Source organism: Carcharodon carcharias, chromosome 10 (assembly GCF_017639515.1).
Source record: "Carcharodon carcharias isolate sCarCar2 chromosome 10, sCarCar2.pri, whole genome shotgun sequence".
Classification (NCBI taxonomy): Eukaryota; Metazoa; Chordata; class Chondrichthyes; order Lamniformes; family Lamnidae; genus Carcharodon; species Carcharodon carcharias.
The window spans coordinates 81,205,913-81,451,768 of NC_054476.1; the positions used below are offsets into that span (position 1 = coordinate 81,205,913).

Genomic DNA, 245,856 nt, shown 5'->3' on the forward strand with positions numbered 1-245,856 from the left:
TAAGGTAGCAGAGGATGAACTTTAAGTTTTGCTGATTGATTGCTGTATATGAAGATTTTTGTCTCAATCCTCTGAGGGAAAAGAAGTGTACTGTTGCTGACAATTTAAGTTATGGAATGGTGGAAGGATGGTGCAAAATTGCAAACTTTGACTATCCACCAATTTTTTTCTGATTCTGAACCTTATCAGCAATGGAAGGTTGAAGTTGAAATGTGGACCCAAGATACTTCTATACCCCAGAAGACACAAGGTATGGCTCTGGTGTTATCATTACCAGCCAAAAGTAAGATAAGGAGTAAGGTATTTTCAGAATAGAAAGTGAATGATTTGGATCATGAAGAGTGATTGAACCTTCTGTTACAATTTTTGGATTAGTCTCTCAAAAAAGATGAGTTATTGGAAGTGTATGAAGCTTGGATGATCTTTGATAGGTTTAGAAAATCAGATAATCAGTCCATGAAAGAATATATCATGGATTTTGATAAATGGTATAGGAGGCTACAGAGATTTGAACTTGAAATTCCAAAATTGGTATTGGCATTTAAATTACTGGACTGTGCTTGCATTTCCCATGTTGATAGCCTTTCAGTACTAACAGGGGTTCAGTTCTGGGGGAAAGAATCTCTTAGATCAAATGGCTGCTGCCCTGAAAAAATTTCTGGGGAAACAGTCGTTCCTGCTGCTTTTTTAGTAACTGAACAACTATGCTGTGAAACAAAGGATAGAGGATTCAATGGTGGCTGAATTTTGAGGTCAACCAAATATTGGCCAAGATTCAAATACAAAGATGGGGTTAATGACAAGGGATCTGAAAATTGTTGTAACCTTGGCCAATTTGAGAATCGAGACAAAAAGTGTGTCTGGGACGGTGACCATAGGGGAATGGTTAATTGGTGTTTTTGGTGTGATTCCCAGTATCATTATGAGATGAACTGCCAACAGAGAAGAAACCATGTTTTTGAAGTGACACATGAGATTGATTCATCTGAAACTGAAAATGATGATGGTGATTGCCATGGTGGAATTGTATTGATCAGAGTTTGAATCCTATGATGAGTATCTTAATGGTAGATTCTTTCAACTGTGCAGTTCTGGACAGTGGTTGAACTTCTATGGTGTGTGTGGCATGGACTGGCTTGATTACTATCTGGAGTCTCTCGATGAGGCAGACCAGTGGAAGGTCCATGAGTATGAAAGCTCTACCTGCTTCAGGTTTGGAGATGATGATACATTAACATCCTCCAAACAGGTGGTCCTCCCTTCTAAGATAGCAAGGATTAATCTGTTTATTAGTACTGCTTCTAGCAAGATACCATTATTGAATCGATCTGTGATTGAAGAAGGGTCAGATGATGCTAGGTATGAAGAAGAATACAGCAGCCATGTTTGGGAGAAAAAAAAGTGGATCCACATTTTACTCGGTCATGCCATTACAGCTTGCCACTAAGGAAGCCAGAGATTTCTCATCGCAAAGTTCATGAAGTTTTGTTAACTGCTAAGAATAAGAATTTGATAGACAAGATCATTTGGAAATTACATAGACAATTTGCATATCCAGCACAGAAACTGAAGACTCTACTTTGAGATGTGGGAGTGGTCAATAAAAGATTCGATGACTTTACAGAACAAATCACTGCTCGGTGTGAAGTTTGCCTTAAATATCGCAAGACACCACTGCATCCTGTTGTGAGCCTGCCACGAGCCAGGGAGTTTAACCATGCAGTGGCAATGAACTTGAAAGTTTGGGACAAGGATAGGGGTATATTTTTTTAACTAAACTTCATAGACATGGCAACCAGATTCAGCATATCCACTGTGATACATAAAGACAAAAGGACCATTGTCGAAAAGGTCATGGAGAAATGGGTAGGAACAGGATTAGGAACACCAACGAAGTTCCTCACAGATATTGGTGGGGAATTTCCCAATGGTGAATTTTGATGTGTGAAAATTTAAACATCATAGTTATGCACCCTGCAGCTAAGAGCCTATTTAGTAATGGTCTTTGTGAAGGAAACCAGGCGGTAATCAATGACATGTTACATAAATTATTGGCTGATCAGCCAGATTGTAAATTGCAAATGGCGCTAGCATGGGCTGATCATGCAAAGAACTCTCTGCAAATGGTTGGGGGGTGCAGTCCATACCAGCTGATGTATGGAAGAAATCCGAAGTTGGTGTTATTGGATGCTCCCCCTGCTCTAGAAGGGATGAGCATTAGCTCCACCTTTTCTATTTATCTGAATGCTTTGCAGGTAGAAAAGTTTTCATTAAAGCTGAGGTCTTGAAGAAAATTCAGTGGGCCCTATGGCACCGCATAAGACCATCTGGAATACAGTTTAGACAAGGAGACATGGTATATTATAAAAGGGAAGGCTGGAAAGAGTGGAAAGGGCCTGGCAAGGTAATAGGGAGTGATGGGAAAGTAGTAATTGTGCAAAATGGTAATCAAACTGTTAGGGTACATTCTTCACAGTTAATTGGTACTGGCTATACATTTACAAGTTCTGAACAGAACATAGAAAGCAAGGAGGCACCATACATTTCACACACACACCACACACACTAGGTGGTTATGAGGAGCAGATGACAGCAGATACAGGGTTGACTAACTATGAACAAAGTACTACTGAGGTACAGGACAATGCTATTCGCCCAAAAGGGCAACTACCCAAAGTAGGAACAAAGGTAATATAAATGCCAGAAGGGACTAGTGTGTGGAGGGTTGCCACCATCATAGGGAGAGCAGGAAAGGCCACTGGTAAATACAAACATTGGCTAAATGTGCAGGATGAAGGACAGGAGACGAGGCCTATTGATTGGCAAATGGAGGTAAAGATGTGGAAGCCCAGAAAGTGCAGTATGAGTTCTGACGGGACCAGAAAGTGGTCGTGATCCTAGAAAAAAATCACGGACTTGAGAACGGGGTTCTGATCGCATGGGATAATTATCATATAGTAGCAGTCCAGAAAGGGAGAGAAATGAGTAGAGGCCATAGCTTAAAAAGGACTAGAGAGCAAGCTAGCAAACTCGATAGAAGTAGAAGTCCTTATGACCGAGAGATTCCAGTAGCTGCTAATAAATTGGAAAATAAGCTGATAAAGGAAGCCAAACTGAGAATTAGAAAGCTGGAAGGAATTTGGGGTATAGTCTGAAATACCTGACAGAGGACAGCCAGCTTTATCTCAGATCTGTACAGGAAAGGTACTCCCAGACAGCACATAAGACCAAAGCCTGAGGCTTTGAAGAGATTAGGAAATCAGGATGTCAGAGTGGACTTGCCTATTGCAGGGAAAGTGAGTTTGAAGACTTTTTAACTATTTTGGCATCCTATTCCTGGGAGTGCAAATCAATTGATATAAAGGCTGCGTTTTTACAGGGAGAAGTTTCAACAGGACTATTTTTGAAACCACCCAAAGAAGCCGGGGATGTAGAAGGAAAGCTGTGGAAATTGAACAAGTGTGTTTGAGTTGAATGATGGATCAAGAGTTTGGTACTTTTCTGAGGTCTGTCCTGTTGAAAACGGGTTGCATTCAGTTAAAGGCAAACCGCTTGGTGTTGTACTGGTGCCATAAGGAGAAACTAACCGGAATCTTTATCATGCATGCTGATGAATTTGTGTGGGGAGGCTCTGTAAAATTTGAACAATGAGTAAACAAGAAGATAAGGAATTCAAGGTTGGAAGTCAGGCTTCAGGGGCCTTTAAATGCATAGGTTTAGACATTTAAGTAGAGGAAGTTTGGAGTGACATTGAATCAACAATCTTATCTAAAGTGTTAAATCATATCCCAATAACTTGGGTTAGATCCTCACAAAAAAGAGGATCCTGCTATCAAGGAAGAAATGGAACAGTTAAGAAGTTTTGATTGGGCAGTTGAACTGGTTGTGCACTCCGATTAGGCCAGACACAACATTGTGATAAGTTGGAGCTGAGTACTATGATGAAACATGCTACAGTTGAGCAAGTTGAGAGCAAATAAAACACTTCAAATTAAATTCGGAGAGATGTGTGCTCAAGTCTCCAGCCTTGGGTGATCCGGAAGATGAGGTTGGTCATTTTTAGTGATGCTTCACATGCCAATCTTCCAGATGGGTACTCTAGCACAGCAGGGTTCATCATATTCTTGGTGGGAAAGAATGATAAATGTTGTCCGCTGGCTTGGGATGCCAAGAAAATAAAAAGGGTAGGGAAAAGCACCTTAACTGCTGAAACGCTGGCCTTGGTTAAAAACATTAGATATGGGGGTTTACTTATATAATATTGCTGTCAGTATATTGGATAAGGATGTGACATTATTTCCTTTTTGTTTAAAAAATGTTCTTTAAGTTTTTCAAAGTTTTAACTTAAAAAGAAAAGGGAATCTGTCAATGTATAAATAATCAAACTGCATGGCAATCACCTTTAAAGACAATTGCTAGCTAAACAGGTGAAGGATATTGATTATCCCATCTAAATAGAATAAAAAGAGACAGCTGAAACACTTTGTGTGGAAGCTATTTGGAAGTCAGTAGAACTGAAGTGTTGTCTTGAAAATAACCAGTTTGAACCAAAAGACCAGCCTGGATTAATTCTTATTGTGAGTAACAGCACTGCCTCAGTAACAACCTGCTCACCAATGCTCAGTTTGGGTTCTGCCAGGACCACTCAGCACCAGTTCTCATTACAGCCTTGGTCCAAACATGGATAAGAGCTGAATTCTAGTGGTAAGCTAAGAGTGACTACCTTTAACATCAAGGCAGCATTTGACTGAGTATGACAGCAAAGCTGGTGAAGGGGAGGCGATGGTGTAGTGGTATTATCACTGGACTAATAATCCAGAGATCCAAGGTAATGTTATGGGGACCTGGGTTTGAATCCTGCCATGGCAGATGGAATTCGAATTCAATAAAACATCTGGAATTAAAAGTCTAATGATGACCATGAAACCATTGTCAATTGTTGTATAAACCCATCTGGTTCACTAATGCCCTTTTGGGTAATGAAATATGCTGTCCTTACCTGGTCTGGCCTACATGTGACTCCAGACTCATAGCAATGTGGTTGACTCTCTTAAATGCCCTCTGAACTAGGGATGGGTAATAAATGCTGGCCTGGTCAGTGACATCCACATCCTGTGAACAAATGAAAAAAAATTTGAAGTCAATAGGAATCGGGGCGGGGGGGGAAATCTCCAATGGTTGGAGTCATATTAGCACAAAGGAAGATGGTTATGGTTGTTTGAGGTCAATCATCTCAGCTGCAGGAATTCCTGAGGATGGGTGTGCCTAGGATACTATCTTCAGCTGCTTCATCAATGATCTTCCCTTCAACATAATGTCAGAAGTGAGGATGTTTGCTGATGATTACACAATGTTCAGTATCATTTGCAACACATCAGATGCTGAAGCAGTCTGTGCCTGCATGCAGCATGACCTGGATAACACCTTTTTTTATGCTTGGGCTGAAAAGTGGCAAGTAACATTCATGCCAGGCAATAACCATCTCCAAGAGAGAATTTAACAATCTTCCCTTGATATTCAATGGCATTACTATCACTGAATCCCCCACTATCAACATTCTGGAGGTTACCTTCGACCAAAAACTGAACTGGATCAGCTACACAAGCAGGTCAGAGGCTGGGAATTTTGCAGTAAGTAATTCACTTTGTGACTCTTGAAAGCCTGTCCATCATCTACAAGGCACAAGCCAGGAGTGTGATGGAATATTCTGCCTGCCTGGATAAGTGCAGCTCAGCTTGGTGTCAAGCTTCTTGATGCCATCCATGACAAAGCAGTCTGCTTGATCAGCACCCCAACCACCACTTTAAACATTCACTCCCTCCAACACTAGCCCACAAAGGCAAGATGCTGTGCAGTAACTTGCCAAGCCTCCTTTGATAGCATCTTCCAAACCCACAACATCTACCACATAAAAGAACAAGGGCAGGAGATTCATGAAACACCACTATTTGCAAGTTCCACTCAGTCACACACCATCCTAACTTGATCAATATCGCTATACCTTCATTGTTGCTGGGTCAAAATCATGGAACTCCCTTCCTAACAGTGCTGTGGGTGTACTTACAGCACTTCAATTGCAGCAATTTGAGAAGGTGGCCCATCACCTTCTCAAGGGAAGGGCAATAACTGCTGGATTTACCAGCAAAATTCACATCACAAGAATTAATTTAAAAAAAACTAGGGTTTCTCTCCAGAGAAAAGATGATTGAGAGGAGATTTAATGAGTTTTCAAAATACTGAAGGGTCCAGACAGAGCAGAATGAGAGAAACTGTTCCCACTGGCATAATGGTCAAACAGGACACTGATATAAGGTGATTGGCAAAAGAGCCAAATGCGACATGCAGAGAAACTTCTCAATGCAGTGAATGGTTATGATATGGAATGTACTGGCTGACAATAGTGGAGGCAGATACAACTGAAGGGAAAAAGTTTTCAGGGCTACAGAGAAAGGGTCAGGTAGTGGGACTGAATTCCTTTTGCAGAGAGCTGGCACAGACACAATGGATTGCATGATCTCCTTCTGTGCTGTAAACATTCTATGATTCTATGAATGCACCAACATCAACTTGCATTTATGAAGCACTTTTAACATAGTAAAATATGTCACAAGGGCACAAGGTGCTTCACAGGAGTTTTATCACACAAGATTTGATATTGAGCCAGAAAAGAAGATATAAGGGCAGATCACAAATTTTGGTCAGAGGTAGGCTTAAGGAGTGTCTCAAAGGAGGAAAGAGAAATGGAGAGGTTTAGGGATGGAACTCCAGGTTATACAGCCTTGGCAGCTGAAGGCATAGCCATCAATGGTGGCCTAAATAAAATTAGGGTTGCCCAAGAGGACAGAATTGGAGGAGCATAGATATCTTGGAGGATTATGGGGCTGCAGGGGGTTAGAGATTTGAGGGGTGAGGCCATGGAAACATTTTGAAAACAAGAGAATTTAGAATATAGGCATTGTTTACATGGGAGCCAATGTAGGTCAGCAAGCACAGGTGTGATGAGTGAATGGAAATTGGTGCTGGTTAGGATATGGGCAGCAGAGTTCTGGAAGAACTTATGCTAATTGAGGGTTGAAGATGGGAGTCAGCAAAGACTGCACTGGGATAGTTTAAGTATGAAGGTAACAACAGCATGAATGAGGGTTTAGCTGCAGATGAGCTGAGGCTGGGGGAGAGTCAGGCGATGTTGCAGAGCTGGAAATACAGTCTGATGGTTTGTATATATGGTCAGAAGCTCATCGTGTTCAAGTATGATACCAAAGTTGCAAACCACCAGTTTCAGCCTCCGGCTCAGAGGGCTGGAGTCAGTTGCTAGGAATTGAAGTTTGTGGCAGGATCCGAATAAAATGGCTTAATTCTTCCCAATATTGTTTCTACTTTCTCCAATGCGGGATAAATAGCCTGACAATAGAGTAATTGAGAGAGGTCATGATAAGGAAGAACTTGGAATTGTCAGGATACATGAGGAACCTGATGTGTTCTTGGAAAATATCACCCTGCTGCTGTTGTTGGAAGAAGCCAGTCATGAGAAGTCTCTGCTGCTGCTGAGTTTCTCTCTTCTACATTTGGAAGAAGACAACTACAATTCTGCTGTCTGGGAGGAGGAAAAAGCTGGAAAATATCACCAAGGGGCAACATGTGAAATGAAAGCTGCCATAGTCCCAGAGGACCACAGGCTACTCTCTCATTAGAGAGAGATGGCTGGTGGTGAGCTTAGCCTGAGGGTCACCACACCTGGGGCAAGGTTGAGCCTTCATGGATGACCTCAGTTGGTACAGGAACCGTGCTGTTGGTATCACTCTGCATCACAAACCAGCCATCCATCCAACAGTGCTACATGAGAAATAGCAGGTGGCCAAGGATAGATCCTTGGGAGACTTCAGAGGTAATAGTATTGGTCTGGGAAGAGAAGCCATTGCAAATGATTCACAGGTTACTATTAGATTGATAAAAATGGAACTAATGAATGCAATCCCACTTCACTGCATGACACTGGAGAGGTGTTGGAGGAGAATGGTATGATCAGCTGTGTGGAAGGCTGCAATCAGATCAAGAAGGATGAGGATGGATAGTTCACCTTTTGTCACAGTCATATAGGATGCTATTTGATTTTTAATAAGAGCCATTTTGGTATCATGGCAGGGGCAGAAGCCTGACTGGAGGAATTCAAACAAAGTTTAGGAAAGCTGGGCATGAATTTTGGAGGTGACAGCATGCTCAAGGACTTTGCAGGGGAAAAGGTAGTTGGGGGTGGGGCAGTCATTTGTAAGGGCAGAGAGGTTAAGCATTTTTTTGAGTAAGGGGTGATAGATTTGAAGGGGAGAAGGACAGTATCTGAGGAGGATGGAAAAACTGCTAACATGGGGACCAGGAAGGAATAGGAAATTGGATGGTCAACAGTTCAGTGGGTATAGGGTGAGATAGCAGGAGGCAAGTCTCATGGGCAAGGTGAACTGAGGGCTTGAGGAGAGATAGAGAAACAAGTGCAAGATGTGAGTTCAAGGATAGGGGAAGTGAGGAACCTAAAAGGAAGTTTGGGCTAGTGGAAGAGTGGCAGAGGCAGCTGATTGCCACTAAGATTGAAACCATCCAATGAAGTCCATGGGCTCCTCATCTTCAATGTTATATGTGTGGGTTGAGGAGATAGGAGAAGAACTGGGGTGGGGTGGTGGTTAAGGAGATGGCTTTCAGTAGAGGGGGGGAAAAAAGCAGGGGTTTATTTTTGCATTCCAGGATGCATTCCTGGAATAATGAAGTTTTGGCAGACAACAGCAGGACCCAAAAGTCTCTGTGGTCCTGTCAGATCTGGCAATGAATGGTTAAACTGGTTGTCCGCCATATATGGTCAAATCTACGTGGCTCAGACTTAAGGGAGCTGGGATAAGTGCTGTACCTGGGAATGACCAGCAAGAGTGGATAATGGTTTAATGGGACTATGGGCATCATAGCGTGTTGCTGAGCAGACTGTAGCTGCAAAAACATTGTGGTGAATAGACAGCCAAAGACTACGCAGTTGGGACTTCCAATTCACATACAACTCCAGTTGAAAGAGGGTGGGCACAAAAGTATGGTTGGTGGGGAAGGCTGATGTGTTTGGAGAGCAATATAAGGAAGTGATCAGTGATGGCTGTATCTGATTGATATGATAGAAGTAATGAGGCCACATGAGCTGGCAAGATCAAGGTGTGGCTGTGAATATGGATAGGTTGCAAAGGAATACACAGGATATATAGTGTGGAAACAGGCTGTTCATCCCAACCAGTCCATGCTGGTGTTTACGCTCTTTAATGGAAACAATGATTAAGGGAAGTTAGGATGGCAGTGAATTCTTAGAGCACAATGATTTGAGATGGAGGTTGAAAACACTAAGGATGACAAGTCATTTGGTGCAGAGACTGAAGGAGAAAAGCAGTGAAGATATCTTGGGTGGCAGAGAATGAAGATTTTTGAATGAGGTGAAATGCTCAATGGAGAAATTTAAGAAGACAGGTGATTATTTGAATAGAAACAGTGTGCAAGAGTACAGGGAAAATGCAGGGCAATGGCACTAAGTCATAATGCACATTTGGACAGCCAGTGCAGACATGATGGGCTGAATGGCCTTCTGTGCCGATAAGATTGTTTCTGAATAGAGGGTTAAACCAGGATGAGGTTTGGTGTCAAGAGCCACACTGCCACATTTTGTTTGACTTCTTGTACTCCAATTCAGTTATATAACACTTGTCTGCCTTAGTAATTATTTGCTATAAACCACAAACACAACACCTTGTTGCTGCACATACCTTGTATGCATTATCACTGGATCCTTCACAATGTGGTGGAAAGCTGTAAGATTGAAAAAGAGGAGCCCTTATGACAATTGGTGCGCTTGTAACTTTTACTGTTCAAATAGAGTAACTACTTTCTGGCCTTTTAAAGATTTATTTGGTTGATTTTTTTTTCCCCCATCCCAGATGTATCATTGGCATCACATCCACCACTGATACCACAACACTGCCCCACCCTGCATAATGCTATTGACATGGCATGATTTAAGGGTTAATGATTTGGGCTTAGTCGCTAATCATTAGAAATTATTAGGATTCAGGTTAGCGGTTAGGATTAGTGGTTGGACTAGTGGTTAGGGTGATGGGCTAGGGATTAGGATGACTGGTTAGCATTGGAAACCAATATCGACAATGCCATTGTCACTATAAATGTTCTCATTTAATATTTTTCTTATCATTCACAGACGTGTCACTAAATGGCCTCATTATTCAACCTTCAAGTAACCTTCTTTCAGGCCCAAATTTAATTCTGTACATTGCTAATAGAAAAACAAATAAGGGCCATTAACTTGTTACCAGGCAGATCCAGATGTTGCATTGGCTATATCCAATCAGTGTCGTGCCTAGAAAGGGCTTCTGACAACCTGTCACCAGATGAGGAGTGGAAGCAGTGATATCTACTTCCACTCCTCACATTCCACCTTCTCGAGTTGGCTTGGACGCCATGACCTTTCCCCACACTGATGCACTCTAACTGCCATTTTATTGTCACAATCTCAAGTCCCTAGATTTGGGCTTCTTGTCTCCTCAGTCCGACAGTCCCGTCCCGTCCACTCAAACCAGCTTCTGATCTTGCCCTCAGCCCTTTCTTCAGCCTTTGTTGTTTGCTCCTTTTAATGCGGGAGGGCAAGAGAAACCTCTGCTTCTCCACCTCCCTGCGCTGCCATTTTATAGTCGGGCTATTCTAATTTTAAATGGGTGTTTCACTGCAGCTATGCTGCAGGCTGAGTGAAGGAGGCGCGTGAGCTAAACATTCAAACCCAACGGAAACAGCGCGAGCGGCCGCACCTCCCTGGTAAATGGCGTTCGCCAAGTATCTGTCATTCAACAACGTGACACCAAAATCAACACAACCGCCAGCCCATCGGAAATTAAAAACAGAAAATGCTGCCAAACATTCATCAAGTTAGACAGCACCTGTGGAAAGAAAAACAAGAGTTAAAGGTTTCAGGTCGATGACCTTGCCCCATCTTCAGGAACTGCTAACCCGAATGGAAGTTTTTTTTTTCACAACACTATTTTACGGCTGCCAAGATACCGGGAGCCTGAACTGCTCTCTTGACAGATCAATGCAAACATCTTCTCAAGGTGGGTCTGTTGCCCTCTACTGTTTGAGTTTAAATATTTCACAAGCACTGATGAAAGAAACAATGCTGAGACATTTAAATAGCACATTTAAGATAACTAGAGCGGCCTGACACTTTACGTACAATGTGCCATTCCCAACTTTCAATTAATATACTGCGTATTTATGAAGAGAAACTTTGTTACATTTGCTTCAATGAGATATCAGTCAACAGTCTGCACACAATCATACAGGCATGAACGCATGTAGATAAATACACTTTAATATACACAGGAATATAATATCTTTTTTAGATTTGTGTACACTTAAAAAAAAAACCTTGCTCCTTGTTGTTGTTCTTTTCATCACTTTGTTTCCAGTCTTTCCATGAACAAAACACGAAAGAAAGTTGACCTCAGTAAAGCTATTGCAATGTTCCTCCTAGCCTTCTTTCAAATAATTTTAAAGAGCGCATGATCAGAATTTTCTAGAACCTAAAGAAGTAGATTCCATCTGCAAATCTGAACAACACTGGGAATTAGATACAGTGCACATAGGCAGCATAATGACAAAATCGCAGCTACTGCTGGTTACAGTCAGGAACCTATAAATAGGCTTCTGCAACTAGCACAGGAACATCAGACAGACAACATCTCAGGCTGGTAATTTCCTCGGAGCTGCTAAGCTTTGATTAACAATTTAACTTTTTTGGATCACAAATTTAACAACTTCCAAGTTGAAAACTGTTTACAAATGATTTATGTACTTTATGTTGTCGAAAATAAGCATGCCTAGAATTCAAATTGTTACTCCGAATGCTGCAAGGAAAATAGAGCCAATACATTTGTCTTGACTTACGTATTGTTTGGTTTTGCCTCTTCTGCCTTAATTCCTTTAGTTTCTAATTTTTCTGGAACGCCATCTTTGGCCTTTTATTTCTCTTTCCCATCTTTTTGTTCTCCCGGTTTCTTAATCTTTGTCACGTTATGGGAGGAGCTTGTGGCGGGTTTGGTGATGAGGGCATTTAATCAGGTGGGAGGGTGTCAGGTGGGGTCCCCTTCCCCTTCCTGTCTCCACCAGATTAAGCTTGGGGCAGGAAGGCCCGTGGACAGCCTTCCGTCCTGCCAATTGAGACCCTTAAGTGGGTAATTTAATGCTCACTTAAGGGTCTCATCCTACTGCTGGTATTAACCCAACAGTGGGTATGGGGCTAGCCATGTGGGGAACATGACAAGCAAACCTGTGAGGTTGCTTGTGGGTTCCCAGGAGATTGATCGAGGTTTAAAACCAAAAAACTACAGATGCTGGAAATCTAAAACAAAAACAAAATTATGTGGACAAACTCAGGTCTGGCAGCATTGGAGGAGAAGAAAAGAGTCTTCTCTGCTGATTGATTGATTGAGGTTTCCTGGCATTGGGAAGGAGGCTGCCAGTTGAAAGCCAGCCCCTTGCCCTTACTGCTGACTCCCCAGTCTCCTCCCCCAGTGACCTCCACCTCCCATTAAAACCTTCCATTTATTTTCTTGTAATTCACAGCATTTTGCAAACCACCTTTCCCTTCACCTTTCAGGATCTGAGAACTCTTTATCACTTGTTATTCTCTTATCTGAAGCACAGATCAAAATGTGTTTCCCACCCAACTGATTAAATGCTCCCCACAGCTCCAAACTTGCCACAGGGGAAGGCATTGCATTCCACCTTGTTTATAAAACCCTTTCATAGTTTTAAAACCTCTGTCACTCCTCAGCCTTTTTTCAGGAGAAAGGAGACCCAGGCTGCTCATCTTTTCCTGATGGATATAACTTTGCAGTTTTGGTATCATCTTTTGTAAATCTTTTTTATACTGTCTCCAGTACCATTTCATATCCTTTTCTCATATGGTGCCCAGAGCTATTCTCAGGCTTAAGTATGGTGTAACTAAGGTTTGGTAGATGTTTAGCATAATTTGGCCACTTTTCAAATCTATTTTGCAAGAAATAAACCCAAGCACTGGGTTTGTTTTCTTGCTATAACCTTAAACTCATGTCTCTTTTAGTGATTTATGTATTTGTACTCCTACATCCATTTTCTCCTCTATTCATTCTTCAAGTTTGTTGATATCTGTCATTTGTTGCAGTTCTCAGTATTAACTATACCCCTTAATTTGATAAAGTAGAAATTGCTGGAAATACTCAGCAGTTCTGGTAGCATCTGTGGGGAAAGAAGCAGAATTAATGGCTGGATTTTCAATTACTGATGGTGTGGGAATGGGTCCAGATGCGATTTGGAAATCACTTTTCAGGAGAATGACACTGAATCCTGCCAGTTCTGGAACATAATGCAAATTTTAAGGGGAGGGTAGGACGGGGGTTGTGTTAGGAGCCTGCTAAGCTTCAATTTATGTACCTGTTAAGCTAGTTTTGGAGCCAGTTAAAAGGCCTCATTGGGCCAGTTTTGGATTTTCAATTGGCAGGCACATGAAACAAGCAGTGTCTGGTAAACATCCGGGTGAGCCATGCACACGTTGGGGAGTCATGGAGGCATTGGTCAATTCACATAAAAGATGAGCAATCATACGTGGCTGCTCAAACAGTGACAGAGTTATCATTATTGGTCCCAAGAGGCATGTCTTTCTCACTAGTAAGAGATTGGAGTCCTGGCTGGGGCTTCATGCTGCTGGTTTCACCTTTAATTTCTGATGAATCTCTTTTCTTCAAATAAACTAGGGTAAATCTCCATGGCCTAGAAATTTTATGATGGTTCAACTGTTTCTCGGGTACAAACCAAGTGTGTAAGTACAGTAAGACTCCAGGTCTCACAGTTGGTAGACACTGGATTGCTACTGATGAAGGGTGAAGGAGTAATGAAACAAGACAACCCTTGTCTGCATTTTTGAGGATAAAAACATCTACCTTGGAGACAAGTTACATCAAGCATAAATTGAGTTTTTGCAATCTTTAATGCAGACTAAAAAAAAATTGTGCTGGAAGCTAGCCCCACCCACAAAACTGACCGTGCCCCCAAACTGAAACAATGAGGATGGCAGCAACTTCACACTAATTAATTCTGTTTGTGGGCACTCAGAGGCTGTTCAAATTATGCTCAAGGCACATGGTGTACACCAGCAGGCACATTCTTACAGATTTTAAATATAAAAATAAAAAAACTAAAACTGACTAGTGTGCCAATTAAACTAATAAATGATTCAACATAGTCTTTTAAAAATCATTTTCAGTGATTTTAAATTCAGATATTCACAATAGACAAACATCAAAAAGGATTAAAAACAAAAAACTGCGGATGCTGGAAATCCAAAACAAAAACAGAATTACCTGGAAAAACTCAGCAGGTCTGGCAGCATCGGCGGAGAAGAAAAGAGTTGACGTTTCGAGTCCTCATGACCCTTCGACAGAACTGATCTTTCTTTACATGTAGAGGGAAATTATAAGCTTATATTTCCCTCTCCTTGTAAAGAAAGATCAAAAAGGCTTGTTCCTTGTGATAAACTCATTTTTATCTGTATTAATAAAACTGCACCAGGTTATCACCCTTAAATGCATTAAGGGATAATCTTCAATGCAAATAAATAAATTACTTTCTCTTACAATGCCCGAATGTGCAGGTTCATTGAAAATTTTATGTTTGTCATTATGCAAATAAGTTTGGGTGAAAACTTGAACTTTGAAAAGAACAGGTAGAATTTCAAGTGCAATTTTTAACCTGATTGCTTTTGTGCCCAAAGCATACTCTATCTCAAGGATGTTTTTATGAATGCATGAGCCAGATCTAGGCTCCCAAATCCCTTCAAAAATGTGTAGAATGGAAATCTGGGTCCAGAGGTTTGGTACCACTGATCAGTTATACAGTTACTCCCATCATATATACTCCAGTTATACATAGACCAGTCTCTACTGTTGTGCACACTGCAGTACGCAGAAGTACACAGTCAGTCCTGTTGTACATGTTCCAGCTGTACACAGTCAGTCCTGCTTTTCTTGCTCCAGTTATGAACAAACCATAAGATAATAAGAAATAGGAATAGAAGTGGGCCATTGGCTCTTTTAGCCTGATTGACCATTCAATATCATCATAGCTGATCTTGTATCTTAACTCCTACACTATCCCTAAATCCTTTATTTCCCTTAGTATCCAAAAATCTATTGATCTCTGCCTGACCATCCAATTCTCTGGGATAGAATTCCAAAGATTCACAACACTTTTGAGTGAAGAAATTTCTCCTTATCTGAATCCTGATCCTTTATTCAGAGACTGTGACCCCAGCTAGGGAAAGCATTTTCTCAGCACCTACCTGTCAAATCACTTAAGAATTTTATGGGTTCAAACTTACTGCTGTGCTGCTTCAGAGTTATGCCACAAAGACTATGTCAAACCCTCAGGAGCAGACAGCGCTGTTAGCCATTACCTATGCTGCTAACTCATTGACATATTTGAAGAAACCCACATGGGCTGTGCAAGCAGCGGTTACAGCACTGGCTGCCCTCCAAGAATTGAAGCAGTGTTATGCAAAGTTTTAGCCCATAATATTCCATTCTTCTAAACGCTAGGGAATATAGGCCTAGTCTACTCAATCTCTCCTCATAAGGAAATCTCCTCATCCCAGGAACCAGTCTAGTGTGCCTTCATTGCACTCTGTCTAACGCTCATGAGGAAGGCCAGTATTTATTGCCTATCTATCTTTCACTCTTGAAGATAGTGGTAAGTTGCTTCCTTGAACTGCTGCAGTCAACCCATGGTGCTGCTATAGGAGTTCCAGATTTTTGACCCAGCAGCAGTGAAGAAATGGCAATATTATTCCAAGTCAGTTGGTGGGAAACTTGGAGGAGAATCTGCAGGTTGTGATGTTCCTACGCGTCTGCTTGCCCTCATAGATGGTAGAATTTGCTGGTTTGGAAGGTGATGTTGAAGGACCCTTGCCATGTTTCTGCAGTACATCTTGTAGATGGGTACCCACTAATGCCACGGTGCACCAGTGGTAGAGGGAGTGAATATTTAAGGTGGTGGATGATGTGCCAATCAAATGGTCTGCTTTGTCTTGGATGGCGTTGAGCTTTTTTGAAAGCTGCTGCACTCATCCAGGCAAGTGGAGAGTATTTCATCACTCTCCTGACTTTTGGACAGGCTCTGGGGAGTCAGGAGGTGAGTTACTCAGCACAGGATTCCTAGTCTCTTACTTGCTCTTGTAGCCACAGTATATGGCAGATCCAGTTAAGATTTTGTTCAATGGGAACTCCCAGGATGTTGATAGTGGGGGATTCAGTGATGGTAATGCCATTAAGTGTCATGGGGAAATGGTTAGAGATGGTCATTTCCCAGCCCTTGTGTGGTGCAAATGGCACTTACCACTTATCAGCCCAAGCCTGAATGTTGTCCAGATCTTGCTGCCTGCATGTCATGCACTGCTTTAGTATTTGAGGAGCTGCATATGGTACTGTACACTATGCAGTCATCAGTGAACATCCCCACTTCTGACTTTGTTGGAGGGAAGGTCATTGATGAAGCAGTTAAGCTGGATGGACCTCGTACTCTATCGTGAGAAACTTTTGCAGCAGTATCCTGGGGCTGAGATGAATGGTCTTCAACAATTGCAACCACCTTCCTTTGCTAGATGTGAGTCCAACCAGTGGAATTTTATTTTTTCCCTTGATTCCAATTGCCTTCAATTTTGCCAGCGCTCTTTGATGCCACACGTGCTCAAATGCAGCCATGACTCCACTAGTTAAAGCTTGCCAATACAAAATTACATTTATTCCCAGTCTGTTTTCTGTCCATTAAGCCATTCTCAATCCATGCTAGCATATTACCCCCACCCCATGAGTTCTAATTTTATTTAATCTCTTGTGCAGCACCTTTTTGAAATGCTTTTTGAAAATCCAAATACACCATACCCACCGGTTGCCCCTTATCTACCCAGATGCATAACTTCTGTTTTTGTACACTCTATGCAGTACCAGCTGCACAGTTACTTCGATTATACCTACTCCTATTAAAAGCAGAGCAGAAACACAGTAAATTCTATTATCATTGGGTCATTGAATCATACAACACAGAAGGAGGCCATTCAATCCATTGCTCCTCTTTTTGAAACGCTGGTTCTTTGAAAGTATTTTCCAATTAGTCCTATTTCCCTGCTCTTTTCCCATACCCTATGCAGTTTTATTCCTTCAAAAATTATCCAATTTCTTTGAAATTTATTGTTGAATCTGTTTCAGGAGTACATTCCAAATCATAATGACTTTTCTCATGGAAAATTCTCCCCAAGTCATGTCTGTTAATTTTGCCAATCACCTTAAATATTTGTCCTCTGGTTATTGGCCCTTCTGCCAAAGGAAACAATTTCTCCTTATTCACTCCATTCAATGGGGTCTAAACAGTGATTTACTAAGGTTCAGCATTACTTCCTCACTCCTGTACTCTATGCCTCTGTTTATAGATCCTAGTATCACATGTTTGCTTTTGTATATCTTCTCAATTTGTCCTGCCACCTTCAAAGATTTGAAGATTCAGGAGAAATTGTCATGGGAATGAAGAAGTGATGGAGGCATTGAACAAATCTTTTGTGCCTTCACAGTAGAAGGCACACGTCCCATACCACAAATTGATGGTAATCCAGGGGATAAAAACAGTGAGGAAATGACAGAAATTAATATCAGCAGAGATGAAGTATTGAAGAAATTTTAAGGGACTAAAATCCAACTAATCCCCGGGACCTAATGGCCTACACCCTAGGGTTCTAAAAGAGAGAGCTGCAGAGATAGTGGATGTGCTAGCTATGATCTTCCAAAATTCCATAAATTCAGGGATGGTTCCACTAGATTGGAAGCTGGCAAATGTTACACCGCTTTTCAGGAAAGGGAGGAGAGAGAAAACAGTGAACTACAGCCTAACATCAGTTATTGTGAAAATGCTGCAATCTATTATTAAGGAAGTCTCAACAATGCACTTAGAAAAGTATGGTATGATTAGAACAAGTAACATAGTTTTACTAAAGGGAAATCCTGTTTGACAAATTTATTAGTTTTTTGAGGATGTAATTAGTAGGTAGATAAAGGGAAACCAGTAGATGTGGCATACCTGGATTTCCAAAGGCATTTGATAAGGTGCCACACACAGGTTAATAGCCAAAATAAGGACTCATGGAGTTGGGGGTAATATATTAGCATGGAGAAAGGATTGGTTAACAGATGAAAAAGCCAATTTATGTCCACTGTTTTCTAAGTCGGCAGGCAGTGAATATTGGACTGCTGCAAGGATCAGTGCTGGGGCCTCAGCTATTTACAATCTATTCTGTCTTCTAAGTAGGTGGAAAGGTAAGTTGTGGGGAGGACACAGACAAAGATATAGACAGGCGAGTGGGCAACAAGATGGCAGATGGAGTATAATATAGGGAAATACAAAATTATTTACTTGGATCATAAGAATTAAAAAGCAATTTTTTAAAAGGTGAGAAACGTATAAGTGTTGATGTTCAGAGACTAGGGTATGCTGGTACAAGGACCAGGTGCAGCAAACATTTAGGAAGGCAAATGGCATGTTGGCCTTCATTGGAAGGGGATTGGAGTAGAAGAATAAAGAAGTCATGCTACAGTTGTACAGAGCTTTAGTGAGACCATATCTGAGTACTGTGTGCAGTTTTGGTCTCCAATTTAAGAAGCGATAGACTTGCATAGGACGTAATAGAGCAAAGGTTCACTAAATTGGTCCCTGGGATGAAGGGGTTGTCCTGTGATGAGAAGCTAAGTAAATTGGGCTTATATTCTCTGGAGTTTAGAAGAATAAGAGGCGATCTCATTGAAGACTATAAAATTCTGAAGGGGTTTGAGATGGACACTGAGAAATTGTTTCTAGTGGCTGGGGAATTTAAACATGGAACACAGTCCTAGTGTAAGGGGCCAATTGTTTAGGACTGAGATGAGGAGAAATTGCTTCACTCGGAGTTGTGAATCTTTGGAATTCTCTACCCCAGAGGGTTGTGGATGCTCTATCGTTGAACATATGTAAGGCTGGGATTGACAGATTTTTGGTGTCTCAGGGAATTAAGAGACAGGGAGTGGGTGGGAAAATGGTGTTGAAGTCCAAGATCAGCCATGATCATATTGAATGGCATAGCAGACTTCATGGGCCATGTGGTCTACTCCTGCTCCTATTTCTTATGTTCTTATTTCTGTACGTAAGTCCACAGGTGTCTCTGTTCCTGCACCCCTACCATTTCTTTTATATTGCTTCTCCTCCTTTAGTCTTCCTGTATGCATCACTACATACTACTTTGTGTTGAAGTGCCTTTGACATGTGTCTATTTCACTAGTTTGGCTCTGTCTTCCTGATGTCCGTTACTGTCCTCCTCACTGACTGGACACTACTATATACTTCCCTCCACTCTGGAAAAACAACCATTCACTACTACTCTCTGCTTTCTGTTCCTTCATCAATTTTGTATCTATTCTGCCACTGCCAGTTCAATCCCATGGACTTCAATTTTGCTAAAAGTTTTTAATGAGGTATCTTATCAAACACTTTTTGAAGTTCATAAACAACATCAATCACAGTACCTTCATCAATCCTCTGTTATTTTGCAAAGTACTCATTTAAATTAGTCAAACATGATTTGACTTTAACAAGTCTGTGCTGGTTTTCATTTATTAACCCATATTTTTCCAAGTGACAATTTAATTGTCATATTTATGCTACCACTAAAGCCACCTATTTCCACCTTCATGACATCATCTGACTTCACTTCTTTCTCAGTTCATCTGCTGCTGAAACCCTTATTCAGACCTTCATTACCTCCAGACTTGACTATTCCAACATACTCCAGTCTGGAGTCTTTTACATTCTAACCTCCATAAACTTGAAGTCATCCAAATCTCTGCCTGTCTCAATCTGCAACAAGTCCCATTTCCCCCTATCACCCCTGTGCTCGTTGACTTACAATGACTCCAGGTTAAGCAATATTTTGACTTTTAAATTCTCATCATTGTTTTCAACTCCTCCATGGCCTTTCCCCTCCCTATCTCTGTAATCTCGTCCAGCCCCACAACCCTCTGATATCAGCATTCTTCTAATTCTGGCTTCTTGTGCATTCCCAATTTAATTACTCAACCATTGGTGGCAGTGTCTTCACTTGCCTAGGTCCCAAACTCTGGAATTCTCTCCCTACATCTCTTTCTCCACCTCCTCACCCCACACCTCTCCCCCTCTCTAGCTTGCTGTCTTCATTTAAGACACTCCTTAGTACCTTCCTCATTGACCAAGCTTTTGGTCATCTGACCTAATATCTCCTTATGCGGCCTCAAGTCATTCTTTATTTTGTATTGCTCCTATGAAGCACCTTGGGATGTTTCATTATGTTAAAGGTGCTATATAAATATAAATTGGTGGTGGTAACTGGATCCTCACCACTGACAATAATTGCTATGTTTATCCTTCTTCCATTTATTAGTACATAGTCCTGTTATACACAGTATGGTTACACAATCAACCAGGTTATATAGTCAGACCAATTTTCACAGCTCAATTGTCTAGTGACTCCTGTTATACACACTCCAGTTATACACAAACCAGCTGCACAATTAGTCACACTGTCAGATCAAATTTTCACAATCTAGTGAGTGTTATACACAGTTCATACAGTCAGCCCTGCTACACACGACCCAAGTGATACAGTCTCTCCTGTAAATACATTCTTTGTATACTGCAAGTCTCATTATATACAGCCCAGTTACATGCAGTCTCTTTGGCAATGTAACTAGTCTGAATGGATGACAATTAAAGATAGGTCCAAGAGGAGACTTACAATATGCAGAAGAGTCAAGATGGTGGCAATGGGGAGCATGGATAAGCCTGCCTGAGGACATAAGGAAGAGAGGATGGAGGAAACCATGTGCAGCTGGCATTCCTCGTGGAATGAACAAGCTAGAAGATAACCAGATTGTGTAGGCCCTTCTTAGTGAGAAGCAAAGTTGGTACAGCATACAATGGTAACAGACTTCATTCATGTCCAGATTAGTAAAAACGATTTTAACTCAGTTTCCCTGGCAATTGTACTGTGTTGGATTTCAATGCTGGGCCTTACAACATAGACAAGTAGAACAGATGTCAAGATAAAGCTATTAAAAGTTTTTTATAATCCAATTTCACTGACATCCAGGAGATGACTCCAGTTAAATTATTCAATCTGACCTCATTTAATCTGAAAAGAAACACATTTGCTACAGGAACAGTGTGTGCGTGTGCATGCGCCCGTCCGTCCTATTTATTAATAGAGGCAGAAGGGCTCTGCATCTTAATTCAGGAGCCCTGAATTCGGAAGTACCACTCCCATATCTGGTACCCACCATTTTTGCCAGGGGCAGGACATATTTCACACATGTGTGATTCACAGAGGCAGCGGCACATTTAAAAGTTCACTCAGAAGCAATTTTGTTGACCTAGGATTGTGAAATACGACTTGTGGGCTTTTGAAATTTTGAAGAAAAAGGTCAAAACCATTCTTTGGGGAGGTCAGATACCCTTTTGTGGTCTTTAAGAGTAGATTTGAATGTGCATAAAAAGTGAATAAGGTCCATGGAACTGTCAAGCTGTGAAGTTATTTCAATCCCTTGCTCTTTAAATTTTGGGGAAAAAAAGCAGCTTGCTGTGTGTCTGAAAAAAATCAGTGCTTGCAATTTCAAAAGCTGTTAGCTGACATAAGCCATGGGCTATTATTATGACTCTGAAGAGGAGTCATATTGGACTTGAAACGTTAACTCTGTTCTCTCTCCACAGATGCTGACAGACCTGCTGAGTTTGTCCAGCACTTTCTGATTTTATTTTAGATTTCCAGCATCTGCAGTATTTTGCTTTTATTGTACTTATTCTAATTATAAACTCCTAAAGCCCATGAGTTGTATTTCAGAAACCTGAATGATGAAAATTGCTTCCGATTGAAGGCAACTGCATTTTTAAACATGCCGCAACCTCTATGAATTGCACACGTGCAAAATATGTCCTGTTTCCCTCAGCACCACCACCACCACCCCCCCACCCCCCCCCCCCCCCCCACCTCACCAGTGGAAATGGTGAGTGCCAGATATGGGAGCGAGACTTCCGATTTGGCGCTCCTGTTATTTTGGCTAAGGCTTGGAGCCCTTCTGTCCCAATGAAAATTCGGGCCTCTGACTCTTATTAATAATTCCTTGGATTTATTAATATTTTCTTCAACAGCCTTCTTAGGTTCCCCTGCCACCTTCAAATGTTTGTGCACATACACCCTTGTTGCTGTGGCATATTATGCTATTACTACTGCTTGACTGCATCCACAATTTATCATCATTACATTGGGGGGCCTGTAAGTTCAAAAGTTGATTGACAGCTCCAAGAGATTTTTAAAGGGATTAACTGCCTTTGCTTTTTATTAATATAAATTCACACACATTTTCCCCCCTTGGGAAATAGTGGGGAGGTGGTGGAAGGATTCCCACCTGGTTATCAGTCTGAACCATGTCATAAACAGTCGTCCTGCTGCCATGAAGTCCTGGTGTGGGATTTGGACCCAGAATCTCTGACTCAGAGGTTGGGAGGTCTACCACTGTGCCACAAGACTTCTGCTGTGTTTGATGTGGAGCTATGAATACAAACATTTATTTTCATAAGGGATCAAGTATTTGAAGGGATTTAACTGTATTGAATAGGATTTTATCAATGAGTTTTTTTTTTTTCAAACATAGTGAAGTCTGTAATGGATACTTAGAACTTCATTTCATTACATCCTAGCATGGCTCCTGAGGTTTGAGTGAATTCGCATGAAGGGTATAAGGACAAAGGATGGCGAGTGGGGTATTGTGGATTGGTATGAGTTGGCTCCAAGTTGGCACAGGGGACCGTGGGGATGCGTGGGGTGTCATGAGTTGGCCCTATGGCATAGGGGCCATAGAGGGTGGATAGAGAGGTATAGGCTAGCATGGAGGCTAGGAGGGGCCATGGGAAGGGGTTGAGTGGCATGGGTTGGCATGGATGGGGCATGGGAGTGTGTGGGGGTGAGAGGATGTGAGGAGTGGAGGCTGGAGGGCTGCATTTTGTTTTATTGTTTTTATTATAACTGGGACAAAGTCCTGGAGTACCACGGCAGACCTGTTAACAGCCTGCCTAGGCACTTGGAAGCCCCTGTGGTTGTCTCTGCACTGTTTCTGGGTGGGAATGGGCCCAACCCCCGTATGCACCTTGGAGCGAAAATCTGGTGGTTCAGGACAGTTCCTTCCGAGTTGGTTTGCAGAGTTGGGACAATTCTTGTGACCTGACCTGGGAGTGTAAATTCATGTGATTGAATACAAAAGCGAGGAATGTATGCTAAGCTTTGAACAATATTTAGAATTGAACACAGTACTTAGGCTGGATCCTATGATTTGTATAATTCTATGATACATAACCTTATCATTGAAATGAGGATTTCAATCCCCTGAGAATCTATATTATACCACTCAATCGATACTGTTGAAGTCAGTTAGCACCATTACAGACAAAGTACATTATGGACTGTTATTCAAATCATGCAGTTCTAGGTAGCCACGTGGGTCAACTAGTGTGCCTGAAAAATAGGGCACTTCCTGAACTGCTTGTGGTCATAGTCAGGTTATCACATTACCACCGAGAGGGATGATCTAAGTTCAGGAAACCAGGATGTACAAGTGGTTTAGGTAGAGATGAGAAATGATAAAAGCAGGAAGTCATTTGTGGGAGTGGTGTATGGGCCCCATAACAGTGGTCACACAATAGGATGGGGCATAAAGGAAGAAGTAATGTGAGCTTGACAGAAAGGTATGGTGATAACCACCATGGGATTTTAATCTACATATAGACTGGAAAAATTAGATGGACAAGGTTAGCCTAGATGAGGAATTCATAGAATGTTTTCAGGAAAGTTTCTTAGAACAGTACATTATGGCAACAAACACAGAGCAGGCTATACCAGATCTGGTATTGTGCAATGAGATAGGATCAATTAATGACCTCATAGTGGAGCTGCCCTCAGGTAGCAGTGATCATAATAAGATTGAATTCTACATGCAGTTTGAGGGAGAAAAGAGTGGGTCTAAGACTCTTAATTAAGGACAATAATGACGGCATGAAAGTAGAGCTAGATGAAGTGAACTGGCAAATTACATTAAGGGATAAGTCAATAGACATGCAATGGCAGACATTTCAAGGGATATTTCAGAATACACAGATTAGATACATTCCAACAAGAAAAAAATCCCTAGGGAAGGGCCCACCATCTGTGGTTAACTAAAAAAAAAAGTTAAAGATAGTATCAAACTTAAAGGAAAAGCATACAATTGCACAAAGGTGGGTGGAATGTCAGAAGGCTGGACAGAATATTAAAAAAGCAGACGATTAATAAGGAGGAAAAAAATTAAAGCACACTAGAAAGAAATATAAAGATGGATGGTAAGATTTTCTATAGATATTTAAAAAAGAGTTAATAAAGCGAATGTTGGTCCAATAGAATGTGAGTCTGGAAAATTAATGGAGAAAATGGAGATGGCAGATGAATTGAACTGGTATTTTGCATTGGTCTTCACTAAAGAGAATACAAGTAACATCTCATAAATAGCTGTAAATCAGGAGATGGAAGAGAGGGAGAAACTTAAAATTACAATCACCAGGGAAGTGATACTAAGTGAATTGTTGGAGCTGTGGGCTGACAAGTCCCTGGGTCCTGATGGACTTCACCCTAGGGTCATAAAAGAAGTGACTAATGAGATAGGTAATGCATTGGTTTTAATTTTCTGAAGTTCCCTAGATTTGGGCAAGGTTCCATTAGATTGGAAAATAATGAATGTAACTCCTTTATTCAAAAAGGGAAGGAGACAGAAAGCAGGAAACTACAGGCCAGTTAGCTTAACATCTGTCATGGGTAAATCGTGAACACATTCCCACTTCTTTACCTATCACTAATTCTTCCTGTTTTATCAGTACACAGACCACTAGTTTTTCCTGTGCCTGAACCTCAGAACCCACAGTACTTTTACTTCCAGAACTTTACTGCATCCCAATAATCCGAACAGATTTTCCCTGCAATTTCAAACTCACTGATTTCATGTGCCCAGCTTTGTTACAATGAAAGCACCTTAATTTTTGAGTGTCACTTCTACCCTCAATCTTTTTATTCTGAGAAAAAAACTTCCTGGGAATTTCCTCCTTCTCTCCTCTGACTACCCACCTTCCTTTCACCTTCCCACTTTCTATCCTTCTCAGATTTAAAAGGGTGATGATAAAGATGATCTTTTGATGATCTATGAACTAATTCATAAACATCAGCTATCTCTATTGCTTGTCTTAACATTTGAACCCTCTGTTCCTCGACATGAGTACTCACTACTGAAGGAGTTGAACCTTTAAATTCTTCCAAAAGAATTACTTCTCTAAGAGCTGCATACATTGTCTCTATCTTTAATGCCCATATCCACCAGTCAAAAGTTACTCTTTCAAACTCCGTGAAAGTTTGTCCAGGCTGTTTTCTCATGTTCCTAAATTTCTGCCTATATGCCTTTTAGAAACAAATTCAAATGCACTCAAATTAGCCTTTTTTACCACAAGGTAGTCCACCGACCATTTCTTCTGACAGTGAAGCATAAACCTCATATACTCTGCTCACTAACCTAGTTTATAACAACAATGTCCAGTTTTCCTGTGGCCATTTCATCTGTTTAGCTGTCTTCTCAAATGAAATAAAGAACACCTCCACATTCCTTTCCTCAAACTTCGGAAGAGCTTGCACAAATTTATAATCTCCCCACTAGGTTTTAGGTTAAAGGTTTTCTCGTAATCAGAACCTTCCTTGGCATCTGATGTCTTTTTTTTTAAAATCCAGCTTTTTAAGCCGGTACTTTGTCTCTTTCCTTCACTCTCTTCCATTACTAACTTTTCCCTCTTGATCAAGTTTTCACATTTCCATTTCTTTTTGAAATAATCTCTTTCCCTTTTTCTGCTGCCTGTAGTTCAATTTTTTTTTTAAATTTCCAATTCTTTTTCATTTGCCTCCAATTCAAGTTTTCTCAGTTTCTTTGCTTGTTCAAATTCAAGCCTCTTCATTTCTAACTGAAGTCTCACTACCTCCATTTGTGACTCACTAGTGGCAGGTATCCCTTATAACACTAAATGCTGTACTATCACTTTCAATTATGTTTGCTTTCTTTGCCCCTACAGGTAATCTCAACTGCAACTTATCCGCCAACTCTGTTAACTTGCCCTTAGATACATTTTGTAACCCAATCAGAGTTATATCTTTTACACTCAAAGAAATTTTAGCCATGGATACAGCCATTTTGCAGTCTCACCACTTTAAAAATACCCCACACCAACTCCTAAATTCAAAGTGCTTCTTGTACTTGTACAAGATTTCCCAACTCCAACCAATCAAGGAATTTCAAATATATCCAACAAAGAGCCCCCAATTTGTTATGACATGGTAAATGATGTGTGCCAGGTGGGTCAAACCCACGAGGGAAATTTAATCATGTGGTCACAACTGTTTTGCAGTTTGTATTATTTCAAGATGCATGCCTTGAATTCAGAAGTAATAAGACTATTGTGACTTCAAAGGTTTTTAGAAAAGTAAATTAAACATTTATTAATAAGAGGATTTCAAACACATACTTAGGTCTATAAATTACTATTATTATAACTCCTAAAACCCCTAACTAACATGGCTCCCAGTTATTTCTCCATTAAGGCAAGAGTAAAAACAAATAAATTTAAACAGACTCAGGCAAAGCAACACAATACCCTGGATGGGCACATTCAAAGTGAGTTTTCTCAGCTTCAGTTCCTGTAGACAGCAACTTGATGCCCAGAGACTGGAGGCTTTTCACACTTGCGTTAGATCTTTAAATGCCTTCTCCTCTTACACAGCCTCATCTCCTTTATACATGTTTCTGACTTTTTAATTCAAATTCCATTGTTCCAATATCTCTTTGCAACTTTCTTTTTGTAATATAAATCTTTCATAGTACTAATTTTATCAGCAGGCTTTGGGAAAAATAAACAGACTATTTGGCTTAGCTTCTTCTGGCTAGGTGTAACATCTTACCATCTCTTTTTGAAATGCAAACTGCTCTAATTTATCTAAAAATGCAAATTTTCCTTATGCCACACATTCTGAAATTTCAGCCATGTTTACATATTTAGCTTTTCAAACCTATCTTGTTGAAAACTCAAAACCTCCATACCAGCTGTCTTCAATTCAATTAGATCTGCCCCCCACTACATACACACAGAAAAACTAATCCAAGCTGCACTATTAACCCACTTTTACAAGAAATCACAATAGTACAATGAAAACTATTGTATTTTCATGGCACTACCATCACTTCAACTTTAACAAAACATACCTGGAAACACAGGTCAGGTGTGTAAGCTGAGTTATGGAAAAATACAGAGAAAGAACACCTTTCATAAAATAGCTCACTTTACGACTTGGGGCAGAATCTTCGGCTTGGTGAGTGGGAGCGGGGCCCGCTTGCCGAGATATAAAATGACGCAGGGTGACGATGGACGATGTCATCATGCGTCATTTAGATTTTCAGCTGTGTGCCCACTGAACTGTCAAAGGCCTGTTAAGGCTATTAATTAACTAATTAAGCCTATTGAGAAAGCTGCCCATCTAGCCTTAAGGTTGGCGGGCAGGCGAAGAACCAAGGCAGCCTTTGCATTTTTTATGGGACCTCATCCACAGTCGGGATGAGGGTTCATGAAGGGTTTATAAATTTAAATAAGTTTTTAAATTAAAGTTCATTGACATGTCCCAGCTCATGTGATACTGTCACATGAGGGGACACGGCTTAATTTTTTTTTCTTTATTGAAATTTTTGGAACTTTAAACTAACCTCCCTGAGGCAGCCCTGTCTGTGCCTTGGGGAGGTTACTGCGCTGTTTTGCATGTGCAAAAAAGCACAGGCCCAGACTCAGGGAACGCCCGCACAGGGAGTGCTCAGCACTTCCGGGCGTGTGTCACACTGGGCAGGCCTTAATTGGCTCACCCACGTAAAATTGAGGCACGGACCCAATCGGTGCCCGATTGGGTCCACATCTGCCCATGCCCACCTCCACATAAACCCCCAACGGGGGGAAAATTCTACCCATAGTAACCGTCTTTTCCACATCATGCCACATCAAAGGACATTGCAGAAAATAAAAGCTCAGTGTGTAGGGGGTAACATATTGGCATAGATAGAAGATTGGCTAGCTAACAAGAAACAGATTAGGCATAAATGGGTCATTTTCTGGTTTGCAAGATGTAACGAGTCGTGTGCTACAGGGATCAGTGCTGGGGTCTCAATGTTTTGAAATTTATATAAATGACTTGGATGAAGGGACCCAAAGTCTGGTTGCTAAATTTGCTGATGGCCAGTAGATGGGTAGGAAAGTAAGTTGTGAAGAGGACATAAGGAGGCTTCAGAGGGATATAGATAGGTTAAATGAGTGGGCAAAGATGCAGAGCTCTGACATGCAGAGTGATCAGGGTGTCCTAATGCATGAATCACAAGGTTAGTATGCAGGTACAGCAAGCAATTAGGAAAGCCAGTGGAACGTTATTGTTTATTGAGAGGGGAATTGAATACAAGTGTGGGGAGGTTATGCTCCAGTTATACAGGGCAATGGTAGACCACATCTGGAATACTTTGTACACTATTGGTGTCCTTATTTATGGAAAGATGTAAATGCGTTGGAAGCAGTTCAGAGAAGGTGCATTAGACTAATACCTGGAATGAGTGGGTTGTCTAATGACCAAAGGTTGGACAGGTTAGGCTTGTAGCCACTAGAGTTTAGAAGTGTAAGAGGTGACTTCATTGAAACATATGACCCTGAGGAGTCTTGACAATGTGGATATGGAAAGGATGTTTCTTCTTGTGGAAGAATCTAGAGCTAGGGGTCATTGTTTAAAATAAGGGGTCACCCATTTAAGACAGATGTGAGGAAAAGTTTTTTGAGGGTCGTGAGTCTTTGGAAATCTCTTCAACAGGCGGTAGAAGCAGAGTCTTTGAATATTTTTAAGATAGAGGTGGATCCATTGCGGGTTTATCCAGTCTCTGATCCCTCAGTGGGTTTATCCAATCTCTCATCCCTCAGAATCACAGTTTTTACAGTGCAGAAGGTGTCCATTTGGCCTATCATACCTACACCAGCTCTCCAATTGTGCAATTCACTTAGTGCCATTCTCGTGCCTTCACCCCATTGCCCTGTATATTCTTCCATTTCAGATCTTTTTAACATGTATTTGTTCATGGGATGTGGGCATTGTTGGATAGGCTAGCTTTTATTACCCATCCCTAATTGCCTTTGAAGGTGATGGCGAGTTGTTCTTTAACCTTTGCAGTTCATGTGTTGTAGGTACACCCAAGGGAGTTCCATGACTCTGACCCTATGACAGTGAAGCAACAGCAATATACTTACAGGATCATGTAAGACTTGAGGGGAACTTGCAGGTGGTGGTGTTCCTATTCATCTGCAACCCTTGTCCTTCTAGATGGTAGAGGTCGTGGGTTTGGAAGATGCTATGAAGGAGCCTTGGTGAGTTATGAACAACGATCTATGGCAGCATTCTTTGGGGGTTTCTTTAGGGTTTGCCTGTTACCCTAAGTCAAGTCAAAACATGGTAGCAGCTGGTGGTTTCTGTCGATTTTGTCTAAGTGCACCATCCAAAACATGGTGGCAGCAGACAGTGTAAAGTCTCAGAAAAACTCCGAGGACTGCAGACCTGAGAGACCTCTGAATCCTTGGAAGAGGAGAGGAAAAAGATTGAAGACTCACCTGTGAATGGAGCATTGTGGGTGCTGTAGATGCTAGTAGACATACGGCTCAGAGTCCAGACAGCAGTGAGTATAGATCAGTCAAACAGCCAAACTACTGAAGCTGTAACAGGACCAGAGCTTAGTGTAAGCATGGGGTCAACATTGCCACTCCCAGAATTGTTCCGAAGTGTGGACGGCTCGCAACAGGCTAACCACTGGGACAATTGGAGGAAGAGATTCTCGTGATCCAGAAAGGCTTCAGGTTTGCATAAGAAGAACCAGAGGGATCAGGTTGGCATTTTATGCATTAGGGGCCATAGCACACGATGCTATTGTAAGGCAGGGTACTGATGAGTCTTTGAGCTCATTTGAGGATGGTCTTCAGGCATTTGATTTGTACTTCAGTGTTCGAAAAAATGTGATCATTGTGCAAGCAAAATTTAATCAGACGAGGCAAAAACCAAGCCAACCCATGGATTCATTTATAAATGACTTGTACAGACTCTCAGAATTGAGACTATGGGATCCTCCAAGGTGAATTAATACACAGTCGTATAGTAGTTGGGATCTTAGATGAAACCCTATCAGTTCTCCTGCAAACAAAGAAAGATTTAATTCTTTCAAAGGCAGTACAAACAGCATGACAGACCGAGCTTAAGGAGGAAAACAGAACGTTTATTCATGGGGGAGCTGATGCCCCTTGGAGAAAAATAAGTGAAACCAATATGTCAGTCAGAAAAAGTGCAGTGAAGCAAAAGCCCACAAAATTGGGAAAAAGCCCACCAATTGCCATCTTGAGATGCTCTTGTTACGGTGGGAAAACTCTGCACAAGCAAGAAGAATGCCCAGCAAGGGGAGCTAAGTGCCACAGCTGTGGGAAGTTAGGACATTTTAAAATAGTCTGCAGATCCAAGGGGCAGAATTGTCCCAGGTTTGCACTAAGTGCGGTAGCGGGCGGGAAAAACGTTTTACCCATCGGCTGCGATGCAGCTTTTCACGCTGTGTCGTCCCAATCCTGCTTCATTAATCATGCATTCCAGGGAAACACACTGTTTCGACGGTGGGCAGGCTGTCATTTGCCTGCCATGCTCTCACCTCGCTGCATCCTCAGGCCAGGTGCCATTTTGAAGTGCAGCCACGCGCACATCCCTCAGTGCTTCCAGCCCAGGACGGCTGCACATAAGACATGGTCTGAAAGGCAAGATGACTGGAGCCTCCCTGATTCAGTGACACGTTCCTGGAATGCCTGTGGAGGCCTGCCGCGATGTCCTCTAATCCCACTCTGGCAGCAGGAGGTCCAGCAATCTCACCACTCTGGCTTGGTAGGCTAAGGCAGTGGTGCACAGAAGAGGCTGGCCATCCAATGCAGAAAGAGGATGAATGATCTCATCTGTGCTGTCAGAGTAAGAAAACCATCTCATTATTCTAAACTCAGACACTCAACCCCATCACGCATTCACTGGCATCTCTCACTGCTGACTCAAGGGATATCACCACTTTCTCTCTTACACACCCTCACATCTCCACCTGGCCTCATTTCCTCTGGCGATTGCCTCCTCAGCCCTTAACATCTTGAGGCCATTTATACAGATCAACTTGTGCCCCCACACACACCCTAAGATACCCTACTTTCCCAGTCCAGCCCTCACCCTTCAACCTCTTCCCTTGCCTGAGACCACTTCTCCCCCTTCCCCAAGTAAGCTCTAGCCCTGCAGCTGTTGAAAAGCCACCCTCGCCTTATGGCTGTTCTGGTCTACTCATGTGTCCTGTCACCCTCCCTCTTTCTCCCCCCCCCCACCTAAAAAAAGGTGTGGTGCTGCCTGTGAAGCCTGGTGCTGATGACTGAGCGCTGCCTGTAGCAAGATAGGCAAACAAAACTCAGTCCCGAATGAATTGTAGCTCACCAGGTGCACGTCGCTTATGTACAGTTGTTAAACATGTTGGCATGCAATCAGTAACTCACCTCCTGACTCCCCAAAGCCTGTCTACAAGTTAGGATTGAGATGGAATGCTCTCCACTTGCCTGGATGAGTGCAGCTCCAACAATACTCAAGAAGCTCGATGCCATCCAGGACAAAGCAGCCTGCTTGATTAGCACTCCATCCACAAACATTAACTTCCTCCACCACTGACACATAATAGCAGCAGTGTGTACCATCTACAAGATGCATTGCAGGAACTCACCAAACCTCTTTAGACAACACCTTCCAAACCCATGACTACTGCTACCTATAAGGACAAAGGCAGCAGACACATGGGAACATCACCAGCTGGAAGTTCCCCTCCAAGCCACTCACCATCATGACTTGGAAATATATTGCCATTTCTTCACTGTCGCTACAATTCCTGGAACTCCTTTCCTAAAAGCACTGTGGGTGTATCTACACCATCTTCTCAAGGCTAATTAGGCATGGGCAATAAATGCTGGCCTAGCCAGTGATGCCTACATCCTATAAATTAATAAAAAAAAAAAATCTAATGACATCAAGAGATATGGGGATAGTGCAGGACAGTGGTGTTGAGGTAAGTGATCAGCCATGACTTAATTGAGTGGCAGAGCAAGATCACTGGGCCGAATGGCCTACTCCTGCTCCTTCGTTTCATATGTTCCCTCGTTGTTTTGAATCCCTCGACGTATTTCTGACACCTCAGTGATGTTATCCAGTCTCTGGACAAACAGAGGGATCAGGGACTGAACACCGTCCACTTCATCTTCACCATGGATGTCCAATCCCCCTACACCTCCATCCCCCACCAGGATGGTCTGAGGGCTCTTAGCTTCTTCCTCGAACAGAGGCCCGAACAATCCCCATCCACCACTACTCTCCTCCGTCTGGCTGAACTTGTTCTCACACTGAACAATTTCTCCTTCAACTTCTCTCACTTCCTCCAAATAAAATCTGTGGCTATGGGTACCCGCATGGGCCCCAGCTATGCCTGTCTCTTTATGGGGTATGTGGAACATTCCTTGTTCCAGTCCTACTCCAGCCCCCTTCCACAACTCTTTCTCCGGTACATCAATGATTACTTTGGTGCTGCTTCATGCTCTCGTCGGGACTTGGAAAAATTTATTAATTTTGCTTCCAATCTCCACCCCTCCATTTTCACACGGTCCATCTCTGACACTTCCCTTCCTTGACCTCTCTGTTTCAATCTCTGGTGATACTGTCCACCAATATCCATTACAAGCCTACTGACGCCCACAGCTACCTCGACTACAGCTCGTCACACCCCGCTTCCTGTAAGGACTCCATCCCATTCTCTCAGTTCCTTTGCCTCCATTGCATCTGTTCTGATGATGCTACCTTCAAAAACAGTTCCTCTGACATGTCCTCCTTCTTCCTTTTAACCGAGGTTTTCCACCCACGGTCGTTGACAGGGCCCTCAACCGTGTCTGGCCCATCTCCCGTGCATCCGCCCTCATGCCTTCTCCCTCCCAGAAACATGATAGAGTCCCCCTTGTCCTCACTTATCACCCCACCAGCCTCCACATTCAAAGGATCATCCTCCGCCATTTCCGCCAACTTCAGCATGATGCCACCACCAAACACATCTTCCTTTCACCTCTTCGCCCCCCCACCCAGCCCCGGCGGCATTCCATAGGGATCGTTCCCTCCAGGACACCCTGGTCCACGCCTCCATCACCCCCTACTCCTCAACCCCCACCTATGGCACCTCCCCATGCCCACACAAAAGATGCAACACCTGCCCCTTCAATTCCTCTCTCCTCACCGTCCAAGGGCCCAAACACTCCTTTCAAGTGAAGCAGCATTTCACTTGCATTTCCCCCAACTTAGTCTACTGCATTCGTTGCTCCCAATGCGGTCTCCTCTACATTGGAGAGACCAAATGTAAAACGGGCGACCGCTTTGCAGAACACGTGCGGTCTGTCCGCAAGAATGACCCCAAACTTCCCTGTCGCTTGCCATTTTAACACTTCACCCTGCTCTCTTGCCCACATGTCTGTCCTTGGCTTGCTGCATTGTTCCAGTGAAGTTCAACGCAAACTGGAGGAACAGCACCTCACCTTCCGACTAGGCACTTTACAGCCTTCCGGACTGAATATTGAATTCAACAACTTTAGAACTTGAACTCCCTCCTCCATCCCCTTTCTGTTTCTTCCCCCTTCCTTTTTGTTTTTTTTCCAATAATTTATATAGATTTTTCTTTTCCCACCTATTTCCATTATGTTTAAATCTTTTATGTCCTGCTAGCCTTTCCTCCCCACCCCCACTAGAGCTGTACCTTGAGTGCCCTACCATCCATTCTTAATTAGCACATTCGTTTTGATAATATCACCACCTTCAACGCCTGTGTTCTTTTGTCTGTGACATATTTTGATTATTTGCTCCTATCACTGCTTGCTTGTCCCTACAACCACACCACCACCACCGCCCCCCCAAACCACTTAAACCAGCTTATATTTCACCCCTCTCCTTAGATTCACTCAGTTCCTTTGAAGGGCCATGAGGACTCGAAACGTCAACTCTTTTCTTCTCCGCCGAAGCTGCCAGACCTGCTGAGTTTTTCCAGGTAATTCTGTTTTTGTTTTGGATTTCCAGCATCCGCAGTTTTTTGATTTTCTCTATAGAGTGACATAATTTGTTCACCCATGCAACCACTTGTGATCAGAAATTCCTAATTTTTCTATGCCTACCAGTTTTTCTAGGTGCTGCCCTGACATCCACAGCAGGGTGGAGACAGCTTGTGCAATGGTTGACCCTGTTGCCTCTGATAACTTCGGTGTGGGTCCTCTGGAGAGCCAAGGCTTTGGGGGCCCTGACTGTCCGCTTGTGGGCCAGCTGCTCCTTCTGCAGTGACCGATGGTGAGGTTGAAGGGGTCACAGGCAAAGAGGACTCAGAGGGAGAGGACAGCCTCTGAGATTCCTGTGCGGTTGACCCAAAGGTGTCCAGCTGCCACTCCTCCTCCCTTTGGGTGCCTGGGCACCACGGCCTGACTCTTTTGCGGGGAAGGAGCACCTCGGGGGATAGCGAGGTGCCATGTTTCCCCCTCATAGCCATTGCAGGAGCTCACTCTTGGCTACCGCTGTGGAGTGAAGATCAGTCTCCATGGCATCCGTCATCCTCCCCATGGAGACCTCCATGCATGCGTATGTGAGCGCCATTTTATCAGAGAGCAGGCAACGCACTCCTCCGACTCGCGTGTCACTCTGTTGAGGGCTTCCAATAGCTCTGCATGATGTTCCCCCACCCTCTGCTGACTCTCCACGAAGAGCTGGAAGGCTGAATCCAGGGGCTTGTCATCTGACTTGGACTGCAATGGTGCTTCTTCCCCAGCAGCCCTCCGAGTGCTGGGGAGCTTGGCTAAACCTGCCTTCTCTTGCTGCGGACATGTGTCTGTGAGGTGACCACCAGATTGTGAATCCGAGCCTGCTCTAGATCTAGGTCCCACCAAAGTGTCTCTGCGCTGGTGGAGGGTGTGGGTAAGTGCTGTGACGGGTCTTCTAGGCTGCTGAGTTCCAGCTCTTCAATGGAGGAGGAGTCCTCTTGGCTGGAGGTGAGGATGTGGATGGAGCTGAGGGACTAACTGGTTGGCTGATGGAGTTGGTCACTTGGCAGATCTCCCTGTGAACAAAAGTAGAGATGATTAGTGCATGACAGAGTTAAAATCAGAAGAAAGCATTCAGAGTTGTGTTGAGAGAGGAATGATGTGGTGCAGGATCCTCACATGGGTGTTCGGTGCCAACCTCATTGTCGCCATAGTCACAGTCTATGTCCTCACTAGTCAGTATGATGGCACGCACCTCAAAGTAAGTGAGGGGCCTAATGTGGGCCATTCCACCTCCCAGTCTGGGGCCTCTCCCTGCTGCTGTAAGTCAGCTTCCCCTGCATGAAAACAGATAGAGAGTGTGAGCAGAACACATGGCACTGCATGGAATGTTTGTGTGGTGAGCGGAGCCATGGACCGGATGAAGACTTGAACGCAGAGGATATGAGCCTGATGGAGATGTGAGGGTGTGCGTGAGAGTTAGTGGTTTTGTCCCTTGAGGTGTGAGATCCCATAGATAAGTGATAGGTTTGTGAGCATGTGAGTTGAAAGTACTGAGTAGAGTCACTTATGCTGGTGGAATGGATAAAACCATTCATCTTCTTTCTGCACTGTGTAGCTGTCCTATTTTGCAGGGTGTTGGTATTGACCACCACCTCCTCCTATGCAAGATTGTTGAACTTGCTTGCTGACCTTCACCTAGAGTGGGGTTAGAGGACATCACTGTAGGCCTCCACTGCGTCCAAAAGGCATTCCAGGGACTTGTCACTGAATTGGGAGGCTGCAGTCTTCTTGCCTTTTTGAGGCCATATCTTCTGTGCAGTAGTCCTGGGTTGGCAGCACAGAGGTGAGCATGTGGCTGCACTTTAAATATGATGCCCGCTGTGAGGAAGCGGTGAGGTGATGGCGTGGCTAGTGAATTGAAGTCCACCCATCAGCGAAATGGCTTGTTTCTCAGGAATGCATGATTAATGAGGCGGGATTGGGATGATATGGAGTGAAAACATGCGATTGCAACAAATTAGTAAAATGTTCTTTTAGCCGCCTGCTATCGCACTTAATGCAAATCCAGAACGATTCTGCCCGGTGTGATCATCCAATCTGTGATCCTTCAGTGTGTTTATCCAGTTCTTGTTCTCCAAGTTTGTTTATCCAGTCTCTGACCCCTGTGTGTTTATCCAGTCTGATTCCTTCGTATCTTATTTGTTCATGGGATGTGAGCGTCGCTGGCTAAGCCAGCATTTATTGCCCATTCCTAATTGGCCTTGTTCAGAGCATTTAAGAATCAACCACATTGGTGTGGGTCTGGAGTCACATATTGGCCAGACCAGATAAGAATGGCAGATTTTCTTCCTTAAAGGGCATTGGTGAACCAGATGGGTTTCATGATCATCATCAGACTTTTAATTCCAGATTTTTTTTACTGAATTCAAATTTCACCATCATTTGAATCTGGGTCCCCAGAGCATTACCCTGGATCTCTGGAATATTAGCCCAGTGACAATATCACTATGCCACCACCTCCCTTCAGTGTGTTTATCCAGTCCCTGATCCCAGAGTTTGCTAATCCAGTTTCTAACCCCTGTGTTTATCCATTCTTTGATCCCTCAGTTTGTTTATCCAGTCTCTGGCTCCGGGGCCCGTGGGTTTAGCCGGTCTCTGGCTCCGGGGCCCGTGGGTTTAGCCGGTCTCTGGCTCCGGGGCCCGTGGGTTTAGCCGGTCTCTGGCTCCGGGGCCCGTGGGTTTAGCCGGTCTCTGGCTCCGGGGCCCGTGGGTTTAGCCGGTCTCTGGCTCCGGGGCCCGTGGGTTTAGCCGGTCTCTGGCTCCGGGGCCCGTGGGTTTAGCCGGTCTCTGGCTCCGGGGCCCGTGGGTTTAGCCGGTCTCTGGCTCCGGGGCCCGTGGGTTTAGCCGGTCTCTGGCTCCGGGGCCCGTGGGTTTAGCCGGTCTCTGGCTCCGGGGCCCGTGGGTTTAGCCGGTCTCTGGCTCCGGGGCCCGTGGGTTTAGCCGGTCTCTGGCTCCGGGGCCCGTGGGTTTAGCCGGTCTCTGGCTCCGGGGCCCGTGGGTTTAGCCGGTCTCTGGCTCCGGGGCCCGTGGGTTTAGCCGGTCTCTGGCTCCGGGGCCCGTGGGTTTAGCCGGTCTCTGGCTCCGGGGCCCGTGGGTTTAGCCGGTCTCTGGCTCCGGGGCCCGTGGGTTTAGCCGGTCTCTGGCTCCGGGGCCCGTGGGTTTAGCCGGTCTCTGGCTCCGGGGCCCGTGGGTTTAGCCGGTCTCTGGCTCCGGGGCCCGTGGGTTTAGCCGGTCTCTGGCTCCGGGGCCCGTGGGTTTAGCCGGTCTCTGGCTCCGGGGCCCGTGGGTTTAGCCGGTCTCTGGCTCCGGGGCCCGTGGGTTTAGCCGGTCTCTGGCTCCGGGGCCCGTGGGTTTAGCCGGTCTCTGGCTCCGGGGCCCGTGGGTTTAGCCGGTCTCTGGCTCCGGGGCCCGTGGGTTTAGCCGGTCTCTGGCTCCGGGGCCCGTGGGTTTAGCCGGTCTCTGGCTCCGGGGCCCGTGGGTTTAGCCGGTCTCTGGCTCCGGGGCCCGTGGGTTTAGCCGGTCTCTGGCTCCGGGGCCCGTGGGTTTAGCCGGTCTCTGGCTCCGGGGCCCGTGGGTTTAGCCGGTCTCTGGCTCCGGGGCCCGTGGGTTTAGCCGGTCTCTGGCTCCGGGGCCCGTGGGTTTAGCCGGTCTCTGGCTCCGGGGCCCGTGGGTTTAGCCGGTCTCTGGCTCCGGGGCCCGTGGGTTTAGCCGGTCTCTGGCTCCGGGGCCCGTGGGTTTAGCCGGTCTCTGGCTCCGGGGCCCGTGGGTTTAGCCGGTCTCTGGCTCCGGGGCCCGTGGGTTTAGCCGGTCTCTGGCTCCGGGGCCCGTGGGTTTAGCCGGTCTCTGGCTCCGGGGCCCGTGGGTTTAGCCGGTCTCTGGCTCCGGGGCCCGTGGGTTTAGCCGGTCTCTGGCTCCGGGGCCCGTGGGTTTAGCCGGTCTCTGGCTCCGGGGCCCGTGGGTTTAGCCGGTCTCTGGCTCCGGGGCCCGTGGGTTTAGCCGGTCTCTGGCTCCGGGGCCCGTGGGTTTAGCCGGTCTCTGGCTCCGGGGCCCGTGGGTTTAGCCGGTCTCTGGCTCCGGGGCCCGTGGGTTTAGCCGGTCTCTGGCTCCGGGGCCCGTGGGTTTAGCCGGTCTCTGGCTCCGGGGCCCGTGGGTTTAGCCGGTCTCTGGCTCCGGGGCCCGTGGGTTTAGCCGGTCTCTGGCTCCGGGGCCCGTGGGTTTAGCCGGTCTCTGGCTCCGGGGCCCGTGGGTTTAGCCGGTCTCTGGCTCCGGGGCCCGTGGGTTTAGCCGGTCTCTGGCTCCGGGGCCCGTGGGTTTAGCCGGTCTCTGGCTCCGGGGCCCGTGGGTTTAGCCGGTCTCTGGCTCCGGGGCCCGTGGGTTTAGCCGGTCTCTGGCTCCGGGGCCCGTGGGTTTAGCCGGTCTCTGGCTCCGGGGCCCGTGGGTTTAGCCGGTCTCTGGCTCCGGGGCCCGTGGGTTTAGCCGGTCTCTGGCTCCGGGGCCCGTGGGTTTAGCCGGTCTCTGGCTCCGGGGCCCGTGGGTTTAGCCGGTCTCTGGCTCCGGGGCCCGTGGGTTTAGCCGGTCTCTGGCTCCGGGGCCCGTGGGTTTAGCCGGTCTCTGGCTCCGGGGCCCGTGGGTTTAGCCGGTCTCTGGCTCCGGGGCCCGTGGGTTTAGCCGGTCTCTGGCTCCGGGGCCCGTGGGTTTAGCCGGTCTCTGGCTCCGGGGCCCGTGGGTTTAGCCGGTCTCTGGCTCCGGGGCCCGTGGGTTTAGCCGGTCTCTGGCTCCGGGGCCCGTGGGTTTAGCCGGTCTCTGGCTCCGGGGCCCGTGGTTTAGCCGGTCTCTGGCTCCGGGGCCCGTGGGTTTAGCCGGTCTCTGGCTCCGGGGCCCGTGGGTTTAGCCGGTCTCTGGCTCCGGGGCCCGTGGGTTTAGCCGGTCTCTGGCTCCGGGGCCCGTGGGTTTAGCCGGTCTCTGGCTCCGGGGCCCGTGGGTTTAGCCGGTCTCTGGCTCCGGGGCCCGTGGGTTTAGCCGGTCTCTGGCTCCGGGGCCCGTGGGTTTAGCCGGTCTCTGGCTCCGGGGCCCGTGGGTTTAGCCGGTCTCTGGCTCCGGGGCCCGTGGGTTTAGCCGGTCTCTGGCTCCGGGGCCCGTGGGTTTAGCCGGTCTCTGGCTCCGGGGCCCGTGGGTTTAGCCGGTCTCTGGCTCCGGGGCCCGTGGGTTTAGCCGGTCTCTGGCTCCGGGGCCCGTGGGTTTAGCCGGTCTCTGGCTCCGGGGCCCGTGGGTTTAGCCGGTCTCTGGCTCCGGGGCCCGTGGGTTTAGCCGGTCTCTGGCTCCGGGGCCCGTGGGTTTAGCCGGTCTCTGGCTCCGGGGCCCGTGGGTTTAGCCGGTCTCTGGCTCCGGGGCCCGTGGGTTTAGCCGGTCTCTGGCTCCGGGGCCCGTGGGTTTAGCCGGTCTCTGGCTCCGGGGCCCGTGGGTTTAGCCGGTCTCTGGCTCCGGGGCCCGTGGGTTTAGCCGGTCTCTGGCTCCGGGGCCCGTGGGTTTAGCCGGTCTCTGGCTCCGGGGCCCGTGGGTTTAGCCGGTCTCTGGCTCCGGGGCCCGTGGGTTTAGCCGGTCTCTGGCTCCGGGGCCCGTGGGTTTAGCCGGTCTCTGGCTCCGGGGCCCGTGGGTTTAGCCGGTCTCTGGCTCCGGGGCCCGTGGGTTTAGCCGGTCTCTGGCTCCGGGGCCCGTGGGTTTAGCCGGTCTCTGGCTCCGGGGCCCGTGGGTTTAGCCGGTCTCTGGCTCCGGGGCCCGTGGGTTTAGCCGGTCTCTGGCTCCGGGGCCCGTGGGTTTAGCCGGTCTCTGGCTCCGGGGCCCGTGGGTTTAGCCGGTCTCTGGCTCCGGGGCCCGTGGGTTTAGCCGGTCTCTGGCTCCGGGGCCCGTGGGTTTAGCCGGTCTCTGGCTCCGGGGCCCGTGGGTTTAGCCGGTCTCTGGCTCCGGGGCCCGTGGGTTTAGCCGGTCTCTGGCTCCGGGGCCCGTGGGTTTAGCCGGTCTCTGGCTCCGGGGCCCGTGGGTTTAGCCGGTCTCTGGCTCCGGGGCCCGTGGGTTTAGCCGGTCTCTGGCTCCGGGGCCCGTGGGTTTAGCCGGTCTCTGGCTCCGGGGCCCGTGGGTTTAGCCGGTCTCTGGCTCCGGGGCCCGTGGGTTTAGCCGGTCTCTGGCTCCGGGGCCCGTGGGTTTAGCCGGTCTCTGGCTCCGGGGCCCGTGGGTTTAGCCGGTCTCTGGCTCCGGGGCCCGTGGGTTTAGCCGGTCTCTGGCTCCGGGGCCCGTGGGTTTAGCCGGTCTCTGGCTCCGGGGCCCGTGGGTTTAGCCGGTCTCTGGCTCCGGGGCCCGTGGGTTTAGCCGGTCTCTGGCTCCGGGGCCCGTGGGTTTAGCCGGTCTCTGGCTCCGGGGCCCGTGGGTTTAGCCGGTCTCTGGCTCCGGGGCCCGTGGGTTTAGCCGGTCTCTGGCTCCGGGGCCCGTGGGTTTAGCCGGTCTCTGGCTCCGGGGCCCGTGGGTTTAGCCGGTCTCTGGCTCCGGGGCCCGTGGGTTTAGCCGGTCTCTGGCTCCGGGGCCCGTGGGTTTAGCCGGTCTCTGGCTCCGGGGCCCGTGGGTTTAGCCGGTCTCTGGCTCCGGGGCCCGTGGGTTTAGCCGGTCTCTGGCTCCGGGGCCCGTGGGTTTAGCCGGTCTCTGGCTCCGGGGCCCGTGGGTTTAGCCGGTCTCTGGCTCCGGGGCCCGTGGGTTTAGCCGGTCTCTGGCTCCGGGGCCCGTGGGTTTAGCCGGTCTCTGGCTCCGGGGCCCGTGGGTTTAGCCGGTCTCTGGCTCCGGGGCCCGTGGGTTTAGCCGGTCTCTGGCTCCGGGGCCCGTGGGTTTAGCCGGTCTCTGGCTCCGGGGCCCGTGGGTTTAGCCGGTCTCTGGCTCCGGGGCCCGTGGGTTTAGCCGGTCTCTGGCTCCGGGGCCCGTGGGTTTAGCCGGTCTCTGGCTCCGGGGCCCGTGGGTTTAGCCGGTCTCTGGCTCCGGGGCCCGTGGGTTTAGCCGGTCTCTGGCTCCGGGGCCCGTGGGTTTAGCCGGTCTCTGGCTCCGGGGCCCGTGGGTTTAGCCGGTCTCTGGCTCCGGGGCCCGTGGGTTTAGCCGGTCTCTGGCTCCGGGGCCCGTGGGTTTAGCCGGTCTCTGGCTCCGGGGCCCGTGGGTTTAGCCGGTCTCTGGCTCCGGGGCCCGTGGGTTTAGCCGGTCTCTGGCTCCGGGGCCCGTGGGTTTAGCCGGTCTCTGGCTCCGGGGCCCGTGGGTTTAGCCGGTCTCTGGCTCCGGGGCCCGTGGGTTTAGCCGGTCTCTGGCTCCGGGGCCCGTGGGTTTAGCCGGTCTCTGGCTCCGGGGCCCGTGGGTTTAGCCGGTCTCTGGCTCCGGGGCCCGTGGGTTTAGCCGGTCTCTGGCTCCGGGGCCCGTGGGTTTAGCCGGTCTCTGGCTCCGGGGCCCGTGGGTTTAGCCGGTCTCTGGCTCCGGGGCCCGTGGGTTTAGCCGGTCTCTGGCTCCGGGGCCCGTGGGTTTAGCCGGTCTCTGGCTCCGGGGCCCGTGGGTTTAGCCGGTCTCTGGCTCCGGGGCCCGTGGGTTTAGCCGGTCTCTGGCTCCGGGGCCCGTGGGTTTAGCCGGTCTCTGGCTCCGGGGCCCGTGGGTTTAGCCGGTCTCTGGCTCCGGGGCCCGTGGGTTTAGCCGGTCTCTGGCTCCGGGGCCCGTGGGTTTAGCCGGTCTCTGGCTCCGGGGCCCGTGGGTTTAGCCGGTCTCTGGCTCCGGGGCCCGTGGGTTTAGCCGGTCTCTGGCTCCGGGGCCCGTGGGTTTAGCCGGTCTCTGGCTCCGGGGCCCGTGGGTTTAGCCGGTCTCTGGCTCCGGGGCCCGTGGGTTTAGCCGGTCTCTGGCTCCGGGGCCCGTGGGTTTAGCCGGTCTCTGGCTCCGGGGCCCGTGGGTTTAGCCGGTCTCTGGCTCCGGGGCCCGTGGGTTTAGCCGGTCTCTGGCTCCGGGGCCCGTGGGTTTAGCCGGTCTCTGGCTCCGGGGCCCGTGGGTTTAGCCGGTCTCTGGCTCCGGGGCCCGTGGGTTTAGCCGGTCTCTGGCTCCGGGGCCCGTGGGTTTAGCCGGTCTCTGGCTCCGGGGCCCGTGGGTTTAGCCGGTCTCTGGCTCCGGGGCCCGTGGGTTTAGCCGGTCTCTGGCTCCGGGGCCCGTGGGTTTAGCCGGTCTCTGGCTCCGGGGCCCGTGGGTTTAGCCGGTCTCTGGCTCCGGGGCCCGTGGGTTTAGCCGGTCTCTGGCTCCGGGGCCCGTGGGTTTAGCCGGTCTCTGGCTCCGGGGCCCGTGGGTTTAGCCGGTCTCTGGCTCCGGGGCCCGTGGGTTTAGCCGGTCTCTGGCTCCGGGGCCCGTGGGTTTAGCCGGTCTCTGGCTCCGGGGCCCGTGGGTTTAGCCGGTCTCTGGCTCCGGGGCCCGTGGGTTTAGCCGGTCTCTGGCTCCGGGGCCCGTGGGTTTAGCCGGTCTCTGGCTCCGGGGCCCGTGGGTTTAGCCGGTCTCTGGCTCCGGGGCCCGTGGGTTTAGCCGGTCTCTGGCTCCGGGGCCCGTGGGTTTAGCCGGTCTCTGGCTCCGGGGCCCGTGGGTTTAGCCGGTCTCTGGCTCCGGGGCCCGTGGGTTTAGCCGGTCTCTGGCTCCGGGGCCCGTGGGTTTAGCCGTCTCTGGCTCCGGGGGCCCGTGGGTTTAGCCGGTCTCTGGCTCCGGGGCCCGTGGGTTTAGCCGGTCTCTGGCTCCGGGGCCCGTGGGGTTTTAGCCGGTCTCTGGCTCCGGGGCCCGTGGGTTTAGCCGGTCTCTGGCTCCGGGGCCCGTGGGTTTAGCCGGTCTCTGGCTCCGGGGCCCGTGGGTTTAGCCGGTCTCTGGCTCCGGGGCCCGTGGGTTTAGCCGGTCTCTGGCTCCGGGGCCCGTGGGTTTAGCCGGTCTCTGGCTCCGGGGCCCGTGGGTTTAGCCGGTCTCTGGCTCCGGGGCCCGTGGGTTTAGCCGGTCTCTGGCTCCGGGGCCCGTGGGTTTAGCCGGTCTCTGGCTCCGGGGCCCGTGGGTTTAGCCGGTCTCTGGCTCCGGGGCCCGTGGGTTCAAAGGGGAATGGTCGATGGATGTATTGGCGAATGGAAAGCGGTTTCCAGTGGAGTTTCACAGGGCTCAGTGTTGGGGCCATTGCTGTTTGTAGTAGTATATATTAATGATTTGAACTCAAATGTGGGAGACATGGTTGGGATAGTTACAGATAACACAAAAATTGGCCATGTAGTTTATAGTGAAGAAGATAGCTGTTGTCTTCAGAATGATATCAATGGTTTGGCCGAGTAGGTGGAGAAGTGGCAGATGTAATTCAATCCGGAAAAATGTGAGATAATGCATTTGGGGTAGGCAAACAAAAAAAGGGAATACTTAATAAATGGGAGGATATGGAGAGGGGTTGATGACGGGAGAAACCTTGGAGTGTATGTGCACAGGTTCCTGAAGATGGCAGGACAGATGGATAAGGTGGTAAAGAAAGCATATGGAATGTTTTCCTTTATTAGATGAGATATTGAATACAGAAACAGGGACGTAAGGCTGGAACTGTATAAAATACTGGTTTGGCCACAGCTGGAATTTTGTGTACAGTTCTGGTCACCACTTTACAGAAAGGATATAATTGCTCTGGAGAGAGTATTGAGGAGATTTACAAGAATATTACCAGGGCTGGAAAATTGCAACTATGAGGAAAGCTTGGATTAGCTAGGATTATTTTCCTTAGAACAGAGGAGGCTGAGGAGTGACCTAATTGGGGTGTACAAAATTATGTGGGGCTTAGATAGGGGCCTAGACCAGTTACCCTAGCTGAGGGGTCAATTACCAGGGGGCATAGATTTAAGACTCATTGGTGAGGAAAAGATTTTTCGCCCAGAGGGTATCGGGCATCTGGAATTCATTACCTAAATTGGTTGAGGGTGAAATGCTCAACTCATTTAAAAGGTACCTGGATTTGTACCTGAAGTGCTGTAACCTGCATGGACCAGGTGCTGGAATGTGGGATTAAAAATGAGAGCTAGTTTCTTTATTTCTCTTATTTTTGGCTGGCGAAAACTCAATGGACTGAATGGCCTCTTTCTGCGCCATAACTTTTCTATGGCTGTATGATCCCTCAGTGTGTTCCTCCAATGCTTGATCCCTGTCCAGTCTCCGATCCCTGTTAATAAAATCTTAGTATCATTAAAAAATATTGTTTTGACATGGATGAGATATTATGACAGATGACTAAAAGGTTGGTCATAGGGGTAGATCTTAAGGAACATCTTCAAGATGTTCCTTAAAATCTCTCCTTTTAAGTGTGAGGTGCAGATGTGTAGGGAGGCAGGGGAAGAAATGGCTTAGATTGAGGAGGTGGAAGGAGGACAAGGAGGAAGATAGGAGAATCATGAGGGGTGAGCAGCAGGGGTTTCCAGGTAAACACCCACATCTGGGAGAAATGTTGGTGCTCACTAACTCAAGGCCACCTTTGAGAGCTGTCCTTCATTGTCAGACCTTAGAGCACTGTTGCAACATGCCTTACCATTGATAACTGAGGATCAAAGTTCACCATCTGCACTCAATTCTTTTCAACCTTTCACCTTAACTACACTGCCTACTCTGGTGTCTGTATCAAGTGCAATCGAGTGGCAACAGCTGGAAAAATGGATGTCTCCTGAGGTTCTGAAGGGAGCAGTTCACATTTCCTTCTGGGAGACTCGCAACTGACTGTGGCTCATGATGACTATATCTCAGACTGCACTATTGTAGGTTGAGTTTGAGTAATCTGTTACAGCCTGGATGATAGGGCAAGGGGGAGGGAGCAGGAATTCTGTTATCAGGAGAAAGGCCAACAGGCTCCTGCTCCATGGTTCCCAGGCCAGTATCTTCCCAACCAACTCACACTGCTAGAGGCCATATCTTTGGGCACCTGAAATAGTCTGCAATCCCCTTTGAACAAAGGAGCATGAAGCCACTATGGCAGCCCCCTGAGCTTCCATTACAACACTTTGCTATTCCAGGCAAGATGCTAGTAACTCAATGGAAGCTGTTTGAGCTTCCATTGTAGCACTTTGTTGTTCCATGGAATCTGTTTGGCATTTTATAGAATCTGCAATGAAAGCTATAATTTCAGTCATCAGATGATACATGATGTTGGGCTCCACATGTCCCTGCATGGATTTGGGCAGCCTCTCCATCCTGGAGAGGATGAGTTCCAGGCTCTACATCAAGCCACAGGGCAAGCTGGAGGCAGACTCTTCCATTCCCTAGTCATGGTCTGTTGTTCAGAGCTATCGGCTTTTTTCCTTAGCCTGACCCTATAAAGTCCTCAGCTAATTCTTCTCCAACAGAATCAGTATATGACCTTGCCAGCCCAGGCCACACTCTCCATACCCACCTAACATCCCCCCCCCCACAACCACCTTCCGTGCGCTGCCTCCACCATCCGCGCTGCCAACCCCCCCTCCCCCTGCCCCTCCACCATCAAGTTGCAGATTTGTCCCTCCCATCCTGCATGATGACGGCACATTAATGCCCTGTGCTGCTACTGTAAAGATTTGAGTGTTTTACCTTAGCCTCTAATTTACGTGTGATGCTAATCTTTGAGCTAGTGCCTACAACAGTAATAACAATTAATGCCATGCTGTTTACTTCCTTGTTCTGCTGTTCCTCCTGAGGATGGTGTGGTGTCTTAAGTTAAGGGGGCTGTTTCTCTCCTTCTAGTTCCTTTGAGAATGGGGGCAGTTGGGGGAATCTTGACTCCCTGGATTATGTGGGAGTTTAGGAATGTCTGGCCACCATAGGAGGATTTGTGCGGTATGACCATATTGAGTTTGGGAGTGAGGATAGTTTGGGGATTAATGATCGTGGATCGTTGTGGATATATAAGGAAATTGCAGTGACTGCATACCTCTGAGATATCTCCTGCTCTGCTTGTAGCTACCCTATCTACCACTCATCATTCAACCACTGCCAGCTTTATCTCTTCAGAAGGAGTAATCTCATGCAGGTATACCACCCCTTCCCTGATCTGGTCCTGCTGCCAGCTGTTATGTGTTAGTATGGTGAGGTTGTGATGCTAATGATAGTGCAGTTACTTCAGCATACATTGCTGAGATGTGATTGTACCCTGACCATTCATGTCAAATCTTTAACATTTTTTGCGGTGCTAGAACCATATCCTGGACTCCTGCTTTGACAGCCTTGGCGATCTCCTCCTCCATCCACTACATTATTTGCCTCTGTGAATTCCTTCGCCATTGCAGGTACAGGACATCTCTCCACCTCTGTATTTCTTTGACCAGAACCTTCTGTACTGCATCTGAGCCTCCTGATACCTGCTGTTGTCTGTTTGTCACACCTTCAGTGGAAGTGTGCATTCAGGCTACATATGTTGCTTCATGAAAATTACTCTTAATCAGTGTTTGAGTGCAGATCTTTAGTTTACTACCTCAAAGCATATCTGAATCATGACAATCACCAATTAACCCCAAATTTTCAGGCTAAAACCAGACTTCTAAACAAGCATGCCATATTAGTTCAGTAGCCACTTACTGCCTGTTTTCATCTTTTCCACAAAATAGCCCCAAACATCTTTCAATTAGATGTAGGTCACTCATTAGTGAGATCAGAAAGCATTTTTTCACACACAGTTGTAGAACTTTGGAATTCTCTCTCCCTCAAGCAGCTGTAGATGCTGGGTCAAATGAAGGTTTCAAGACTGATTAGATTGATATTTTTATTGGGTAAGGACAACAAGAATTCTGGAGAGAATATAGGAAAATAAAGTTAAGTATAAACAGCCATAATCCAATTGAATGGCAGGGCAGGGTGTGAATGGCTTATTCCTGTTCCACTGGGAAGGCTGGAAGCCCATTGTAGAACATTGGATATGTACCCCATCTACTTTTACTCTCCACTGACTTTAATAGTTAGTAAAACTGGGCAGAGTCTAAAATCGGGCATGGTGTAAGGCTAGCATGGTATCCAATCGCATTAAATAGCCCCCTCTTGAAAGAGCTGCAGTTCATAATCTGCACCAGTGGGTGGCACTATTGAGACAGTGCAGGCACTTAACACTGGAGCAGGATGATTCAGTTATAAAAAAACAGGACTGTAACTTCCAATGGAGTGACAGTTAAGTCAGATTGAAAGTTTTTACCTGAAAGTACAGTTGATCCTATCTAATCTAACCTGACCTTCCAACTTTTTTTATTTGTTCACAGGATGTGGGCATCATTTGGATTGGTCAGCATTTATTGTCCATCCCTAATTATCATTCAGCCAGCATTTAAGAGTCAACCACGTTGCTGTGGGTCACAGATTTCATTCCCTAAAATCCCATCTGGTTCACTAATATCCTTTATGACAATCAGCAATGGTTTCATGGTCATCACCACTGCTGTTGAAGGGTCATGAGGACTCGAAACGTCAACTCTTTTCTTCTCTGCCGATGCTGCCAGACCTGCTGAGTTTTTCCAGGTAATTCTGTTTTTGTTTTGGATTCCCAGCATCCGCAGTTTTTTGTTTTTACCATCTGCCATGATGGGATTTGAACCCAGATCTCCAGAGGATTACCCTGGGCCTCTGGAATACCAGTCCAGTGACAAAACCACTTTGCCACATCTGGTGAAATCTGGTGAGTGCAGCTCATCCCCGAGGCCTAGCGTTGAGCGCTGTAGAGTTGAAGGTAAGTAAGTCACATTTCCTTCATTAGGCCATTGTGCCATAAACTGGATTAAGTTTAAAGGTCCTTGACAAGGTAATGTATAAGATAAGCAAGTAGGATTTGGGGGGGTGGGGGAAGGTTGGGCCTGGTGGGGGGTGTTGGATCCAGTGCCCTTGGCTTATAGGGGCTAAAGGATCCAGGCTGCACACTTGTTTCGGGGCGACCGAGATGGTACAGAGACAGAACATCTGGAAATCGTTAAACAAAAACAGAATTGCCTGGAAAAACTCAGCAGGTCTGGCAGCATCGGCGGAGAAGAAAAGAGTTGACGTTTCAAGTCCTCGTGACCCTTCGACAGAACCCAGGAAATCGTTGTTAGAATAAACACATGCTGTTTACTTAAAAAATAAACTCAGCAGTGACACTTGAGTGAAGACAGAGTTTTATGTTGTAAGTACACATCAGTGACTAACTCAAGACTCTCTCACATAGAGGTAGCCCACGCTACTCTGCTATTGGATATTAAGATCATGTGATTGAAAGGTCCAAGGAATACTCTGGTACAAAATTTCAACACTGAGACCAGATGTAATATTCAAGTGGTTCCTTTATTACGTATGCGGGGAGCAAACGCTGGGCAGTCCAGGTGCTTCACCACCGAGGTTCAAATGAGCACAGTTTACTATCAGTTACAACATAATGGTATTAGTTAGGCAAAGGCCATAGCCCAATGACCCCCTGGTGGGCTGATAATTGTGTTCTTGTACAGTAATTGCAGTGCAGATACTGGGTATTGTCCTCTTGGGGACAGCAAAGAATGTATGATTTTTCCAAACTAAAGGTTTACGGGGGCTGACCAGATGTGGTTCGAGGCCGTCAGATGGTGTGAAATGGCCTTCCCCATTTCTTGATTGAGTTATCCTGTGTCCTTGTTTGTGTGTCTCCCAATTCCTAATTACAAATTTACAACTGAGCCCTTTGTACAAGCTTTTAGCTTTCATGTAAGGCTGTGATTGTCTGTGTACGCTTTGGTGTCCTAGCTGGCACTTTAAAATAAATCCAAATTTTCTGCACCTTCATGACTTTACAATACTTGTCTGGGGGTTTCCTTATGCATATAGAATGTCTCAGCTCTACAGCTTCTGAAGTTTGCTTTGGAATCCCCCTCGCTGAAGTTGCCTGAGCATCTGGTTCGACAGCAGGCACCTGTAAATTTGTCTCTTTAACTCTTTACAATAAAGTTGGTCCTTCACATACATTTGTACTTGGCTGAGTTCTTTCAACAGAAAATGTTGATTCAGTCTTGAACACGAGTGGAATCACTTCTGGGTAGTTGGTTTCTCCACTTCGTATGTGATCCACATGTTTCCTTACTAGTCGATCTTCAACTTTCACGTGGTAGGAAAGAGGTCCTGTTATGGCACTTATTTCACTGAACAAGCATGCTGGTCCTTCTCAAATTTTTCACAAATACCTCCTCTCCCACATTAAAAGTTCGGTCCTGACTGACAAGCATGTCCCATTTTTTTGACTTTCCTGCCTTCTTTCTACTTTCCCTCAAATTTGGCATGATTAGGCTCAGTCTCAACCAGAGACGGCGCTTCATCAGCAATTCTGCAGGTGTGACACCTGTTGTTGAATGAGGGGTGTTTCTATAATGGAAATCATGCCAATTTAGTTGCTATCGAATCTCCAAATAATTTCTTCAAACCAGATTTAAATGTCTGAACTGCTGTCTCAGCAAGTCCATTTGAAGAAGGGTGGTATGGAGATGTTTTCACATGAATAATACCATTTGAGGCTTGTAAATCGGTTAAATTCAGCACTTGTGAATACTGTTCCATTATCTGATACTAGCACTTCAGGTAGTCCATTTATAGCAAAGCTTGTCGCAGCTTGTCTATTGTCACTGAAGATGTGGGTGACCTCACTTTGTATATGTCCATCCATTTTGAATGAGCATCTGTGATGAGAAATATTGTTCCTATAAAAAGTCTCACATAATTGATGTGTACTCATACCCATGGCCTTCCTGGCCACTCCAGGGGTGTAACAGAGCTGCTGCAGGTAATTTTTGCACTTGCTGACACTGCATATAACTTCTCACTAAGTTTTCTAATTTCTCCTTCCATTCCTAGCCACCACAAATAGCTATGTGCTATTGCCTTCATTTTGGGAACATGTGCACTGTGAAGTTCAGATAACAATGGCTTTCATCCTTATGGAGGAACAATCACTCGTGCTCCCCACAATAAAATAACCTTCTTGGCTGGTTATCTCGTATCTGCTCTGGAAATACGGTTTCATTTCATCAGACTCTTGTGTTTGTGACCAACCATAAAGAACTTGATTTCTCACTTTGGATCTCGGTTTGTCCAATCTTTAGTTTGTTTTGCACATATTGGTGATGAGTCCAGGAAGCTCAACTACAAAACAAATTCCTGAAGAATTGGAACATCCTCATCTTTTACTTGTAAGGGTAAACGACTGAGTGCATCTACATTTGCAATTTGACTTCCAGGTCTATGAATGAAAGTATACTCATACGCTGCCAAGATTAATGCCCATCTTTGTGCTCTTGCACAAGGTATAGCCTTATCTTCACTGAATAATCCTAATAATGGCTTGTGGTCCGATATGACAGTGAAATGATGACCATGTACATGTTGATGAAACTTCTTAACACAGTGATTCACAGGCCTTCTTTTTCAATTTGAGTACTTTTTCTCTGTAGTACTAAGTGTTCTTGAAACATATCCTATGGGTCATTCTGATCCATCATCCATTTGATGGGAAAGCACTTCTCCCACTCCATAAGGTGATGCCTCACATGTTAATGTCAACTCTTTCTTTGGGTGAAAATGTACTAGCAGTGTTGAAGACTGTAGCAACTGTTTCACTTCTGTGAAAGCTGCTTCTTGTGGTGCTTGCCATGACCATCTCTGGTTTTTCTTGATCAAGTAATACAGTGGTGCCAGTTCTGTCCACAAATTAGGCAAGAAATATCCATAGTAATTAATCATCCCCAAGAATGATTTCAGTTCTGATGTATTCTTTGGTGCTGGGGCTTCTATAACAGCTTCCACTTTATTGTCAGCTGGATATAGCCCTTGTGAATCTACCTTGAGTTACCCCTTTTGCCTGGAATGTGCACTTCTGCTTTCTCAATCTCACTTCAACTTGCGAAAAATGTTTCAGAACTTCTTCCAAGTTCATCAAGTGTTCCTTTTCAGTGAGTCTAGTCACTAGAACATCATCCAAATAAACTACAACGTGGGGCAATCCCTGTAATAGACTTACCATGGTTCTTTGGAATATGGTGCAAGCTGAAGATACGCCAAATGGTAAATGGGTGTATTGATACAATCCCTTATGCGTACTTATGGTGACAAATTTCCAGGATACCTTCTGTAATTCCAATTGCTGGTAGGCATGACTCATATCTAACTTGTATAGGTCTTTCCACCTGACAATTTAGCATAAATCTTTTATTATGGGGTGTTTATCCAATTTTGCCACTTTATTGACTGTTAATTTATAGTCCCCACATATTCTAATGCTTCAGTCAGGTTTAACAACAGGTACAATTGGAACTTCCCACTCTGAAAATTGTACTGGTTGTGTCACTCCCAGTTTTTCTAATCTGTCCAGTTCAGCATCTGCCTTATCCCTCATTGCATGAGGTACTGGTCTTGCCTTCATGAATCTTGGTGTTGCCTCTGTATCTGCATGAATTCTTCCTCGAAAACTGAAGCATATTTTTGTAGTAGCTCTGATAACTCATAAGTTCTCAGATTTCAGTCCATTCCAATTTAATTTCTTTCAGCCAGTTTCATCTGAGGAGATTAGGTCCCTCGCTTTCTGCTACCATCAAGGGTAATTTTACTGTTTGACCTTCCATAGTGTACTGTGACTTTACATATGCCCTTGACTTGTATGTCTTGTGTAAGTTTTTAATTTTTCATCAGTTTCTTCTAAATTCAGCTTATGTTTTCCATGATTCAGGTATTTAAACGTGTGCTTACTGATCACCATAGTGGCTGCTCCAGTATCCACCTCCATTCAGAGGCTTCTCATTCACTCTCATAGTTACATAGATAGGCATCATTTTACATACCTTTTAAATGATATAGCGAATAGATATCAACATCTATTAGTTAAAGCTTTTCAACACTGTTTATCTCATAGAATCAGGCAGACTTTAGACAAAAGCAAAAATTCAATCTTTACAATGTCTCATGAGGTGTCCATTTTGATGCAGAAGAAACATTCAACCTTTTTAAACTGTATTTCATTACAGGGCTATCTGTGTCAATCTCTGTCACTATTATGCCATGCTTTTGCTGCTAAGTTTTTCCTTTTTAATTTGTCTGCTAGTGGTGGCTGCTTCCCACTTTGGAACAAAGCTATGCACTTCTATGTTCTTTTTGGTTGAGGCCCCCCGCCCAACATGGAGGATGGCGCCATTTTGTGCTCCTTGAATGGCTTCTGGGTCTCGCACTGCATCTTCCATTGCCAGGGCAATTTCTGATGCCTTCTGAAAATCTAGATTGTTTCAGCCAACAATCTCTTCTGAACTGTATTTTTGTTTATACTGTACAGCAAATGGTCTCTAAGCATATAACTGATGTACCAAACTCTCAATATTCAGTTAATTGCTTCAGACTTGCTGCATAACAAGCGACTGCCACCCCCGCAGCTCTATTTCTTGCGTTAAATTTAAACCATTGCATCGTCACCAATAGCTTGGGCTGGTAATGATTCTTTACGAGGTTCACAAAATCATCAAAACTTTGAGTCTGGGGCACTGGGTGCCAACAGATTCCGAATCAGTCTGTATGTCTTACTCCCACATGTGAACAGAAGGATCACAGGCTTCTTCTCCTCCCCCACAATGTTGTTCGCTTGGAAGAAGTTCAACATAGTGAGACCAGTCATCCGAGGTTGCGTTGAAAGACTCCACTTTTCCAAATTGAGGCATGCTCCAAGGGGATTACTTTGATGCTCAGAAGGAAATTTTCTTTTATTTATGACTGCCATGCGAGATATGGCCCCAATTTTGGTTTTTCCGGGTTCTTTTGTCTTTTTCTCGCTTTTTACCTTGTTTTTTCCTTTTTTTTGTGTTTTTACTCTCGTCATCAATTTGTTGGAGCCAGTGCCCTGGCTTGTAGGGGCTAAAGGATCCGGGTTGCATCCTTGTTTCAAGGCAACCAAGTTGGTACAGAGACAGAACATCCGGAGATCGTTGTTAGAATAAACACATGCTGTTTATTTACAAACTAAACTCTGCAGCTACACTTGTGTGCTCTCAACATAAAACTGTCTTCACTCATCAGTGACTAGCTCAAGACTCTCCCACAGAGAGGTAACCTGCACTACTCTGCTATTGGATATTAAGATCATGTGACTTCACATTACGATAATTGTCTTTTAAAGTGTATTACATATCAGATTACTGCAGGGGGCTTGGGTTGGGTCGGCCTTGGAGGGGGTCGGGGGGTTCGGGTTGGGAGTTGTGCGGTGAATCGGTTCTGGCCTAGGGTTGGGGAGTCGGGTGGGTCCGGGCCTTGGAGAAGGTTGTAAAGGTTTGGAGGAAGGCCTGTGGGGGAGTCCTGTGGAGAGGAGATGGTGGAGTCCCATGGTGGGGGGGTGTCCAATGGTGGGGGGCTTTGGTGGAGCCCTGTGGGGGTGGGAGTAGTCGGAGGTTGGGGCTGTCCCATGGGATTTTGGGGTGTGGGGGGAGGGTCTTGTGGTGGGGGTTGGTGTGGGTGTGTACAAATGTTACCCATAAGCTAGAAATCATTTTAATTCTTCTAATATTTTCTTGAACTATTTATGTAACACAGTCGGAACCATCCGACGTTTGTGATTAAAATCACAATTTTCAGATGATTCACAGTACAGGGCAATTGTCCATGGGAAGTTTATTGTAAAATCTTTACCTGGGAACTCCTGGCAGTTGCGGGGGTGGGGGGCGGCTGCTTCCCAGTATATCTTTGGGGTACCCGCCCCTGCCCCGCCCCGCCCCAGATATGGTACTTTGGAGTTCAGAAATTACGGCCCATAGGTTGGGTATGCAATTTAGTGGAACTGCTGCAGACAGTGAAATATGAGGTTTGCATTCAAGTATTAGATAAAACGATGACAGTTCCATTAACTGAACAATTTTCTCTCATGCACAATTGGGCAGATATTTCTGACCTTTTCAGTTATTCAATATTTTGTCGCGCCTTTCAGCTGCTAGGTAATTTCCCTTTCCGAATAATCATCCAGTAAATCCCAATTTGTGGACCCAGTTACTGAGGTTGTTATGTAATAGTGTAATAGTTGCCTATTCTCTACAGTTTTTCACAGTTAGCCTGTAATTATCAATTGTTTACAGTTATCCTGCTATTGCCAGTTGCTTGGTTATCCAGTCATTACTAGTTGTGTACAGTTATCCAGTAACTGCCAATTCGTTACAGTAATTGCCTGTTCACAGATATCTAGCAATTGCTAATTGTTTATAGTTATCCAGTTATTGGCGTTTGTTTACAGTTATCCCATAATTGGTTGTTGGCTCGCATACAGGTGATTGCATGTTCTGAAAATGTATCCAGTGTTTGCCTGCTGTGTACATGTATCCAGTAATTGCCAATTGTGTACACTTATCCAGTAATTGTCTGTTCTGTACAGTTATGCATTAATGGCCTGGTTTGTGCAGTTATGCAGTGATTGCCTACTTATCTTATAGCCTGTTATTTAGTTATCCAGTAATTCCCCAATGTGTACAGGAATCCTGCATTTGATTAACTGTACAATAATCCGGTGTTTGCCAGTTGTGTACTGCTATCCAGAAATTATATGTTCTGTACAAGTATCCAGTAATTATAGTTGTAAAAGCAAAATACTGAAGTGCTGGAAATCTGAAACAAAAACAGAAAATGTTGGAAAAACTCAGGTTTAGCCGCATCTACGAAGAGAGAAGCAGAGTTAGTGTTTCGAGTCCATATGACCCTTCTTCAGAGTTGAAGAGAAGTGGAAATGTGATGAAATTTATACTGTTTAAGGGAGTTGGGCAGGTGGAGCTGGATAGAAGGCCAGCAATAGGTGGGGACAGAGAAGGGATTGACAAAGATGTCATGAACTAAAGGACAAAGGGAGTATTAATGGTAATGGTTAGTGCCAAAAAAAGGTGCTGAAAGTGGCATAAAGGTAAGAAAGCAGAATGTGATAATAGCAGAACAAGGGTCGCATTGTGTGAAAGAACAACATGGAACAAGTAACAGATGGCCCTATAGGGGATGGGCTTGGGGGAGAGGACGGTGGTGGGGCAAAAAAGGATAGAAAATGGGATAGAAGGAGAATAAAAAAGGGGATAAAACCATGGATAAATGAATAAAAATGAAAATAAAATTAAGTGGATAAAAAATGAAAATTAATGCAGAGAAAAGGGGATTTAAAAAAAAAAAGGGGCTGAGGATGGAGGAGTTCATGGTCAGAAGTTGTTGAACTCAATGTTAAGTCCAGAAGGCTGTAAAGTGCCTAATCAGAAGATGAGGTGCTGTTTCTCCAGTTTGCGTTGGGCTTCACTGGAACACTGCACCAAGCCAAAGACGAGCAAATGGGCATGAAAGCCGGGTGGTGGCAAGTGACTGGAAGGTGTGTTGAAATGGCTTTCTTTGTCAATCCTTCCTTTGTCCCCACTTATCGCTAATTGCTAGTTGTGTACAGTTATTCCATAATGGCCCGTTTTATCCAGTTATTTATTAATTGTCTGTTTTGTACAGTTAATTAGTAATTGCCTGTTTTGTGCTGTTCTCCAGTATTTGCTGGTTGCATGCAGTTATCCAGCAATTGCCAGCTTGTGAAGTTATGCAGAAATTGCCTGTTGAGTGCAGATATCCAGTAATGGCCTATTCTGGGTGCTTATCCAATAATTTCCCATTAAGTATAAGTATCCATGAATTGCCTATTTGGTGCAGTTAACCATTAATTGCCTATTATGCACTGTTATCCAGTAATTCCTTGTTGTGAACAATTATCCAATAATGTCCTGCACTGTGCAGTTATCAAGTGATTGCCTCTTATGTACAGTTACTCAATGTTTCTCTGTTCTGCAGTTATTCAGCAAACATCTGTTGTCTACAGCTATCCAGCAAATGCTTGCTGTCTGCACTTGCCCAGTGATAACCTGTTGTGCACAGTTATCCAGTAATTTCTGGCTGTATACAGGTATCCAGTAATTGCATATTTAGTGTGCTTACATAACAATCACTTGTTTATTGTTACCCAGTAATTGGCTGCTGTGTATGGTTATCAATAATCACCTTTTGTATGCAGTTATCTAATAATTGATTTTTTTCAATTAACTAGTTATTTCCTGTGTTGTAGTTATCGATTTAATCAGTTATTACCTAAAGTTATGGACAGGATAGGGAGGCAAATCTGAACTCCTTTTATTTTCTTGACATCTGTCTGTAAGCAGAGGTGTTTTAATTCTAGAAATGGGCTGTGGCATATTTCCACAAACAGAGGTAAATTTTTAAAGCAACTTGCAGCCAAATCTTTTTTAAGGCTAAATCAGAAGTATAGCTTATTCACACATTCAAACCTGGAGAATGGTTGCAACTTCATACACACACAAGCATACAATTAAGAAGATAGGAAAGAGAAGTTTTTACAGCTATGAGTAACTTTAAAAGGAAAAGCACCACAGATATGGATATCAGTTCACATGATTGCCAAAGTCCAGACACTGAGTGCAGTGAGGGCTCCTTCACAGAGGAGCTATAGTTCAGGAGGGTTCAGGTATGTAAGGCAGGATTTCGCCAAACTCATTTAAAGTAGATGGTGATGCAGCAAGTTGGTGTTGGTAACCAGAGACTTGGTCTGTTCAGCAGGCAATGGCAGGAATCTTGCAGAGAAAAAGGTTCCAAGGAGTCTTAGACTTGATGCAGGCTGTTGGTTAGGCTGGAGTCCACCTTTGATGTTTGCAGGCTAGAGTTTAAGTAGCAGACTGAGTTGCAAATCTAGGAATGGAATATTAACACTTTCCAAAGGCCAGAAGCTTAGGTAATGCAGTATTGCCCATTAATGAGTCAGATGCATGCTAGCAGTTTCTATGCCTCCGGTCAAAATCTATTGTTCACCTTAGGAAATAGGTGGTGGCTTTTAGCGCCTCTGCAGGTATACCGAGTTTTGATGGCTCTCCCTTTGTTATATGACCACTCTGGGGACATGGTGATCTGCAGTTTCTTGGTTTTGTTGCTGGTAATGTGTCCTCATAGTGAGAGGTGTGAGATTCCACAAGGATGAGGGTTGAGCTATTGAGCTGTAACTTTCCACTTCTGCAACCACACTGGGGGCAAAATTTTTACCTTAGCAGATGCCCGACCCACTTGAGTACCAAATGAGGTGCATTGGCGTCGGGCGAGCGTCCAACGTCAACATGCAATGGCATGATATTTCAGTTGGTAGGCACGCATGGGAATTGACAGTGCGCCACTGACAATTAAAAGGCCTTTTAAGGCCATTTAAGTCTCAGTTAACTTACATTTTTTGTTGTCCATCCAACCTTATGGTTAGGCAGGCAAAGACTAAATGGTCTTTGCACTTTTTAGGAAACCTCATCCACGGACGGAATGAGATTTCCAAAAGCAAATAAAAATAAAATTAATTTTAAAATTTAATAACATGTCCCTGCTCATGTGACGGGGACATGTTTTGTAACGTTTTTCTATTTTTTTTCTGCAAACTTTCAAACGTGTACTCACGCACATGCACAAAGTTTGCTCTCATCCCGCTCACCCTCCTCTCCACCATCCACCCCCCCAACCCCGCCCTGAGCTGCACAGGCAGCACTGAGCGCTGAGCACTGCTGCTCGTGTTTCACGCTGGGTGGGCCTTATTTGGCCTGCCAGCATGAAATTGCCTTCCGGCCTCAATTGCGGGCGATGGTCGGCTTCCCGACCTTTCCCACCGAGCCCACCTGACAAGGGCTAAATTCTACCCTGGGTTTCAGGCTAGGCATGTTCAGCCAGGATGTGCAGTCTGATGAGAGTAACATGTGTAAATATGTTTCCTGCAATTGTCAGCAAGGAAATGCCTCAGTAATTATTGAAATCACTGCAGTCACCCTTTTTTTGTACAGGTTTACAGTCTTTGCATCACACGCATCCTGGGGCACAGTGCCATCCTTCCAGCAGAAACGGAAAAGTTCATGCAGATGCTGCAGGAGTGCCAGTTTCTGCTGCTTGATGAGTTCAGTAGGTAGTGCATCAACACCTGGAGGTTTGCCCATCGTTAATGTGAAGGCCTTTGATCTGGAATCAGTAACAATGAGGAAAATTTGTAAAGGCTTTAAAATGCTTGGGGAACCTGTAGTTGTTTTATAAGGATGTTTGAAAAGGACATTTAAGCATTTGCATCAATTGTAAAGGGATCAGTTGTAATTTTCTTGGACAATAAGAAACACTGGTCCATGGAAGCAGTGCCAACAGGAAGGAATTTAAGTTATGGAAGCTTTGTGGCCAGCTGCAAGCTAGGAGAGCTAGAGACAGAAAGGTGATCAGCACACAGATACAGACAGAGGAGCAGAAGCAGAAGAGCTGGAGAGGGGTTGAGAAGGTTCTGAGGAAAGTGCAGCATACAGGGAAGATTGCACAGACAGGAGCCTGTTTATGTGGAAACTGTTGCCTGTGAAGGATTGGCTAACTCCTGGAAGGAAAGGGACTGGAATTCAGCTTGGGTGACCTATGTAGGTGAAATGGGGACCTAAATCAGTATGATAGCAGGTACAACAGAGACTATCACATGTGTAATAGTTCACCTATTAATTTATGTTTAATTTACAATGATTCTGATTTGTGTTAAAGTATAAGTTGCAAAAAGTGAAATCTTGTTGGTAATTTCTTCATTTGGGTGGTCATTCAGAAAATTTGGTTATTTTGGTTTATGGCTTCCTCAGAGGGATCATAACAAGTTGGGGGCTCTTGCAGGATCTGAACCCAGAGACTGAACTGGGTTCTTTGGAACTTGCCATCATATAAATAAACAAGATTTCATGTTTACATTTGATTTTTGTATTGGGGAATCAACATTAGTACCATTTGAGGCTCAAGCCTTTGTCAAAAGAGAGGATCTGATTTTCAGAGACTTGAAACAATTAAGACTATTTACAAGCTATAGCAGAGCACATGGGGATTAATATAAAATGACGAGTTAAGAGGGATGGGATCCTTGAAGACTTGACTAGTCACCTGGGGCTCAAGGAAAAAAGGACCAGTTCTGTTAGTGATTGAGTATAATTGGCCAGAATTGAAAAAGAAATAGAACTAAGAAAGATTGACTTATAAAGAAAGTAATTAGCAAGAGAGGTAATGAAAGAGGTAGGAAAAGAAAGGAAAGAGGAAAGGGATAAGTACAGAAAGTGAAGGATTAAACAACTCATGCTGCATGAGTTCTGAGTTGACAACAAGAAGTGAGGCTGACTCATAGAGAACGCTTAATTTTGATTTGGCAAGGGATTTTTGCTTAGTACACAAATTTAGTAAGGAAAGAGTGGAAATGTACATTGCATCATTTGAGAAAATTGCCATGAATCTGAATTGGCCGAAATAACGGTGGTTATGCTCCTACAATGTTGTTGGTAAGGAAGGCTTTGGAGGTGTGCTCACCTCCTTTCACCAGATCTCTTGTGTAATTGAGGAAGTAAAGACAGCTGTACTCAATGCTTACAAATTGGTGCCAGAGGTCTACAAGCAGAAATTTAGAAATTTGAGAGAATAGGCCAGGCCTTTGTAGAATTTGCCAGGGAAAAGGAAATTGCATTTGATAGTATAGGTTGAAGAAGATAGAACAGAACTTTGATAACCTTAGGGAAATAATATGGGTGGAAAATTTCAAAAAATAACCCTACCCTAACCCTTTGGGGTTAGGTTAGACCATTTAAGTGAGCATCTTATTAGTGAAATGAAGACACTGTTCCTCACCGAGGTAAAGCTAGGACAATTGCTCTGAGGACCCTAGGTGAATATGACCTGCTGCTGAGAATGCATATCCCCCTTCTTTCTCTTCATGCAGCTTGAGCCTCTTTGTCATCTCTGTTCATTTCCCCCTCTTATGCTGCAGGCCAAGGGGGATACAAAGTAGTGTCCTTAACTGAGAGCAAGTAGTCTGAGCAGAACCCTTGAAGTCAGAACCAAGGTCTCCGCCACTCCCTGTAGACCTTGCCTATTTTACACAGAGAACATACCTCCAAATGTTACTAATTCAGCAACAACCAATTGATATCAATCAGCAAGCAACCTAGAAGTGGTTGATCATCTTTTGAAAAGCATTTTTGGGGCCCCTTTCCTGCTGCTGAATGCATGTTTAGGTGTGGAAAGTTAAGCAAAGGTGTTGGCTGGGGTGTTCAGATGTGTACAATGACTGACATTACAATCTTTCTACTCGGCATGCCACAGGTGTATGCTCCCAGTGCCCATGTCAGTAATGAATGGAGTCCAGCGTGGCTAGCACCAGAAGTGTGCACATGAGGCATGCAGGCCAGTTTGGATATGAAGTGGCGCACAGCACCAAAAATATGAACTCTGTGGAACCAGATTTTGTAGTCATTTGTGCAAAAGCAAGGATGTGGGACTGGATTTTCATGTTTGATGCAGGTAGCGGGAATCAGGAAATTTGCCGGCTCTGCACGGCCACCTCGAGAAAAAGTGCCTCAAAGCATGATTTTCATTCTGGGAGGTGGGTCCGTGCTGGAGTTGGGCCTGCCAACTCTGGAAACAGTTTAGAGGTGGCCACATGGGTTGCCGACTGCTGTGGCGGGCTGGTTAAAAGGCCTGCCTTGGTTCTCTGGAACTTGGTCACGGTTGTTCAGTTCCATATTGGGCCCTCTAGCCTTAACCCCTCACATTTCCACCACCCCCACACAACCCACCCACCCCATGCTTCATCCATGCCAGCCCTATCTTCCCACCCACCTCAATGACCCCTCATGCCCCCATGCCAACCCATGCCCTTCCACACACCCCAATGGCCCTCTCACACCCTCCATACCAATCATAGCACATCCACATCCATTTACCATATACACTTGGTACAGAGCCAATGAACCCTATAGTAACAATGGCTTGTGTGAAGAACCTTAAACAGCCACCCATGATGTTTATAAAACTGCTACTACAGCCCTATAAAAGTGTCAATCAACAAGGCCTTTAAAGTATCATTAGGAGAGGCTATAAACACTTAACACCTCTTTATCTTGTATAAATAAGCATTGAGCTATCAACAAAATAAATCTAAGAAAAAAGCTGTCAATCAAACAATGTTTTCCCTTGTGTGCACCTGTTTCAACAAACAAATGGAAGTCTGGGCTGTCGGCCAAGCATGCATAATGAGACTTCGCTTTAGAAATCACCAGTTAGACCTCACCTAGTATTGTGGACAATTTTGAGCACAAATCCTCAGATATCAAGGTCTTAGAGAAAATGCAGAGGGAATTTACTAGAATGGTACCAGAGATGAAGGATTTCAGTTATTTAGTTGGTCTAGAGAAGCTGGAATATGATTCTGCTTATTAGACATGTTCAAAATAATTTTTGATAGAATAAATAGGGAGCAACAGATGGGTTGATACCCAGAAGACATAATTTTAAGATAATTGGCAAAAATGACAGCAGAGATATAAGAAGGAATTGTTTCCACTCAATAAATTGGTATGATCTGGAATGCACTGCCTGAAATGGTGGTGGAAGTAGATTCAATAATAATTTTCAAAGGATTTTGTACTTCTGCTTATTAAGGAAATAATTGTGGGGCAATGGGCAAGAGTAGGGTTGGTGAACCTAATTAGAAGCTCTTTCAGAGAGCTGTATCTGATACAATGGGCCAAATGACTTGGTATTGTGCTTCATGATTCTATGACTTTCAAATTCCTGCCTCCCTTGGCCTCACTGCGGTGTGTGGCTATTAATGTTTGGGGTCACCACCATCCTTCATTTGACAAATTCCAGGGACATGTTTAGCACCATTTGGTATCATGCATGTAGATCTGTTAGAATTTAACCTGCCCTTCAATTTTCCTCTCCAACCCATTGAAGAAATTCCCATAAAGTCGCACCAAAATTTGAGTTTTTGGGAGAGTTGGGTAGGTGGAGTTTGGGCAAGTTTATCAGTTGGCACATGATAAACTTACTCAGCAAAACTTGGCGCTAATAAACACCAAGAATGGTGCACTAATTGTAGGAGAGCGAGGGTAAATGGGGAAGAGCAGTGTTGTGAGTAGTGTGGCTGGAGTTGTGAGCAGAGAAAGAGAGCCATATCCTTACCTTGACAACACTAGTGAACTTCTTTCTGTGCGGCAGCCATGTCCTGGCAACCAAGCTTCTCTGCACTATATTCTCACTAGAGATGGACTTGATGCCTGGAAGGTTTTATGCCTCCTAGAGAGAAGGTAAGTGTGTAGAGAATCTCTGTGCTCCTGTGCCCCACTAGGATGAGGGTCTTAAGGCAACATCAGAGAACACTGGTGCTCTCCCAGTGCTTGGTGAAGCCATTTCTGTATTGATAAGTGTTTCCTGCCATCGGCAGGTCTAGTACATGTCCCTTTTAAGAGGCATTGGCTATCTTTAAGTGACAACTTGCCCATCTCCTGATAGTGATGCAGCCAATGAGTAGCAACAAGTAGCCCCATATGTCTGAATCATGATAATTGCAAGCAACTTGAACATTGATGCTCTCCCAGGAAGCAAATAATAGACACATCAAGTGCACTAGCCAATACTACTTCTCACTGCTGTTTCAGATGCGTCAATGCTGTCATGGGCCTCCCAGTCATGTCTTGAGCCTTTCACTGCTTTTTCAAATGTCTCGATGTTCCCTCAGCCCCCCTACTGATGTCTTAAGGCACTCACTGCTTCCTCTGTCCTTCCATTGCTTCCTTGGGCCTCTCACTGCCATCTCAGGCCTCCAACTGATGTCTTAGGCCTCCCATTGACATCTTGGACATCCCACTGCTGTCTCAGGCCTCTCACTGCTGCCTCTATCCTTCCACTGCTTCCTTGGGCCTCTCACTGCCATCTCAGGCCTCCAACTGATGTCTTGGGCCTCCCATTGACATCTTGGACCTCCCACTGCTGTCTCAGGCCTCTCACTGCTGTATCAGGCCTTAATGCTTTTTTGTGCATCTCTGCACTGTTATGATTCTGTTAGGAACTGTTAATGTTTAAAGAGAAATTCAAACACCCTGTGGTTAACTGACTGAACTATGCCACAGGATTTCATGTTCTTATACAAGAACAAACTACTTCATACATAAAAATGTACAGTGCAAAGCAAGCACTATTAACTTCACACTATAGCTTACAACCACTTATGCTATGAACTCAGTTCTACTTTTTATTTCCCCCTCCGAGTTCCCTTTTTTATATTGCAAGAATTTTTTTTAAGATTAATTCACTTCTTTAGGAACCAACCTAAAGGTATGCCACAGTCCTCCACAATTCACTTTTTCTCCTCAGTGCTCCAGCTATTCTCTACTGTAAGATTTTATGGGGTCCTTGCATTAGCTCTTTGGCTAAGTGACCTTCCAACTTTCCTTTAAGACCTCATGACTCTGGATGTCCTTTGTCTTGGCTGCCAGGAGATAGAAACATAGAAAATAGGAGTAGGCCATTCAGCCCTTCAAGCCTGTTCCGCCATTCATTATGATAATGGCTGATCATCCAACTCAATAGCCTGCTCCCACTTTCTCCCCATATCCCTTGATCCCCTTTGCCCCAAGAGCTATATCTAACTCCTTCTTGAAAACATACAATGTTTTGGCCTCAACTACTTTCTGTGGTAGTGAATTCCACAGGGTCACCACTCTCTGGGTGAAGACATTTCTCCTCATCTCGGTCCTAAATGGTCCACCCCGTATCCTCAGACTGTGGCCCCTGGTTCTGGACTCCCCCACCATCGGGAACATCCTTCCTGAATCTACCCTGTCTAGTCCAGTTAGAATTTTATAGGTTTCTATAAGATTCCCCCTTCATTCTTCTGAACTCCATTGAATTTAATCCTAACCAACTCAATCTCTCCTCATATGTCAGTCCTGCCATCCCAGGAATCAGCCTGGTAAACCTTTTGCTGCACTTCCTCTATAGCAAGAACATCCTTCCTCAGATAAGGAGACCAAAGATGCACACAATGATACCCAATGGCCTTCTCACAGCCTTTCAAGCTAACTCTGCTGACAGCTTGCTGTCACAAGGCTCTGTGAGGGCCACTGTAGATTTCTTCCTCTAGCTTCAAACTAGGCAAATCTGCTAGCTTCCTTTCCCTCACAAATTCCAAACTGAGCTGGAGCCCCATCCATGTTCTACTTAAAGTGCAGACCTGACTAACATTCATCTGCACTGGCTCTCTGAACTCAGTGCACTGCAATCCAGACCACACTAAACTACCTTTTGTGAGAACAACTCCCAGATAAAAGGAACATTCTAACCCTGGAGCCCATCTCCATGATAACGTGGCATGCTTTGGGATGCTCTCAAGCAGAAATGTAAGCTCATTATTTTACCTTCAACACAATTCTTTGATTCCGTAACTCATGTGAATAACTACTGGAGTTTTATGACCCTTTCTCCAGACCTACTGTCCCTATCAAAAAATTCCCTTGTTGACCAAATGCCTTTAATGTATTTTCATCTGGGAACTATATACATAAATCCTTTATTGAAGTAGGTGGAGACCTTCTGTCTCCATTACAAGCTCAACACCAGGTCTTCCATTGTTTAAGTTTTTATACCTCTTCCTCTGACCTTGTAAGATAAACACAGGTTAGCTTTGAAATATAATTAACTCAAGCTTGTTAGATTTGCATATGTGTTAGATGCATACCAGTTCCTTAGCCAAGTATTTCTATTTATCTTACAATTAACAACTTAAACCCTAAAACTACTAGTTATATTCTAAAACATATGACTTCTGAACTAGGCTTTCACAATAGCACATTTTAGTCATGATCAAACTTCCAGGCTTCTTTGGTGAGGGCCTATCATTACAAGAAGATAAGCAGAGAGCTTACTTACCTGAACAACCTTCTTGAAGGTATTGACTGATGTTATTATTTGGGAGAAGGACCCTTTTTGTTGGAGAAAATTCATCAAGTTGCCCAATCATCTGTTCCAAGGCAACTTGTCTTAGTCACACCCAACAATGACACACTTCCTTAACATCGCTCCCTCAACATAAACCACCAAGAGTGTCTTAGAAAAGAGTGCTTTGTCTTTTCAAAGCACTGTCTTATCTGCCATCTTCAGAAATTCCTGTCTCAGCAGCAGAGCAGAACACTTTCTAGGCAAGGATGTGCACAGGAAAGATTTACTGGGCTGCACACTTAGGCTCCTTCCCAGGGAATCCTACAAGGCCCCAGTGAGTGAGTACATTAAATCACACCGGGGCTGTACTAGCAGTATGTAAATGAACAGGTAGTTGCAATCAGGGAGGCCCTTTCTGTACAATGGCAGTGCAAAATATGCCAAGGCACATTGGTGGCAAATCAGTAATGAGAAGCTTGAAACAACATTGAGAGGCCAGAGACAGCAGTGCAAAGCATGAGAAAGCAGTGAGGTGTGGAGTGCAGCAGTGAGGCCAGAGACAGCACTGAGGCAAGGACAGGAGTGAGAAACCTGAGACAGCAGTGAGACTTGAAACCAGCAGTGAGATAGCAGTGAGAGGTTTGCAAGATGATATTTGGTGTTACACTTCCATATAAACTGGCAAGTCTAAGAATTTCCATCAAAAGTATAATTTTTTCATGAGGATCACTGTCTTTCTTCAGGTGCCTTTTCTAGATTAGAACCCAAAAGATCCACTTGTGGCTGAGTTGTTAGGCAACTTAATTACCAGTTTATGGGACCTGGAAACCATGAAAAAGTGTATTAGGTGATTTTTCCTTTTCTCGATGCCGTCTATCCTGCAACAGTGAGACATTTCAAGGACCCTGTAACACAATAAGACAGAATGGGGAATTTTTATTACGTCATGTAGAGTTTTTAAAAATTTTGATGCCATCGCCAGGTTGATACAGCATGAATCCCTTTTGACCTTGTAACCAAACTTCTCACGGTTTTTCGGTTGTTGGCAGTGCCTTCAATCAGAAGGTTGTGGGCTCAAATCCCACTCCTGGGCCTCGAGCACATAATTCAGGTTGACACTTCAATGTAGAACTGAGAGAGCGCAACACTGTTGGAGGAGATGAAATGTTAAACTGTGGCCCCATTTGCCCTCTCAGGTGGGTGCAAAAGATTCATGCAGGAGCGTTCTCCCAGTGTTCTGACTTATTTATCCCTCAATCAACATCACTAAAAGGAGATTATCAGGTCATTATCACTAATTTGTTTGAGACCTTGCTAGACACAAAATGGCTGTTGCAATGCCTACATTGCAACCCTAACTAGAGTTCAAAAGTACTTCAGCTGTAAAGCAATTTGGGACATCTGAGTTCTGAAAAGCACAATATAAATGGACGTTTTTGTTTCTTTTCGATGTGCCTGGTGTGAGGGATTTGTGTAGATGTTGAGCCTGTGCCATCCTTCCACTCTGTAGTATATGGGCTGGTACTCCAAAATGTGCCATTACTAAAACTCTCTCTGCTCCTAAGTTCTTGCAGAGTGAAACAATTTTGAAAGTTATTGGAATAGAGATCCTGGGAAAATTAAGAATTAGTCCAGAAACAAGTATTTAAATTCCTGGATGGGATCCCTTTCCTTCGAGTTATACAAATAAATTTTTGTATTTTTTTTGATCTGGCTCCCTTTAGATGGGGGGGTGGGAGGCAACTCACAGGCACAGATTACATGTTTGGATTGAGACATATTTCCTTTAGTGTGTCTCGGCACAGTCCTGTTTTATTAATGGAATGTACAGTTTCCATGTCTGGAAAAGTGAGCGTAACATAGAAACAATGAGGGAAAATAGCAACCCAGGTCCTGGCTTCTTGACAGATTGAGCAACAGCAATTGAGCAACCATTGGGTGTAGTGCTGGGATCTGTATTACTTAAAGCTGGGCCTGGCCTGTCAACCAAACTCCTTCAATTGATTGTTACTTTCCAGCTCTGTTAAAACCCTGACTGAGTCTGATTCGAGTCAGGGCCATTGGGATGGAACTCTCCAACCAACCATCAGGCTGCACGTGCAAAGAGCAGTGAGAATGGTCTCAAACAAGCTCCTTGCAGCTGCATGTTGACAGCACAAAGTTGACCATAAATTCAGTAATCTTGCTAATTTCATTCAGGAAAGAGAGAAATAGAAGGAAACAGAAGAGAGCCGCTGTGGAAAATGGAAATGTCACATGGAGGTCAGGGATAAGTGTCTTGGGTTAAGAGCAGATATGTGGCCTGAGATGATGACTTTGCTCCTCCTTCAGACATACTGGCAGGAATTTTCCAGCCTCTCTCCCACGGCAGATTTCCCTGTGATGGCGCCAGTGAGCCATTGAAACCTCTGTTTACATCGGTGGGACGGGAAGTTCCCGCTGGCGTGAAGGGTTGGAAAATTCTGGCCACTGTAACAGAGTTGCAATTGATCGATGTTGACATCGGGATTAAGATTTCCAACTCCCTTATACCTCTCACCATGGGTTGAAGTGTCTCCCTTTTCAAAGTTTAAATAAATGAAGTGCTCATAATACTACCCACTTACTGAATTGAATTTGCTATGGAAGGGGTTACTAGAATGTCGTTGTATACCTTGGGAGTGAATGAGAGAGTTTAGTAAAGCGGGATTGTTAACAATGGGATAGGATTTGGTACAGTGGGATTGTTTACAAAGGGAAAGGGCTTGGTACAATGGGATTGTTTACAATGGCATGGGATTTGGCAGTGGGATTGTTTCTAATAGGCTGGGTTTGGTACAGAGGGATGTGGTTTGGCAGTGGGATTGTTTACAGTGGGAGAGGGTTTGGTACAATGGGATTGTTCAAAATAGCGAAGAATTTGGTTTTTTAAATTCATTCATGGGATGTTAGCATTGCTGGCTAGACCAGCATTTATTGCCCATCCATAATTGCCCTTGAAGTTGGTGGTGAGCCGCCGCCTTCAACTGCTGCAATCTATTTGCTGTAGTTACACCCACAGTGCTGTTAGGAAGCAAATTCCAGGATTTTGACCCAGCATCAGTGAAGGAACGACGATATATTTCCAAGTCAGGATGGTGAATGGCTTGGAGGAGAACTTGCAGCTGGTGGTCGCCCCATGTATCTGCTGCCCCTGTCCTTCTAGATGGTGGTGGTCGTGGGTTTGGAAGGTGCTGTCTAAGGAGCCTTGGTGAATTCCTGCAATGCATCTTGTAAATGGTACACACTGCTACCACTGTGCGTTGGTGGTGGAGGGAGTGAATATTTTTGGATGGGGTGCCAATCAAGTGGGCTGCTTTGTCCTGGATAATGTCAAGCTTCTTGAGTGTTGTTGGAGCTGCACTTATCCAGGCAAGTGGAGAGTAGTCCATCACACTCCTGACTTGTGCCTTGTAGATAGTGGATAGGCTTTGAGGAGTCAGAGGTGAGTTAATCGCCGCAGGATTCCAAGCCTCTGACCTGTGTAGCCACAGTATTTATATGGCTAGTCCAGTTCAGTTTCTGGTCAATGGTAACCCCCAGGATGTTGATAGTGGGGAACTCTGAGATGGTAATGTCATTGAATATCAAGAGGTGATGGTTAGATCCTCTTGTTGGGGATAGCCATTGCCTGGCACTTGTGTGGCAGAATATTACTTGCCACGTGTCAGCCCAAGCCTGGATATTGTCCAGGTTATGTTTCATTTGGACATGACCTGCTTCAGTATCTGAGGAGTCGTGAATGGTGCTGAACATTGTGTAATCATCAGTGAACATCCCCATTTCTGACCTTATGATGGAAGGAAGGTTATTGATGAAGCAGCTGAAGATGATTGGACCAAGGACACTGCCCTAAAGAACTCCTGCAGTGATGTCCTGGAACTTAGATGATTGACCTGCAACAACCACAACCATCATCCTTTGTGCTTGGTATGACTCCAACCAGTGGAGGGTTTTCCCCCGATTCCCATTGACTCCAGTTCTGTTCGGGCTCCCTGATGCCACACTCTGTCAAATAAGGTCTTGATGTCAAGGGCAATTACACTCAGCTCACCTCTGGAGTTCAACTGTTTTGTCCATGTTTGAACCAAGGCTGTAATGAGGTCAGGAACACAGTGACCTAGGTGAAACCCAAACTGAGCATCAGTAGGGTTATTGCCAAGTAAGTTCAACTTGATAGCACTGTTGATGACCAATTTCCATCACTTTGCCGATCACTGAGAACAGAATGATGGACGGTAATTAGCCAGGTTGGATCTGTCCTGATTTTTGTGTACAGGACATACCTGGTCAATTTCATCATTGCCGGGTACATGCCAGTGTTGTAGCTGTAACGGTGCAGATTGACTAGGGGTGTGGCAAATTCTGGAGCACAAGTCTTCAGTACTATTGCTGGAATATTGTCAGAGCCCGTAGCCTTTGTAGTACATTGGGATTTTTAATAATGGGATGGAGTTTGGTACAGTGGGGTTGTTTATGATGGGATGGGGTTTTATACAGTGGGATTGTTTACAGTGGGATGGGGTTTGGGATAATGGGATTATTTACAATGGAAGACGGTTTGGTACAGTGGGATTGTTTACAATGGAATGGAGTTGGTACAGTGGGATTGTTTACAATGGGATGAGGTTTGTTACAGTGGGATTGTTTACAATGGGAGGGGTTGGCATTGTGGGATTTTGTACAATGATAATAGGAAATACAGGTATATAGCACCTGTGATGACCACAGGACATTGCAAATCACTTTACAACTAATTAAGCATTTTGTAGTTTCAATGTATTTTGCTGTACTTGATGTGCAACAAAGTCAACCTTACATCTATGGCAGTGGGTTTTTCAGTTGTGGAGGTGAAAGGGCATTCCAGCAGGTGATCAGCTGAGGTCAGATACACAACAGCGGAAGTGTGCTGAAGCAAGCAGGTTGCATATTAGGCAAACTAAATCCTTGAACCTGCTGATCTGCAGCACAAGTTTTTTCATCTGTTGCAATCCACTCAATCATTATTGATTTATTATTGTCTTGATCCGCAAGGGCAAAGACAGCAAGGAAATAACCAGCTTATTTAATGAAAAGAAATTGACTTGCATTTCTATGCAACTTTGCTGAAGTGGGGTCTCAGGGCATACCAACGAAGTACTCTTGAAGTCGTCACTGTTGCAGCTTGAGAAATGTAGCAGCCGAATTGCACATAGCAAGCTGCAAGCTTCCACAAACAGGAATTTGATAATGACTGGACTATCTGTTTTTAGCAATGTTAGTTGAAGGATAATTGGTGTCCCGGACACAGGGGAAAATTACTCTGCTCTACTTCGAATAGCTTCATGGGATCTTATATGTCCACCTGAGGGGGCAGATGGGGCCTCAATTTAACATCTCACCTGAAAGCAAGCACTTCTCAACTGTGCCTTAGTACTGAACTGAAGTGGGTAAAAGCAAAATACTGTGGATGCTGGACATCTGAACCAAAAAGAGAAAATGCTGGAAAAACTCAGCAGGTCTGACAGCATCTGTGGAGAGAGAAAAACAAAGTTAATGTTTCGAGTCCGTATGACTGGCTCTGAAGAAGGGTCATACGGACTCGAAATGTTAACTTTGTTTTTCTCTCTCCACATGCTGTCAGACCTGCTGAGTTGTTCCTGAACTGAAGCGGAATGTAAATCTGCAAGCTTTTGACTCAGGTGATAGTGCTAACATTTGAGCCATGGCTGACACCATAAACTTATTGTGTGTGGCAGTCCGTGAAGGCATATAGGTTTGGTTGACTACAGAAGGAGATAATTTGTAAATATCACTCTTCCGGGCCTTGTTGTCCATGGATCTACCTTAATCTCTCAGCCAAATAGCTGGCAGCTTTGCTTGAGTAGTCTCTCCATGTTGTCAATGGATACTCCCTTTTAACAGCTTTATTGACACACACATGTAAATCGAGCATTGAAACATCGAGCATTGAAAAATTTGGAATTTAAAATTTGAAATGCATCTGCTCACAGTTAAATTGATTTAAGGGTGGCACTGTCAGGCTTGTGCCAAATAGGAAATATATGTGCCTGAGTCTTGCTCCAGATTCCATCTCCTCTAGAGTCACAGGGAGGTCAAGATTTGATGAGTGTGTGGGCTGATGGAAACGGGGAGTAGAGGGAGATGTAGATGTTGCTATTTGGAAGGAGTTGAGGGACGGTCTGATAGCCATTAAATTGTACCAGCCGGCATCTATTCGCTGTATTGGCCTCCCCTCTCCACAGCAACAACAATATTTGACAATATTTGGCCTGCTTGAATAGTTGCTGGAAACTTCCTGTGGCTTGTTTTGTTAAGCAGTGAGAATGAAGGAGGTCTCTGAACTTAACCTTGAACAGCTGGTAGCTGTTCTGTTCTGAACTGATTTGATTGGTTTGATTGGTCTCTGTTCCTCAGGGGAGAGTTGTGGAGAGATAGGCCATGGGGAAATTAGGTTGGAGGGCTCTTGTCCTGAATGTCATCTGGTGAATCTGAACTAACTGTGGACAGAGTATGGAAATCTGGCACAGATGTTGCTGAAATTTCTTGTGTGAAAAATAAGATGCAGTCAAGATAAAATATTTCCCTTCAAACCTTTATTCACTAACAAATATATGTTCCATAACTGTCTTTAATTTATTTTTCTGACCTCAACCTGAACCCATAGCTATGACAATGCACTCAGGGTAGGATGATGTCATTTGGATCCAGTTCAGTTTCTGGCCTGTGATCTTTCTACCTCAATTGCAATTCCTTCCTGTATCTCATTTTGGGTAGCCTGACAACATTAACCAAGGATTCTATTGACATAAAGAGAGGGCAGGGAATAGGGATAAATGGGAAATTTTCTGATTTACAGGAATTAATGATTGTGTCTCCCACAGGTTGATGCTCGGCTTCAGCTTTCCCTTCTATACATTAAAGGTCTGGATTTGTGAATCTAGACAAGCCTGCAAAAGATACGAAACTAGGAGAAAATGAATTGTGAAAAAAGAAAATTGTAAAGGGAGATAAATTGATGACGGGTAGAGTTTCTCATAATGGGGTGGTAGAGCTGAGGCACTGAATGACTGACAGATGGAAGTGCAGTTTAAATGGGGAAGTACTGGGGATGGGGTAGGATAAGGTGGTGATGATGAACAAAGGAGTTTAAAGGTGCAGACACTAGTTTCTAAAAGCTAGCTTGCAGATGCTAACAGTTATTAAAATAGCTTCATCATAAGATGAGTCTGGAATGTAAAATTTATGGAAGTACTGTTGCAGTCAAACAGTAGAACTGCCATCCTCCAATTACGCCACAATGATCTGCCAGCGTCTGCCCCTGTCCACTCACTGGTTGATTTGTTTTCCTGTTCCCTTTTAGTCTGCTCTAGAAATTTACTGAGAGACTAAACTTAAGCTCTGCACACTTTAGAGAACTGCATGGAATATATTTTCTGTTACTCATTCTCCGAGTGTTGCTATGACTATAAGACCAGCATTTATTGCCTACTGTTAGTTGCCTGAGAAGATGATTGTAGGCCTTCCTCTTGATTATTGCTAGGCCATTCAAAGGGCAGTTAATAGCCAACTATGCTGGTGTGGAATTAGATTCACACAGAAGCCAGAACATGCAGGTAATGAGAGGTTTCCTTCCTTAAAGGATATTAATGAAACTGATAGCTTTTACTTGTACCAATTTTATTTGAACTGCATTCAAATTCTCAAACTGTAGTGATGGGATTTGAACTCACATTTTCTGGATTACTATTCCAATAATTGAACTGCATCAACGTCACAAACAACTAGAGTGCACCTGGATTACTTGCTGGAGTGTTCCATCCCCACCATGCTCCCCTGCCCAATGATTCTTCAGTAAATTCTATGCAAATCGGCCTCCCCTGACCTGACATTTTCAAAGGATGAAACTGAATAATAAAGATAAGCAGCAAGGGCCTGGGCACCTGGTTCAGTTCCTGCTCCTTTTGTCTCTGCTCAACTGTCCTGGTTTGCATAACAATGCTCGCACCAATAATCAGTGGGAGCACCACAAACACTTTAAAGATGTAAGGATAAATCCAGCAACTACAGGCCAGTCAGTTTAACCTCAGTGGTGGGACAGCTTTTAAAAGCGATTATCTGGGATAAAATTAAGTCACTTGGACCAATGTGGATTTATTAAGGAAAGCTAGCGTGCGTTTGTTAAGGATGAAGTCTTATTTAACTAACTTGATTAAGTGTTTAACGGAGAGGGTCGTAATGCCTTGATGAGGTCATACATTGACTCCCAAAAGGCATTTGGTAAAGTGCCACGTAATAGGCTTGTCAACAAAGTTGCAGCCCATGGAATAAAAGGGACAGTAGCAGCATGGATACAAAGTTGATGAGTGACAGCAACCAGTAAGGAGTTAAAACGGTTGTTTTTTTTTCCGCACTGGGGGAAGGTATATACAGGGGGAACCGCCAGGGGTCAGTATTAGGACCATGGCTTTTCTTGATCTATATTAATGATCTAGACTTGGGTGTGAAGGGCACAATTTCAAAATTTGTAGGTGACACAAAACTTAGAAGGATAGTGATCTGTGAGGGGACTTCAAGAGGACACAGACAGGCTGATGGAATGGGAAGATACATGCCCGAGGATATTTCATGCAGAGAAGTGTGAAATGATGCATTTTGTTAGGAAGAACAAGGAGAAGCAATATAAAATAAAGGATACAATTCTAAAAAGCGATGCAGGAACAAAGGGACCTGGGGATATCTGTGCACAAATCGTTGAAGGTGGCAGGGCAGGTTGAAAAGTGAACTTTATAAATAAGGGCATAGAGTACAAAAGCCAAGCAGCTATGGTGAACCTTTTATAAAACACTGATTTGGCCTCAACTGGGGTATTGTGTCCAATCCTGGGCACCATACTTAGGAAAGGATATGAAGACATGAGAGAGAAGGCAGAAAAACATTACAATAATCATTCCAAGGATCAGGAACTTCAGTGGATACCTTGGAGAAACTGGGCCTGCTGTCTTTAGAGAAGACAAAAGAGGGGGTTTGATAAAGGTGCTCAAAATCATGAGGAGTGTGAACACAGTAGATAGGAAGAAATTGTTCCCACTGACAGAAGGGTCAAGAATGAGAGGACACTTATTTAAGGTGAATGACAGAAGAATCAAAGGCAACAGGAGTAAAATCTTTTTTATTCATGAGTTGTTAGAATCTGGAACACTCTGCCTAGGAGTGTGGTGAAGGCAAATTAAATCCTGCCCTTCAAAAGAGAATTGTACAATTATCTGAAGATAAAAATGCAGGGCTATGGGGAAAAGGCAGGGGAGTGGGACATGGTGGGTTGTTCTTGTGGAGAGCTGGCACAGACATGATGGGCTGAAGGTGTCCGTCAGTGCTGTAACTATTCTATGATTCTATATGCAGGTCAGTGCCTGGTATCCTTCTAGCAGTCACAATGCCTTCATTCCTCTGTACAGTCTGCTGTACCATCTGCCAATGAGCCACAATGACAAACCAGAATGGGCTACTGGATAACAAGAATTACCATTTGGTGACATAGTTCAGTCTCCACATGAGCTGCACAGATGTAATGGAAACTATGCTGTCACACAAAATATAATATAGGAGACTGGCTTTCAAAAGGAACTTGGATTAGTATCTGAAGTGAAAAGATTTGCAGGACTGCAGGGAAAAGTTGGGAGGCTAGGACTAGCTGAGTTCTCTTGCAGATAGCCAGCATGGACATGATGGGCCAAATGACCTCTTTCTGTGCTGTTGCCATTCTTTGATTCTCTGATTCTAACCTAGATTGAGGCCCATTTCAAAACGACAGCAGGATAGTTTTATGCAGAGATGGTGATAAGCTTGACTAACTTTGCATCTTGCTGAAACACAGGTGTTAGAGAGACTCAAACTATCCTCAGCCTGTTTACTCAGCAAGCAGCTGAGCTGTATTGACCAGGAAGATCCTGGTTTCAAGCATAGCATGCACTTGGTAAGCTGATCCCAAACATAATAATTGTATTCTGTACCCCTGGTCTACCCTGAGACCAGGAAACCTGGCCAGAATTCGGTTCCGTATGAATAACATGTGACTGGGGAATGGGGCGGTGGGGCTGGGGGTTGGTAAGTAGCATTTGTGAGACCAAATCTTAGCAAGGATACAAAACCTTTGAGCAGTGAGAAAGTTGGCAGTGAAAATAGGAAATAATTTAAAGCAAAATCTGTTGCCACTCCAGAGTTTAAATTATTGCAATAATATACAGAATGTAGAAATAAATCAGCCTAGCTTAAAGAGACAACAAAATTTCAGTTGTGCGATCATAAAGGCTTCAAACATTCAGTGTGAGGTGTACTGCAGCAAGAGATTTGTGTGACTGTTAAAGGCACGTCTAATCCTGAACAGTACACTTGCTGCTTTCAGTGTGCATGCTGAGGACAAGCCAGCTTTAATGGAAAAGTTGGAGCCCCTGCTGAGGATGATGTCATACATTTCTCAAGTGAGAGTTGCTGTGTTTTTGAAGGATTTTTTAAAAATCCTGTGGTAGGAAACTATCTGGGGTTCTGTAACATGAACTTAGTATGTCTTGGGGAATCGTGTGAAGGAAAAACACTGACTGTAACATTAAGAGCAGACAACCTGAATGGTGAGAGGAGCTGCTGTCTGAGCAGGATGTTGGCCTGGACGGTACTGACTCTGCTTATCCTCCAAATGCCAAGTGTCTTAGCTCTGCCGAAAGGTAAGGTTCAAACAATTGAATGCATGAAAGTACCTTTACCTCACTAGTACAAAGATGACCAGCATTGAATCTGGGCAGCAGGGTTCTGAGCAGCCTTGAGTTAGGATTTCACATGGAGCTCTGAACAGCAGTAAACCATGCAGGGCTGAGAGCAAAGCATTGAACCAGGCCTGGGAGATACGAGCAGCAGTAAGGCAGGGCTAAGAACCTGAGCAGCACTGATGCAGGGCTGGGAACCTGAGCAGCAGTGAGACAGGGCTAGGAGCTCCAAGCAGCAGTGAGGCAGGGCTGGGGATCTGAGCAGCAATGAGCCATAGTTTCACCCAGGGTTCCAAGCACCTGTGAGCCAGAGTTTCACACGGGACTCTGAGCAGCAGTGAGCCAGGGCTGGAGTTCTTAGAAGCAGTAAGCTATGGCTTCACATGGGGCTGCAAACAACTGAGCCAGTGAATGGAGCTCTGAGTAGTAGTGAGCCAATGAATGGAGCTCTGAGCAACAGTGAGCCAGAGAATGAAGCTCTGAGCAGCAGTAAGCCAGTGAATGAAACTCTGGGCAGCAGTGCACCAGGGCTGAAACTGAGCAGCAGCGAGCCAGTGAATGGAGCTCCGAGCAGCAGCGAGCCAGCAGGAAACTTTATTATGCCATCACTCCAAATTTTCTATTCTCCACCCACCATTATTCTTGCTGCTGGCAGGAGAAGAATATCCTAGATCCTGGATACCCATATGTCCCTGATTCGCAGTTACAAAGTCTTGTCCCTGAACATTGGCCAGCTCTAAAGTTCTGCTTAACCTAAGGGGTGTGACTGCCTCCAGAGGCAAAGTGTCCAAGTAACTCTCTTGCTCCCTGATGTTGCATAATGTCTACAGCTTGGACCACAGCCCAACAACTCTGAATCCAAGTTTCTTGGGCTGCAGAAATGGTTGTCCGGGTTTGCAATGCTCTCCACAAACCCCCCAAATGCTGCAATTATGGCACACTGCCTGCCCTGCCATGTCTTATTTATTTATATATTTATTTGATTAGGGGAGATGTTGGATAATGGTAATGTCACTGGACAATCCAGAGGCCCAGGCTAATAGTCCTGAGTCATAGGTTCAGATTCCACCACAGCAGCTGGTGGAATTTAAATTCAATTAATTGATAAATGTGGAATTGTAAAATCTCAGTAATGGTGATCATGCAACTATCATCGATTTGTCATAAACTCTTCTGGTTCACTAATATCCTTTTATGGAAGGAAATCTTCCGTCCTTAGCTGGTATGGCCTACATGTGACTTCAGACCCACAGCAACGTAGTTGACTTTTAACTGCCTTCTGAAAATGGCCCAGCAGGCCAATCAGTTATACCAAGCCTCTACAGTACCGGATGGACTGCAGTGGTTCAAGACGGCAGCGCACTGCACACAGCAGCACACCTTCTCAAGGACAATTTAAGAACAGACAACAAATGCTGGCCCTGAAAGTGACCCCACAACTCATAAAAGATGAAAAAAAGTTCATTAGTTACTTAATTTTTTAAATTGAATTGATCATCTTAGTTTTATTAATTAATTGCTTTACCTAGTTTAAGTTACTAATTAAAGCAATAGCAAGTTAGTTCCCAAGCATGGAGAGAAAAGAAAAACACTGACCAGCTACTGGAGGTAAAAAAAAAAGAACAAAAAGCAGCATCTCCTTCTCCCTCTGAACCGAATTCCCACTGTATGAAATTTCCAATTTTAGCCCTCTTGTTATTGAAGTTCTCTTTGAAGATCACTCTATATTCCACAGTCTTTCACTTCAGTGAGCTACTGAAGGTTGCTGCACCTTCACAGGTCACATCTTAAACTATGGCTCATGATCCTGTTCAGGTGAATGCAAAAGACCCTATGGCATTTTTTCAAAGAGCAGAGGAACTTTCTGGTGTCCCAACAAATATTTACCCCATAATCAACTTCACCATTATTGCACTTGTGGGTTTTGTTTTGCGGCGAGTGACTGCTTGGTTCCCCAGTGTCATATTGTGTAACTACATTTCGAAAGGATTTAAATGGCCGCGAAGTACTTTGGAACATCCTGATGTTGTAAAACGTACAACATGGATACAAGTTCTTTGTTTCCATAAAGTAAATTTGAAAAAAATGCAGGCAGAACTTTATGCTCTTCTCTGTGGTGAGTTTTGAGATGGGGATGGTATTTAATGGGCAGAATGGTAGTGCCCTGCCACTTTCCAACCTCACCCCTATTAAGTCCTTTCTGGAAAGGCCTGTGGACAGCTTTCACATCCTGCTGCCAATCGAGGCCCTTAAATGGGAAATTAATTCCCAATTAAGGGCCTTTTCCCACTGTCATTTGTATTAACCCAGCGGCGGAAGGGGCCTGTTGCTATGCAGGGAGCACAACATTCAAACCTGTGCAGGTTGCCTGTGGCATCCCAGGGAGGTTCCTTGTTCAAAGGCAGTCAGTCCCTGATCAAGGGACCTGGCATCAGGAACTGAGGGGAGCCCACTTAAGAGCCACCTCCTGCCCTCACCCCCTCCCCACAAACCCCCTCCTACCACAACTTATTTCTGACTGGGATGGCTCCGTGATCCTGGGCCTCCAGTGGGTATATTCCTGCAGCAGCCACTGCTTTCCTGGCGCTGTTAAGCAAGAGTGCCAGTCTCTGGCTGGCAGCCTTTAGCGGACAGGACTTCCCATCACCAGGGTCCTGATCTGTGAAAGGCCTGGTGACCTCTCAACTGCCTGATTGGCTTATAATACAGCGAGCTATCCCAGGAGGAGGCAACGCAGGTCTCTCGCTAGCTCTTAGCCGGTGGTTAAGACCCTGTCATCTCCATAAAATTGTCCCTGTCATTACTCATGTTATGAAACAAACATGCATTAACGACTATCTACATCTTGCAAATGTGAGATTGCTGTGCATGTACAGCCACAGAGATGGATTAAAGGTCGCTAGGAAACTGGGACTACTTGAAGTCATCAATAAAGTTACTGCATTTTCTACAATGATTATGTATTATTTTTGTTTACTAAACAAAATAGTATCAAATGTGGCAGCAATGGATATTTCACTCCATCCGAGTGAAGCCCTAGAGGGTACTTGTTTCTTCAACTGTGGCCCTTTTGTGTATCCTCCACTTCCTTCACCCTGCCATTGGAATTACTCATTCATCATCCTGACCCTTTCAGCAGTTACTTGATCAGGAAACTCATTATAAATAGTCTTCAGTCACCTAGACTCTAAGTTGTAGAATTTGTTCCTCCGCTTTGCCAATTTCTTTGCCTTTGCATCTCTCTTTCCTTTAAAAAAAACTGCTTAAAAGCTATCTCCTAGACCAAACTTTGGTTGTCCCAAAGTATCATTTTTTGGCTCGGTGCCAAGATAATTCTTCCAGAATGCCACATAACTCCAGTACTCTGTTCTCAAGCAGAACCAAGGCACATTTTCCAGGGAGTTGCTTTGGCTATGTAGAAAGTCAGTGAAAAAGAGAACAAGCAATATAATGGGTGAACAATGCAATATTGCTCATTTTATGCCATTGCCCATAGTTAAATTCCAACATAAGTATTTGAGTGAGGGATAAGGTTAACTGAGCTGTTTACTTAAAAAATTTACACCTCTGTAATCAGCTATGTGATCTTTTGATAAATTTCCTGCACCACAATTGCAGATTTCAATTGAGGGCCTTTGGAAGAAAATGCAGGGATATGAAGGCAAATAATAACCACTATGGCTGCTCATAAGATTAGCTACACCCAATGTATGCATATATCTTGCCACAGGCTTGCCTTTGCTTTGAAAACCAGAAAGGTCTTGCAGTTCATGAAAAGTGAGAGAGAACATCAGAGGTAAGTTGAGCAGTGGCAGTATTGTAGTGAGTAGTTTCTGATTTGCACTGACTGATTTGATTTGGTTACATGAGACTGAGTATGCTACAAAACTCCAAATCATGAACCCAGTCTTGTTGAGGTAGATGTGCTGTGTGATTAATTTCATAAACAGTGGAATCAGGAAAATCTATAGTTTAAAAAAAAATACACTTTCCAAGGAATATATTTTGCCTTTGATTTCTTTTTAATGATCTTGAACATAACTCTATTTTGTCCATTTTGTGGTACATTTCTATGTATAACAATTTACTTGATGCAATGCAAAGCTTGAAATTGTATATCTCAAATCTTTTATAATCTCCATCTATTTCTCACAACTGGCCAGATTTTTGCTACTGAGGCAGGTAGCTAGGGTCAGGAAATGTTCCCACTTGCCAGACATGCCTTGCAAAAAAGGCCCCTGAATGTCACGATTCTGGTTCTGGGAAGTGGTTGGTGGGGAGGGGGGGTTGATGAGGTGGGGGGCAAGTGTGGGATGGTGTTGGGCCCACTGACCCCAGAAGCAGAGCAGAGTGCCAAGGCAGGCTGGTTAAAGGGCCTGCCTTGGTTCTCTGGGACTTTGTCCCAGTTGTTTTATAAGATTTTACGCCCTCTAGCCCTCACCCCTCAGACCTTCTCACCACCCCCCCAACCACCCTTCATTATCTCTATATCCTCCATGTCGGCTCATGCCAACTCACCCACTGTCCACCATGAGCAGATCTCAGAGCCATGTGGAGATAAAATTAAGTTCTAAAATTCTAATAAAGGTTTCACTATACAGACAATTTTAAAAAACCATTCATGAAAGCCTGTTCAAAGCTTCTTTAAAAAGGTTCTTTAACCTGTCAATCAAACTGTGAACTCATAATCCCCATTGAGATAATTGTAGCTTTTAAAAATTAGCCAAGCATTCATAAAGAGCCTCAAGGGAAATGCCAACAAATAACAATTGAAACTGCTACATCACCTAGCCTGTCAATCAAAGCAGTATTTTTTTAACTTACACTGATGTCTTTTTTACAGTCTAAAAGAATGGGGTGATTTGTAAAACTTAACAGTTAAACAGACCTTATCTTTCCTTCAAGAGCGCTTATATCTACTTCGCAAATTTGTGACTCACACTGCAATTTAAGCCCAGTGCAGCAGCGAAAATGGGATCTGTTTGAACTCAGCACTGGGTTCAAATGGTCATCCTATGTTTGGGTTCCCTTGTGTGTGAATCACACCATGTGTCATTTCCCCTGCTAGCAAGATTGGGACCTGTTGGAAATGGGGATGGGTCTTCCACATCCGGGTCAAACTTGCCATTTTTAAGGTCACAGAGTTGGGAAGATTCTGCAAAAATCTGGCAGAGTATCAGTTTTGGCTAAACAGTAGTTCGCTTGTGTCTGGATCAGTAGGTTATTAGTTCAAGCCCTACACCAGAGATCTAATAATCTAGGCAAACACTTCAGTACAGTACTAAGGGAATGTTAGATAGTCAGTGATGTCATAGTTCAGATGAGACATTGAGCCGAGGTTCTGTCTGCACTTTTAGGTGCATGTAAAAGAACCCCCAGCACTATTCAAAAGAGAGCTGAGGAGTTATTTTGGCCAGCATTTATCCCTTGAGTCACTTAAAATGGTTCATTATCTCATTTCTGCCTGTGGGATCTTGCTGTGCTCAAATTGGCTGCTAAGTTACAAATTCATTGGCTGTGAAGCACTTTCAGGTGTCCTGAGTTTGTAAAAGGTGACCTAAGCCATGCAATTTAATATAAACTGGCAACAGGGGAAGGGTACAGCGTGAAAGCAAAATCCACCAGATTTCGACCCTGTTCTTTTACGTATTTCCCTCTCCTTGTGTTTCACCAGAAGTTCGGGAGTGTATTTGTGGATTTAGCTGAATTACCACGAAATCCTGCTAGCAATATCCTGATAGGTCTTGTGGGAAATTGTAGGTGCTATTATGAGCCTGAGGTGAACTCCACCAGGAAAGAATGAGGGATCTAGCAGTGTTGGAGCAGACTTTTTACCTGCTGCTTTGGCAACCAAACTAAACACATTCACTTCCTCAGCATATTTGGCCTGACTAGTCAGTAATGATCCCAGCAGAGCAGCAGGTGATACTCTGCATTTTTCCAATGGACACAGTAGATGAAATTGGCATTTGGAAGTCCTACCCTAGTTCATTTTTGCCAGTACAATGGTGCTACATTGCAAAATTGTTGTCCATTTAATGCCTGTGTGAAGTTTCCTCCCTATAATGCCTGTCTTTCTATCTGGGGATTAGTGTTATAATATGCCTTTAAGAGCTGTCCGCAATCAATGGAAGGGAAATGTGTCATGTAATTTAGTCTTAGTTTCACTTTTGCTTTTGAGGTGAGTGCATGCACAGCTCTGATGTCTGCAAGCTTTACACCTATTTATAACTGTTCTCATGTGCCTAGTCTTATTAAATGAACCCACAATGTGTTTACCCAATCCCATATGAGCGATTGGTGCCTTGTGTCTTGCACAGTAAATAAGCCCAATGTATTATATCATTATAATAACACTACAGTTAGTGCTTGAGTTGAAAATTTCACCCGTCTTTGGTGCTGTGGGTTGCTTGCAAATGCTGTGTGAATAAATTTGAGCTCATCCAAAACTCTGCTGCCCTTCACTGATCTATCATCCCTGTCCTTTCAGGCCTGAATTGGGTCCCAGTCCAAAGATGTCTCAATTTTAAAATTTTCATTATTTTAAAACCTCTTCATGGCCTTGCCCCTTCCTAGCTCTGCAGCCTCCTCTATCCCTATAACCATGTACCCTTTAAACTGCTTAGCTGCAACAACCTGGAAGTCCACGTGCAAGCTGCGCACAAGTCAGCCCCTTTAAATTGCAGTGAGTTTTGGGTATGATTACATAATTATTAGGTGTGGTTACAGTGAGGATAGGTTGAGGTTATATTGAGTATTGGGTATAGTTAAAGTATTGCATGAGGTTACAATAAGCATTGGGTGAGGGTTAAAGTATGTTTTGGCTGTAATTACAGTGAATTTTGGATGAGGTTACAGCAGGCTTATCCAACACATGGCCTGCGCACCACGGGCCACTATCCCTCCAGGCCCCTCTATCCGGTCAGTGAACCCCGTGTTCAAAATGTTGGTACATGAATTTGAAGAACCTGCAAAGAACTGCTCCTCCAATCACAGCCCGTTTCTCTCCTGGATTTTCTGTTGCTAGGATCAGCCAATAAGCAGCAAGTGTGGGAAAGAACCGCTGTCTGATTGGAGGAGCAGCTTTCTTCAACCTTCAAAATATGGTGTGTTGGTAGTAGTGAGGGAGTCAAAGTAGCTGCCGGGCAGGAAGGAGAGAGCAGCGAGACTGGGCGCTGGCGGGGGGAGGTGAGGCGAGACTGGGCGCTGGCAGGGGGAGGTGAGGCGAGACTGGGTGCTGGCGGGGGGAGATGTGTGTGTGAGCAAGAGAGTCTGGCTCACTCCCAGTGTCAGGGTTCACACTCACACCCCACCCCCCCCACCACCCCCCTCTCACATCAACTCTCACAGTGGGTGAGGGTGAGTGAACAAGTGCCCTGAGACTGAGTGTGAGCTGGAAAAAAAACAATTTAACCCCCTCACACTCTAATGGTCATCTTTAGTAATTACTCATTATTTTAAATTGTCAATTTATTGCTTTGACATTCCTTTATTTTTGCTCAGTAAGTTGTTCATACCTCGAACTTTTATTGAAATTCATGTTTATTGTTGCACCAAACCTTTTTCAAAATTTGCTCATTGGCCCCTTAAGTGAGAAAAAAGTTGAAATGTGGCCCCTCACATGGAAAGGTTGGACAAGCCTGGGTGACAGTGAGTATTGAATAAGTGTACATGTATTCTGAGTGTACAGTGAGTAATTCATCAGGTTACTGTCAGTTTATTGTGAATTCACACTGACTTGTATTGCAGATGCTCATTGCTGGATATTTGCTTCTCCCTAAACCACAGTTATGGTAAACTCATTTGACATTTTTCATCTGTGTTGGAACTATCTGCTGGAAAAATATCAAAGTGGAAGATGGAGGGATTTTCAAGAGTTTGCCACAGAGGATTTCCAGGATCCATAACTTTAGAAATCATTTATAAGTAACCCCTTGACATCTTAAATTATCTTGCGTTTTCTTTGATATAAACTGCAAATGCTGGAAATTCTCAGCTGCCAAAATCTGTGGAGAGAGAAACACAGTTAATAGGCAGAATATTACTGTGTGTGGGCGCGCACCCAACATGCCTGAGCGTAAAATGATGCGTGATGATGTCGGGCGAGCGTCTCAACGTCATCACACAGGCTCGTGATATTTCGTTCGGCAGGCTTGCACCAGAGTTGGCTACGCGCCCACTGACAATTAGAAGGCCTAATAAGGCCGTTAAGCTAATTAAATTCAAATTTATGCTGCCCGTCCAACCTAATGGCAGACGAAAAGGCCAAACGGACTTTACATTTTTTAGGAAACCTCATCCACGGGCAGGTGGATGAGGTTTCCTATAGCAAATCAACATCAAATAAAAATTTTATTTTTGAATTAAAAACATGTCCCCTTTTCACATGAGCTGGGAAAAGTTTTATGACAATTTTATTTCCTTTTTCTTAAACAGCCCTTCATCTCCCTGACGCAGCTCCATGTCTCAGTAAGATTGAAGCGCTCTTTCGCATGCATGCGCGAAGATCACACTAGGCCCGCTCGCTCTCCTCCCCCTGAACCCACAGGCAGCACTGTGCGCTGCCGCTCGAGTTCCATGCTGGGCAGACTTTAATTGGCTCGCCAACATGAAATTGCGGTGGTCGGCTTCCCGACCACCCCTGCTAAGGGCAAAATCCTGCCCAATGTTTCAGGTCAAGGACATCCTTCAGAACAAGGTTGATTGGGTTCTGAACTAACTTCAAGATCTGCTACAAACAAAATTATCTTCACATCTAGCAAACCTTGCATGTGCTGACTGGCAATGAGCAGGAATCACCTGCACTTCAGCTATGTTGCAGCAGTTGCGATATCTGGTTGGCTGGGGGGGTTGGGGGGGGGCGGTGCAGGATAGGCTTGCTCATAAGCAAGCCAACATCGGATGCTATCTTTAGTCTTAAATGGATGCAATGGCAGCTTGGAGGGCCTGTTGTGCCCAGTCCAAGGTTTCTAACAATATTTACCCCCTTGGATTGTTATCACAGGGAAGCAAAAGATACAGTAATTTAGTAGTATTTCACTGAATTTGTAGTCCAAGGGCTGATATAGCAATCCAGAGAATGGAAGTTTAGTAGAAAAGACAGTTGATGAACAATGGCAGATGTTTAAGAAAATAGTTCATGACTCGCAACAAAGATATATCCCAGTGAGAAAGAAGGAATGTAGGAAGGGGATGAACCAAGCATGGTAAACCCAGGAAGTTAAAGATTGTACATTTTTTTTTTCTTTCAATTTGATACTATGTGGAAAAGGTTAGTGGTAAGCCAGAGGATTGGGAAAGTTTTAAAAACCAACAAAAGATGACCAAAAAAAGGGAGAAAATAAACTTTGCGGGTAAACTAGCAAGTAATATAAAAACGGACAGTAAGAGCTCCTTTAAATATACAAAAAGGAAGCGAGAGGCCAAACTGAACATAGGCCCCTTTAGAGAATGAGGCTGGGGGAAAAATTATGGGGAACCAGGAAATGGCAGAGTAGTTGAATAAATATTTTGCAGCAGTCTTCACGGTAGAAGACACTAATTGCATCCCAAAAATACTAAATAATCAAGGGGTAAAAGCTGGGGAGGAAATATATACAATAATTATCACAAGAGAAAAAGTAATAGGGAAACTAATGGGGCTAAAGGCTGATAGGTCCCCTGGACCAGATGGGTTGCATATTAAAGGAAGTAGCTACAGAGATGGTGGATGCACCGGTAGTAATCTTCCAAGAATCCTTAGATCCTGGAAAAGTCCTAGAAGATTGGAAAATTGCCAACCTAACACCCTTATTCAAAAAGGTAGGGAGACAAAAAGCAGGTAACTATAGGCCAGTTAGCTTAATATCCATCATTGGGAACAGTTTAGAATCTATTATCAAGGATATAATAGAGCATTTAGAAATGCATAATATAATCTGTAAAGAACATTTTTATTTTTTGGACTGTGGCTTTAAGATTGGACCGTGGCTTTAAAAACTACATGGCCGCAGTTTAAAAGAGATATTCAATGGAGCGGGAAGAAGAAAATCTATGGTATTGCTATCCTGGAACAGTGTGTGCCAGATTGGACAGAATGGTGCTAGAAAGTAGGGGACTGCCTAGTGACGGCATTTTATTTGGCTCCTGACCAAGTGGCCATGTTTTGTGTGAAGCTCCTAGCTCGAAAATAGGAAAGATCCGAAACTTCTCTCTTCTGTGTTTTGTAAGCCACAGTAATCCTGCCATCATAGCTAGTTGGTTGTTTCTCACATCGCTGTATCTTACTTTCTTTGAGAGACCCCTGTCAGGAGGAAAAGGGGAAAAATCACCAGTAGAGACATTAAAAGCAAGTTTCAACCAGAGAACCACAGACACAAACTCCCAGCAAGAGCTGGGAGACCACCTCGTGTCAGTTGCAACAAACTGCAAGGAATTTGGAAGAAAGTAATCAAAGTCAACACATCTAATCCTGAACTCCGGATTGGTGCTATTGAACTGTTTTATCTCACTCTTAAAATCCATGTTTTGTGAGTCTTATGTATGTGTGTGTGCGTTTGTGTATAGGGGTTTAAGAAAGGGTAGAGTTTAAGTTATAAAGTTAAAAGTTAGCGGTTCATATTTCTTTCTTTTGCCACTGTTTACAGACAATTTGTTTAATAAGCAGTTATTTACTTGTTAAGTTTATGAACCCGGTGCTCGTATTCCTTTAACCTAAATTAAAAATCAGGTAGAATTGCAGCAATTTGGTGGTCTAATCAAACTTTTCACATTTGTCTTGGCTCGGTGAGCAATGGGGCTTGATACTACAGTGCACTATCCCCAAAGAGTCGTGACAAAGTAAGCAGAGTCAGCATGGCTTCATAAAGGGGAAATCATGCCTGACAAATTTATTAGAATTCTTTGAGGAGATAACAAGCAGAATAGATAAAGGGGAACCAGTAGATGTAATATATTTGGATTTCCAAAAGGTGTTTGATAAGGTACCACACATAAGGTTACTTAAGATAAGAGCCCATGTTGTTGGGGGCAGTATATTAGCATGGATAGAGGATTTGCTCACTAATAGAAGACAGAGAGTTGGAACAAGGGCGGCATTTTCAGGATGGCAACCTGTAACTCGTGGAGTGCCGCAGGGACCAGAACTGGGGACACAATTATTTACAATATGTATTAATGACTTAGTACATTCACTTCCCTCATCTATCACTAATTTTGCGGATAACACAAAAAATAGATGGGAAGGCAAGTGGTGAGGATGACACACTGTCTACAGAGGGATATAGACAGTGAGTGGGCAAAAACCTGGCAGGGAATATAATGTGGGAATATGTGAGGTTATGCATTTTGGCAGGAAGAATAGAGGAGCTGAATATTATTTACATGGAGAAAGACTGCAGAAAGGTACAGCACACAGGGATTTGGGAGTCCTTGTGCATGAATCCCAAAAAGCTAACATACAAATTCAGCAGGTAATAGGGAAGGCAAATGGAATGTTGGCCTTTATTTCAAAGGGAATGGAGTATAAAATAGGTAAATCTTGCTAAAACTACACAAGGTACTAGTTTGACTACACTTAGAGTACTGTGAACAGCTTTGGTCCCCTAATCTAAGGAAAGATATACTGGCATTGTAGGCAGTCCAGAGAAGGTTCATTAGGCTGATCCCAGGTATGGAGGGATTTTCTTATGATAGGTTGAGTAGGTTGGGTCTGTACTCATTGGAGTTTAGAAGAATGAGAGGTGACCTTATTGAAACATATAAGATTCTTAGGGGGCTTGACAGAGTAGCTGCTGAGAGGTTGTTTCTTGTGGGAGAGTCTAGGACCAGAGGACATAATCCGAGTAAGGAGTCATCCATTTAAGACAGAGATTAGGAGGAATTTCTCCTCTGAGGGTAGTGAATCTGTGAAATTCTTTACTGTAGAGGGCTGTCGAGGCTGGGTCGTTAAATATATTTAAGGCTGAAATATGCAGATTTTTAATAAGTTTTAATCAAGGTTTATGGGGAAAAGGCAGGAAAGTGGTGTTGAGAATTATCAGATCAGCCATGATCTCATTGAATGGCAGAGCAAACTTGATGAGCCAAATGGCCTACTTCTACTCCTACATCATATAGTTACTTCAAACCCAACAACTGAAGCTTGTGAATTTAAATTCAGTATTATAAGTCTGGAAACATAAAGTTGGTGTCAGAAAAAGTGACCACAATGTTGTTTAGATTGTGGTGAAAACCTTCCTGATTCACTTAGGCTCTTTAGTGAAGAAAACCTACTTCCTTACCTGCTCTGGCCTTTTATGTGACTATAGATCCAAACCAATTTGGCTAAGTGCTCACCATAGCAGTACAGGGCTATGAAGGTAGAAAGTAGAGGAGCAGATTCTTTAATCATTTCAATAACAAGTTCTCAATAGGTATGCTTACCCTGAATTACATGACAAAGTATTCCATTGACTTTAAAGCACTTTGAAAAGTCTTGAGGTCGTGATCATGAAAGACGCTGCATAAATTCAAGTCTCTTTCCTTTCACTGGTTATCAAACCAGTGGGTGGGCTACAAGGCTTTGTGCATAAGGACCCTGACTGGCCATGGATGCACATTAAAAGATTTTACCCTTACATGATCAGTTGAAACCTAATTCAGATTCACTTTGTTATCCCATCTCTTATGATGTGGATTGCCAGTGGCACTGACTGCTTGAGCTAAAGCACATTGGATTTCAGCTGTTGTCACTCCAGTAACAGGAGTAAGATAATTTAGCTCCTCATACTGGTTCTGCCATTAGATGCTGGCTAACTGGTAACTCAACTTCATTTACCTATTTTTGCTCCATATCCCTTGATAACCCTTGTGCAATGAAAATCTATCTTAGTCTTGAAAATTTGAACTGGCCCAGCATCTACAGTCCTTTGGGGGAGATAGTTCCAGAATTCCATCATTTGTGTAAAAAGGTGCTTCCAAATTTCACTCCTGAATGGTCTAGCTTCAGTTTTAAGTTTGCACTCCCTTGTTGTGGATTTCCCACTACTGGTAATGATTTCTCTCCTACCTTATATTCAGCACCCTTACATCTGTAACAGCCTGTCTCTCACTTGCGTGTTGCCTAATTTATAGCATAAATAGCCACCAAATTTAACAGAAATATTAACAATTGCTGCACTTTCTTTCCATTTCCCAGGATACACTCTAATCAATGAGGACTGTCCAGGGGCTGAGTGGAATATCATGTGTCGGGACTGTTGTGAAACCGATCAAATTGAATGCATTTGCCCTGGAAGGGAGGAAGTTGTGGGATATTCTGTCCCATGCTGTCGGAATGAAGAAGATGAATGCGACTCTTGTCTGATACACCCAGGTATGGCTCAGTTCCCCGATGGAGTGGCAGTGAATGTCCAGCTATCATTCGAAGCTCTTTGTATTTATTGACATTTTTCAGCATAATTATGTCCCTTTCCTCTCCAGCAAACATCTGGAACCTGGGTAGACAGACAAGCCAAGCGCAAACCACTGGGAGAACAAACCTTCCCTGTGGGGAAGTACCATGCTTTGCTCGCCACCTCCTCTGCAGGATGTTTGAAATAGGGTAGTCTCCAAGTGTTGAATTAAAGATGTCAATGATACAATCCACCAACCAACGACACTACCATTCTCTGTCCACCCCCAGTACAACAACTACATATTCAAAAAAAACCTTTTATTTCTGCAATTTAGGTTGATACAATTGGCCTCTGACCCAGGGTTGGAGAGAGAAAAAAGACTGGCCATGTTCCTTTTCTTTTGCACTCTATTTATCCCTGACGTAAAGTGCTAAAGTTCACAGGGAAGATGCTTAGTCTGTGATGGTCTTCATGGCCAAATAACCCACTTACTCTCTAGGCCTGCACACCATGAATAGCTAGTTGGGTGAGGTCATGGAGAGAGCAAGCACCAGCCAAAGTCACAGAACTACAAAGAAATGACAACACAGAAGCAAGCTATTCAGCCCAACTACTCTGTGCTGATGCTTTTCTCCACATGAGCAGTAGTTCTAATCCCATGTCTGTTCCATATTTCCTTATCCTCATTTGCTTCAACCAATTATTTGACCTATTCTTAAATGTTTGCATGGTCTTTATTTCAAATACAACCATAGGATCATAGAATTGGTACAATCCAGAAGGAGGCCATTTGGTCTGTTGTCTGTGCTGTCTCTCTGCAAGACAATTCAACTGGTCCTATTCCCATGCCCTTTCCCCATAGCCCTGCATATTTTCTCTTCAGGATCTTATCCAATTCTCTTTTGAAAGCAACAGTTGAATCTGCCTTCATCACATTCTCAGGCAATGCAGACTATGTCCTACCCACTCGCTGTGCGAAAATGTTTTTCCTCATTATACCATTGGCATTTTTACCAATGATCTTATATCTGTGTTCTCTGTTTCTTAAAACTTCTGCAAATGGGAACAGTTTTTCCCTATGTACCCTGTCCAGACTCCTCATGATTTTGAACACTTCTGTTAAATTGCCTCTCAACCTTCCTTTCTCCAATGAGAACAGCCTTGGCTTCTCCAATCTATCCATGAACTGAAGTCCCTCATCCCTGGAATCATTCTCATTTTCTAAAGCTTTCACACCTTCCAAAAGTGTGGTGCCCAGAATTGAACACAGTACTCCAGTTGAGGCTGAATCAGTGTTCTATAAAAGTTCATAATTTTCTCATTTTTGTAATCTTTGCCTCTATTTATAAAGCTCAGGATCCTGTATGCCACTTTAACCGCCTTCTGAAACTGCTTTGTCAAGTTCAATGATTTGTGCACATAGACCTCTCATCTCTCTGTTCCTGCACCCCCTTTAGAATTGCATCCTTTTTTTTTTATTGCTTCTCTTCACTCTTCCTGCTAAAATGTATTACTTCACACTTCTTCTCTGCATTAAATTTCATCGGCAGTGTGCCACTCATTCTACCAGCCTCTGTGTCCTGTTGAAGTCACAGTTCACAATACTTCCAAGTTTCATGTCATCTGCAAGTTTTGCAATTGTACCTCACACATCCAACTCTAGGTCATTAACGTGGATCAAGAAAAGTAGCAGCCCTAATACTGACTCCTGTGGAACCTCACTGTATTCTTTTTCCCAATTTGGGGAAAAAAAAACTTTATCGCTACTGTTTCCTGTACTGAACCATCTTCATATCCATCCACCCTATGTCCCTTTTATTCCATGGGCTTTAACTTTGCTAGCAAGGAACTTCATCAAATGCCATTTGGAAGTCATGTAACTCTTTCGAGTACAAACCCATTTCCATCTGTTTCAGATGAAGTTACATTGTTTCATAGTTTGCCATTGTGGGATTTGAACTCTTGATCTTGGGGTTACAAACCCAGTACCATAACCACTTGGCTATTTAACATTAGGTAACAGAAATGCGTGATGAACGTAATCAAAAACACACAAGTTAGTTAAACATGACTTGTCTTGAACAAATCTGTTCTGGCTTTCTTTGATTAGTCCTCAATTATCCAAGTGACTTAATTTTCTTTCAGATTATTGTTTCTAAAAGCTTTCCTACAATTGATGTTAAACTGGCCAGCTTGTAGTTTCTGGGTCCATTTTAATCCCTTTTTAAACAAGTGTGTAACACTTGCAATTCTCTCTGTCTATGGAGGATTGGGAGGTTATAGCCAGCCTCTCCACAATTTCCTCCTGTACTTCCCTCAGTGTTCTCAGCTGTATCTCATCTGGTCCTGCTGACTTATCAAATTTAAATATGACCATCGTTTCTAAAGCTCCTTTTATCAATTTTTAGCCGGCATATTGGGCAGACTTGTCCCAGATTTGCATAAGGTGCAGTTGCAGATAGGAAAAAAGTCATTTTACCCGCAGGTTGCAATGGTGGGTTTTCACACCATATTGTCCCATTCCCACCTCATTAATAATGCAGCCACAGAAAGCACACCGTCTCACTAGCAGATGGCCCCTGATTTGCCTGCCATGCAGTTACCTTGCCGCTTAATCTCGCAGGGAGCCATATTTAAACACAGCCGTGCACACACTTCTCAATGGCTTCAGCCCAGGATTGCTCCAGTGAAGACATGGCTCCAAAACCCAAAAAGAGTGCAGCCATCCGATTCAGTGATGCATCCCTTGGACACTTTTTGGATGCCGTGGAGGCCCGCTGCAATATCCCCTACTCCTGCTCTGGCCGCAAGAGGCCCATCAGCCTCACCACTCTGGCTTGGATGCTGCACACAAGAGGTTGGCCTTCCAGTGGAGAAAATGGATGAATGATCTCATTTGTGCTGCCAGGGTAATGCAACCATATTATCATTCTAAACTCTCACACTCTCAAGGCCATCATGGATTCACTAGCACCTCACTCACTGCCAGCTCAAAGGACATCACCACTCTCTCTGTCTCACACCCTCACATCTCCATCTCACCTTATCTCCTCTGGAGACTGCCTCCTCAGCCCTCACCACCTTGAGGCCACTTGCACAGATCAACATGTGCCTCCACACACAACCTGGTATAACCCCCTCCCGCAATACAGCAGCCTCCTGCAGCCTCTTGCATTGCCTGAGACCACTTCTCCCCCTTCCGGAAGTAAGCCTTAGCTTGCAGTAATTGAAAAGCCATCCCCGCCTTAAAGCTGGTAGGTAGAGACCTGCCCATGAGCCCCCCCCTAAAAGTGATGTGGTGCTGCCTGCGAAGCCTGGCGCTGATGACTGTGAGTGCTGCCCAAAGCAAGGTAGGCAAACAAACCTCGAGGTCCTTAGCACAGTGCAGTTGCCAGGTGCACGTCACCTATGTACAGTTGTGAAACACATCGGCGTGATTCCCAGATGATCCAGCGTGAGAGTGCAGGGCTTATACTGTGATGGTAAAGTATTGAAATGAGAGAAATGTGGCTTGCCATTGACAAGTGGAGCAGATGATTGCAAACTGGTTTCATTATGGTGTGGAACTGATTTTTGGCCTCGCCATATTGTCTCACGCGTCCACCATGCACCTGACACAAATGGGGCTGGAAAATTCTGGTCAGTGTCTTAACTACCTTCTCTTTTCACTATGAATTCTGAAGTGTCTTTCTCCTTGGAAAGACAGATGTAAAGTACTAATTTAGTACCTCAGCCATGCCCCCTATCCATGCATAGATCCTCTTTTTGGTTCCTAATCAGCCCCACCCCTTCTCTTGCTACCATTTTGCTATTTAATAAGACTTTCAAATTCCCTTTTTTAGCTGCCAGATTCTTCTCATACTCTCTTTGCTGCTCTTATTTCCTTTTTCTCTAGTTTTCTGAAGTTTCTACATTTAGCCCAATTCTCACTTGACATCTATCATATGCACCCCTTTTTGGCTTAATCTGACTCTCAATCTCCTTAGTCATACCAGATGCAATGGCTTTGGTTCCCTTACCTTTCCCCTTTATGGGAATATACCTTGATTGTACTTAAGCCATCTCCTCATTAAAGGCAATCCATTGTTTTGCTGGCCAAATTTTGATTCCAGTTTATCTGGGTCAATTCTGTTCTCACCCCACTGAAATTAGCTCCCTAGTCACATATTCATCTGTTCTATTGTACTATTTCTATACTCACCTGCATGTGGCCCCAGGGTTAATCCAGAGTTTTGAGATCCTGCTTGCTAGTCTCCTTTCTAGTTCCCTAAAACCTGCCTGCAGGACTTCATCCCTCTTTCTACCTATGTTGTCTCTGTAGAAAAAGAACTCCTGCTTTCTGACCTAAAGCGCTAATATGTAATCATATCTGTATTGTTTTTTCTAGACCTCTCAATCATTCTCTGTCTAGTGCATCCATCATTTTAAACACCTCTATCAAATCACCCTGTAGTCTCCTCTGTTCTAATAAATAAGTCCTGAATTTCCAAGCCTTTTGTTTATATTTCCTTGCATCAGTTGGCATCCGCACTGTACTCCCACTGTTGCCTCAACATCTTTTCTATAGTGTGGAGCCCAAAATAGAACACAGGAGTCCAACTACCATCTTACTAAGATTTTACTTTGAATCTGAATACAAAGTTCTTCAGATGAGGTGAAAGCAGATGAGAACTTGCAGATTCTGAGTATTTTGTATTTTGTTACAGGGTGCGTCATCTTTGACAACTGTAAGGGATGTAACAATGGTTCATGGGGAACCTTGGATGATTTCTACATCAAAGGATTTTACTGCTCTGAGTGCCATGCTGGCTGGTCGGGGGGAGATTGTATGAGTAAGTAATGTATTTTTGTAAATCCTTTAGCAATCACCTCCCTCAATGACAATCTTTCTAAAGGAAGAGGACTGTGTCCAGAACTGACTGAAAGGGCTCACTGTGAATGAATTAAGAAAGTTTCTGTTTATGCGGCACTTTATCACAACTTTCTAATGCCTCTTAACGTGATTCGAATGAATTACCTTGAAGTGTGTCACTGTTAAAGGCAAACACAGACAATTTGTACAGAACAAAGCTCTACATATGATAACAGGGTGAAATTATAGTAAAAAATGTTGGAAATACTCAGCAGGTCAGGAAACATCTGTGGAGAGAGAAACTGGGTGGAATTTAATGGTCATGGCATCAGGCCTGTCCATTGGCTGTAGAGACAGTGGCAACCCCACTACAACCATTTCCAGGCTCTGTTGGGATTAAATCACAATTAGGCAGCACACTGGCTGGCTACCTTTTGGGGTTCCCAGATCTACCAGGGGCAATTTCCTGTCAGACTACCTGGTGTAGGATTGATATCCCTCCTCCAAGTGCTGCTGGCCAATCAGAGGCTGGAAGCTCTCTAGTGCTTACAGCATCACTGGGAGTGGTGCCCTCTAGCGTACTGCAGTGGGGCCTGTTTAAAAGATTGTTGCTGGAGCCCCTGAATCAAGACAAGTGGGGCAGGATCACTGGGACCAATCAGGGAGATGTTACAGATTTCAAGGAAGCTGGTACAGAAGCAGGGAAAGGTGTGTGAGGGGGAGAGAACTAAGGAGAAGATCAGCAATAGCATGGAGGGTGGATATGATTGTGATAAAAAGGGAGGATGGTGTAAGGCAAAAGGGGTGTAATGTAACAAATAGAGAAACGAAAACTGGGTCTAGTAAGGGGATGAATTGCTTGTTAACTTGTATTTTTTTTGGTGCTGTACATTGAGGTGAGAATGTTAGCCAGTACTCTCTCTGCTATCCTTTAAATCAAACTACAGGACCTCTCACTTCCATCTAAAACACTGGAGTGGGAGGCAGATTCTCTGCCTAATATTTCATATGAAGCATGGCATTTTCAGCAATGTAGCCCCCACTCAGTACTTCACTGATATGCCAGTGAAGTCATGTGTTCAAGCCCTGTAGAGAAGAAGTTGCATTCACAACTTTGTCAAACAGAGGCAAGAACCGCCTGGAGAGGCAATCAACTGCCCTTAATAGATAAAAGCAAAATACTGCGGAAGCTGGAAATCTGAAATAAAAACAAAATGCTGGAAAAACTCAGCAGGTTGACAGCATCTGTGGAGAGAAAGACAGAGTTCATGTTTCGAGCATGTATGATTCTTCTTCAGAGCTAAAGAAGTACAAATGTGGTGAAATATATATAATGTTTAGGGGGGGGGTGGTGGAACAGGTGAAGCTGAAAAGAAGGCCAGCGATAGGTGGAGGCAAAGGAGAGATTGCAAAAGATGTCATAGACAAAAGGTCATGGGAGTGTTAATGGTGATGGTATTGGCCAAAGGAGATGCCAATGGTGACATTAAGAGTAGAAAGTAGAAGGAGTAAGTGATAAATGGCCCTGGTGGGGGGAGGGGATGGTGGTAGGAAAGAAGATCGAAAATAGGCTAAAAGTGGGGAGGGGGAGGGGGTTCGGTGTGATAAAACAATGAATGAAAATGGAAATAAATTTTCAAAAAAATATTGAAAATAAGTGGAAGAATAAATAAATAAAAATTGAAAAATAAAATTGAATATTGAACAAGGGGATCAAAAAGGGGTGAGGATGGAGGGAAGAGTTCATGGTCTGAAGTTGTTAGGTCCGGAAGGCTATAAAGTGCCTAATGGGAAGGTGAGGTGCTGTTCCTCCAGTTTGCTTTGGGCTTCACTGGAACATTGCAGCAGGCCAAGGATAGACATGTGGGCATGTGAGCAGGATGGTGTTTTGAAATGGCAAGCGACAGGAAGGTCTGGGTCATGCTTATGAACAGACCGAAGGTGTTCCACAAAGCGGTCACCCAGTCTGCGTTTGGTGTCTCCAATGTAGGGGAGACCGCATTGGGAGCAGCGAATGCAGTAGACTAAATTTGAGGGAAGTGCAAGTGAAGTGCTGCTTCAATTGAAATAACTTGGAACTTGAAAGCCCTTAATAGAACTTGGCTGATTTTTATTCTATTGACTACAATAGCACATTCTATACTGGTGAGACAACTCACGTGCTATGATGAAGATCCGTGTATTTAATGCAATGCAGAGGCTTGTTTATTGGAAGTGCAGAGATCTCTGTGATTCCTGTGGATCCAGGGAATCCTGTGCCCAATCCTGGGTGATAAACATCTAGTCCCTAGGGGTCTCAGTTGAAACTCCTGAGGCCTTAGTCTAAAAACTTAGGAGTTTCACTATGTAATCCCTGAGGTGTCAATATCCAGTTCCAGGATGGAGACTCAGTAAAAACTCCTGTGGGACTCAATGTCTGTTCCCCAGGATCTCAGTGTCTAATCTCTCTAGATATGTGTTTGTTGGTCCCTGTCCCTGGCTCCTTATCGCTCACTGTTGGGCCTGGGTTTTCACAGAGCTGTGGACACTCTGCTCCTTATTCAAAATGGCACTGGACCCTGGATTCAGAAGTCCCACCCCCATTCCACAGAGTGCCCAATCTCTGACCTGCACTTGTAGCCACCATATTTATATGGCTGATCCAGTTCAGTTTCTGCTCCATGGTAACCCCCAGGATGTTGATAATGGGGGATTCAGCGATGGTAATGCCATTGAATGTGAAGGGGAGATGGTTAGATTCTCTTTAGTTGGAGATGGTTGTTGCCCGGCACTTGTGTGGCGCAAATGTTATTTGCACTCATCTGCCGAAGCCTGAATGTTGACCAGGTCTTGCTACACATGGACATGGACTGCTTCGTTATCTGAGGAGTCATGAATGTTGCTGAAGATTGTGCAAATCACCAACAAACATCTCCATTTCGGAACTTATGATGAAGGAAATCATCGATGAAGCAGCTGAAGATGGTTAGGTCTAGGCTACTACCCTGAGGAACTCCTGCAGTGATGTCCTGGAACTGAGATAGTTGACCTCTAACAACCACACCCATATTCCTCTGTGCTAGGTATAACTCTCACCAGTGGAGGATTTCTCCCTGATTCCCATTGACTTCAGTTGTGCTGAGGCTCTTTGATGCCACCCTCGGTCAAATGTTACCTTGATGTAAATGGCAGTCACTCTTATCTCGCCTCTTGAGTTCATCTCTTTTGCCCATATTTGGGCCAAGGCTGTAATGAGGTCTTGAGCTAAGTGGCCCTGCAAGAATCCAAACTGAGCAGTCAGCAGTTTATTGCTAAGTGCCACTTGATAGTGCCGTTGATGACCTCTTTCATCACTTTGCTGATGACAAAGAGTAAACTGATGGGGAGGTAATTGGCCAGGTTGGATTTGTCCAGTGTTTTGTGAACTGGATATACCTAGGCACTTTTCCACATTGCTGGGTAGATGCCAGTGTTGTAGCTGTACTGGAACAGCTTAGTTAGGGGTGTAGCTAGTTCTGGAACACAAGTCTCCAGTGCTATTGCCAGAATGTTGTCAGGGCCTATTGCCTTTGCAGTATACAGTGCCTTCGGCCATTTCTTAGTATCACATGGAGTGAGTTGAACTGGCTGAAGACTAACATCTGTGATGCTTGGGACCTCAGAAGGAGGTCAAGATGGATCACCCACTGAGCACCTCTGGCTGAAGATGGTTGCAAATGCTTGAGCCTTTTTTGCATTGATGGGAATATTTTTGGAACCTCCTCCTCCAGTTAGATGTTTAATTTTCCACCATTTCTGACTTGATTTGGCAGGACTGCAGAGCTTAGATCTGATCTGTTTGTGGGATTGCTTAGTTCCTTCTATCACATGCTGCTTCCATTGTTTGGCATGTAATTAGTTTTGTGTTATAGCTTCATCATGTTGACATCTCATTTTTAGTTATGCCAGGTGCTGCTCCTGACATGCCCTCCTGCACTCTTCATCAAAGCAGGTTTGATCCCCCAGCTTGATGACAATGTTTGAGTGGAGGTAAGTGCTGGGCTATGAGATTACAGATTGTAGTTGAATACAATTCTGCTGTTGATGGCCCACAGCGCCTCATGGATGCCCAGTTTTGAGTTTCTAGAACTGCTCTGAATCTATCTCTTTGAGCATGGTGGTAGTGCCACACAACATAATGGAGGGTATCCTCAATGTGAAGATGGGACTGCTACCAATACTGTCATGGACAGATGCACCTGTGACTTGCAGATTGATAGGGATGAGGTCAAGTAGGTTTTGCCCTCTTGTAGGTTCCCTCACCAACGTCTGCTGACTAGCAGCTAAGTCCTTTAGGACTTGGCCATCTTGGTCAGTAGTGGTGCTATACCAAGCCACTCTTGGTGATGGACATTGAAGTCACCTACCCAGATTACATTCTGTGGCCTTGCCACCCTCTTCTTCCGATTGGTGCTCAACATGAGGATTACTGATTCATCAGCTGGGGGTTGTGGTGGGTAGGTTGCAATCCTTGCTCATATTTGATCTAATGTCATGAAACTTCATGGATTCTGGAGTCGATGTGGAGGATTCCCTGGGCAACTCCCTCCCAGTGTCTGGGACATTGTCTGACACCTTAATGTGATTCAAATGAGTATGATTATGTCAGGCTGTTGTTTGCCTAATTCATGGGACAGCTCTCTTAATTGTGGCACAAGCCGCCCCCCCCGATGTTAGTAAGGAGGAGTTTGCAGGGTTGACAGGGATTAGATGGATGCCGGATGGTCCGTCCAGTTTTATTCCTTTTAGACTGCGTAGTGGCTTGATTCAACTGAGTGGCTTGCAAGACCGTTTTGGAGGGCAGCTAAGAGTCAACCACATTGCCGTGGGTCTGCAGTCACATGTAGGCCAGACCAGGTAAGGACAGTAGATTTCCTTCCCTAAAGAGTATTAGTGAACCCGATGGGTTTTAACGACAATTGCCAATGGTTTCACAGATACTGTTACTGACACGACCTTTTAATTCCAGCTTTTATTAATTGAATTTAAATTCCACCAGCCGCCTTGGTGGGATTTAAATCTGTGTCACAAGAGCATTAGCCTAGATCTATGGGTTACTAATCCAGAGACATTACTATTATCTCTCTGCCTCCCCAATAGGGTGGAGGAGCATGGTTTGGCATGGAGGGTATGAGGGGCCATTGAGTGAGTGGAGGAGCATGGATTGGCATGGAGAGTGGGTGGGGGTTGAGTGGACGGGCAGGGTGAGGACTAGAGGGCCTAACTTCTTGCCTCCAAACTGATTTTGGGGTTGACGGGCCTGACCACAGCATACGCCTGCCCACAACCACCACCCCACCCCAGAATGAAAATCCAGCCATTCCAGCTGTTTCTCTAGAGGTGGGCTTGGCAAGTCGTAATATTTCCTGAATTACCTGGAAAAACTCAGGTCTGGCAGCATCGGCGGAGAAGAAAAGAGTTGACGTTTCAAGTCCTCATGACCCTTCAACAGAACTAGTTCTGCTGAAGGGTCATGAGGACTCGAAACGTCAACTCTTCTCAGCTGATGCTGCCAGACCTGCTGAGTTTTTCCAGGTAATTCTGTTTTTGTTTTGGGTTTCCAGCATCCGCAGTTTTTTTTGTCTTTATCTGTGTAATATTTCCTGACTCTGCGCACCCGCCTTGGGAGTAAAAGCTTGCGCTGTGGTGATCTCAATGCTAAATGTGTCATTCTCACTGTGGAAGGTAAAGATGCACCCCCTTCTCCCTATGAAATCTTGCCTTATAAATTTGGATTAAATCTTACAATCTTTAACTCAGGCATTGAAGCCACACCACCCTTGATATGGTCAACCATGTCTGCTTCACATGATGGCAGAGCTTTTGTTCTTCTTGCAGACTTGCCCATATTCAGATCATTGATGCAATTTTGCCACATTCTGTTGCTCCTGCTTTTTTACACATTTTACATTGGGTGTTGGGTTGTCTTGCAAACACCACTCAACTACTCCTCGTATAATATACATTCTGATCCTGTAGATCAATCATCAGATTTACAGCAAAATAAACAGAGATGCAAACTCACCAATTTAGGCAGTTAGTACAAACTTGTCTACCCTCTAATTCAGTTAAACGGGCACTTTATTCCCACTCCTACTAGTTAAAATAGTATTCTACTTTGACTCCCCCTAGTTAACCTGACATTCTAGTTTCATCGCCCCTAGTTAGTCTGGTACTCTACTTTCACTTGGCTTAGTTAAACTAATACTCAACTTCCACTATGCCTAGTTAATGTGGTACTCTGCTCCCACTCCCCTTAGTTAAAATGGTACTCTACTTTCACTGCCTCGAGTTAACAAGTATTCTACTTCCTCTCCCTCTAGTTAGTCTGGTACTCTACTCCCTCATCCCTTAGTTAATCTGCCCTACTTTCACTGCCCCTAGTTAAACTGGTTCTGTACTTTCACTGAGATAAAAACAAAAAAACTGCGGATGCTGGAAATCCAAAACAAAAACAGAATTACCTGGAAAAACTCAGCAGGTCTGGCAGCATATTTCAACTCTTTCTTGGACTCGAACTCAAGTTCTGTCGAAGGGTCATGAGGACTCGAAATGTCAACTCTTTTCTTCTCCGCCGATGCTGCCAGACCTGCTGAGTTTTTCCAGGTAATTCTGTTTTTGTTCTGTACTTTCACTACCTCTCGATAATCTAATACTCTACTTATAGTCCCCTGAGTTGAACTAATACTCTATTTTCACTCCCTCTTGTTAAGATGGTATGCTATTTCCACTGTAACTAGTTAAGATGGCAATTTACCTCGACTCCCCTTAGTAAAGCTGGTACTCTTCTCTCTCCCTCTGACCTGGTTAATACAATCATCTGCTTCCACTTTCCCTCATTTGTCTAGTAATCTTCCATTCTGCCTATTATTCCACTCTTCTTGATTAAGCTAGTACTCTTCTTCCCTCTGGACCACTTATATAATAGTCCAATTCTACTCTGACCCAGTTAAACTGGTATTCTTTTTCCACCAGTCTTTGACCCAGTTAAGGTCAAAATCTTTTTCCACTGTCCCTAGTTAAGATGGTTCTTTTCTTCCACTTCTCTTTGACTCAGTTAAACTAGTATTCTTCCACTTGGGTACAGCAGTATATTGATTATGTTATTTGACTAATATACCAGAGGTCCGGACAAATAATCTGGAGTCATGAGTTCAAATCTACAATATCAGTTTCTGAATTTTAATTCAGTTTGAAATAAACCAAAAACGATTGAATAGATCTGGAACAAAAAATGGTCGCAGTACTGGTGACTGTGAAGTTATCAGAAAAACCCAAATAGTTCATTAATCTCCTTCAAGAAAGTTCCTTTCTTGGTCACCCAGTCAGGCACAAATAGGGTGCCAATCTGGTAAAACTACAACAGAGGATTACATACATACTAACCAATGGAAGAAGCATGCTAGATAGAGCTAGGTAATTCCACAACCAACTGATCAGACCAAATCTCTGCAGTCGTGCCACATCCAGTCATGAATGGTGGTGAGCAACTAACCAGAGGAGGAAGGTCCACAAACATCCCCATCCTCAATGATAGTGAAGCTGAGCACATCAGTACAAAAGACATAGCTGAGGTATTGGGAACTATCTTCAACCAGACCCCCCCATGTCACCCTATGCCCCCTTAGATCTCCAATGCCACCTCATGGCCCCTCCATGCTCCCTCTGATACCCCCATGTACCCTCCATAGCCACTCACTCAGTATCCAATATGTACTGTCCTCAGAAGCCATGCAAAGCAGTTGAAAAAAAAATTAACCTGTGACAATGTAATACAATTCTGATTCACACTGCCATTGATATTGCAAAAAAATTCAATTGAAAAAAAAGTGAATCTTTTAAGCAGCCATTAAGTTGTGTAAACAAACAGCCATGTAAACCATATCAAGGGCAGGATATTTCATTACAAGCTCCTAAAACAATTACTAATCCTCTGAATAGCTTTTGGAACTCAGCCAAGCATTCATAATAGTTACATCTATCAAAACATTAGCTTCCCAACTCCAAAGGCTGAATTTGAAAGAACAGATGATGTCTTCTGCATTTCAAAGCAGATTGCCTGTCAGCCAATAGAGATGGCAGGTGTTTGGAGTCTTTTTAACTTTCAAAAGCAGGTGTTGTTTTTTACAGTCAGACCTGTCTGTGCATTTAAATCCCAGTGCAAGGAGGGTTTTCCAAGACATTTTCCCACATTTTTGAATGCAGTATGGCACTTTCTGAAATGAAAACTATACTGTAATGCGTGTCAACATATTTATGCAATGGTGGTCAAAGTGATGGTCCTTTGCAGGACAGAGCCATTTATGAATCACTGCTTTAAAAACACATCCACATTACGATGCAGCATCTAATATTGACATCTAAAAGTGTCAAAACATTTTACTGTTTCTTTCAGGATGTTTTCAGCTCCTCAGCAGGTTTACCTCAGTGGTTGCAAACTCTCCAGGAGATGCATTTTTTTAGGGATTCCAAAACTTGCACCAACACACCAAAACAGCATGACGGAGGAAAGACAACTTTCCTGTGGTCCTCACAATGGGGCCCTGTGACCATGAATGCTGATTGTCATAAAAACCCATCTGGTTCACTAATGTCCTTCAGGGAAGGAATCCTGCTGTCCTTATCTGGTCTGGCCTACATGTGACTCCAGACCCACAGCAATGTAGTTGACTCTTAAAAATGCCCTCTGATGGGCAATAAATGCTGGCCTAGTCAGCGACACCCACATCCCATGAATGAATAAAAAAAATTACAAAGAATATACAGTACAGAAACAGCTCACCTGTAGTGCCTTACTTGAGGAGAAATAAGCTTGAATATTCTTAAATAGAATATGCATAAACAAGTCATTTGACACAACCAGTCCATGCCAGCGGTTGTTTTCCAATCATGCCTCCTCCCAGTCCCTGTTAATTGGGCAGCCAGTGTGAAATCGCGGGCGGGGGTCCTGGGCCTGCCCGCCACCCTAAAAGTCATGGACCATCAGACTTTTAATTCTAGATTTTTATTAAATTCAAATTTCACCATCAGCTATGGGATTTGAACCCGGGTTCCTCAGAGCATTACCCTGGGTCTCTGGGATACTAGTCCAGCAACAATACCACTATGCCACTACCTCTCCTATTCTATAAACAAATTTGAGTTTATTTGTCCCCAGTAAGGATGTCACTGTTACAGACCATGATGGGAGGAGTGAAGGCCCACTTCTCCACAGGTCGTAGCAATAGTTTAAATGTTTAACTTATCCATAAAACTTGTCAATTGTTTCCCTTTGATGTTGTTATTCCTAGCATTAAAATAACTCTAACCAGGCTTCTTTCAGTAAACACAAAATAATATTGATTTATTATAAAACAAACTGATTTTAAAAAGCAAGTTAAACTGGTTAGCATACAAGTTGTAGTTTAGAAGTGTAGTGATTTCCACCCCCCCCCCCCCCCCCCCATTTTGAAAAAAGACCAGATATTCAAGCCTTCATATAGACACATTTAAACACAGAACAGGGCAAAACAAACACAGTTCCCTGCAGAGGCTGGAGTATTGGAAATTTTCTTTTAAAATGATAAAATTCAGAGATCTCAACATTGTTGATCTAACAGAAGTCTGGTTGCAATAGATTTAGAAGTTCTTTTAGATGGATTTTTTTGGTGAAACAGTCCTTGATGACTCTTACTTATTACAACTTTGCAAATTCTCAAAAACAGATGAGTTATCCTTATGAGATGTTTCTGAGGAACATGTAACACAAATGTGGGGCAGAGAGAGGGAAAGAGACTCTTTTCCATGTAGGCTGCTTCTAAGGCACATGCACTCACTCTGAGAGTTTTAAAGACTAAGATGTTCAAAGAATGCTTCTCTTAGGTGAGGTGTTTTTAAACCAATCAGCAAGAGTCTTTAGCCTGGCAACAGCAGTTCTTTGTTAAATTAGGTATACAAAGTAGCACTTCCATCTCCAGGTGTTCCCTGCTGACATCTATCTTGACCAGTAGTTTCTTAAAAAATGGCACTTTCACAGCCCCAATTAATATTGCAGACTTTTAAAAATAACTCAGGGGGAAGAATGTCCAAAATTCAATGTCCTTCAAATTTTCCAAAGAAGGTTCCTCAAACTGTTCATTTGTCCCCAGTAACTGTATGTGAATTTATTTGTCCTTGGGCTTTTAGCTTGTTGGGCAGGTGCGGCGGGCAAGCCCAGGACCCCCGCCTGCGATCAGCCCCCGACCGCGATTTCACACTGGTTGGCCGTTTAATGGCCAGCCAGCGTGAACCGCCTGTTGAAAGGCTCAGTGCTGCTAGGGTGGATCCCGGAGGAGAGTGAGCACTGAAGTCTGCAGGGGGAGTGTGGAATGAAAGCTCCCTGAAGGCAGAGAGCTGCCTCAGGGAACTGAAGAATTTTAAAAACAAAAATAAAGATTTTAAAATCCCTGAAAAAATTTTCACACACAACTCACTCACCTGAACATATAGATAATAAAAATTCTGTCAAAACATTTTTATTTAAAAAAAAAATTAATCTTAGAAACCTCATCCTGCCTATGGACAAGGTTTCCTCAAAAATCCAAAGGCTGCCTGGCTGATTTGCGCACCCGCCAATCATGAGGTTAGAATGGCAGTGAAAAATTATTCTTAATTAGTACATTAATGGCCTTAATAGGCATCTTAATCATCAGCGGACGCGCTGTGGACTCTCGTTTGTGCTCACTGACCAAAATATTGCACGAGTGTGCGATTAATGTCAGGATGCTCGCCTGATGTAATCGCATGCTGTTTTACGCCCGATTGGGTCGGGTGCGCGACTGCCTGCTAGATGTAAAATTCTGCCTCTTGTAACTGTTCTGCCATTTATTTGTTCCAAGCAACCATATTCAAGTTATATTCGATTATATTGAAGTAGTCCCTTAGAAGCAGAGACAGGAGAAATTATCATGGGGAATGAGGAAATGGCAGAGGCATTGAACAATTACTTTGTGTTTGTCTTCACAGCAGAAGACACAAGTTGCACACCAGAATTAGAAGTTAAAGAAACTAAAATGAGTGAGGAATTAAGATAATTAATATCAACAGAGAAAAAGTATTGGAGAAACTTAAGGGACCAAAACCTGAGAAATCTCTGGGACCTGATGGCCTAAACTCTTAGGTTCTAAAGAGATATCTGCAGAGATAATGGATGCACTGGCTGTGATTTTCCAAAATTCCTTAACTTTGGGAATGGTTCCATCAAACGGGAAGTTGGTAAATGTTACATGACTTTTTAAGAAAGAGAGAGGAAAAAAAGGGAACTACAGGTCACTTAGCCTAAAATCAGTCTCTGTGAAAATGGTGGAATCTACTATTAAGGAAGTCTTAACAATGCATTTAAGAAAAGTAAAGTATGATTTTAGAACAAGTCAACATGGTTGTACAAAAGGGAATTCTTGTTTGACGAATTTGTTAGGTATTTGAGGATGTAACTAGTAGGGTAGATAAAGGGAAAACGTAGCATAACTGGACTTCCAAAAAGCATTCGATAAGGTGCCACACAGAAGGTTAATAGGAAAAATAAGGGCTCATGGAGTTGGGGGTGATATATTAGTGTGGATAAATAATTGAGTAATGGACAGGAAGCAAAGGGTGGGCATAAACGGCATTTTCAAGTTGACAGGCTCTGACTAGTGGGTGCCACAAGGGTCAGTGTTGGGGCCTCAGCTACTTTCAATCTATATTAATGACTTAAACAAAGATAAAGAATAATGTATCTAAGTTTGCTGTTACAAAGCCAGGTGGAAAGGTATGCTTTGGAGAGAACACAGGCTGCAGAGGGATATAGACAGGTTAAGTGAGTGGGTGACAGATGGAGTTTTAATGTGGAGAAATGTGAAGTTATTTACTTTTGTTATAGGCATAGAAAAGCAGAATATTCTTTGAAAGGTGTACAACTTGCAAATGTTGATGTTCTAAGAGATTTGGGTATGCTCTTACAGGGAACACAAAGTTAGCATGCATTTCAGGGATGTCATTTTTCTGACTTTTACTGGATTTCCATTTTTTTTAGTTTTTACAGACATGCACATCCTCCAGTGCTGAGGCCAACATGCTGTCACTCACTTTCCCACTGCTCGTTCAATCACAGACTGTTTCGCTCCCACACGTGCTGCTGATATGCTCAACTGCACCGCACTAGTGAACCTATCAGCAGCAAATGTGAGAAAGAAGCAGCCTGTAATTGGAGGAGCAGCAGGAAAGTGAGTCATAGCATGTTAACCTAAGCACTGGACTGGTGGTGGAGACTGCAAGGGAGAGAGACAGTGGGGGGGAGAGACAGTGACTGCGAGGGTTATTGAGGGAGAAAGAGACTGTGGGGATCAGTGAGGGAGAGAGACTGCAGGGATTAGTGAAGGAGAGAGATTGTAACTGTGTGCCTAGTTTGATGTTCACGACCTGTGTTAGATTCCTGGCACTAGGTAAATACAATTAAGACAGAATTTAACCCAGCCAGTGTTTCGAGTTTACTCCCAAATTATGATAAATTATCTGCAAAGCGAAGGGGGCTTAAACTATCATGTATTGACAGTACGTTAGATGCAAGTGGTCTAAGCTCTGCAGTCCTGCCACATCCAGTCGTGAATGGAGGTGGACAATTAAACAACTCACTGGAGGAGGCGGCCACACAAATATCCCCATCCTCAATGATTGTAGGGGGTGGTGGTGTGAGTCAGTTTCACCTCTGACTTCTGAGCGGTTTGAATTGCTCCCACTCTGAGTTCTAGACCTTGAACTTATTTGGAGGTTGTGACAAAGTGCAGCAGACAACTGGTTTTGGTACAAGACAAACTGAGTTTATTGAAGTCACAAATTAACTTATAACATTAGGATTACACCGAGATTATGCAGATTTACAAAGTACACTTAGTTAAGAATGGGGAACATACGGCATAACGAGGAAAATATCACGCTACTAATCCCCTTACCCTTTTCCCACCCCCAAAACCTAACTAAATTGAACTAGGAGAGGTCAGGGATCATGCTCACCAACCCAGGGTTCCTTGACATTCGGCCAGGTAAGCCGGTTGCAGTTTTGGGGTACGCTCTTTGTGTCCTCTGGGGCCTGCCGTCCCCACGTGGTCCTGGTCTGTGGAATCTGCGAAGGTTCTTCAGTTGAGTGGAGGATGCGGTTGTGGGTAGTTGATCTTCGTGGATGGCTGTGGTTGCGGCCTTGTTGTCTTTGGTTGAGCCTGCCACCCCGTGCCCTTCGCCGTGATGTTGCTTGTGGGCCTGCAAACCTCCAGATCTTCTTGCTTAAACTCTGTTTCAACTGCTCCCAACTGCTCACTGCCTTGTCGGCTTTCAAAACTGCTTACCCTTCTGCTAGCTGGTTTCTCCCTCTCTTTCTTGTAACAGACTGTCCAGTTATACTGTCTTTCAAATTTCTTATTGGAATCCAAATCAAGGTTAGTTCTTTGTTTGACTTTGGTGGGCTTCCCCCGGTGATTGATGTCTTGTTGTTTTTAATGGGCTTGCATGATGTTTATCATTTTCTTCCTGCCTAGTAACGAATTTTGAACCGAAAGCCATTGTATGTGTGGAGTATTGATGGGTTCACATAATTGAATTGATGGTGCCTTCTTGCCTTAGTAGTTAGTAGTGATTATTTATGCAAGAGTTTGATGGGCTTCAGTTTCATGTGAGGTGAAGTCTTTCTCTGGGTTGATTGTATTAAAGAGAAGAAAGTGTGTTCTGTCTCCTCTCATTGTTTGATTTCAGGCAAAACCATCCACACCGTACTCAAAAAGCCCCAGGCCTTCATGGGCCCAGCCTCCTGTCTGCAGGGTTTTACACTTTACTCAGCAGTTTAAAAGTCCAAAAGTCATACCCTTGTTGATGATATGAAAAATGTGGGAATTTTGAGGAGCCTAGCACATCAGTGCAAAAGATAAGGCTGAAGCATTCACAACAATCTTCAGTCAGAGATGCCGAGTGGATGATCGATCTTGGCCTTCTCTGAAGGTCCCCAGCATCACAGAAGTCAGTCTTCAGCCAGTTCGATTCACTAAATGTGCTATCAAGAAGCAGCTGAAGGCACTGGATATTTCAAAGGTTATGTGCCCTGACAATAGCCCAGCAAAAGTACTGAAGGCTTGTGCTCCAGAACTTGCTGTGCCCCTAGCCAAGCCGTTCCAGTACAGCTACAACAATGGCATCTACCCAGCATTGTGGAAAATTGCCCAGGTATGTCCTGTACACAAAAGCAGGACAAATCCACCATATTAGTTACTCTTGATCATTAGTAAAGTGATGGAAGGGGTCATCAACAGTGCTCTGAAGCAGCTCTTGCTTAATAATAACCTGCTCACTGATGCTCAGTTTGGGTTCTGCCATGGTCACTCAGCTCCTGACTTCAATGCAGGTTCAAACATGGGCAAAAGAGCTGAACTCCAGAAGTGAGGTGAGAGTGACTGGCTTTGACATCAAGGCAGCATTTGACCAAGTGTGGCATTCTGGAGCCCTATCAAATCTGGAGTGAGGGGGAAAACTCTCAGCTTGGTTGGAGTCATATTTAGCACAAAGGAAGATGGTTGTGGTTGTTGGAGGTCAATCATCTCAGTTCCAGTACATCACTGCAGGAGTTCCCAGGGTAGTGTCCTAGGCACAACCATCTTCATCAGTGACCTTCCTTCCATCATAATGTCAGAAGTGAGGATATTTTCTGATGATTGCACAATGCTCAGCACCATTTGCAACAAGCAGTCCATGTCCAAATGCAGCAAGACCTGGACAATATCCTGGCAAGTAAAATTCATGCCACACAAGTGCCAGCTAATGACCATCTCCAACACGAGAATCTAACCATTGCCCCTTGACATTCAATGGCATTACCATCACTGCATGCCCCACTATCAACATCTTGGGGGTTGCCATTGACCAGAAACTGAACTGGACTAGTCATTATAACTACTGTGGCTACAAGGATACATCAGAGGCTAGGAATTGTGGGATGAGTAACTCATCTCCTGACCACTTCCCCCACCCCCCACAAAGCCTGTCCTCAAGGCACAAGTCAGGAGTGTGATAGAATACTCTCCATTTGCCTGGATGAGTGCAGCTGCAACAACACTCAAGAAGTTTAACACCACCCAGGACAAGGCAACCCACTTGTTTGGCATCCCATCCACAAACATTCACTCCCTCCACCCCGATGAACAGTGGCTGCTGTGTGTACCATCTACAAGATGCACTGCAGAAACTCACTAAGCCTCTTCCAAACCCACAACTGCTGCCATCTAGAAGGACAAGGGCAACAGATACATGGGAATACCACCACCTGGAAGTTCCACTCCAAGCTACTCCCCAATCCTGACTTGGAAATCTATCGCCATTCCTACACTGTCGCTGGGTCAAAATCCTGGAAATCCTGACCTAATAGTACCTATACCACAGGGACTGCAGTGTTTTAAGAAGGCAGCTCACCATCTTCAGGGCAATTTGGGATGGGCAATAAATGCTGGCCTAGCCAGTGAAGCTCACATCCTGTAAATGAGTGAAAAAAATGATTGTACAGGAATTTGGTCAGCTTGAATGATTTGCATCAAGTATGTTTTCAATTTATGGTTCATCCTTTCCAATAAGTGGTAATGATATACATATTGTATGATTAACCTTAGGGTTATTTTTGTCTTCAGAAGTGCCAGGTTATTTTTTCAAATGCTGCTGAAATAAAGCACTAGAAAGTCCCAGTTCAAAACAAATATTTTAAAATACAGCACACATGGGAGGGGCTGCCCCCTCCCCACACACACCCCATGCTGGATTGCTTTACTCCCTTGCAGGGCTCACCCCATTTTCAGATTTTTTTCTTTGACCCAATCACATCCCCTGGCAGGCACTGCAAGCAATTAAAAAGGCAAATAGCATGGTGTCCCTTATTGCAAGGGGATTGGAGTACAGGGATAAAGAAGTTTTGCTACAGTTGTACAGGGCTTCGGTAAGATCACACCTGGAATACTGTGTGCAGTTTTGATCTCCAAATTTAAGGAAGGATATACTTGCGTTGGAAGTGGTGCAGCACAGGTTCACTAAATTGGTCACTGTGAGGAAGAGACAGTACCACGTATGCCTAGTTTGGTGTGATGTGTGAGGGCATTAGGCCTCAAACTGTGTGTTTTTATAAAATACATATAGATATCCTCATGGCTTTTTCTAAAATTTTAAAAACTGGACAAAGACCCATTCCAAAGAATTCCCATGAACATTGGAAAGATAAGCAGGGCGATCTAGATAGGAAAGGCCCCCACCCAGAAAAGAAAACACACAGGAGGGTGTGAGAAGCCCTCCTGCAGCCCGAAAGGAGAAACCCTAGAAACCAGTGTGTTTCCATTACAGTAAAATAGGCCATTCCAGACCTGAGTGCGAAATTGCAAGAGAAGCCTGTTCGTCCCCCGAAAAATGGGTAGTGCAGCAGAGCAGGCAGAGACTCATTACAGAAACTTACTCCTTGGAGGGCATGGCATTCAGTGTGTCTGAGCTGGATAAACTCCCCAGAGAGCCACTGGAACTTTGTCCTTTCAGGAACTGTGTCTCCCTACCTGTCCCAGAATATAAGCAAGTCCATTGTACACGGGCCATTCAATCTTTAATGTTGGAGGGAAACCTAAACCTACCCCCTGAGTTCTCCCTGAAGGCCAAAGTCCTGATCAATGGAGTGGGAGGATGATCTGTGTTTGCACCCTGTTCATAGGGTCCACCTAGAGTATGAACTTGTTTCAGGCCCTGTCATGGTAGGAATTACCCCTACCAGTAGCAGGAATTGATTTCCTCCTCAGAGATGATTTGGCTGGAAGCAAGGCATTAGGGAGCAAAAGAAAAGAGGCCCACATCAGCCAGCAGAAATCTGAAGGCAAGCAGAAAGCTGGGGAAGGCCCAGAGGCCTGAAAGAGTGAAATAGCACTTATAAACCTTGAGCAAGGGCTGCTTGAAAGTAGCAAGGCTGAAGCCAGGTCAGTAAAGTTAAAAGAGGTCCAGAAAGGACCAATAGAATTTAAAATAGACTCTCAGGATATCCTCAGTTAAACAGGGACCAGAGAAGTCCTGGAGCAGGGAAAGATATAGTGAGGGAGATGCCCCATGTAGTTGAAGAGCCTGAAGGAAGGCAAGCTATTACACCAGGAAGGACAAAGGTTAAGAAATTGCCAGAAGTATGGCTGGCTGAAACCTTCTTTCTAAATTTAAAGGGGGTCAAAGGGAGTCCCCAAACAGACGAACAGATAGGGAGTGAGATGCCTCACCCAGTTTAAAAGTCACAAAGGCGTACAGCCAGGGCTATACCTTTACTTGAGGGCAGAAGTGTTCCAGGGGACATGGAGCAAGTTAGGAGAACACCCCTTCCCAGTCCAAAGGCCCCAGCTAGGAAGCCAATGATTGGTTTAGCTGACAGCATTTTAACAAATTTAAATGGGGGCCAGGAAAGATCCCAAATTGGCCCAGAAAGAGTGAGGGTGATGCCTGACTTGGTTGAAAAGCCACCAGGAGATACAGCTAGAGCTGACCATCAACCAGATGGCAGCAGTGTTCCAAAAGACATGGGCCAGGATTTTTCCTATGGTGGGCAGGCTGTGCGGGAGCAGGAGCAGGCGCGGAGCTGATCATTGCCAACCAAGGCCTGCCCAGCGTCATGTGTGGCTGGTAGCGCTCAGTGCTACCTGTGCAGGTGGGGGTAGGAGGGAGAGTTGGGGCCTGCACGAAAGAGCGCAGCAATCCCCCTGAGGCATGGAGCTGCCTCAGGGAGATTGTCATGATTTTATTATACATTCAATCGAATTAAAAATTTATTCAAATATGTCCCCTTACATGAGTTGGGACATGTTTGTAAAGGTGGGAAAATTTATTTATTTATTTTATAAAAGCTTCAGGAAACCTCATCCCGCCCGCGGATGAGGTTTCCTAAAAAACGCGAAGGCCACTTGGGCTTTTCACCTGCCCGCCAACCTTAAGGTTGGATGGGCAGCATTCTTGAGGGCTTTAATTAATTTCTTAACAGCCTTAATAGGCCCTTAACATTTCAGCGGACGCGCAGCTGACTCCAGTGTGTGCCAGCTGAACGAAATATCGCAATGGCGCGCGATGATGTCAGGATGCACGCCTGACGTCATTGCGCATCATTTTACACGTTGGCGTGTCGGGCCTGCTCTCGCACGCTGACTGGAAGATTCTTCCCATGGACCCTACTAGCCAGCTGACCAGCGGCGGGATCCCAACCAGATTGGACCCCATACTTATCTTAATGCAGAATCGCAAGGTGACCTGACAGGGTTGCCCACTCCATTTAAAATGATCCATAACAACCCTTCAGGCCACAACACTGCAGCCCTATCCCATTTGGATGTGCGAGAGGCCCCTACCAGAAGGCGGTCTTCCTATCATCCAGGCCCAGAAGACTGGCCCAAATTCAGGAACAAATGCTGCCTGTTGCCAAATCAACCTAAAATACCTAGCAACAGAAACTAGAACACACAGCTGTGCTGGCGCCTGAGCCGGACACTGAACTGGAATCCCCTATAGAGGCCAAAGTCCCTTTAAAACATTGCACTCTCCTCACAATCAGTCTAACCACAGTCCCTGGGTTTGAACAGTTGAACCCACTGGTTACCAATGTGGATAGGGCGAAGCTAAGCTGGACAAGAGAGGTTCAGCCCTATGATCAAAAGACCTGGCACTCTCAGTATAAGATACCCAGCATTCCCCTGCGGATAGTCCAGAGTAGCTTGACCATCGCTCACCCTGAGTGCTAACCACCCTGTAAAACTCCCTGATCCTTTAGAGGGCACTTAATTAGGAGTTAGACAGGCAGAGTTCTGAAATCCAAGTCTTTGCTTAGATCTGATCCTCCATCAGAGGAACATTCAGAACCCTAACCCTGAATCGACATCCCCAAAAGACAGACTTTGAACCTTCCCAAGTCAACCTACCCGTTGCGCATCCCAAGAAAGGACAATGCCCTTGCCGAAGGCCTAACCTAGATCTGAACCTCAAAAGGAAAATGCAGCAGGGTACTGCAATTGCCCCTGCTAGCTGTGTGTATGATGTGTCAGTGTGAATGAGAGAATGAATGTATACTTCTTTACTTCCTAGTCTTCCTTCCTTCACAAATAGAATTCATTTTTTTTCTCTAAGGCCACAAGGACTGAGAGGATTCAGAGCTCACATTTTATAGTTTTACAAAATACATATAAGATATCCTCATAGCTATTTATAAAAAAAAAATTAAAACCGGACAAAAGCCTTTTTAAATAGCTGAATCTATGTCTGTCTGCGACTCGTGTAAAGCGAGCTATCTGGCATTATTGAAGAAATTTGCACCTTTTGTCATCTCTGAAGAGACATAAGCAACATCGTGAGCTGCACAGACCAAATTCAAAGAGAGCTATACAAAGGCTATCTGCAAAGGCCAACAGGAGTCTAATCGTCTGTTAGGACAAAGGGCTCTGTCACTTTCCTTTCAATTCTGGATGGCTGAGACAATTAACCATCCCTGGGACCCAGAAGGGGGATACAAACCCTTCGTCAAAGACACTATGGAGAGGTAGGAGTCATGTGACATGGACCGCTAGCTTGTATAACCAGTAATATTGCCTTGCTGTACTGCAAAACTTCAGTCTGCCATTTTACCATCTAACTTGCAGCAACACAGAAAAGGAGCTCAGCTCAGATTGAATACCTGGCCCCATCCACACTGTTTCTGCTGGAATTTTTGTACCATCACCTACAAGACCGATTTATTTCTTAATGCCTATCTCATCATGTGAAGTCAACACCACTGGAAAAGCGAATTAAACTGCATCAGATTTTAACCAGCCAACCTCCGTGAAGGGATACCTCAATAGACTTTGATTCTGAACTGTGGACCCATGTGAAACAAAGGGCAGAATCATCCCAGATTTGCACAAAGTGTGGTGGCAGGCAGAAAAAGGACTTTTTAACCGTCGGCTGCAATGGCGGCTTTTTGAACTGTATAGTCCCATTCCCGTTTCTGCCTCATTAATAATGCATTCCTGGGAAACACGCTGGATTGCTGGTGGGGCGGCCTCTGATTCGCCCGTCCCATTGTCACCTCAGGCCGTCAGCAATCCAGATGCCATATTTAAAGGATGTCCCTGCTCAAGAGCTAGCACTCTCTAAGGGATCAGAAGCTACTGCAAAGCCATGGCTGCCAAAGGGAGAAAACATGCTGCCCCCAAATTTAGTGACGCCTACTAGATGCAGTGGAAGTCTGCTGTGAAGTCCTCTACCCCCATTCTGGGTGAAGACCAGCAAGCAAGGTCACCAATCCAGCAGGGGAGGAAGTGGCAGCGATGGTCAATGCCAATGCCTTGCAAAAGAGGGCAGCTACTCAGGGCCAAAAGAAGACAAATGATCTGCTCTGTTCCGCCAGGGTAAGTCACTCTTCTCATCACTCTCCACTCGCACACTCACAAACCCATCACACATCCACAGGGATCTCACTCACTGCCAGTTCAATTGCCAACGCCATTCACCCTCTCACAAACTCGAGAGTGGTGTGGTGCAGCTCAATGTTACTACCGCTCCCCCTTCTCAAGGAGTTAGCCAGGGATCCTTGGGCAGGGAGGAGGTTCAGCAGATGCACTCCAGGGCCATCGATTCAGATGACTCTGGGAGTGTCCAGCCTTTCCGAATCCCATCTTCCTGTGATCCCAGTTCCACAGTCCAAGGAGGGTGTCGCTGCCACAAAGCAGGACCCCGGAAGCAGGCCAGGGCCCTCCAGGTCTCAGCCTTCCGGAGAGTGCCCGCCAAGGTCATCATAGGGCATAGCAGTCAACTGGCTGCCTCCACCTCCGCTGTGGATGTTGGGAGAGCACCAAGACATAGCGGCAGGGCTAGGAAGGTTAAGAAGACCTAGTTGCACAGCCTGGGCATGGGTGCTAATCACTTGTACATAATGTTCACTATTGGCAATAAACACTCTGGAATGCCTCCTTGCCTATGGATCCTTGTTATGATGAGCAGTATTCGTGTCATTCAGATGTGAAACCTTGGTTCCTGCACAAGGTAAAGGCATGTGTCTCAGTCCGAGGCCTCTTCCTTGTGCAGTGTGTAACCTTCAAACCAAAGTGATGGTCCGGCCTCTCACTTCCTGGACACATTACTAATATATGCATCTCAGTAGTGCTTGTCATTGCTGCCAGAATGTCATGGGCAGGTATCAGAGTTCCATCATTCTCTCTGTGTGCTCTCAGCACTTTTTGAGGTGGGGCTGGCCCCCATGTCTTTAGCATCTGTGACCAGTAACGCGGTTCTCTTGAAGGGCTCAGGTGCTGAAGGCTGACAAAGGATCAGATGCTTTTAAAGATTCACGGCTGCATTTCCATGATATGACCCTGATCACAGTGCAAATGAGCTGCCCTCAAATAGACGAGTCAGACATTCACAGAGGCTATGTGAAGATCTATGGAGTGTCCTCACTGCATGTTGTCATCCTCCAGGAATCTAGTGACCATTAGGGCCTCTGCTATGTCTCCATGACATGAGCCTGAGCATTAAGGGTAAGTGCATTGCCATTAGCCACACAGGAGGCAAGCATTCACAGATGCAAGGTGAGGATGTTAGGACCATCCTCACTGCATCTCGTTGTCATCCCACACAAATCTTGCGATTATGAGGCCGCCTGAGCACCCCTGCCTCATCTGGCCAGTATGATGGCCTCATCGCCAGCATCCTCATGTTCAAGGACCTCATCACTATCATCACCTTCGATGTCCTCCTCATCAGAGGAGACATGCAGCTCCTTCATCTCCTCCTCAGCCAGGTCCTTCCCCCATTGCAGTGCCAGGTTGTGTAGCATGCAGCAAGTGACAATGATGTGCAACACCATTGGTGGACTGCATTGCAGTGCTCCACCAGACCTGTCGAGGTACAGGAACCTCATTTTCAAAATGCCTATCATTTGCACCACCAAAGCACACGTCGCGGCATGAGCCTCGTTACACCATCACTCTGCTGCAGTCTGAGGCCACCATGGGTATCATCAGCCACACCCTCTATGGGTAGCCCTTTTCCCCAGGGAACCAACCCTGCAGCCTGTGTGCATCCTGGAAGATGTCAGGGATCTGAGACCTGCTAAACATGTATGAGTCGTGGATGTTCCCTAGGAATTGCGTGCAGATCTGTAGGATGTTTGTGGTGGTCTCACACCAGCTGAACAGTCAATGAGTGGACACCCTTGTGGTTGACTGCTTTTTGCCACCGAGATCTAAGCGCCACATGAGCACAGTCGATGACACTCTGCACTTAAGGAAAACCTGAGATTTGCACAAATCCCAGCATGCTTGCTTTCTGACTTTCTTAATCCTGGGCGAAATGCACTAAGTTCTGTGCCTTCGCAAAGATGGAGTCTGTAACCTCCTGGATACACTTGTGTGTGGAGGTTTGTGAGATCTTGCAGAGGTCATCTGTGGAACCCTGGAAGGAGCCACTGGTGTAAAAAATTGAGCACTGGTCATTTTCATGACCACTGGCAATGGGTGTCCTCCATGACCCGATGGTGCCAAATCCTGCAACAGGTGGCATATGTGACCGACCAGTTCCCCAACATGCGCAGCCTTCAGCAATACTGGTCCTCAGTCATCTTTGGGAATGATGAGCACTGTCTGTCAACCCTGGGTCTAGCAAGTTGCCTACGAGCGATGGCTCTCTGTGTATCTTCAGCTGCGTGCGCAACAGGCCCTGCCACCTCTTCACCTTGAGGGAAGTGCTCCTTCCTTTGCCAAGCCAGGTGCATCTGCTGAACTCCTCTTCTCTGCTCCCTGGAAGCCAGGAGGCATACCGCTAAATCATCAGGTGCCATGATCCTGATGTTCTCCTCCTGCAGGATGAAAGAGAGAGATGCATACGTGCCCTAAGAACCTCTCTTTGTTAAGCCTGAAGGTCCCTTCACACATGCAGGTGAATGCTGGCCACCATTTGGATGGCCAGTGCGTAGTGCGCTCATTGGGCAACCGAAACCCCACTCAACTCTGCCCCACTCCACTTAACCGATTTGGTGGCAGCTTCAGCCACTGGACTGCATGCTGTGCTGTCAGCTCATGTGCAGGCATTCTTCTAACCCGCACTGTAAGGCTGCGCTGTTAGCTCGAACCATGAGGGATACTAGTCCAAACCTTAATAAAGACATTGCAAGGGGCTGTGAGCGCTTCCACCAGCGACTGTGCCAAAGCCACCTTTCGCAAGGGGGTTCTACAAATTGCCCAGTCGACCAATTGCTCTGCTACCAGCTAAAATGCACATTAATTTTCAGTCTGCGCCCGAAGGGGTGAAATGTTCCAGAGCATTTTGTGGTACTTCTATGCTTTTGCATTGTTTGAGTGGGCAGAAAAACTTCAGTGGCCCAAATCCAAGTATGTCAATGAAGCTGCAGCTGAATGGTCTCAGCTGTGGAAGAATGCTCACTTTTGACAAGCTTTTCCAAGTGCATGGTGCTTCCCTCACTACCCCCACCCCCCTAGCCCACAACCCCCGGTATATGCTTGTGTACTTCCTTCAGTCTGTGCTGCCTTGGCCCCCACCTCCCCGGCCTGACCCTCACTGCCCGTGTCCTGCCAGCACACTAAAAGCAAGCCAGGAAAAAGCAACTTTCTTGTGCCCCCCCCCCCCACCCCCCCACCCCTGCTTACAGACAGGTGGTGAGGAGAAATCAGTGTGGTTTAAATTAACCCTCCTCTGTCCATAACAGATGAAAGACTAAGTCAGTTTGGCCTTTATTCTCTGGAGTTTAGAAGACTGAGCGGCAATCTCAATTAAACATCCAAAACTCTGAAGGGGCTTGATAGGGTAGACAATGAGAAATTATTTCTGCTGGTTGGGGAACCTAAAACATAGGGGCACAGTCTCAGGATAAAGGGTCGATCGTTTGGGGCTGAGATGAGGAGAAATTGCTTTGCTCAAAGCGTTGTGAATCTTTGGATGACATTTTTTGTGAGTGGGACCTTCATTCAGTCTACTGTACCGTAAGTAAAGATTGGCTAATTGTGAAGCAAGCCATTAAGGATGGCATCTCAGCTGAGGATCTTGAATATCTAGGTCTGTGGAATAATTTCTCAGGGGTCTGTGCTCTACGGACAGTTCCCAGGGACACGCACCGAAACAAACATCAACTGCAATTGGAGGATCATCAACTCGGTGAAAGATATTCTTTGGTTTTCCCGAAACTTGTTGGTCTTCCAGTGTAAAGAATTGTCCCTGACCAAGTGTTGCAGGCTGGCGTATTCTAAGGTTCAGGACTACATGCTGAGGGATGTACTAAAGCTTAGGGGAGCTGTCACAAAGGCGCAATGGGGAAAGGTCGCTGTCTAAAACCTTTCAGCCATATTGCACCGAGGAGCTGGGAATTGTATAGACCCCTCTGACTGTATGACTTACGTTGATTGTATGCAGTGAATGCTACATGTATCACAATTGTATTGAAGAACCCCAGAGTTCTTCAACACGATCTGTGTAGATAGCTTAAATACCATTGCACTGTCTGACTGTCTGTAATGACCATTTTGAAACGTCTGTAATGTTCATTGATTGTATTGAAGCACCTCATGATCTATGTGGAAAACTTGAATATGATTGCACTTTTTGTGATGGCCATTTTGAAATGTTTTGTAATATTCTTTCAGATATTTTATGAATAAAATATATTTTTCCAAAAAAAAGCTCCTAAGGGGTTTGTGGATGCTCCATCACTGAATACATTTAAGGCTGGGTGTTATGACCCAGTGAGTAGGAGTGAACTGGCTCCCCTCTGTTCAACCTCCTCATTTGGCCACAACAAAGGTTTATGTTTCTTTTTCACAAGGGTATGCCTTTTCCAAATCCAAATGTACTTTAACTATTTATGAAGTGAGTAATAAGGAGCCAATCAAATAAAGTTTCTGTGGGTTAAAGAAAGAGCAAATTTATTACCCACTAAACCCGAGAAAACAATAATAAAAATGCGATGTCACTCACACACACACACACACACACACACACACACACACACACACAAATAAGCAAAGTTAGAGACCGATTAAAAAGTTAAAAGAATATATGGTTAAGTGCCCTTTGATTGGCTTTGAAGCATAGATTGCTAAACATTGGTTGATTTGGGTTAGCTGGTTTCTTGGATGTGGTCAGATGTAGAAGATGTTGCAATTATCGCTGGTAGATTTCTAGTAAAATTGTCTTCTGAACCAATTGTGACACTTGGTTTCAGCTCTTTTAACTTTCTCAGTTTTTATTGCTACACTTTTTACTGCTGCTGGCCTGGCCTTTTCCATTTTAAATTGAAATGGCTGTTCCTTAGCCACCGCAACTCCCACAGATTCTATCCTGATCCGTTTTACATCTACTGGCCTAGCTTTGACCTTTTTAAGTCCCAGTCACTCTCCCTAGCAACTCCAGCTCTTATGTGTTCTACCCCCCACCGTAAGACGTACAAACCTCTCTTGGTTCCTTGTATCTTACAGCTTCCTGCTGACTTCCTCCAGCCTTTTCAGCCTTTCTGGATTGTCCCTGACTTTTTGGTACTACTATTCTCCAGCCTGCCCTGGCTGCCTTTGCTTCCCTACACTGTTAACATCGTCTCATCTCCCTTCCTTGCAGTCTTCTTTGGAAGTTTTTTCCTCTTTCTTGCTGTTCTCTTTGGAAAGCTTGTTCTCTCTGCCTTTCTCTATCCTCTCTCTCTTGCTGCCTTCTTTTGATAGCTTCCTTTCTCTCCCTTTCCAGTGCTTGGAGTTCTAACTCTATTTGTCTGTCTTCTAGCCACATTTTCGCTAATTCTATTTTTTCTCTTTCACTTGTCTCAGGTTTGCAATCTAATTCTCTGGCCACTAGTTTTAACATTTCAAATCTCCTGGCTTTTGGATGAAACTCTAACTCCAATTCCAATTTCTTTGCTATATTTTTTTAACCCCTTGACGGACAGTACCCATAAATCCTCAAAAGTAATTTCCATCTGTTCTAGAAAGGCACTGGCTTATATATGAACGTTTTAGCACTTTTGTATTGCAGACCCAAGAAAACCTTTTTCAGTTTTTTAAGTTGCTTTTGAAGGAACAATTTACTTTCCCCGCTCTAATTGTTTCGTCAGTCTGTTGGGACAGATTCCGGATACAAGTTCCCGATTTGGTTATGACCAGGTGAGAAGGAGTGAACTGGTTTCTTCGGTTGATCATAACAAAGGTTTAAGATTCTCTTTCACAAGGATATTCTTTTTCTGAATCTAAATGTATTTAATTATTTAAGCTGTGAGCAATAATGAGCCAATCAAACAAGGATTTTTTTGAGTTAAAGGAAAACCAAATTTATTAACCACTAAACCCTTGGAAAAAAAAATAAAAATGCGATATCACACACAAAGGTATCAGAAATAAAGAAAGTTAGAGGCAAATAAAAATAGTTAAAAGAACACATGGTTGACTATTCTTTCCTTGTCCTTGAGCCGTAGATTGTTAAATATTGCAGCCAATTTCGATTAGCTGGTTTCGTGGATGTGTTCAAATGTAAAAGATGTTGCAATTATTACGAGATGTCAGTTCACTGGTGGATTTCTAGTAAAACCGCCTTCTGAACCAGTTAATACACTTGTTCCAAAAGAGAGAGAGGGAGAGATCGCAGGTTTTCAACCTGCTTCCTCCAGTGTCACTTGTGATCTCTCTGCAGTGACTGTAGCCTGGACTGCTTTACTTCACCCATTGTGCATTTCCAAGGGGTTTTGGGTGGGTCTGTGTGGCAGCCATTATTTCAATATCCAGTACTTCTACATTTTAATGTCTCTTCTTTAGAAAGTGATGAGTTTCGATGGGTCTCTGAAGGTTTGTTTGCCTTTCACCTTCTTGCATTTTTATGTACTTCGTTCTGTCATTTCAAATTGCAAAATTTCCAGTTGAAAGTTGAAATATATTTTCAAAATTAAAGGGACATATTCTCGCGACACTGGGATAGACAGATTTTTGGTCTCAGGGAATCAATGGATATGGAGAGCAGTTGGGAAAGTGGAGCTGAAGCACAAGATCAGCCATGATCGTACTGAATGGCAGATTAAGTTCGATGTCCCCTACGGTCTACTCCTCCTATTTCTTATGTTTTTGTATTTCTTGCATTAGATCTTAGAAACCATACTCAAATTTACTTGCTGTTACAACAGGAAGGGATTTAATTTAAACAGCCCTGATTTCTCCTCTCACCACCTGTCCGTAAACAGAAAGATGTTTTTTCCTCTTTTGTAATCAGGGGCATATTTCCGAACCCCTCAGTTTTGGTGTGATCCAATTTCTATTAATAACCCCACAGTAAATTTAAGATAGGGTAAAATCAGAGGGTTAGTTTATTCATGCACATTCAAACATGAGAGGAAGGACACAACATAGCCTCCTTTTTAACTCATACAATGAAAGAGGAGGGGTAGAAAAAGAAAGGTTTACAGGGCAAAGACCACAGAATAAAGACTTATTGTTTCACATGAGTGCAGAGTCCAAAATCAAAGTCCAATCTTTCACAGAAGGCTGATGCTGGATAATTCACTTTTCCACAATGGGTTAGATACATAGAGGTGAAGTAGTCTTGTTGGCACTGTTACAGAAGTTCTAGTAGAAACAGTGTAGATGGGGAGCCAGCTATTCCTACCTGCACCTTTTTCTGAGCTGCTGCCTGCTCGATGGAAAAGGGCAGACTGATTGCCAGTACAGCAAGACCGGGTAACTGGGTCTCCCAGCTAGGGGGATAATGACTCCCATTTTTCCATGTTGGCTTTGAATTCTTGAGATTGTTAGGGCAAAATTTTCCCCCCCATTGGGGGCGAAGAATGGGAGCAAGCAGGTTCCCGATCAACATGTGCAAAACAGCACACAGATCTCCCTGAGGCTAAGTGCTGCCTCAGGGAGATCGGCTCAGATTTTCAACTTTTAATAAAGAAGTTTAAAAATTTTCCCTGCCATGTCCCCTCATGTGACACTGTCACATGAGTTGGGACATGTGTATAACTTTTATTTAAACCTTTCATTAAAATTTAAATACCCTCATGAAACCTCATCCCGCCAGTGGATGAGGTTTCATGCTTTTTCACAAGCCCGCCTGGGCTCCCGGCCTGACCGCCAACCTTAAGGCTGGACGGGCAGGTCCATTAATGAGCTGAATTGGTTTTCTAATGGCCTTAATAGGCCATTGACAGGTCGGCGAGTGCGCATCTGACTCTGCTGTGCCCCTGCCAACCTGAAAATGGGAATGACGTGAGCTGATGTCGGGAATTCCTGGGGGGGTTACCCTGGAAGATGCGCTGGGGGCTCCCCGTCCCCATCCCCATCCCCAGAAGTCCCCACTCAAGGACTGCACAGGAATTATCTAGCAAGTTTAAACTTCTGATGGGCAATTACCCTAAACCTGTAACCATCTGAAACTTCAATTTAAGTCAAAGACTTTGGATGATTTTGACTCTCTTAAAAGGATAGCTACCCAGGAAAAGTTACGATTAAAAACACTCCTAACTCATGGGTACTATGGTACTGACCCCACCCCCCACCAACTCCCTCCATTGCACCCATAGACAACTCCCCCACCCCCGTCTACACCACTGTTCCCTAACTACCTGACTACCCCCCAACCCCCTGACTACCCCCCAACCCGACTACCTATTGCCCCCACCCCCTGACCACCTGACTACCCCCCACTTTTCCGGACCAACCAACTGCTCACCTACCCCCTAACCAACTGACACCCCCCCCCCCCCCCCTCACCACCCCTGACCACCCGACTACTCCCCTATCCTTACCATCTAAAACCCCCCAGCCCTCTGCCCACCCGACTACACCTTCCACCGCCCCTAATAACCTGATTACTCCCCTACACCCTTGACCCCCCCACCTATCCCCTCCGACCACACTCCCGACCACTTGAACCCTCCATTGACCATGTGAACCCCCACCTCAACACAGCTAGTGTTGTAAAAAGGGGGTATGACTTCACTTCTCCTGATGTTGCTGCACTCGACTGAAGGGAGGGAGCAGCTGCTCTGCACATTTCTCAGCAGGCCTGGGTTACAAGTCCAGTCGAGAAATGGGGAAATGTGCAGCTCCAGTCTAGGATAAATAAAAAAGGAGCGGAGTGGCAATCCGACGTTGAGCAATGAGCCTGAATTAGTCAATATAGCTGTTGTGGAACACCTAACTAACGCTGACCATAAAATGCCAACATTTGACTGTAGATTTACTGATAAGAGTTAGGTGAAGGATAAGAGAAGACCGGAGCGGAACATAAATGCTTGCTAAGATTGGGTGGACTGAATGAACTGTTCCTGTGCTGTATGTTTGCTATATTTCTAAGAAGCATTCTTATTTAACACCTGTAAATTTGCTACACTTTACTTCTCCCCAGAAACTGTGCTGGAATATATTTGTTCCCAGTAACTGTGCTCCAGATCATTTGTCACCAGTAATCATATGTGTGTTTATTTGTCCCTAGTAACTGTGCTACCATTTATTTGTCCCCAGCAACCATATTCAATCTCATTTGTCCACAGATATAGTCCACAGACTGTATTCAAATGTATTTGCTCCGAGTACCTGTATTGAGTTTATTTGTCCCTTGTAACACTGCTGCTGTTTAGTATCCCTAGTAACCATGCTACAGTTTATTTGATTTCTCTTAAATTTAGGCAATTTGTTTCTCCCGTGATCAATCACTTTTCTCCACTGAGTCGGGCTTTCCAGGATAAATATTAGAGAAATGTAATCGCACACAGGAGTGAGCTAATTGAATCTCACCGTGAACTCTTAAAAGTAGAAGCAGCTGGCAGCCTGATCCTTGAATCAACTGAGTGAAGACTGAATGAATGCTTAAAATTGAAGGAGTGCCATAAGTATTGAAACAGTGAGATGGATAGTGAGAATGTGAAGCAGTGAGATGAGTAGTGAATGGGACATAATGAGTGATGAGGCTGAAGTAGTCAATATAATTGTTGTGGAATAGTGACCAAAGAGGTGTTAATCTTCAACATTAGGTTTATTGATAGGGTTAGGAAGGATAGAGAAGGATCAAGTGGAACAAAATGCTAACGATACATTATTGGGCTGAATGAGCTGCTTTTGTTCTGTATATTCTCTCTAATACTTTATAAACATACTTAAACTTATTTTACTGGGGACATATAAACTTATATTTTCCAGAGGTTGTGCTGCAATTTATTCGTTCCCAGTAACTGTGTTGCGATTTATTTCTTCCCAGTAAATGCTTATTGGTTCCGAGTAACCCTACTCAATATTATTTACCCCTAGTTTCTGTACTGAAGATAATTTTTCCCTAACAACTGTGCTGCAGTTTATTTGGGTTCTGTTAAATTTAGCCAATTTCTGGTTCTCATGTGATCAATCACTTTTCTCCACTGAATTGAGCTCTCCAGGATAAATACCAGGGAAATGTAAGCACACACAGGAGTGAGCTAATCGGGCCTCACCATGAACTCTTAAAAGTAGAAACAGCTGGTGGTCTGATCCTCATGGCAACTGAGTGAAGAATGAATGCTTAAAATTGGAGTATCATAAGTATTGAAACAGTAAGATGGATATTGGGTAACATAAGATGGTATGTGTGAAGCAGTGAAATAGATAGTGAGAAGCAGAACAAAAACAGAATTACCTGGAAAAACTCAGCAGGTCTGGCAGCATCGGCAGAGAAGAAAAGAGTTGACGTTTCAAGTCCTCATGACCCTTCAACAGAACTTGAGTGAGTCCAAGAAAGAGTTGAAATATAAGCTGGTTTAAGGTGTGTGTGGGGGGGAGAGAGAGAGAGAGATAGAGAAGTGGAGGGGGTTGGTGTGGTTGTAGGGACAAACAAGCAGTGATAGAAGCAGATCATCAAAAGACGTCACAAACAACAGAACGAAAGAACACATAGGTGTTAAAGTTAGTGATATTATCTAAACGAATGTGCTAATTAAGAATGGATGGTGGGGCACTCAAGGTATAGCTCTAGTGGGGGTGGGGGGAGCATAAAAGATTTAAAAATGCAAGAATGACCCAAACCTCCCTGTCGCTTGCCATTTTAACACTCCACCCTGCTCTCTTGCCCACATGTCTGTCCTTGGCTTGCTGCATTGTTCCAGTGAAGCCCAACGCAAACTGGAGGAACAACACCTCATCTTCCGACTAGGCACTTTACAGCCTTCCGGAATGAATATTGAATTCAACAACTTTAGGTCTTGAGCTCCCTCCTCCATCCCCACCCCCTTTCTGTTTCCCCCTTCCTTTTTTTTTCCAATAAATTATATAGATTTTTCTTTTCCCACCTATTTCCATTTTTTAAAAATATTTTTAAATCTTTTATGCTCCCCCCACCCCCACTAGAGCTATACCTTGAGTGCCCCACCATCCATTCTTAATTAGCACATTCGTTTAGATAATATCACCAACTTTAACACCTATGTGTTCTTTTGTTCTGTTGTTTGTGACATCTTTTGATGATCTGCTTCTATCACTGCTTGTTTGTCCCTACAACCACACCAACCCCCTCCACTTCTCTCACTCTCTCTTCCCCACCCCCCCCACACACACAAACACACCTTAAACCAGCTTATATTTCAACTCTTTCTTGGACTCACTCAAGTTCTGTCGAAGGGTCATGAGGACTCGAAATGTCAACTCTTTTTTCTTCTCCACCGATGCTGCCAGACCTGCTGAGTTTTTCCAGGTAATTCTGTTTTTGTTTTGGATTTTCAGCATCCGCAGTTTTTTTGTTTTTATCTTAGTGAGAAGCAGAGACAAATAGTGAGAAACAGAGATGGATGTTGAGAAACACTGTGATGGAACAGTGTGATAGATAGTGGGAAACAGGTGGTGAGTGAGAAACAGTGACTTAGGGATTGGGAGTCAAAAGAGATGGATAGGTAGCTTAAGTTGTACATAGAATGTAATGACTTTTTGTTTTGGCAGACCGTTTGCTGAAATGTTATTTGTGGTGTGATGTACTATGGCACTCAGTTCTGGTGAGGGAAATGATGCAATACCTAGAGCGGAATCTTGTGACGGTTTTAGCCGACTACCACATCACCTTTTTTCAGGAAGGCCTGTTGCATCTTGTGCCAGTCAGGCAGTTAACAAACCAGCAGCAATTCTTCTCCCAGGATCAAGGACCTCGAGGGCAGAGGTCTCGCCCACTGAGAGTTGATAACCAATAAGAGGCTGACAGCTTTTCTGTACTCAGCAGCTCCACCAGGAAGACGGTGGCTATTGCTGGTACTACACCTATCTGAGGTCTCGGACTGAGAAAGGACCCAGCAACAGGTGAGTGTTTGGGGGAATGGGTTGCAGGGTGGGAGTCATTGGAGAGGCGGGATCAGCAGCAAGGGCTGGGAGTTTCTCAGCAGACCCTCCTTCCAGAGGCCAGGTGTCTCAATCAGATACTTAGTACCTTGGAATGAGGGACACCACCACCCCGCACCCCTAGCCACTGATGACTCGATGGAACACACAGGTTCAATCAAAAACAGGTTTCATCAAAAAACAGTTAACTTTATTACAGAGGGATTTACAGATGCTTTCATGCTCGAGTAGCACTCTCGTCAGGAAGTCATCCCCCCCACCCCGGATTGCCCATGCTAAAATCTCACTGCTTGGAGCCCCTGCAGTACATCAGGTGACCCCCAATTGACAGAATGGAGGGATTATATCCTAGTTACTACATTTCCTCCTCCTTTAGTTTTTTACAATTTTTGTTTACAGGAAAACATTTAAACAATCCAACAAACATATATACAATTTCATGTGATTATAAATCCAGTCTCTGAGGTGCTCTTATATGGCTAGAGTGGTGTAGCTCTATCACTGCCGGTTCCTGAACAGGATCGACAGGATCTGGAACAGCAGTATGATACACATCATCAGAATGTGGCAGTTCAGGATTTGACAATTCTTCAGAGACGTTTGGCATATCTATTCGAGATTGGCTAGACTCCTCAGGAATTGATGGTTCGACATTAATCACAGGTGGATCAGTTGATTGTTGGAATGTGTCTCTGGCAAGAATATGATCTGTGTTTTTGGAGCATTCTATCTCTGACTTGTACTTGGTAGGATAGTGGACCATTGTCTGAGGCAATGGCACCGGGAGCCCAACAGAGTCTGCTGCCAAAATTTCGTATGTATACTGTGTCACCTACGCTGAAAGTGCCAGCTTTACAGTGTATGTCATGGTCAAACTTCTGATTACTCTGGTTCTGCACCACCTTCCCTTCAAGTTTGGAAAGACTAGATTTAGATGTGTACACAGATGGCGTTTCATTATTAACTCTGACGGTGTTGAACCCATAGTTGAATGTGGCATTGTACGATAACTGAAAAGAAACCGAGAAAATTGAGATTCCAGAATGCTTTTCGATAGCTTTTTCATACCAGACTTAAGTTTGTACTGTCCTCTCAGCTAGGCCATTTGATGAAGGATGGTAAGGGGCTGTTTTAATATTCAGATTCCATTCAGGTCCATAAACTTCTGGAACTCTGTGCTGGTAAAAGCGGTGTCATTATCTGAAATGACAATTTCAGGTAGGCCATGTATGTTGAAACTGTGATGTAGCTTCTTGGTAGTTGCGTTTGATGGTAATGACTTGACTTTACATACATCCATCCATTTAGAATGTGCATCTACTATTAACAAGAACATGGTCCCCAAGAATGGCCCTACGTTAAGTGATATGTAATCAAACTGAGGGTTTACCAGACCATTCCCACAGATGCATGGGAACCAGAACAGGCAAATTCTGATGTTGCAGACAGTGGAGTGCTTGACTTATCCTCACTGAATAAACCCATTAATGATTTATGGCCTGACACAATGGTGAAATGGCGACCATGCAGGTACTGGTGGAATTTTTTCAACCCGAATACCACCCCTAAACCTTTCTTTTCTACCTGGGAATAACCCTTCTTGGCTGTGGAGCAGGTACTCAAGACATAGCCAGTGGGCCTTTCAGGCTGATTTTCCATTCTGTGATAACATTGCTCCAACCCCTTAGGGAGAGACATCACATGTTAATACCATCTCTTTCGTTGGGTCATAGTGTACAATTGACACGACAAATGCAACAATTGCTTTGCTTTCACGAAGGCTTATTCCTGTTGTGACCCCCCAAGGCCATGGTGGCTCTTTTTTATTAACGAGTGTAACGGTGCCAACACAGTTGATAGGCTTGGTAAGAAGCGGCTTTAGTAGTTGATCATGCCCAGGAAGGACTTGAGTTCTGTTACAATGGATGTTGATGACACATCTTTTATTGCCTGAACTTTATCTTCTACCAAGTGCAGTCCCATGGCATCCACCCTGTGGCCTAGATAAGTCACTTCTGGTGCCTGACATGTGTACTTTCCCTTTTCTAACCATACGCCGGCTTTCATGAACCTCCTTAGCACCTCCTCCGGGTTGCTCAAGTGTTCTGTCTTGGTTAACCCCATAATGAGGACATCACCTACTCGTGGGAGTCCTTGCAAAAGGCTCTCCATTGTTGTCTGGAAAATAGCACATGCCAACAAGACCCCGAAGGATAGAGACCCTTGTGTGTGTTAATGGTTACGTACTCTCTCGATGTGCTATGTAGTCTAGTTGCTGCTAAGTGTGGCTCATATTCAATTTTGTATGGGACTTGCCTCCAGCCAGTTTGGCATACAAGCCATCTATCCTCGGGATAGGGTACTTGTCTAAGTTGGCTGCCTAATTTACGTCCAAGTTATAGTCTCCATAGATACGTATGCTGTGTTGGGCTTAACCACTGAAACTATGGGCACAGCCCATTCCAAGAATTGAACAAGTTGGATAATGCCCAGCTTTTCTAACTGGCACAGCTCTGCGTCAACGTTTTATTTCAATGTATAAGGCACAGGTCTTGTCTTAAAGAAACGAGGTGTTGCCTGTGGCTCCACATGTATCTTGGCCCGCATGCCCTTTTACTTCCCTAGTTCATCCCAAAAAAACATGTTGCATTTTCTTAGAAGTTACAGAACTCCATCTGATTCTAGGTAAAATATCTCAGAGTTTGAGTTTGATCTTCTGCAACCAGTCTCAGCCTAAAAGACTAGGTCCTTCTCCTTTCACAATTATAATAAACAACTGGGCTGTCTTTTGCTTGTAAGGGACTGGGAATGAGGTGATGCCCTTTATCTGAATGGATTCTCCCATGTATGTTCTTAATTTAGTGGTTGTCCGCTCCAGTTTTATTGGCTGCCTTCCTTCATTAAGATACCTGATAGTATGCTCTCCCACTACTGTGGTCAAGGCACCTGTGTCCGCTTCCATTTTCAGTGGCTTCCCATTAACTTGTAATGTTACAGTAATAGGTTTGGTCTTCACAGCAGTCACATTATATAAGGAGTAAACATTAGGAGCAGCAGCTTCAGCTGTTGTTATATCCGTTACTTCTATCATGTTTGTTTGCTGTTTTGTAGACTGCCTTAACTTTGTCCAGCATTGCCTAGCCACATGACTCTTCTTATGACAGTAATGACACTCAATCTCTTTGAATCTACAGGCATCTGCTTCGTAGTCACCCCGACATCTTTACAACTTTTTGTCTTGAAGTCACTGCTGAAGTATTTCTGCTAGGATTTTTAATGTTTTTCACAGCGGACATTGGATTGCGTTTTAAATCTGCAGACCTGGCTTTCGCTCTGTGGCAGGTTCCCGCCCAATATGAAGTACAACACCATTTTCCATGTGTTGCAAAGCCTGCAAGTCTCGTGCAGCATTTTCCATGGTGGGGGAGATTTCTAGGGCATGCTTAAAGCCGATGTCGACCTTGGCAAGTAAACGGCACTGTATGGCTTCGTCCTTAACTCCACAAACCAATCAGTCCTGCAGAATATAGTTTCATTTGTCCCCGAAGTTGCAGTGTTCTGTCAGCTGCTTAAGGTTCACTATGTAGGTCGCAATGGACTCCTCCATGGCCCTAACTTTTGAGTTAAATTTAAAATGCGGCATTATTATGGATGGTGTCGGCTGGAAGTGTGTTTTCGGGAGGTCCAATAGTTCATTACAGGACTTGGAATTGGGCATGCTCGAGGCCATCAGGTTACAAATGAGGTTGTATGTTTTACTGCCACATATACTTAAGAGGATTGCTTTCTGCTTTTCTTCCGTGATAATCTCATTTGTTAAGTAAATTCTGAGGCGCTCTACATACTGGCTCCAGTCTTCCATAGTCACATCATGTGGATCAATTCTGCCAAAGAGTGGGCATGATTGGTGAGTAGCTTTTTTAAAAAAAAAATTCTATGTACTCAGTAATGGTGCGAGACGCAGAATTGGAGCTGATTTTTACCCTCATCGCCAATTGTGATGACTTGACAGAGCAGACAAGTTTAATCAAAAAACAGCTAACTTTATTACAGAGAGATTCACAGACATTTTCACACTTGACCAGGACTCTCGTCAGGAAGGCCCCCCCCCCCCCCCCCCCGGATTGCGCGCGCTAAAGTTCACGGGTTGGAGCCCCTGCAATACATTACGTGACCCCCAATTGACAGAAGGGAGGGACTATACCCCCAGTTATCACAATAACAGGGAAGATTGAGGGTGATACCTTATTTAGCAAGGAGCCACAGGACACAATAGCTGAAGCTAGCCCAATCCCTGTGAACTGAAATTTCCCCAAGATACAGGACAGAATAGGGACGCTAAATGGTCCCAAACCAGGCAGACTGTTTTAAAAAGAAAGATGCGGGATGAGCCGCAGGTCTGGTTAGCCCACACTATTTTTCCAACTTTAAAGGGAGAACAGGGAGGATCCCAAGTAGACATGCAGATGGTGAGGGGGATACCTCACCTGGTTGATGAGCTGCAGGGCAGTGCAGCAGGAGCTGAGCCTCATCTTGAGGGCAGTAGTGTCCCAGAGCATGTGGCACAGATTAGGGAAAGGCTCCCTTCTACAACAAAAGAGGAAGAGAGGAGAGTTGACCCTAGAGAAGGCAAAACTTGTGGAAACCACAAGGGGTACACTAGCGAAATCTGTGCGGAGTTACTCACTGATAACTCAAATGGGGAAGTTTTGATCCCAAACTCCGCAGTGTCAAGACAGAGTCCACAAAAGGGGAGGTACCAGAACTGAGTTCAGACATTGTACCAAGGCTTAAACTCGAGTTACAAGCCTCTCCCACCATAGGAATTGGACTTGCATAGGAGAAAGGGAAGGTAACCTACCCCAAAGCTGTTAACACTTTTGGAGATCATAAGGATAAAAGCAGGGAAACCCATGCAGGGATAAGCCCTGATCAACCAGATGAATCAAAACAAGCTTTAGACCTCAACCAGAATGGTGTTGATGAAAAATGTTACAGCAAGGGACTGACACAGGGTTGCTGATCATAAGGACTACCACGAGCAACACAGCAATTTTAAAGCCTGATACCAAGCTAATCTGTAAGTGAATGTAACCAATCACCTGAAAAGATAAAAAGAACCAATGAGAGCAGGTTATCTAGGGCCTAAAATAGTTTAGGGTCGTCTGAGCATTGACCAAGGCTAAGAGAATGAATGAGAGTGTGTGTGTTTGTTTTATATTTTTTTTCTTTCTGTAATGAAATGAGAATGAATCTCATTTCATTTGTGGTGCAGGGAAATTGTCATGAAAAGCCAATTACAGCCATAAATTACTTATGGGTATATTGAACTTTTTAAGGAAGACTTGTATGTTTATAAAGAAGTACAAGCAAGGACACTTGCTCTTTCTCTTTCTTTCTTTCTCTCTCTCTCTCTCTCTTTTCTCTCAATCTCTCTCTCTCTTTTTCTTTCTCTTTCTCTCTCTCTCTTGCTCTCTCTTGCTCTCCTTTTTCTCTCCTTTTTCTCTCCTTTTTGTCTCTTTTTTGTCTCTCTTTTTTGTCTCTCTTTTTCTCCTTTTTTCTTTCCCTCTCTTTCTCTCCCTTTCCCTTTCTTTCTCTCTTTTCCTTTCTATCTCTCTCTTTCTCTCTCTCTCTCTCCCCCCCCTTTCTCTCTCTCCCATTCTCTCCCTCTCTCATTCGGACAAGCCAAAGACTGATTCATATATTTTTAAAAACTTTTATTTGGACTCAACTTCTCATTTTAGAGCTGTATGTATTTTTGTTGTATTTTTATTCTGCGTCTCAGATTTTAGTAACTAATAAGCTTATTATTTCTTTGACTCAAGAAAGCCTAGTTAAATTGGCTGCTTCTAAAAGTAAATAATTTTGGAGTGGGAAAGGGTATTCACGAGGGGGAAGGGATCCCTTTTAAATTGGACATGTTATGATCAACTGAGGAGGTTGAATAAAGAAGGGGAGCCAGCTCATTCCTGCTCATCCGGGAGCATAACAAAATTGGGGCCCTGTTCGGGAAGTTAACAAATTGGGGGGACCTCGCCTGGGGACCAGTCATAACAAATGACACCATGTACAACAAAAATGTACAAAATTCTCTGGATTCATGATATAAAAATCTTTTAAACAGGGCTGCTTTTTGGACTGAACAGTAATCTCTGTACTCCTCCAATTCTGGCCTCTTACGCATCTCCAATTTGTATGTTTCCACAATTGGTGGTCGTACCTTCAGCTGTCTAGGTCCTAAGCTTTAAACTTCCTTCCCTAAACCTCTCTGTTTCTTCCTCCTCCTTTAAGTCATTCCTTAAAACCCACCTCCTGTGCTAATATCTCTTTATATGGTTTGGTTCCAAATTTTGTTTAATAATATTCCCACGAAGCATCTTTGAACACTTTACTACAATAAAGAAGCTATATAGATGCAAATTGTTGTTACATAGGGGTAGCTTTCTTAACTGAATAGCGTGTTACACAAGGGTGTTGTATGGGGTGAACTTTTTACCACTGTTGACATGTTACAAATGTGGGACTTTATAAAGTGGTTTTTTTTTTTACAATTTTTAAATTTAAGGTGAAACAAAATTGTCTAAATGGGGAATGAGATCATACTAATTCTGACTAAGGACAGAGCCATGTGATTTGGTTGTCATGTGGAAAGAGAGCCAGGATGAAACCTATTGAAATTCAAGTGATAGATTGCATACCTTGAGACAAAAGAGGAGCAGTTGATCTTTCTGGATACAAACTCACAGACCCAAGAGAGACACAGACACAGCTGCTGCTGTGCAGAGCAAAGAAAAAGACTCTAAGGGGAAACTGATTTTCTGTTCAAAGAGATGGAACTTGCAAAGATTCAAGAACCAAGGAGTTGCCAAATGGGCCTTGCTGCTGAAAGTCCATTTAGATTACTCAGAAGACTGAGTGAGGTGACTTTCAAAGGACAGTGGGAGAGTTGCCCTGTCATAGAAGGGAACTTGCTGAAAAAGTCCAGAGCGGTTTGGTCTTTAATCTACAGGGCTATATATCTGCTGAGAGTGTGCCGTAACAAATAAACGGGATGTAAATTATCTTGGTTATGTTAATTAGTTAATGGAGATATATTTCTTTGTAGTTTGGTATATTTGTTGTCTCTTAAGTAACATTTAGTCCATATTGATTTCGTTTTTGTCATAGTATAAGTCATAAAACATGAAATCTTGTCATGTGATATGTTCCGTTAGTCCCTGGGAATTTCATCTCTTTTCAAAAGTTATCAGTCTCTATGGGGATTGTAACAATGTTTTTCTGTTTCCAGAATGTGGGGCTGTTGTAAATGCTTCGAGAGGGCAGATTGTACTTGAGGGATACCCCAGCAACTCTCACTGTGAATGGACAGTGTCAGTGAATCCCAGTTTTGGTATTGAATTAAGGTAGGCTTTACGTTTGGTTTGTTACATGTAGCTTTGAGTTTTCCCTATTATATGGCAGTTTTGTGGTTTAATTTATAGGCAGGAAGGCTGATATTTCTGAAATTTGAGAGGTCTTTGGCTAAGATAAGGTTGTTAAGTGCCAATATATCTGTACCCTAGAATGATAGCACAGCTTGTGGTTCATGAATTGATCATTCAATTGCATATCAATTATAAAATATTCTGATACTTTGAATGAAAAGGAGCTGTCTAATGAAAGATCAGCTTGAGGAAATGATCAGTGTTTCGATGCCATCTCCTGTTTGAAAAGATTGTTGCCAGTTTCCTATGAATTCAAAGCCTAGGAAGTAGCTCCAGAAGATTTTAATACCTGCATATTTAATGCTCCAATTTAAAAATTCTTGTTTTCAAATCTCTCCAAGGCCCTTGGCGCCCCACCCCCCCGCAATCTTGGTAACCTCCTGCAGTCTTGCAATCCACTGGGATACCAGCATTCTTCCAATTCTGGCCTCTTGCCCATTCCCAACATTGGTATTGTGCCTACAGCTATCTTGGTCCTAAGTTCTGGAATTCCTTCCCCAAATCTCTGTTCCTACCCTTCCCTCTCCTCCTTTTAAGACCATCTGTCAAACTTTCCTCTTTGACCAAGCTTTGGTCTCTCCTAGTATTTCCTTATGTGGCTCGATGCCAAATTTTGTTTGATAACCCTCCTCTGAGGTACCTTACCAATAGTTTTACCAATTTAAAGATGCCAAAGAAATGTAAGCTGTTGCTGTTGTATTAGTGAACCTGCTAAGCAAACGCAGAGTCATGATAGCACTGCAACACTTGACTAGTAAGCTCTTCACTGGTTTATAAACTTGAGTTCAGTGCACGCATTAAAAGGATCCCACTTCCAGCTGGGAAATGGCACCAAGGGGCCCCAATACATCAGGGGAGTGGCACCAAGGGGCCACCTGCAGTCCTGCGAGTGATACATGAGGACCCTCTGTTCTCTGATCGAGGAGTAATACACATAGGCCCCTCTTTTTGTCATCCGGCTGGGAAGTGGTATGTGTGTTTCTGCCTGTAGTTGTTGCTCAGGGTATGATCTTGCTCTGTTTCAGATTCTCCATGCTGAGTCTGGAGTTTGATTACATGTGTCAATATGATTATGTGGAAGTCCGTGATGGTGATAACATTGACTCCAGGGTTGTTGGAAAGTTCTGTGGAAATGAACGGCCTCCCCCAATCCGGACCACTGGGAACTCATTACATGTTTTATTTGTATCTGATGGGTATAAAAGCTTTGATGGATTTTTTGCCACGTTTGTGGAAGTTGATGGTATGTAGCCTTTCAAATTTCATATCAAATTGTGGCTCACTTTTGTTTCTTGCTTAATTATTTGTTCACCTAGGTTCATTCCCTGATCTTTCAGATTCAGGCTTTCTTTTTTATCCCAATGTTCATCAATTGCCTCTTTCTTCCTCATTTGCCAGTTTATTTTCACTTGCCCCTCTTTTACTCATGCCCCTTTCTTTCTCACTGGCCTTTTTCTTCTTGCCCCTCTCCTCCTAACTTGCCCCTCGCCTCACTTGCTCCTTTCCATCTCTCTTGGGCCTCTCCACCTACCCGCTCCTCTCCTCACTTGGCATGGTCTCTCTCTTCTTTTGCCCAGTTCCTGAAGCCAGGCTGGATAACCACTGCAGGTGAAGCTTGCTGCTGCTGCCTCCGATCCTTCCCACTGTTCGCTTGTTGATTTTAAAGCTTCTGCCTGCCTTGCAGGCAGGAGGACTCGTTGCAGAAGCCCAAGTGTTTCCTGTTATTCAAAATGGTACATGTGGCAGTTGGGCCCTCTCCTATGCTGCTCTTGTGCAATGTGTCACCTGTTAGCACAAGACTGAGTCAATGGTCCTGATTTTAACCCTGTCTTCTCCTTCACCTTGAGCCCATGGATGAGTTAAAGTTTTAAAACCCCACATCCCAGCACCAATCTCCTGCTTATACTTTTATACTCTCCATCAATAGGCTCCCACAAGTGGCAGGAGGGGACCTAATTAGCATTTCAAAGTTGTGGCTAGATAACATCAATTAATTGAACATTGAAGAAATCTGAAATAAAAACAGAAAACGCTGGAAAAACTCAACAGGTCTGGCAGCATCTGTGGAGAGAGAGAAACAGTTAACATTTCGAGTGTATCACTCTTCAGAAATTTGAAGTCTGCTCTGTCAGTAGCGGGTGGTGCTGACTGGTGAAGGTAAGTACTAAACACCCGCTCCATTTGCTCCTTATGGGTTAGGAGGAGTAGGAGTGCTCCAACTCAGAGGGTGCTCAAGGAGCCCTTTGGCCTCCTTAGCCCCGGCATTCCCCTAGTCTCAGTGAAACCCCTGATTGCTTACAAAACTCTCCTTCCACCGAGTGTTATTACCATTTCCACAGATCCTCAACTGTGGCTTCCTGCTGCTACATTTCTAACTTTCTGACTTAGCAATCATTCTCAAGTTTTTGGGATGGAGTCAGCAGAGAAATATTTAAGTGAGTCTGTCCCCTGCTAATGGACTCCGCAATAGCCTTTCTACCATTCCATTCATATTGAGGCTGGCAAATATTGCTAAGTCTGCTGAATCCCGAAGTCATTAACTGTGGCATGTGCCCCTATTACCAGGGAGCTGAGGTGAAAGAGTAACCTGGCTGGTAAAGGCAGCCTACCCGAGAAAGTTGTGCTGATTGAGGTAAGAGATTGTCTTGTAATGACTGAGGCTCTGATAAAGCCTCCCCCTTGTGGCTAATAGTGAGAGGGAGCATGGCTCAACAGCACCACTTACAGTTGCATATCGATACTGCACCTATTTTTATTTCAGCAATCCCAGATATGCACTAAGTGTGGTAAAAGGTTGTTTTACCTGCTGGCTGCAAAAGCGGGTTTTCACGCTGTACTATCACAATCCTGCCTTATTATTCATGCATTCGCGGGAAACACGCTGTTTCGCTGGCAGGCGGCCTCTGATTTGCCCACCTTGCCACTTCCTCATGCTGAGCACCATATTTAAAGTGCAAAACAAAAACAAAAACAGAATTACCTGGAAAGACTCAGCAGGTCTGGCAGCACCGGCGGAGAAGAAAAGAGTTGACATTTTGAGTCCTCATGACCCTTTGACAGAACTTGAGTTCGAGTCCAAGAAAGAGTTGAAATATAAGATGGTTTAAGGTGTGTGTGTGGGGGCGGAGAGAGAGAGAGGTGGAGTGGGGGTGTGGTTGTAGGGACAAACAAGCAGTGATAGAAGCAGATCATCAAAAGATGTCAACAACAATAGTACAAAAGAACACATAGGTGTTAAAGTTGGTGATATTATCTAAACGAATGTGCTAATTAAGAATGGATGATGGGGCACTCAAGGTATAGCTCTAGTGGGGGTGGGGAGAGCATAAAAGATGTAAAAATAAATTTTTTTTTATAATGGAAATAGGTGGGAAAAGGAAAATCTATATAATTTATTGGAAAAAAAAGAAAAGGAAGGGGGAAACAGAAAGGGGGTGGGGATGGGGGAGGGAGCTCACGACCTAAAGTTGTTGAATTCAATATTCAGTCCGGATGGCTGTAAAGTGCCTAGTCGGAAGATGAGGTGTTGTTCCTCCAGTTTGCGTTGGGCTTCACTGGAACAATGCAGCAAGCCAAGGACAGACATGTGGGCAAGAGAGCAGGGTGGAGTGTTAAAACGGCAAGCGACAGGGAGGTTTGGGTCATTCTTGCGGACAGACCGCAGGCGTTCTGCAAAGCGGTCGCCCAGTTTACGTTTGGTCTCTCCAATGTAGAGGAGACCACATTGGGAGCAACGAATGCAGTAGACTAAGTTGGGGGAAATGCAAGTGAAATGCTGCTTCACTTGAAAGGATTGTTTGGGTCCTTGGACGGTGAGGAGAGAGGAAGTGAAGGGGCAGGTGTTGCATCTTTTTGCATGGGGTGGTGCCATAGGAGGGGGTTGAGGAGTAGGGGGTGATGGAGGAGTGGACCAGGGTGGGAGCGATCCCTACGGAATGCCAATAGGGGGTGAAGGGAAGATGTGTTTGGTGGTGGCATCATGCTGGAGTTGGCGGAAATGGCGGAGGATGATCCTTTGAATGCGGAGGCTGGTGGGGTGATAAGTGAGGACAAGGGGGACCCTATCATGTTTCTGGGAGGGAGGAGAAGGCGTGAGGGCGGATGAGCGGGAGATGGGCCGGACACGGTTGAGGGCCCTGTCAACGACCGTGGGTGGAAAACCTCGGTTAAGGAAGAAGGAGGACATGTCAGAGGAACTGTTTTTGAAGGTAGCATCATCGGAACAGATGCGACGGAGGCGAAGGAACTGAGAGAATGGGATGGAGTCCTTACAGGAAGCGGGGTGCGAGGAGCTGTAGTTGAGATAGCTGTGGGAGTCGGTGGGTTTGTAATGGATATTGGTGGACAGTCTATCACCAGAGATTGAGACAGAGAGGTCAAGGAAGGGAAGTGAAGTGTCAGAGATGGACCACGTGAAAATGATGGAGGAGTGGAGATTGGAAGCAAAATTAATAAATTTTTCCAAGTCCCGGCGAGAGCATGAAGCGGCACCGAAGTAATCATCGATGTACCGGAGAAAGAGTTATGGAAGGGGACCGGAGTAGGACTGGAACAAGGAATGTTCCACATACCCCATAAAGAGACAGGCATAGCTGGGGCCCATGCGGGTACCCATAGCCACACCTTTTATGTGGAGGAAGTGAGAGGAGTTGAAGGAGAAATTGTTCAGCGTGAGAACAAGTTCAGCCAGAGGGAGGAGACTAGTGGTGGATGGGGATTGTTCGGGCCTCTGTTCGAGGAAGAAGCTAAGGGCCCTCAGACCATCCTGGTGGGGGATGGATGTGTAGAGGGATTGGACATCCATGGTGAAGAGGAAGCGGTTGGGGCCAGGGAACTGGAAATTGTTGATGTGACGTAAGGTGTCAGAGGAATCACGGATGTAGGTGGGAAGGGACTGGACAAGGGGAGAGAGAAGGGAGTCAAGATAACGAGAAATGAGTTCCGTGGGGCAGGAGCAAGCTGAGACGATCGGTCTACCGGGGCAGTTCTGTTTGTGGATTTTGGGTAGGAGATAGAAGCGGGCAGTCCGAGGTTGGGCGACTATCAGGTTGGAAGCTGTGGGAGGGCGATCCCCAGAGGAGATGAGGTCAGTGACAGTCCTGGAAACAATGGCTTGATGTTCAGTGGTGGGGTCATGGTCCAGGGAGAGGTAGGAGGAAGTGTCTGCAAGTTGACGCTCAGCCTCCGCGAGGTAGAGGTCAGTGCACCAGACAACAACAGCACCACCCTTGTCAGCGGGTTTGATGACAATGTCAGGGTTGGACCTGAGAGAATGGAGTGCAGTAAGTTCAGAGAGAGACAGGTTAGAATGGGTGAGAGGAGCAGAGAAATTGAGACGACTAATGTCGCGCCGACAGTTCTCAATGAAAAGATCAAGAGAAGGTAAGAATCCAGAGGGAGGGGTCCAGGTGGAGGGAGAATATTGGAGATGGGTAAAAGGATCCGTTGAACTGGGAGAGGACTCCTGCCCAAAGAAGTGAGCCCGGAGACGAAGACGGCGGATGAAGAGTTCAACATCATGCCGAGCCCGAAATTCATTGAGGTGAGGGCGTAAGGGTATGAAACTAAGTCCTTTGCTGAGCACTGAACGTTCAGCATCGGAGAGGGGAAGGTCAGGGGGTACAGTGAATACACGGCTGGGGTTGGGATTGGAAGATGGGGTGGGGACGGAGGGACAGGCAGGGGTGGAGGATCCTAGATGGGTGTTGGTGTAGATGAGTTGTTGGAGCTTGCGTTCCTTAGCACTTGAGAGAAAGAGAAAAAGTTTCTTGTTGAGGCGTCGGATGAGCCGAAGGATAAAATGAAACTGGGGGCACGCGCTGCTTTGAAAAAGGGTACGGCGGTGCTGCTGGAGGGAGAGGTCGAGTGTGTTGATATGGCGGCGCATGGCACTGAGTGTGGATTTCAGAATGTGACGGGAACAGCAGTCCGAGAAACGTTTTATGTCCCGGAAATACCTGTAATCCTGGGTGGGTTCGAAACATGAGGGGTGGAATTTCAGTTGAAATCCACGTGGGGTAAGTCGGAGATGGAGACAGTCACTGAGAAAGGAGATGTGGCTGTGAAAGCAGGTTTTAGTAAACACCTTGTCAAACACCAGGAGGGAAATGGAAAGCAAGGAAGGTGAGCAGGGCAAAAGAGAGGAACTGAAATCTTGTCGCAGAAAAGAACAGAACTTCTTCAAGGAGGTAGGCATTTCTTGAAGAGCAGTGGCAGTCAATTAAACACAGTTATACTATTGTTGTTGACATCTTTTGATGATCTGCTTCTATCACTGCTTGTTTGTCCCTACAACCACATGCCCACTCCACCTCTATGTCTCTCTCTCTCTCTCCGCCCCCCACACACACACCTTAAACCAGCTTATATTTCAACTCTTTCTTGGACTTGAACTCAAGTTCTGTCGAAGGGTCATGAGGACTCGAAACGTCAACTCTTTTCTTCTCCGCCGATGCTGCCAGACCTGCTGAGTTTTTCCAGGTAATTCTGTTTTTGTTTTTGTTTTTGTTTTGCATTTCCAGCATCCGCAGTTTTTTTGTTTTTATATTTAAAGTGCAGCTGTGCACACACACCTCTCAGTGCTTCCAGCCCAGGACTGCTGCACAAAAGACATGGCTCAGAAAGGCAAGAAGACAGCAGCCCCCTGATTCAGTGACATGTCCCTCGGAGGTATTCTGGACATTGTTGGAGCCTGCCGCAATGTCCCCTCTAGCCTCAGGAGGCCCTTCAGTGTCACCACTCCAGCTTGGGAGGCAGTGGCAGTGGTGGTCAGTGCCAATGCTGCGTAGAAGAGGTTGGCCATCCAGTGCAGAAAGAGGATGAATGTTCTCATCCGTGCCACCATGGTAAGGGAACCATCTCATCACTCAACTCACACACTTGCAAGCCCATCATACATTCCCTGGCATCTCACTAACTGCCAGCCCAAGGGACATCACCACTCACTCTCTCACATACACCCTCGCATCTCCATCTGGACTCATCTCCTCTGGAGACTGCCTCCTCATCCTCTTGAGGCCAGTTGCACATATCAACATGTGTCCAGACACACACACACACACACACACACACACACACACACACACACACACACACACACACACACACACACACACACACACACACACACACACACACACACACACACACACACACACACCTGAGCATACCACCCCTTCCCCAGTAATGCCCTAGCCCTGAAGCCTCTTCCCTTGCTGGAGCCCACTTGGCCCCTTCCCCAAGCAAGCCCTAGCCCTGCAGCCACGGAAAAGCCACACCCGCCTTACGGCTGGTTTCTTAAGTAGAGACCTGCCCGTGAGCCCCCCCAAAATTGATATGGTGCCTACTGTGAAGCCTGGCACTGATGGCCACAAGTGCTGCCCAAAGCAAGGTAGACAACCGAGCTTCAAAGACCTGAGTGAAGTGCAGTTCACCAGGTGCCTGTCGCTTGTAGTCAGTTGTGAAACACGTCAGCCTGCAATCGTGCCAGCATGCCCGGATGATGCAGCGTGGATAAATCATCTGTGCCACATTTGTACTTATACTTTTTTAACATTACTTTTCCTACCACTATGTCTAGGTGCAATCACTGCACCAGCTGAGGTAGAAGCAATCTGCTCAGTGTGATGTCCCTTTGCCTTGGGTGACCATGGCAGGCATCCTTTGGTGACATGGGGCCTTGTGGGCTCCAGCCCTCTGGGTGTCCCCTGCTGTGGAGATCAGTGGCGGAGGGGATGTGGAGATGCCCACATCCCTGAAGACGTCTTGAGAGGAAGGCCCCAGGACAGCTGGCATGTGCCCCTCCTCCATCTGGATGCACAAAGGCACCCTCCTGTCTCTTAGAGTGGAAAGGCCTTCTGGAGGGAGGTCAAGTAGCCTCGCTGCAATCCCCCCCACCCCCCGCGCCCTTCCTAGCCCTGTTGAAGGAGCCCATGGCTGCAGCGATAGAATGCAGGTCAAAACGCATATGGATCGAATGCTCGACCTGGCTGTCCTTGGCAGTCAGCATCATCTCCATGGATGAAGCCTGCAACATGGAAAAACTCACAGCTAGCATGGTTTCCTCCATACCCCATACAAAACTGTGCATAATCCCTGGCGTCTCCAATGTATTTTTCTCTGCTGCATGTCCAGCAGGCTTCTTATGGCCAAGACCAGAGGCCCGACATCAGCGTGGAGTTCAGCAGGGCTGATCCTCAGCACTCTCCATTCATCTGGGGACCTAGCTGTCGTGTCTTCCGTCGCTAGACTGTGCTCCTGAAACTACATGTAAACCTTCTGCAGACCATATGGGTGTAACTGTGATGGCGGAGGTTGATGATGAAGCAGATGACGGTGTATCCTTGGGGCACTGGTTTGTTCATCCCCAGAGGTCTTTGGGCTCCTCCCATGGTTGTGGCCTGGTCCTTGGATGGTGATGATCTGTGGTAGTGAACAAATGGAATCACATTAAGAATCGTCATAGTTTGAGTGCTTCACATCTCATCACATCCGTCTTGTGTGCCCAACTGCGAACAGCAGAATGGTTGCCTCGTCCTGGCTGGTCCAGCCTTGCTGTCTGCAATGGATCACGCTCTCCTCCCGCATCACCCCCCCACCCCCCTCCCCACAAACGATTCCCATTGCCTCTTCTTCATCGGCTATCGGAGTGTCAGATCAGGAACGCCCCCTTTCCCTGCTGTTGTGGGTCTGCTTGTCCTGCATAACAAAACATGTCAAATGACACCTAACCCTCTTGTTTGCATGCATCCCCATCACAAACACTGGCCTGTCAGTGCCACATTGCAGCCAAGCACACACACAAGGCAAACATTGGCCTCAATTTCCATGTGGCACTAAGGCTGATCATGCTTTCCTTCTTCTGGCATAGCTGCCCATTCACACACATACATCATTGCTGACCATACAAGAAACTCCTACTGAAGATGCGATACTGGCACCTATCCTGGCAGATCAGAGCTGGTCATTGATCTATTTCTTGCACTGGACCCGGGTTCCTGCATGGACTCCATGGTTGCTTTTTGGTCAGGCAGGAGGGTCTTCTGATGCTATTTGCTGGAAAGACCTCCTGCCTTTTGCTGATGGCCTGGAAGAGAATCTGCAGGGATGCATTGCTGAATCATGGGGCTGATCTGCTTAAGCGTCCAGACAGGAAGGATTTGAAAGGGTCTTTGCATGAAACTGAGAAGATCTCGTTCACTGCAGCATCTGGGCAGTGATGTACATTCTCTTTGTTTGAACTGCAGGCTCTTTAATAGCTTACCTGTAGCTGCAGCATTGTCAGTTAATGGCAGGTTTCACCGAAGAAAAGCTTTCCCTGCCATTGGATCACATGTGTTTCCTATGCATACCGCAAAGACTTTAAATTTTAATTGTAATCATATGAGAAATGGTAAAAAGAGAGAGCAGAAGTGGTGCATACTTCCAGTTATGCAATTGGGAACGGTACACTGTTGACAAAATCCCCCCGAGGTGTGGACAATGTAGACCATGGACCATTAGAAACATTGGAACAGGGGTAGCTATTCAAGCTTGTTCTGCCATTCATTGAGATCACAGGTGATCTGTGGTCCAATACCACATACTGACGTTTGCCCCATATCCCTTAAAACCTATGGTTAACACAAAACTTAACAATCTCAGGACCAATAGCTCATGTTTCAGACAACATTTCACATATAGAAACATAGAAAATTTATGTCACAGAAGGAGACCATTCAGTCTATCGTGCCTGTGACAGCTCTTTTTTTGGCTATTTAGTCTAAACTCACTTTCCACCTTTTGGTCCATAATCCTTCAAGTGCACATCCAAGTATTTTCTTAAATACAATGCTGACTTGCGCATCCACCACACTCCTAAGTGAAAAAAAATCTCATCAACTCCCCTCTAATCACTGCCTGTAATTTTCCTTATAAGCAACCATCTTGTTAATAACCCTAAGTAACTTGCTTATGTCTACATGATCTAACACCTACCAAGTTTTAAGGGATGAGAAAAGGAAGGACAGGACTTACATTTATAAAGTGCCTTTTTTAAGGCAGTTTGGAGAACCACATTGAAGCATTTGAGATTCAAATTAATCTAACCTCATCAGTATATCCTTCTATTTCTTTCTACTCATTTGTTTATCTAGCTTCCACCATACTATTCACCCCTGGTACTCTAGTGGTATTACATTCCACATTCTCACCACTCTCTAGGTAAAGTTTCTCCTGTATTTCTGATTGGATTTATCAGTGACTATCCTATATGTCTGGCCCTCGTTAATCCCTACTGTTTGACCCCTAACTCCATAGGTTCTGACCTTAGTCATGATTTTACAATGCGGTTTCTCAAGTATATTCGGCTGGATTTTCATGGAGTCAGGGAGACTCCATGGAGGTGTGAAAATGGTGCTAGGACCCCATTCCAGGATACCTGACCTTGGTGCCCCCAATTTTCACCAGTGCTGGTTAAGGGTATGGGCTGGTTCAGGTCACAAACCTGTACCATGCACTTCAAACCTGGCTGGCTCTATTGCAGGGATAGGCATGTCCTAGTTGTCTGCAATTTTCATGGAGTTGGGTCAGCTTTTAAGGGACCCATGGTACATGGAGTTTCAGTGATGTCATGAACCATAGTCTGGATGAGGGAACCTCTTGAAAGGTAATTCAAAAGGTTTGCACATGCCAAGCTATGTGTCTCCACCACCACACCCCCACAATGGCCCCTCAAACCCTCCATGTCAAGTCATGGGCATTTCTATACCCATTTATCCACTATATACTCTGTATAAAACCAATAACACTTTGATTACAATATGATGTATTAATGTGTTATAAAAGCTTTTAAAAAAGGTAATTAATTCATAGCTTTCCACTTCATTGAAAAAAACTCCTTTCATTACGGGCCAATAAAAGTGTCAATCACCCACACCCTTTAAAGTATCAATAGCAAAAATTGCAAACACTTGAAACCTTTTCATCTTGTATGTAAATAAACATTGTGAAATATACAGAATGGATCAGAGAACCAGAGCTGTCAGTAAAGCAATGTTTTCCCTGGGGCTCAGGATGCCTGGGCTCTCAACCAAGAATGCATAATGGGGCTTGGCTGAGAACCCAGGAATCATTAGAGTTTTGAAGTAGCTGCACCCCAGGGAAAAATTGACAGCTCTGGCTCTCTGATCTATTCTGTCAATTGCATAATGTTTATTTAAACAAGATAAAGAGCATTCAATTGCTTGCCATTTCTGTTAATGATATTTTAAAGGTTCTGAATGATTGACACAAAAAGCCTGTAATGAAAGGAGATTTTTTTTAAGCAAGTGAAAAGTTATGAATGAATGACTTTTTTAAGGCATTTTAAAGCTAGCCCAGTGACATTACCACAATGCCACCCCCTCTCCAATTCGTGGGATAAAGGGCTTATATGAAGAAAGTTTGAACAGGTTGGGCCTATTCCCATTGGAGCTTAGAAGAATGAGAGGTGATCTTATTGAAACATATAAAATTCTGAGGGGACTTGAGAGGGTGGATTCTGGGAGGATGTTTCCTCTTGTGGGGGAGACTAGAACTAGTGGACTCAATCTAAAATATGAGGTCTCCCTATAAAGACAGAGATGAGGCAAGAGGTTGTTAGTCTGTGAAATTCCCTTCCTCAGGAAGCAGTGGAGACTTGGTCATTGAACTTACTCAAGGTTGAGTTCGATAGATTTTCGATTGATAAGAGAATGGGAATGCAGACAGGAAAGCAGAGTTGAGGCCACAATCAGATCAGCCATGATCTTATTGAAAGGCGGAGCAGGTTTGAAGGGCCAAATGATCTACTCCTGCTCCTATGTAGAGCAACGGAGCCACAAATCTGAGTGTAATGGAAACTGAAACCTGTGCCTATTGTTCTCTCATTACTCTTTAGGATGCTCTTCCTCTCCTTGTTTACACGATGGAATGTGTCTCCAGCTTGGACCAGTTAACTATAAGTGTGCCTGTCTTGCTGGATATACAGGCAAATGGTGTGAAAACAGTGAGTATTAATCTTGGTGCAAATGTTTAATGTTTAGGTGTATGTTGTCCAGAGTATTCATAACTTCACTGTAGGTTGAATCTTGCTGAATTTGTGAAAATATTGAAAGTCTACATGACCTTAAACATGCTTATTCCAAATGAAATTTTAATCCTTTTAGTTGGACTTATTGCTGAATCCCCATCTCTTTCTACTGCCCTGAATTCAGTCTAATATAGGGGCTAGTAAAATACCTACTCCATATCTTTTTGATTTTGATTCAGTCCCTGGGGTTGTCCAACAGTTGATCTTTCACCCAGCTACTCATTGGTGTGTAATTTTACTTATTTACTCACTTCTGAACTAGAGCACTGGAACTGCAGCTGAGTGGGAGGCAGACTTGAGCAAAGGAGGGCTAAAGCTGTGAGAAATGGTGAACGTTAAGGTAGGGAGGGTTTCACAGCAGAGAAGTATTAGAAAATAGGAGTGGAATTTAATGCCCTCACCAAGGTGAATTTAGAGGGGTCAGGTTGGCATGAGAGGGCCCCACCATCTCCCTGCTTTTGCCCGATTTAAGCCTGAGGCAGGAAGGCTCAAGGATGGCCTTCCTGCTCCATAACCAAGTGAGACCCTTAAGTGGGCAATTAATGCCCACTGAAGGGCATCATGATGCCAGCGGTGGCTAAGGGTCTTGCCACGTGGTAAGCCCAAAAAACTAACCTGCCAGGGTTGCTTGTGGGCTTCCAGGGCCGGGGACCCTTGTTGACAGGTATTGAGTGCCTGATCCAGGACCCAGCATTGGGAAAGGGTTGGCCCACTGACAGCCATCTCCCTGTCCTTGCCACTGACCACCCCCTCCCTCCTTTCAACACTCCCCGTGACCCCAATTGCCACCCACCCCCATTTTTACTCTGCTGAGGCCTGGGCCCCTTGGTGATTCTGGGCTGCAGGTGGGTACATTACTGGCTGCTGCCACTACCTTCCCAGTGATGCTGCCGAGCAATGTACAGCTGCTGCCCTTTAGTTGGCCAGTAACTTTCGGGGGGCAAGATTCTGCCTCCTTGGTCATTGATCCATCACTGCCCGGTTAAGTGCTTGATTGGTACTTGATTCAGCAGCCCTTCTCTAAAGTAGAAGCCACAGGGCTCTCAACAGCTCTCCAGCTGGCAGGCAAGACCCCCATTGCCTCTGTTAAATTCCAGCCAATGAAGCAGACCCAGCTCTGTCCATTTAACATGGAAAATAATGGATAAACCAGCTGGACACCATTGACCATGAGCAGAAAGCATAATCCCCAGGATGAGTCCATTTTTATATTGCTCAGAGGATAGAAAATTTTGGGATTTGGGGTATAAAAGTTTGTATAATTTTTGTTTAACATTAAGTTTTTTCTAGACAAGCTATCACTAGAATGTCACTCTAAACATTATACAGCTGCTGCACCTGCATTTAAGCAACTTTCTAAGTCTGAATTATATCGCTGTGGCGATATAATGAACAAAGGAAGGAACAGCCTAAACCCAGTTATTTGGAAACTTCATTCCAAAATGGCCCAATGATAATATTGGAGAGATGTGGATAAAGTTTTGTTTGAGAGGAGGTAAAGGGTTATGGAAGTGACCAAAATTTAAGTAATACTGGGGAGATATTTCTACTCTGTGCTATGTTTAATGAAATTGTAACTCTGTGGCCAGAATTTTCCAGCCCCTCATGCCGGCTGGATCTTCCGGTCTCACCGATGTGAATGGAGATTTCAATGGCTCACCTGCCGCAGGAGGGGGGTTTGGAAAATTCCAGCCTGTGAGACAATAAATAAGCTTTTGTCTGCTTTGTTTTGATGTCTATTTAAAACACATCCATGGTGGTTAGGGGGTTTAATTACCAGGTAAAGTCTTAATCCTATACCAAGCTGATCCCGATGCACTGCTGCAAATTTTATTTTCAATGTCTCCCAGATGACAAGCTTGAAAGGTAGTTTTATGTACTACCTACAAATACATAATTTTTGTGATTGATTCCGTTTAAATTTGATTGACTTTTTGTTTTGTTTTTGAGGTTGAGAGATCAGATATTCAAAATATAAGAGGCCCTTAGCACTGTTTCTTGGGATACTAAAAGCGGTCCCTTCTATTCAAAAGGAGTATTTGGTAGATGAGAATCTAATCAATAAGAACCGTTTAGAAATCTCAGAAAAACAGTAGGGCGGCAGTTTGAAAACAATTGACAGATTAGTATTCAAAAAAAAGGAGAAATACTGTACAGATAAAGGTTGCCTACAAGGCTTAGTTTAGCTCTTAGCATCTACTTGAAATTAGCTGAAGAATTTCTATTGTATACTTGTAATTGTATACTGCTAGATTATTTGCTTGCTCATTGTTTCCATATAAATTCTTTTCATAAGTTTTCATATGTGTGCTCATTTCAGGACATGAGAACCCATGTTGTTTTTTTGTCTAAACCCTGTATAAACTTTTGGCCTGGACAGAGGATACCTGAGCTAATCAGCCAGTCTCTCACTTGCTGCAGATTCTTGGCTTTCTAAGATAAAAATAAAAATACCTGGAAAAGCTCAGCAGGTCTGACAGCATCTGCGGAGAGGAACACAGTTAATGTTTCGAGTCCGTATGACTCTTCAACAGAACTAAGGAAAAATAGAAAAGAGGTGAAATATAAGCTGGTTTAAGGGGGGGGGGGTGCAAGTAGAGCTGGATAGAGGGCCAGTAATAGGTGCAGATTGCCAAAAGATGTCATAGACAAAAGCACAAAGAGGTGTTGAAGGTGGTGATATTATCTAAGGAATGTGCTAATAGGTGACATTAAGGGTAGAAAGCAGGACGAGCAAGGTACAGATACCCCTAGTGGGGGTGGGGCTGCTGCTTTTGACCCTTAATGTCACCTATTAGCATATTCCTTAGATAATATTACCTCCTTCAATACCTCTTTGTCCTTTTGTCTATGACATCTTTTGGCAATCTCCACCTATCACTTGCTGTTGTATATACTCCATATGGGTCTCCTCCCATTCTGTCTGCATCATCTCCAACTTTCAGGATATCTTTCTATTCCACATCTGTCACATACTCAACTAGTTTCCTTTTGCAAGCATTTAAACTATTTGCCTCAGTCACATTCTGTGTGTTCCACATCCTAACTAATCTCTGAGTGAAGAAACGTCGCCTTATTCCCCTATTGAATGTATTAATAAATTATATTTATGGTCTCTAGTTTTGAATTCTCCTCCAGGTAGAGTCATTCTCTCCACATCTAAACTGCCCAATCAATTCACAATTTAAAAACATCTATCAGATTACCTCCCAGTCTTCTATTTTCTAAAGAAAAACATACCAACATATTATCTAATAGCTGTAACCTAAGTTCTGGAACCATCCTTGTAAATTATTATTGCACGCTCTCCAATGGTTCTCGTTCTCCAATGGTTCTATGTCCTTTTTATAGTTTGAAGACCAGAACTATGCACCATTCTAATGATAATCTGATCAGTGTTATGTACAAGTTTAAAACAACTTCATTACTTTTGAATTCTATACCTCTAGAAATATCTCCCAGCAATAAGAACATAAATGCTGGAAATACTGAGCAGGTCAGACAGCATAGGTTGGCATGGAGAGTAGGAGGGGCTATGGGGTGAGTTGAAGGACATAAGTTAGCATAGAGGATATGAGGGGTTATGGGTGTTGGGTAGAGGTGCATAGGTTGGCATGGAGCGTATGAGGGGTCATGAGGGCAGCATGGGTTGGCGTGGATAGGGCATGGGAATGTGTCGGGGGAGGGGTGAGGTTTGGAAGGCTTTTTATTTGTTTTAATGCTCTTTTAAAAAATCTTTGACAAACTGCTGGTGCACCAAGGGAGGCCTTCCACCCAATCTGCCTCCACAGCCATTCTGGGGTTGCCCAGCCCAACTCCCAGAGAACCCCGCCATCCCAGAATGGAAATCCAATTACCAGGTACTTTCTCCTGGGCTGGGCTTGAGGAGCTAGGAAATGTCCCGACTCTGCACTCCCGACCTGGGAGCAAAAATTCAGCCCAGAGTTAACAGTTCAGGTCAGAACGTCCTTTCACCAGGATGAAATGAAAGGTCATCCTAACTTGAAACATTAACTCTGTTCCTCTCATAGATGCTGCCTGACCAGCTGACCATTTCCAGCAGTTTCTGTTTCTGTTTCAGGTTTCCAGCATGGACAGCATTTTGTTTTTGTAATAACTTCCAGCACTTTGTTAGCATTTTTTAATTGATCTGTGATACTGCTTTTAATGATTTATTCACCTGTGTCCCTAGATCTCTTTGCTCTTCTACCCCATTCATTTTTTTTTAGGCTGGAGGTGATGTTTCAATGTTTTCAATCGAAGTGTACCACCTCACATTTGTCACTTAACTGTCCAATCTGCAAGCTTCGTAATGTCTTCTTATAATATGTTTCGTTCTTCCTCAGTTTGGTATCATCTGCAAATTTTGACTTACATTATCTGCTCCTAAGTCCAAATCATTAATGTAATTTATGAATCACAGTATTCCCAGCGATGAGCTCTGTGAAATACCACAATCTAAGTAGCTATCCTTGCCTCACTTTTCTGTTTTCCATCTTCCAGCCCATTTGCTAATCATTCAACTATTTGTCCCATGTCTCCACATGCCCTAACCTTTGGCCAGGATTTTCTGGCACTGTCGTGATGGGACTCGCTGGTGGAGGATGCGTTCCCAGAAAAAAGACCATTGACTTTCAATGGGATGGGACAATCCCAGCAGCAGAGAATCCGGCCCTATGTCACGATGTAATAACTTATTGAAGCAGAAATGAAAGGCTTCTTAACAGGAACTATTCCAAAGCTTCCCCTGCTCCATTGCCCTAACTTTGGCAGAAGTAGAAATCGCAATTGTTAAAGAAGTCTCAAGAAAAACACTACCTCCTGTTTTCCAACTTTGCACAGTCAGTGAACTTTGCCAGCAGGTCTGGGATATTTCCAGCTCTGGGGATTGTTTCTCTGCAATCCCTTGGGACAATTGACTAAGTGCAGATTGGTGAGGACTCAGGAAATTGATGTCTGCCATTCTCTTAGTGAGGGCTCCAGGAGACTTGGGCTTTTCAGTTGCCTGGTGAAGGAGACAGGAAGCTGAGGCCTTTCATTTTTTCTAGTGCGGGAACCAGGAGTTGAAGACTTTCATGCGCCTGGTGAGGAGTCTAGAGGTCTGAGGCCTGCCATGCCCCAGCTACTAAGGGTTCCAGGAATCAGAAGCCTGCCATGTCTTAGTGAAGCTGGACCAAAAGAAGAGACCCTCCTTGTTTTTCAGTATCCAGTAAACTATTAAATGTTCTTGAACTTGCATGACTGCAGGATTTGTTTAAATGTTTGTAATAAAATGCGTTTATCAACTATGTGACCTGTCAGTGGTGATATGTAGGAATCCCGTGGCCCCAGTCAATGGTATGGTGGAAGGAGATGATTTCCGGCTTGGTTCCCAGATCTACTTCAGCTGTGATGCTGGTTTCCAGTTAGTTGGAAGCAACGTTGGCACTTGTCAACTGGATGGGAACTGGAGCACGAGTACTCCGCGCTGTGGTAAGACTCTTTAACACTCTGTGTATTGAGAAGCATAAGCAACATTACTGTGGAAGACGTGGTGACATTTGTTCTGTCACTTGTTAAGATAAAGTTAGAAATGTGAGTATAACAAATGCATTCATGATTATACCCCAACAGCTTAAAGAGCAAATCTCCCCTTGTCTCCTCTGTCCTCAGATGAGTTTTTACCTCTACAATTGACACCTGTTTTCCTAACCCACTAGTGTTACTTGTGTTCACTAATCTCCCTGACTCCTGCCTTTGGAGCAACAAAGTGAGAAACTTTGGATAACATATGGCACCACAGCTGATTTTGGTGCCTTGCTATCACTAACACATGGGCAACGTGGATAAAAGGATTGCATGGTTAGTGTGCTAATCTCATTTTAATTCTATGGCCTGCAAGCCAGTTCAGATTAGGCTGATGGGGTGGGGGAATTGGAGATAGTCTCTTCTCTCTGCTGGGTCATAGGTGAAATGAGTAAAACCAGTGTGATCCTATTCCTTAGTGGCTATGAGTCCACAGTTCAAACTACCTGAACTTTAAAAAATTCATTTGTATTCATTAATGTAAAAGTTGCTAGCGATGTGAAAATGAAGTTTCCAATTCCAGGTTCATATGGATAAAGTTTCCTCATACCAGGTAGTGGGGACATTCTTTAACAACCAACAGATATCAGTAAAGGACATGTAACCTATCCATACAGAAGGTGGAGGAGTTACTTTGTGGTTAGCATGAAACTTTAAAAGATTATGAACTACTATCAATATTAATCACATCTTTGGTTCCACTGTTAAGATTGAGTAATCCCTTGGCTTCAGTGTCAACATGTAACCATTTCCATGGCTCCTCTGTTAACATTAGGTTACTGCCTGTCAATGTTAAATGCTCCCTTGGCTCTAGTATCAACAGTAGATACTCCTTTGGCTCCAATATCAACATGAACCACTTCTGTGACTCCTGTGTCAACATTAGGTGCTCCCTTGGCCTTAGTCAATACTTAGTACTTGCTTAGCTCCAGTGTCAACATTAATCACTCTCTTAACTCTAGTGTTAATATTAATCACCCATTAGTTGCAATGTCAATAATAATTGCGGCCTGACACAGTGTCAACATTAATCACTTCCTTTACTTCAGTGTCATTAAAAAGTAATCGGGGAGAAAGTGAGGGTATAACACTAGGTGAATTTCTCATTCGGAGAGCATGTGTGGACTTGACGAGCCAAATGGCCTCCTTTTGTGCAATTCTATGATTCTGTGACATACTCTCTTAGCTCCAGTGTTAACGTTAGGTACTCCCTTTACTCTTGTGTCAACATTAAGTACTCGTGAGACACAGTTTCAACATTAAGTGTTCACTTGGATTTAGTGTTAATATTAAATACTTACTTAACAGATATAGTAGGGTCAAGCCTAAGGGAATATTTCCTATATGCTGACTCAACATCTAGAATCATAGAAAGGTTACAACATGAAAGAAGTTCATTATCCATGACTGCTCTCTGCTAGAGCAGCTCACCTAGTCCTACTTCCCCAGCTTTTCCTCTTAACCTCATTATGCAAGCTTGGCTGAGAGCCCAGACTGCCATAAAAGGATTAACTTTGTTGACACAGGAGCAGAGAAGGAAAAGCTTTGCTTGACTGGCAGCTTTATAATGTTATAAAAATCTATTTTTCCTGTTATCTCTTATGTCAATGGCTCCAAGTTTATTTGCACAAGGTAAAGAGGTATCAAGTGCTTATAGCTTCTGTTATTGATACTTTAAAAGTTTTTTGTTGATTGACACATTTATAGGGCTGTAGCAAGAGCAGTTTTTTAAAAAAGAAAATTCTGTGGACATCTTTAAGCAGTTTCACACATGCCATCGTTACTATAAGTTTCCTTGGTTCTGTACAGAGTGTATACTAGGTGAATGAGCATGGATGAGCCATGAGTTGGCATGGAGGATGTGAGGGGCCATGTGGGGTTGGTGGGGGGGAGCTTGAGGGCATGACCTGGCATGGAAGGAGCATGAGGAAGCCCTTTTGACCTTACCTTTCAAAAAGTTCCCAAATCCAGACTATGGCTCACAATTCCTCTGCAGGGCCATGAACCACGTATCATGGAGAAAATGAGGCTCTGTGAAAACTGCAGGGATCTAGGCGATGCCAACTCCACCCTGGAACCTGCCAGGTTGGGAATGCAGGGTGAGGGCTCACCATCCTCACTCTTATCCCGCGCCACAAATTGGGGACATCGGGAATTGGGGTTGGAATCCCAGTTTAGGGTTCCACCAGCATTTTAAATGGCTCTGGAGTCCTTACCACTCTGTAAAATTCTAGTCCAATATCTCTTGTTGGTCACACACACAGTGTCCTACAGACTACACGTACTATGTTATCATGGTAACACATGTAAAATGTCGTCTAGGCCTTAAACACAATATATCATACTGGTCACGCACTGTATTTTTCTGCTGGTCACATATGTAATATGTTTCATATTAAATCACATAGAATGTGACCTAAATGTCATACACAGCATTCTTTTTGCCAATATAATGCTCTTTGTTATCTGTCGGTATATAGAGGGCTCTCGTTTTGATAGGTGGCAACCTACAGCTCCCATTGTAAAGCCTGAACTAATTCTTCAGTATGATTCAAATACTATTTTGACTGCTGTACTAAACTTTACATCAATCTTTAATTCCAGAGCTTAAGAGCTGTCCTGACCCTGGTGTACCACTGAATGGGCAACGAAGAATTCTTTCAGGAAGCAGGCAAATAAACCAGGGCTTTGCAACTGTGGGCACCACTGTGCAGTTCACTTGCGATGAGTTGTTTAATCTGAGTGGCAGCGTGCAGAGTACCTGTCAACAGGATGGAACATGGACAGAAAAGCAGCCAACTTGCACAAAAGGTAACAGAAAAACCCTTTTGTAACCAGACTCAAACACTAAAATTAGAAACAAAAGTCAAGTATCTGATTCACATAGACACTGCTTGGCATTTTCTTTGCTTGCATCTGATAGCTCACGGTTTCAAATAACATGGTGTCCTTGCGGTTGTAGAGCTCAGTTACTGAACAGTTGGTTTTACTCATGGGATAAATATCAAATCACGCAAAGGGTGCTTTCACTGTTTTGGGCTGTTGAAAGTTCTCATGGACATTTGATGTTCAGTGAGGGGTTTCAGCTTGAGACATCTCAGGGGTGATGAATTTTGTTTCAAAACCAGGGATTGTTTATTGGGTATAATTGGGTGACATCTGAACACGTGCTCCAGCCTTCAATACAGAGTCTAGCTGCTCTAGAAATGCACTGGTTTCAACCTGGGACATCTCACAATGATAATCTGGATGTTGTTCGTAAGTTTGGAACTGCCAAGGTTGCTGTGTATGACATTTAGGTCACATTCTATGTGGTTTACTATGAAATATATTACATATGTGGCCAGCAGAAAAATACAGTGCGTGACCAGTAGGATATATTGTGTTTAAGGCCTAGAAGACATTTTACATGTGTTACCATGATAACATAGTGCAAACTCTGGACCTCAACTCTGCTGTCCTGACCCATGGACAGCTGGAAAAATAATGTTGGGACATGTGAAATTATTCACTTTGGCAGGAAGAATGGAAAAATTGAATATTTTAAAACAGAATATTGCTTAAAAGTTGAGAGACTTGTTAGTCCCTCAACTATGTTAGTATTCAGGTTTGGGGGTCCTAAACAAGAATCACATACAAATAAAGCCAGCAATTAGGAAGGCAAATGGTATGTTAGTCTTTATTGTAAGGGGTTTACAGTTTAATTGTAGCATAAGAGTAAGGAAGTATTAATGAAATTATTTAAGGCTTTGGTGAGACCACACCTGAGTACTGTGTGCAGTTTTGGTCATCTTCCCTAAGGAAGGATATGCTTCCCTTAGAGAGGGTGCAACAGAGATTGATTAGGTTGATTCCTGGGATGAGACAGCTGTCCTATGTGGAGAGATTGAGTAGAATGGACTTATATTCTCTGGGGTTTAGAAGGATGAGAGATGATATTATTAAAATGAATAAAATTCTCAGAGGTCTTGACATGGTAGCTGCTGAAAGGGCTGTTTCCCCTGGCTGGAGAGTTTAGAACTAGGGGGTCAAAGCCTCAGGATAAGGGCTTGGCCATTTAGAATTGAGATGAGGAGAAATTTCTTCCATCAAAGGGTTGTGAATCTTTGAAATTATCTATCTCAGGGGACTGTGCATGATCAGTCATTGAGTATAATCTAGACCAAGATCGATAGGTTTTTGGGCACGGAGAGAATCAAAGGGCATGGGGATAGACGGGAAAGTGGAGTTGATGTAAAACTTCAGGCACGTTTTTTTGAATTGTGGAGCAGATTGGAGGGGATTATTTCTTATGTTTCAGTACTCAGTGCAGATTCGAATCCGAAACAAAAACAGAATTACCTGGAAAAACTCAGCAGGTCTGGCAGCATCGGCGGAGAAGAAAAGAGTTGACGTTTCGAGTCCTCATGACCCTTCAACAGAACTGGTTGAATGTTTAGAAGAGGGGTGAAATATAATCTGGTTAAGGTGGAGGTGGGGGGGGGGAGAAGTGGGGGGGGTGGTGTGGTTGTAGGGACAAGCAAGCAGTGATAGGAGCAGATAATCAAAAGGTGTCACAGACAATGGAACAAAGAAGTGTTGAAGGTTCTAATCCGCTCCACCAAAGTAGTAAGTGAGAATATAGAAGACAATCTCCTTTTCATGTGACCAGTGAGGCGGATAATATGTGTGCAGTGTTGGTGAAACACTGGAAGAAGGCTCTGCAGTGTCATCTGCACCAGCCAGGTGAGCAGAATTCTGCATCTTTCATTTACTAAACCGGAATCTGCAGACAGTGTCTGGCTCAGAATTGTAGGATGAATTGTCCTAGAAGCAACAGCAAATAAATCTGTACAAAATTATGCTGATAAAAGTTCACTCATATGAATGTAGCTATGGATAAGTCAGAAATAGCAATTTGAATACCTCAACGGTGCTCCACTTATGACTTATATGTCAATCTCATGCACTCCCTGCATTTCAAATGCAGACCATGAATGACAGTGATGCACATAAGGTGGAATTTGCAAAATCATTCTCCTACTTGGGACCCTGACCTATTGGAAGCGTATGCCCAGAATTTAAGACTTCAGGATTTTTTACCCAGTCTTTTAATGTAATTTACTTTAATGGACAGAATGTTGTGAAGAATTTGTGCCTGGATTACCAATATGCACTTTTAAAATTTGTTTTGATTACAGTGTGCTGGGGAGCACAGTGTGTTCCATTTTGTGAGAGATAAATAACTTTTATATACACTGTATAGTTTATTTCTGAATAATCTTTTACAATGACAGCCAGGTCGAATTAGACCCCACTTGTATTATGCAGCAATCTTTGACGAATAATTACTAACTTCAATCATCACGCCACTTTTCATGACAGGAACAAAGAGTGTACATTTCAAGCAGCTTCCAACATATATGCTCACAATCCTATTTGTCTTGCCTTTTTGCTGAATATCTTGTGTATCTCAGTGCTGATCATTTTTGCTAGTTGCAACACTGTTTCAGATATACTGCTGTCCAGCCCATACAGTTCTAGGACCCACAGCCCCAGAGAAAGACAGCCTCTCCCCAGCACTGTCAATGAATCAATGCAGTCCTTTCACTAAAAAAGGTTCTTGCTTTGCACCATCATTTCTGTCAAATTCCATTCTTCACAGTACGATTGACCTCTGCAGATGCTACTTAACCTCAAATAGCTGTAGACCAGTTGAGGAGAGTATCAAGATCTTGGTCACGTGATGCAAGATTAACCTGATTTCCAGTCTGAATTCTCAAGGCTAATCCATCAGTCTTGGCTGAATGGTACTGTTCTTACCCAGTTATAAAATCACATGTTCAAGCCACACTCAGGATTTGAGCATGTAATCTATGCTGACAAGAGTACTGCATTATCAAAGGGACTACTTTTCAGGTGAGGTAATAAACTCAGGCCCCAACAGCCCTTTGAGATGAACATGGCAATATTTGAGTAAAAGCAAGGGAGTTCTCCTGGTGATATGCTAAAATTTACCCCAAATACAAATATAAAGTAATCTGACCCAATGAGGGAATGTTGACTCTGAGTGATCATGTAAAATGGGTGATGACAAATCAGCAGTCTGTAGTACGTCTCTTCTCATTTTAATTTCCATTGATTTCTGCTGTAAAATAGGCTGCCCTCACCCCCCTGGTTTTATCCTATTGGGCAGTCAAACTGACCCCATTGTTCCTTGTGGGATTTTGCATGTAAATTGCTTACAAGACAACAATGACTACGGTTTAAAAGTAATTTGTTGACTGTAAAGTGCTTTGAAATGAGAACATGAAAGGTGCTCTTTAAATGTAAGTTCTCTTTTTCAAGATAGGTACATTTTGTTCCAAGCAGAAAAATATGGGAGATTTCACAGGGAAGAGCTTCAGCATTTATTAGATCTGAGTATGAGTGTTAAAAATGAAGAAGCAAAATCTGAAGTTATTCCAACTCTTCTTATTTTTGTACAAAGCTTTGATCTTGATCTTTAATTCCAGGGATAAAGAGCTGTACTGACCCTGGTGTGCCAGTAAACGGTCAACGAAGAATTCTCCCAGGAAGCGGGCACATAAACCAGGGCTACGCAACTGTGGGCACCATCATGCAGTTCACCTGTAATTATTTGTTCCTTCTGAGTGGAAGTGCACAGACAACTTGCCAACAGGATGGAATGTGGACGAAGAAGCAACCAACCTGCACGAAAGGTAATGCAGTGAAACCCTTTTGTTGTCAGACTCAAACACTAAAGTGAAGAAATGATTTCAAGCAACTGTTACACATCTAAATCTTTCAGCATTTGAATTGCATACATTTGATAGCTCATGATTTCAAATAACGTGGTGTACTTGTGGTTGTAGAGCTCAGTTATTCAGCAGTTGAGTCTACTCATGGTATAAATGTCGAATTACACAAAGGGAGCGTTAACTGCTTTGGGTTATTGAATGCTTTAATGGATAGTTGCTGTTCAGTTGAGAGCTTTTAGCTTGGAACATCTCACGGGTGATGAATGTGTTTAAAGACCATGGGTGGAATTTTGCACTGGCAGATCCCACTAAAGTCAATGGACTTTTGACCTGCTCACTGCATCTTATGGCCCCGCCCCCACTGCGACAAGACAATAAAATTCTGCCCCTGAGATTGAAACCTTTTGAGCTTGTCCTGGCTGGTCTGTGACCTAACACCATTTGTGGGGAGATGGTGGCATAGTGGATGTCACTGGATTAGTAACCTAGAAGCCCAGGCGATAAGTGTTCAAATCCCACCACAGGATTTGGTGGAATTTGAGTTAAAGTAGTAATCTGGAATTGAAAAGTTAGTCTCAGTAATGGTGAGCATGAAGCCATTGTCGATTGTCATAAAAAACCCAACTGGTTTACTAATGTCCTTTAGGGAAGGGAATCTGCTGTCCTTACCTGGCCTGGCCTACAAGTGAATCCAGACTCACAGTAATGTGGTTGACTCTTAACTGCCCTCTGCAATGGCATGGCAAGCCACTCAGTTCAAGGACAATTAGGGATGGGCCACAAGTGCTGGTCTTGCTAGCGACGCCCACATCCCATGAAAAAAATACTGGCATTGATCCATATCTCTTAATACATTTGGTCAATAAAAATGTATCAATCTCAGGTTTAAAATTAACAATTGATCTAGTGCCAATTGCCATTTGTGGAAGAGCACTTGTACCATCCTTTGCCTCTAGTTGTGTTTCCTAAGTTCACTCCTGAAAGATCTGGATCTAATTTTTAGGCCCTGTCAAGTCTAGACCTAATCAGCGAAAATAGTTGCTGTCCATCTACCCTGTCAATTCCTCTTAATATCTTGAAAGCTTTAATGAAATCACCTCATAAATTTGTGAACTCCAGGGTATGCAATCCTAGTTTGTATAGTGCCTCCTGGCAATTTAATCCTTGGAATATAGATATCTTTGCTGTACTCTCTCCAAGGCCAATATACCCTTTCTAAGGTGTTGAGCTCAGGACAGGACACATACTCCAGGTGTAGTCTAACCAGCGCTTTGAATAGCTGTAGCATAACTTCTGCCTCCTTGCACTCCTGTCCTCTAGATTTAAAGGCAAACATTCCATTAACTTTTTAAATTATTTTCTGCCTATGACATTTTAATGATTCATGTACATGGATTCTTAAGTTTCTTTGGACCGCCACTGTTTCTAACTTTTCACCGTTTAGAATGTACTCTGAATTATCCTTTTTTAGGTTCAAAGTGGATGACCTCACACTTGCCTATACTGAATTCCATTTGCCAAAATGTTGCCAATTCACTTAATCTATTAAAATCTCTGTAATTTTATGCTTCCATCTGCACTGCTTACAATGCTGACTATCTTTCTGTAATTAACAAACTTTGATATGTGGTTCTCTCTCTGTCCTGTCATCTAAGTCATTACCAAATAAAATAGAATAGATTTAGTAATGAACAATGAGCTGGATTTAGTTAACAGCCTAACAGTGCGTGAGCATTAATCTCAGTGATCATAATATAATCAACTTCAACATAGTGTTTGAAAGGGAGAAACTGAAAACAGTCAGAAAGATTCTCAATTTAGATAAGTGTGATTTCAATGTGATGATATAGAGATTGTTCACACTAAACTGGGCAAGTCTGATAATACGTGAAACAATAAAAGATCAATGGGAAGGTGTTTTAAAAAGTATTTAATATGATACAGAACCAGTTTACACCAGTAATGGGCAAGAGCTAAAGCTCTGCCTAAAGTAAAACATGTATAACTAAAGAGACAAGAGCACACATAAAACTAAAAGAAAAACATAAATGCAGAAAAAAGTACAAATATAAAGAGCATTAAAGGGTGACTAAACAGATAATAAATGCTAAAAAGTGAAAGTATGGAAGGAATTCGCAAGTGATCTCAAAACCGAACAAAAATAGAAAAAAGAGCATGGTCAACAACGTTGTGAGCTCCTTGAAAACTATAATATTATCAATGAAAATAAGAAAATGGTGGACATGTGGAATAATAACTATTCGCTTTATTTATTTATGACTTAGATGATGGATTAGAAAACCACACATTCAAGTTTGCTAATGAGAAAAGATAGGTGGCATTGTAAGCAGTAGAGATGAAAGTATAAAATTGCAAAGTTATATTGATAGATTACGTGAAGGAGTAAAACTGTGGCAAATCATTGCAATATAAACAAATGTGAGGTCATTGACTTTGGACATTAAAAAGGGCAGGACAGAGTTTTTTCTAAATGCAAAAAGTAAGAAACAGCAAAGGTCTAAATAGACTTGGGGTCCAGGTACATATTTCATTAAGATAGCATCCATTTTGATACTTTATATTTAGAGAGCTAGAATATAAGGGGACAAACGAGATGCTTCACCTATACAAAGTATGGTTAGACCACACCTTTGAAAGGATATTGGTCTTCAAGGAAATGCACCATAGATTTATCAGAATGATACCTGGACGCCAAGAGTCAAGTACAAGGAAAGGTTACACAAGCTAGGGTTGTAGCCCCTGGAATTTGGAAAGTTACAGAGTTTTCAAGGGAATAAGGTTAAGACATTATGATCTTATGAACAGAAAGAGTAGATATTTCTGCTGGTTGGGGGTGTTTAGGACGAGGAGGACATGGTCTAAAAATTAGGACAGGCCTAGGAGTGAAATTAGGTAACATTTCTACTCTTAAAGGGTGGCAGAAGTTTGTTTCTCTCCTGCGAATGACAAATGGTGCAAGATCAATAGTAAATTTTAAATCTAAAATTGATAGTTTTTTTAATCCAAAGGCATTTTGGAATAAGGAGCAAAGGTGAGGTGTTAGGTCACAGATCAACCATGATCTTTTTGAATGGGAAAATAGGCATGAGGGATGAAATTGTCTACTGTTCCTACATTCATGTGGTCAACAGTTGAGGCCCCTGAATGCAAGTCACATCCTGCCAATTAGATTACCTACCCATATTCCCTACTCTCTATCTCCTGCCACTCAGCTAATTTCGTAAACAGGTCAATAATTTGATTTCAATTCCATGAGTTTCAACTTTAGATAGCCCTCTCTTGAGAGGATCTTTATTAAATGACTTCTGGATTACTTGATGGTTGGCTGGGAGACACCTGGACACCCGCTTCAGCTTTTAATCTGCTGCTTTACCAATGTAACCGTTGGTAAAAGAGATGGAAAACTGGGAAATCAGTGCCGCCTTTCCTATTAGCAGTTCACCCTTTCAAAATTTGCACTAATTAAGGGCTCACTGAGATTTGCTAATTCAATTGCAGCTATATACTACTGGGTGAAATAAATTTTGCAGTGTAGCTGGCCCAGAGTTATCGCACCTCCAGCAAAGGTAAGGTTGTTCTTATCAAGTGTGCTGCTGGGATTACCGCTATCATACATCCCAATACTTAAAACGAAGATCTGTATGCGTTGAGGTAGACTGCATGATATTTTAATCAAAAACAATATCCTGCATTAAGACATGCATTGCTCAGGTTTGTCAGGAGAGGCTTCTGCATGGCTGAACTTCATAGATTTAACAGGGAAATATTCCTGCATTTATCCGTTTAAAAAGTATGTTGACACTAAAGAGGTCAAGAGAAGAATGCATCTGACTGTTGTGACTGCTGTATAAAGGATTGCTTCAATCTTTAATTCCAGAGAATATAAGCTGTACTGACCCTGGAGCACCACTGAAAGGGCAACAAAGAATTCTCCCTGGAAGTGGAGAGGTACATCAGGGCTACGCAACCGTGGGTACCATCATGCAGTTCACCTGCGATTATTCATTTGTTTTGAGTGGTAGCACACAGAGAACTTGTCAACAGGATGGAACGTGGACGGAGAAGCAGCCAACATGCACAAAAGGTAACACAGTGAAACCCTTTTTGTATGCAATGTGGCTTATATAATGTCACCTGTCATGGACGCAATCCAGGAGTTATAAATAAAAGACAATAAGAGGGCTGAAATATCATAGGCTACAGAGGAAAATTAGGAAGTTTGGAGAAAAAGTGGAAGGCAGGCTGAGTTGTAGGGAAATTGCCAGGGACAACCTTTGAACCAAATGTTGCATTCGGTAGGTCACCATTGGGGGTAAAATCTACAAGTCGTGTTCTGATACCCCATAATAACTTCAGTGGGAGATTGGTAAGAACTCTGGGGAAATTGGCCCTTTTACTCCAATTCTTCTGGGTTTCTGCTGAGGTTGCCATGGGAGATAATCCAAAATTTTATTCCAAGGCAAGAAAGTATACAGAAAAAAGGAGATATGAAAATAGATATGCAATCAATCAAAGGCTGATAGACTTGTTTCCTATTCCTAAAAATGCCTGTGTTCTTCTGAACATGGACAGCAAGTTTGAATGCTGCGTTTGATTGGAGTCGTAAATTGTATTATTAGCTATTCCTGCTGGGGATTAAGTTCTACCCTCAATTTTGGTGGTTCACAATGAACTGTGCTGATGTATATTTGTGTGCACACATAAAAGAAAAACAGGAGTAAAAATGCGAGACTAAAACCAGTTTTAGCATTTTTTTAAAAATTGCAAGCATCAACATCAAGCACTACAGCATGGCTTGGATACATACTAAAGCTCCCTCTACACTGCCCCATAGAGAATCCTAAAGTAGGTACAACACAGTTTAAATGCAGAATAAAGACGTCTCTACACTATATGAAGTGCATCCACTTCAGGAATAGCAGAGGGTAGATGCAGAATAAAGTTTCTTCTACGCTGCCCTATTAAACACTCTTAGGTCAGACATAGCAGAAATTAGATATGAGGTAAAGTCCTCTCTGCACCATCCCATCAAATACTTCCAGAATATGTACAGCATGGGTTAGATACAGTTTAGAGTTTCCTCTAAACTGTTCCAGCAAATGCTCCCAGGACACAATATGGCAGGGCTTCAGTGTCCATCATCAAGATTGATTCAATAGCACAATTACTGACAGAGATGACTGAGTCCTGAACACACACCTGCCAGACGGGGCCTGTGACACATAGTGAGAGAACAAACACAAAGGAAAAAGCTACTTGACTTCGTCTTCACCAATCTACCTGTCATAGATTCATCCGTCCATGATGGTACTGGTTGAAGTGATATTGCACAGTCTTGTCATCATATTGAGGGCATCTTTCATTGTGCTGTGTGGCCCTACCACTGTACTAAATGGGTTAGATTCAGAACAGACACAGCAACTAAAACTGGGTATCTATGTCGCATTATAAGCCATCAGCAGCAGCAGAATTGTATTCAATCGCAGTCTGTAACCTCATGGCTTGGTATATCCCTCGCTCAACCATTACTGTTAAGCCTGGCAACCTATACTGGTTCAATGGGAGGAATTTAAAACAATCACTATCAGTAGAGAAAAAGTAATAGGAAAACTAAAATACGAGAACACAAAAATAGGAGCAGGAGTAAACCACATGGTCCATTGAGCCTGCTCTGCCATTCAATACGATCATGGCTATGTTCCTTGTATGAACACACTTGAGTCTCTTTGAACATAATGCAGTTAACTTGTAAATGCCCTCTGATATGGCCTAGAAAACCACTCAGTTGTATCAAGTGCGACAAAGCCTAAAAGAAATGAAACTGGATGGATCACCCCGCATCGACCTAGGCATTGGAAACGACAAAGGCGCACCCAGCCCTGTCAACCCTGCAAAGTGGGAGAGCTGTACCACAGACAAGTCAAGCAACGGCCTCACATAATACTCATGAGATCATACCTTACAGACAATATCCCCACCACCATCACCATTCCTGTGATGACAACACTGGCATCTACCCGGCAATGTGGAAAATTGCCCAGGTATGTCCTGTCCACAAAAGGCAGGACAAATCCAACCTGGCCAGTTACCACCCCATCAGTCCACTCTCGATCATCAGTAAAATGATGGAAAATTGACAGTGCTATCAAGCGTCACTTACTCAGCAATAACCTGATCACTGACACTCAGTTTGGGTTCTGCCTGAATTGGGTGTGCTTCAGCTCCTGATCTCATTACAGCCTTGATCCAAACATGAACAAAAGAGCTGAACTCAAGAGGTGAGGTGAGAGTGATTGCCCTTGACAACAAGGTAGCATTTGACTGAGTGTGACATCAAGGAGTCCTAGCAAAACTGAAGTCAATGGGAATCAGGGGGAAAACTCTCCATTGGTTGGGGTCATACCTAGCACAAAGGAAAGTGCCTGTGATTGTTGGGGGTAATGTCCCAGGACATTGTCCTCGGTCCAACCATCTTCAGCTGTTTCAGAAGTGGGCATGTTCGCGGACCATGATTGCACAATGTTCAGCATCATTCATGACTTCTCAGATACTGAAGCAGTCCGTGTCCATTGTCATGAAAAGCCAATTACAGCCACAAATTACTAATGGAAGCCTTGGTGTTTTGAAGGAAATATAAGCAGGGACACTGAGCAAAAGATAATGTAAAAGTGACCCTTTTCTGGAAAATTCCTATTATACTGACAGACCTGTCCTGAGAGAACATTGGATGTCGCACCTGAAAAGTTGTCACGTATATTTTTAAAAACTTTTATTTGAACTCTTACCTTCTTATTTCTGACCTGCATGTTGAGCTTTTATTATTTTTCTTGGGTTTTAGTAACTAATAAACTTATTCTATCTTTGACTCAAGAAAGCCTGGTTAAATAGCTCCTTCGAAAAGATAAATACATTTGGACTGGGAAAAGGTATCCACGGGGGAACAGGACCCCTTTTACATTAACCTTGTTGTAACAAACCAAGGGGATTGAATAAAGAAGGGGAACCAGCTCATCCCTCTTCAACTGGGAGCATAACAAAATTGGTGTCCTGTTCGGGAAGTTAACAAATTGGGGGACCTCACCTGGGGACTGGATGTAACGCCATATGCAGCAAGACATGGACAATTTTCAGGCTTGGGCTGATAAATAGCAAGTAATATTCATGCCATGCAAGTGCCAGGTAATGACCATCTCCAACAAGAGGGAATCTAACCACCTCCCCATGGCGTTCAATGGCAATACCTTCGCTGGATCCCCACTATCAACATCCTGGGAATTACCATTGACCAAAAATTGAACTGGACCATCCATTTAAATACAGTGACTACAAGAAAAGGTCAGAGACGGGGAATTCTGTGGAGAATAACTCCTGACTCCCCAAAGCCTGCCCACCATCTACAAGGCACAAGCCTGATGGAGCGTTAATTGGCCGGGCTGGATTTGTCTTGCTTTTTGGGGACAGGACATAACTGGGCAATTTTCCACATTGCCAGGTAGATGCCAATGTTGACATCCCAGGGATGATGGAGATGGTGGTGGGACATTGACTGTAGGGTATGATTCTGTGAGTATGACCATGCAGGCTGTTGCTTCACTAGTCTGTGGGACAGCTTTCCCACTTTGCAGGAGTGTGATGGAATATTCTTCACTTGCCTGGATGAGTGTAGCCCCAATAACATTCAAGAAGCTCAACACCATCTAGGACAAAGTAGCTTGCTTGATTGACAATCCACCTACTTGCTTCAACATTCACTCCCTCCATCACCGATGTAGTGGCAGCAGTGTGTGCCATCTACAAGATGCACTGCAGCAACTCACCGCAGCTCCTTCAACTGCACCTTCCAAACCCATAACCTCTACGACCTAGAAGTACAGGGGCAGCAGATACATGTGAACACCACCACCTGCAAGTTCCCCTCCAAGCCACACAACAGCCTAACTTGGAACTATATCATTTTTCCTTCACGGTTGCTGGGTCAAAATTCTAGAACTCACTTACTAACAAAACTGTGGGTGTTCTTACAACACATGCACTGGTTCAATATGGCAGCATACCACCACCTTCTCAAGGGCAGTTAGAGATAGGCAATAAATGCTGGCCTAGCCAGGGATGCCCACATCCCATGAATGAATAGAAAAAAATGGTGGAGGACAATTAAACAACTAATAGATGGAGGTGGAAGCTCCATAGACATCCCATCCTCAGTGATGTGGGAGCCCAGCACATCAATGTAAAGGACAAAGCAGAAGCATTTTCAACCATCTTCAGGCAGCAGTGTAAAGTGGATGACCCAACTTGATCCCCTCTTGAGGTCCCCAGGATCATAGATGCCAGTCTTCAGCCAATTCAATTCACTCCATGTGATATCAAGAAATGGGTGAATTCACTGGATACAGCAATTGCATGATACACTACAGCAAATCACCAAGCATCCTTTGACAGCACCTTCCAAACTTGCTACCTACACCACATTGAAGTACAAGGACAGCAGACATATGCGAACAGCATTTTCAGCAAGCTCCCCACCAAGTCACATATCCTGACTTGGAAATATTTTGTCATTTCTTATTTTTGCTGGGTGAAAATTCTGGAATCTCATACCTAATAGCACTGTGGGTGTATGCACACTACATGAACTTCAGCTATTAAAGAAGGTGGCTCACCACAATTTTCTCATGGGCAATTAGGGATGGGCAATAAATGCTGGCTTTGCCATTGATGACCACATTCCACGAACAAATTTTAAAAACAATGAAGAGCATCAGTTAGATACAGAATAAAACTGCTTCTTTGAGGTCCTATTGAACAATTTCAGTTCAGGTACAGCATAGGTTAGACACAAAGTAAAGTTTCTTCCATTCTATCTTAACAGTGTTCTTTAAGCCTAGCATCAGAATTACCTGTAATGCAGATATAACATTTCCATTTCTGATAATAACTGAGTTGTATGCTAGTTTCCATGCTGAACTGTAGATGATTTTCCGTTGTAGATGGCTGTCTAATAAGAGCTGGACTGTGAATGACTAAATTCATTCGAGATAGAGTCTTTACATCTATCTGAGAGTGGAATATCTTCATGCACTGTTGACAACAGAAAGGAAAACAATGCACCTGTTGTAGGGGGTACTCCTTTGAGGTCAAGCTTTCAAGACATTGGGCAGGACTTTCTGCACCCGCCTGCCACTGGGACCGTCCGGTCCTGTACAAGTCAATGGACTTCTGGCTGGTGTGCTGCCTCGCCCGTGGCGGGTCCCGCCCACAACGGGGCCAGAAAATCCCATCCATTGTTAAGATAGAATGCAAGGAACTTTGTATCTAACCTGTGCAATACCTGACCTGAGATTGTTTGATGCCACAGGTCGGGGGAGCTTTCATCTAGGAGTTCCTAACCTCTGCTATGCCTGAGGTGGGTGTGCTTCATGCTGCAGTGTAGAAGGAGTTTTATTTTGTTTCTAACCTATGTTGTACCTATTCATGATACTTTGAGACAGTGTAGAGAGGACTTTAATGTCTACGTAAGCCAAGCTGTAAATGAGCAGAGAGTGCCTAATATTGAATCTTGCATTTAAAAAAAAACACTAAAGCTAGTTTAGTTTTCAGAAATACCATTTTTCTTATCAGTGAACTCAAGAAAGTTCTGAATTAGTGGGTTGAATTGGATCCAGGTCTAAGAGCTGACAGGATAATCACTGACTGACTAAATCACCTTAAATTACAATTGCCAGCCCATCCTGTCTATCATTACCTTGAATACTTTGTATGTTGTTTTTATATAAAAGTAACTCATGAACCAATTAACTTTCTGGATAGCATTTTAAAATGTTAAGAAGTTAATGGTTTATAGAAGTTTGCAAATAGAGACATAACACAGGGTTACAGAAAACCCTCATCGTGTTTATATACTCCAGGCAAATAAACAAGTACTTTGGGAAGGACAAATTGTTCTCACCAGGGCCTCATCTTATTACTGCTTAATTCTGAGGGCAGAAGATCACATGAGCCCAGACAAACATTTAACCAACTCTGTGAAATGGTTGGATGTTATAAAGCATGGACAGTTGGACTGCTGTTCTGAGGCCAAATGAACTTCTTCGCCTAAGCCTCTCCTCAGAACATAAGATATATGAGCTGAAGCCTACTATGCCATTCAACAGTTCATAAGGTGATCTTCTACATCAACTCCACCTTCCTGCACCATTTCCATTTACCTTAATTCTCTTAATACCAAAAATCTGTTGACCTCTGTCTTGAATATACTTAATGTCTGAGCATCCACAGCTCTCTGGGGTAGAAAATTCCAAAGATTCACAACCCTTGATTGAAGATAATTCTCATCTCAGTCCCATTTGGCCAATCTCTTATTCTGAGACTGTGACCCCAGGGATCTAGATCCCCCAGCAAGGGGAAACATTCTCACACATCTACCCTGTTAAACCCTTATAAATTCTGTTTCAATTGGGTTACCTCTTATTATTCTAAACTTCAGAGAATATAGATCAATATACCCAATCTCTCCTTAAAGGACAATCTCTTCATCTCAGGAACTAGTCCAGTAAAACTTTGCTGTATTCCCTCTATACTCTAATCCTTTGTAACAAAAAATAATATACCATTTGCTTGCTTGCTGTACCTGCAAGTTAACTTTCTGTGATTCATGTACATGGTTAGCCAGGTCCCTCTAAATGCAAACATTTCCCAGTCTCTCACCATTCGGAAAATAATCTGCTTTTTTATCTTTCCAAGTAAAGTGGGTAACTTTGCACTTCATCATATAGGCCTGAATTTTCATCCTCGAGGTTAGTACTGGGAGTTGGAAAAATTCCCGGCTCGGCCTGCCCGCCTCGGGAAAGTGCCAGCAAAGGCGGAATCTTCATTGCTGGGGGAGTGGGTGCGCACTGGAGTCAGGCCAGCTGACACGGGAAGAAGTGCAGAGGCAGTCACAGGGGTTTCTGGGTGCCAAGGCGTGCTGTTTAAAACGTCAGCCTTGATACTGTGGGACTTTGTCCCACTTAAAGGAAAAACACAAAGGCCCTCCAGCCCATAGCTATCACACCCCTCACCCTCCAAGCACTCCCCATGTCTCATCCATGCCACCTCATGCCCCCCATGGCCCTTCATGCCCCTTATGCTAAGTAATGGCAGTACCATCCCCACTGACCCACTGTACACTTTGTAGAACCAATGAACCCTATAGTGCAAAATGGAACATATAAAGAGCTCAGACAGCAATTAAAATACACCTGTTCCCCAGAGGAAGCATTGTTTGATTGACAGCTCAGGCTCTCTGATCTCTGTGGTCAATGTTTATTTACACAAGTGGTTTCGAGGGTTTGTAGTTTGCAGTTTTTGAAACTTCAAAGGGATGAATGACACTTTTTAATTAGCTTGTACTTTAGATTTTTTTCATTATAGGGGATGGATGGAAGGGCAGAGCTTGGCATGGGGGCATGAAGGGCCATCAGAGGTGAGTGGAAGGGCAGAGCTTGGCATAGAGGGCATGAGGGGCCATGGGGGGGTGATTTGGGGGGGGCATAACATGGCTTGAGCTTACCTTTTTAAAAACTCCTCTCATGAAGACTAGGGTTCACGACTCCACTAAGGGACTGTGAACCATGACTCTTTAAAAACCTGGCCTGACTCCATGAAATTTGTGGGGGAGTAAGAAATGTCTTTCTATGCAATGGAGCTGGCCAAGTCAGGAGTGCCAGATGTGGGCTTTTGGCAGGAACGAGTCCACACCCTTTAAACCCACTCCCGAGAATTGCACAGCCCGGGAACGGGGTCAGGAATCCTGGAATCGGGACCTGTCTGCCATTCTTAAAGGGCTCCCAAGTCAGTCTGACTTGGTGAAAAACCGGGCCATTGTGTTCCATCTGCTGTATATCCCTCTGCAGCCTCTTTGCTCCCTCTCCCTCTTACAATCCTACCTAACTTTGTATTGTCAACAAATTTGGATATGTTGCACTCAGTTCCCTCATCTAGGTCTTGAATAGAGATTGTAAGTAGCTGAAGCTCAAGTACTGACCCTTGCAGAACCCTGCTAGTTACAGCCTGCCAACTGAAGAAAAGTCCCATTTATTCCTAGTGTCTGTTTTCTGTGGATTAATCAATCCTAGATTCATGCTAATATATTACATACAATCCCTTGAATCCTAATTAATAACTTAGTGTGACACCTCATTGAAAGTTCTTTGAAAATCCTCATACAGTACGTTAACTGGTTTCTCCCTTTTCTATTTTACCATTTACATCCTCAGAAAACTCTAACAGATTTGTCCAACATGATTTCCCTTTCATCAATCCTTGTTGGCTCTGCTGACTCATTTTCTAAGTGCCCTGTTATCACGTCCCTAATAATAGATTCTAACATTTTCCTACTGCTGATGTTAGCTAACAGGAATATAGTTCCTCATTTTCTCTCTTTTTCTTTCTTATCAGGATTATGTTTGCACCCTCCCAATTTTTGGGAAATGTTCTAGAATCTAAGGAATTCTGAAAGATCAAAAGAAATACATCCACTAGATAGTTGCCATTCACTGGTTTACCAACTTTCAGGGCAACAGGGGAAAATGTCATGCATTCGAGACTGACCAAGAAAACTTGCTTCCAACTGATCAACAAATTACATTGGAAAATATAAAGCATTTCAAAACTAAGTTGAAACAAGGCAATATTCCACCGACTGTTAAGGAGGTCCTGGAACCAGCAAATGGACATCAATGTGAAGAGCCCAACAACCAGAACAGATCAAAGACATATCAAATTCTAAAAAAAAGGATTGCTTTACTCTTTCAAAACTCAAGGATGCAGGTTGTCAGATCAAGGGTTTCTGTAGTCCCAATAATTTATTTACTTGTGAACATAGATGTTTGTAACAGGGAAAGGTGATTAAACCTAAAACCCTTGTCCACTGTCATCATTCATAATTCCACCACATATCTACACTGTATTTCCCATTACCTTTTCTCTTTAAATGTTTTAACTAATTCTATGGATGCGAGTGTTGTTGGCAATGCAAGCATTTATTGCCATTCCATAATTGCCTTAACTGAGTAGTTTGCTATTTCAGACAGCAATTAAGAGTCAATTACATTGCTGTGGATCTGAAATCACATATAGGCTGGACCAGAAAAGGATGGTAGATTTCCTTACCCAAAGAACATAAATGGACTAGATGGACTTTTGATGACAACCTGATAGTTTCATGGTGACCATTACAGAAGTTGACATTTTACTCCAGATTTATTTAATTAACAGAATTTAAATTCCCAGCTGCCATGGCGGGTTTGGAATCATGGGCTGAATAATACGTTCCCAAAACAGGAATGATTTCTGCATCGGGGACATATCAGGTGTGATGATGTTGGCTGGTGTTTCTAACGTCATTACGCCGGTTTCAAATAATATGGTATGCGGACAGGCTTAAAAGTCAGAACCCTGCCCCAACTATGTAATTTCAATTAAACATGTAGTTAAAGTCATTAATGACCCAATTGGCTGCAATAATATGCTCCTTAGGCAATACTATGCCTTTAGAATTAGAATCACGCCATATGGGGAATCTGCTTTTTCATGGGTAAGCTTGTTAGGCTGTGGTTAAAAGCTGCAGCTGTGGACAGAGTCTCAGCTTAGCAGTTAGTACATCAGTGACTGCAGGGAATGATCATTTGAATGAGGTAGAGGCCTTTTCTTGGCTGCAGAGTGCTCTGCTGAGTGATAGATTTTGTTCCTGCCATCTCACAGGGCTATGAAGCATCTGTGATGCATGGGCATTGTGGTCTCGGTGAGAGACATATCCTCCAGTGAGGAGGATAGGGAAAAGGAAGGGAAGAGTGAGAGGAAGAAGGGCAGAGCGGGAGATCCAGGACGCACTGGTGGTGCATGAAGGGGACAGAGCAGCGGCTGAGCCTGAGGGTCCAGAACCACTCAGAGGTCCTCTGTGGAGGCATAGAAGATTGTATGCAGCCCTTAGAGTCTAAAGGCAGAGATTGAGCTATCTGCAATTGTCAGAGGCGCAATATAGGAGAAGACTCAGGCTTTCAAGAGCCACAGTCACATCACTGTAAGACATGCTCGCAGGGAAGATCTCCTCCAGTTGCATAGGGGGGCATCTGATGGCTGTGGCTTTGAAGGTTACTGTCGTGCTCAACTTCTTCATGACAGGCTCCTTCCAGGCAGCCTGTAGAGGCCTCAGTAGCATCAGAAAACCTGCTGCACACCACTGCATGAAGGTCTTCACTGACACTATGTTCCAAAACAAAAATCCCTCTCACAGGATGCCCAGAGTCAGGTGGATACAGCACGAGGATTCGCAGTGATTGTAGGGTTCCGCAGGGTGCAGTGAGCCATTGATTGTATGCACCTCGCCATAAAGGCTCCTGCTGGCAGCCCTGCTCCTTCATCAACAGGAAAGGCTTCCATTCGCTAAATGTCCAGCTGGCCTGTGATCATCAATGGTGCATTACGCAGGTATGCGCCAGGTACCCAGGCAGTAGTCAAGACTTCTTCATTCTTCGAAACTTACAGGTGTCAGACCTATTCAGCGTCCCTGCTTCCTTAGACGGATGGCTTAAAGATGACAAGGGATATCCATTGAAAAGATGACTAATGACACTTGTGAGGGTGACCGGTACTGAGGCAGAAAGGAGGTACAATGAGAGTTACGGAAGCAGACCATTGGTCTCCTGAAGATGAGATTTGGATCCCTGGACAAATCTGGAGGGGCATTGCAGTACATCACCTCATGTGTGCCCCTGATGGTTGTGGTTTACTGTATTCTCCATAACCTCACAATCCAAAGAGGAGATACCCTAGAGGATGAGGGCATGCCAGATGGGGGCCAATCCTCGGAGGAAGAAGGTGAGAATGAGGCAAGGGAACATGGCAATGTTCAGGTTGAAGGCTCTGGCCATGATTGCATGGATGGCCGTGACACCGAGGATGCCTTAATACACCAGAGGTTTCAATAGTCAGTAATGTCACTGCATCAGACATGCTTGGGGGTCATCTGGACGATCCTTTGCCCATGTGTCATGACCAATTCCTGTCACCATCATATCTACACATTATCTATTTCCCTGCATGGACACAAGATTCCTGCTGCACTCCTTCAACACTGTCTAGATCTCATCCAGAATCAAGTGCCACAGCCACAGCACATAATTAAAACATCAGCATGAGGGTATGTGGGATGCCTGTGTTGCAAACATGAAAGGATTATCAACATCAAACAATAAGCAAGTATCCCATGTGTCCATATTTGTGACTTTTTTTTCTAAAACATTGACAGCTGCTGCAGCACAGTGTTCCCCATCCTTGCTTGTGGCTGCACTTGAGAGAGGTGGCTGATCTGCCACTTCCCTTGCCCTGGATGACCTCAGTGGGCATCCTCTGTGTGCTGAGACCTTGAATGGCCCTCCACTTTAGAAGACTCCTGCTGAGACCCATGAGAATCTTCAGTCACCACGGCACTACTCGAGGACTGTGTCAATGGTGGGTGATGCAGGCCCTACCAGAAGTGCCCTGAGAGGAGCTTCCAGGTGGAGGCAGCTTCTGCTCATTCTCCACCACAAAGATTGGCTGGTCCATCCTGCAAGCCGGTGAGGCCCCAAGAGCTGGGTCTGCACCCAAGTTCCCAGTTCCCCTGTCACCCTGGCTCTGTGCTCCGAGCTAGGGCGATGGTTTGCAGGTTGGAGCTCACCCTGACAATTGTGACAATTGCAATGCACTCAGTTTGCCCCTCCAGGACAGTCGCAAGTCTACCCATGGAGCACATTGTGCAATCATCAGTGAACATCCCCACTTCTGACCTTCTGTTAAAAGGGAAGTCATTGATGAAGCAGCTGAAGGTGGTTGGGCCAGAACACTACCCTGAGGAACTCCTGCAGTAACGTCCTGGAACTGAGAGAATTGACCATCAACAACCACAACTATCTTCCGTTGTGCTAGGTATGACTCCAACCAGCTGAGCATTTTACCCCTTATCCCCATTGACTCCAGTTTTGCTAGGGCTCCTTGATGCCACACTGGTTCAAATGCGGCCTTGATGTCAAGGGCAGTCACTCTCATCGCACCTCTGGAGTTCAGCTCTTTTGTCCATGTTTGAACCAAGGCTGTAATGAGGCCATGAGCTGAGTGGCCCAGGCAGAATCTAAACTCGTTATTGCTAAGCAAGTGCCGCGTGATAGCACTGTTGATGATGCCTTCCATCACTTTACTGATGATCGCGATTAGACTTATGGGGCAGTAATAGGCTGGGGTGGATTTGTCCTGCTTTTTGTGTACAGGACATACCTGGGCAATTTTCCACATTGTTGCCTAGATGCCAGTGTTGTGGCTGCACTGGAATAGCTTGGCTAGGGGCACGGCAATTTCTGGAGCACAGATCTTCAGTATTATCGCTGGCATATTGTCAGAGTCCATTGCTTTTGCAATGTCCAATGCCTTCACGTAGAGTGTATAGATTTGGCTGAAGTCTGGCACCTGTGATTCTGGGGACTTCTGAAGGAGGCTGAGATGGATCACCCAGACAGCACTACTGGCTGAAGATTGTTGCAAATGCTTCAGTCTTACTTTTTGCACTGATGTGCTGGGCACGCCCATCATTGAGGATGAGGATATTTGTGGAGCCTCCTCCTCCACTGAGGTGTTTAATTGCCTGCTACCATTCACGACTACTTGTGGCAGGACCGTAGAGCTTGGATCTGATATGCTGGTTGTGGAATTGCTTAGTTTTATCTATCTTGCTGCTTATACTATTTGGCACGCAAGTAGAGCTGTGTTGTAGCATCACCAAGTTGACACCTCATTTTGAGGTATGCCTGGTGCTGCTCCTGGTATGCTTTCCTGCACTCTTCATTGAACCAGGGTTGATCCCCTGGCTTGGTAATGGTAGAGTGGGGGATATGCCAGGCCAAGAGGTTGCAGATTGTGTTCAAGTACAATTCTGCTGCTGATGGCCCACAGTGCCTCATGGTTGCCCAGCCTTGAGTTGTTAGATCTGTTCAAAATCTGTCCTGATTAGCACGGTGGTAGTGTCACACAACACAATGGAGGGTATTCTCAATGTGAAGATGAGACTTCGTCTCCCCAAGGACTGTGCAGTGGTCACTCCTACCACTACAGTCATGGACAGATGCCTTTGTGGCAAGCAGGCTGGTGAGGATGAGGTCAAGTATGTTTTTCCCTCACAATTGCCACGGTCTAGCAGCTATGTCCTTTAGGACTCGGCCAGCATTGGTGTTGCTGATCCACTTTTGTGATGGACATTGAAGTCTTCCACCCAGAGTACATTCTGTGCCCTTGCCAACCTCAGTTCTTCCTCCAAGTTGTGTTCAATTTGGAGGCGTACTGATTCGTCAGCTCTAGGGGGGACGGAATGTGATAATCTGCAGGAGGTTTCCTTGCCCATGTTTGGCCTGATGCCATGAGACTTAATGGGGTCCGGAGTTGATGTTGAGGACTCACAGGGCAACTCCCCTCTGCCTGTATATCACTGTGCCACCACTTCTGCTGGGTCTGTTCTACTGCTGGGATGGTGATGGTGGTGCCTGGGACATTATCTGTACGGTATGATTTGTCAGTATGACTATGTCAGGCTGTGCTTGACTATTCCATGAGACAGATCTTCCAATTTGGGCACTCGCTCCCAGATGTTGGAAAGGAGGACTTTGCAGGTCCACAGTGCTGAGTTTACCATTGTCGTTTCCAGTACCTAGGTCGATGCTAGGTGGTCCGCCTAATTTAATTCTATTTAGACTTTTTAGTGGTTTGATACAACTGAATGATTTGCTGGGCCATTTCAGAGGGCATTGAAAAGTGGATCTGGAGTCACCAGGTCAGCTCGGCGGATTTCCTCAAAGGAAAACCAGATGGGTTTTCATGGTCATCATTAGACTTTTAATTCCAGATTTTTTACTGATCTCAAATTTCACCATCTGCCATGGTGGGATTGGAACCCGGTTCTCTAGAACATTACCCTGGATCTCTGGTCCTGTGACAATACCACAATGCCACCACCTCCCCATTAAGGATGCAACAACTAGACATGCAAGATAAGAACATTGTGAGTTAATGATGAGTTATCCTAAAGGTGGTATAAATAACCAACAGAAACTGTGTAACTTCAAATTGCCTTTTTAGAGCATTCTGAAAGAGCATTTCTCATGTGTGCACGTTTGTACTGAATAAAAAACTGCTGCTTGAATCTATCTACAGTTGACTGTGTCAAGTTTCTTTTAGATACTCCACAACACCTCTGCCACCAAGCGCTCCCAATCTGGCCAACAGGACCCAACTTTGACAGCACCAATCTCATTCTTTAGGCTCAGCATCTACCATCCCTGCCTGGAACCATCTAGCTCCAATTTTGCTAGGACTCCTTGATACCACACTCATCCCAATGCCGCCTTGATGTAAAGGGTAGTCACTCTCATCTCACCTCTAAGTTCAGCTTTTTTGACCATGTTTCGAGCAAGGCTGTAATGAGGTCAGAAGCTGAGTGGCCCTGTCAGAACTCAAACTCTTCAGTACTATTGCCGGAATGTTGTCAAGGCCCATAGTCTTTGCAGTATCTACTTCATTCAGCCATTTCTTCATATCATGTGAAGTGAATTGAATTGGCTGAAGATCGGCATCTGTAATGCTTGGGACCTCAGGAGGAGGCCAAGATGGATCATCCACCCGGGACTTCTGGCTGAAGACGGTTGCAAATGCTTCAGCTTTGTCTTTTGCACTGATAAAACTATTTTGCTTCTGTACGCCAACTAGAATCTTCTATCTTGAACCCAAAGTAAAACTTTACACTGGGGATATTTGTAATGTCAGAATTTAGAAGGGACACTCTGAATGCAGACCATCCTGTCAGTTGTGGTTGGGATGGAGGTAAAGTTAATGTCTTCTCTCCCTCTTGTTTTGCTTATGTGCGTTTTTCTGTTTCAGCTTGTAAGAAACCCAAGATCCCTAACCTGGTGAGACAGAAAGTTTTGTCAACACAACCTCAAACCAGGTGAGTGTAACACCTGTGATTGGAAAACAGTATAATATTCTCAGGCCGTAGCTTTTATAGCCTGGAGTTTCCTTTTCACAGATACAGACATGCTCACAGGTACAGATTGACTTGCAGGTGTTAACACACTTACACTCACGGGGCTGGATTTAATGCTGTCCTTCATGCCAGGAAACATAATGGCTGGGCCCACTTAATTGTGGGAAAAGCCCCATGCCAGTCTCCCACAGTGGCAAAACTTCCCCTGATTAAGTCAGGAGGGTGGAAGAGGTGCTGATGTGGGATTCCTGGCTCAGCAGCTCTCTGTGGGCAGGACTTTTGCCGCTGCTGACTTCAATTGTGGGGAAGACCGATGGTAGCCACTTAAGTGCCTGAAGGGTGCTTGATTCCATCAGGCCTCTGCCACCAAACTGATGTGAGTTCCTGCCGGATCTCCAATCAGTGGACAGGACCCCTTTCAGACTGACAAAATCCTGGCCAAAGACACAGACAATCTCTCAGACACAGCCAGAGTTACAAACTGACACAAGATCCATCGGCAGATCCTTAAGAATTCGTTATTGGTGAGATTTATATGATTTCGTTGGAACTTCAATGACCTTGTCACATGAAATTTATAACAAGTCTTATGTTGCTTGTTTTCACCATCAGGAAGACTCCACTACATAGATTATTATCCACTATACAGGATAAAGAGCAGCCCCAAATCTCCCCCACTAAAATCCCGGTACATCATATTGGGAATCTGCCAGCAGGTTTCTATCATCCCCACACACAGCTGGAATATGAGTGCATCTCCCCCTTCTACAGGCGTCTTGGGAGCAGGAAAAGGACATGTCTTAAAACAGGCAAATGGAGTGGACGATCACCAACATGCATTCCCAGTAAGCATGATTCATTTTAAAGGTTACCTAATTTAATTATTTCTCTTTCAATTGTTATGATGTAAGAAGGGTCGATACAGAACAGAAGAAGGCCATTTGGCCTGTCCTGTTCATTCAGCTCTCTGCAAGAGCACCTCACCTGGTCTCACTCCTCCACCTTACCTTGAAGTGTTCTTTTCTCTTCAAATAATTATCCAATTCTCCCTTGAAAGCGACAATTGAATCTGCCTTCACCACATTCTGAGGCAGTGCATTCCAGGCCTTAACCATTTGTGCGTAAAAAAAAAAAAGTTTTTCCCTCTGTCGCCATTGTTTCCTCTGTCATTCACCTTAAATTGGCGACCTCTGGTTCTCGACCCTTCTGCCAAGGGTGACTCCATGACTGTCATTGAAAACCCTCTGACCTCACCTGGTGGGATGATATACGGGCGTTCATCAGACATGTGGAGGAGGTAGACATTACCTCCAAATAGCCATCCTATATTATATCTTGGGAGGTCCAAAGTCAGTAGGTACCATGGACTTCCGCAGGATAAATGTATTGTGGGTGCTGTCAGGGTAGCAGGTATTCACAGAGATGAATTTCATATTGGAGAGTGGTACGCCTTGGAGATCCTAAATTGTTGACATAGGGGCCCACGCAGAGTCACATGTGTGCAATCACTGGTGTCCTATGGGTAAGCCCGCTATCCTGGCAAGTCCACATGCGCTTTCATCCTGGTGTTCCCTCCTCAGGGAGAAGAGTAGGAAGTACCCTCTCCTTGCATATAGTGCCTCTTTGATCTCCCTGATGCATCTATGTACATAGAACTGCAAGATGTCAGCTGTTCCTGCCTGGAACGATCCAGTCACATAGAATGTTCAGGTGATGGCAACCTACATGGCCACTGAGCCATCCTTTCCCTGGTCTGAGGTTCCAGATCAATGAAAAGAAGGCAGCACAACTTCATGATTACCTCCTTCATGAATTGTAACCTCCTTCATGAATTGTAGCCTCCTCAGGCACCGTTCCTGATTCATTGCTAAGTAGAAATGGTGTTCCCAGAATATTATTGGTTAATAAAGCCTTCTGCTCCTTCCTCATGGTGCTTCCCCCATCTGCTTTCTCCTCTGCCTTCCCCTTTGGTCATTTGCAGACCAAGATGTATTGCAAAAACTGCCCCATACTGTTTTGTTGGGTTATCGCTACCCATGGTGTGTACTGCTTAGACAACATTAAACAGTCTTGTAGAAGTCTTTATTAACATTGCTGAACTATTTACATATTTACAGTAGAGGGTACAGGTATGAAAAGGACTCCATGGCATATGCTTACATGTTGATACCTAGCTCTACACTGCCAGCCTAAGCTCTAGGTCGGGTGCCTTTTTACATCACCGGTGGACGGTACTGTACTCAGTCCCAGCTTAACACTTAATGTACCGGATCCTTACACTACACCTCACCCAAGTCTTTAAACCCTTGATATAGACATGACAATAGTTACTTACAGTTTGATTCAAGTCTTGTGTTATCATAAGGCTTGTGTATTTAACTTTGATGTTGCAACTGTAACTACTCTAACACTAAACAATTTCGTGATTAACGTTACAACATTAACAGCATGCATTAACAGGGTTCATACTACTCCAACTCCCCCCATCAAGTCTTTGAGGCAGCCTGGCAGTCTTGTACCCCTACCACGTTGCATTTGCTGTCCGGTCGGGAGAGTGGTAGGATCTAGGAGCTATTAATCTTGGTGGCATACAGTTGGTTGGAGTGGGTGTAGGCATGGCTTCATGTATTTTTTCCTTTGGTGAGTGTTGCACCATGCCTGGTCGGTTAAGTTGCTGCGGCCATGCTTTGGTACCGTGAGCGGTGGCTGTTTCTTTCTGGAAAAACGGGAGTGGTATGCATCCGGCTGTTTGTTGCATCCCTTCTTTTTCTTCTACCTTTTTCGCCACCTGGAAGCATTCTGGTTTTGAGGGGGAGCCGTCCTATGGGTAGAAGAAGAGTGTAGAGGCGGCTCACCTTTGAGTAGTGTTTGCGTTGAGCTGCTACCTAGTTCAGTGGACCCTGTGGTTTCATCACACTGGCTGGTAGTTGCTGGGGCCATGTGTAGGTTGTCTTCTCAACTGACTGCACCATGGTTGCTATTGGAGGCAGAGGCTCTGTTGGAAGTCGTTCTGGCTCTGGCATCACCTCCACTGGGGTGCTGTGGTAACCTCCTGTGCTGTGGGGGGTTGTTCTGGCCTTTGGTTTGGTTCAGGGACCTGAAAAGAAGGACAGACCTGCTCTGCGAACAGGGAAGAGAGGTAATAAACAAAGTTAACGTGGCGTTGCTGCTTTGGAGTTAGGAGACGCGTTTCTGGCTATGTGGGGACCATGGTTGTTTTCACATCTTTTGCCAGTTGAAGCAGGTCGACAGCTACTGAGGAATGAAAAGGGCTGATTTCGCACAATGTACATAACTTCTGCGATCTGTTTGTCATCATACCTCAATGGTTCTTGAATAATTCCAGTGACTTGGAGTTGGACCTCCCCCTGCACCATAGAGTGGGATGTCCGTGTTTCAGAACTAGTGGCCTTGGAGCCAATAAGACAGTTGCTCTGGCGCCAGTATCTAACTTGAAATAACTTTAATGGCTATTGACTGAAATGTCCACATTCCAGAAGCAGCACTGTCTGAGGTCGCCCAGGAGAAAGGGCTGTGTGTCTTCTGGGTCGGTGGCCCCAACTTTGTGGGTGGATCTCGGACTCTTTGCACAGTGCAGAGGCCGCAACTGACATAGTCTGCTGAAGTACCTGTTTGTGACAGTGGATGCATTTAGCAGCACTGGCTGGACATTGGCCCTTCTTATGGGTGCGCTTCGCCCTACAGCACTGACACGGTCATTCAGCAGGGTGGTTGAGGGCTGGTTTAGCCTACTCGAATGGTGTCTGTGCTTTTGCGGTTAGATGTGGTAGACCGAGGTGTGGCTTCTGCCCATGAAGTGCTCTCACCTCTAAGAATGGTCTGATGTTGGTCTCGCAGCTCGGACAGCCTGACTAGCTGGACAGCCTTGTCGAGAGTGAGGTCTTTCTTGGCTTGAGAGGTTTGGAGAGCGAATTGTCTGTGACACCCACAAACTCTGCCTTAGCCAAAATAAGTCAAAAGTACATCACCTCCAACTTGTTGACTGTCTCTTTCAGAAAGCTTGTTTCAGGAGTGATCAATGAAGACATTGCTTGCACATGCATTGAGCAAATTTGGGATCCTGGCATTGCATCCGCCCCTTTGGCTGAGTGAAATGATGATAGCACCAATTCACAACCTCCCAGCGCATGGTAGGGTGCACCCACATTCCCCTTCTCTCCAATAATAATGGGTGGACCATACGGGAAGCATCCAGCAGTGCATCGCTTACACATGGAAGCCAATGGGCTAGAAGTGGAGTAATGCAACTCAGTTTCAGTCTCACATTTCCTAATCAGAATCATCTTTAAACAGCATGGCTGCGAGTGTCCTCTGTGATCTCACCTGAAATTGGGTGGAATAATGGTAGAGAATGAAGGAATTTCCAGGCAGTGAGTCTTACAGCCATATCACTGCTTGACCTGCATTTCCCTTATACAAGCAGAAAGTGCTGGAAATACTTGTGGGTCAGGCAGGAACTATGGAGAGAGAAACAGAGTTAATGTGCTGAATTTTTGTCTCCTTACACTGAACAAACCCACATGGTGAGGCTGCATTTTTAAACTCCCCCTCTGCTTCCCACCACCTGCCATTTTCGCTGGCTTGGGAAACATGTCAGGTAGCAACCCGAGACTCACTTAAAGTAACGTCAGGTTTGCTATTTAGAGGCCTGCTACAAATTCAAGTTTCCCAGTCATTGCTATTTTCTTGGAGGTGGGTGGGTGGGCTCCTGAAGGTTGTGGGAACCATGCCAACTAAGTCCATTCATGAACCTTGGGGAAAGTCTGCTATGGAGTTGGTAATCTTTTAGCAGGTAAGTTTAAAAGCTCTAACCAATTTCAGTTGACATGTAATGTAATAGTATTACCTGGAAAAACTCAGCAGGTCTGGCAGCATCGGCGGAGAAGAAAAGAGTTGACGTTTCGAGTAAACGTCAACTCTTTTCTTCTCCGCCGATGCTGCCAGACCTGCTGAGTTTTTCCAGGTAATTCTGTTTTTGTTTTGGATTTCCAGCATCCGCAGTTTTTTTGTTTTTATCTATAGTAATGTAATAGTGTTTGATGATTTAAGTATGTTTTCAATGCAGCGATTGATCACAGGGCTCTGTCCTTAAAAAGGGAGAGTTCATTAAACTGACCAGCATTGTGTAAGGGTTCAGATATATTAGAGCCATTTTTTCAGTTTATAAAGCCCTTTTCTGTATTCTACAGTATGGAAAATCAGAAGTATTAGATCCCTGTGATTTGATTTTCACAGTGATATAATGGGCAGAATTTTCCAGAATTGCATTAAGTACAGTAGTGGGTGGGTAAAATGGAGTCCTACCCGCCGACAAAAATAGCGGGTTTTCACACTGTATCTTACCGAGTCCACCTCATTATTTCTGCATTCCTGGGAAGCATGCTGTTTCCATAGTGGGCAGGCTCTCATTCGCCCGCTTGCCATCACCCCGCTGTTGCATTACACCGATTGCCATCTTTAAAAGGCAGCCACCAGCAAACCACTCATCACCACCAGCTCACCACCGCTGCCTGGGATACATGGCCAGCAAAGGCAAAAAGACTGCAGCCCCCCGCTTCAACGACGGGTCCCTTGAGTGGCTGTTGGATGCTGTGGAAGCCTGCTGAGATGTGCTCTGGCCCTGCTCTAGCTGCAGGTGGATAGCAATGTCACCAACCCAGCTTGGGAGGCGGTGGTCAGCGTGAATGCCCTGCAGAGGAGGACAGCCACCCAGTGCCGCAAAAGGATAAATGATCTCCTCCATTCCACCAGGATAAGTCACTCCTTTCATCACTCCCAACTCACATGCTCACAAACCCATCACACCTCCACAGGGCTCTTACTCACTGCCAGTGCAAGGGACATCACCATTCACTCTTTCACACACACATGGTTATTGTCCTCATCCCGTCCTTGGGATCACTCACCACCCACACAGGCCAGGCATACTTATCATCTGGCCCGGCAGGCGTCCTGATACACTCTCCCCCATCTCTATCCATGTAGGACAAACTGGCTCACAACAGGAGGGAAAGATCGCAGACAGGTGGAGAGATGCCAGAAATCAAAGTTCTGACAGAATTCGAAAACAGAACCATCCAGCTGGCTGGCGATGACCAGGACCATTCCTGTGCTGACGTTAAGGTCCATGCTGCTCTACCAAGTGAGGATCTAGCAGTGCAGCATCCATCAGACAACCATGCTGTGAGTGATGTTTCCTCTTTCACAGGCCACTGCCATGCACTAATTATCTCCCCTTGCTTTCGCAGGCACATCTGCCAAACAGCCAACAGAGTTCATGACCCAGGGCCTCCAATCAAGCTCCGAAGAAACCTCTGAAGAGGAATCTGAAGGCATTCTCCCTGAAGTCTTGTCACAGCATTCACCCACACCCTCCACCAGTGCAGAGACACACACCTCAGTGGGACTTAGCTTTAAAGTAGCCCCGGGGCTCACAATCTAGTGAGCACATCGCACTTTCTGATCCACAGCAGGCGGGGACAGGGACTTCCCAGGTCCCTGATACTCGGAGGACTGCTGGAGGCCAGAATGTTGCTGAGTCCGAGTCAGATGATGAGCCTTTGGACTCGGCCATGTCACAGTTGATGCAGCTGCAAAGGCAAGCTTGGAACAACAGGAAAGGATGTCCGCTGCACTCCTCAGATTGCAAGGCACGATGGAGGAGTCTGTCCGTCTTCAAGCTGAGGTGATAGCACAGCATTGCAACGCACTGAGGTCAACACTGGCAAGATGGCGGCCGCCATGGAGACCTTGGTCCAGGACGTCACTCTTGCATTGCTGCACGGGCTTACCTACATCGCTGATGGCATAATTGGCCTCCAACAGTGTGTACACAAGAGGGGTGCTGGGCAGCTCGATCTCACTCCAGCTACCCCTTCCTCTCATGGAGTCAGCCAAGGGCCCTCGGGCACCCATAGGGAGGAGGATCAGCAGGTGCACACTCCAGGGCCATCCACCCAGGTGACTCTTGGAGTGACTGGCCCATTCGAATCCTATTTCCCTGTGACTTCCACAGATCCAGCTTCACAGGCCGAGGAGAGTGTCACTGCCGCAGGACCCCAAAAGCAGGCCAAGGCCCTCCAAGTCTTGGCCCTCCAGAGGATGCCTGCCAAAGTCATCACAAGCAGGGTGTCACAGTCAGCAAGCTGCCTTCACCTCTGCTGTGGATGTCCGGGGAGCACCAAGACGTAGCCGCAGGGTTAGGAAAGTTGGGTAAAAGTAGTTGCACAGCCTGGCCATGGGTGTAGATCACTTGTATGTACTGTTCACTATTGTCAGTAAATCCTAAGAATGTCACCCTGTCTGTGGCTCCTTGTTCTGATGAGCAGGATTCTTGTCACTCAGATGTGAAACCTTTCTGCACAAGATAAAAGTCAGGTGTCTCAGTCCAGGGCCTCTTCCCTGTGCTCTGTGCAGCCTTCAGACCACAGTGATGGTCCAGCCTCCACTCCCTGGAAACATTACTGATGCCTGCACCTCAGTGGTGTTGGTCATTGCGGCCAGAATGTAGTGGGCAGGCACCACAGAGTTCTCTCATACTCTCTGTGCACTCTCAGCACCTTTTAAGGTGAGGCTGGCCTCCATCACACAAGCATCTGTGAACAGTGATGCTGTGCAGCAGCTTCTGAAGGGCTGAGGTGCTGAAGGCGGACACAGCACCAGATGCGTCCAAAGTTTCATGGTTGCATTTCTGAGATGGCCCTGATCATGGAGCGCAAGCGAGCTGCCCTCGGCCAGACAGAATTCAGACATTCTCAGAGGCTGTGCAAAGATCTGTGGAGTGTCCTGACTACAAGTTGTCATCAGCCTCCTACGACTGAGTGACTATTAGGGCTTCTACTGCATCCCCATGACAGGAGCATTCTCACAGAGGGTATTGTCGCTGCGATAAGCCAAATTGGAGTCAAACTTTCACAACTGCAATGTGAGGATCTATGGGGACACCTCACTGCATGTTGTCATCATTCTCCACAAATCTGGCAGGTATGAGACCCTCCCGAGTGCACCTGCCTCATCCAGCCAGTGAGAGAGCCTCATCCCTGTCATTGTTTCCTCCGAGGACCCCCTCACTCTCATCACCGTCAGTGCTGTCCTCACTGGAGGAGACATGCTGCTCCTCCACCTCCTCCTCAGCCAGCTCCTCACACCGTTGCTGCACCAGGTTGTAAAGGGTGCAACAGACGACGACATGCATGACAACCTCTGCGGACTGTATTGCAAGGCTCCACCAGACCGGTCTAGGCACCGGAACCGCATGTTCAGCATCACGATGGTCTTCTCCACCAAGTTGTGAGCTGCTGCATGAGCCTCATTATAACGTTGCTCTGCTGCAGTCTGAGGCCGTCGCACAGGTGTCATCAGCCACTACCTCTGCGGGTAGCCCTTGTCCCCAAGGAGCCAACCCTGCTGCCTCTGTGGACCCTGGAAGACTGCAGGGATCTGCAAGCGACTCAGGATGTAGGCATTGTGCACACACCCTGGAAACCATGCACATACCTGCAGGATGCATTTCTGGTGGTCGCGTACCAGCTGCACGTTCAGTGAGTGGAAGCTCTTATGGTTGATGAAGATCACTAAATGTAGCGATGGAGACCTGAGTGCCACATGAGTGCAGTCTTTATGTACTTGTGGGAATCCCAACATCAGGGCAAATCCAATGGCCCTTGCATCCTAGCTTTCCCGGTCCCGGGTGAAATGCACGAAATTGTGTGCCATGGAGAAGGTGGCATCTGTGACCTCATGGATGCATTTGTGGGCAGCGGATTATGAAATCCCACAGAGGTCACCTGTGGAGCCCTGAAAGGAGCCACTGGCATAGAAATGGAGCCTTGCGATCACTTTCACAGCCACTGACAGTGGATGCCCTCCAAGTCCCCTTGGCGCCAAGTCTTGCAGTAAGTGGCAGATGTGAGCCACCAGGTCCCTAGACATGTGCAGTCATTGGTGACACTGGTTCTCAGTTATCTGCAGGAATGGCAGGCAGCATCTATAGACCCTGGGTGTCGCAAGGCGCCAACCAGCCATGGCTCACTATCGCTTCTGGGCAGCATGTGCGGCAGCCCCTGCTGCCCCTTCTTCATGAGGTTGCTGCTCTTGTCTTTGCGCGGTCAAGTGCCTCAGTCATGCTCTCCTCTGTCTTCTGTGGTCTCTGTAGGCCATCAGGCATACAGCAGCTAGGTCACCAGGATCCATGATCCGGACGTGGTCCCCCTGCAGCATGAAAGAGAGAGACACATGGTTATCATGGCTGTACTTAGCACCTTTCCTGGTCCTGTGTGACTGTCCCTTAATGCTTCCTGGAGAGTGCTGGTCATCCCTCAGATGGCCAGAAATGAGTGCACTGCATGGCTGCCCTGTCAACCTGTGACATGGAGGACACTGGTCCACACCAGGATGCTGAGATTGCAAGGGGCTGTGAGCGCTTCCAGCAGTGACTGCTACATGGCCAGTGTTGACAAGGAGATTGTACAACGTGTGCAGTTCAACTGCTCCACGGTCCAATATTGTGGTGGCAAACTCAGTCTGTGCCGGAGGGGTGAAGGGGGGGAGGAGAGTGTGGGGGTAAGGTATGGAGTGCTTTGTAGCCCTTTGGTGCCTCAGCGTTGTTTGCATGGGTGGGCAGGCTAGGAGCCTGACCCCAATCATATCACTATGGCTGCGCCTGATCTGTCTCAGTTGCTGAGGCATGGTCAGTTTGTACAGGTGTCCCTAATGCATGGCCACTCACTTCACTTACCCTGCCCTCCACCTCAATTGCTTGTGCGCAGGATGCAGTGCCAGGGCAGCACTTGACCCCCACCCTCAGCAGCCGCCTGCAATGCTGGCCAGCACTTGCCCCCAGACACATCCCCACTCAGCAGTTGCCTCCGAGGCTGGCCAGTGCTTGCCCCCAGACACCCCTCCCCCTCAGCAGTCGCCTCTGGGGCCAGGCATCAGTTGAGCCCCCCCCCCCAACCCTGGTGCCCCTGAGGCCTGTAAACATCAGGCAAGCTGTGGAGAACGCTGCTACTCAGTCATCTCAGTTCCCCCAAAGAGAAGGCCACCAAGTGCAAATCGCCTGCATGCTGTTGTGAAACACGTCGGCATGCTTTCCTGCCGACATGGACGGGTGATATAGCGGGGTTCTAAGAGCCTGGCGGGATGGCCTTTTAATTATATGCTAATGTATTACAATTAGCTACCTGCCGACCGATGGCGGGAAGTGCAGCCCACTGTCGATGGTCTGAGCAGAAGATCTCGTCCTGCCTTCATGCTATCGTGAAGCGGGATCTGCCACATTTTCCGCTCATGCCACCTATCATGCCCGCTGCCAGTGACTCGGAAAATTCTACCCAATATCTTGACATCCGCTGATCCTTTGAGGCATTCTTCCAGTATGCACTACGTACACAACCACCGAGCCATATAATAACACTGGCAAGTCTTTGAATCTGTCAATCAAATATAGGCAGTGAAAGTCTTTTAGTCCTCTTAACACCTCAGTATCTAGTCCAAATAAACAACAGGCATTGAAAAACCACTTCAAAGAAAGAAAACATTATAAACTAATAAAACTGTCAAGTAAACAAGCTAGCAGAACCCTTCAAGTTGTGTAAACAGCCCCCCAGAGGGCCGGATACAATAGTCAGTCTTGGAGCTCAGACAAGCATTCAAAATGAGGCCATATGAAAAACAATGTCTGGCCATCTGGTCATCCTCCTTCCGTTGAGCATGGAGGGGCATGTGATATGTTAGGGGACATGGAAAATATGAGGGAGCATGAGGGGAGGGTAAGGTGTGAGGGTTAGAGGGCCTATCATGTATATAACTGGGGATGATGCCCCAGTAAACAGAGACTGGCCTTCTAACCTGCCAACCTCGCCATCTGCCCATCTCCATTGGCATGAGGGTTGCCAGCTGTGATTAAATGTATTTCTGGAGGTTTCATCACATGATTTATTCTCATGCTCTAGCCGTTAGTCAGCCAACATATCCTTGTGGCACACAGCTTCAAACGCTAATTGGAAAGCAAAAAGACTCATTACCCAACTGGATGATACTTCACTGCCAGCCAGACAACCTTTTCTTCCCCCATTTTCAATATTTTTATATCTGGTAAAGAGAAATGTTCAGAGGAAATTTTAAAGAAAACCTCTTGTTTTTAATATATCTATGCTTTTTCTCCAGGATTGCACACAGCAGTGTCCTAGAGATTGATCTTCAAGTCCTGAAAACTCCAGGTCAATTCTGAAGGGTTGTAAACCCGAGTTGGCTCCTCAAGCCTTCCATCAGAAGGCAGTGGCCCCAACTCTAGTCTGCACCCATCACCTAGAGACCAAAATACCTGGTGAATGGTCTGCCTTTTAGGAGTCAGGATCTTGATGTGGGAAATGGCCTGACTCATGGTTCCTGAACTGATGATGAAAATCCACCCAATATTTTTCATCGATGATCTAAGCTAGAGAGGTAACAGATTTTAAGCAAGTACAGAAGCAGGTAAAAGGGGGAGGGGCTGAAAAGAACAAAGGGGAAAGTTTGTAATAGGGTGGAAGGCAGGAGAGATTAAAGGTTGGATGTTCACTACTGAGGAGGGTAGCCCCAGTGGGAAATTTCCCATAGACCCACTTCGGTAGAAAGTGCGCTGTTGCACCTAGTTTTTGCACTGGGGAGGTGGGCACAGGATGGAGTCGAGTCTGCCGCCCCCAGAGGCAGATCGGAGGTGACCGAGTGCCAAGGGGAGCTTGTTAAATGGCTCGGCTTGGTTCTTGGGAATTTGCCCTGAGTTGTTTGCTTATGTTTTAAGTCCTCTAATCCTCACCCCTCGTCCCCCCGACCACTCCTCATGTCACCTTCATGCTAACTCATGCCACACACCCACCCCTCATGACCCCTCTAACTTCCATGCCAACTCATGGCACTTTCATGCCCACTTGTCCAGTATCAATGAACCTTATAGTAACATTGGCATGTGCAGAAACACCCATTCCTAATTTTCCTTAAAAAACTGCTGTTGCATGTAAACATGTCATTCAACCAGACCTTTAAAGTTTCAATGATAGAAGCTATAAGCAATTTATCTTGTACAAATAAACATTGAACCATTGATAAAAGAAATTACAGAAAAACTAACTACTTATAATGTCACAAAGCTGTCAGTCAAGCAAAGATTTCCTTTCTCTGCACCATAAAAGTAAATCCTTTAACGGGAGCCCGTGCTCTCAGCCAAGCCTTATTATGAACTCCATTGAGAGGGGTAATGTGGAGGTCTTGCTGATGTGGTTGATGTGCGCAGCACTGAATTGCAGAGTTTTGGATGGGCTGGTTTTGACTCATCTGTGGCTACATGTGAGACAAGCAGGACTGAGGTAGTCATGGAGTCATGAAGGGGTAGAGTTGTTCCCATCAACACATATGGAAGCTGATTCACTGTCTATTGGTGTCAATGAGGGATGCACATAATGTATTTGAGGAGGGTACAAGAAAAGGAGAACTTCAAAGGTCGCTGTGGACGGAGAGAAGGAAAACTGTGGTACTTCCAGGAAAACTGCAAGTGTAATATTGCTGCTGTGTCTGGAAATTTCCAGTCTGACTCATAAGGGCTGGTTCCGCCCTCTGCTGCAAACCTCTATTGTACTTTGGGGCAGAATTTTATGCTGCCCCACTGGTCGGTTTGTAGACGGGGGCTGGCCATAAAGCATTTTGGATGGCCATCTCACCGACCTCCTGCCCAACCCGACTTCTCACAATTTTATGCTGGGACAGGTGAGGCCTAGGCCAGCCCATCTGTCCTTGCCCTAATTGAGGCCCTTAACGGGCCAAATATTGACTACTTTAGGACTGTTTCCAGTCCAGCCTCCATTTTCAGGCTGGTGGGAGGAGTTCAGGGGAAGGGCAGGGGGTGCCCAAAAAGTAACCCCGTTCAGGCCTCTGGCGGGAAGGTGGAGGCACCTCCATCGACAACCTCCCTCCTTTTAATATCAAGTGCACCCCTCAAAAGTTCTGCCCTCCAGGAGTGTTTCCTCCCCCCCAACTTCTCCACCAACACCCCTACCCCAGTGCCTCACCTCCCCACCCCGTCCTGAGACCCTCACACTTACTTGGTCCTGGACACCCAGCACTTAGACTGCAGGGACTACATGTAGTCCCAGTTCTGTCTACTGCAGCTTCTGGCACTGTAGGGACTAGAGAGCTGCCGGACAACCTGATTGACTGACAGCTCTTGAGGCGGGACGTCCTCCGGGGTTTTTTTAAATATTCGTTCATGGGACTTTGACATCGCTGTCTAGGCCAGCATTTATTGCCCATCCCTAATTGCCCTTGAGAGGGTGGTAGTGAGCTGCCTTCTTGAACCACTGCAGCCCATGTGATACAGGTGCACCCACAGTGCTTTTAGGGCCATCCCTTATAGGGCAGGTTTTTCCGGTTGGTGAGCGGGGGCAGAGCCCTCTCGCCAACGTGTAAAATGTCTTGGGGCTACGTCAGGTGTGTGTCCCGATGTCACCCCGCGTCAATTAGATTTTCAGTTCATTGGGCCCGCTGAACTGTCAACGGTCTGTTAAGGCTATTAAAAAATGAATTAACCTCATTGATTGTCCTGCCCGTCCAACCTTAAGGTTAGCGGGCAGGCCGGGAGCCAAGGCGGGCTTCGGAAAAAACATGAAACCTCATCCACGGGCGGGGTGACGTTTCATGAGAGTATATAAATTTTTAAGAAAGGTTTCAATAAAACTTGTGGACATGTCCTGACTCATGTGACAGTGTCACGTGAGGGGACATGGCAGGGAAAAATTTAAACATGTTTATTAAAAGTTTTAAATCGGAGCCGATCTCCCTGAGGCAGCACTTAGCCTCGGAGATCTGTGTGCTCTTTCGTGTGTGTGTGCGAAAGAGCGGCTGAGGGAATCCCTCCCCCACCGCCCGCACAGGGAGCGCATATCGCTTCCTGGTGGACATCACGCTGGGTGGGCCTTAACTAGCTTGCCTGCTTAAAATGGCTGTGCCCCCCCCCCACCAACCGGGGGCGCCAATCGGAAGGCCGCCTGCCGCCGCCTGTTCCTGCACTTCCCCTCCCGACGGGGGGAAAATGTTGCCCATGGGCTTTTTAGTGGTTGTGGGCCTGGAGTCACATGTAGGCCAGACCAAGTAATGATAGCAGATTTTCTTCCTTAAAGGGCATTAGTGAACCAGATAGATTTTTATGACAATCAACAATGCTTTCATGGCCATCATTAGACTTTTAATTCCAGATATGTATTGAATTCAAACTCCACCATCTGCCCTGATGGGATTCGAACACAGGTACCCAGAACATTTCTCTGGATTACTAGTCCAGTGACAATACCACCTCCCCATGGGGCAGAAGTCCCGTCTGCAGCGAATTAACACTTGTTTTAACATAAAATGGCTGCAGGGCAGGCAGTATTGGCGGGCATGTGTTTTCTGCTGACTCTTTGGATGTCTCTGCCATCCTAAATATCCTGGTGAATTGTGATTTTAGTCCCAAACAATGAGACTATAAATAGGTGATCAGTGGCGAGTATGTATCCTGCAGCTATAATGTGAGAATCTTTAGCATTTAATTGAATTAAATTATGGCTGATCTATATTTTAACTCCATCTTCCCAAGTTTGGTTCCATATTCCTTAAAACCCTTACAGAACAAAAATCGACTGATCTCCATTTTGAAATTTTAAGTTGACCTAGTTTCAACAGCTTTTTGAAGCAGATAGTTCTAGATTTCCTTTATCTTTGTATAACAAAAGCCCAGATTTTTGCTCCTGGGTTGGGTGTGCAGAGACGGGAAAATTCCAAGCTCTGTACACCCGACCTTTTAAAATTTCTACCCTCTGTCCTGATTTTAGTTTGGGGGTGGGTGGGTGGGCTGGATTAGAAGTGGCACCTGCCACCCCCGAAATGAATGTGGAGGCTGCCGGAAGTGGAGGCAGGCTGGGCAGAAGGCTTGCCTCTGTGCTCCAAAACTTTGTTGAATTAAATAAAAAAAGTCTCAAACAAAAAACAGTCCCCCAGCCCTCACCACTCCCACTTCCATGCCCCATCCATTCTAATCTATGCCCCCTTATGGCCCCTACCCAGCCTCCGACCCCTCATAACCCCTAAGCTAACCATGCACCCCACCCACCATCCTTTGCCCTTATCCCCTCCATGCCAACTCACCTAATATCCTTTGACAGTTCTTTGGCAGCAGTGACGGTACCTTGACAGATTTGACAGCTCCAATGAATTTATACACTTTTTACGCACAATCATTTTTACTTTTAATAATCCCAAAGGGTGCCATACCTCTCCCAAACACTTGCCAGAACAATATCCAAAGGGGTTCTTTACCTCTCCAAAGGGGTATCCTGGCTAGCCATACGAATCCACCAAGTTCAGGCCAGCTGTTTCCTGGCCTAGTTTTCACACTCTTGAGTTCCAAACTCCCAGCTGACATATATCTCACTTCAGTGGAGGGACCTTGTGATCTAAATGGACAGCTGCCTCCATAAACCATGCATGCCCGATTCCAGTCCCACCCCTGTAAAAATAGGAAATTCTGTGTTCGGGGCCTCTCTGTCATGACAAAAATCTGGGCTGAAGTGTTTCCTGAAATCATCCCGAAGGTCATGCCCCTTGTTCTAGACTTTCCCACCGGAAGGTATAATTTCTTCCTAAGTATACAAATTGTTTAATCATCTTAAACACTTCAATAAGATCACAACTTAATCTTCTATACTCAGGGAACATAAACCCAGATTATTCAACCTGTTGTCATAATTTAACCCTATAGCCCAGGTATCATTGTTGTGAATCTGCATTGTACCTCCTCCAGGGCTAAATATTTTTCCTGAGGTGCAGTGCCCAGAACTGAATGCAGGTCACCAAGCCAGCTCATTGTGCTTTGATGACGGTTCACCTGTTGAAATTCTTGTTTTCTTCCAGCTGATGTTTCTCACAGGCTATTTTAAAGTGTAATATTTGCACTGTTTGTTTGTCTCCTAATTGACAGTTTGTGGGAAATTTGGCAATTTTAGCCTGCAGAGTCTGCCCTCAACAGCTTGGGCCTGGCAGGCTGCGCTCTACCAGAAGACGTCACGGACAAGCAATGAGATTGTCAGGCAGCATGCATGGTTCTTGGCCTGCAGTGGGGCGCTCCTAAATGAACGGAACATTGTAGTAGCCGCCCACTGCGTGACAGAGCTGGGAAAGGCAGTGATGATCAGCACGGCCGATATGATGGTGGTTCTTGGAAAGCATTACCATGAGGAGGAGCGGCAAGAGAAGAGCCGACAGTACCTACGAGTAAGTAATGTCCCCATAGCAGGGTTTGGGGGGGTGGTGAGAGGAAGTGAAGATGCTCAGACACTGACTTTAACCTGTACATTGTGACACCCAGAACACTGTGCATATTATTTACTGCCCAAAGAAAGAAAAATGTTCATTGTTCTCACTTATTTTTCAAGGTTGTGCCAGGTCCTATATCTGTTGTTCAAAATGAAACAAAAAAAAATGTACTTTTGGGATATCGGTGAAAATAGCAAGGCTATACTTACTGTTCGGCCTGTATTGGCCCAGGATTTTCAAAAAGAAAGAGAAAAGCTATTTGTGATTTTGCTGCATTGAGAAATTGACCCTAGTAATGACAATGGACCCCTTTCTTCTAGGTTCAGACCCTTATGTGCTAATGTACCTGCAAATGTACATGGTATGAAAGGAAAGGAAGGTGGAAGTATTAGGAAGTTGCAGCAGATAATGAGGTTTCCTCACCCATTCCCCTCTCTTTCTGAACACAGCTCCCACTTACAGTGGAACTTTGCAAGATCAGAAAATTCTGGGATGGGGTCGGGGAGTGGGTGGGGTCTTGGGTGCCAGTGTTTGGCATGGCAACGCAGAAAGTTTTAATCCGTGTCTAACTGTTGGGCCTGAATTTTCTGGTCAGCATGTGGGGGTGGGCCCCGCTTGCCGACGCATAAAATGGCACGCGATAACGTCAGGCATGCATCCTGACATCACTGCGCATTATTCTGATCTTCAGTTTGGCGGGCACACACCGGAGTCAGCTGTGCGCCCACCAAACTGTCAAAGGCCTATTAAGGCCATTTAAATACCAATTGAAATAATTAACAGGGCTGCCCATCCAACCTTAAGGTTGGCGGGCAGGTGAAGAGCCCAGGCGGCATTCACATTTTTCATGGAACCTCATCCACAGGTGGGATGAGGTTTCATGAAGGGTTTATAAGTGTAACAAAAATTTTTAGTAAACCTCATTGACATGGCCCAGCTTGTGTGACACTGTCACATGAGGGGACAGGTCTGAATAATTTTTTTCAAGTTTTCCAAATCAAATTAGTCTCCCTGAGGTAGCTCCGTGCACAAAAGAGTACAGGCCCCGACTCACCCTTCTCCCCCCGCTTGCACAGGTATCGTGAAGCACTTCTGGGTGCACGTCACACTAGGTGGGCCTTAATTGGCCCGCCCACACAAGATGACAGTGCGCAGCCGATTACAGGCGGTGATCAGCTACGCGCCCACCCGCTCCTGAACCGCCCGCTCAACGGGGAGAAAATTCTCCCCTCGGTGTAGACAAATGCAATGTAACAAGATTAGGGAAGGTAAATTAACAGTGGGAGTATAATCAATGTGACTCCAGGGGTTGCATTTTTCTGGAGGAGCGAGGATGGCCAAGTCCTATCTCCTTTAAAAAAGACCGTACCTGCATATTTTTGTGTGATAAGGCAAGGGTGAGATGGATGCAGACACGGCCCTCCAGAGACAGGCCCAAGGCTGCAACAAGAAGAAGTCAGGCCCACTGTCTCTGGAGGCAAGCCCGAGGCTGCAATGGAGGCAGGCCAATGACCAGGCTGGTAGGCTAGAATGTCTGCTTACATTTACTGTGACATCAACCCAGTTTTATTGATGTATATCAGGGGCTCAAACCATCATTCCTCACCTCACCTCACTGCCCACATGCCCCCTCATGTTTCCTCATACTCCCACTTACTCCATGCCCCCTCCATGCCCCCCATGTATCCTTCATAGCCACTCCCCCAGTATCCACTATGAGTAGGCCTCAGGAACCATGTGTTTGAAATGAAGACAAAATAAAAGAAACTTCTAACAATTTAATAGAGCTTTCACTCAAATACATTTCCTACTGAAAAAGATCTCATTCATAAAACTCATTCAAACATGTAAATCCCCTCAAGTGGTCAATCTGTTGTAAAAACAAACATCTATTTCACATCAAAAATAGACAATCCTTTAAGAACACTTTTAACTGTCAATCAAAATGTGAACACAGGCCCCTGCTGAGATATTTGGTTCTGGACCTCTGGAAACGCAGCCAAGCATTCCTAATGGGTTCAGCTATAATAACAAATCCTGGGAAATGTAAGCAATGGAATCTTAAAAACCAGGTAGCCTTTTTCTTCTAAGCTACACCAAGTGTGCTGTCAATCAAAGCAGTCCAGGAGCAGGTAGAGACGTTTTCTTTTCTAAGTGAAAGCTGCTGATCGTTTCTTTTTCATTTTAAAAGGACCCTAGGCATTTAATTCACTTCAGATTATTACACTCGAGGTTCCAAACAGTGTTGTATTCAGTTTTGAATGCATAAGAACAATTTTCCCAATGCAAATGTTGTTGGAAATGGGAATGGGGATGGGATCCTGGAATTGGGTTTCCACCTGCCATTTTTAAAGGATTCCGTGTCGTCCTGAATCAATAAAAATCCAGACTTAGGTCCAGAACACAACACAGGAAAGGAATCTGACACTATTGTTGCATAACTCACTGAATCCAACAGCACGTGGGAGCAGGAAGGAAAGCTATTGTGATGAATGAAGTAAAGTAGAGGAGATAGTGTAGAAGAATTTAAGAGTGAATTGAATTGATTTGTATTGATATTTGAGCAATATTTCAGCCAGTTAAATTGTAAAGCCTTTTGCAGCTCTGCACTTTAGGATACTGTATACCTTCCTTGGCAGTGACCATAGTATACAGTAATGTCCCACCATTTGCGACTTTCTTGTTCGCGTTTTCACTTACCCACAGTTTGTACTTTGTACTCAGCGTTGCCCATCGTGTGAGCAATGCTCACTTATCCGCAGTTTCTTCTCTCTCCCTCTTCTTTTCCTGGGGAGATGGCTGCCATGACAGAACAGTAACTGAAATGGTTTCAGCTGAAGTGCAGCCTGTATGAAGGGATTAACCTGGAAATATCAGAATTGCTGGGTCCAGAGCTTCAATAACTGCTCTGTTCAATTTTAAATCTTCACTGATGTATTGCTCAGAGACACACCCGTCTCTCCTATACAGGTACTGCACCAGATTTTTGCTGAGAATTCTGTACTGCCCTCACAAGGCTAGAACCTATCTAATTGAATCCCATTCGAAAACATGTGCCCTATTCGCGGTTTCGCTGTTTGTGAGAAGGGAACGTAACCTCCACGAACAGCGGGACTTTACTGTAAGATGATGATAGAGAAGGACATCGTATGACAAAAATCAGGTTCATAGATTGGAGAAAAGTTGATTTTGAGTGGTTGAGAATAGAATTTGGGAAAATAAAATGGGTAAACAAAATGGGCCTACAACAATGTAGAACAATGATGTAAAACATTTAAAGATGTTCAACAGAGTGCAGGAAAATATATTCCACTAAAAGGAAAGAACAAGCTGAACTCTAGTGGATCTAAATGGATGAATAGAGACATAAGGGAACAATTGAGGGTTAGGAAAGAGGCATAGATTAAATGAGTGCATGATAAGAGAGAATATGAAGAGGTTAGGAGAGAAGTCAAATAAACAATTAGGAAGGCAAAGAGGAAGTATGAAATTAAATTAATAAGTAACATAAAACAAAATAGTAAAATATTTTACAGGCACGTCAATAGAAAGTAGTACTGTGATTGGAATAGGACCATTAAGGGATAGGCTGGATAATACCATAGATAACAATAGAAAGATGACGGAAATACTAAAGAATTATTTCGCTTTAGTATTTACCAGGGAGATAGAATAGGCAGTCAGACTTTGAATGGTGAGGTAAGCAATGAGATTAGTGCATTTGAAATTAAAAAGGGGGATGTATTCAATAAAAAAGTTAAACTTAAAGGGAATAAACCCCTTGTTCAGATAGATTACATAAACGTATTTTAAAAGAATCTAGGGAAGAGATAGCAGAAGCATTACTCCTCATATTTAATAATTTGTAGAAAAAAGGTGTAATGCCATTGCACTCACTGATAGCTAATGTAATTCCTATATTTAAGAAGGGTGGCAGAACATGTCCAGGGTCCAATGTTAGTGGTAGGAAAAAAATGGTATTCTTATTAAAGGAGACGTTCATTCAGAAATGAGAAATGTAATAATGAATAGTCAGCATGGATTTCAAAAAGGAAAAGCTTGCTTGACCAACCTCATTGAATTTCCTGAGGGGGCAACAGAAAGAATAGTTAATGCTAATACAGTAGATGTGCTTTATCTGGATTTTCAAAAGGCCTTAAATATGGTGTCCATTAGAAACAAATGTATAAGGTTAGAAAATGTGGAGTCAAGGGACGAGCGCCAGAATGGATTGCTAGCTGGCTTCAAGACAGAAAGCAGAGAGCGGTAGTAAAGGATAACTATTCAGAGTGCCAGAAAATAGGAAGTGGTTCCACAAAGATGGGTGCTGCAACCATTGCTAGTCGCATTAAAGATGTGGGCTTTGGAATTAAAAATACGATTTCTAAATTGGCAGATGGCACCAAATTGGGGGGTTGTCAGTGCCAAGAGGACTGCAACAAATTCCAGGAGCACAGTAATAAACTTTCAGAATGGGCAAATAATTGGTGAATGAAGTTCAACACAGATAAATGTGAGGTAGTGCATTTTGTGGGAGGTCTTCTGGCACAATGGGTACTGTCCCTATCTCTGAGCCAGAAGCTCCAGGTTTGAATTCCACCCCAGGACTTGATAGGCAAGGAAGGTGCTTTCATAACACGGCCAGACAGATTGAGTATTGACCTGCAAATCCCTCCAACATATGCCAATGTCAGGCGGCAAGACAGGTGAGATTCCTAGACAGCCATGTAATGGAAAGAAAGTTGGAGCCTCTACCATCACTATCCATAATGCTGGACCACAATCTCATTGTAAAAATGCATGATCCACAGCAATTCAGACTCTCTGAGGAGCCGGTTGGCTGAGTTGGCTAGATGGTTGGCGTGTGGATCAACTGGTACCAACAGTGCAGGGTTCATTCCCTGTTCTGGCTGGAGTGGGCTTGGAGCCTGAATCCTTGCCCTACCCATGGTTGAAGCCATGGCACTTGCTGTGGATCGGCCCTTTCTTCGGGCAGGGAACTGAAGAAGAAGGCGACATTTTTGTAGGAAGAACAGAGAGGTCCGTTATTACTTGGAAGGTCAAACCTAGGTGGGGTAGAGGAACATCATGGAGTACAAATACATAATCACTAAAAGTTAGCAAGGCCATAAAAAGCAAATCAGGCACTAGGCTTTATTGCTAGAAAAATAGAACTGAAAAGCAGGAAGGTTATACTAAAAGTGTCCCAAACCATGATTAGATCACATTAGAATACTGTGTGCAGTTCTGGTTGCCATATTATAAAAGAGATACAGAAGCACTGGAGAGGGTGTAGAGAAGATGCATGGGTGTAAATATCAGGAAAAGGTTGACAGGCTGGGTCTCTTTTCTCTTGGAAAAAGAACGCTGAGGGGTGACTTCAAAGAAGTCTTTAAAATTATGAAAGGTTTTGATAGAGTGGATACAGACAGAATGTTTCCTCATATTGGGAGGAATATAACTAGAGGCCATCAATATAAGATGGTCACCAAAAAATCCAATAGGGAATTCAGAAGCAACTTCTTTACCCATAGAATGGTGAGAATGTGGAACTCACTACCGCAGGGAGTGCTTAAAGCGAATAGTGTAGATGTATTTAAGGAAAAGCTAGACAAGCATTTGAGGGGGAAGGGAATAGATGGTTACAATGGTAGATTTGGATGAGAAAAGATGGGATGAATCTCGAGTGGAGCATAAACACCAACTGGCCTGTTTCTCTGTCATGTATCCTCTGAATGTAATCCAATGTAATTGGGGAACTAGAGGGAGCTCTAAAACACATGCTGAGAATGCTTAAAACTGCAACTAGATGTGCAAGTGAAATGTGTTCCATTCTCATCCCTGCCGACACCCATCTTGAAGAGCACAAAAGATATGTTGAACATAAAACATTCAACCACTTTTTCATTTTTCTGATTTAATTCCTTCAGATTTCTGCAGTTATTGTGCATCCCTCCTATGACCCTGTACTGCTAGATTCAGATATTGCAATAATCAAACTAATGGACAAGGCAAAAATCACTGACCAGGTGCAGCCTGTGTGTCTCCCTGATGTAAAAGATCTATCCATCATGAATACGCAGGGCTATGTGACTGGGTGGACAATGAAGAGTGATGCTAAGGATTCGGCCCATTCAAATGACACCATCCGTGTGGGCACCATTGAAATAGGTGATTCTGTGCAGTGCGAGCAGCAGTACGAGGATCATGGGATCTCCGTCAGCATCACCGAGAATATGTTCTGCGCCCGTCAGGATCCGAGTGGTTTCTCAAACATCTGCCCATTGGAGACGGGTGGTGTGGCGACCTTCCCTGCTCCAGACAGAGCGGGTTCTGCTCTCACCTGGTACCTGGTGGGATTGGTGAGCTGGGGGTATGAGAAAGGATGCAGTCAAGAACTTTTCACCGTCTACACAAATGTAACCCCATTCAAAGACTGGATTGAAAAACACCTGAAATAAAGATCTTCCCATGACACAGCATCTCACAGCCCCTACAAGAGCAATGGTGTTTGCTTTCGGGTTATTATCTGAACAATTTCATATGTTTACACAAGATAACCAGTATATACATTATAATATTAACCACTTCTTTTCAAACACCTGAATTGATGATACTGACTCTTTCTTAGGACATGCAAATCTAAGCTTCTAAGCTATCAAATTATAATGATTTCATAATTCCATGGCAGGGATCAAATTCTCTTCCCTCCCTCACTGAAGAATTGACAATGTAACGTTGAGGGCTAACTAGTGTTTTATAAACGGTTAGTATAATTTGTTTCTTTTATTTTCTATGCCTGTACAGTACTTATAAAGCCCAGGATTGTGTATGTCTTTTTTAAACAGCCTCATCAATTTGTCCTAACTTCAAAGATTTGTGTATGCGAGCCTGAGTTCTTTCTGTCCCTGAACCCCTTTAAAATTGTACCATTTATTTTATATTGACTCTCCTCATTTTTCCATCCAAAATGCAGAAATCTCATCTGCCATGTGACTGCCTAGTCTATGTCCTTCTGAGGCCTGTTAGTCACCTCCTCACTGTTTAACCCAGTTCCAGGTTTTGTGTCATCTGTAAACTTTATAAGTTCCAGTCAGTGACATGAGAAAATTTTTTATAGAGTGAACTGAAAATTCACAAAGTGATTCACATAATGAGTTATTTTTGAAGTGCAGTGATTGTTACATAGACAAAAGGAGTCATCTGGTAACCAAGAAGCAACAATAGCTGATTCCAGTGGTCAAGAAAAAAGAAGGAATTTAGCATTGATACAGCCTATTTCGCAACTTCAGGACACCCTAAAGTGTTTCACAGCGAATAAAGTTGTGTTGTAATCACTGACTTAAAGTAGCCTATTGTAGCAGCCAGAAACACCTAACAAGCAGCAACGAGGTAAATTTTTAAAATTCATTCGTGTGATGTGGCCGTCACTGGCTACGCCAGTATTTATTGCCCCATCCTTAATTGCCCTTTAGAAAGTGGTAGTGAGCTGTCTTGAACCGCTGCAGTCCATGTAAACCCACAGTGCTGTTAGGAAAGGAGTTTCTGGATTTTGACTGAGCAACAGTGAAGAGACGGTAATATATTCCAAGTCAGGATGCTGAGTGGCTTGGAGGGGAACTTCCGTGGTGGTGTTCCCATCTGTCTGCTGCCCTTGTCCCTCTAGATGGTAGTGGTTGTGGGTTTGGAAGGTGCTGCCTAAGGAGCCTTGGTGAGTTTCTGCAGTGCATCTTGTAAATGGTACACACTGCTGCCACTATGCTTCGATCGTAGAGGGAATGAATGTTTGTGGATGGGGGCTGCTTTGTCCTGGATGTTGTTGAGCTTCTTGAGTGTTGTTGTTATATTGTTAGTTCAGTTCAGTTTCTGGTCCATGGTAACCCCCAAGATGTTGATGGTGCGGGATTCAGTGATGATAGTGCCATTGAATGTGAGGGGGTGATGACTAGATGATATGTAATATGGTTGAATGACAAACATTGCTCAGGCCACCTGGAGAACTCTGCTGTTCAGTCTTACAATCCACCACTCAGTTTAATGTCTCATCAAAAATATGGGACCCCGACAATGTAACATTCCTCTCTGTACTGGAGTGCCTAGTTTATATGTTCAAGCCTCTGGAGTTGATCTTGAACCTGCAACCTTCTAACTCAAGAGGTAATAACCAACAAGGTAAGCTTAGGCACTTGATATTCGAAAGACACACTGAACTTCATAAGATATGTAACAGAACAGAGAATGTAAACCCAAAACAACATTTTCAGTTTTATCAAGGAAGCGCATGTTCACAGTTGTAAAGGACAAATCTACAACATGCTCTAGAAGCTATCTCTTTACACAGGAGTTGGATGACATCTGGAATGCTTTAGCAGGAATAGCAGTTGATGCCAAACTCTGAACTCATTCAAGGAACAGGAAGGAAAAAAAAATTCCTGTTGATCCTGGAAAGCTGAAACGAAAACAGAAAATACTAGAAGCACACAGCAAATTCAAAGGATCTGTACCTAAAACATTAATCCCTTTGTTCTCTCCATGTGTAAAGTTATAATAGTGTTATAATAGAGTTTCCACTATTTTCTGCTCTGGTTTTGTTTATTGATAAAATTGTTGCTATACTGAGGAGATGAGGTAAGTAAAAGAAGCGACTCTAATGTGGACGTGTTATTGTGAAGTTGACCCATTACTCCATTGGATATAAAAACAGTGGGGTTTCCTCACAGGCCATAAGGCATGGAAGCAAAGAAGAAGCAGGGAGTAAATCTGCCTGAATGAATACACAGGAATTCCACAGTGAACCAGTGAGTGATACTTGCACTGCTGAATAAATATGCTTGTAGAATGAATACTGAAAGTACTGCATTACTTTGAGAAGGAAAGCAAAGCCCTTTGTGTTACAAAACCAATGATGTGTCTTGGATAATGGTTTTGATTCAGTGGTTGGGTTCAAAAGAATTAATCATGCTCTAGATCATATTTGGGGTGCTCAAATATTTACCATATGTAGGAATAAACTGCCAAAAGCCATGCCTGTCAATCAGTTCCCATTTCTAAATTAAGTTGTTTGAGACTAAGGACAGAATCGTCCCAGATTTGCACTAAATACGGTAGCGGGCGGGTAAAATGATGTTTTACCCGCCGGCCGCAAAGGTGGCTTTTCACGCTGTATCATCCCAAACCTGCTGCATTAATTATGTATTCCCAGGAAAACACCATTTCGATTGGAGGCGGACTCTGATTCATCCGCCACGCCATCACCTCGCCGCTTCGTCACACCGGACATCACATTTAAAGTACAGCCGTGTACAAACCTCTGTGCTTCCAGCCTAGGACTGCAGCGAAGAAGACATGGCCCCAAAAGACAAGAAGACTGCAGCTCCCAGACGCGTCTCTCGAGCACATTTTGGATGCTGTGGAGGCCCGCTGTGATGTCCTCGACCCACGCTCTGACCACAGGAGGTGCAGCAACATTACCATTCTGGCTTGCTATGCGATGGCATTGATGATCAATGCCAATGCTGCATAGAAGAGGTTGATCATCCAATGCAGTTAGAGGATAAATGATCTCTTCTGGCCTCTTTTGCTCTGGAGACTGCCTCTTCAGCCCTCACCATCTTGAGTCCACTTACACAGATCAACTTGTGCTCCCACATAAACCTTGGGATACCCCGCTTCTGCAGTGTAGCCCTCACCCTGCAGTCTCTTCCCTTGCCTGAGGACACTTCTCCCCCATCCCCAAGCAAGCCGTAGCCCTGCAGCTATACAAAGCCACCCCTGCCTTATGGCTGGTCTGGTAGCTAGAGACCTGCCCATGAGCTCCCACTGAAAGTGCTGTGGTGCTCACTGCAAAGTCTGGCATTGATGACTGCGAGTGCTGCCCGAAGCAAGGTAGGCAAATAAACCTTTAAGTCCTGAGCGAAGTGCAGCTCACCAGGTACACACTGCTTATGTGCAGTTGTGAAACACATTGGTGTAGGTGGGATGAGTTGGTAGGCTAGCCTTATAATGATATGCAGATGTATTACAACGAGGTTCCCGACATCCAGTGGCAGGAAATGCAGCCCACATCAACGAGCTAAGCGAACGATCACAAACTGGTTTCACGATGTTGCGAAACTGATTTTTGGCGTTGTCGTCATATTGTCTGCTCACGCTGCAGAGCACACCCGATGCCAATGGGTATGCAAAATTACGCCCTAAATAATTTGACAGATCTTATACAAGGAAGCAGCCCCTCAAGTTGTTCAGCCATTCAATTAGATACGTATCACAACTCAGTTTACTGGCCATTGCTCTATATCTTTTGATGCCATTACCTCAGAAAAATCTATTGATATTGTCTAGAAAATCCCAATTATCCCAGCATCCATAGACCTCTGGGAGTAGAGAGTTCCAGACTTTCACTACTATTTGTATGAAAAGTTCTTCCTGATTTTACTCTGAAATGGCCAAGCTCCAATTTCAAAATGATGCCTCTTGTTTTGGATTTCCCCACCAGAAAAAAACTAGATCTTCTACATTGATTGAATTGTTTTGTCGTCATCTTAAAAATCTAGATGGAAACCTCTTTAATCTTGATTACCTCCGGATTTAATGGGAGGACCATTGAACAAACACTAGTCCCCTTCTTGAAGCCAGGTTCACAAGCATCCGGGCTAAACCCCTGGGAAATCAACTTCAATAAACTGGACACTGTGTCTAAATGGACATAAACCATCTCCCTGCCAGGTCCTGTTCTCCCAACTCTCATTTGGCCAAAATTCCAGGTTTTGACAAAGAAAATGCATCAAGGATACTCTGAAGCTTTCCTTGAAGCACACCAGCATTGACCTTAATGACTTACGGAACGTGCTACCAATTATTCGGAATAACAACAACTTGTCCATCTAGCTCCATCATGCTTTGAACCCCAACCGCCTAATGATGAGGCAGAGCGGCGACAGTGAAAGAAAGAAGAGGAAGTAAACCTTGCACTCTGGATCTCATCCTGCTCCATGTGTCCAAAAATCTAGGGGTTGAGACTGGGGGGCAGTCACATGAAGACCCATGTAGAAACTCATAATCCTGAGTAGATGTCATCTTCGAATTGAGGAACAGCTGCTGCTGATAATTTTAAAGAATCACATCTTAACCTCTTAAACTTGAAGGAAATAAACCTACAACAGTTTTGTATAGATTATGCTTCTGCACTTATAGTGAGGTGCTAGAACAGATTATATTATGGAAATATGACACACAACTAAATATTTAATACACCCTAAAGGATTTGCAACAGGGTAATGTGTGTTAATGGTTGGCAGGATTATGTTTGATCCTTCATGTCACTAAATTGCCCAACAGGCATCTCTCCTCACTTCAGCAACATTTCAATTTCTCCCTGGTAAACAGTCTCCACTTTTTTTGTATAGAATATGCGGACTGTAATCGCGTTTAAAACTCCCTGTGCTACAGAATAAACAGAAACTCTAAAATAAAAGCAAAATACTGCAGATGCTGGAGATCTGAAATAAAACAGAATGTGCTGGAAAAACTCAGCAGTTCTGGTGGCATCTGTGGAGAGAGAAATAGAGTTAACATTCCGAGTCAGTATAACTCCTCTTCGGAATAAACAAACACTACAAGTTACTTCACATGGTTTTTCTACAAAATCATGGGCAATTTTATGGAGCCGAAGGGGGTCTTGCCCACTGGCTGGAGAGTGGGCGAGACACTTGCGTTGCTTCTCTGGCCCCTAATTTCACCTGCCTGATTTGCTCTTTTGCTCAGCAGGGAGGAGGTGGTGGTTGTTTCTGGAACAACATTCACCCATCATGGAGCCAAGCCAGAGGTAAGTGATGGCAGGATGGGTTTCACAGGGTGGAGATTGTGGGAAAGGGGGTTGTCGTGGATTCGACAGCAAAGGCAGGTGAGTGGCTCTCAGCGGACCTCCCCTTTTCTCGGGGAGGGTCCCTCAATCAGGCACTGAGTGCCTTTGAACAAGAACAACCCGGCCTGCCCACCACACCCCACTGTCTCCCGCCGAAGACCACAAGCAACCCGCACAGGTTTGCTCATCGTGCTCCCTGCGTGGTGATTGGCCCACTTGCTGCTGGGTTAATACCAGCAGGAGGGTGCCCATAAGTGGACATTAATTGGGGCCTCAATTGACTGTCCATAGACCTTCCCTCCACGGATTTAATCATGATGGAGGCGAGAAGGTGTCAGGGTCCCTACCTGCCACCATTCCACTCAATTAAATGCGCTCTCTCCCTCCAAACTGCCTCAGCAGAGGGCATAAAATACCGTGCACAGTGTGTGTGTAACCCTTAAACTACAGATTAATCAGTGACAACACATAACTATGGCAGGGAGGTACGCAGTGAAGGCCAAGGTCTAGGATGCAGTTCATCTCCAAGTTTGAAAAGGGGATAGGTAAATCAGAAGTACTATGTTTTGATTTTAGACAATGAGGATATGGAGGCATGTAGGTTTCTGAATTAAAATGAACAAGCATATAGAAGAATGCAGATTATTGTATATTTGACAAAATAGAGAGCCAAGAAAAGCTGAGAGAAAGAGAGGGAGAGAGAGAGAAGGTTCTGGAGGCTAGAGATAGAAAGATTGCTTAGCAGATGATGGGCCAAATCCTCAAGTCTCCGGAGCGTCTAACTGAAGATGCACGAAAGGACCCTGTGGATGTCCTGATGTGTGGCCATACATTGGAATTGCCTGGGAAATTTAAACTTCAAATGGGCAATTCCCCTGCTGCCTGGGACCCTCCGTGAATGTCTCTGACTCTGAGCTAGTGATTCAGAGACTTCGGACAGTTCCGCGGTACTTGCCTGGATTGTAACCCAGGAAATGTTAGATTAAAACCTAGTCTAACACCTTGGTTCAACCCAACCGACCCCTCCCAGTCACCCACTCTTGATCTCCCAGCTACCTCCCTGACCTCAAGAGACAAGGCCTCTTGACCTCTCGACAACCCCTCCCGGGCATCCTTCTGACCACCCAACAGCGCCCCCCACCCCGATCTGACTACCCCTCCTGTGCCAACCAGACCACCCACCTACCCACCTCACCCACTATCACTTCACCCATCTGTCCACCCTACACTCCTTACCCACCTAATCACCTTACCCACCTACCGACCTCACCCAGCTACCCATTCACTCACTCACCCATTCTTGAACATTCAAAGACTGGGCCTTTTAAACTTATCATACTGCAACTAATGCCATTAAAAGGGTGTGTGCCCTGACTTCCCTGACCCTACTCCGCTTCGAAGGAGTTCCCCAAGGGATACTGTGCTGCGCATATCTGTGAAAACTGGGATCGAAAGGCCCCAGAAGAAATGCGCAGCAGCGCCAAGTCGGGGGAATTTACGAATACTGCAGCGATCTGACCATCATTGTTGCTGCTTTGATGACCTGGGCCTACATGTTTACCCTGTCTAAGAATATGAAAAACATTTAAAACATTCATCTCTAATATCAAACAATATTCAAGTTTCAGGGCAATGTGACTTTATAGAGTTAATAGTTATTTGACACAAAAATAGAAACCAAGCTTATGAGCCAGAGTTATTAATGGGAGGATGTAGAAGTTTCATGTGAAGTCGGGAATTTGTGAAGCTGGGAATGCCATTGAATGAAAGAAGGCTAAAGATGGTGAAGTGGTAGCTGTTGATTAATATTGTACAACATGGCTGAATAAACAAAAATACATAGTTATACAGTGAGTGACCCTGACCCTGATGAATGAACTGAAATTCCACATAGTTCCAGTGAGTACACCTTACCCTGCTGAATGACAGGAACTCCACTCAGTTAGTGCCTGCAGAATAAATGGGAGCTCTGCACAGATACAAAGTGAGTAATCCTTACCCTGCAGAATAGTTGGGAACTCCACATATTTGCACAGTCAATAACTGATAAGTTGCTGTGGGGTGTTTTAGGAAATTATCCTTGGAAAGTAAGAGAAAAGTGGAAGAAGTATAACTCCCTGTTGCTCGTATACACTTCCTGATGTCCAATTGATAATTGCAGAAACTTGGATGCACATTATTTATCAACATAACATTTCAAAAGTAATTCTGCTATATAACACTTTGCAACATGTTGAGGCCATGAACAATACCATTGCAATGCAAATATTTTCTTTCTATTAGTGGAAATTCAAAAGAGGCTGGAAGAAATGACTGTACCATATAAAGCAATATTGGGTCCTGATCGTCTCTGCCAAAACTACTCAGTATCTCAGGATTATCCTGGAATGCAAAGTTAACCTCCAACTTTTTTCAACCACATAATATACTCTTAAACACCTCTTCCCTATCTCCTTCACTTTCACCTCCAACAACAGGTGAGGAACTTAGAGTTCTTTGTTACTAAAATTTGAGATTATCTGAGCTTGACTTTGTCAAGTCCTTCCCTTCCTCTACCCTACGAGGCCGAACCTTTTCTAAATTCCTGCTACTCTAGCCCTGAACCTGCATCTTCCTCTAGTTTCTCTCCCATTTACTCTTTTACTGTAACCCTCTTCATCTAATCTATCATCACCTTTCTCTTCAGAAAAATCAACTCTTGACCCCACCATCCTTGTAAACCACGGCCCTATCTATTTCCAGATTTCTTGAGTGTGCTCTCACCTTTCAAATCCGTGCCTACCTTTCCCAGAACTCAATGTTTGAATTTATGCAATCTGGTTTCTGCCCCTGCTCCAATACCAAAACATCTCTTATTAAAATCTGATAAAGATTGATTACCCCTCCTTGTCTTTCTTAACCTATCTGCAGTCTTTGTCAGGATTGGCCATATCATCCTCCTCCAATGGCTCTTCACCATCATCCAGTCGAGTGAGACTGTATTCACTTGGTTCCATTCTTATCTGTACAACCATAGCCAGTGAATCACCTGCAATGGCATCTCTTCCTGTTCCCACACTCTTACCTCTAGTGCCCCCCACAAGGTTCTAGCCTTGAACCTTTCCTACTTCTCATCTACCTGCTGCCCTTTGGTGACAGAGCATGAGTTTCCACATGGACATGGAAGACACCCAGCTCTCTCAACGTATCCATTGTCTTCAAATGATCAAACTGCTTATCTAACATCCAGTACTGGGTGATCAGAAATTTCCCCCAATTAAATATTAAGAAAATCAAAGCCATTGCCCTTGGTCCTCATCAAAAATTCCATTCCCAAGCCACAAACTGCTGTCTTTCTCCTGCGTGTGTGTGTCTGTGGGAGGAGCCTGCCTATCCGGCCCCCTATTGCTAGGCAACAGCACTGTTCTTCCTACTTTTGTGTGTTTACTTTCACTTTACAGGGGTCATAAATGTCTCATTAGAAATGCAAGCAGCCTTTTAAAGCTAAATCAAAACTCCATTTGACCTTTCCTAACACACAGATACAGAGATACAAATCAAATTTAAACTTTAAAGCTAAAACTCATTCCTAACACTCACAAATACAAGTATAACTTACTTAATCTACCTTGATTTCCTAACACACCTGAGAAGATCTTCCCTTCCTTTGTCAGTTGACATCTCCACAAGGGACTCAGGTCTGCCTACATCACTACTACTGCCTGTATTAGAAACCATGACTAACTATGGGTAATAATTGGTAAGCACTCTGACTCTTCCAAGATGACTGACCATTTGACCTTAAGCACCAGGACTGTGCCTAGACATGTCACACATTTTGCAGTTGTGCCTCTGAGCCATTGAATCTGAGTAGTAACTTCTTCTGCCTCAGCTGCCATTCCAGGCTTCCTGCAGCTGAAAAGGGTGAAATGTCTTGTTCAGCATCTTGCAAAGCTGATATTTCCCCTCACTTAGTCTAGCATGCCATCTAAGGCATGGTCCCAGGATATGCGAGCTGGTGGATGGATGCCATTAGCGGTCCGTTTCCTCAACATGCTAGTTGAGAAATCTGCCAATGGGTTCTCTGCTACTGTCTACAGCAAGCCTATCTTCATTGGTCAATATTCGCATTGGGATCCCTACAGTTTTATGATCCCAGCTGATGTTACTATTGGACAAGCCAGATCTCTGGATGGAACCTGGCTTGATAGATCCTAACTTTTATTTTTTCTAGATCCGTGAAGAGTGGCTACTGAACAGAGTCACAGGAGTCAGCTGATGAACTTTTAATAAAAGAATAAAAATTATTAAACAAGAAAAAATGAACTACGTTGCAATACGCCTTCACCCACAACTATACCTTCACAGATATTTACAAATTTGTGAGGATAACACAAGTTACAAAGTTATCTTACACTCTAATGTTGACAGTAAGTCCACAGACCATGTAAACTAATAAGCGTCCTGTGGTCAGGCACACCACACTCTGAAACCAAGTGACAGGTGCCACCCCAAACAAATGCTATGGATCTTTCCTCAACTTCCCCCAGACGCTTGTAACACCGTGAGCCAACTGGTCTCACTGAACTCCATCTTTCACATCAGGGTTTCCAATCTACACTTTCCAAGAACTCACTTGGGAATCTTCTCCCAAATAACACTTTATCTCATACGCCTTCCACAAGGGTCCACCTCCAGGATTTCAAACTCTCCCTCCCATGTTCCTCTCCTCTGTGCCACCATGTGCGTCCAAGCTTTCTTCAACGCACTCTCTCACACTGACTCAGCCATCAATAGTACACCACTGTGTCATATGCCCATAGTAAATAGTTACAGGCTGTCTCTTTGGACTTTCTGACTTCTCACAAGCCATTTTTGCTTTAAATCTGCTTCCTACAGCTTTTCTTCTCTTTAAGCTTGAAGCTTGGAGCTGCCTTCTCTGCTCCTTACTTTCACTTCCACAGAACAGAACCTTTTCCAGATTCCTGTCCTTGTCCTTTCTCTAAACAGTTCTCTTTGAACATTTCCTGTTCCATTCCCCTGAATTTGGGGACTTTATTCTTTAGGTTCTGGAACCTGCTTCTGCTGGCAACTGCTTCCAGCTGAACTCAAACTGCTTTTCTTTAGGGGTGTGTATGCGTGTCTGGTCTCCCTCTCTGGACCCCTGATACTTGGCAACAGCATAGATTTTTCCCTACTCTTGTTTGCTTTAATTCCCCTTCAAGAGTCATAAAAATCTCATTAGAAATGCAGGTATGCAAACAGAGCTTTAGGCCTGCTGTCTCCACTCAAAAATGAACTAGATCCCAGGTTTCACCTTTTAAATCACAAATAGAAAACTAATATAAATTAAACTTAAACTTAAAGATAAAAAACACGCCCAAATACACATATAGCTTACTTAAACTATCTCTATTTCCTAACAATAGTCCTACATGCTACAAGATTGGCCTTATCAGCAACCTCATGAACAGGGCCTGAGCTTTTTGCTCACCATTGTCAAAGAATAAATCAGCAACTGCAGGTTACTTCAGGAAAAAGTACAATTTATTTAGCGCTGTACAGTACAATGGCCATTGGGAGCAGGTCACACTAAACCTGCTCAAAGATAAAGTATTCAACAAGCAATATTTATACAATGGCTCCAGCATATTCACAGTGATCATATTAACTTGAGTGATCTTATTAACTTGCCCTTCTTTATTCTCTTATAATTATATCTATGTTAGCTAATTGATTTTGTTTACCCATACAGTTTCTTGATTGTCCCTTATCTCTTCTAACAATGTACTATTCATATACAACACAAAAACTAAAATAAAAATACCTGGAAAAACTCAGTAGGTCTGACAGCATCTGCGGAGAGGAACACAGTTAACGTTTCGACTCCGTATGACTCTTCAACAGAACTAAGGAAAAATAGAAGAGAGGTGAAATATAAGCTGGTTTGGGGGGTGCGGTTTGGGTGGGACAAGTAGAGCTGGATAGAGGGCCAGTGATAGGTGGAGATTGCCAAAAGATGCCATAGACAAAAGGACAAAGAGGTGTTAATGGTGGTCATATTAGCTAAGGAATGTGCTAATAGATGATATTAAGGGCAGAAAGCAGGAAGAGCAAGGGACAGGTAGCCCTAGTGGGGGTGGGGTCGAAATAGGCTAAAAGATAGAGATAAAACAATGGATGGGAATACATTTAAAAATAATGGAAATAGGTGGGAAAAGAAAAATCTATATAAATTATTGGAAAAAAGGGGGTGGGGATGGAGGAGAGAGTTCATGATCTAAAATTGTTGAACTCAATATTTAGTCTGGAAGGCTGTAAAGTGCCTAGTTGAAAGATGAGGTGCTGTTCCTCCAGTTTGCGTTGAGCTTCACTGGAACATTGCAGCAGGCCAAGGACGGACATGTGGGCATGAGAGCAGGGTGCAGTGTTGAAATGGCAAGCGACAGGGAGGCCTGGGTAATGCTTGCAGACAGACCGAAGGTGTTCCACAAAGCAGTCACCCAGTCTGCGTTTGTCTCTCCAATGTAAAGGAAACCGCATTGGGAACAGCGAATGCAGTAGGCTAAATTGAGGGAAGTGCAAGTGAAATGATGCTTCACTTGAAAGGAGTGTTTGGGCCCTTGGACGGTGAGGAGGGCGGAAGTAAAGGGGCAGGTGTTGCACCTTCTACGGTTGCATAGGAAGGTGCCGTGTGAGGGGGTTGAGGTGTATGGGGTGATGGGGGAGTGGACCAGGGTGTCCCAGAGGGAATGATCCCTGTGGAATGCTGCCGGGGGGTGAAGGGAAGATGTGTTTGGTGGTGGCATCATGCTGGAGTTGGCAGAAATGGCGGAGAATGATCCTTTGAATGTGGAGCTGGTGGGGTGATAAGTGAGGACAAGGGGCACCCTATCATGGTTCTGGGAGAGAGAGGAAGGTATGACGGTGGATGTGCTGAAGATGGGCCGGACACGGTTGAGGGCCCTGTCAACCACCGTGGGTGGAAAACCTTGGTTAAGGAAGAAGGAAGACATGTCAGAGGAACTGTTTTTGAAAGTGGCATCATCAGAACAAATGCGATGGAGGCGAAGGAACTGAGAGAATGAGATGGAGTCCTTACAGGAAGCGGGGTGTGAGGAGCTGTAGTCGAGGCAGCTGCGGGAGTCGGTAGGCTTGTAATGAATATTGGTGGACAGTCTATCTCCAGAAATTGAGACAGAGAGGTCAAGGAAGGGAAGGGAAGTGTCAGAGGTAGACCATGTGAAAATGATGGAGGGGTGAAAATTGGAAGCAAAATTAACTAAATGTACTATTCATTCCATGTGACAACATCTGATCCTTTTTATCTGAGTCATAATCATGTAACAATCAGGTAGTTATACATCAACCATTATCAGTGCATGCAGTTATATCTCACAATTGGTCAGGTAATCAGTAAGTTAACTAAGTAATTACATCAGATGCAAGACAGACAGTTTACAAAACATGTTGCATCAAATTAGAATACAATCAACTGGGATTTTTTTTAATTAAAAAATAAGCTGGCCACCATACCTATGTAATTAATTGTGCACAAAGTTCATTTTATTCTGGCTATGCTCTAAGAATACTTTCCTGGTTTTCCCACAAAGTTTACAATTTCATTTTAACATTTATCTGTACGCACATAAGGTACAAGTTAAACATAGTCAGGATTGTTAACGTTTTCATGTCTTCCTCCTTCTTGTCCATGGTGGGTTTTGTAAGGCTATGGGACAACTGGCTAATTTCTTAGCTTACTTCCTCCTACCTCTCTATTTTCTATCCTGTAATATTTTCTTTCTCACCATGCAAGCTTGATGCTGAAGTAGGGTGCATCAAAGCCATCCTGCGAGATAATGCCTACCCTGAACAGATCATTACTTGCTGTATATCGTGCAAACTCATGAATTAGCCTAAGGCCACCACAATGGGTCCTAAAATGCACCCAGTCTACCTCAGATTACCCTGGAAGGGTAAGTTGTTGCAGAAATTTTAGCAACAGGTAAAGTTAGCCATTTCATGCTGCTACTATGTAGTAGCAACATGAGTGGTATTCTCCACTAACAGGATGCTGCCATCAAACCAAAAACATTGGCCAAGTAGTGGATAGTGTAGAGGATAGCCATAATCTCCAAAATGATATAGATGGGTTGCTGGAGTGGGTGGTAAAGTGGCAGATAGATTTTAAAATAGAGAAGTGTGATGTACATTTAGGGAGGTCAAACGGTTACAGGGATTACACAATAAATGGGAATATACTAAGAGGGTAGATGAATTGAGAGATCTTGGCGTACAAGTACATAGGTCCCTGAAGGCAGCAGTTCAAGTAGACAAGGTTGTAAAGAAGGCATATGGAATGCTCTCCTTCATTGGCAGAGATATAGAATATGAAAGTAAGGATATAATGTTGGAATTGTATAAAACACTGGTGAGGCCACAACTGGAGGATTGTGTGCAGTTCTGGTCACCGCATTACAGGAAGGACGTAATAGTTCTGGAGAGAGTGCGGAGGAGGTTTACAAGGAATTTGCTAGGGTTAGAAAAGTGTTACTATGAAGAGAAATTGGATATGTTGGGGTTATTTTCCCTGGAACAATGAAGGCTGAGAGGTGACTTGATTGAGGTGTACAAAATTATGAGGGGAATAGATATAGTGGACAGGATAAAATTGTTTCCCTTGGTGGAGAATTCTAGAACCAGGGGACATAGATTCAATATAAGTGGCAGAAGGTGTAGGGGGGACATGAGGAAGAATTTTTTTATGCAGAGGGTAATGGGTGTCTGGAATTCGCTGTCCAGGTTGGTGGTAGAGGCAGAAACTCTAAACTCTTTTAAGAAGTACCTGGATCTGCACCTTAAGTGCTGTAAGCTGCAGGGCTGTGGGTCGGGTGCAGGAAGGTGGGATTAGAAAGGGCACCTGGGTGTCCTCGGGCTGGCATGGGCAAGATGGGGCTGAATGGCCTCTTTCTGTGCTGTAACATTTCTGTGGTACAATGGTTCTATGTTCTGCCTATTAAACAAATGAATAACGTGGTATATGAATTTCAGTGCCGGTGTGATGCCTGATATGTGGACCGTATGTCCCAATGTCTGGTGGATCATCCCAAACAGCGCGTCCTGTCGACTGTTCGCAACAGGCAAAGGACTGACTATACCCAACCAGCCTGTGCTTAGAAAACTTAAAACATGGTGGAATTTTCCATGCCTGCTGGTGTTGGACATGTTCGATGGCATGAATGGATAATATGGCGAGAAGGCCAAAAATTGGTTTCAGGATGTTCCTGAAAACAGTTTGCGATCATCTGCTCAGCCTGTTGATGGCAGGCTGCGTTTCCCATCATCAGACATCGTGACCCTCATTTTAACACATCAGCATATAGTTACAAGGCTAGCATCTTGGACTCACTCCCCCCTTGCTGGATCGTTACGCCAACATAAAATGTTTGCATTTGGCGGGCTGCACTTTGAGGGGAACTTGGAGGTGAGTGCACAGTAACGTTGCAGAGCGCTTGTGAAGGAACCTGTTGGACTTCAAGGTTGAGGCATGTTGGCGGGGGGGAGGGGGCAAAGACAGCCCTGCGGTTGAGGTGACTTTGAGGTGGGGAGGGGGTAAAGGCTGCCCTGCATTTGAAGGTAGCGCACAGGAATGGGGCGCGGTGCTGGGCGGGTGAGCATTCCTCTGCAAATGACACAGTTCAGAGGCAGCCACATTGATATGATTGGAGTGGGGCCTCTAGCTTATCTGCCCACTCAAGCAATGCAGAGACACCAAAGTGACACCAAGTGCTCCAGAGGTTTTCACTCCTTGGGCACAGATTGCAAACTTATGAATGTTTTAGTGGACTGCAGAACAGTTGGACAACAGGGCACTTTGTACAATCTCCTTGTGAAAGCTGGCCATGGAACAGTCACTGGTGGAGATGCTTACAGCCCCTTGCAATGTTATCATCCTGGTTTGGACCAGTCTCTCCCATGGTTCAAACTAACTGTATAGCCTTGCAGCACGGGTTAGGAGAATGCCAGCACCTGAGCTGAGAGCACAGCATGCAGTCCAATGGGCAAAGCTGCCATTAATTGGTCAGGTGGAATGGGGCCGAGGAAGGTGGGGTTTCAGGCAGACGTGCAGCGCACTAAACTCTGGCCATCCAAGTGGTGGTCAGCAATCTCCAGGATGCGTTAAGGGGCCTTCAGACTCAATCAAGAAAGGTATTTAGTACACCATACTAACCCACATATATCTGCCTTTCATCCCATCGGAGGAGTACATCAGGATCATGGAGCCTGGTGAACTAGCTGTATGCCTCTGTGGCATATGGAGAGAGAAGATGACTGAGATGAGAGCGACTGAGACACCTGGCTGTGCAGAGGGTGGAGCAGAACCCTCTGGAAGAAGCGGGGCTGGTGCTCCTGCACAAGCCCCGAAGAGCCACATCGAGCCATAGCTAGTCGGCGCCTAGCTAGATCCAGGGTCTACAGACGCTGCCTTTCATTTCTGTAGATGACCAAGAATCAGTGTTGTCATAGACTGCACATGTCTAGGGAACTAGTCGGTCACATCTGCCAGCTACTGCAGGGTTTGGCGCCATGGGGACATGGAGGGCATCCACTGCCAGTAGCTTTGAAAGTGACAGCGGCGCTCAATTTCTACACCAGTGGCTCCTTTCAGGGCTCCACAGGTGACCTCTGTGGGATATCACAAGCCTCCACCTGCAAATGCATCCCTGAGGTCACGGATGCCATCTTTGCGAGGCCATACAACTTCGTGCATTTTGCTCGGGACCAGGAGAGCCAGGATGCAAGAGTGATTGGATTTGCCTCGATCTTAGGCTTCTCACTGGTGCAGGTTGCCATCGACTGCACTCACGTGGCGCTCAGATCTCCATCGCAACAAGGGGTCAACTATGTCAACCGCAAGGGCTTCCATTTGCTGAATGTGCAGCTGGTGTGCACATACCCTCTGTGATAATGGTCCTGTCATAGAGATGCCGTGGAGGCCCTAATAGTTGCTCGATTGCAGGAAGATGATGACGACATGCAATGAGGACACTCCATAGATCCTCACATATCCTCTGAGAATGTCTGACTCCTGTCTGGCCGAGGGCAGGTTGTTTGCACTTTGTGATTAGGGTCATATCATAGAGACGCAGCCATGAAACTTTAAAAGCATCTGATCCTTTGTCCGCCTTCAGCTCTTGAGCCCTTCAGGAGCACAGCATCACTGGTCACAGATGCTGAAGAGATGGGGTCAGCCCCACCTTAAAGGTGCTGAGAGCACACAGAAAGAATGATGGAACTCTGTGATGCCTGCCCATGACATTCTGGCAACAATGACAAGCACCATCGAGGTGCAGGCATCAGAAATGTGTCCAGTCCCTTTGGTCTGATGGCTGCACAAAGCACAGGCCCTAAACTGAGACACTTGCCTTTATCTTATGCAGAAATGTTTCACGTTTGAGTGACACAGACACTGCTCATCAGAACAAGGAGCCATAGGCATGGAGACATTCTTGGGAGTTTATTGACAGCAGTGAACATTATGTACAAGTGATTAACACCCATAACTACATTTTCTTAACCTTCCTAACCCTACCACTATGTCTTGCTGCTCCCTGGACATCCACAGCAGTGGTGGAGGCAGCCTGCTGACTGCTTTGCCCTGCCTGTGATGACTGGTGGGCATCCTCTGGAGGACCGACACCTGGAGGCCCTGGCCTGCTTTTGGGATCCTGCTATGTGGTAGTGGTACACTCCATGGCCTGTGAAGCTAGAGGTCACAAAAAGAGGGGTTTTGGATGGACCAGCCTCTCCCAGAGTCAACTGGATGGATGGCCCCGGAGGATACACCTGCTGATCCTCCTCCCTATGGGTGCCCAAGGGCCCCTCGCTGACTCCTTGAGGAGAAGGGGTAGCTGGAGTGAGATCAGGCTGCTTGGCACCCCTCTCGTGTACACACTGCTGGCGGCCAACTATGGCATCAGTGATGGAGTTGAGCCCGCGCAGCAGTGCAGGAGGGATGTGCTGGACCAAGGTCTCCATGGCGGCCACCATCTACCAGTGTTGACCTCAGTGCATTGGCATGCCGGCATTATCACCTCAGCCTGAAGGCGGACAGAATCCTCCATCGTGCCTTGCGACCTGAGGAGTGCAGCGGACATCCCTTCCTGATGTTTCCAAGCTTGCCTTTGCAGCTCCAGCACCAGAGGCTCATCATCTGACTCAGACTCAGCAAATTTCTGGCCTCCAGCAGCCCTCCAAGTGCCAGACACCTGGGAAGTCCCTGCCCCCACCTGCTGTGGATCAGAAAGTTTGATGTGCTCTTCAGATTGTTATCCCGAGGCTACTCTAAAGCTAAGTCCCACCGAGGTGTGTGTCTCTACACCGGTGGAGGGTGTGGGTGAATGCTGTGATGGGACTTCAAGGAGGATGCCTTCAGATTCCTCTTCAGAGATTTATTTGGGGCTTAATTGGAGGACGTGGGTCGTGGACTCCTACAGTTTGGTTGATGTGCCTGCAAAAGCAAGGCGAGATAATTAGTGCATGGCAGCAGCCTGTGAAACAGGACATATCACTCATGGCATGGTTGTCTGATGGATGTTGCACAGCTGGATGCCCACTTGGTAGACCAGTGCTGATCCCACTGTCAGCACAGGTCAGGTCTAGATTGTGACCAGTCAGCTGGATGACTCTGTTTTCAAAGTCCATGAGGACCTTGATTTTGAGCAATCTGCCACCAGTCTGCAACCTCTCTCTCTTGTTGTGTGCCTGCTTGTCTTGCATGGATAGAGATGGAGAAAGTATAAGCAGACGCCTGCCAGGTCAGATAATAAGTATGCCTGGCATGTGTGGATGGTGTGTGGTCCCATGGACAGGATGACAATGGTATGCGTGAGAGAGTGAATAGTGATGTTCCTTGAACTGGCAGTGAGTGAGGGCCCTGTGGACATGTGAATGTGTGAGTTGACAGTGATGAGAAGAGTGACTTACCCTGGCAGAATGAAGGAGAACATTCATCCTCTTGTGGCACTGGGTAGCTGTCCTCTTTTGTAGGGCATTGGCACTGACCACCACTGCCACCGCCTCCCTATCCGGGATGATGATGTTGCTGCCCATCCTATGGTCAGAGCAGGAGTAGAGGACATCATGGCGAGCCTCCACTACATCCAAAAGGCACACAAGGGATGCGCCATTGAACCCGGGGGTTGCAGCCATTTTGCCTTTAAGGCCATGTCTTCTTTGCAGCAGTCGTGGACTGGAAGCACCGAGAGGTGTGCGTGCGGCTGCACTTCAGATATGGTGCCTGGCCTGATGAAGCGGCGAGATGATGGCGTGGTGGATGAATGAGACTCCGCCTGCCATAGAAACAGTGTGTTCCCAAGAATTCATAATTTATGCGGCGGGTTTGGGACGACATGGCGTAAAAAGCTGCCATTGTGGCTGGCCCGCTACCGCACTTAGCACAAATCTGGGACAATTCTGTCCAAAGTGTCCAACATTAGATGTGATTCCATGATTGGACAGCACTTGATAAACAATCCTGGTATTGCTGAGTTACACTGAAAACCAATTTAAGATTATCATTTGGGCTCACAGTTTGGCTTACTTAAGCATGCTAGAAGCAATATATACTCTCATATATTCCTCCGGATGTCCCCAGAATCACGGATGCCATTCCTCAGCCAATTCAATTTACTCCACGCAATAGCAAGAAACAGCTGAAGGCACTGGATACTGCAAAGCCTATGGGCCCTGTCAATATTCCAGCAATGATACTGAAAACTTGTGCTCCAGTACTTGCCACGCTGCTAGCCAAGCTGTTCCTGTACAGCTACAACACTGGCATCTACCCGGCTATGTGGAAAATTGCCCAGGTGTGTCCTGTACACAAAAAGCAGGACAAATCCAACCCGGCCAATTACCACTCCATCAGCCTACTACCCATCATCAGTAAAGTAAGGGAAGGGGTCATCAACACTGCTATCAAGCGGCACTTGCTAACCATAACCTGCTCACTGATGCCCAGTTTGGGTTCCGCCAGGGCCACTCAGCTCCTGACATCATTCAGCCTTGGTTCAAACATGGACAAAAGAGCTGAACTCCCGAGGTGAGGTGAGAGTGACTGCCCTTAACATCAAGGCCGCATTTGACCAAGTATGGCATCAAGGAGCCCTAGCAAAACTGGAGTCAATGGGAATCAGAGGGAAAGCTCTCAGCTGTTTGGAGTCCTACCTAGCACAAAGGGAGATGGTTGTGGTTGTTGGAGATCAGTCACCTCAGCTCTAGGACATCACAGCAGGAGTTCCTCAGGGTAGTGTCCTCGACCCAACCATCTTCAGCTGTTTCATCAATGACCTTCCTTCCATCATAAGGTCAGAAGCGGGGATGTTCACTGATGATTGTCCAATGTTCAGTGCCATTCGTGACTCCTCAGAAACTGAAGCAGTCCAGATTCAAATACAGCAAGACCTGGACAGTATCCAGGCTTGGGCTGACAAGTGGCAAGTAACATTCACACCACACAAGTGCCAGGCAGTGACTATCTCCAACAAGAGAAAAGCTAACCATCATCCCTTGACATTCAATGGCATTACCATCACTGAATCCCCCACTATCAACATCCTGGGAGTTACCATTGACCAGAAACTGAGCTGGACGAGCCATATAAATACTGTGGCTACAAGAGCAGGTCAGAGGCTAGGAATCGTGTGACGAGCAACTCACATCTTGACTCCCCAAAGCCTGTCCACCATCTAGAAGGCACAAGTCAGGAATGTGATGGAATACTGTCCACTTTCCTGGATGAGTGTGGCTCCCACAACACTGGAGAAGCTTGACACTGACCGGGACAAAGCAGCCACTTGATTGGTACCACATCCACAAACATACACTCCCTCCACCAGATGCACAGCAGCTACAGTGTGTACCATCTACAAGATGCACTGCAGGAATTCGCCTACGTTTCTCAGATAGCACCTTTCAAAACCACGACCACTACTATCTCGAAGGACAAGGGCAACAGATAAATGGGAACACCACCTCCTGGAAGTGCCCCTCCAAGTCACTCACCATCCTGACTTGGAAATATATCACCGTTCCTTCACTGTCGCTGGGTTAAAATCCTGGAACTCCCTTCCTAACAGCACTGTAGGTTTACCTACATCACATGGACTGCAACGGTTCAAGAAGGCAGCTCACCACCGCCTTCTGACGTGCAACTAGGGGTGGGCATTAAATGCTGGCCCAGCCAACAAAGCCCACATCCCATGAATGAATAAAAAAAACACAGGTCCCTGTCCTTGGCAGACAGTAAGAGAATGTCCACGCATTGTGCCTTTTTCGACTTAACAACAATTTGGAAGACAGCCATTCCCTGTTTCATTCCCCATTTCAGTGCCTTGTCCAATCAGAGTTGACCTGCCTGGTTTGAATTTAAACAAATGCTTTTCAGTTAACTGTTCCCTGATGCATTCTGCATGGCAACACCTCTACTAATCAGTCCACTTGCCAACCAATTAGTACTCTATTATCGTGCAGTATAAATTGTTGTTCCCTTTACAATTGTGTTCTTACAAATCTGTCCTGATGAGTGCAAGCTATGACATCATGTCTCTTTTTTCTGCAATACTCAAAATATGATAAATCAAAGATCTGGCTTGGTTCAATTAATAAATTAACCTTGACACTCAATAAGAGTGGAATTGGTCTTGAACAGTAGCATAAAATGGGAGATAACCAATTGGTAGCCAGTGTTACATCTCCTCTGACTCCCTTATCCATTCACTTAAATAAAATAAAAAAAATGTCCAGGGTGTAAAATCTGTTGCCAATTCACTATCACCCATCTTGGGTGACTGCTAATCCATCGTTTCACCCTCAGTTTCTGTGCAATTGGTTACCTAATTGAACACTGGCTGGTTTGTTTCTGACAGCACATTTTCTGGCTTTTAAGTGATTTTAAGTTCCCATTTTTCCTGATGTCTTCAGTTACATTTGGAGGAAATTATGTGCAGCCACAGGCTTCAAATCAGAGGGTAAAGCTCTTACCTTCTTATGCAAGTTATTGATCTGGTAATTCATCTGTTAAGGGAAGAAAAAGCTTCACATGCTTTTTGTACAGAAATATATATAAAAATGTGAAAGTAATGGGTGTGCAGAGCTACTTGTTTGGGATTGCTAACTCATGAGAAGCATAAGCCTGTTGCACCCAGTTGTCAGCAAGGTTGTTAGGAGCTGGTGTTGATGAACAGTTCCGTGCTCAGAGCCCAGATAAAATAGAGATATTAACAAGAGCCTTGTCCCTGCTAATGAGGGATTTTTTTGCCCTACTGCCACTTGCGTGCGAGGTAATAGAGAAGGGGGGACTCCTTGAGGTTGTCTTTCTCCTATAAAAGCATTTCAAGGACATAGACTGTTTAAAACACCATAGAAAGATGCTAAAACATTCTTGGCATTTGCTGTTTTGAAAGAGACCCTAAGAGGTTATGTGAGAAATTGTACTCTGTTGAAATCTTTTGTTTAGTGATACTTCTCTTTCACATTGATTTTCAATAGACTGGATTTATAGCTGATAGCCTGAGATATGCCATCAGTCCAAGTTCTATTTGTTTATCAATGAGATCTGAAGAGTGTGAAGGATTTAACTCTATATTCATTGGGCTTATGAGCACCAAAGGGGGTTCACTATTACTCCATTTCTGAGGGGTATTTGGGCCAGGACTACTTCTTTATTCAGCAGCAAGGAGAGGAAACTCAAAAAGTCAACAATCCAATGGAAAAGATGGCAAAGCCAGTGAATATCAGCTCCCACCACCTTAGAATGGCTAATCGGCAAAGAAAGAAAGAATGATCTCATGGGGTCAGCCAAGATTAGAACATGTATGACAGTCGCTCTTGAAATGGAGCTCAATGCATGTGCACCAATGTCATGTACCTGACCATCTCATGTTTTACATTAAGCCAAACTTCCCTGAAATCACCCCAAAGAAGAATAAGATCATTCATTTGTCACTGGACTAGAAATCCAAAGACCCAGGGGAATGCTCTGGGGGCCCGGGTTCGATGGCAGATGGTGGAATTTGAATTCAATAAAAATCTGGAATTAAAAGCCTAATGATGACCATGGAATCATTGTCGATTGTTGTAAAAACCCATCTGGTTCACTAATGTCTTTTAGGGAAGGAAATCTGTCGTCCTTACCTGGTCTGGCCTACATGTGATTCCAGACCAACGGAAATGTGGTTGACTCTTAAATGCCCTCTGAAATGGACTAGCAAGCCACTTAGTTGTAACAAACCACTATAAAGTCACAAAAAAGGAATGAAACTGGACAGACCACCTGGCATCGACCTAGGCACAGGAAATGACAATGGCATTCTCAGCCCTGTCAACCTTGCAAAGTCCTCCTTACTAACATCTGGGGGCCAGTGCCAAAATTGGGAGATCTGTCTCACAGACTAGTCAAGCAACAGCCTGACATGCCCCAGACATCACCATCACCATCCCTGAATATGTCCTGTTCCACCAGCAGGACAGACCCAGCAGAGGTGGCAGCACAGTGCTATACAGTCAGGAGGGAGTTGATCTGGGAGTCGTCAACATCGATTCCGGACCCTGTGAAGTCTCATGGCATCAGGTCAAATGTGGGCAAGGAAACCTCCTGCTAATTACCACGTACCACTATCCCTCAGCCGATGAATCAGTGCTCCTCCATATTGAACACCACTTGGAGGAAGCACTGAGGGTGGCAAAGGTGCAGGATGTACTCTAGGTGGGGACTTCAATGTCCATCACCAAGAGTGGCTCAATAGCACCAGTACTGACCGAGCTGGCAAAATCCTAAAGGACATAGCTGCTAGACTGGGCCTGCTGCAGGTGGGGGAACCAGCAAGAGGGAAAAACATACTTGACCTCATCCTCACCAACTTGCTTGCCACAGATGCATCTGTCCATTACAGTATCGGTAGGAGTAATCACTGCATAGTAGTTGTGGAGACGAAGTCCCACCTTCACACTGAGGATACCCTCCATCATATTGTGTGGCACTACCAGAGTGCTAAATGGATAGATTGTGAACAGATCTAGCAACTCTAGACTGGGCATCCATGAGGTGTTGTGGGCCATCAGCAGCAACAGAATTGTACTCAAACACAATCTGTAACCTCACGGCCTGGCATATCCCCCACTATACCATTACCAAGCCAGGGGATCAACCCTGGTTCAATGAACAGTGCAGGTGAACATGCCAGGAGCAGCACCAGGCATACCTAAAAATGAGGTTTCAACCTAGTGAAGTTATAACACAGGATGACTTGCATGCCAAATAGCGTAAGCAGCAAGTGATAGACAGGGCTAAGTGATCCCACAAACAATGGATCAGATCTAAGCTCAGCACTCCTGCCACATCCAGTCATAAATGGTGGTGGACAATTAAACAACTCACTGGAGGAGGAGGCTCCATAAATATCCACATCCTCAATGATGGAGGCGCCCAGCACATCAGTGCAAAACATAAGGCTGAAGCATTGGCTACAATCTTCAAGTGTGGAGTGGATGATCCATCATGGCCTCCACTAGAGGTTCCCAGCATCGCAAATGCCAGTCTTCAGCCAATTCGATTTGCTCCACGTGATATCAAGAAATGGCTGAAGGCACTGGATACTGCAAAGGCTATGGGTCCTGACAATGTTCTGGCAACAGTACTGAAGGCTTGTGCTCCAGAAGTTGCTGAGCCTCTAGCCAAACTGTTCCAGTTCACATCACACAAGTGTCAGGCAATGACCATCTCCAACAAGAGAGAATCCAACCATCTCCACTATATGTTCAATGGCTTTACCATCACTGAATCCCCCACTATCAACATCCTGGGGGTTACCATTGACCAGAAGCTGAACTGGGCTTGCCATATGAATACTCTGGCTACAAGAGCAGGTCAGAGGCTAGGAATTGTGCAATGATTAACACACCTTCTGACTCCCCAATGCCTGTCCACCATCTACAAGGCACAAGTCAGGAGTGTGATGGAATACTCCCTACCTACTTGGATGAGTGCAGCTCCCACAACACACAAGAAGCTTGCAACCATCCAGGGCAAAGCAGCCCACTTGATTGGCACCACATTCACTCCCTCTACCACCGATGCACAGTAGCAGCAGTGTGTGCCATCTACAAATGCACTGCAGGAATCCCCCAAGGCTCCTTTGACAGCACCTTCTAAATCCATGACCGCTACCATCTAGAAAGACAAGGGCAGCAGATAGATGGGAACACTACCACCTAGAAGTTCCCCTCCAAGTCACCCACCATCTTGACTTGGAAATATATCGCTGTTCCTTCACTGTTGCTGGGTCAAAATCCTGGAACTCCCTTCCTAACAGCACTGTGGGTGTACTTACACCACATGGACTGCAGCGGTTCAAGAAGGCAGCTCACCATCACCTTCTCAAAGGCAACTAGTGATGGACAATAAATGCTGGCCTAGCCTTTGAAGCCCACATCCTGTAAAATGAATAAAGAAAAACATATCCTCTTCCTTACCTTCCAACTGCTATTTCACACACACCTTAACAAATAATGATGAAATGAAAAACCTCAGTTGTGAGTTCATAGCATTTTTGCATCTTTTTGCACCCCTATTAGAGATTCCTCACTCACATCTGGGCCGCACTTCTGATGATAAGCAAAGAACATTTCCACTCCATATCTTCCTCTATGCCTGGAAGAGAAGTGCCACTGGACAACTACTCCAAAACCTTCAGCCCTCATCTCCTTTGAGGATGAAGCCCTGAATCTGCTGGGCCAACAAATGAGGAAGTTGGTGGTAAATGGAGAAATTTGAAGCAACATGACAGCTGCAGATTGGTTAGTAGGGATGGGTCTGTTCCTGACGCTCAGTTGCATTCTCTTTGCTCAAAAATTGTTGGCTCTCAACCGTACAACTTGCTTTGGAGACTGCTATTGCCTTTTGGGTTTAATTACTCAAGTTGATCTCTCTCCTTGAATATTTCCTCGAAGGGGAAACACAGCAGCATCATTTCACTTACACTATTATTGCATTTACTTATCCTGAGTAGCAATTTCAGTTGATGCCTAATATTGTCATGGCAGCTGAGACTGCTCCCATAGATTACTTTGGCGTCTGACGTATGTCCAGGTGATTGAGGTTAGAAATCAAACCAGTGTCTTTCCCAGCTTTTGAGATCTGCTTGGTACCATTTGGCTCACTTTTCCACTAATCATTCTCCAGCCAAAACCTCAGTCCAGTCCTAATACCTTGACACCATCAGGTACCTAAAGATATCAGAGTGAACAATTAAGACAAGGTTCACCCCCTACATCTCAACTCTCTCCCATGGCGCCTTCCCATGCAACCGCAGAAGGTGCAACAGCTGCCCCTTTACTTCCCCTCTCCTCACTGTCCAAGGGTCCAAACACTCCTTTCAAGTGATGGAGCGCTTCATTTGCACTTCCCTCAATTTAGTCTACTGCACTCACTGTTCCCAATGCAGTCTTCTCTACATTGGAGAGACCAAACACAGACTGGGTGACCGCTTTGCGGAACACCTTCGATCTGTCGGCAAACATGACCCAGACCTTCCTGTCGCTTGCCATTTCAACACTCCACCCTGCTCTCATGCCCGCATGCCCGTCTTTGGCCTGCTGCAATGTTCCAGTGAAGCTCAATGCAAACTGGAGGAACAGCACCTCATCTTCCGATTAGGCACTTTACAGTCTTCCGGACTTAATATTGAGTTCAACAATTTTAGATCATGAACTGTCTCCTCCATCCCCACTCCCTTTCCGATCCCCCTTTTTTCAATAATTTATAATATTTTTACAAATATATTATTTTCTTTTCCCTCCTATTTTTAAATTTATTTTGATCTATTGTTTCTTCTCCACCTTTTAGCCCATTTTGATACCTTCCCTCCACCCCACCCCCACTAGGGCCATCTGCCACTAGCTTGTCCTGCTTGCTACCCTTAATGTCCCCATTAGCATATCCTTTAGATAATATCACCCCCATGAACACCCCTTTGTCCTTTTGCCTATGACATCTTTGGCAGTCTCTTCTTGGCCTCCACCTATCACTGGCCCCCTATCGAGCTCTCCTGTCCCACCCGCTTCTTCCAGCTTATATTTCATCTCATTTCTATATGTCTTAGTTCTGATGAAGGGTCATATGGATGTCAACTGTATCCCTCTCCGCAGATGCTGTCAGACCTGTTGAGTTTTTCCAGGTATTTTTGTTTTTGTTCTAGATTTCCAGCATCCGCAATATTTTGCTTTTATCTTAAGGTTAACAGTGGAATTGTAGCCCCAGGGCAGATTCTGCTCGAGCTTCAGATGAATTGAAATGATGGTCTCCTCATACATGAAGGCTGTCTCTTTAAAGATCCAGTGACCTACACTAGAATCTTCTGTAACTGAGGTCATATCAACTGGGAAAAGAAGACTGAGATTAAAGGGTCATGTAGCCACTCAGAGGAGGCATGGTTATGGGAACAAAGAGCACCTTTCATTTGTTCCTGTGCAGTGAACACTATCGTCACCTCAGATGCATTTTTGGAGTGATTTTTGTGAGGAAGATGGCATGTTTGTGTTTGTCTTGATGATTGGCTTTTGGGGTGGGCAGATGCTGTAGTTATGTTAAGAAACAGCACCTGGTGTATGCAGTCCTGATGGCATAATGCCAGAATGAAGTGAGCGACGATCCATTTTATCTGAAGTATTTTTATTTCATCCATTGAATGTGAGCATCTCTGGCAAGACCAGGACTCATTGCCCATCCCTAATCGCCCTTGAGAAGGTGGTGGTGAGCTGCCTCCTTGACCCTCTGCAGTCCATGTAGTGTGTATATACCCACAGTGCTGTTAGGGAGGGAGTTCCAGGGTTTTGATCCAGCAACAATAAGAAATGGCAATATAGTTCTAAGTCAGGATGGTGTGTATCTTGGAGAGGAACTTGCATGTGCTGGTGTTTTCATGTGCCTGTTGCCCTGCAGACTGAAGAGGTGCCAGGTTTGAAAAGTGCTGTCAAGAAGCCTTGGTGAGTTGCTGCAGTGCATCTTGCAGATGGTGCACAGTGTAGGTACTGCGCATCTGTCGTAATGGGAGTGAATGTTTAAGGTGGTGGATGGGCTGCCAGTTAAGTGGGCTGCTTTGTCTTGGATGGTGTCAAGCTTCTTAAGTATTGTGGATCTCCCTTCATCTAGGGAAGTAGAGAATATTCCATCATATTCCTGACTAGTGCCTTGTAGAGGATGAGCAGGCTTTGGGGAGTCAGGAGGTGAGTTACCTGCCATAGAATACCTAGCCTCTGACCTGCTCTTGTAGTCAAAATACTTATATGGCTAGCCCAATTAGGTATCTGGGCAAAGGTAATCTCTCAAAAAGTTGATGGTGGGGGATTCCACGATGGTAACGTTGTTGAATGTCAAAGAGAGATGGCTAGATTCTTTTTTATTAGAGATGGTCACTGCCTATCACTTGTGTGATGTGGATGTTACTCACCATGTATCAGCCCAAGCCTGGTTGTCCAGGTCTAGCTGAAGGAGGGTATGGACTGCTTTAGTGTCTGAGGAGTTGAGAATGGAACTAAACACAGTGCAATCATCATTCCCTCTGGGACACCCTGGTCCACTCCTCCATCACCCCCAACACCTCAACCCCATCCCACGGCACCTTTCCATGCAACCGCAGAAGGTGCAACACCTGCCCCTTTACTTCCCCCCTCCTCACTGTCCAAGGGCCCAAACACTCCTTTCAAGTGAAGCAGCGTTTCACTCACAGTTCCCTCAATTTAGTCTACTGCATTCGTTGCTCCCAATGCGGTCTCTTCTACATTGTAGAGACCAAACGCAGACTGGGTGACCGCTTTGCAGAACACCTTCGGTCTGTCCACAAGCATGACCCAGACCTCCCTGTCGCTTGCCATTTCAACACACCATCCTGCTCTCATGCCCACATGTCCATCCTTGGCCTGCTGCAATGTTCCAGTGAAGCTCAACGCAAACTGGAGGAACAGCACCATTGCCTCCATCTATCACTGGTCCCCCATCCAGCTCTACCTGTCCCACCCCCCTCTACCAGCTTATATTTCACCTCATTTCCCTATTTCCTTAGTTGTGATGAAGAGTCATACGGACTCGAAACATCAACTGTATTCCTCTCCGCAGATGCTGTCAGACCTGCTGAGCTTTTCCAGGTATTTTTGTTTTTGTCAAGTTTCTGAAGGTTGTCTTGGATACAAAGGCTTTTAATATGCAAATTAAATTGCCCACCTCAAGAAAGGTGTTGCAAAGCTATTAACCCTTGCTTGGCTGTGTCTAAAATCCAGGAGATTGTTATCTCAGATGTCAGCTCACTGAGGATTTGAATTTCTAGGGTAATGGAGTGTGGTACATTTGTTTCTGTCCCCTGGGAGGTATCAGCAGCTCTGGAACTTCCTCTGGGCTGTTACAAGCGTGGTTTGGCTTAAGGGTTAATGAGTTTCCCAATGCGACTATTGGAGGGATGGATTGGTTCCCAATCTGCCCAATGTCTTTTGGGACATTCCAGCTCACAGGTGGCTGGCTAGCTTCTGCTGTCCTTCCATGTGGCTCTTCAACTGGATGAGGCATCTCCTTCACTGTCTCTTTACCTGCTTTGGGACTTCCCTGGTCCCTGTTAACTCTGAGAAGAAAGTGTCTGCTAACCCGATTTTGAGGTCACTCTCTTTTCTATTTTTTACATTCTAGAGACCCTGTGTTGACTTCTTTTAAGTCTATTGACCTGGTGTCAGTCTCTTTTGACTCAAGTAGCTTCTCCTGAGCAACTTTAATTCTCACCGGTTGCATCACCCCTGCAGGGCCTCTGAACCTTTTTCAGCCTTCTGCACTCCTGCAGAATTCTACCGGCACTGTTCAGTTTGTTCAGCCCCTGAGGAATGTCCTTGAATTTTTGGGGGTAACACTCTCCAACCTGCCAGGTCATTTCCCAATAAAAGGTCAATCCCTTGCATGGGCAAGCTTGGGATCACATCAACCATTACCAGTCTCATAACGACCCTTCAAATGGCCCTTCTCCCATCTGTGGTTCTTAGGTTTTGTCCTGGCCAAGGAACAATTTACATAATGCACAATTCTTACAATGAGGTGTGAACAAAATGTCATTACCTCCTGGATGAGTCCACAATGATCCTGATTAAATGAAGGTTTGTCTTTTGTCCTCTAGGAGGAGGAGAACCAGCCTGAAATCTACAATTCTGCCAGGTAGCTTGAAGTCATTTTGAAACAGTCTTTAAATTTAGTCTGATTTTTTAAAGAAAAGTAACCTTTTCATCAGCTTTTCTAAAAATATGTAATATTATAACTGTGCACCATAACAAATATTAATTACTTTAAGTTCCTCACTCTCATTAGACCCCTGGGGTGAATTTTCTCCCTGTTGGGGGGGTTGTACGGGACCAGGCACAGGCGGGCGCATAGCCAATCACCACCCGTGATCGGATGCACGCCGCCATTTTATGTGGATGGGCCAATTAAGGCCTGCCCAGCATGACACGCACCTGGAAGTGCTGTGCGCTCCCTGTGCAGACAGGGGGAGTAAGCGTGGATGAGGTTTTATGATAAATGCAAAGTCTATCTGGGCTCTTCGCCTGCCTGCCAACCTTAAGGTTGGATGGGCAGCTCAGTTTATTAGTTTAATTGGTATTTAAATGGCCTTAATATGCCTTTGACAGTTTGGCGGGTGCACAGCCGACTCCAGTGCATGCCTGCCAAACTCAAGATCTGAATGATGCACAGTGATGTCGGGACACATGCCCGATGGCACCGTGCATCATTTTACGTGTAGGCGAGCAGGCCCCGCCGCCGCTCGCCAACCCAAACATTTGTATCTGTCTTCACTATTGAGTAGACAAAACACATATTAGAAATAATATGAAACAAGGGCCAGGAGCTCCTGGTCGGCAAGCGGGGGCGGGGGTGGGGCCCGATTGCCAACGCATAAAATGACACGTGGTGACGTTGGGCGTGCGTCCCGACGTCACAGCATGTCATTCAGATCTTGAGTTCGGTGGGCGCGCACAGGAGTCAAAGGCCTATTAAGGCCATTTAAATATCAATTAAACTAATAAACTAAGCTGCCCATCCAACCTTAAGGTTGGTGGGCAGGCAAAAAGCCCAAGCGGCCTTCGCATTTATCTTTTAAAGTTTAATAACATTTTTAATTCCCTAGGTTCAGATTTTTGTGTGTCACATTCAAACTCAAATTCTACCAAATTAAGATCACTCTTACCTTACAATTTGATTATTTATTACTCTGTCTTATTACGCAAGACAAGACATAAAATAGCCTCTTCCTTGGTTGGAACCATGATGTATTAATCTAGGAAACTGTCTTGAATGCATTCCAAGAACTTGTCTGCCAAACTAATGTTGCCAATTTGATTTGTCAGCCTACATGAAGATTAATATTCCCCACAATTATTGCATCATCTTTGTTATAAGTTCCTTTCTATTTCTTGATTAATACTCTGTCTGACAGTTTAACTACTGTTAGAGGGCCTATAATCTACTTCCACCAGTGATTTGTGCCCCTTGCTATTTATGATCTCTAGCCATATTGCTTTTACTTCCTGTCCTTCCAAGAAGCTCCCTCACTACTGTCCTTATATATTATCAGGGCTATGGCAACACCCCCTCCCAGCCCCACATTTCCATTTTGTCTGACTTTTTGAAATGTCAAATATCCTGGAATATTTATTTCCAACCTTGGTCATCAAGCTATGTGATAACTATCAGATCCATCCCATTTTACATGGTCGGGCCAATTAAGGCCTGCCCAGCGTGACACGCGCCTGGAAGCACTGAACGCTCCCTGTGTACAAAAGAGCGCAGAAATCTTCCTGAGGCACAGAGCTGCCTCAGGGAGATTAGCTGAAGTTCTGAAAATTTTAATAAAGAATATAAACAATTTAAGACATGTCCCCTCTTATGAAAGTGTCACATGAGCTGGGACATGTCTATGAATGTTATTAAAAATTTTGATAAAACTTTAAATACCTTCATCATACCTCATCCTGCCCATGGATGAGGTTCCATGATAAATGTAAAGGCCACCTGGGCTCGTTGCCTGCCTGCCAACTTTAAGAATGGACAGGCAGCTCCATTAAGTGTTTTAATTGATATTTAAATGGCCTTAATAGGCCTTTGACAGTTCAGCGGGCGCGTAGCCAACTCGGGTGCACGCCTGCGAACTGAAAATCTGAATGACGCGTGGTGACGTCGGGACACAGGCCTGGTGTCACCGCACATCATTTTACACATCGGCGAGCGGGCCCCGACCCCACTCGCCTACCCGAAAATTCTGGCCCCTATTTTCTATTTTCTATGCACCAGCAGATCGAGGTCCCCAAGCCAGTCCAGTACCAGTGCAAGCCCATAGGCTTCACCCAAAGAGGAACTTCCAGAAGAACTGTCATGGCGCTCACACTCATCTTCCACCAGCTCAGAGACACACACGTTGGTGGGGCACAGCTGTAGATTAGGCTCGGATTCACTTTCTGGGGAACACCTCACTGACACATCCCCAAAGCAGTGGGATGGAGGGTCAGCCCAGGTCTCCGGCACTTGGAGGGCTGCTGGAGACCAGCCACATGCTCAGTTTGAGTCAGATAATGAGCCTCTGGTAGCAGCCACCAACCCAATGCTGGAGATGCAACAACAGGCAGCGAAACATCAGGCAGAGATTCAACAGTCACTCAGCAGACTAGAGTGAATGTTGGAGGAGTCCATCTGTGTTCTGTCTGATGTTGTGTCTCTGGCATGCGAGTGCCTCAAGGTCACTGTGGGAAGGCTGGCCACCACCATGTAGACCTTGGTCCAGCAGGACTTGCCAGATTTACGCTTGGCCCTGCTCTCCATGGCCACACACCTTGGTGGGCACCATCAAGATGTAGGCGACATGGGGACGAAGCACCTTGACCTCCTTCCCGGTGCCTCTTCTCCTGCAGGAGTCAGTGTGGGGCCCTCGGGCATCCACAGGGCAGATGAGTGTCAACCGGGCACCCCGGGGGCCTCCTCTCAGGACACTCCAAGGCTGTACAGCCCCCTCTGCCTGTGACCCCATCCACTCCAGCTTCTCAGGCCACCAAGGGCGCTTCTGCCCCTGAGCAGATGACCTTTATCAGGCTGGGGCCCTCCAGGCCTCGGGCCACAAGAGGATGTCCGCCAAGGTCATCACAGACATCAGGACGTAGCAGTCAGCAGGCTGCCTCCATCTCTACTGTGGATGCTGGGCTACATCCAGGCGTAGCGGTAGAATTAGGAAAGTTAAGAAAAATCGATGTCACTTTTGGGTCACGGGTGTGTTAGACATGTAACCAAATTGCACTTTTGTGAATACATTTGATGGTTATGTGAATGTTCTTGGCAAATGAAGGCATTGCGATTTTGTACTTTGGAATCCCATTCTTTCAAGGTTTACCCTTCCTCCCATTCAATGACAGTGTCTCACTGAGATTCACATGCCTGTGATGTCAACCTCAGTTGAACTAGTCTCCCCATCCTTGTGTGATGTCAGGGAGATGTGTTTAAATCTTTATTTGAAGTGTGTGATGTAAGCGTTTCCAACCCTTCTTCCTCAAAGAATACTGTTGACTGAGGGCAGCTCATCAGCATTGATATTCTAGCAGCATTTGTGTCTCCTCAGTGGTAGTGACAAAAGAAAAGACATGCATGGGAGGAGGGGATCCCTAGGTATTTCCACATCTCAGTCACAGCAGTGTTTACTTCATTAAATGGTGGCAAAGGCTTCAAGTCTTCTCTTGCATCACTCTTGCTCCTAATTGGACTCAGTTCCTAGAGCGAGTTCATTCATATGGCCCCATGGACCAAAGCAAAGCTCATGGCCTGGCGATTCATGAGGCCAGAATGTGCAAGTGTAAATGTGGGACACGTTCTCGCTGCAAGTGGGTGGACATTCCCTGAGATGAAAGAAAATGACATTGAGGGCGAGGAGAGATGCAGCCATATTCCCTCACTTAACTTTACTCTTTCTGGAACGTGTCAAAAATTAATGTACCGTGGGCACATTTTTAAAAATTCATTCACGGGATGTGGGCTTTGGTGGCAGGGCCAGCATTTATTACCCATCCCATTTTCTCTTGAGAAGGTGATGGTGAGCTGCCTTCTTGAACCGCTGCAGTCCATGTGGTGTAGGTACACCCACAGTGCTGTTAGGGAGGGAGTTCCAGGATTTTTACCCAGTGACAGTGAAGGAATGGTGATATATTTCCAAGTCAGGTATGATGAGTGGCTTGGAGGGGAACTTCCAGGTGGTGGTGTTCCCATCTATCTGCTGCCCTTGTCCTTCTAGGTGGTAGTGGTCGTGGGTTTGGAAGGTACATCTGAAGGAGCCTTGGTGAGTTCCTGCAGTGCATCTTGTAGATGGTACACACTGCTGCTATTGTGCGTCGGTGGTGGTGGGAATGAATATTTGTGGATGTGGTGCCAATCAAGCGGGCTGCTTTGCCCTTGACATTGACAAGCTTCTTGAGTGTTGTGGGAGCTGCACTCATCCAGGTAAGGTGGGGAGTATTCCATCACATTCCTGACTTGTGCCTTGTAGATGGTGGACAGGCTTTGGGGAGTCAGGAGGTGAGTTACTCGTCACAGGATTCCTAGACTCTGACCTGCTCTTATAACCACAGTATTTATATGGCTAGTCTAGTTCAGTTTCTGGTCAATGGTAACCTCCAGGATGTTAATAGTAGGGGATTCAGTGATGGTAATGCCATTTAAAATCAAGGGGCGATAGCTGGATTCTCTCTTGTTGGAGATGGTCATTGCCTGACACTTGTGTGGTGCGAATGTTACTTGCCATTTGTCAGCCCAAGCTGGGATATTGTTTAGGTCTTGCTGCATTTGGACATGGACTACTTCAGTATCTGAGGAGTTGAGAGTGGTATTGAACATTGTGTAATCATCAGCGAACATCCCCACTCCTGACCTTATGATGGAAGGAAGGTCATTGATGAAGCAGCTGAAGATGGTTGGGCTGAGGACACTACCCTGAGAAACTCCTGCAGTGATGTCCTACAGCTGAGATGACTGACCTCCAACAACACAACCATCTTTCTTTGTGTTAGGTATGACTCCAGCCAGCTGAGAGTTTGCCCCCTGATTCCCATTGACTCCAGTTTTGCTAGGATTCCTTGATGCCACACTCTGTCAAATGCTGCCTTGATGTTAAGGGCAGTCACTCTCACCTCATCTTGGGAGTTCAGCTCTTTTGAACCAAGACTGTAATGAGGTCAGGAGCTGAGCGGCCCTGGCAGAACCCAAACTGGATGTCAGTGAGCAGGTTATTGCTAAGCAAGTGCTGCTTGATAGCACTGTTGATGACCCCTTCCATTACTTTACTGATGACCATGAGTAGACTTATGGAGCAGTAATTGGCCAGGTTGGATTTGTCCTGGTTTTTGGATACAGGGCGTACCTAGATAATTTTCCACATAGCCAGGTAGGTGCCGGTATTGTAGCTGTACTGGAACAACTTGGCCAGGGGCGTGGCAAGTTCTGGAGCACAAGTCTTCATTACTATTGCTGGAATATTGTCAGGGCCCATAGCCTTTGCAGTATCCAGTGCCTTCAGCCATTTCTTGATATCATGTGGAGTGAATTGAATTGGCTAAAGACTAGCTTCTGTGACGCAGGGGACCTCCCGAGGAAGCAGAGATGGATCATCCACTCGGCACTTCTGGCTAAAGATTATAGCAAATGTTTCAGCCTTACCTTTTACACTGCTGTGCTGGACTACTCCACCATTGAGAATTGGGGATGTTTGTGGAGCCTCCTCCTCCAGTGAGTTGTTTAATTGTCCACCAACTTTCACGATTGGATGTGGCAGGACTGCAGATCTTAGATCTGATCCATTGTTTGTGGGACTGCTTAGCCCTGTCTGTCATTTGCTGTTTCTGCTGTTTGGCACGCAAGTAGTCCTGCATTATAGCTTCACTAGGTTGACACCTCATTTTCAGGTATACCTGTCGCTGCTCCTGCCTTGCCCTCCTGCATTTTTCATTGAACCAGGGTTGATCCCTTGGCTTAATGGTAATGGCAGAGTGGGGGATATTCTGGGCCATGAGGTTACAGATTGTGTTTGAGTACAATTCTGCTGCTTCTGATGGCCCACAGCACCTCATGGATGCCCAGTCTTGAGTTGCTAGTCTGTTCGAAATCTATCCCAATTAGCATGGTGGTAGTGCCACACGACATGATGGAAGGTATCCTCAATTTGAAGGCAGGATTTCGTCTCCGCAAGGACTGTGTGGTAGTCACTCCTACCCAAACTGCCATGAATAGATCCATCTGCGGCAGGCAGGTTGGTGAGGATTAGTTTAAGTATGTTTTTCCCTCTTGTTGGTTCCCTCAGCACCTGCCACAGACCCAGTGTAGCAGCTATATCATTTAGGGCTTGGCCAGCTCGGTCAGTAGTGGTGCTACCGAGCCACGCTTGGTGAAGGACATTGAAGTTCCCCACCCAGAGAACATTCTACACCCTTGCCACCCTCGGTGCTTCCTCCAAGTGGTGTTCAACATGGATTCATCAGCTGAGGGAGGGCGGTATGTGGTAATCAGCTCAAGTTTGACCTGATGCCCTGAGACTTCATGGGGCCCGGAGTCAATGTTGAGGACTCCCAGAGCAACTCCCTCCTGACTGTATACCACTGTGCCACCACCTCTGCTGAGTCTGTCCTGCCAGTGGGACAGGACATACCCAGGGATGGTGATGGTGGTGCCTGGAACATAATCTGTAAGGTATGATTCCGTGAGGATGATTATGTCAGGCTGTTGTTTGACTGGTCTGTGAGACAGCTCTCCCAATTATGGCACTAGCCCCGATATGTTAGTAAGGAGTACTTTGCACTGTTGACAGGGCTGTGTTTGCCATTGTCGTTTCCGGTCTCCCATGTTTTCCTTCTTCCATGGTGTCATCACACTTATACTGACCCTCAGTAGCCTCCTGAGGTTTCTTGGTCCCCAGATCTTCATCCTCCGATCAGCTCCTATCCTCTGGCAGGGGTTCACCTCTTTGCAATGCCAAATTGTGAAGGGCGCAATACACTCTGATGATGCAGAAAACCCTAGTGGGAATGACCTGAGTGGTCCAAGCATATGAGTGCATCTTCAGGAGCCCTATGGTCTGTTCTATAAGGGAGCATATGGAGCTGTGAACAGCGTTGAATCTCTCCTCAGGCGAACTCTGAGGGCAAACGCACCTATGTCATCAGCGAGCCTTTCAGTGGATACCCCTTATTCCCAAGCAGCCATCCCTGCAGACGTAATGGCCCCTTGAAAATCTCAAGCATCTGGGAGTGACCCAGGATGTAGGAGTCTTGGCAATCCCCAGGGTACCATGCACAAAAATGTGTAATGTGCTTCTGATGATCATACACCAGTTGTACTTTGATGGAATGATAGCCTTTGCGGTTTATAAACATTAGGGGCTGCTGCCATGGAGCCTGTATAGCCATATGGGTGCAGTCTATTGCACCCTGCACTCTTGGGAACCCTGAGATGGCGGCGAAGCCGGTGAATCTCACAGCCTGGCTATCTTCGTCCAGAGCAAAGCTGACATAACGAGGGTCCTTCCTGGAAAAGGCACCCATGACCTCCTTCGTGCATTGATGTGTTGCGGACTGAGAGATGCCACACAGGTCTCCTGTTGATCCTTGGAAAAAACCATAGGCCAAGAAATTGAACACTGCGATCACCTTCAAAGCCACTGGCAGGGGATACCCTCCAACTCCACGTGGTGTCAGATCTTCACAAAGAATGATGTACCAGAGCTCAGGACAAGTGCAGACATGCATGGCATTGCCTCTCACTCATTTATAAATAGGAAACTCTTCTACGATAAACCCTAGGTCTGGCGAGTCGCCGCCATTGTCTGGGTCTCTCCTCCTGACCCTCCTGTTCATGCTCTGGCTCCGCTTGACCATGTCCCTCCTGCTGGAGCTGTGCGCGGAGTCACCTCTCCCTCCTTCACCTCCTCCATTGCATTAGGACCCTGACAAAGGCAGCATTGAGCCCTGGATCCATATTTGCTTTTGCCTTCTCTCTGAAAGGAAACATTGAAGGCATTAATGATTCAAGGGGCAAGAAAGTGAAGCTCAGAAGATGACACGTTTGGAAACTGTTAGGGTCCATAGTTTTTCCTGCCCTACTTGCACAGTGGCTGATACCGCTTTGTCCCTGAGACACTAACACATACATCGAGGTGACCAAGATGACATCGCTGATATGTAACATCTTGAGCCCTGCGTGGGATGTTAAAGTTTAATTGAGATGAGTGACCCAACCTAGCTCTGTGCTCCAATCTCTGCTGTGACATATTAATGACCAATCAGTTGCTCAAGGTCAATGAATGGATACCCTTTGGCCTGTTAGAAATGTCACATCTGGTGAACACACGACAGGCCTTCATTGATGGAATGCCATATATGATACAGCTGTGCCTCCTTCACTATTGCCTGCATTCCCAAATTCTACATTCCTGTGTTACTCTTGAGATGCAGCGACTATGATGTGAAGCCACTGAGTTCTGAGTAGCCCTTTAAAAGTGCTATTGAAGCCATTGGCTTTCAGTGGCTTTCATCGTAAAGAGGTCTTCCTCCTTGCTTTCTAAGCAGACCCTTGCTCACTCCTGTGGCCACAAGAGGTTGTAGGGCGACCCCAGAAAGGCTCCCCCCACGTGTTCGCCCTTCCCCCTGAGAGCCATTCCACAGCCTTCCCTCTCCGTTGTCCCCCTCGTGTTCGCCCTTCCCCCTGACAGCAATACTGTTAAGGACAAATGTTGAAGGCAAGCTCTCCCAATAAATGGGTCAGGGACCACTCACTAGTTTTATGTCAGGTTGTGAAAATGCGCTTCAAAGGAGTAAATGTTCCTGTGTTTTCTAATAGCACCAGGAGGGGGCAACACACTGCTAGGATTAGGCAGAATTTCATGTTTCCTTCTTCCTTGAAATATGTTTCACAACATCGCATTCCATTTATTTAAGGAGGTTTATAGCTTTCACTTACAATTTGTTATTTTACTCATTGCACATTGACGTCGCCAAAATTCTAAAATAAACTTTTAATTATATATTGGATCTCCTTCATCCTTCAAGATCTCCAACATTTAACCATGTTTAAATCTGACTTAAACCTGCCCAATCCCAGATGTCTATGCATCCTGTTTGCTGACTCTCTATCTGTGTCAATACAGCTTTAAAGAGTAGGCATGGCTATGTGTTGTTGGCAAGACTATCAATGTATCACGAAGTACATAAGAACTAAGAACTAAGAGCTAAGTTAACTTCCGAGAATTGTAGGTGCTGGCCTGCAGCTCAGCTATGCACAGATAGAGAGAGAGAGAGACAAAGCCAGTCATGCATGAGTCACATGACCATAATGTTAAAAACCATGCACATACAACACATGTACCTTGTGTCACCTCTGTCACTGAAAAAATAGATGTAAACTGCAAAATTCAGCTCTGTAGTGTCACTAGTATCAGCCTTCTGAGAACTCAAGAGTTCCCAAAATGGCAGTTGATCCACTTCTGGCCACTCCTGGCACAGCCCACATGATGTGTTATGCTCGTAAGGAAGCTAGCAGGACCATGCCATAAGAACATTGGAAGCATGCAGAATGGGAAGATTTTGGCGTCAGTCAGCATCTAATGCTGACTTGGTGCCTGGCTTGCTATTTTTGATATCACTAGCCCTTCCCTTAAACATTCTCAGCTGAACATGTGTTCAGTTTTCAGCTGTGGCGGTTTCCTGTGTTAGGCACACTCTGCTGTCATGGGGGAACAGTGCTTGTCACCAGGGCTTCGGTGAGGACCTAGGAAGGAGGAAGGAGGACGGGAGGAAGCACCTGGAAGTCCATCACTCCAGACAAGATTTCCATGCCCTAAAATCGTGCCCAAATCACAGTTGCTCTACAACTTCTTCCCTATCCATTCCTCTGCTGTGGACCAACACAATGTCCTCTTGACCAAAATCCTGAAATAAAAGGCAACCCCTCTCAAAAATATTTCATAACTACAATATCAACAACACTTCCCATACTACATACAAAACTGAACTATTCACACATGTACATTTCCCTATGTGCCTGTCTTGCCTGGTCTAATTCTCCTACAAGGTGCTATACAAGTGGCTACAACATTGTTGGTAGAAGGCTGCTGACTTTCACTGGTGTAGACTGCAGGTGGCCTTGTATGAGGCATTTGAGCTCTGGGCTAGAAGGCCCAGCTTCAGATTGACCTACCTTGGCATGGATGGCAACAGCTTAGGTTGGCTGGCTGAAAGGCAACAGCAAGGGCACTGGTAGAGTAGCAGTGGTGGGAGCACGATACCATTGTCCTGAGTGAGGACAGCAGGTTGGTGCACCATTGTGTCACAGAAAGAGGCCATTTGGCCCATTATGGTGGGGCACTGCAAGAGCAAGTCAGTTGGACCACTCCTCTGCACTTTTTCTGTAGCCCTGTAAATGCTTCCTCTTCAGGTACTTATCCAATTCTCTTTGAAAGCCCCGATTTAATCTGCTTCCACCACACTCTCAGGCAGTGCATTCCAGATCCCAGCCACTGATTGTGTAAAAAGGTTTTCCTAATGTTGCCTTTGACTCTTTTGCCATTCACCTCAAATCATTGTCCTTTGGTTCTTGACCCCTCCACCAATGGGAACCGTTTCTCTCTGTCTACTCAAGCCCCTCATGATTTTGAACACCTCCATCAAATTTCCTCTCAACCTTCTCTAAGGAGAACAATGCCAGTTTTTGCATTCTATCCACATAACTGAAGTGCCTCATCTCTGGAACCATTCTCCTAAACATTTTTTGCACCCTTGCTATGGCATCTTTTCTAAAGTGTGGTGCCCAAATTGAACATAATACCTCAGCCGAGGCCGAACCAGTGTTCTATAAAGGTTCATCATAACTGCTTTTGTAACCTATGCCTCTGTTTATAAAGCTCAGGATCCCATATGCCTTATTAATCACTTTCTGAACCTACCCTGCTACCTTCAATGATTTGTGCATGTATATCCCCAGGTCTCTCTGTAGCTGCACTCCTTGAGAATTGTACCTTTTAATTTATATTGCCTGCTGTAGGATGGCTAAGTTGTGCTATTAATGATAGAGTAATCTGCAGACACTTCTTGGGTGGAAAATTTAAGATTATTTACAACATAGTCACCAGCAACTACACCTGTGCTTTCAACTCCATCTTTATCTCCACTCTGACTGCTGAGATAGCCCACGCTATCCTCCTATTGGTTATTAAGATCATGTTATCTTGCCTAACAAGTATTATTCTTAAAGGTACATTACACACTAAATAAAACCATAATTACTACATTGCTTCTCCTCGTTCTTCCTATCAAAATGCACCACTTCACACTTCTCAATATTAAATTTCATCTGCCACTTGCCCAGCCATTCTACCAGCTTATCTCTGTCCTCTTGAAGTCTATCTTTATCCTCCTCACAATTCACAATGCTTCCAAGTTTTGCAACATCTGAAAATTTTGAAAGTGTGCCCTGTACACCGAAGTCTAGATCATTCATATACATCAACAAAAGCAGAGGTCCTAATACTGACCTCTGGGGATGCCTAATGTGTGCCTTCCTCCAATCCATATAAGAATTGTTCCCCACTATTCTGTTTCCTGTCACTCAGCCAACATGGTATTCATGCTGCCACTTCCTATTTTATTCCATGGACTTCAATTCTGCTGGCAAGTCTATTATGGGGCTGAATGGCCTACTCCTTCTTCTTATGATCTTATGATCTTTATCAAATATCTTTTGGAAGATCAATTACATTGCCCTCATCAACCATCTCTATTACCTCATTGGAAACCTCAGTCAAGTTTGTTAAACACGATTTGCCTTTAACAAATCCATACTGACTTTCTCTAATTAATCTGCACTTGTCCAATTGATTATTAATTTTTTTCCCAGATTACCATTGCTAAAGATTTCCTACCATTAATGTTATCTAACTGGCCCATAGTTATCCTTATCCTGTTTTGATTAAGGGTGCAACATTTGCATTTCTCCAGTCCTCTGGCACCACTCCTGTGTCTGAGATTGGAAGATTATGACCAGAACCCCCACAATTTCCACTCTCACTTCCCTTAGTGTCCTCAGATTTATCCCATTGAGTTCCAGTAAATTATCAACTTTAATTACAGCCAGCATCTCTAATGCTTTCTCTTTATCAATTTTTATCCCATCCAGTATCTCAACCAACTCTTCTTTCACTATGGCTTTGGCAGCATCTTCTACCTTTGTGAAAATAGGTATATATGATGTGGTAGTCCCATGATTTGTAGTCAGTATACAAGCAGCAGCGGTCCAGGTCAGATGCATATACAATAGTCTCTCAATGAATATGATCTGGATATATTCTTATCTTTAAATAAAGAACACACATTATTGTTTCACAATCTTTGTGTATGATTGGTATGTTTATGTCGAAGAAGTAGATAGTAACATTCCCCTTTATTTTATATTGTCTCTCCTCACCACTTTTTTTGGCATTAATTTTCATCCTCACAATTCCATTCATCCCACCAGCCTCCTATCACTATCCTCCTCATAGTTAACAATACCTATGAGTTTTGTGCTATCCACAAATTTTGAAATTGCACCCTGTACACCCAAGGTCTTTAGTATTTACATCAAAAAAGGCTGTGGTCCTAGGATTGTTCCCTGGGGAACCATGCTGCATACCTTCCTCCAGCCCAAATTACAGCCATTCACGACTGTTGGTTTCCTGTTACCCAGCCAACTTCATACCTTTGCTTCTACTGTCCCATTTATTCCATGCACTTCAACTTTTCTGGTAAGCCTATTATGTGGCACATGTTAAATGCCTTTTGGAAGTTCTTATACACCACAACAGCTGCATTACTCTCATCAGCCATCTCTGTTACCTCATCATAGAATTCAGTCAAATTAGTTAAATATGATTTGCCTTTAACAAATCTGTACTGACTTTCCTAATTAATCCACATTTGTCCAAGTGACTATTAATTTCATCCGTGATTCTTCTTGTTTTGCCTTGTCTCATTTTACTTGGGGTTGTCACAATGCTGGTTGATCGCCTTCTCTTATCCTGTCAATCACCCATTCCTCTTTCTATTCTCTCAATACAGAAGAATTAGTTAAGTCTCTCACTACCGCATCATTCCATCTGGTCTTAGGCCTTCCTCTTCTCCTTCTTCCTGGCAGTCCCATCTCCATCACTCGCCTCACCACATTTCATCTCTCTCTTAACAGCTGACCATACCATTTCAATCTCTTCTTGGCTACTTTCTTCAATGCTCCCACAGTCTCCACTGCCCACCCACACGGCCGCCCCCCCCCCCCCCCCCACTCCCCAACCCCCACAATGTCTGGGCTGCTGATTTTTTCCTCTCTCATCACTCAACACTTCCATGACAGAAGCCGCATCTCATTGGTATATCCAGGTTTGTTCCTCTCTTCTTGATGTTGTCCAAGTTTATGTACTATAACAAGGCTGGTCTCACAACTGTCTTGTAGATTCTCTCCTTCAGTTTCAGCGATACTTTTTAATCACACAATCCTCCACTGCACTTCTTCCAATTACTCCAACCAGAGCTAATCAGTTGCTTAGTTTTCATTTCCATACTTCAATCTTCTGCCAGCTCCGATCCCAGGGACTTGAAGATACGCACTTTCTCCAAGTTTTCACCAATAATGTTTACACCTTCTCTCTGATCCTCTTCCCTAGGCTCAAACTCATAGTCTGTAAATTGGATCTTTGGTCTACTGCTTTTCATACTCGTGTCTTCCACTGCTTTTCTCCAGTTCCACAGACACTTAGTCATGTACTCATCATCCCTGTCATCTGCAAACATCATTGATCATGGCACTTCCCAGCTCATTTGCTCAGTTTGAACATTCATGACAAACGGGAAGAGGAAGGCTCTTGGTGTAATCCAACATTGGCTTCAAAACTCTTGCTCTCCCCCACACTGCTTCTTCCTCTTGTCTGGCACTCTTTGTGCATGTCCTGCAATAATCATACATAATTCTCAGGGACTCCACAAATTCTAGCACATCTCCAGGCTTTCTCCCTCAGCACCTTGTCAGCCTTCTCAAGATCTATGAATACAATCTTCATAAATAAAAACTGAAAGTGCCAAAAATACTCAACAGATCTGGTAGCATTTATGGGAGAGAGAAGCAGAGTTAACGTTTCAAGTCCAATATGACTCTTCTTTAGAACTGAAGAGAGATAGGAATGTGATGGGTTTGATGCTGTTTAAAAAGAGGAGAAGGGCAGGTGGAGAAGGTCAGGAATAGGTTAGAGGGTGGGGGAGATAAAATGACAAAGATGTTATGGAACGCAAGGCAAAGGGAGTGGTAATGATAGTATTAAAGGCACAAAACATTGCTCCAGAGTAGGTGTTAATGGCAGAATAAAGGTCAGCAGTGTCTAAAAGCAAAAGCATGAGAACAAGATACAGACTGGCACTTGGGGGACAAAATTCAAAATGGAGGACAAAGTTCATAGTCTGAAGTTGTTTAACTCAATGTTGAGCCCAGAAGGCTGTCAAGTGTCTTATCAGAAGATGAGGTGTTGTTCCTTCAGTCCTCCAGTCTTGATGTTGCATTGGCCTTCCTGATATTTGTCCATCACTTGTTTCAAAAAGCAAAAATGGCAGTGGCGGAGTTTCTTCCGGGCATGAATCTGAACCAAACTTCAAGGCTTTCCATTATTTTTCTCGGTGTCTGGTCCAGGATTCTTCTTCCATACCTTGAGCATCAATGGTAGGAGTTTAATTCCTCAGTAGATTTTGCAATCTTGAATGGCTCCCTTTCCTTTGAATATTGGTACCAAAATGCTGTTCCCCTTGCCCTTTGGATTTTTTCTCTTCTCATAACACAACTGATTAGCTTGCTCAGGATCTGGACCCCATATGCATCTAGGCAGGTCTATACTTCACCTGGTATCTCACCCATTTTTCATTCCTTTAACTGCTGTTCTAATTTCTACCAGATAGATGCAAGTTGGCATTACTTAATTTTGCAGTTACCACTTCTGTCTTTGTTCTCAAGTTTACTTCATTCATAAACCAGTTAAAGTATTAGTCCCGCCTCTCTTGACTTCATCCTCTTTCATTAAAGTTACTCCACCTGCATCCTTGATTGCATATATATTTAGTACATCTTTTGTTAGCCCATTTCTAGCAGCTGCCTTTCCAAAGGTATCTTATTGTCTCTCTTTGGTATCTAGACTTTCATATATTTCTTCCACGGCCAGAGATCTTTCTCTAGCAATCACTTTCTTTGCATTCCTTTTTTGTCATTTTGTACTGTTCTTTATTTTCTTTGAACCCTGACTGTTTCCACTTCCTTCTTTACTTTTACTGCACTTCGTGTTTTCATGCCACCACCAAGTTTCTTTTAAAGCCTCTTTCCTCACTGATGCTCCTTTACACACTTTTTCACCAGTTTCCCTAATCAAGCCTGTCACCAAGTTCCACCAGTCTTCCAGCGTCTGTAACTTCTACGTCTCTTAGCTGTCTCTTCATCTGCTCTCTGAACTTCCCCTCCATTAGAGGATATTTGAGCTTCCACCACCCGATGTTCTGTATTCCTCTTGTCTGCTGCCATTTTAGCTTCTTTGCAATTAGCTCTGCTATCAGCACTCTATGTTATGCGGTCAGTGCCTCACTGAAGAAGACATTGCAGTCCTTTGCTTCTTTTGCATGTTCTTTTCTAACCATGTTGTAGTCCAGCTCTGTTTCTCTACTACCAGTGTAGCAGGTTATAAGGTGGTTTCTGTGTTTTTGGAACCAGGCATTTTTACCAGTTGGTATGATATGGCAAACTCCAGGATCTTGGTTCCTTCTTCATTTACTTCTCCAAGACCATGTCCATTATGGATAACCTCATTTCACACTCTTTCTCTCTCCACATGTCCTTTTAAGTCACCTGCCACCATTAGTGTTTCACTACTCAGTATTGTTTGAATTGCATTGTTCATCAGTTCCCAGAGTTCCTTTTTCTCCTCTGGTCCACACCCGCTCTGTGGTGCATAACAACTGACTATATATTCCACATTTCCATCCCAAATTTCTGGCTTTACTTTGATTCTTTCACTGATTCTGTCCACTGCTAGCA

The 245,856-nt window shown here is 44.8% G+C and overlaps 1 protein-coding gene across 2 annotated transcripts; it reads left to right on the forward strand.

Annotated features, from left to right (window-relative positions):
- The first annotated feature begins 75,672 nt into the window (after positions 1–75,672).
- LOC121282742 (inactive serine protease PAMR1-like) lies at positions 75,673–200,763 on the forward strand. Of its 2 annotated transcripts, XM_041196479.1 has the most exons (14): positions 75,673–75,953; positions 89,149–89,325; positions 94,054–94,179; positions 133,827–133,941; positions 135,048–135,265; positions 145,919–146,026; positions 151,412–151,582; positions 154,280–154,486; positions 158,170–158,376; positions 162,314–162,520; positions 177,376–177,442; positions 178,094–178,326; positions 193,488–193,780; positions 199,753–200,763. In XM_041196479.1, exons 1-14 carry the CDS (start codon positions 75,785–75,787, stop codon positions 200,281–200,283), a joined length of 2,829 nt encoding a protein of 942 aa, XP_041052413.1. In that variant the 5' UTR covers positions 75,673–75,784; the 3' UTR covers positions 200,284–200,763. The 2 variants fall into 2 exon arrangements, with proteins under 2 accessions (XP_041052413.1, XP_041052414.1); XM_041196480.1 differs by lacking the exons at positions 133,827–133,941; positions 135,048–135,265.
- The last annotated feature ends 45,093 nt before the right edge of the window (positions 200,764–245,856 follow it).

Excerpts from the sequence above, each read along its gene's own strand:
- LOC121282742 (XM_041196479.1), top strand. The coding sequence starts at position 75,785 with ATGAACTTAGTATGTCTTGGGGAATCGTGTGAAGGAAAAACACTGACT. Across the intron at positions 162,521-177,375 it reads GCAGCCAACATGCACAAAAG|CTTGTAAGAAACCCAAGATC; the intron begins GTAACACAGTGA and ends TTTCTGTTTCAG. Across the intron at positions 193,781-199,752 it reads AGAGCCGACAGTACCTACGA|ATTTCTGCAGTTATTGTGCA; the intron begins GTAAGTAATGTC and ends TAATTCCTTCAG.